General features: G+C 33.2%; 7 protein-coding genes across 16 annotated transcripts; 5 read left to right on the forward strand and 2 right to left on the reverse strand.

Moving 5' to 3' along the window:
* Positions 1–6,851: 6,851 nt before the first annotated feature.
* On the forward strand, positions 6,852–32,969 carry LOC111051008 (trehalase). Of its 8 annotated transcripts, none has more exons than XR_005571977.1 (12): positions 6,852–7,802; positions 13,963–14,079; positions 16,374–16,646; positions 18,142–18,406; positions 22,067–22,194; positions 23,297–23,430; positions 24,240–24,406; positions 26,409–26,598; positions 27,756–27,955; positions 28,920–29,076; positions 30,972–31,047; positions 31,899–31,947. XR_005571977.1 is itself a non-coding variant. In XM_039433940.1 (12 exons), the coding sequence occupies exons 2-12, from the start codon at positions 9,700–9,702 to the stop codon at positions 31,904–31,906; spliced, it is 1,710 nt and encodes a 569-aa protein (XP_039289874.1). In that variant the 5' UTR covers positions 8,047–8,292; positions 9,612–9,699; the 3' UTR covers positions 31,907–31,947. The 8 variants fall into 8 exon arrangements, 3 of the variants coding, with proteins under 3 accessions (XP_022193105.2, XP_039289874.1, XP_039289875.1); XR_005571978.1 differs by lacking the exon at positions 30,972–31,047 and adding an exon at positions 30,701–30,772 and having other exon boundaries at positions 7,571–7,802; positions 31,899–32,969; XR_005571981.1 differs by lacking the exon at positions 6,852–7,802 and adding an exon at positions 8,018–8,292.
* An 800-nt stretch (positions 32,970–33,769) lies between these two features.
* Positions 33,770–44,532, reverse strand: LOC111061792 (dysbindin protein homolog). The gene is made up of 6 exons (XM_022349484.2): positions 44,188–44,532; positions 41,480–41,636; positions 40,889–41,021; positions 40,583–40,738; positions 37,487–37,651; positions 33,770–34,091 (listed from the first exon to the last, which is right to left on the reverse strand). The coding sequence occupies exons 1-6, from the start codon at positions 44,241–44,243 to the stop codon at positions 33,985–33,987; spliced, it is 774 nt and encodes a 257-aa protein (XP_022205176.1). The 5' UTR covers positions 44,244–44,532; the 3' UTR covers positions 33,770–33,984.
* An 18,233-nt stretch (positions 44,533–62,765) lies between these two features.
* LOC111051009 (chromatin modification-related protein EAF7) lies at positions 62,766–72,583 on the reverse strand. Its single transcript, XM_022337416.2, has 5 exons — positions 72,293–72,583; positions 70,970–71,091; positions 69,603–69,696; positions 67,722–69,020; positions 62,766–65,587 (listed from the first exon to the last, which is right to left on the reverse strand). Exons 1-5 carry the CDS (start codon positions 72,393–72,395, stop codon positions 65,382–65,384), a joined length of 1,824 nt encoding a protein of 607 aa, XP_022193108.2. The 5' UTR covers positions 72,396–72,583; the 3' UTR covers positions 62,766–65,381.
* A 12-nt stretch (positions 72,584–72,595) lies between these two features.
* Positions 72,596–82,762, forward strand: LOC111051010 (probable tRNA (guanine(26)-N(2))-dimethyltransferase). Its single transcript, XM_022337417.2, has 9 exons — positions 72,596–73,075; positions 75,370–76,459; positions 77,373–77,560; positions 77,835–78,048; positions 78,916–79,064; positions 79,698–79,842; positions 80,274–80,590; positions 81,471–81,674; positions 82,401–82,762. The coding sequence occupies exons 1-9, from the start codon at positions 72,948–72,950 to the stop codon at positions 82,546–82,548; spliced, it is 2,583 nt and encodes an 860-aa protein (XP_022193109.2). The 5' UTR covers positions 72,596–72,947; the 3' UTR covers positions 82,549–82,762.
* A 1,271-nt stretch (positions 82,763–84,033) lies between these two features.
* On the forward strand, positions 84,034–185,167 carry LOC111051011 (H(+)/Cl(-) exchange transporter 7). 3 transcript variants are annotated; one of them, XM_039433943.1, is made up of 21 exons: positions 84,034–84,265; positions 87,660–87,798; positions 128,243–128,338; positions 139,526–139,724; positions 142,373–142,482; positions 144,199–144,342; positions 161,112–161,289; positions 162,895–163,026; positions 167,645–167,810; positions 167,936–168,074; positions 168,649–168,742; positions 170,234–170,403; positions 175,875–176,054; positions 177,228–177,440; positions 178,467–178,490; positions 179,516–179,683; positions 180,167–180,187; positions 180,394–180,477; positions 181,023–181,103; positions 182,747–182,846; positions 184,584–185,167. In XM_039433943.1, the coding sequence occupies exons 2-20, from the start codon at positions 87,766–87,768 to the stop codon at positions 182,840–182,842; spliced, it is 2,328 nt and encodes a 775-aa protein (XP_039289877.1). In that variant the 5' UTR covers positions 84,034–84,265; positions 87,660–87,765; the 3' UTR covers positions 182,843–182,846; positions 184,584–185,167. The 3 variants fall into 3 exon arrangements, with proteins under 3 accessions (XP_039289877.1, XP_039289878.1, XP_039289879.1); XM_039433944.1 differs by lacking the exon at positions 180,167–180,187; XM_039433945.1 differs by lacking the exons at positions 84,034–84,265; positions 87,660–87,798 and adding an exon at positions 95,671–95,770.
* LOC120352805 (mucin-2-like) lies at positions 183,698–185,655 on the forward strand. The gene is made up of 4 exons (XM_039435068.1): positions 183,698–183,821; positions 184,584–184,681; positions 184,745–185,191; positions 185,251–185,655. Exons 1-4 carry the CDS (start codon positions 183,698–183,700, stop codon positions 185,653–185,655), a joined length of 1,074 nt encoding a protein of 357 aa, XP_039291002.1.
* A 33-nt stretch (positions 185,656–185,688) lies between these two features.
* Positions 185,689–186,395, forward strand: LOC120352806 (formin-like protein 7). The gene is made up of 2 exons (XM_039435069.1): positions 185,689–185,763; positions 185,802–186,395. The coding sequence occupies exons 1-2, from the start codon at positions 185,689–185,691 to the stop codon at positions 186,393–186,395; spliced, it is 669 nt and encodes a 222-aa protein (XP_039291003.1).
* The last annotated feature ends 19,916 nt before the right edge of the window (positions 186,396–206,311 follow it).

Here is a 206,311-nt window from a genome sequence, read left to right on the forward strand (position 1 = left end):
CAGGGGCATAAATGTCATTTAAATCTATGCTATCCTTTTGTTGAAACCCCCTAGCAACTAATCTAGCCTTGTACTGAATGTTACCCTTCTCATCATTTTTAATTTTAAATACCCATTTGCTATCAATAATTTCTTTGTTTTCTGGTACAGTATCTACCTCTGTCCAAGTATTATTTTCTTTCAAAGCATTTAGTTCAGTTTTTACTGCCTCCAACCACTTTACAGAATTGTTTGATTTCATAGCTTCAGAAAATGTAAGAGGCTCATCTACTTGTAGACTAAGATAACTGGTTTCATAGTCTTTCAACCACACTGGTTTTTTAATCACTCTTTTCTCTCTCCCTCTTATTTCATTACTTTCATCCATCATTTCTTCTCCACTTTCTTCATTTACTTCTACTTCATTGATTCCATCTTCAATATCATTTGTTTCAATCTCAATACCCTCAGCTTCACTTGTATCAGTTTCTTCTACTTCATTATTTTCAATTTCTTCAACTTCATTTATTTCAGTTTCTTGTACTCCATCATTTTCAATTTCTTCAAATACATTGTTTGGATCATTACCTTTTGCGATTCCCTCAATGTCAAAGCCTTGATTTATCTTGAATACTTTGGGATCAGAATACTTTTCACCTTGGTTAGATTGCTCAACATTTGAAAAAATTACATCCCTAGAAACAATTATTTTCCTCTTATCAGCATCCCACAACCGATAACCATTTTGCAAATATCCTACAAACGTTAGCTTCTTGGTTCTACTGTCAAGTTTCTTAAGATTACCTGCAACATGACTGTATGCTATACTTCCAAAAATCTGTAGTCTTGATAGATCTGGTTTTTTACCGTACCACTTTTCAGCTGGGCCCATAACCTGTTGAAGGTTATATCGGTGAAGAAATAAAGTATTACGATTATTTGAACATTATTACTGATTTTATTTTTACTTTAAAGTCAAACCAATACATTGAACTCAAACGTTTTACTTAAGGCATGTTACACACACTTCACAGAGACAGAGTACAGTACAGAGTCACCAGTGCCTTGCCAATCACACATATTATTATTTAGTCTATTTCATTGTCAAACAACAGAATTGACAATATCTTTTCATTTCACCTTAATATGGAGAAATTCCACAACATCTCTGTGCCAAGTGTTAATCTTATTTTTATATTCTTCTCATCTTAATCTCCACCAAACGTCCTTTCGAATGGAATATACGTAAATGAATTTATTGAAAATAAGACTAGCATTAAAGAGTATTAGCCTACCGTATGCTTGAGTTAAACATGATTCAAGAATAATATACTCAACGGCTACAACTATGTCGGTATTTCACTGATTTAAACAGGTAACTTACGGTATGATGCAAAATTCTACACCATGGAAAATATTGATAGAGAGTCCTCAATATATCTTCTGTATTCAAATTCATTTTATAAACAAAAATTCGATACCGCTATTACAAGTGAAAAATTCTGAAACAAATTTTGAAACCATTGACCCAAGATGAATGTATAAGAACAGTACCTATTACTTTATTGGTACCTTCTTACGATACTACTCACACGGTATCAAGATGATACTAGCGAGATTAGTGAAAAAAAACATATATTCATCCGAATTGCTCTCAACAAATTCCAATTCATGCAATAATTTTGAATTGGAGTCAGAAATATAGAAAGGAGAGCGAATTTGATTTCGTAAGGAATAGTTCTGTTCAAAGCATGACCTCGATAATTATCGGAGCTCATTACTTTGGGATTAACAGATGCAATTAAAGATAGGTACTACTCTCAGTACTGTCATGACTCCAATAATGATAAAAAATGTCTTTGAGCATGGCCTTGGAACAATTCTATACAGAGGCTTCACTATAGTGAGATTCACTTGAAACTGTGAGCATTACTTACATATTTAACATCAGTGCTTCCCATTTAGCTATATACGGAAGCACTATCTGCACCCAATACAGAAACCTGTGGAGGAACCGTACATTCACTTTTGCTTGTATTGGATTCATCCATGATAGGTACTTATTGGATAATAATCACTACAACCCGGATAAACGTGATCATACAAACACTGCATTAGCAAACTTCTGAGATTCATTTCAAATTGTCAGCATTGGTTGAATATGGGATGCATTGATGTTATTAATAAGGAGTTCTGACTTTTAGTGAATTGAATATTGCCATATGAGATTCACTTCAAACTGTCAGCAAATGTTGAATGGGATGAATTGATATTAGTAATAAGAAATTCTGCAATATCAAACTGAATATTGCTATAGTGAGATCCATTTCAAACAGCTAGTCAGCATTCTTTATAAATAACCGCTACGCTTTGCATTCAACCAATTCTGTCAGTTAGAAGTGAATTTCACTCTGTTGTGGATTCAACTCCAATATAAACACATTAATTTGTGATGTAGGAAGAAGTGAGAAGTAAGTAAAATATCAGATAAGCTTAATTGAGTTGCCGTAGCTATATTGACGGCAGAAATGGTTATCAGAGAAGGTTTAATCAACTTATTTGTAGGTATTAATCTAATTAATTGAACGAGTGAAGCGAAGTTGTTTTCAATAGTTATTGATTTATCCTCGAATGTTTAACAATAACTGACGAAGGCTTCTAATTTTTAACAATAGGTATTTTTGGAACCATTCTACGATATCCTCTTACGATTGACTAGGATATAAGAAAGTTGTCAATAACCTGAGATTACAAGAAAAGTAAGCAACCGGGGGTGCTTACTAGTTTATACGGAAGACTTATTGATCTCATAATAAACTTCAGATATGTACAATATAGTAAGTTATTATTTTAATAATATTCTGTGATTTCAAACATTTTTGTCGCAAATTATTTTTTTATGCTTTTATCTGCTTCTGAGAGTAAATTGAAAACTAAAAGACCGATATTGATTTGAGAATGCACTGAAAGAATAAAAACTGAAAAGTAAGTTGGAATATTGACAGACAGTCATTGATTTTCATTTGTCCATAGTGGAGTTCATAATTTCGAGTCGTTATATGTATCAAAGCAATTCATTGAGAACTATCAAGTAAGTAAGTAAGTAACTGTATTATAGGGTAAATCAAACTTTTTAATGTTAAAACGTTAAAATGAGTGATGGAATAATAAAAACACAAGTAGAGGCTACCTACATACAGCATTGAGAAGGTACATATTTGAGTTTATACGAATAAACAGTTAGTAGGAAATTATGGGTTTACCTCTAGCCTATAGCTACTATTCAACTGTAAAATTATTCACTAATATCCTCATTAATTCAAACAAAAAATGTTGGATAAATTTCTTCCACTAGTCTACATTAAAAAAATATTATTGCATCAAGATTCTATAATTAATTTCACTAATAAGTCTATACAAGAAGTAATTATCCTAATCCTATCTTCTTGGTATATCTTTTAGCACCGTGACTGAATAGTTAATTATTATTGCTTGCTCAAAATTTTAGCTTTAATTCACTTTGAATCAACTATTAAGCACGTCATCACATTCTCTAGAAGTATAATAAGCTCTACTATTAACCTTCATGAAAAAAGTATCTATCGCTTTTCTAATTATGTGGTTCTTTTACGAAGTAGATACCTAGCTTAATAGGTCTGTCTAATTAATATTGCATACTGCACAAGAGAGTTATTTATTTTATTTTCTCGAAAAAATACAGGAGAATAAATTATGCATTAAAAAACTCATAATATGAGGTACATAATTATTAGAGTATTAGTAGGAAAATATGTTTTACCTCTATAGTAAACGATTATTATATTATAATATTATTATGATTTTAGACATCTAGACAATCAATGAATATGATTGACGTATTCAAATAGGCCTGATTACGACGGTATCTTAATTCTTTTGCCAATCAGCACCATTACAATCTCAGCAAGTTTTTGGATAATGATTTTTAAGCTTGATAGCAGCTATCAAATTGATAAATTTGTTTTTCGTTGGATTATACATATTCGTTGCATGAGAAATTTGCAGACACGATTCTTTCCCTTTTATACCTTAATGCAGTCAATTATTTAGATGTAGGACTGTAGTGCTTTCAGGTTTCATGAAATTATTGTCAAGAGAACAGTGATGAAGAAAAATTATTTTGAAGTACATAAAAGTATAAATCGTATTGCTAGATAATTTAAAAATTAACATTATAAGGAAATAATGTATATACTGTATAATATTAGACTATATTACAGTAATTCTTATTACAATCCAAAGTTCAATAAACACTAAGAAATTGATGATACTGTAGTATGTCCTTCACAAAACTTCTGTGAAAATTGAAGGTAAAAATTGTGTAGAGTGTAATCTATTGACTCTTGTCATTTCATTGTTCTCCATTCCATCTTGTGGATTTGTTAATTTTTGAACAGGTGACTTTTATCATAATGATAGGATATGAGTTATTCCTCAAATAATAATTGTTACCATACAGGCTAATTATTACGCTTGAACGTACTTACACTTGAACAAACAAAAAAGTCTTGATGTGCGCATGCGTAAACAAAAACGATCATGGGTCATGCAGGTCATATTTTACATTTTACGATTCGCTCAGCACAGGAGCACCTGTTGAATTTGCAGGTCAATGTTCAGTGTTGGTACTCGTACTTTGATGAAAGTTTGGAACGTAACCTACACTTGATATTAATCAAATTTCAAGTTCAAGTTTATTTTGAATTCTCATTAGATGCCAATAATTTCAAGCATTCAAAAATATTTAATTTGAATTAAAAATATGAGTATGGCATTTAGTATGATAAGAGGAACTATAGTAGGTACATTATACATAGAACTATAATGTATATCAAGAAATGAAAATCCAAGTACCCTTTTTTAAATTGTTTATTTGCGACATGCTTCAAAATTTATGTCATTATCAAGTAAATATTTACTGTTATAAATAAGTGATAGTATAATTACTTATACAAGTATATATTTACTATTACTATCACTTATAATAGTAAATATTCACTTGGTAATGACATAAAAATGTCGAAACATGTACTAAGTGAACATTTTTGTAAGAAAAGAGCATTTTTATTTTATTTATTTTTTATATTATTCAAGAGTAGCCATAAAAAAGTAACTATAGGTATAAACGGTAGCTAACATTCCACAAGTAGCCTACAGTACAATAATTTATTATGTTTCTACCTATTTTCTTATAGGTAACTATTAGTTAGATCTACTCCAAACTATCAGAATCCCTCATTAACCCTTCCTATTCAACCAATACTGATAGTGTGAAGTGAATTCCGCCATTATTTATTTATTTATTTGATACAAATAAATAGGAAGGCTCACAGGCAAAGCTGTAAAAACTATAGCTACCATTTTTCAACTACAGGCTTCGCTACTAGCAATAAAACTTGTTACAATACATCATCTCAGCATGTTGAATTAAGTAGTATTGAGTAGAAGTATTGAGAATTCTCAATATTAAAAATATTTGAGAAGTATTGAGTAGTAGTACTGTAAAAAGTATTGAGTAGAATAAAGGTTTTTAAGAACGAAGAAAAATGACAGGTACCACAACTCATAATAACTTTGTTTGTAACAGTAATATTTTCAAAGTCACGGACAAAAGTTATCAATCAAAGTTGTCTCTAATTGGGTAGCGTGACCGAAAATAGATTGGAAAACGTGATTATTTTGACAGGCTGTAGAGATATAGTGATATCCACTTTGAACTGTCAGTATTGTTTATGGAAAAAACAATAACGCTCCCCATTCAACCAAAGCTGACAGTATGCAATTTATTGGTTTACTGAATAACGTACCTACTTGATATTTTCTCTATAAATTAAATTCTTCATCATACACTGAAGCTACATCATACGGCTTCAATTGTGTATAGAATAGGCTAGTCATGTCCGTAAGATGCATAGTTTTCGAGTTATATGCGAGAAATAAAAAAATAAACCAAATTTGAACCATCCCACCCCCTTAGCACAAGGGGTAGGGGTGGGGACTTTTGATATGTTTACCTCCTAAATAGAACTGCGAAGTCAAAAATTGTCATCCAAACTTTTCCTTCTATACCATTTTTGAGCATTCATTGCCTGGACTTATCGCTTTTGAACGTTTTTTCCTACCATGATGAAATTGAGAATGATAGTATCACATTCAATGCTACTTTAATACGAGTGCGTCCTACAAAATGGTAATACATTATTTTACAATGATTTTAATTCAAAATGTTTGAATTCAGGGCTACTTTCTTGTATTTATAAAATAGAATTATAGTACCCTTTAAAATTAATAAAATAATAAAACAATAATACAAATTGTAACGTAACTACTAGTTTCGGTGATTTTGATTTAATTTCGGTGTTTTTTATTTTAATCATAGAAAATCATAAAATTCCACAGTCGAATGAGATTCAATAATATTCGTATCCTCTATCAACGAAGATTATGACGAGTCTATGATAAGAAATACCTTAATTTTTTTATTTCTCTTTGTTTGGAGAACATACAAATAAATATAATGATAGTTGATGTGATACTGGCAATGTTATACTTTTCATTCTTTAAAAATAATCTTTGACAGTTTTTTAAATTTTATAATTTAATACCGGTATTCTGAATGGGCTAATTAAATTTAATCAAATTGTGTTGTATAACAATGAATGAAATTTGATTATAAACTTGGCAGTGCTAAGAAAATTTACTTGGAACTATAAGGAAATGCTATTGTAATTGGGTGAGAGAGAACTAAAAGAGAATAAGAGGAAGATTTGGTAGAAGGAGGAAAACGTAAGAAATTTCCCTACAATCACTGATAAGAACATTTGACGGGTCATGTAGTTTCTTGGCATTCTTGTTTGAAAAAGTGTCTAACGAAAATATCAATACTATTTCTTGGGAGTAGATATTGTATTTTTTACTCTAGTTCTAAATTTTTAGTGCTAAAAATGTTGGTGAATCTTTCTAAAGGTGAAAAAATAATAATTATTCTCAAGTTTCAATTTAGCTACTTTAGTCACTTTGGTTTTAAATTACCTACGTACGTAGTTTGAATTTTTATAAATATTAACCCATTCAACCAGAAAAGTGTCAAATTTGAAATCTATCATATCCTGTGTTATAAGCTTTCTTCCCTTGAAAAAGTTACTGTATGCTACAGTGTAGGTAGCTTAGTTGAAGATTTATGAATGAAGCCAAAGAAAGATATTCAATTGTGTGATAATTATTACAGCATTGATCATTGATTGTCAAATGGTTATTCCCATAGGGATCCTCAGAATATTGGCATTTTAGGATGCAGTTCCATGCGCCACCAGTTTAAATAAAGAAGCTATTGTTATCAAAAAGTGGTGCTTGTGAATGTATAATTAGAGGGACGTTTTCCCATAAACTGATACCGAAATTTGCATATTGAATTATTGATATTTACGGGTCAGATTAGAGTGACGTGTTTTTTCTGGCATGTCTGCGAGATAAGAGCAAGCTATTTCCGATATGAAACCAGTAAGAGACGAGTAGAGTATTTAATTTTCGCGTTATCTTGGTCGTAGGAAGAGTCAGTTAGCAGCTAGAGCTCATCACAGTCGAAGCAGCGAGAGGACTGCTAGCTCCGCCATGGACACTATACTACTTTCAACTTTAGTGTTAGTTTCTGTTCTCTCGTTTTGGTCGACAAACCCGGTGGCAGCTACTTATTTGACTCCAAAACACCACCATATTTACTCAAGATCAGGACAGGATTCTACGTCTTTTCGAAAAAGACCGCCACCACCACCACCTTGTGATAGGTAAGTTTACAAAATAAAATTAACTTTACAATCGATAAAAGAGTTTCACACAAATATATTCAAATCGGGAATGTATCAATGAAATTATTCATATATTTCCTCACTTTCTCTATCAATTAACGAGAGAAGAAGTGATTATTCACGACGTTTTGACTTTTGAAGCTTGATAGTTGGTAGCCCGGTATCAATAATAAAAACTACCAGCTGTTTGCCCTGCTTTGTATTTTTTAAGCCGATGCTGTCTGCTTAATTTTTCGTTCTATTTAATTATCCATTATTATTATTACCTCTAGATACTTGATAGATTTGTAAAAGAAAAACTTTATTTTTCATGGTTAAACTTTGAATTTCACCATCACATAATATCATATAAAGACACTTATTTTTGTGCTTGTAAATGAAGCTGTTTTAACCTATCACTTGTAAAGTGTAGATTGTTTGCATATAGTGTTTTATACTATTGAAACGGAGAGAATATTTTATTGTTGAGGTAAGTCAAACGTATAAATTCATTTATTTTAAACTATGAAAATTATTTAAATACATATTTTTGACCTTACATAATAATTACTATAAAGTCTAAAATAGGCCACTAAATAGCTTTGAGGAAAACCGGTATTGCCTACATTATTGTATTTTGTGATTATTTGATTTCCATTAATCAAAAATAAATTATTTGTGATTAATGGAAATAAAAATGCATGATAGTAATATTCCTCAATGAGTTGTACTTTTCACTATGCCTAATAATAATAAATAATTTTATTATGCTATAAGTGTTGTAAACATTCTAGTATTTGCAACTTTATGTTGAACATTCTAATATTTGCAACTTAATGTTAACATGAATTATTAGAGGCTAGATTCTTGATGATTATAATTAAATTTTTTTAGTACTGCAACTTTGGTTCCTTGTCTTTACTAACGTGTCCTATCCTTTGCCCAATTACAGTGGTTTTTGTTTGGTAACATACCTACCTGTGATGGTTTTAACTTATATAAATTTATTTCCTTTTGACTATTTCAATTACTTCATTAATAATTACCGTATATCATTTTATTTGAGGGAATCCTGTCTGATTAGGTTATTGTTATAAATAAACGTACATTATTAGTGTGTGTTGTGTTGTGAAAGTAGGAATATTATAGCGCATCAAAAAATGCAGTAAAAAGAACAATAGTTGTTTTCTAAAACATTAAGGACCTGTTGCACAATAGCCAGTTAAATTTTAACCGTGATTAATTTCACGAGAATTAATCAAAGAAGGCCTTCTATGAGACGGCTTCTCTGATTGGTTCTCGTGGAATTAATCACAATTAAAATTTGTGCAACCGGCACTAACACTATTAAAAAATATTGATGATCACATCTGAATTATATTATATCTCAATTCAAAACAGTTTTTTTTAATAGCCGAGCTTCTCAATTGAATACCATACGTTTTTAAAGTGATTTCATCTTTTTATGTACACTGTGATAGATAAATGCTAACTAATTATTTTATTTGACTAAGTTTTATTATCTCAGTTTTGTCTAATCAATAATTTGTCTAACAATTATTCTTTGTTAAGGAATGCAATTTTTCTACTTTGGTGCTTCAGAGCGTAGTTCTTACAGTAGGCTAAATCACTTTCAGCTTATTTGTAGACTTAATCAAATTAATAAATATTGCTCAGAGCTAGAGTGCACAAATTTATTTTGTCTTTAATACAAGTCATAAAAAATATTTTTGTATTTTTTCAAGTCATTTTAGCTGCCAATCTATATCTTATTTTGGATAAAACAGTCATTTACTATTTAAATTTCAGAATTTGAAGATTGATGTGTTGAGTAACTTACGGTACTCTCATAGCAATTCTATGGTGAAACTTCTCCGAAAACCGTCTCAGTAAAATAATGTACCAGAAGATCTTGAATGTGAAAACGCATATCAGTAATGTAATCAGGTCTTCCCCTGTGAAACCAGAGTAGGTTCCACAATAATTAAATCATTTGCAGCTTCCACATGCTTGTAACTATTTATATTTCTATCCAATAATTATTGTAAATTAAATTATTATATAGAGTGTCCCAAACAGGTGGTTGTTTTCTCAGTGACTATTACTTCATAACTAATCATTTTCGTCATTACTTTAATCTTTTCCATCTCTATGTTAGTTCGATTGCCAATTTTAAGAAAATGTCATAATTAACAGAATTGGTACTGTGAAGAGCTGTAACCAAATCATTCCTCCTAATGGAACGTTGGGGACTTTGGAGCACTGATGCTGGTTCAATCCTTGCGTTTTTTGGATTGACTAAACACAGGGACTGAACCAGCATCAGTGCTCCAAAGTCCCCAACGTCAATAAAGCGATGGACCGCCCAGGTTTTATGTTTTAAGGTCTGCATTGTCAGAAAAATGTATTAAATCCACTAGGCATCTTCATAATTTGGTGGTCAGCCAAATACTGTAGGCTTACAAACATCAGTGCTTAGTGCTTGAAAAGCCCGAACGTTCCATTAGTTCTCCTACCAACTTTTGAGTTTTAAATCTATAGACGCAGATCGTCACAGCATTAATTCTGTACCATCAGTCCTGGCACAATTCAATGGATTAAATCATTGAGATTTACTATCCCTACTAACAAAATACAAATGATTTCACAATATACAATAATACAAATGATTCTACAAAATACAATTTTCTAATGGTGTAATGAATCTATGCATATCAAATAAAGCATGGTCGGCCTGAACCACAAGTTGCCATATAATATTGAACATGTTCCGGCCTTCTATCTATAGTAGGCTGTGATTGAATCCATTTATCAAGTTTCGTTTGTTATAACACGTGGTTCATTTTGAGCTACCAGCTGATTCAATTCAGTTTCAGCTTTCACTGTGCAAACGTCCTTAGGAGTGTGGAAAATAAAGTTGAAAATAATTGATGTGCTAGTCATTTTATAACGGACATAATTTATTTTTGGGGCACTCTCTGTTATGATAAACATCTATTAAATTTTGCATTGCATACTTAACTTATTCATTGTCGAGTTTTTGGCTTATAAGATGAAAAAGCTACTTTCTTGTAAATTTGTTTAAAAGTATTTGCTTGTAATATTTTATTGAATTCCCCATATCAATTTTATACCATTAAAAAAAAATAGCAGTTATAATCACAAGATCCCCGTTATTTAAATTTTATAAATTGAATTTTTGTTTTTCGCCATTTATCATCCGCATTATAAGTTTTGCAAATTGCAATTGAAGAGTAGATTTTTTTATTTATTAAAAATCTGTATTTTCCACCAGTTTATGTAAAGTATAAATCTCTTCCTCCCAGATAGCATAACGTTTGTGGTTTTTGGTTTCTATTATTAGAAGCCGATAGGTGTTTGTTATCAGTGCTAATTTTTATCCTCTATCAGTCGTGCAGTTCTAATTTTAACACATCTTTTTCAGCAGTTTGCTATGACTACTTGTCATTGTACTTCAGTGTCCCATTGTTATGACTACTTGTCATTGTACTTCAGTGTCCCATTGTTGTCACTCGTGCTATTGTTTCAGAGTTCATTTTCTTAGACTCCAATGAGAACATTTTTCAGATTTGTTTCGGCTAGGAAGTATTTCACATCACGTATCAACAGTTTGGCGTAAATATTTTGATAGCTTTGGTTTGTGTGAATATGCATCTAATCGTGATTGATGGATTCCAAAAATTGCTCCTTTGCTGTTTCAAAATTGTCATTTTTTGCATAAGTGTGAATATACAATTTTGATTATTAGACTGGTATATTTTTCCAGTCTTTTCATTTTGCAGTTCCACTGTGGTGTTGCTGATAGAGCCTATACTCAAAAACTGTATATATATATATATATATATTTGTATTCCATGTGTGTATTTGTATTGCTTATTGTTCGCATATTGAACCCTCGCAGGCCAGTAACATTGCACTCCCCTATTCCTTTCCATTCTGTTACCATTGTCCAAGCTCCTTTCTTTCAAGTCCGTCGCACCAACACATACCTGCATAGTATTTCCACCCCTCACAACTCACATCCATTCCTTCTTTGTCTCACTCTCAACACTCCCACTCTCTTTCCTATTTTTGTAACTTTCACCTCCCTTTCCCGCTAATAGATATTAGACCTTCCACGAGGAGAGAGTCTAGTTCCAAAATTCCTACCGAAAACACGTGCTTACCGAAAGTTTCCTGTAGCTGGCCTGCCAATAATGTGATTGTACCGTATTATTTGTAGTTTTATTTATTGGAGTCAGATTATTAAATTCTCATTCAAATATAAACGTAGTAATTCAATAGTATACACCCATACATCTACATTTTGCATTTTGCATTTTGCATTTTGGTGTTCTTACTTGGCTTTTTTTTAGTCATTATCGATTCAGTAAACACTAGCACGTAGCTCCTGTCACTGTAAAAATGTTACAGAAATTGTACTCGTCATTTAACAGTAGTAAAATTTCGTAGTGGAGGTGGAGAGTGGTAGTTAGGCTATCACAACCACAAATTCAAAGGAATACGAGGAACAAGTTTCTGTTGTTACGTTATCATTTTCTGGTTTCATTGCCATTCTACCAGAGATTGAAAATTTTGCAACAACCGTAAACAGTGTCTTGTAATTTTAATAAGTTTGTAGTCGTGATAGCTTCCATGTCTTTCAATTAAAAACAAATAAACTGTGATTTAATCATTATCATACTTAGGTTGAACTGTTTTTCTTATAGGTCGCTGAAACTTTAATATTCGGCAAAATTTTCCTTGAAATCAAATAGTAAATCAATTAGATTTCATTGCGTTAGAGCTTCAATGTTATTTAGAATTTTCAGTTCTTTCGGTTCTTATTAGACTATAATAGGGATACCAGTGGTATACCGTAAATCATCACAGGTAATTGCACTGAATTGCTGCTATAATACACAGACACTTTGTCATTCCACAGACACTACTGGTGTTTCACTTGTGTCCCAGCCTGGTGTTCAAGTGTAATTCATGCCTTACAGGTATTAGATGTTTATATTCAAGCTTCGAACCGGATGTTTGTATTTGATGTCAGGGTCAGGGACTGAGAAAAATTGACAGAACTTTATTAAGAAAAACTAATTTCAACAGAATAGCCTTGGAAAATATAATCCAGATTACGTGCCGGTTGCACAAAAGCCGGTTAAATTTTAATCGTGATTAATTTCACGAGAACCAATCAGAGAATCCTTCTTTTTTTAATAAATCCTTCTTTGATTGGTTCTCCTGAAATTAATCACGATTCAAATTTAACCGGCGTTTTTGCAACTGGACCTTTACTTCTATTATATGACTGACTAGTTATAAATTTAAAAATGTTGTTTGTTATAAATAATGATACATTTTGAAATTGAAATTTTTGGTAAAAATTACTATTATTTATGGTAAAATAAGCATTTACATTTTTTAACATTATATCATTAGTAAATATATTATTTCTATTAATTGTGCTTGTTAATTTGTTGTTATACAAGTGAAAATGTGATCACCAATTAATATAGAACGTTGATTGACGCGTGCTAATTTTAAATTTAACATTTTATTATGAATATTGCATGAATTGATCGATTTGTATAATAAGCTCATTCTATAGATTAGATCATCCGATCAAAATTGAATGGCTGATCTAAGGATGTGTAATTCTTTTGAACGTAATTAATGCTGAATTCGAATAAAGCGATGCAACATAGTTTATTTATCAAAGGGGAAATTCATGTATTTATTTTATTGTTCAGTTGAGCAGTAAAATTCACTATATAATTATAATATTCAAAAGGAAACATTCCCAATGAATCAACAGTAAACTATTATTGCAAATTATTTGTTTAATTATTGCAAATTATTCATTTAATTATTGCAAAATATTAATTCCCAATGATTCAACAGTAAACTTTGATTGCAAATTATTTAAACATATTCTTGGTATCCACGATATATATTATATAGATCTTTAATTGTTCAACAATGCATACTCTAAATTATATTGATTGATCAGTTTTATAATGTTGAAGAATGTATTTTTCCTTGCTATATATATTAGGTACTTGCTATGTTCATCAATGTTTCTGCTAATATAATTTGTACACTTTGAGATTTCGCCAATGAATAATCGGTTTTAATGTTTTGTTTGAAATAGTAACATATACTGCGAAGGAGACTTACTGAATGACGTGCAACTCGGCCAGTTGTACGAGGATTCAAAGACTTTTGTTGATCTGAAACTAAGATATCCTGAGGACAAAGTCATCGAAAAGTAAGTCAATTGATTTGAAATGATCAATTATTATTATTTTTCTACTTCAACATCCTAGCTCAAGCCAACATGTAGATGCCAAAATATTTTATTAATGACTCATGCAATATTGTTGAAAGTTTACTTGAAGAGAGATAATTCAAAATGATAGATTCAACAGATTGTATAACAAATTTACTAGTACAGTACAAAATTAATATTTCTCCTATCAATATAATCTCATTATTATATTATAATAGTCTTAATCAAGTAGAAATGAGTAAAGTTAAATGAATTATTCAAATTATACAAAACTATTATTACTGGTATCTCTGTACTGCACTTTAGTTTTAGGTAATTCATGCAATCACTTTGTGGGCTTCTAATTACTATTAGTATTATGTGTAGGCTGATTCTGTTAGATAAATAATGACATTTCAACTAGGCTGTCTGAATTTATTGACATTATAAAAGCATTTAATAAAATTCATTAATAAATTACATTTATTTTAATATTGCATAAATAATTAACAATATTGCATTTAAATGATTATTATTTTTGATAATCAAGTTTTAAAAGGGTTTTGTCTTCACTATTAGAACGATAGTTTATTGTGCGTTTTTAAAAGTGTTTTGTCTTCAATATAAGAACGATAATTTATTTTGCGTTTCAATACAAAGTCTGTCATAAAAGTGTTTTGTCTTCAATATTAGAACGATAATTTATTTTGCGTTTCAATTCAAAGTCTTTCATAAAAGTGTTTTGTCTTCAATATTAGAACGATAATTTATTGTGCGTTTCAATACCAAGTTTGTCATAAAGTTGAAATCAACCGAGCACAATTTCCATTCAGAACAATATTTTATGATATGTTAGATCATCAAATGTTCAATTAATTATTCCATGTATCCCGATAATAATTTATTCGAATTGCATTTCCCATCGTTATATCATTCAATAATTTACCAGTAAAATTCATTTTATAGGTTTTCATTATTGTTGTTATTAATTAATTATTTTTTTTTATTCAAACACAAATACGAATCAAATCAATCTTTTTATTGTCGTTGACAAATTCATGTATTGTCAAAGTCATAAAACCGGAACATAGTCCCTAGTCTAAAGCAGTGATTACTGAGATAAAAAACAGCAAAGATCAAAAAACAATAGAATTTATAATTGAACAACAGATTGAATGAAAAAATATATTATATAACAGATCAGCACTTATAAATACTAAATAATTATGTCTGGATGCTCAAAGAAGTCCTTAATGTCATAGAAAGGATTTTCACTCAGCTGTGAGCTAAATATAAAATTTCTTCAAATCATATACAATGAGTTGTTTATAATGTATTATGAGTTGGTGAATAAAACAGCATATAAGGTACTTTAATGTACAACATTAGTATCATGATAAAATATAATAAAAAAATCGTATTTCTAACAATAATATCAATTAACCTCTACCCGTCTAAAAAAGCTTTTCAAAGCTGCTCATCTCAATGTTCAGTCTCTTATGGCCATATTCACAATCTACGTTCAACGCTAATCGACGATTACGAGTAGGTCTCATTAACTATGATGTGTTAAATTGTGTTTTTAAACCAAGATGGTGCTTATGGGTGGCTTAGGTGGGCCACGATTATATTCAAGTATTGTACCATTCATCATGATGTGTTTCATTCCATTCGGGGTTTGAACCAACAGCTTATCTATATCAGTTCAAATCGAGATGATGCACACGGCCCTTAGTTGTCCGTATATTCCAATTTAAATAACAATGTAATAGGTTATGTGCCACATTTTGAACTGGACTAATCATACTTCAAAACAAGAAAATACACAAATTTTGAATTGAAAAATTTGAAGTTTTAATACTGGCTGTGACTGAGTAGATATGCGGCTTTCAAGAAACTGCTCTCCGCTAGCTAAAATTTATATAATTTATTACATTTTATATTACAGGCTAAAAGGTTATGTATCACATTTTGAACTAAAATATTGACACTTTCAAAAAATAAAACAAACATAGACTTAGTTGTAACACTTGATGTGATTGTATAGATGATATTCGGCATTCAACAATAACAAAATGATAACAAAATAAAATAACAATAACAAAATATACATAGTATAGTGACTTTATTGAAGACAGCTACAATTCATATAATTTCAATTTATATTACAGTCTAAAAAGTTATGTGTCTCATTTTGAACTAAACTGTTGACTCTTTCAAACAAGAAAAAACACATTTTGGATTTGTAACAAAACAAAAAATATCAAATTGTTATTGTTGATGTGATTGTGCAGATATGCGGCGTTCAAGAAGCAGCACTCGGGCAATGTGCCGGTGGACGCACTGCGTCAGTTTGTGGCGGACAACTTCGAGGCAGTGGACGAGTTGGAGCCGTGGATGCCACCCGATCTCAGCGATAGGCCGGCCATTGTGGACAGGGTGCGCGACCCCGTCTACAAGCAGTGGATGATCGACCTCAACGACGTGTGGCGGGTGCTCGCGAGGCGGGTCAAGGATGATGTCTTCGACAACCCTCGGCTCTATTCGTTCATACCGGTGCCTAATGGGTCAGTCATTACAATATGCATAATTCATTCATCAATTTAAAAAGAGTTTTAACTGATCAATCTAAACCATTTAGATTTAGAACAACTTGGAACAATGTAAATTGAATCTTAAGACACTTGACCGGCTGAGGTGGTTCGGAACCCACCTAAAACAGTTGGTCCATTCATTTCTCATCATCATCCGCCTCATTACTCACGCACAAGCCTAGAGCTCATGTGGGCATCACCCTCAGCAAAAAAAGTTTGATGTTTATTGAATCTTAAGACACTCAATCGTCTGGGGGTTCATGTTAATTGAATATTAAGACACTTAGGCCCGCCGTAAAGTAGACCCACGCTAATCCACGAAAAGCAACCCACGCCATGGGATGTTTTGTAAACCATTGCTAGGCTTCTCCAGACATCTGTGTAATGATAATGATACATGCAATGAATAATACACTTGTCAGCTGATTGATTATGAATAATTCTATAGCAATGGTTTACAGAACATCCCACGGCGTGGGTTGATTTTCGTGGATTAGAGTGGGTCTACTTTGCGGCGGGCCTTGAAACCGGCTGAGGGTTGGTGCTGGTGTATCCAGATGCTATACAAATTTGGAATGATGGGCATCATGCCTGCTGAAAAGAATGTCTTGTGTGAGTGTGAAGATATAATTTACTAGAGATTGATAGTGGTGTAACAACCGAAACAAGTATATAAAATTGTTCTAATAAATCGGTGGTTTTGACAATATCAAGTAATTTTCATCCAACATATTCAAAGCTTTGTGATACATGAAGTATGTAGGTCCTTTTTGACAATGCTCAATCAACATTTCTGAAAATGTTTAATCAGTAGGTATTAAATGAAGATGATGTAATGATGAAATCTGTCTGTACGGAGCCGGAAAATACGTGAGTACTCTACTAAATAAGCTATTTTTAATTCAGAAATGAAGTACATATATATAATTCTCAACCAATTTTTGGCTACACGATTTCTCTCTCACTTTCAGAGTAGAGTGAAACGTCAGTGATCTGAAATTGTTTCATTCAAAACTCTTGGAAGCTTTTGAAAAATCTTCTAAAGTTATATAAAAAAATCTCTTCAATAAATTTAGAAATTTTTACAGCCACTGTTAGTTTCTAAAATTTCTTGATAGGCATACCGAGGAAAATTATCTTCCATTCAAGTTTAGTAGCTTCAGTTAAACATGAAACTCCAGTTTTAGTGAAACAGATTGATAAGATTAATCCAGAGCAGTGCCCACAGAGGGTATCATTAAAACGTTTTTCAGTGAAAATCAAAAATAGGATTTTATTGTAACTCGGTTTCACGTTCCTCCGTTCAACTGTATTCTCAATGTAATACATTCAATTAATTAAGTTGAAACCCCGATATTAATTAAAAGTTCACTCACAGTGCACTGTGAGTGTCAAATTATATTTTTCACTGAGTACAACATAATTCAACAAAACAAAACCATTCAACTGTGATGATGCACTCTTTCAGATTCGTGGTGCCAGGCGGTCGCTTCCGCGAGTTGTACTACTGGGACACGTACTGGATAGTGAACGGCCTGCTGCTGTGCGACATGCACAGCACGGCGCGTGGTGTCCTCGAGAACATGGTCTCACTGGTGAAGCGGTTCGGCTTCGTGCCCAACGGAAGTCGCAAGTACTACCTGAATCGATCGCAGCCCCCGCTTCTCATCCAAATGGTTGACAGCTATCTCAAAATGACTGGTGACTGGACGTTTGTAAGGGAAAACATTAAGGTAAGTAACATTTTTACAATAAATCTTCATTTCGGCAGTTACCGTATTCGTGCTCTTGTCTGAATATTTAAAGAAACATATTTTTGAAATCCACTTTCTCATATGAATCCAAATTGAAATGAAATTTAAAAAATTATATTCATCCAAAGAATAGTACAATAACAGAAAAATCAGTATCTTATCGAAACATGGAACTTTTCACAGTAATATAATGATTTAGTATACTGATAAAATCTTTTATAAATTATGAATGAATGAAACAAAAAACGCCTTGAGGCCTAGCCTAACAATTTGAAGTTTTTCATTTGGAACACAAATGGTCAACTTTGGTCACAAAATCCAAAGTTTATTCAATCCATCATCATCATTATATACATTAAAAACATTACAATTTTCATATATCATTGATAAGAATCTAATATATTCAGGTATATAGAAAGCAATTACTGGTTGTAGAAAGAAATCGCTCTTATTCATTATTGTCAGATACTGTATTGTTCTTTTTTTATAATTGATATGTTAGTTTTGTGGAAATCCTCAACTGGAGTTGACCAAGGGCGAAATGTTTGCTTACTTACCATTTGTATTATCGATTTTATAAGTGCAGTGATCTTTATAAAAAATTGAAAAAGTAGATGAGAAGATGATTAATAAGAAGCAAATCATAGCATACGTATCAAATTTGACATGCATATTTCACGAAGAAAGTGAGTTTTCATATTTTAATAATGGGAATTCTATTCTATCCAATGTGATTGCTATTATTATTGTCCAGAATACACAACATACGTTACAATAAAAAATGAAGATTAGTCAATGAACGCTAGTATAATATTTTAAAAGAATATTTTTCATCTGATATTAGTTATTAGAACTATACTCTTTCCACCTAATTGGTCTGTATAACATGCATAATCGACCAAAACCAACGAGTCTTTATTATCTTGACTGAGATATCAAAGTGAATCATGTTGAAATATCAATGTGAAATAATGAGAATCAAATATATTTAGCTCGTCATACTGCAATGAATTGTTTATCTTTTAATCTACAGTATATCTCAAGCTCGATTTCTGATAAGGTTGGGGATTTCTCTCTAGAAACTCACTCATTACTCATAACTGAGCGATGCATGTTTAACAGTTGAATATCTCTGAATAATTTATCCGTCGCAATATAAAAATAAATTGAAATAATAACTAAGGGAAACCAAAATAGATACAACAGTTATCATGAAAGGAATTCAAATTGGGAATTCCTGAATGCCTCTTTATTAACGGTGATCATAGATATCATAGATAGACTATTGACTATTGAGTATAGAAGATTTTGGTATCGGAAAGCAATTGATCCCTGCTTGACCCCTCAATTAATTAATCGGTGTGATAAAATTGATGGTAAAATTTTCAATTATTGATTTCTGCTGTTTTCAAGGGCAGTTTAAAGTGATGCAATTTTCAAATGTTCAGAGAGAGAAATGTTTGCTGGATTCAGGTCAATCCATAAAAGACGGCATGCGATTTTGATAAGCAAAATCTCAGATCCTGTTTTCATTCATTTGAAAGAGTTGTTTATCATTTGAACTTTTAACGAATTCTATTTAGAATATTATAGCACGTGACATCATCACTATTATTTAGATGATTATTGTTGTCACAAATGAAATCACGCGACTTGAGTGAGAAACATGTGATTGCCACCGTGTAAACAAAATTATTGTCTCAAAATTGAGTATTACGATGGAATACTCGATAGTTTCTTATCATTGCAGTTGCTAATTATTATAATAGTAACGGTCCGGTCACGCGTTTCTCCCAAGTGACTGCCTTGTGTGTATAAAGTGTGATTCACGTTATACTGTTAGCATTCCTCATAAATAGCATCAATGCTTCTCATTGTACCAACCCTGATGGCTTGAATTGAATTTTTCTATCAAGACCATCAACCTTTGATGAAATTAAACTCAATATTATGCTTATTAAATAGTCCGTGTGCTATTGTTGGAATGTGTTGATTAACTACTATGTGATCACACATGTAAGTCACACATGTCTTTGATAAACCGTTGATGAACCAAAACTGATTACATAAGTTGGATTGTCATGTGATGTTCAACTAGTGCAACTACTACTTGTAATGTTGACCGCATTACATCACACGTAAAGACTTATGTAACGTGGAAATGCAACGTTTTTAGATCACTATAGACTCGAGTGTGCGAAGTTTTGGTTGTGTTGCTCGCTTTTTAACGTGCAAACTATGGTGAGATTCACTTTTAACCGTCAGCATTTCTCACAAAAAGCATTAATGCTTCCCATTCAACATAAGCTGCCAGTACAAAGAAGAAATCACTAAATAAAATGATTAACTTTATTGTGAAAATCACAACTTTTTTGGGTTGGGTGGCCGAAGCTGCCAATGAGAATGTAACATAAAAACGAAAAAGCTTCACTTCACAAAATATATGATAAAATGTTGATAACATTTTGATGATAACAATGTTGTTATTTAGATATGTATGAATTGATTTGAAATAGTTTAGAAATCTTTGTTCTCATTGGTCTTTTTAACTTTCATCTATTGTCTTTTACCGAAATTTACGGTCACCACAACTAGAATATCCTCCGATTGGTTGAGAATCAGCTATTGGTGAGAATTAGCCAATCGGAAGATATTCTGGCTGTCGTGGCGATAAATGTCGTCCGACAATCTATAACTGTGGAAACGGCAAATGCATGAGAGGGAAAATATCAGAGCATCTTGGATGTTTGCTACCCTGAAAGAAACTAATTAATGTTGTGAGAAAGTAAATAGTATTGTTAGAAAGTGAATAGTGACAAAGTAAATAATATTACGAGAAAATAAACAAAGCTGTAAGGAAGTAAATAATGCCAGAGTGAATAATGTTGTGAGAATGTAAATAATTCTTAAAGTAACAAATGTTGTTCAGAACACAATCCTTAGCTAACCAACCAGCTATATTTATTTCTAACTAAATCGAAGAGTGATTGAAATAGTACATACAAGAAATAAGCATGAAATTTAATGAAATGTATACAATATAGAACTAGTTTTGATTGTTGTATACATGTAATGTAAAGAAGGAATTGAATATATATTTTGCAGCTCTACAAAGTAGGCAAAAAATCATAGTTAGGCCTATTGTTTGGGAATGTTAAGCTCGTTACACACACATCAATTTCTAGAAGTACGAGTTTCTGCCGTCCTTATGAGATTGAACATAAGTTGGCAAATACATTATTTGTATAGTACACTCATTATGTGTTTGCCAAGTTCCGTTCAATCCAGTACAATTATTTATAAGGACGACAAAAAATCGAACGTCCAAAAAACGAGAGTGTATGACTTTACGTTTCAAGTAATGATAACTATCTCTTCGTTTAGATTTATGTTCTTGACCATAAATAACATTTCTTGACTGTCCATAACTTCAAATTCGGGATTGAAGAAGTTTTGAGCATGCGCCTGTTGCAACATCCCATATTGTGATGCATGTTGTCAGTACGTTAATAAAAACTTATGTTTATTATAAATAGGGAGCTAGCTTGCTAGTAGCACTTTCAAATAAATGAATCAATTTATTGACTTTTTAAAATGAAACAATTTTTTGAGTAAATATCATCGTCACTGTTGTTGCAGTATTTGGAGAGTGAGTTCATGTACTGGATGAGGTTCAAGATGGTTTCGGTGCGTAGTAAAAATGGAAATACATATCAACTGGCTAGATACTTCTGTTATTCCAGAAGTCCGAGACCCGAATCATACAGGTAAATAGCAAATTCAAATCTGTCTTAAACTGTTGTAGTAAAGATGATGTCGTAGTAGATATCTGCACTCAATACTAAACTACTTATTCATCAACATTTCGAGAAACTAATCTAAGTTGTATTATAGCCATTGACGGCTTAAATGATATATTCAGGCGAGGTGGAACTTCCGTCAGGGAATCCCCACCAATAAAAGCCATAAGAATATTATTATTATTACCAAAACTATTTCGTTAAAAATATTTTAATAAATGAGTTTATTAGAATATGAGACCATTTCAAATCATGTTATTAAAACTATGTTAATTTGAGGACCTTTTTTACAAATTTGGGAATATTAACTGTCTATTCTTTGTATGTCTTATTTAGTGTTAGTTTTGTACATAGTAATCTGAATATATTTTAATAAAATAGTGACTTTCATGGATATGAAACCAGAAATAGGAATAATATAAGAGTTCAACAGCTCAGGTTCACTACTTTACAAAAAAAATCTTCTGTACTCATCTGCCAAACTTTACAATTCTTTACCACTAGGAATTAAGTCATTGCCTCTTTCATTATTTAGAAGAAAATTGAAAACTGTACTGAAAGCTGAAAGTTTATTTGGCATACAAGAATTTTATGTGATTGACTGGACCAAATACTTGTAGGCTAATATTATTAAGTATTATGTAGTACCTATTACTGACGCTTATCAATGCATTGTTAACAATGTCTATGATAATAAAGATTCTTATTCTTAGTCTTTGGCAATGATGTTAATACCGTAGTTCATTGACAATGACAATAATATTGGAATTGGGTCGTGCGTGAGTAATGAGAATAATTATGAAGATGAGGGATGAGTTGAACTATCCACTTGAGGTGGATTTCGAACCCTTTTGAAGAGTTGAGGCGTTTGAATGGTCGGTCACTTGTTTCTCATTAAATAACTCGCTTTCAACTTCAACTATAGTAGATTAACTTCAAACTGTCAGCATTTATTGTAAATAACATCAATGCTTCTCATTCAATCAATGCTGACAGTTCAAAGTGAATCACACTATATCAACGAGTGTAAGAAACAATACTTTATTATAAAGATTTGTGTTGATTTCAGGGAGGATTATATCAGTGCGAGCGTATTCGAGGACGAAGAACAGAGAACCGACTTCTACATAAAAATCAAATCGGCTGCTGAGTCTGGCATGGACTTTAGTTCGAGATGGTTTGTCAAGGATGGGCAAAACAAAGGTATCATTCTTATTTTGGGGTTTTTGATTACAATGTAGAAATTATAGTTATTTGTACATTTTGGGAGAAAATTGTGACTTTTAACATGATGTACAATGTACACATTTTTCTTCCACCTACATTTATGAAAAATATTGCAATAATCCAACTTCCCATTATTGTGACTTGCTTTACTCCAGCTACCTTCATAAATCTGACCGCTTCCATGAGTTACTTTTAGCACGTAGTAAGGTACAATAGTAAGGAACGTTTTCCTCATTTCGTATTTTCAGTCTCTAGGGTGTGGATTGACCACTTTACTCTTTAGGACCAAAAAGTGATACTTTAGTACTCTGTTCCAGAGAATAAAGTATGACTAGATATAAAGTGGAGAAAAATGTAATTTTTCACATACCGTAATAATATAAAGAAATGAACTAGCTACATCTTCAAGCAATTCTGTTAGTACAATAATTGTAGTTCAACTGTAGAATATAATTTTGTATCAGCTATTCCGTATTCATTGTATCTTCATCATCAACATACTATGCTGTTTTATTAAAATCTTCTCTTTATATAAAAACCTATTTGTGTCTTATAATTGTAATTTTAAACGATATACAGTATATCTACTTTTTTATTTTTCAAAGTATTGAATAACCCAAACAAGTCAGTTTTTTGAAATATTGAAGTATTGGAATTTGGAAACCTATTCAACAATGATTCATTACATTTCATATATTGTATTATTGATTGATTGATTGATTGATTCTTCACTTTCAAAATATTACCATTATTAATTGATTGATTTTGTCTTTCCATGTTGTTAGGAAATCTGTCAGACATCGCAGCACCTCAAATAATTCCAGTTGATCTGAATGCATTCCTACAAGCCAATGCAAAAATTTTGAGCAATTGGTTCTTGGAAATGGGAAACTATGCCAAGGCAAAAACGTACGCTGACCACGCAGTAGCACTACATGATGCAATCAAGGAGGTAAGCAATTCAATGGTTATCAGACTGAATATTGTTGCTCGTTGTGAAAACCATGTCGATAATTTTCAGTCTCTTTGTTCATGTCTAATCTTATAAATACAAGGTGCGCTAGCGAAACTTACTTATTTAAAAAAAACCCGTGCGTTGAATTGGTCGTGTAGAGTGGAAGAAAGGGGCGCATCTGGAGGGGGAAGTTCCCAAATTTATCCTCCCTCAAGTAAAGTTAGCCATCATGCTCCGTTCTAGAGAGCAGCGGGCCTTCGCAGTTGAGAACTTATTTTCTAATGGTTGATCACCTTCCGCGCTCGATTTGAAATTCCTCCCCACAAACTCGTTCCTGGCAATAATTCGATTCTGTCGTGGTTTAACTCGTTTCAGGAGTGTGGAAGTATGACTAAACCCAGAAACTTGGACTACAACGAACCATCAGAACTCCAGAAAATATCGAAAGAGTGAGGCAGTCAGTTGTGCGTTCTCCCCGGCGTTCAGCTCGCAAACACGCAGCTGCTATGGCAATTTCTGACTCCACTGTTCGACGAATTTTCTATGAAGACCTTCAACTTCATCCCTGTTGTTCAAGAATTGGCTGAACGCGATTTTGTTGCCCATAAAAATGCATGTGATATGCCTGAAGACGCGGTCATTTGACAAGGCTCATTTTCACATGCGTTTCCTCAATGCGATTTTTTATGGGGCTATTTGAAATCCCTGGTTTATGTTGATCGACCACGGACCATAGCACACCTCAAGAACAACATTCGCGACGTAGTTGCCAACATACTGATTGATATACTGCAACGAAATTTCAAAAATTGACTTTATCAGTGTATGCGCAATGGAGGTCGCCATTGGTCTGATGTCATTTTTAAGACTGCATGGAAAATAAATTGGGATATTGTATTCTCATATAAAAATAATTGAAACAATATCTAAAGTACTTTTGTTTTAATTGACCTTCCAAATAAGTAAGTTTCTCTGGCGCACCTTGTGGTATTTTGATATTTATTCTGTTCATTGATATCAGAATGTTCAATGTGTTAATTACAAATTCGAATTTAAATTGAATAATTATATTGTAGGAGCTCAGTTTATGAACACTTCGATGGATTAAATAAATTTCCATGTATACGAATTTCATTTTTTGCAAATGGACTGAAGCAAAGTGTTAAGATCTAATTTGCAATGCATTTCTGCACTGCTGGGCAGGAAGGAGATTCTATCGCTTGTCACGCGAGTGTTCTCATATTTGCAGTCTGCAATATGTGATCACTCCCATCCAATTGATTTTCTTTTTGCCTAGCAGTGCAAAGATCCGTTGGCAAGGAAAGCAGGGCTTTAGTCACCACACTTGACTATAATTAAAACAACTCTTCAAGGCGGAGCCTTGATTAACTGGTACGTTTTTTGCCGATGATGTAACAGTTCTCAATTACTTTTGAAAATACCATGTAGTGCTGCAGGTTTTGCGGCTCTAAATTGTTAGTTTATCCAAACTTATTGAATTGTTTGTTTTGATTTTGTTACTTTTAAATATTCATAATAACCATTTTTTGTGTTTTGAAGTAGTATAGATCGTTGATTCAAAGAGTGACACATCAATTTATTCATTTATCATTTTTACAAGAGAGGACTGACCGGGAGAGAAAAACTAAGTACTATTAGAAAAAAACTACTACGAGAGAAAAACTACTTGTACTATTTCTCTCCCTAATTTGTACAACATTTTAAAAGTCCGCAATAGGGTTATGATTTCACTTTAAATCACTTTCAATTAAATAACCTATATTTGGACTGTAGTATAAATTGAAAATTCAAGTTATTTATAATTTAATATTAATCATTAAGAATGATTTTGTTAAATAAATGTTTATTATAATTTTATGTTATTAGTTAGCCTGTCTGCGTTTCCTCAAGTATAGAAGTAGTAGCATACCGTACACTATAGAATTGAATCATCAGTAGATAAATGCATGCGTATAACATTGTAGTGTTTGTTGCGCAGGTGTTATGGCATGAGGATGTGGGCACTTGGCTGGACTACGACATTGTTTCGAAAAAGCGGCGAAACTACTTCTACATTTCGAATTTGACTCCGATTTGGACGGGCAGCTATGACTCGAGTTGGACCCAGCAACAGTTGTCGGACCGTGTGCTCGGTTACATCAAGAGTACGGGCATCACACAGTTCGTTGGTCAGTTAACTTTAACTATTCACTCATACTTTTCACTTCTTCATACATAATATGTAGTCAGAAATGTAGTAGAAAGCTCTTCGTTCGAGATCTCGACCAGATAGTGACTAGGCTACATTATTATTTGGACTGGTTTACAGTTTCATACATAGTCTTAGAAATACTTTTTTCTGAGGATGTTGCCCACATGAGCTCTAGGCCTGTGCGTGGATAATGAGACGGATGATTATGAGAGATGAATGGACCTACAGCTTTAGATGGTTTCCGAACCACCAGAAAGCGACTCTCACTTATAAATGGTATTTAGAGGAATTGGGCTCTTGAAGTGGTCATCCTTACAACTGGAGTAACAGGCGCATAGAGCTTGAATTATCTTATCGATAGCTTATAAGCGCGACTACGAAACCAAATCGCTTCATCATTTATTCCATAAGACATCTGTACATCACGACAGAGAGACTCAAACTGAACGCCAAGTTCAACAATACATATTGCTATCTGAGCACTACTATTATGAGAGGGAACATAACTTATGTATTTATTCATTCAATCATTTAGCATTACACAACTACAACACAAGTACAGATTTACGCCCAAAAAGGTTCCAATTCTAATTTATACGACAGTCCAAATTCAGCTAGGTTATAATGTGTCACTTCCTCATTTTTGAATCACACTCTCCAATTTACAATGTTAAGGTGCGTACAGATATACGCGCCGCGAACATGAGCAATTCACTTTTAATCAGCTGATGCCAAGCTTTTTATATCTGTATCTTACCGTTTCTGTAAAAATACAGATATAGTCAGCTGATTAAAAAGTGAATTGCTCATGTTCGCGGCGCGTATATCTGTACGCACCTTTATACAAACAAAAAACCCAAATTTTCAAATTTAAAAATACTTGAATAAAATAATAATAACTGGATAACTTTTATTATAATATGTGAAACTTTGTTATCTGATATATTATTCACTGGATAGAGCAAACAATACAATAGTCAGAAAAGATAAAACAATCCCAAAACTTTGTATCTCTTAATTTTTTTCAAATCATCCAAATATCATGTAGGTTATAAATATTAAGAGAGGGAACATAACCTTATATCACTTATTACGAAATAATATGAAACGTTGTTTGATGTATGTGTCGTGCAGGTGGTGTGCCAATATCACTAGAACAATCGGGTGAACAGTGGGACTTCCCCAACGCATGGGCGCCCTACCAGGCGATGTTCGTTCAAGGCCTGGACCGCATCGGCACAGTCGAGGCCCGCAACAAGGCCTTCGAGTTGGCCGACCTCTGGATCAAGTCCAACTACAAGGGCTTCCAGGAGACGCAGGCCATGTTTGAAAAGGTACTATTACCAAGTTCGATGTTATAAAGCCTCCTGTTTTGAAAAAAACTTGTTTTAAGGCTGTGCAAAGGCTAAAAAAACTTTCTACTGGTGATATTATTCAAAGTTTTTAGATTTTTATACTATCAAGCTATCAAAATGAACTAGTCTCAGGGTTTTCAAACCTGAAAAATTATAAGGATAAATTCTTCATGGTATTGATGATTGAATAAAACAAAAATTTCCTGAAAATATTAATTTTTGAGAAAGTTATTGGAACTTCTTTACCTTATCTTTCACTTCAATTTATTCACCAAAAATATCTCAACTAAAATTTATTCTTGGTCATTTTTAGTAAATCGAAAATTCTCAAAGATTGTTATTTTCAGTAAATTTTTGTTTCATTCAATCAACAATATCATGAAGAATTATCCTTAAAATTTCATGGATTTATCTCTTACTGAATTTGAAATGATCTGTCCCAAAAATTTAAACTTAATGCGCTCATATATCAAAAAGTAATGATCGGAAAAAAATCCTGAGAGAACTTTTTCATGTTGATAGCTTGATAATATACAAATCGAAAAACTTTAAAAAATATCACCAGTAGAAAGTTTTTTTCAGCCTTTGCACAGCCTTAATATTCATGCATCGAGAAAGGGAACATACCAATATATTTCTGAAGAAGTCGATGTTCTCCGAAACAAGAAAAACACAAAATATATAATTATACTCCCTGTTTTTGAGAGCTTGTTTTAATAGATTATAAGCTCCATTCAATCGCTTGAATCTATAGATCAGTTTATCGGAGTTTGCTCTTGTAAACCTGTTTACTAAATATTGATAATCGTATACCGTACCGAAACTAGATTTAAAAATTTCAATACTAGAAAGTATTTCAATACTCAAGATTGTTGTAATAAATCAGTGTTGTGACAATTCCACATTTTTTTGGGGTTGTTGATTTGATGTTTGTGTGTTTCAGTACGATGTTCTAAGGCCGGGCACAAACGGAGGTGGAGGTGAATACGTGTCTCAAACGGGATTCGGATGGACGAACGGAGTCGTGTTTGAGTTCTTCGATCGATGGGGCACCCAACTCAAATCCAGTCAAACCAAGGACGATGACATATTCTTGAATGGTCAGCACAATACTCTTCTAGATTCCTATTATAATATTGGCTCGCATTGCATGAGTGAACGAGCTTTGCGAATCAACTGAACACTGACTCCAATTGCTAAGAATCTGATGAATTCAGACTGCTTGTTCTGATTAGTTTGTACTTATTTAGTATTTATTTTTATTTATTTATTCAATCATTCAGAATTATACAACTTACAGAAAAGTACCACAGGCTAACCTACGCCCAAAACGGTTCCAATTCTAATTTTTACAGCAGTCCAAATGTAGCTAGAGGTTATATGTCACTTCAAAATTCTTCAATTACACACTCAATTTACAATCCATAAACACAAAAATCATTTTTAAATTGAAAAAAAAACTTCTCAATTGAATTGAATTAATCACAAATAATTGGAAAATTCCAAACTTTGAAAAAGCTATAAAATGTTGGGACCGAAAAGACAAACACACTATTTAGAACTTATCACATGTTTTGTGTATTAGTATCATATTAAGATTGATTAGGGTTCTATCATTTTATAATAGCACAAGTGTGCATTGCATGAATGAACAAGTCTTACTAAGGTGCTTGCCAAGGTTTTGAAGACTTTACTTTGACTCCAGTTGAGCTTTTACTAAAAATTTGTACTCGTATGCTTAATATCAGTTTAAACTAGATTGGATCAGCTGGTGGTTTGGATACGGAATGTGACGCAACTCTTAATTAATGAGACCATGTCTTGATTTAATCCTGGATTAAGTAAAACTTGAGTTGAACTACTATTGACCTCACATGCCTTATACTGCTTGTTCAGTTTATTTAATACTGATTACAGAATTTTTCTAGAATTATATGGAAGAGTTAGATTCACATTTTTTACGTTCACACAATCAAAAGCTTGAATGGTGATTGATTAAATCAGCAAAGTGTTCATAAACAGTGGCATAATATAAATATTTATTCTTATTCAAACATTAAACTTGGTGCTTGTTTAAATGTTTTTCAAGTAATAATATCGTCTTAGCTTGCTGGCTAAGTTTTAAAGGTGGATCCCACTATAGCATCATCCCTTGAATTACTCGAAAGATTCTATTATTTTCACATTGATTTCAGTGTATGAAGCCTTGTTTTAATCTTGAGAAAATCCTTGAAAGTTTCAATTTTAATTCTAACAGATGGAACTTACTTAGATATTGAATTTATTCAAATGCTAATGAATTATTAATTATTATTTAACGAAAATCCAAAGCAAATTAAATGCTGCGAATCACCCCAAAGAATTCTGCAACTGCAAATATTGACGACAGTGTAAACAGCTAGATAGAAATTCGATGAGCGCTACTATTCAAAAATTATTTGTTAGCCCGGGAATCGAACCCGGTACCTCCTAATTGCCGGTCATGAACGCTTACCCTTACACCAAACTGACAATAGAGATTCATCGAATTTCCATCTAGCTGTTTACCCTGTTGTCAATATTTTCAGTTGCAGAATTCTTCAGGGTGATTTGCAGCATGTTATTTGGATTTTTGTTAATAATATTCTAACATATATTTCAGTTTGCTTCATTCGCTACTGATGAACTGAATGAAAATTTAACACTGCAAACATGAATACTGATAAACATGAATATTATTTACAGATTTTAATATCTGATGACTATTCACTTCAAGAGCTGTGTGTTCAAACAGAATAATAATTACAGAACTAACAAGTATGTGGTTGGTTAATAAAAATGATATTTTGCTTCTTTATCAAAATGTTCAATAACATTTTAGGGGTTCTTGGCTAGCTTTTGCAATGTAATGTGGAATTTGCTTTTTTGACAATAAAAAATATTTTATTTGAAATTTGGCTGATTTTAAAACGCTTGCTTTTGTGTTGCTTACTTCTTTGAAATTGTCTGTTTGCAGTGCTTGAGTTGTGTGTGCCTTGAATTTTTATTGTTTTGACTTCTGAATTTGATGAAACACTTTGTCTGTATATGAGGTGAGTCTTTGCATGATTATGCTAGCCTGTATCATAGAAAAATTATTTTTATTTTGTTGTTTTATAGTTTACCATTTTTGCAGTGCTTTCTATTCATTTGACTATTTAGTTTTTTATTGCTCTAATGTTCTATCAAGAGAGCTTAAAACTGCTTCCAACAATTATTTTTGTCATACGTTTTAATGATTATAAGTCAACGTAATATTCATACTTACTATTATGTTATTCATACACACTAGATTAGTGTCCTACAGTAGAATTGTCTCTTCTAGTTGGATACTTAATTCACTTTCCTAGTGAGATACTATATAAATATAATTAGCCGGCCAGATAGCCGAGTTGACTAAGGCGTTGCACCCTTCAGTCTGCTAGTGCTACCTGGTCGCGGGTTCGAATCCCGCCGAACCCCATCGAATAGGGATGGATGTTTGATCATCTCATAATTCACCCTCACACTCTTCCCACATTACCCACGCATAAGCAAAAAGCTCATGTGGGCATCATCCGCAATAAGATAAAAAATGTCAGTAGTGGTTCAATGGAAAATTTCGGTGTTATTTATAAGGAAAGCTGTCAGTTCAAAGTGAATGTCATTATAGATTCAGATTCTTGAATTATTCAAGAATCCAATTATTTTCACATTTTCTGTATAACAATTAACTTTAGCTAAAAATTACGGAATGATCTTGAACCATTCCCACTACCAACTCACTAGAATAATAATTGAAAGATAGTTCTAAAACGAACGTTTTCATATTGATCTTATAAAACATATGGGTTTTTATAAAGTTTCCTTGAAGATTTTCAAACGTTAATATTATTTTATTAATGATGGATTTGTATTGTTTCAGGTACGTGATGAGTGCGAGACATGTATAAAGGTGCACATACGCACTGTTGAAAAAACTCTGCGATCTAAAAAATAGATTTCGACCGTCAGTATTGTACCTGAGATTTTTGTAAGAATTGGTCACATCAATCACAAAATATCAGGAACGTTGTCATTCAGTAATTATTATTGTATCATCTAAGAAAATAAGTTGACAATTTTGGCCATTTTCCTACTCTATTCCATGCTGAAATGTTTTTCGATTGAACTTTATAGATTTTAGGTGTTCGACGTAAGCACATTCGTTGTTTTTTTGACTATGAAGTAATTGCTACAAGTCGATCGATTGCAACAGTTAATTATTATAGTTTAATTGGCATCTCTCATCACTGAAGGCTGCAATGTAATGGTAATTGAATGTAATGGTAATTGTGGTCCCAAGCAGCTCATTGTTAATGCAATTTTAATATGAATAACGATCAAAACATTGCAACTATTGTGACATTGCATTTTTTGTATTCAAATCAGTCGTCAAGAATGATCTATTTCTGACTTTATACTTACATTTATCACATTTAATTTACAATTTTGTTTCTGCTGAGAGTTGAATTTAAGGACTTATTTTCAAAATAGATAGGACACAAATAGTTTTCTTGTGAAGATCATTGCTAGTAGAATGAGATGAAAATAGTTATAAATTGTGGCTATAGCTTTAAACAATTACTTCAATCGTATTTAAATTCAAATGTGATTTTATTCAACAGAAAACATGGAATTCTCAAATGGTCATGAAAATTGTTTGAAAGAATCTGTGGATCATGAATTACGAATACAGATGCAGCCTACTATCATAGATTATAAATCTAATGATTCTTAAACAAAATTTATATATTTTTATAAATTATTGTCTTATGTTGTATTTAATGTGGCCTACATTGATAATTTGTTTTGTAATTATTGTACTATGTCTAATAGTTATAATTTATAATGTTTATACTCGTTATAATTTTTCATATCATAAAATAATACTGTATTTATTTTCATAAACAAAATACAACACAATTAAAAATCTGTCAATCAAGTTATTATTACTAATGTGTGTTTTTTTGATTAATTTTCCATTACAACCTAGCTGAATTAGGATTTAATATATAGAATAAACTAAACTTTCTTTTCAACAATTATTTTACATGACTCATACTATTATTCACTTGTAAATTGCAAGATCAAAGAGATATGCTCAATCATAATGGAATGTTGAAAGTTTCATGTCATTATAGAAATATTGGGTTCTTGAAAATATGTTCCAAGTTCAGCCATCTTAAGGTTAATTTCCCAAGCACTCTGACATATCTTATTCTGATGTTTGTATGCAATTATGAATCAATCGATAAAAATCGCTTACATAGCTTTCCTTTTGTATGCTAGCGCAGAAACTTGCTGGCCTGGTCAGATTGAAAACGTGTTATTTCCATTTTAAGAATTTACTAGCTCGAATGAAGTACGTATTTATTTAGCTCGAAAAATATTTAAAATTAGACTCAAAACAACTTTCATTACAATAAAAATTTCTAGTTTAATAATTTATTAGGATTTGTCAAATATCAAATGATCACTGTATTAGTATATCCAATTAGTTATCAAGGACTCAACATTTTGAGATAATTCTGTTTTGTTGAATCATGACATTCCTTTTCGAATAGGCCTATCATTGAATTAAAAATTTTATTAATCAGGCTCAGTTACAGAAATTTTGAATTTAGTAGACTATTAACAAAAATTGTTCCCAAATAAGCCTATAAAATGTGAAGGACAGGAATACAATTAATTCATTTACGGCATAGTAGATAATAGAATAAAATTAGTAAATATGATGTTGATAGAAAAACCAGATATGATAAGCAAAATTTATTTACAATAACAACAATTACGTTTTGTAAAATGAGTTTGTATGCAGATAAACCATCTAACAATATTAACACTTTATTTTTATATCTTGAAGCATTATAATAACAATATAACTTATTAGAAATCACATAAAATTCCATGAAGATAACAATTTGGACGGTACGGCAAGATGTTTTTTAACTTTGGCCTTTGGCATCCACTTACTCCAACTCTGAATCCTTCAAAAGTTCATCGAGAGCTTCTCTGTCTTGATTATCATCGAGAACAACTTCTTCCAATGACAAACATGGCGGCGTTTCTGTTAAATCTGAAAAACATCATCGTTCACTTATTGTGTTTGTGAGATTATAGGTCAACTACAGTACTGACATAAATTTGAATTGGATTATAAATTAAAGTTGAATAGCTTATCATTGCTACTTTACATCGTTTACAAGCTTAAATCTCATGAAGTTTATTGAAAAACACTGCCTACTACATACAGTCCAGCTCCAGGCAATGAATGCTCAAAAAAGGGTCTGGAAGAAAAAGTTTGGACAATTTATGACCTCGCAGCTTTGTTTAGGGTAGTGGGGAGGTAAACATATCAAAAGTCCCTACCCGGTGGTCAAAGGCACATTTTTTTTGGTTTTTGCATATAGTATCTCAAAAACTATGCGTCTTATGGACATGACTATTTATAGTACAAAATTGAAGCTTATTAAATTCCCTACAACATCCATATCTCTTAATGTTTTTTGGGATATCCAAGCCTTGAGGTGTGACAGAAAAACGTTCTTCAATTTTTGTTTTATTATAGACCTCATTCATTTTAAACGGTACATCCAGCAATGTAAGACGTATCCTGGTGCAGATATCTTTAGTGATCACAACATAGTTATAATGGATTACAATTTGCAAGGTAAAAGTAATACATTCAGAAGGAAACCAACCAACAGCAAATGGGATATTGGGAAACTGAAAATAGAGGAAAATGTGAATGAATACAATTACAGAATCGACAGGTCTTAAGAAATGAGAGAGAATCCAGGACTGGGCATACAGCATCTCTGGGGAAATTTAAAAAATGCTATTCTGACCTCTGCAGGAGAAATAGTAGGCAAGCAGAAGGAGCAGCCACTTAAGGCTTGGATAAGTGATGGAACCAAGCGCTAATTGAAAAGAGAAGGCAACACAAAAATGACAAAAATTGAGTATAATAAATTGCGAAATCTTGTGAACAGAAGTGCCAGAAATGATAAACAGGTATGGTTAGGGAAACGATGCGATGAAATTGAGAATCAGTTTGTTAGAGGAAATGTAGAAAAATCGTATAGCCTAATAAGAAAGATGTTTGGTAAGCACTCTGTGAAAAGTAACATTATCAAGTCAAGAGATATGAAAATGCTGATGGACAATAATGAGGTTGTAGATAGATGGAAGCAATATGTAGAAAATCTTTACAGTAATTCAAATGCCTTGGAAGAACTAGAGAAAGAAGTAGATGTACCTTATGATGAGCTGGGACCACCAATCACTTATCCAGAAATTGAGAAAGCCTTATATGAGCTGAAGTCAAGGCAAGCATATGGCTCAGATAATATACCGGCAGAACTATTACAAGCACTGGATGAAGATATTAAGTACTTGTTATTTGTCCTGATAAACTCAATCTATACCACTGGAGAAATCCCAGATGATTTTAAAGAGAGTCTGATGGTGCTGTTGCCAAAGAAGAACAAGGCAATAAGATGCGAAGAATATAGAACATATTCGTAGTATCCTAGCATATGCCTCAAAGTTACTTACGAATATTATATTGAGGGGAAAATTGATGCAAATCTCGCGGATGATCAATTCGGCTTCAGAAAGAACAAGGGCACAAGAGAAGCAATATTGTGTATCAGAAATATTGTGGAGAAAAGCTTTCAGGTGGACAAGCAGGTATACATTGCATTTGTAGACCTGCTTAAGGCATTCGATAGGGTGAATTGGAATGTACTGATGAAAGCATTAAAGGACATCAAAATAGATTATAGATATAGAAGGATCATTCGAGAGTTGTACAAGGATCAAACAACATTATTAAGGATAGGTGAGCCGCACAGAGAGGCTGCTATAAGGAGAGGAGTGCGACAGGGCTGTAGTTTGTCACCATTGTTATTCAACATTTATATAGAGCAAGCTATTAATGAATGCAAGGAGTGCTGTAGTGGCATCAAGGTAAATGGAGTTCGGATTCAGATGCTTCGTTTTGCAGACGATATAGCTATAATAGCAGATAATAAAAAAAAGTTTAGAAAGAGCTCTAACCACCTTGCATGAGATTCTACGAAATAAATATGATATGGAGATAAATAAGATGAAGACAGAAGTAATGGTCTGCTTAAAAGTCCCAGAGAATGTGTCTATTAAATTAGATAATCACGCCCTGAAGCAAGTAAAAATGTTCAAATATTTTGGAAGCATTATATCAGAAGATGGAAAAGATAGACTGGATATAAAGCGCCGAATCAGAGAAGCTAAGGGTATGTTTATTAGTAAAAGCCAGCTTCTTTCCTCAAATAGACTATCCTTGGAAATAAGAAAGACTAATAAAGAGTTGCATTTGGAGTATAGCTCTTTATGGGTCTGAAACGTGGACTATTGGTAAGGCTGAGGAAACGACTCTAAATGCTTTTGAAGTGTGGTGTTGAAGGCGTATGCTCAAAATAAAATGGACTGACAGAGTTACGAATGAGGAGGTATTCCAGAGGGCGGCAGAAAAAAGATCTCTTCTGAATTTTCTCAAGGCCAGACGACATTCTTGGATTGGACACATAATAAGACACGACGCATTCACGTCAAGTATTCTGGAAGGTACAGTTGATGGACAAGGGGTCGTGGGAGACCCCGGCTACAGTATTTAAGACAAATGACGAAGGATCTGGGTGCTATGAACAATGGAAGAGAGTAGCAATGGACAGATTTAGATGGAAGGCTGCCAACCAATCAAACGATTGAGCTGTAAGAAGAAGAAATTTTAAACCATTCATGAAAAATACATGCTGATTACAAGCTTAAAGAGCATATAATTCTCTTTGATTTGATGTATGATTCCACTATTTTACACATTTCCCTAAGAATTTTGCAGCCGTTTTATTAAAAATAAATACGCAAAGTTTTAGAGAGATATGCAAAAAAATTATGCCTTTGTACAATTTCCACCCCATTAGCACAGGGGGACCTTGATAAGCACCCCTTTGTTCCTTCATATATGAAAGGACAAGGAACATGACTATAAGAAATGCAAAGTAAATAAATATGTTATTTTAAGTCTGGCTATCACAAAAAACTAATCATTTTTACATAACATATATTTGGAGTATCGCTATCAATCGAAGGTTTTGGATTTTTTACTTTTATTTTTGCTATAGTGATGATGCGTGGTAACTAAAAAATAATGTTTGAAACACGGAAAGATGAAGAGAATCCTCATAAGATTTCAAGAGATCTAGATACTTTTACAATCCATTAAATTTGAAAGAAGGGTCTTCAACTTCTCAATGAATACCTTCAACAATCTCAATTTGAAAACTCTTTAACGATGAAAAATCAATTTCCTTGCTAGCTGATAGCTTGAATAGTTTTTCATGTGGCAAATAACGATAATAATCAAATATCACATTTAGTAATTGAATTTGAAAGTTTTTCAACATTAAATTGACAAATGAAATTTCTTACTAGCTGATTGAATAGTTTTCTGATGCGGTATTGATCCGAACTTCTTGTAGTGTTCAATGTCATTTTTGAATGCTTCTCCGTAAGTGGCTTGCTTCTCTTTTTGTTCAGCAGACAATCTCTTCTCATGCCTAGATAGTTTAACTGCGTGTTCTACGGAGAGATTTGCTGTAACATAAAACAATATCTCATTTTACTCTCAGTGCCATAAACATCCTTTTGAAACAATGTATTTCAAGAATGGATAGTTATGTGACCTGAGTGAATTGTATATTATGAGATGACTTCAGAAATAAGAAAGTCAAATCTGCATTGCTAACATTTATGTATATACCGGTATTTATAAAGCAGGATTCCCTCACATCAAAGTCCATGTACGGTTCAGTAAAAATGTTCTTCAAAAGAGTGGAGAATAAAATATTTCCCAGCCGAGCGAGTACAAATTGGAAGTCATGGGAAAAATATTTTCACTGAACCGGATACGCACACTTATACTGATACAATTCAGCTTTAATTTGAGTTACATTCATGTTTCATTTTACTTAAATAAATAGTATGAATATACAAATACAGGTTGTAAAATACCCCTAAAGAGACACACTGGGGTGTTTTACACCCCAGGGATTTTTTTCTGTTCTGTAGTTGACAATATCAAACAGATGGGAATTTATGCCCAGTCTAAATTAGGTTTGTAGTATTGTCAACTACTCTCCACCACTTCCAGTCAGTAATAGCATTCTACAAGGTCACCAGCTCATCTTGTTTTTTGTTTGGGGTGTCTTAACACCCCAGAGTGTCTTTTACGTAGGACTTGTATCAAACACTTTTATTACAAAGATTATTTGTGTTGTCACTACGAATGTGGTATGGGATGATAGATCAGATTGGAATGAATGCTATGATTCTCTACAACTTGAGATTCAAAGCAATAAAATGAAAAGACGTGAGGTTTTGATGAAGTTGTCATTGACAATGATCAAGCCATTCGTTCAAACCGGATTAGGAGCTCCAACACTTAGGCGGAACATACGTACTTCTAAAATTAGTATAAATATTGATAAGCAGTGCTTACTTTTGATTTCTGTATGCACTTGGAACAAAAATGATTAAGAAATGATGAAGTATGGTCTAAGTACTTGTTTTTTCATATTTTTCAAAGAAAAATGCGAAATTGAATTGGGGTGTTAAACACCCCAGTGTGTCTACTGTGTTAGCATAAAGTAAGTGTGTCTCTGTAGGGATACAATGAAATATATTTTTCCTAGTTACCTTGAAAAGTGACCATTGCTGCACTGATTACAGAACGCAAAGAATCACTTTTCCGCTCTAGTGCGGGAACAATTTTTCCTGCACTCCAGATTTGCAACATGGCAACGCAAAATAGTTAGTAGGTTATATGATGGAGCACCAGTGCAGCAAAATCAGAATTAAGTTGGTAACTGTGGTATAGTGTGGTGGTGCACGTTATAAGAATCTTGAAGTGGTGGATGACAGCAGTTGACAGCACACAGCCCCCCCCCCCCCCCCCCCCCCCGCCATTCAAACACCACTACTACATTCTATTTTATTTATTAATAATAAAATTACACAGATATACATTTGATGCATTTCAGGGGATTTTACCCATAATTGCCCACTTTTCATATTCAATGGTAACTGTAGCAGAAACTTAATGTGAAATACGTACGCAAAGTTCCTCTGCTGCACTCAAGAAACCATTCCATTCCATTGTAAACGTTTCTTTCGGTGCAGCAAACTGTCACTTTGCGCACTAGTTGCACAAATAAATATTTATCAGTCAAGTACAATAATTACTTTTAATTTATAGTTATATGTACAAGCGCGCCAGAAAAACTTACTTATTTGAAAGGCCAATAAAAACAAAAGTACTTTAGTTATTGTTTTAATCTTTTTTATATGAGAATGCAATATCCCTATTTTTTCATGCAGTCTTGAAAATAACATCAGATCAATGGCGACCCCATTGCGCATACACTGGGGGTATGAAGTCGATTTTTGACATTTGTATCCACTTGTTGCAGTATATCAATCGGTATGTTATCAATGGCGTCGCGAATGTTGTTCTTGAGGTGTGCTATGGTCCGTGGTGGATCGACATAAACCACGGATTTCAAATAACCCCATAAAAAATCGCATTGGGGAAACGCATGTGGAAATGAGCCTCGTCACGTCGTCACTGAAAAAAATGACTGCGTCTTCAGGCAGGTTGTCAATCAGCATATCACATGCTTTGTGACGGGAAACAAAATCGCGTTCAATCGATTCTTGAACAACAGCCAATTTATAGGGATGAAATTGAAGGTCTTCATGGAAAATTCGTCGAACAGTGGAGTCAGAAATTGCCATAGCAGCTGCGTGTTTGCGAGCCGAACGCCGGAGAAAACGCACAACTGACTGCCTTACTCTTTCGATATTTTCTGGAGTTCTGATGGTTCTTTGAAGTCCATTTCTGGGTTTAGCGACACTTCCACACTCCCTGAATGAGCTAATCCACGACAGAATCGAATTACGGCCAGGAACGAGTCTGAGAGGAGGAATTTCAAATCGAGCGCGGAAGGCACTTCCTACAAAAAGTAGCAACAAGTGATCGACCGTTAGAAAAGAAGCTCTCAACTGCGAAGACCCGCTGCTCTCTAGACCAGAGCATGATGGCTACTTACTTGAGGGAGAATAAACTTGGCTTGGGAACTTCCTCCTCTAGAAGCACCCCCTCCTGTCCCTCAACACGATCAATTCACCGCGCAGGATTTTTTCAAATAAGTAAGTTTCTCTGGCGCACCTTGAATAATATAGTGAATACCTATTCTCAAAATACAAACACAAGTTTGTTTATGATGGTGTTAATCAATTATTATTTCTAAGCTCAAGACTTGGAACTAATTTACTTATAAAACCGTAATTTTTCAAGTGTTATAAGTTAGCTGGAATAAATACAATAATAATTAGACAATTCAGAAGAAAACATGTAGTCATTTAGTTATGTACTCAAAATAGAACAGTTAACTATATTATATAATTGAATCAAAATATATTTATTGTAAAACTTGGAAATACATGGAAGTTGGGAGAGATACTTACATCTGACATTGTCCAAATCGGCCAGCTTCTTCTCACGGTACATTGCTAGCTCGAATCGTTTCTCTAGCTGTTCTTCTTGCATGTGTTGCGTTTCCACAATATCTTCCAACTGGATAAGAAGTTTTTCTACTTTGTCTATGGAGTTTTGTAGAGTGCCTGTTGAAATGAGAATTGAATTAAGATTATTCAATTGAAAGTAAGATTATCTACAAATAACTTTTGAGGTTTTGAACTCAAAACATTTTGAAGAGTTTGAAAAGATGCCTCAAAGAAATATGATTGAATAAATAAAATGAATTAACTTACCTATATTTCTGATGAGAGAATGGACACCATCTATAACCTGTGGTATTCTCACTAGTTGTGAATTCAAATTCTCTATGCTTGTCAATTTCTTTGTTACATTCATCTCCAAAGAACTTATACAATCATCAACGTCCTGAAATGAATAAAAATCTATTGAAATGGGTTCGAAGCGAGAAGAACGCGACAAGAAGAATAGAATCTTCTCAATTATGGAGTCATAATATCTCTTTATTAAGTCGGCTCAGACCACAAAATCAGTTATGATAACGGTCAAAAATTTATAAAACGCTTAAAAAAAGATAATATTACAATTATTGAGTTACATTGGCCTACCGTATCGCATAGCCACCCTCGTTGGAAATTAAAATAGAACTGTCAGGAATTGATGTTTTGTATGAAATGGAGAGAAATTAATTTCTGGCGGGATTAAAAGTCATAACTCAGAAATTTTTAGAAAATGTACGTTTTCAATAAAAATACATACACAGTGCACAGTAAGATACAAATTCTTCTCTTTCAGGAATAAGAGCCCAGTATAAGAGTATGCTCTCTATATAGAGATTTTTGCGATGAAAAGCTTATAAATGTTACCTGGGCTTTTATAGCATTTTCTTCCGCTATGGCATGCAGCTCATTCCATTTTCTCTGATAATGTTGGAGAATTTCACCTCCTGCGTTGATATTCACGGCGTGCTTTTCAGGGATTTGAACAGTCTGTGGTATTTCTCCGACAGCTAATCCACGAAAACTAAAATTGAATAAAATTATTCTAATTAGTATCATTGGAAACAATATTTTATTATAAACATCTTCCACTGTGGTTCATCCCAAATCTCATAGAAATGAATCATCGACAATTAGTGATTGTACATTCAACAACATTTTTTATTGTGTTTTTCAAGTAAAATTGTTTCAATTACTTTATATTTTCTATCCTAGTTATGAGTGGCTATAAATTAGTGGAAAATAAAGCCTGGTACCACTAAATAGTTCTGGTGGGCACTATTCTTCTGTTTGGCCTTATAAATTATACGCATTTCTCGATAAGTGAACGCAGAAATTTAGTGTACGAAGTAGGCTATGCATTATCATTATCATGTCTTTAGACATTTGTAGACTTGGGAAGTAGATAGTATTGTATAAAACATCAGAGGGATCTTCGAGATTTGGCCAACCCTCCTCCAAGACTTCTCAAATCCAGGAAGTATAATAATGTGAGAATGGAAGAGTGCAGTGGAGCTAACAAGGAGTTATGGAATCTGATTGAATCGGACAGAAGTGAGATACAAAAAATGAGGAAAACCGCAATATTGTTATTTATTGCACACAGCTAAACCGCAGAGAATGGTGTGCCTGAACAGATACAGAAAAATACGAGTACATTTTATGGATAAATAGATTTGTCCTTCTATGTGGTTGTGCCAAGTTGACAACAGCACGGAGGTACCTCTTGACTCTCAATGTGTATGCGATGAAACCCAGACCTATTGTACAATAATGCCCATTGTTTCTATTCCATGAAGGTTAGATAAATGACTTTTATTTACACTTTACAATAAAAGTGATGAGGGCGAAATTGAGGCAATAAGAGCCCCCTCTTCCATTTAAACCACGATTATAAGTTACATAAAAATAATAATATACTCTACAATTCAAAATTGAATGATAATTGACAATTCCAATAAAACAACTAAATCTGAGGTCTGGGTGCTTTTCATATTGCTGAAGATGGAGTCTGCCAGTAAGATTTATATGGGTTTATACGGTTTAGAATGAGGATAACATTCAGTAATTTCAATAGTTTTGGCAATGTATGAATTACCTTCCTCTTCACCAATACCAGTAAGGACGGATTTACTTTCACTTTTGAACTATCGAGATGGCCTAACAAGGCCTACAAATTTTTCCAGAAAATACTCCTGAATGAAATAAAATGGCTTTCTCCTAAGCCAACACTCAAGATTTGAAATAAATGCTGGTGTGTATAACCTCTCCATATACTCTGCCAGATTATTGAAGATCCGCAAGGCCAATGCAGGAAATGCATCATGGGTCGTTGACAAACAGCAGTAAGCTATGTATTCTGACCATGTAAGTCACTCCTTGTACCTTCCAAGATTTGCTCGTATAAACGTATGCTCGTATTACATAGGTATATGTAATGACTGTAGTTGGTCATTACACCTGTGGACTGGAAGAGGTCTACAAAGATCCAGAATGCCACTAAAAGTAATAATATGGATCGCACTCTTTTGGTATTTTGAACATATATCTCCACATGCAGGAGTATGACTTTTTAGCAGCAGTTCATAGCTCAGGATCTTATGAAAAATAACATGGTACACCATCAGGGTTGCTCACCAACTGTGGGTAACTATGTCAAATTTCCAAGAAAATAGGTGACTCATGACAGTCTCTTCCAGGCCATTCACTATCCGATTTTTTGTCAAACTTGATGTCTAATATTCAATATTGGATTCGATGTAGGACCGTGAATGGAGTTGTTGTGGACGGGGCGTATTTTGCCTGACGAGTTGGACAAGTCCGGTAAACAGTTAGGCCTAACCCGACTTATCCAACCTCCCAAGGTCAGCCGCCTTGTTAGTCAATTTGGAACCTGTGTGGGGATGTTGGACTAAATCGTGGACAACAAATTGGAGAGTGAGAGGTGAATGATGCGACTCTATCGGTCCAACTCAGTTGGAAAAAAAATCGGATAGTAATTGGCCCGCTTTACAAATTGCCTTTATTGTGGCACTCCCAGGTAAGCTTTAGATCGATGGTGAATCCAAGGAAACTCACCGACTGCTGAAGGCCTGACTGCGAATCAGTGAAAGTTACACACCAATCTTTGAGTCTTGTCCACATTTAATAGCAACTTATTTGCTTCCAACCAACCTCCAGCAGCATAAAAAAACTCATCAGCCTCCTGATGTTGCACTGAGTAAGATTTGGGCCAAATAAAATAGATGTGGGATAATCCGCAAACTTGAGTGCCCTACCCTCAGGATCAAGGTTATTAATTGCAATAGAAAATAATACAGGCCCTAAAACACCAAGCCCTGTAGGATATCATAATTTATAGGCATAGAACTTGAATTTGCTCCTCCAATTTATTACAGATATGACTAGCCTTTAATCCTTTGAATATATCAATGAATATATGAATTTAGCAAATAAGTACCTAGTAGCAACTAGTTTTATTAGTAATTTAGTTACTTTATTATACATAGAATATTAGACCACTGGAATTATTAAATACCGTAATGAATTGTAATTTAAACAATAAAATAACTTACCTGGCACTAATTCCTTCTTGAACGGATTGCAACTTATCTCGCAGACTGTCAAACATGATAATAATGTTTTAGAATTTGTATCGAACTTCCAACCTAATAAATTAAAATCATAACCTCAATCTGTAAACTGTCAATGACCTTACAATAAATATTATAAAGCAGACATTGTTTTCAGAATTGAGTCTGATTATAAACTATTGAACAATGAAACATCTCACAATGTGAAACATTCACACAAAGAAATTATTCCTCTTCTATGTATTAGGCTACTTTCATTAAAATAATTCAATGTTTACTTCTCTATTTCTAATATTCTAACCTATTTCTTAATATTCTAATTCGGCAACATCAATATCGAGTTGGCGAGTATCGATGATTTTCATATAAACATCGATTTTTACTTCTTGAATTTTTTCAAATCAAAATTATTTATATTTCAAATCAATATGATATGAAAAATATAAAGTTAGGTACGGTAGTTACAATATCCTATAAATATCAGACAAAATTCAGCGTTTATTGTAACTTATCAATAACAAAATAGATTTTTACTTCTTGAATTTTTTCAAATCAAAATTATTTATATTTCAAATCAATATGATATGAAAAATATAAAGTTAGGTACGGTAGTTACAATATCCTATAAATATCAGACAAAATTCAGCGTTTATTGTAACTTATCAATAACAAATAGCCTACCTATGTTTTTCATCTATAATGATAATTGAACCGAACTATAATTCTCGATCAAATAAATCGATTTTTACGTTTATTGAAAACTAGATGACAGGCTCGCTTCGCCCGACGCCCGCCTTACCCGTCTAGGGCGCTACACCGGCCCCTGGACACACGGCTGGATCATCCAGAAATAGGATCAGCAGGCTCACTTTACTCGCCTGCATTTTACGTTATTTGCTCCTTTCGTCAAAAAGGACTCTTAGGCTCGATTCAATCACCAGATATCTTTTGAATTATTTAGGCCTACCTAGGTAGTAGCGCAGGGTTGAAAAAATCTTCATTTTTATCATTTTGAAAAACCGACAACAAGTGGTCAATGTAAGTCACATGGGAAATGATAATGTTATTCGACATTATTAGATCACAAGTACCGGTACAACAAGATGCTAACATAGGATTATCTCAAGGCTCCAATAATATGGGCCCAGTCTTGTTTCTGTTTTTTTGTAAACGATCTTCCCACTTCAGTGCAAGAGGGGGAGATTTGGATGTTTGCAGATGATGTACCTATGTCACCTCTAGATCACTGCAGACCACATCTCAACATTGGCTGCCTGTACTCTCACACATAGAACCGCCAAATCTCCGTCCCACAAAATCTACAATTAGATCATATGATCAGATAGAGAGAAATCAGTCTCTCTCCATTCATTACTTGATGCTCAACCAGACTGAAATCCTGTAAACCTACATGGCTGAGCTGCAGAATGAATAATCAGCAAGCCTTGACTGCATGGCAAGAGCAATACCAACCGTTGGGAGGTGAGAATAGAGATAGGTTAACGTATCTGCCCTCCCGACGGGTTCCTCTCTGCCTAGAAAAACATGGGTGCGCCTCAATAGAGTAAGGACGGGTTGCAGTAGAGTAAAAGTGGCAATGCATAAATGGAGTCTTGCGGAGTCAGCAGATTGTGAGTGCGGTGGAATGCAAACGCTCCACCATATTACCGATGAGTGCCCATCTTAGGTTCACAACTGGGACTGCAGGTCTCCTGCTCCTCCCTCTTAGTGCAGATGCTATCCAGTAGCCGAGTGACCTGGAAGTTCGGTACCGATCTAAAAGTTGATATATGTGTTTTTCATGCTACTTTATTCTTTTAAAATTTTGACAAAGCTATTCAACTGGCAAGCATATAATTTATATTTTTCTCGATTATTACTCTTTTCTAGTGAGGATAGTACTATGTTTTTCCCCTGACCATGAGAATATTAATAATTTATACAGTATAATAATATATATTGATTTGAGAGCTTAATTTTAAAGGAGTAGTAATGATAATTGATATTATCACAATTATCATTTTCAATTGCTTAAATGCACAATAATTATTATTTGACATGCACTTATTTTTTCAAATATAAAATTACAAAGTGCCATACCTCTACAGATAGTACAGATCACCATCTGTACTAGTTGACTAGTAACCAAATTATATATTGTAACAAAGTCTCCATTTTAGATTAGCTCTTGTTCACGTTTATCGTTCTACTATGGTACTGCATGCATTCAATGTATTCAATAAAAGCCTTCCATCATATCTTAATCTACTTTATTCAGTCATAAAACAAAGTATGTCAATTGTCTAGAATTTGAAAAGTTTTGTAATGTTCTGTCTCTAAAATTCACTACTTTTTGGGCTACTACAGCTAATAAAGCTGAATAACTGGAAAATAGCTGGAAAAATATCATGGTAATTTTAAGTAGTACGGCACATGAATGTTTTTTCTTGATTTCTCGCATACAAAAAATGTTAATATATGAATTTGATAATATGAATATCATTCTTAGAAAAGATTGTTAACATAGATTAACGGCATTCCACAAAAGATCTTATGTTATAGTGTCAATGAATTCCGATGCATGGTTTGATATAATAGTAATAAAGTGGTACTTTATTTCATTTGTACAATTTGTATCTTGCAGATGTTATCTATAGTATGAGAACACTATTATTGAGATCCAAATTATATTAGATTCAATTAATCTTGGAATGAAAAGAATTAAGAATCAAACATGATGCACATCATAATTGGTTGGGATTCTTTGTTTTGAGGCAATGACGTTTTCACACTCAGGTATTTCTCTACACCAAAAAAGTCTTCCAATTGTCTGAGTGTAAAGATTCTAGGTAACGTATCAGTGAGTGTGAAAACGTCCAATATGATAATTTTTTGTAATATGGCCGGTTCTAACTTATGTAGTAATGGAGAATGCCTGTTTTTCATGTTTTCTTTTTACATGCCTTCTCCAAGAGCCTGGATAAGCACTTTTAAAGTCACATAATTTACAACTGAAAGGTTTATCGCTTGTATGTTTCTTCTATGTTCTTTCAAATCACCTAATCGAGGGGATTTATAATCACATAATTCACAACTGAACGTTTTTTCGCCGGTATGGGTTATGAGATGTTTTTTTCAAATTACTTGATGCTCAACCAGACTGAAATCCTGTAAACCTACATGGCTGAGCTGCAGAATGAATAATCAGCAAGCCTTGACTGCATGGCAAGAGCAATACCAACCGTTGGGAGGTGAGAATAGAGATAGGTTAACGTATCTGCCCTCCCGACGGGTTCCTCTCTGCCTAGAAAAACATGGGTGCGCCTCAATAGTGTAAGGACTGGTTGCAGTAGAGTAAAAGTGGCAATGCATAAATGGAGTCTTGCGGAGTCAGCAGATTGTGAGTGCGGTGGAATGCAAACGCTCCACCATATTACCGATGAGTGCCCATCATAGGTTCACATTCACAACTGGGACTGCAGGTCTCCTCACTCTTAGTGCAGATGCTACCCAGTAGGCCTAGCCGAGTGACCTGCAAGGCAAGTACCGATCTAAAAGTTGATATAATTATGTATCAACTCATTTCATTCAACCGATTTCATTCTTTTAAATTTTTGACAAAGCTAAGGTATTCAACTGGCAAGTATATAATTTATATTTTCCTCGATTACTCTTTTTTTTAGTGAGGATAGTACTATGTTTTTCCCCTGACCATGAGAATATTTATATAATAATATATATTGATTTAAGAGCTGAATTTTAAAGGAGTAGTAATGGTAATTGATATTATCACAATTATCATTTTCAATTGCTTAAATGCACAATAATTATTACTTGACATGCACTCATTTTTTCAAATATAAAATTAAAAAGTGCCATACCTCTACAGATAGTAGGCTACAGATCAACATCTGTACTAGTTGACTAGTAACCAAATTATATATTGTAACAAAGTCTCCATTTTAGATTAGCTCCTGTTCACGTTTATTGTTCTACTATGGTACTGCATGCATTCAAAATGTATTCAATAAAAGCCTTCCATCATATCTTAATCTACTTTATTCAGTCATAAAACAAAGTATGTCAATTGTCTAGAATTTGAAAAGTTTTGTAATATTCTGTCTCTAAAATTCACTACTTTTTGCGCTACTACAGCTAATAAAGCTGAATAACTGGAAAATAGCTGGAAAAATATCATGGTAATTTTAAGTAGTACGGCACATGAATGTTTTTTCTTGATTTCTCGCATACAAGAAATGTTAATATATGAATTTGATAATATGAATATCATTCTTACAAAAGATTGTTAACATAGATTAACGGCATTCCACAAAAGATCTTATGTTATAGTGTCAATGAATTCCGATGCATGGTTTGATATAATAGTAATAAAGTGGTACTTTATTTCATTTGTACAATTTGTATCTTGCAGATGTTATCTATAGTATGAGAACACTATTGAGATCCAAATTATATTAGATTCAATTAATCTTTGGAATGAAAAGAATTAAGAATCAAACATGATGCACATAATAATTGGTTGGGATTCTTTGTTTTGAGGCAATGACGTTTTCACACTCAGGTATTTCTCTACACCAAAAAAGTCTTCCAATTGTCTGAGTTTAAAGATTCTAGGTAACGTATCAGTGAGTGTGAAAACGTCCAATATGATAATTTTTTGTAATATGGCCGGTTCTAACTTATGTAGTAATGGAGAATGCCTGTTTTTCATGTTTTCTTTTTACATGCCTTCTCCAAGAGCCTGGATAAGCACTTTTAAAGTCACATAATTTACAACTAAAAGGTTTATCGCTTGTATGTTTTCTTCTATGTTCTTTCAAATCACCTAATCGAGGGGATTTATAATCACATAATTCACAACTGCAAGTTTTTTCGCCGGTATGGGTTATGAGATGTTTTTTTTCAAATTACTTGATCCAAAGCACATATAGTCACAAAGTTCACAAACAAGAGGTGTTTGTCTTCCACCTGAATGTGTTTTCATATGAGCTTTCAAATGACTCGATTGAGCAAATTTTTTATCACCTAATTTGCAGCTAAAAGGTTTTTCACCCGTATGTGTTTGGAGATGTGATTTCAAACGACATGATCGAGCACATTTGTAACCACATCTCCAACTTATTGTAGGGTTCCCACACATACGACTCACTCTGTATATGAAGTATTGATTGATGAATTTCAAGCATTGGGATAAGCAATAAGAAATTAATAGTTGGGCCAGTTTTCGTCGTTTTGAAATGAGTAAAATAGCAGCCCAATTCAGGCTGCATTAGTGCTATAGCCGGAGTCCCACAACTCATTATCAGATTCTGTGTCCAGTTCAGTGGAAATATTCTTTTCCTACAGTTACGTTGAAAAGTGGCCATTGCTGCACTGATTACAGAACGCAAAGAATCACTTTTCCGCTCTAGTGCGGGAAAAATTTTTCTGCACTCCAGATTTGCAACATGACAACGCAAAATACTTAGTAGGTTATATGGAGCAACAGTGCAGCAAAATCAAAATGAAGTTGGTAACAGTGACTGCTGTGGCTGCTATAGTGAGCAGAGGTGCAACCAAGCACAACGCGCTAATTATTATTCATTATATATTATAACCAAGGACAACGAGGACTTTAGGATTTTAGGATTAAGGTTTTTATCAATAATAAAATTACACAGAAAAACATTTGATGCATTTCAGGCAATTTTACCCATAATTACCCACTTTTCATATTCAATGGTAACTGTAGGAAAAACTTAATGTGAAATACGTGCACAAAGTTCCTCTGCTGCACTCAAGAAACCAATCCGCCCTCGCCTACGGCTCGGGCGTAAACATTTCTTTCGGTGCAGCAAACTGTCACTTTGCGCACTAGTTGCACAAATAACTATTTCATGAGTTCTAATGGGACTATAAATACTCAATGGGCCATGTCAAGTGGGAATCTCTTTAGAACCCGTTGTAAGAATATTTTCACTGAACCCGACATGTACTCTATACTGATATGAGGAGATCTCAATGTGAAATTGTGTTGAGCGGAAGGAAGAGGAAATACTGCTCACGTCATCCTATAGTTTAATCCTCTTTGCATTAGGCACCAAATCTTAACCAAACAATAAGCTACGTGTTCTGTTTATCAATAAAATATCGGGGCACCGAGCTTCGCTCGTTATTTTTATTTATTGATAAACAGAACCACAGCCTACTATAGATAGAGTAATCTGAAGTGTAAGCCATGACAGAACATAATTCTCTAAAATGATCATGTTTATATTTCACAGCTGGCTATACGTCATCTTATGAATTTCGGGGATGCGATATTTTGATTTTTCACATACTTTTTTACTATCCACAGCTGTTACAGCCAAGGATGAATTATCCTTTTAATGTCGTTCAGCGAGTTTTCTCAAGGATAAGACCTAGTGCAATCGAATCTTTATATCATAAACCTACTATGTTCCAAATTTCGTGAAAATCTTTAAAGCCGTTTTCGAGATCCGTTAAACCTAAATAACCAGATATAAAAATAAACAGATATATAAATACAGAAACTGCTCGCTTAATATAATAGGATAAAAATAACGAGCGAAGCTCGGTTCCCCGATATATTGTAGGTAATATCAACAACATTTTTGGTTCTGCTGTTACTTAAGTTTATTGAGGAGTTATAAAACTTGGCATTTCATGAATATTCACCCAGGGTATGTCCTAAAAATGGATCTTTAAAATACGGTAGGCTATTATAATAGAAATTGTGGCTTTATACTTTTTTGTTGAATATTTAGGAGTACACATTGCTAAAGAATAACAATATATACGATGGGAAGAGCACATAAATAATGTTGTCAAGAGACTCAATGTAGAGTGTTGCCTTGCACGCCGCCTGCAGAAAAAATAGTGGTCGCAGAAGTATTATTGAGAGTCTTTCATGGATATAATTATGCTTTCACAGTGTATTAAATTATGATGTCGCATTCTGAGGAAATTGCTCAGAATCGGAAAGAGTATTCTTATTACAAAAGAATATTATAAAGAATTATAAGTGGTACAATTCTTATTACAAAAAATAATATTAAGAATTATGAGTGATACAAACTACATCGAACTTATTGTAGACCTATAATCGGAAGATTGCATGTGTTGAAATCAATGATATTTAGGCCTAAGTATTGGAGTCGGCGAATACAGTATTGAAATATCCGGAATAATTCTAAAGGAACTCCAGCATTTATTAACACAATACAAGACAGAGAGAGAACATCCACATCGACAGGCAAAGAACAACACTACTAGTCTTAAAAACATTGTAAGCAGCAGGGGAGGTATAGAGATCCTGTGAGCTTCAGAAGAACCTTGAAGACCCATTATTTACTCTAGAATTACTTACTATTCCATGGAGGAGTTCTAGGATGAGATCTGACATCCAGATAAAACAGACTGATATGACGACCACGGCTGTACATAAAAGGCTTCCAGTTGGATCACAAGTATCAGAATTAATAAATATTCAGTTATTTCTTAATTAGAGACATGATTACGATATAATGTGAATTACTGTATTTAAGTCTGAATAGTTCTTTGAAATTCGAATCAGATGATGTGGAGAACTCGACAAACATTCATATTTAACCACTACCTCCGTAAACAGAGGTGGTGATTTAACCCTCTTCAAGTATGAATTTACTTGGGAGATGTATAAAAATGCATTGAAAACTCAATGAAAAACTTGTGAAAGGGAACCCCCTAATTTAGCACCGCCATTACTCTAGCTAAACCTGTGTACACTTGCAAGTGTACAAGGAAACACTTACTTAAAACAAAAAATATATTAGACGGACCTGATGTAAAAAATTTGAACAATTATTTGTCTATAAGATAATGAAAAAGCTGAAATTGGAAAACCGATTTTGAGCGTGAAATATTAGTCCTCTTAAAATAAGATATTTAGACCCTAGCTGAACCTCCCTGCCTTATTTGAACGTTTTCTCTCAATTATTTCTTGAAAAATCTGAAAAGCGCTTGTATAAGGCGTATCTTTGGCGTAATTTTGAAGTTCTCTAAAGACAAAATTTCTAGACTCTAGCTGAACTGCTGTACCTAATTTGAACAATTTATTTCAATTAGTTTTGGAAAACATCTCAATTGATTATATGGATTGTGAAGTTGTGCTCCTGGGGGGGTTATCTCTTATGATAGAGTCCCACGTTATGAAGCTATTGTGAGAAGTTGTAGATTGCAATTCCTTCACAGATAATACGATGTTTCTGGTATTTATAAGAGCAGTCTCTAAATTCCCTCTTTTGCGAATAAATTCACAAAAAATTAAGGCCTTCCGGCTCGCAAAATTACTGGGTTCAAACCTCAGCTCTAGCTCAGTGGTAGAAACATGAATTTTATAAGTACAAATAATCACCATAAGGTTCAAGGACCAGGTATTGATAATTCTTACCGCTGCTTCTATGAAGTTCTTGAAGAATACCAGTAAGGAAATTAAAAGAATATTTGATGACTGATTATCAGTAACCATGTACCACTAGAGAATAATCAGGACCAACTATAGTTGTTTCTAGTTGATTCTTAAAACGCTCGTCGTGAGTACAAGTATTCACCAATATACCCTTTCAAAATTCCTTAGAACTTACAACGCCAGTTCTTGAAGCTCTCTGGATCCTTATATGATATAACTGAAACCTTATTAATAGAATTTCTTAATATATTTGTTCTGGCTGATGAAATGAATATCATCAAAGGATGATAAATATTGAGTGCTCTGAATAAGGTTAATATTATTTGATTCTATGATTTTAAGTGCTGTTAAATATTTGTTGGTACCAAAACAGCTCAAACTATATAACACGAGATGAATTGGGATATAATAAAAATTCTATAAGTTTGTATGCTGACATAAAACACAAAATATATTCCCACAAAAAAGATGTGCATAAAATATTCGATATAACTATAATTCACTTAAATAATCTACTTTTAAAATCTGAATAATTATCACAGGCTTTGCTAATATTCAAAATAATGAATTTCAAATTCATAAATATATTATATTTAATACTGGTACTTAGACTTCCAATCAATACAAAATTCTACCAATAAAAACCTGTTCGGTCTATAAGTTTGATATGATATGTTTTGTTCAATAAACAAAATTAATATTTAATAAATTAATATTCGAACATGAGATCTCAGGGCTTTTAGTATGAATTCGGGCGGTGCATGGAAGTAAGCTTCCTACATATAATAAATAAATTTATAAAATGTTCTTGTGAACTATGTGATATTGTTCAACACGTGGTGACTTTTTATTTTAACTCTAATTAATTGGAATAGCGCTTTTTTATTAATTATTACCCCACTGAACGTAGACAAATGAGCTCATTTGGTTTGACTTATCACTCACTGACTGAAGTTCTGGATGTTCTCGTGGATTGAATTAATTATTTCCAATAATTAATTAGGTAGGCTCCTTTTCGTCACTGCTGGGCTAACGTGTGATCCAGATTTTTATAAGTTTCTTTCGAATTAAAGCTATTTTTATGGGAATCTTTACAATTACGAACTCCTTGACAGCACTGAGTTCACAAACAATTTACATTCAACAAACATACATTACATTTAAAAAAGGGTTTGGCTTAATAATTCGTAAAAAAAAAATTTTTTAAAAGGAATAAGAAAAGACCCTAAACTCCATGTGCATCCTCTCGGGTTGGGATCTTAAGCCAGAAGAAAGAGGTTTTCAGAAAAATTTGCTTCTTCCTAGAATAATTCTATAAGCTACTCTCTGATTGGCCCTCAATTTAATAGACTCAATACAATTGGTTGCCTTGGGAATCAGGGCTTCCTCGGCTTTATAATAGAAAAAATTTAATAAAAGAAGTTTTTTATACAGATATATGGGGTATTTATCTTAAATTGAATTCATAAATAAATCGTAACATACGATTTTAATAGATAATACATTTAGTTTTTATATGAGTTTTTTATACTCTTGATTTATCATGCTTTTTTAGATTATAATAAATATTTATACAGAAATAATAGCTATTTGTATTTCTACACATCGACTTCCTTTAGTATACATAATATATCCTTTATGAGTGAATTTTATATGATTCAACCGGTCATATGGGTTGATCGAATAATCAGCTGATTCATTCAGTATTGGTTCGGATAATTATCAATTTATCCAAGATCGACTAATTCTTTTCAAAACGTAAACAAGTAACTCTAACCTCAATGTTCATGCATTTTATTTTATTTTTTATTTTTGTAATCCGCCAATAATAATTATGCCGCTTTATAATTTTTTGATCTTACCAATGAGTTATCATAATTATTAAATTACAATAATACATATTTTCTTATCGTTGTTGATAATGCTATTACTCCTAATCACTAATAATACTTGATTTGAGTTGATTTACACTTTAGATAGGTCTAACCTTCTTTCCAATTTTATAGTTCTATTACATTTTATTGGCTTATTTAGAAATATTTGGTGGTTTCAAATTACCACGTGACACAAAACGCCCTCTGATTTCTGATTTAAAACGACAATTCGAGAATATAATATAAATTTTATGATCCAGTTGGTTTTGGATCAGAAATCATATATGTTACAAAGTCTGCTAATAACTCTACTGAGAATCTTACCTCCTAACAATTCAACAACATATACAACAATAAATAAATTCAATTCAAATACATACGCCTTACATCGGCCAATCTCCTTCTACACACAATACACAATATAAACTATCTCCTCCTCCATACATAATATAAATCTTTTTTCTAATCCACGCTCCGCCCTCAGGCCAGAAGCATATTTGAATGTTGGTGCAAAATCATTGCCAACCTAACAAACTGATAATTCTCCGACTTGCAGAGTATAACATATTTTCTCCCTCAACATAGAACAGTGACTCGTACATTTTCATTTCATTCTCTTGCAGAAATTGGGCTTTGTTTTCATGTAATGGATATTTTTAAAGATAATCTTTGGTAGGTTTTATCAACACGAACTTCTTATTCCTCTAATACATTGAGACTTGTGATTAATGCTTTTGGTGGTAACTATGCGGTTTGATCATTTGGCGGATAATTTTAATGATTTTCTTAATAGTTTATACATAAATAATAATAATATAATATTTCTATAATATCTCTACATGCAATTCACATTTATATGACACTTGATCTTCTTATTCGGGGTATCAACTTTGATGATTTAATAGGCATTGACTATTCTGGTTTTCGTAGTGTACAGCTGGTTTACGTTGGCTTCGGCTTGTCACTTGTCGCCATCTTGATGTTTCTTCCTGCTACATGAAGGTAAGTTGGCTTTTTAACATTAGAAGTTATTTATTCTCTTGTTTCATCAATAAGAAAGGTGTTAAAAAATGGTTTCTAAATTTTTTATTTCTTTATTTTCAGGTGTTGTTGTTCGAAATGGATACTCGTCTGCGAAATAAGTGTGTTGCCTGGTGTTTGTTTGGTACGTATTTGTTGACAGGTAAATCCATGAATCCAAATATTATTGTTTATATTCTTATCGCTTATTGTCTCGATAATACGGTTTGAGATTAGAAATATTTTCCCACCAAGTTAAATTTGGTTTGCTTTCTTCATACAACTGAACGGTATTACGTTCAGTTACGGCTGCTGTCCGGTTGTTATTTATAGATGAGGCTGTCCTTATGATGATTTATTCTTCATAAATATAAAACCTCGGTATCTTGTATACCTTTTCAAACGATCCTTTGTTTCATTATTGGTAGTTTCTTTTAATCTGTTCTTTTCCGATTCATCCTGTAGTCTTAATTCATCTTTCCTCTTATTTTCATCTAATATTCTTGGTTTCAGTTCGTTATAAATTAGTAGGCTCACAACAATAAACATTTTTATAATATTACCTTTCCCATCATCAATAATAGATTCTTTTAATAACAACAACATAATATCTTCTATCATACCTACAATGCTGTCCTTTATCCATATCACAGCCATAACAAATAGTATACAATACATCAGAACATTTATCATTTCTTTAACAATACAATCTCTCAACATATAATATTCAGGTACTTTCACTCTCTTATTATAATTTCTTATTTCTTTTACTCTTCTTAAACACTGTTTATCCTTCATCAAGCTCAATACGTAGTCCACTTTATTATTATCATCCATGCATGTTTCGGTTTTATCCCATTTCTTTGGCCTATTCTTCTGGTCACATCGCTGATTTTCTGCTTTAAAGCGAATGTGCCGCGGATGCATGCCGTCGATCTCCGGTCCTCCATCCTGGTTTCGGTCCGGTGTCCTCCTCGGGCGTTTAAAACGTGCATGCGGCTGGTATCGTCGCGCGCGGTACTTCTTTTTCTTCCGCCTGACTTTCCGCCTCCGGGCCTTGCGGTGCATGCCTCTTTTCTCCTGTAGTCGGTCATGCAGTCGGTCGTCCGGTGTCTGCCTCGGGCGTTTCCGTCTCCGGGCCTTGCGGTGGGCGTTCCTCCGATCCTGCATGTTGTCCTCCCGGTACTCACTGGTGTCTTCCTTCCCGTCCTCGGTGTGCCTCGGTGGGGTCGATTGATGCGCGGGTGTAGGCTCGGTGCGCGGATGCTTGGTGGTGGTCCCTTGATGCGCGGGTGTGGCGTTCAAAACGGGTTGATCGCATGTTTGCTCCATATTACATAATCCCTCTACTGTAACCTGGTGTTCCTCGGTGGCGGGTTGCTCTTCCTGCGGTGATGGTTCTTCAGTGGGAAATATAAGGCTCAAGAGGGATTGATGTTTACAGGGCGTTTTAGGTGCATGGTGTGCGGCGGTTTTTGGTGTTGGTTTCTGTGTGTCTGGTGGTGGGTTATTTGCATGTTGATTTTGGGTTGTCTTTGTTGTATGTGCTACTGGGAAAGATGTGTCTACTCTATTATTATTTTGTTTATTTTCGTCCTGTTTTGTGAAATTTACATCCTGATTTGTGAAAGTTATTTTCTGTTTATTATTTCTATTCAAGCGATCTCTGTTATCATAATATGTTTTTCTATAGTACTGTTTGCTGTTTTGATATTGAAATCTGTTTCTGCAATTATTTTCAGTGTACTTTGCACTTTGCACATTTGCTCCAGCGTTTGCAATATAGTTTTCACTATTATAATTTTTTCTGAAATGACTATTTTGTTGATTAAAACTTTTTGCTCGATTATTTAAGTGGTTTGGCTCAGACGTAGCTGATTGGATAGAATGTAAATGTTCTATCAGTTCTTCACAACTGGAAATCGAAGATACTGCCAGTGTCATACGAACGTTGAAAGGAAGCTTTTTTGATAATATGTGGACCAGTGATGAATCAGTTAGAGATTCGTCTAACTGATCGTTTCTGCTCATCAGATCTGTTATAAAATCAGTGTAGGATTGTCCATTTCTGCTATCGTAAGTGCATAAAATAATTTCTGACAATGCGTCCATCTGTTTACATTTATTCCAATACTGTTGCAGGAACTGGGAGATGAAGTCCTCCAGGCTGTTGATATCTCGCATCCGGCCCTGGAAAAACATCAGCGGCTCGCCAAGTAGTAGACTGGACAGTTGGAAACGCCACATTAACCAAGAGGTGGGTGTCAGTTCTTGAACGGCTCTTATTTGGTCCACAAATGATTTGGGTTGCATGTGACGGTAGGAATTATCAAATTTTCCAAGATTTTGGAAAGGTTGAGTGCTATTTACTGGTTCAATCGGTATATAATGTATTCTGCTGGCTGGAATATTTTCCATGGATGTCGCTAGTCTGGAGACTCTTTCCTCACTTGCGGTCCATTTATCATCTATAGTTTTTATGTTCTCATTCACTTCGCCATATAATGTGGTTATCTTTAGTTGTTGTCCGACTACAGCATTTTCTAATACATCGCATCTCTCACCTGATTTCGCCCCCTCCCCCGTTAAGTTCGCTATACCTATCAGCACGTCACTTTGTTCTTTAGTTATTATTTCCATTCTATTGACATTTTCACCCATCTTCGATTCTATCCCGCATTTATTTTCTAATACCTTTTCCGTTGTAGCTTCTATGATAGTGGTACCTCTCTCCTCACCTAATACGTCTACCTGCTCCTCAATTTCTTTAGGCGCTTCATTCAGCTGATCGTTTAGCTGACACGCAACATCATCAATATGGTTTTCTAGGTCGTTTATGGCCGTAGATTGCTTGTCTATTTTAATGTCTCCTATGTTTTTTATCCTTTCTTGTAGGACCTTGGTATTTTCCTCCAATTGATCCAGGATGGCTTTAGTAGCTTTAGCTTGTCCTGCTAAAATTTGACTGCATAGGAGTTTGCATTCGTTTATGAAATCTTTCGTCATGAAATTGGTAGTATAACCGACTGAAGAATCTAATGTGGTGTTGCCTTTTCCTAGATTGGTGGTTGCGGATGGCGGTTGACTGGCGATATCGGATGGCGATTGGGTGGCGGCATTCTCCGTTCCTTCGGCGACGCTTGGAGCGATCTGCGGAGACGCCGGTACCGGGTTGGACGCCCTCACTCCCTCATCCGGACTCTCATCGGACTTACTTGCATCGACGACGTTATCAATCTTCGTAGAAGACAATTGGGCCAGGTTTTGCGGGTCGAAATTGATGGAGCATATGCTGCCTCCCTCTCTCTCTCGTGGGGTCTCCGCTGCATTGTCCTGGGGTTGTTGATTTGCCGGTGTCGTGGCTACATAGTTTTGGGGGTGTTCGCTGAAGTAGGAAATTTGCGAGTTAGCTGGTGACTGGTTCATGGTGACGTTATTATGGATTACTTCGAATAAAGTGCCAAGTGTGTTGCCAAATTTCAGAAATATCAAAATGAATTCAGTGATAGTGCCTATTCTGGATAAAATTGTGTGGTGTTAAAAGTTTCAAGTGTCATGTACATATATTACTAAACGGACATCAATAGACAGGTATGGCTTACAAATTACACTAATATAGTTCTTAAAATTTTAATTAGGGTCTTATCCTCCTGAATAACGATAGTATTATAATGCCTCAAATAACCTATAACCCTGGTCAGCATACAATGTCTAGATTCAAAGATCAAAATCAAAATTTTTACTATAACTTTTATGGAAATTTCCATCCAATTTTCTCTATTATGAGAATTATGTTCTCAAACTCGTGTGATACAGTTTGTCTGTATTTATGCAGCTTGAAAAATTTTAATTTGAAGAGCAACTCAATTATTTTAGCCAGAAACTTACAATAGATCATCAGATATATCTTGTCGAAACAACTTCAGATTATGTTTCTTGCAGCTTTCAGTTTTATCAATAATTTCATTAATCATTGATAGTAAGATTGAGTAGGTAAGCTTTTCATCATGCCCCACGTTGGGCGCCATTGTGTGAAGTTGTGCTCCTGGGGGGGTTATCTCTTATGATAGAGTCCCACGTTATGAAGCTATTGTGAGAAGTTGTAGATTGCAATTCCTTCACAGATAATACGATGTTTCTGGTACTTACAAGAGCAGTCTCTAAATTCCCTCTTTTGCGAATAAATTCACAAAAAATTAAGGCCTTCCGGCTCGCAAAATTACTGGGTTCAAACCTCAGCTCTAGCTCAGTGGTAGAAACATGAATTTTATAAGTACAAATAATCACCATAAGGTTCAAGGACCAGGTATTGATAATTCTTACCGCTGCTTCTATGAAGTTCTTGAAGAATACCAGTAAGGAAATTAAAAGAATATTTGATGACTGATTATCAGTAACCATGTACCACTAGAGAATAATCAGGACCAACTATAGTTGTTTCTAGTTGATTCTTAAAACGCTCGTCGTGAGTACAAGTATTCACCAATATACCCTTTCAAAATTCCTTAGAACTTACAACGCCAGTTCTTGAAGCTCTCTGGATCCTTATATGATATAACTGAAACCTTATTAATAGAATTTCTTAATATATTTGTTCTGGCTGATGAAATGAATATCATCAAAGGATGATAAATATTGAGTGCTCTGAATAAGGTTAATATTATTTGATTCTATGATTTTAAGTGCTGTTAAATATTTGTTGGTACCAAAACAGCTCAAACTATATAACACGAGATGAATTGGGATATAATAAAAAATTCTATAAGTTTGTATGCTGACATAAAACACAAAATATATTCCCACAAAAAAGATGTGCATAAAATATTCGATATAACTATAATTCACTTAAATAATCTACTTTTAAAATCTGAATAATTATCACAGGCTTTGCTAATATTCAAAATAATGAATTTCAAATTCATAAATATATTATATTTAATACTGGTACTTAGACTTCCAATCAATACAAAATTCTACCAATAAAAACCTGTTCGGTCTATAAGTTTGATATGATATGTTTTGTTCAATAAACAAAATTAATATTTAATAAATTAATATTCGAACATGAGATCTCAGGGCTTTTAGTATGAATTCGGGCGGTGCATGGAAGTAAGCTTCCTACATATAATAAATAAATTTATAAAATGTTCTTGTGAACTATGTGATATTGTTCAACACGTGGTGACTTTTTATTTTAACTCTAATTAATTGGAATAGCGCTTTTTTATTAATTATTACCCCACTGAACGTAGACAAATGAGCTCATTTGGTTTGACTTATCACTCACTGACTGAAGTTCTGGATGTTCTCGTGGATTGAATTAATTATTTCCAATAATTAATTAGGTAGGCTCCTTTTCGTCACTGCTGGGCTAACGTGTGATCCAGATTTTTATAAGTTTCTTTCGAATTAAAGCTATTTTTATGGGAATCTTTACAATTACGAACTCCTTGACAGCACTGAGTTCACAAACAATTTACATTCAACAAACATACATTACATTTAAAAAAGGGTTTGGCTTAATAATTCGTAAAAAAAAAATTTTTTAAAAGGAATAAGAAAAGACCCTAAACTCCATGTGCATCCTCTCGGTTGGGATCTTAAGCCAGAAGAAAGAGGTTTTCAGAAAAATTTGCTTCTTCCTAGAATAATTCTATAAGCTACTCTCTGATTGGCCCTCAATTTAATAGACTCAATACAATTGGTTGCCTTGGGAATCAGGGCTTCCTCGGCTTTATAATAGAAAAAATTTAATAAAAGAAGTTTTTATACAGATATATGGGGTATTTATCTTAAATTGAATTCATAAATAAATCGTAACATACGATTTTAATAGATAATACATTTAGTTTTTATATGAGTTTTTTATACTCTTGATTTATCATGCTTTTTTAGATTATAATAAATATTTATACAGAAATAATAGCTATTTGTATTTCTACACATCGACTTCCTTTAGTATACATAATATATCCTTTATGAGTGAATTTTATATGATTCAACCGGTCATATGGGTTGATCGAATAATCAGCTGATTCATTCAGTATTGGTTCGGATAATTATCGATTTATCCAAGATCGACTAATTCTTTTCAAAACGTAAACAAGTAACTCTAACCTCAATGTTCATGCATTTTATTTTATTTTTTATTTTTGTAATCCGCCAATAATAATTATGCCGCTTTATAATTTTTTGATCTTACCAATGAGTTCTCATAATTATTAAATCACAATAATACATATTTTCTTATCGTTGTTGATAATGCTATTACTCCTAATCACTAATAATACTTGATTTGAGTTGATTTACACTTTAGATAGGTCTAACCTTCTTTCCAATTTTATAGTTCTATTACATTTTATTGGCTTATTTAGAAATATTTGGTGGTTTCAAATTACCACGTGACAGGATTTAACAGTCGGGAAATTTGCTTCAGTTGTCTGTGTAAGCCATTTGATTTCAAGCCTCTTCAATGTGTGATCACATTGAATGCGCAGGTATATGTGCAAGTGCATTTATCAGATCATGCATGAGCCGAAAAACAAAATTTGAAAAACGTTGTAACTTGCATGTAGCAGAGCAGCTCACACTGAACGCAACCAGCAAGTGCAACCGTTCAATGTGAGTACTGTATTCCTATTGCTCTTTCCAGATTTCGTTTGTTAGCTGCACGCTTGTTCATGCATAACTACTAACCAAGCCTGCACTCTCACATATACGCATTCAATGCGATCACACCCTCAACTTTTAGGATCTAGGTTCATGCACATCAATCAACAAGATTTGGCAGGAATAACATTTGATTTTTTTCAACCAAAAAATAAATTTTATTGAATATTCCCAGAACATAATCAAAACAGTACCGTACAAAAGTAGAATATCGTAAATTATATAACATCATGAAATTAATGTTAATTCACATCAATACACATAATATACTAAATATTATAGGTAGTAAAAGTTACATATTTTAGATACCATACAGTTATACTAGATCCCTCAATGTTGAATAAGGTTTTTCAATATACACTATATACAGTGCTGGCGCATACGTGTTGTGTATAAAATGAATGTGTTTATTGAACATCAATGAGTCATTTAGAGGTAGAGAGCTTCCACGATGGCATCAATATCACATTCATGAATATTGGAGATGTGGATTACAAATTAATGTTCAATATTGTTTTTTTTTTTAATATTTTTTACCTCAATCAATGTTATCGTTTTGCACTAAGTAATATGAATCGTTGAAAGTCTAACATTTTTCGAGACAATGAACATATTTGTGAGACAAAATTATAACATATTTCTTATCCAAATTGCAAGTTTGAAAAATTTACGTAAATTTGAATAAAAACTATTTTGGAAAGAAAATATTCAACGTTTTGTAAACAATGATAAAATCCTTGAGTTGAGAATTAACATTCTTACAATGATGAAATTAAAAAAAATGGTATTACTGTACTGAAATATAAAAATTTACATTTCTGTACAGCAAAACACTATCTGTACAATAATAACAGAACTGAGAAAGTTAGAATCAGCACAGATTAATTTTGGAAAGAAGGACAACCATGCCACAACTCACGATTAAGGCCCGGTTGCACAAAAGCAAAAAAAAAATCTTGGTTAAATTTTAATCGTGGTTAATTTTACGAGATCCAATCAGAGAAGGCTTCTCTGAAAAGACTGCTTCTCTGATTGGTTCTTGTGGAATTAATAACGATTAAAACTTAACCGACTGTTGTGCAACCGGCACTAAGAAATTTACGATGTACAAATTAAACAAAGATCAACATTACTTATTAAGAGGCATTCTCCAATTTACAGTATTTTGAACTCGGCAACTTACAAGCATACAAAGGGATTCTAATCAGCAACAGAATACTACGAAATGTTTCATGTATTGTACAGGTACAATTGCTTACACTAGGGAGAGAGTTCATGCAGGAGCAACCTTATTAATAAACTCCCAAGAGTGCGATGAATTAAACTACATTGACAATGAAATTCTGAATTTCATTGCTAGTCTCTGATATAAAAACAGCTTATTAGATTCTATTTGTTGTCAAGCGTATACACAAGCTCATTCCCCATTCTAATTTGTAAAATACTCGTTCATATACGAGTAAGATACAGTAATTACACTCATACGAATTTGGTTCTCAGGAGAACAGGTGATCAACAAGTATGTGACTCAGAATACCAGAAGACACCGTTAGAAAACATTAAGGCAACTCTTTTTCTCAAATCAAAGCACTCTTAACGGGAGAATTATGAGTATTTACATAGGTCTACACATTATACTTTCACCCAATCAATCATTGATCAACAATCATTCACACTATTATATAAAGCATAATTACAACTGCCTATCCCTGCTTACCAATATAATATACTAGAAACCGGCGTATTTAAAGTAAATAAATCGAAAACTAAGTACTTTGCTAATTGATATCAAACACTTCTATGATTACACTCCATCATAAAACTGATAGACCAATGATGCAAATCTAATACTGGACACACACTCATTTCTGAGAAAGTTGTTTCACTCGAAATTTGTACTTTCACAGTTTTTATGATTTTTATCAACTTCTGTGGATATTTATTTCGGATTACACATAGACTGAACTCACAAGGATTATGTATAAAGAAAACAGTCTGGAATAATTCCGATTGAATCCTTCAACTGCCTAAATTCTAATTGAATTACTAAAATAATCGAATCGAAATGTCACTAAAATTAACAATTATTGAATATTTCTAGAAGTATACTTCTCCAACAATAATTGACAATAATCAATAAAACAGAAACCCAAAGTATAGCTATCAATCAATAACTTCCACACAGCAAATATTGGTGAACGGAGAATATCAGGAGGAAATTTGAAAAACTCTATGCACAAAAATATTCACCTGGGCCAGAACTCGAAACATCTTCCACTTCCCAAACCAGCGCTGCTACCCCTAGCTCAATGGTTCTCAAGCTTTTATTGTTCACGGCACAATGTCATACTTTCCGCGGACAGCCATGATAAAGCAAAATTGTAGAATATACAAAAAGTATATAAGTATAGTATCATAAAGGAAGTAAATAAAGTAAGATTAATTATTTTATCTGTAATAGTATATAGTATAGAAATAAGTATATTATGATATATGATAATCGATTACTTGTACAGCTATTGGTGAAAAATCGTTTCTCTAATAGGAGTAAACGTTGTACAATATACTATGTTAAGCCTTTCAACGACCAACCTATTCTATAAGCTGAGTTTCTTAGTGTTGATGAGAATCAAATGAAAAGAAAATACCTCTCTCCGTTGATCAATGAATGTGTGTGAGCCTTTTAACAATCTAATCCAGCATTAAAATTTTGTTTAAGCAACGCCAATCACAAAATTATTAATTTATTTAAAATCTGTCTAATAATTGAAAAATAAATGCTATCATAAAATGTATTGAAATTTTGCTTTGAATTTGATACAATACGTCTAATTTAATAGATGGAAGATTGTTGTCTTAATTTCACACAACAAATCACTGAATGTATTTGTATTATAGCAAACCAAAGCAATCTCGCGGCACACTTTTTGAAAACTATTCACCTACAGTGAGAATCACTTTCAACTGGCAGCATTCCTAACAAATAACATAAATGCTTCCTAGTAAGCCAGTTCTGACTGTCTGAAGTTCTCACTGAAGAATTTCAGACAAGTATGAGGTTAGTCGGTTTTGAAGTGAATCAATGCTTTGCCTCTGTTGAGTGTGCTGTTGTACCTGAATCAGTAATCAGCTTTTCAATTGATTTAAATGGCCCGCCTCCGCTTAGGTGGAGGCTCCTGGGTGCGAGTGGCTCGAACAGGCACATTCGTGGATCGTGCTAAAGGTTTAGTTGACGTCGCAGCGGGGGCGGGGGTGTTCGTTGATTTCCGTTTCGCTGATGATGATGATGCCTCTTCTTTCGCCACTGAATCCCTCTGTCGATCTTTCTTTGCAGTGGGTGTAGTTGTCGCTGAAAAACAAATAATACTAGTTTTTACAACAATTTTATTATGAGGGTCTTTAAAGCACGAGTTAGATGTAGGTTATTACACAAGATACAACCAAGCGAGCGAGTCACCCCAACATCTCATGAGTGTTTTACAAACCATATTTTAATTATTTATGAATATTACAAGAAAGCATTGACCGGCAGAGAAACACTAAGGACACTCATTGTACTACTTCGCTTCCAAATTTAGACAACATTTTAGAAGTCCGAAATGGGGTTCCACTTTTCTTATGTAGAAGGATTGTCTACTTTATCTTCGACCATTCAAGCAAAATATCACATCGCTGACGTGTTCTATATCAAGTCTATAACAAGTTGTTCATCACCAAATCTACATAATGTGAAACTTTTGAGAGCAATTTATTTCATCATGTAAGTCAAGTTATTGATCAATATGAATAGTATGAATTACTCTCAAGTTTATGGCGACTAGCTGAATATGTTTTAGAGCTTCTTTATAATTTATTACTTCAAATTCAAATTATTCACCAAAAAAGACATGAAATGTATCCACAGAGATGTTGACCCAGCATGAGTGTGGTCTGTAAACGAACATGAAATAGACAAAAAGTAAACATCTGTCTAAAAGTAAAGTTGAAAACTTATAATCAAGTATTTATTTTATTAAAGTTATCATTTATATTATTAGATCCTAAATAAAATTTAGGGTGAAAATATTTCTTGTCAAACAAAAATGACAAAATTTGAACAAGAGAAATTTACAAGTTTCTGCAAATGGGCTCCCGCCAAAAAATCTATGGGTTTGGCTGGACCTTTAATTGTTTGAATTGTGAATAAAAACGTTGATTCAATTTTTCTACAGAGTTGATATGTGATAAGTGTAACATTTTAAGAATATTGAGGATTGATAAAATATTGAATTTTGTCAGATTTATTTTCTACTATACTAGTAGTTCTGCGAACAGTAGACCTCGCTCATGAATAGCCTACAACTTCAAACTAATGAGAAGGGCCATTAAGAAAGTACAGTATATTGTGAAGATTTATCCATGTCATCTATTATTTTCTCCATTGAAAGTGCTAAAGACATTGTTTCCAAGGACACCGGACTTATAATAATGTCTCTCAAGGAGGTACCTTCATATCGTCCACATATTTACAATATTACAAATTTTCTAACAATTAATTATAAGAAATCGGTCAACTGACAGAAGAATGGAATATGCAGTAAGCAATTTAGACTATGAATCGTCTCACAGACGATAGTGAGACGGAAATGATTCTAAATAACATGGGTTTGTTGGTGACAATGACAGGAGGTTGCTAATAATGTTTTTCATGAAAAGTGGATTCAATGTTATGGCGGCTTGTTATGCATATGCAGAATGTTTATGCTCACAAGTCGGTTTCCGATCTCATACTAAAACGAAAACAAGAGCTAACTAAGCTGTGATGTCTCCGGCCGGTTCGGTAGGTCTAGAAACTATTCATCTATGAAACAGGGAAATATTGTGTTGAAAGGAAGAAGAAATGGGTGCAATCAAGTGAGAAGTTTTTTTCAATTAATAAATACAGTATGATTTGGAGCGGCTCAGACGTTTCAAGGTTCACCGCTGACAAATCTTGTCCTCTATCGATAGCATTCCAACGATACCATTCATTCAATACAGTACATTTTAGAGCGGCACAATTTATATTCAATTTATATTAAAACCGGAGGTCTTATCAAAAATCGTTACACATAGGTTTCTGCGCCTTGTTTCAAAGAACTTGAATACCAAATTTCACCCAAATCGGACAATAACTGCGACTGTAACTGCGGTACAAACAAACAAACAGACAAAAACCGATCGAGTCGAAACTAAGACCTCAGCTTCGCTTTGGTCAAATATACTACTTATTAAGGCACTAGTATCATTTTAGCATTGTATTTTTCATACTGCATGTTTTAAATCATGCATTTAAATTGTATTTATATTTTATGTATATCATTGAGGATAAAAAGTTTATTCAATGACTTAGAGTACTTCCCAATTGACCATTCGTATAATCAAGACCAAGTGATTAGTCACACTCAACTGGGAAATTGTTCTAGATTACATTAATCAAGATCTTGTTTATAATGGCAGCTTACCTTGTGAAGCATCCGGTTCGACTTGTGAAATACTGGTGTCTGCTTTCTTGGCTCGACTATACGTTCTATCAGCTTTCCTAGAGTCCGACTTGGAGACTGATTCCCTCTTACTCACATTTCTCTCGGTGTCAGACATTTTCGAAGCCTCCATGTCGTCCGACGAGTACGTTTTACTGGAGTCATCTCCCCTCGACAAGCGCCTCGGTTCGACACTCTCACTCCTTAGGTTGGCAACTTGCGGAGCTTTCAGTGATCCACGCCTCAACTTTTTGTCGCTCTTCAATTCCTCACTCACAATTTTGTCCCGTTTGCCCTTCTTCTTGTCATCCTTTGCTAACCGCTTACCATCGCTGTCTTCGTCTTGTTCCTCGCCTTTCGGCGACAAAATCGATATTCTATTAGAATACAACTCATCATCGGTATCTACCTTCTCTTCCTTTGATTCATCTTTCTTGCCCCTCTTCTGAACAGTCGTCGCTGACTTTGAATCCTTGGAGCCACGTTTCGTTGAACCACTCTCAATTTCTTTCGTATTTTTCTTCTCTAGTTCTTCGTCTTGCTTCCTTGTTCGTTTTTTACTCTCAGATTTCTCTGGAGTGTTCAAATTACTTCCAGCATCTAACTTTCTAGTGGTTCTCACATCTTCCTCAGGTGCCTCAATATCAGTACCTTCTTCTGATCTCTCTGTGCTAGTTTTTCGTCTCAGTTTGGTATCTTTATATTTTGCTGGGGTAACCTTCTTCTTTTTATCTTCAACTTCTTTCTCAATATCACTAGTTTCAGGAATAGCTGAACTAGATACAGAATCCTGCTTCGTTTCTGGGTCTTTTACATCTTCTTCATTAGCTTCATCATCTTCCACATTGGATTTCTTTTTCTTCTTATTTTTAGTTTGTCTAACTTTAGGAGTTTGAGTGGAGATAACCGATTCCTTCTCATTAACCTCGTTTATCTTCTTGTTAGCATCATCATCTTCACTGATGGAGTTTCGATTTTCTTCTTTTACCTCCGAATTCTCACTTTCTCTCTTTGGCCGCTTCTTCTTGGCCGATTCACTTACTCCTTCATCACTTGTTGCATTTTCACCCTTATACTTTTCTTCTTCGTCTCTTTTTCTTTTCTTGAGACTCAAACTGAATTTCTTCTTCTTGGCTGAGGGAGGATCTGCTGGCTCATCAGTTTCTTCTACTTTTTCTGCAGCTACATTATCTTCATTATCTTTGGGCTCTCTATCAATCAATGTTCCTAAAATAACATCTGAACTTGATTCATCTGTGGTTTCCAAGTTAATATTGAGACCTGAAACAATGAAAAATTGAATATAAGTTGAATAATGTAGAAAATCGGAAAATTTCAAACTGACACAAAACATACGTTACGTGCACTATTTTCATTTATATTTTCTTTCATATAGAAATAATTTTTATTGGTGAGATACAAATACATGTATTAGAATACTCATCATCTTCCGAAATGGAAAAAAGGAGTAGATTTGGCTTGTAATATTATTGTTTCCTTTCCATAATAATATTGGGATGAGTTTTGTGTGAATAAGCATGATATCTGCAGTGATTTCTTAATTGAATTTTGAAATCGAATTTCAGTTAAAATTCTTTATTAATGATAGAAGTCGTTCTACAATGGAGAGGAAAAATGAATATCACTAAAATTTTTGTTTTGATTATACTAATAAGTTAGACAAGTTTGAACAATAGCTTCAAATTATTGAAACTAATGGATATTTTACCTTCAATGAATAACAAAAATTAGAATCATCTAACTAATTAAATTGATGTCTCAAAGATGAATTTATATATTCTTATTATAGAAAGAGAAATTGGTGGTGTTGAAAATAATTTTTATCAAATCCCATCAAGTTACCTTTACGTTTAGCTTCCATCAATTCCTCAAATTCATCTCCTGGTAAACTGAATTCTTTGAAATCATTGGGAAATTGTATTCCTTCTGCTTCATCCTGGAAAATTTTTAATACAATGGGTTTACCGAATGGCAACTTAATTTTAAAAATTATGTAAATGAAAATATGAGCATGAAGAGAAGTTTTTTTTATAGAATTTGATGGAGAAGTGAGTGTTCACCATGAAATGTGTTAGTACCTAAATTTGAGTTCCAAACAATTCCAATTCCGGGTTTCCATATTATCTAGAGGATGCTTCTAATGTCCATGTTTACTACATAATTATTATGATTGACATTTAATGCAACAAATATTATAAAGAGTTGAAACCCGTTAAACAGCATTTATATCATTTATTTCAAACAATAACAAAATCATAAATTATGTGCTTGAATTTATCTACGTAGTGGAGCCACATAATTTTAGTTTTACAATCAATTCAATCTAGATTTGAGGCTTTGTATATATTTATACACTTCGTTCTATAACAGGTTTAAAGGTTTGTATTTGTGGGATGGGTGGGGGATGGTTGTCATGTGATCGTTCTAGGGCCGGACAGTTTCAGTCATTTGTTCCAAAAGATGTTTTTTTGAGAGCTCGCTCGGCTCTCGATGGACCTGATAGAAACAGGAAGTGCATTCCATGCACGACAGGCACTGACTAAGAAGGATTTTGTGAAAATAGTAGTTCGATGATTGGGTATCCTTAAAGTACTATCTCCGGTTCTAGTATGTGAAGCATCTATCCTCCTACCTTCGGAGACAAATTTGAAATCATCTTTAAAATAGTTCGGATTACCGTATTTCAAGATATCTCTAACAAGCTTGACTATTCGAAAAAGCCTCTGATCGGGAAGCTTTAATGTTGAACTAGCAATGTGGGCTGGGGTGATATGATCATGGCGTTGGAGAGAGTAGACGAAACGTAGACAATAATTTTGGCAACGCTGTAGTTTATCATTCAGAGTGTCAGATGAAAAAAGGACAAACAGTCTGGGACCGTGGGACATGGAACCAATTGGAGGGAGACAGAGAGGACCTCAGATAAACTTTCGAAAAATGGTTAGGATGGTTATGATCATTTTTATAATTTAGAAAATGGATAAAACAATTTATTTCCTGAGAAGATGAGTAAAAATGTTTTCTGTTCAAGAAAACCGTCTTGTTCATATAAACATCTACAATTTTCAATCAAATTAGAACCAGTTTGTATGCTAAATTCATTCTAATTTAAGTTACATTGATTCTTATCAGAACAAATCAGTTTTTCTTTTAAACATTGTTTGAGGAAATATGCAAAAACTTTATATTCGATTTACATTAACACTTACCAATGTTGCCAAATCATACATAGTTTCCAAATGCTTCCATATTGCTCTGGGTGGGATATTTTTGTTTATTGATGAAGTGAATTTTTCCCAAATACGAAGCATATGGAATGATCGGTGGATTCCTAAAACAGAATAAAAAATAAAGTTATTAATATCAACTCAAAAATGCATTATACAATACAATGTTATATATAAATGTGAACAACATAGAGATTCTAGATACATGCTCTCAACTTATTGCACAATTAAAAAACAATCAACTTGAATAGTCTCATTAAAGTTCCTACTTTCGCATTTCTGTATAGCTCATGCCTAATTTTTCACAGAAGAAATATTTTTTTCGATAAAAACAGTAAAATTTTCAACTGCTTCTTTGATTGACGTACATAAAAAAGAACCAACAATATACCGGTAAGCAGAGCTGACATTCCTAAAGTAAGCATCCAGACATGGCAGGTATGCTACAGGAGTTGAGCTTGTTAATTCTCACTCCCTAAAAGGAATCAACAAGAAACATTAAGATTTTTCAACAAGATGAATCCGTTGGAAGCAGTTAGAATTTGGTGCATTTGAGAGAGGTGATCAGATGCTTACAGGCTAGGGCCTAATATTGTGTTCTAGAGTTCAAAGATAACTTAGCATAAATTATAGCCAATTAAAATTTTGGAAATTAGCTTAGATATCATACACTACTATCTTAATCAAACAGCGTTGTTTTGTGTTTATTTAATGACGACATTGATCTCACATATGTGGACAATGAATGGTGAAGAAGATGGAAGGCTATTCAACATTTCTAATAATGCTTTCAAGTTAATGCTAAATACTGGTAGCTTAAATATAGGAAGTGTTTGGCTCCGTAGTCGCGCTAACAAGATATCGCTTAAATAAATCTTTGCTAAACCCATTGCGAGGTAAAATACTATGTACATAAAGATCAAACTAATTTTATTTGTGTTTAAAAATTGCTAAAAATTAAAACACACCTGATTAATATGTAGGTTCACTTATTTGTTTTATTATCCGCACACAACCAGGTAGCCTAATGAGCCACACACATCGATATTTTTAGAAAAGAAAATTCCAAATCTAAATATTCTAGTTATGACATCGGGCTCTTTCTTTTAAATAGATTAAATGGTACTTTTAAATGGATTATTTCAATTCAACTCTTCTAAGTATTCCGTGACGTATATAATTATATATAAGAAGTCATATGTCTTATCATCAGAACTATCTGATCTCTTGAAATAAAGATCGTAAAAATCTTAATTTACAATTTATTAGTAAAATAGTAAAAATAAAAGACCGGTGTTTACTCACCAACAGGTTTAATTCCAACCATAGCAAATAGTAAATGAACTTCTAAATCTGCAGTCCATTCTATCTCTTGGTAACAAGGGTCTTCTGGCTCTATTCCTCGCATATTTGTAACTTTAAGCAAATTTAAAATGTCATGTATAAAGAACTGAAAAGAATGTTAGTTTTCAATACTCGTGCGTTTGTTTTCAAATCATAAAGTTTTAAGAACTTGAACTTCAATAGCCAAACAAAGCTGAAATATAAATAGCTCAACAATTTATCAGCTGCGAAGAGATGGTAAAATGAATCAGTGACACCAACATTAGTAATATGTGCTTGCTTTTCCTCAACCTCAGAAATGTTGATAAATATGAAGGAATACATCAATATAAATTTATTGTATCTTGAGAATTATCAAATTAATTGATAATATACAAGTCAAAATACTTTACATGTGAAATATTGTAGTAACTTATTCACAAGATTCAAAAGACATTGAATTCTCATGTTGAAGTTGGTAATAAATAATTGAGGTTAGAATTCCAGATCCGCATGTTTGTTATTACATTTAGGTTAGGAATTGAATTTGCCAAAAATTGTAATAATGTTCTTTAAGTTAACATTGAATTTTTGAATTAGAGTTTGTAAGCCTTGAATTCTAAGTTTTGTTAGAAATATGGCGAAATGTGATGATGCATCTAATGAGAATGAATTAGTTACAATAAAAGAAGGAAAAGCACAAATAATCAGCTTTTCCAAGGGTGTATTCTATAATCCAGTTCAAGAATTCAACCGAGATCTAAGGTAATTCCCAGCTTATCTCTAAATAGATTAAATTTTAATTTATATGTAATATAAATTGTATGTATTATAGTATTTGGTTGATATAAAAAATGTACTTACGACACTTTCCTTGAAACTTAAATCAACATTACTCAACTTTCTACTTGATCGTCTTTATCTGCAACCAGCTGGGCTAGATTAATTGTGTCACAGGTAGTTTTTAACGATATCGCTCATATTTTTCTTGAAATACTCGTTCAGTGAGTGGAAAGCTTTATTGATAATCCAGGAATCAACAAATATTTTGTTTGCCACAGAATGGGACATAGCTTGTCTTTCATGATTGTTTCAAAAACACCTTAATCAGTACTGCTTTCATAGAAATTGCTCTAGATCCATATGTTAACTAAGGATCACCCTTCTTATAAGTAGGTAAAATTCGAGCAGCCTTGAGAGCCTTTGGAAACTCCCCTTTTTTAGAGCGGACATTAATTACTAATTACTACTGAAAGGGGGTGAGCTATCATATCTGATAAATATTAAGCACAATTATTAAACTATTTCCGTACACATCTGAAAAATTTGATTCTTTAAAGCTTAGATCACTCTCAATACCTATATGAGATGGGCTGTGATGACTCCATTTGGTGAACCGATTGTATGTCTTGATAGCCTCTCCAGTCATTCATGAGAGTGCATCATCAGTCAACATCTGAAGTAGAATTTAAAATCTGATCCACCTCCTCCAGGATAGATCAGTTGATGTCATAATGAACTTTATGTGAATTTCATAATGGAATTGGTTTTACCAGAGACAAACTTAGGCTTATCCTTTTTCTATGGTTTTACTTAATAAGTCCCAAGCTGCCCAACATGAGTTTAGAGCTTGCTGAATTTTCCAAATATTGGCCTGTCTTTTTGCTTTGTCAACTTGCTGTATTAAACTAGTATAAACGAACTGTAGGCCTATGTCATACTGTAGCATTGTGTTTCATTGTTGTCTATTATATTAGCTGGTATGACACAGATAACATTCACCGGTTCCACAATGCTCTTATTACACTAGGGCACTAATTAGACATCTGCCGGATACCAAGATTTGGTGTCCTTATTTTTGTTTTATCTTCTTTATTAATACTAAAATTGAGAAATGATTAATCGAAATTGTAATGAACAAGCTCAAGAGATAAATAAATGCTATCTGACGTATCAATACAGGATTCTTATATTTCCCAAACTTTAATTGTCATTGTCATTGTAGCTTAATTCCCTTATTCTAAGTACAAATCTCCTTCACGGGCACTTCTGATGTCCATTCCACCGTCGTGCTTACAGCAAATATTGCATTTGATTAACAGTTACTCTAATAATTTCTTGGAGCGTCACTATCAAGCGTCTTTTCCGTCTGACCATTCAGTCTGGTGGAATGGACGCGACGGAATTTCTCGTCTGTAGACCAAAAGTGAGTGTCTCATATTTCGCGCATAAATACGATTGGAATAGATCACTACCTCCTTTACTCTCTATTCTGTTCGTAATTTGTTCCCCATAAAAGGTCATAAATCCTGTAACAAGCGCAAAAAAATTCCATCGAGTCTGCTGATTCCATAAAATTATATAATTACTTATATGCTTTGAACTGAAATGTATCAACAAATGTGTTGTTCACTTGACCCGATGTTTGATTTTCTAGTCTTAGTGTGTAGTCCTACAATAGTTAATCAAGCAATTTTTAAAATCTATTAAAACCGATGATATGTCAGTCAAGAAGAAATATTATATTGAAGACGATCCTCATCACAGCTCACACACAGGCTAGTTTGTTGATAAAAAGTATTATTCTACAATATTGTACATATTTCTACTTTTCAAATAGTGGCTGAAAATAACTAATTTCATTATTCCACATGTTAAGTATTCAATAACAGGCTCAATTCAGAATATGATTATTCATGAGCAATTTTCCTATAGGAACTATAATTCAAAATGTTTTAGATGAAAATTATCCAAAGTAGAAACTTTCTTGTTGATGGTAAAACCAGATAGAAATTTCGTTTTGATCTTTTTCAAGTTGTTGAATAGCTTGCAAAGCGTAAAACTGTGCAGAGCAGTCAAGTAATTTGTGATTGTTGTTCACCATCTTAGAATGTCTTTTTACAACTCATAAACCCAAGTAAGTTGAGCCGTGCCGAATATTTTTGATTTTGCTCAATTGTTAGTTTAATTAGTATAATTAGTCATTATAATTATAATGACTTGATGCAAAATTTCTGCATCATCTTCCTATTGAATATCAATTTTTTTTCACTTTTCAGCGTTGCAGTGATATCATTATTCTCTGCCGAGCATTGTAAACTGAAGCAAGAAAAATCAGACAATCTCAAACATGACTTGCCCAGAAGAGGAGTTGAGAGAAATAAATTTGATGAAAGTTCTCATTCTCTGTCGAGACATGGAATAACAATGGCTAAACTTGAAGAACTGCTTCGTGGAACACATTTTTTCCATCGTACAGAGACATCTAACTATAACTATAGCTGGAACATAGAAATGCTTTCAAACTTCGAAATCGAACCACATGATCCATCAACAAAAGAAAAAATGACAAAGGCTTTTAAATTTTTTGAAATTGTTGTGAAGCCAGTTCGAAGGAAGCATATTAAAGATGCTGCACCAGTGTCAAATACTGTCAAAAACTCAGACAGAAAGAAGCAACGGCATTTGAAAGTATATCTCATGTTAGTAGATGTAGATATTTTGAAGAATAGTTTTGGATACATTGATAATGTAATCAATGATACTAATGCTTCCTCAAATAAAAATAAGCTTGAGAAAGATTTAGAAAAATCATCTCACAGTATTATTGAAGCAAAACTGGAGAACGCAAAGATTGTGCAATCCTCAACAGAATATCCTGAAAATAGCTCATTAGAAATGGGTGAAACGTCAGATTTGAATTGGTGTATTTCGATAACAAGCAATGATAAAAAAGTTATCGCAAGAAAACGGTTTTGCATCGTCCCACAAGGATTCGATGAAGAGAAAAATATTGAAAACAGTCAGTCAACATCAGATAAAGTTGGAGAAGCCTTAAAAAATGAACAATCGCTGGCTGTGGAACCTTACTTTCAAAAAATAGAGTTTGTGCTAGAAAAGCCTCAATCACTTGTATTCGAAATCGACAAACATTTGAATAATAAAGATTGTGAAGACACCGACATCATTATTCAAGTTACTAACAGCAGATCGTTGGTGGAAAATACTGTAAATTCATTCAAGGAAGATGAACAAGAAAGTGACATAAAACCACAAACTAATTCAGCCAAATCGAAAGAAATTAGTGACCACAACTTGGAAGAAAATTTTGTATTTGCAGATAGGAAGCCACCTGGTGAGAAATATGAGGTGAGTTATGAGAAATGTTCTCTTGTAATTAATTTAAGCAATATCATCGAAATATTCCTTACTGACTTCAATCTCATGAACAGTAATTTCTTGCTTGTTTCAAGAAATCATGCTTGAAGCTGACACTATAGTGATAGTTATGAGAGTCTTTAATTCAAATTCTCCTCCATAAGTCTTCTTTTTCATCGATTATGTGTTTCATAATCTACTTGAAATACCTAACTAAATTTTTATTTCTTTGATTAGTCGTGTTTTATATGTTACAAATAATAAGCGTGTCTATAGTTTATCTGTTGGTATTGAACAATATTTTTGACAAATTCGTTGATATTTTTAATTAATTTTTGACTTTCATTCCTTAAAAATATCGATGTATTGAAATTTGAAATAATTCTCTTCTCATACCTAAACCAAATAAAAGTCACTTCATGAAATTCTTTTCTTATTTAGCTCCAAAGTTCTACAACCTGCTGCCTTTGGAGATAAGGCAATGCAAGATACGATCAAGATTTTTGAGAGATATCAAGAGATTTGTAATGGAATGTGAGAATATAGATACCTTTTTTTAGAATTCTCATGTAGCCTAATAAACTTGCATATCATAATATTGTACAATATACTTCGAAGCTGAAATTGATAAACTTCATATGCGACTGTCGGCCTCAGTAACTACTTTTTAGCGCTAGTTTTGTAATCAATTTTCTTTATCACCATCTCGAACAGGTCTAGTGCCTCGAGATGCAAATATTCAATTGGCATTTCATTTTATTTTGTAATAGTATTTTCCCATGTTATAAAATTTGTATTGCTTTTATTATGCATTTCTAAGAAGTTGTATTTTTTATTTCTGCCAATTAAAACAAAAATATCGATGTATTGAAATTTGAAGTAATTTTCTTTTCATCTGGTGCAGGATGGAATCAAAATTCTTGAAGCACTGTCCGCTTCAGGATTACGTTCTATACGTTATGCGAAGGAAGTTCCAGGTGTTGAACAAATATTTGCCAATGATATATCACATGCTGCGGTCGAAAGCATCAAGAAAAATGTCGCGTGCAATAATGTTGAACATTTGGTCACTACAAGCAACGTCAATGCAATGTAAGTAGGAATTAGTGAACTATTATCATTCTAAAATGGGGTTTGGCATGCTCATCATTTGATTGCCCCTTGATATCACATGTTTAATCTTTATCACATTTTTATTTTTCAGGCAACTTCAATGCAATGTGAGTTGTAATTTATGAATTATCATCATTCCAAAATGAGGGTTTGGTATGATTATCAATAGATTGTCCAATGATTTCACACTGTTTAATCTTATATCAAGTTATAATTATTTCATTGTTCCAATAATGTTTGGTTCTGATTTCAGATCTCATGTTTATGAAGAGAAGTTCGATGTTGTTGATTTAGATCCGTATGGATCAGCTTCTCAATTTCTGAATGCAGCTATTGAGAATCTAGTAGATGGTGGACTGATGCTTGTGACTTGCACTGATATGGCTGTATTGGCGGGAAATGTTCCTGAAGCCTGCTATGCCAAATACGGAGCAATGCCCTTGAGGAACTCCGCTTGTCACGAAATGGTGAGATATCGGCCTTGAGAGCTATTTTAAAATGAAATATGTGATAGGCTAATTAAAACTCTAGTAATGAAAAACTCGTTGCTTCAATTTGTGTTCTCGGACGGGCACGATAATGGCCTTCTCGTCTGAAATATAACAGTCTGATATCACTCTCGTAAGGGAATTCTCACCAATGGAGCCTACACAATTATCATATTATTGAATAATATCATTATCATTGAAGCGGCTTATCATTAAAAATTACTTAGAGGATAGGAAAATGCAATTCAAAATATGGTAGGATTAATTTCGTTTTTCTTTGTTATAATTATTCGAATTTATGGAAGTCTCCTAGGTATTAATGTAATAGCACCCGGAGGGTCCCAGAAAATATGATTCCAATTTATATGTATAACAAGGGTTAAGTTACAGCAAACCAGTTATTAGAACATTATTCCAGACTTGATGATTGTAATAGATTTCTCACTCCATCCAACGTTTCCCGTAGATCTGTCAGTGTAGCATAGAATCGGTGGATCCCGTACAAGGAGGATCTATTATGAATTCATTTTTCAAACGTCAAGACCAGTTGAGTTACTTTGAGACGAGATGAAACTTCTCATCTTCTCTATTTCAGAGATTTGTTATTATGATGTCATGCGACAGTAATTTCATTAATATTGACCTTGTTATATTGAATATATAGTATAGATAAATTTAATTTCAAAATTTCAGTTTTAGATTTTAAATCTAATTTCAAAAGTTACATTTTCAAGAGGGTTCCATCCTAAAGGTGTCAAATATACTATTGTCTAAACTGTAATAGACTGAAGGAAACGTAATGAAAAAATATATTTTCCGGCAATAAATGACTGTTATTTTTTCCAGGCCATTCGAATAGTGCTGAATTGTATACAAGAGCATGCTGCTGACTACAATAAGTACATTGTGCCTCTCCTATCAATATCTGCTGACTTCTACATTAGAGTTTTTGTAAAGATCTATTCCTTTGATAAGATTGATAAAATCGCCAAGAAGTAAGTGAAGTATAAGCCTAACATATTGAGTTGTAAAGTAAACACTAGAAAACTTGATCTGAACGAAATTATGTTGACATAATTGGCCAATAATGGGTCAATTCTAATTTTAAACTGTGCTATATTTAAGTAGGTATGAATAGTTGATTCCGTAGGCCTAAGGTTCAACTCAGCATAGCCGCCAACTTTAATTCTGTTTCAATTTGAATCATTTAAAGTTCTATAAATTGGACAAACATCTGTAAAACATTCCAAACCAAGGACACAATGGGTGTCCATGTTTTTCTTACTATGTTTTATTTTTTAATGTTTTCATTGTCCTGTGGAATTGTTAGAAGTTATATGTAAACTACTGTACAACTATAATGCTCATCAATTTATTACTGCTACTTCAATTCAATTAAAAATTCAACTTACATTCAATGAATCAAATTTTGGGGAAGGATCAGTTTTCGGCTGTGCCTTTTGAACCTCCCCAATTATTTTTCCTATTAATAATTGCGTATTTTGAATCAATAAATGAATTATAAACCTAAGTTGTGTAAGATGCGTGTTTATTTGCAACTCACTTCAATGCTTTTAATTTATTTATAACTTTTTCATCTGCAACATATTTCTGGTTTTTTGTTTCAGTGGAACTTCACTTGTTCATCAGTGCACCGGTTGCCATACTCTCCGGCTGAGCGAACAAACCATCTTGAACCATTCAGACCATGGAAGGACACCTGTCACTGAGATTTTGAACAGATTCTGTGATCATTGCGGAAAACGTACTGTTGTAAGTATTTCCCGAGTATAATAATAACAAGCGTTTCAATTATTTTACTAAATGTTTTCTTTAATAGTCTGTGTGATACACTATATTATTCAAACCTTTGAAATTACATTACTGATATTGTAGTGATTGTTCAAACCTCATTTAATAATAGTAATATAGAGTGACCTGGCTGGCTCAGGTCTGGTGTCAGAATCCATTTGAAATTATATGTCCAACATTAATAAATTTCATTTACCAAAAAATATTTATTACGAACCTCTTTAAGGTGAATAAGAATATTATGAAATGGCCTATACAATAAATATCTGCTTCACATTTTTGAAAATTTGTTGATCCTTACTTAGTCTGAGAAATACAAGCTTGAGAGAATATGTCATATTTGAAGTCCAACCAGAGTTTGTATTATACATTGGTTGAATGGTTTGTTGCAGTTAGGAGGTCCAATCTGGTTTGAACCCATCCATGACTTGGAGTTTGTTGGGAAAGTGCTGTCTGTCATTAAAAGTCAACCATTCAACACAATGAAACGTATGGAAGGCATGCTCAAGTTGATATTTGAAGAGTTGAATGATGTGCCTCTATACTACACTGTTGAGTCGTTGTGCAGCAAAGTACATTGCGAAGTTCTGCCGCAAATTGTATTTCATTCAGCAGTACTGAATGCCGGATATGACGTCACACTATCACATTGTGCTCCGAATTCCTTGAAAACGAATGCTCCTGCATCTGTGATTTGGGATATTCTGAGGTAAGTTTCTGCTTTATTATTGGGTATATTCTATACTTATAATTGAACTATTGTCTCGTGTGTGATGAATAATAATTGTTAATAAAAATACGTTCAATTAACACTGTCAATTTCGCTTTTTATTATTGTGCACCGGACTGCAATTTATTCACTCATTTATTACAAACCAAGGAAGACTACAAAATGCATTAAGCGGTTAAGCCCAAAACAGTCTTCACTACTATTAACAATCATATTAGCAACTTACTAAGAAAAAAATAAGAAATGCAGTAGGTCTACATGCAATTTACAAAATGCAGAAGAATAAGTGTAAGAAAAGCATAATTAATTAAAAGTAAACTAAGTATAAGTAATAAATACAGTATGATGATAAGAATTTATAAAAATAATACAATTGAGGATAGAAAAACAGGTTGAAAAGTTATTGGTTTTAATAGTGTAATTTTTAACAGTACTGTATTCTCCAATATGAATCGCAATTTCAACAGAGATTCTTCAAATAAATCAATCGTTAGTTAAATATTGTGTAGTATCTTTTTATTTTTATCAATCAATTTGACTATTGTTCTTTAATCTAATAAGTTGAGTTGGTGCAACCCAGTGAGATCAATTTCGTATTCCGGATAAGATGGAATGATAAACTGCACCAAGATATTGGCCCGGTTGCACAAAAGTCTGTTGAATTTTAACGATGGTTAAATGCTACGAGTATTAATCAGAGAAGCATTTTTCCCTTGGTATTCGTGGCATTTAATCCCTGTGTTTTGTATATTTGACAAGTTATATGACGATTTCAATGTACGTGTTTCAAAGAATACAGTGTTTTGTTTAGAGCATAATATTCAATAGGTAGTCAAATTTATCTTTTGATACTTTGCAGATGTTGGGTGGAAACACATCCGGTTAGTAAGAAGAGACTTGTTGAAGGATCAGTAGCGTTGGCGTTACTGCAGAAGAAACCGTCGTTGAAAGCTGACTTCACTGTCAATTCGAAAGCGATCAGTGAATTGAAAATGAATAAGGTTTTACGTTACCAACAGAATCCTCAACCATTTTGGGGACCTGGATGCAGAGATAGAACCAAGTAAGTAGAATAATTTTATATTCTATACTATTTTGAAACATTTCATCCCATGTACTTTGTACCTCCTTAGTACTTGTAACGGTTTTATATATTGATCATGTATTATATTGTGGTGTAGTATTCTGGTGTGTATTTCTAGATACTTATAGTATTTCTAAATAAAATTGTGGAAGAGAATGTTTCTCAATGGAAGAATGTAGAATTGGTCTATTTTTTCTTGTGAACAATAAGTTTTACTTTCAAATGAAAAATACTTAGCCTACTACTTTTTTTGTTTACATATTTCAATTTCAATTTTCTAAAACAAATTCTGTCCACATCTCTCCCTCAAAATTTGTACAAACTTGAAATATTTATAAGAGTAAAACCCAAATTTGCTTCATAGACGAGATGTTTTTCATATTGGTGGAATTTTTCTCATGTTCATTCTATAACTACAATAATAATTCTATATTGATTTCATCCTGTATCAAGAATACGGCAATTCTATATTGAAAAACTATTCATCAAGCCATATTCATCTTATAACAATGATATTTTTTTAGAATTTAGTTTGTAGTTTTTAGAACATGTTGTAGTAGGCTTTTATAAAACTTGGGCATTTAAAAAAAATTCTCACATAAAAATATTTTGCTTGAAATTTCCTTGATTCTTCTCTCTCAAATATCTTCTCTCTCAAAATCTGGGAAGTGTATTCAAATAGTAACACTCTGTTCTGCTTTTCAGCTATCCGTCTGAAGAAATGAAAAACAAACGACAAATGAACCAAAATAAAAGAAACAAGAACAAAAAGAAAAGGAAAGTTGATGATACATCTTCATCTTTAATAATAAAATCCACTCCTTCCGACAATGAGGACTCGTGTAGTGAATAATACAGTGAGTGAGAACTACAGGCTATTCTGTTAAAAATCACCTTGAGATATTCTTAAACGTTTTATACCAAGATTTCTAACAAGCTACTGTTACAGATATTTCCAATGTATATATTCATTCATATTTTTAATATTGACAGTAATGTCAAGCGATTGTAAATCATTCATAGCGATTCACATTTACCTTATAATAAAGTTTATCTGTTGGATCGAATGCTCTTATTCTGTGTCCCGCCTGCCCACCAATCCTAACCTCAAACTTAGGAAATGTGTTTTATAGTGTAAGTGTAGGCTTTTTTGAAATATCATAGATAAATTAATGTTTTAAATGAATCATTGTAGCCTACTCGTATAGTCCCCAGTTTTTAGTAATTGAAATTGTATCGTTGGCCCCATACATTTTAAAGATTCCAAAAAAATTCGTTGTTGAAATCCCATTTCCATAAATTATTACTTTCAAATATTAATAATAATCTTTTTATCAAATAAAGATAGACCACCAAAATGTGCCGGGTGTTTTACAAGGCAGTTTAGTGAGGTCAATTGAATGAAACACAATCCCCCCAAGGTCTTGCAATATTACACTATTATGCTTTTCTGTTTTGGGACTATTTAAAAATAACGTTTTTGCCAAACGACTCCTATATGTTATGCAGTTAACAGCAGCCATTGCAACAGAATTTGAAGTCTTGAACAACAATAAAAATATATGCTGACATATTGATTCAAGTGTAAAAACGCTATGAAAAATACATTGACGTTAGTTGGAAAGTTTTTGAAAAATGCTATATGTATCAAATTAAGTTTGGATTAATTATTTGTTTTTGATAAATGTTACTTGATCGGTAAACTGACATATGTATGTACTGTCATAGACATGAATTATTAATTCCGATAGACATGTACACAGTACTGAAATTGTATTTATTATCCATTTGTACAGAATCACTCATCATTAAAACCCTTCAATATTCCTCTTCCAAATTGACAATATTCAACTGTTTTCATTCATTATGGAGCTTCACAATATCAACATATATTCTACAAATAAATGTAATTTTCACTATTAATCTCAGTAGAATTTTCTTTCAAATCGCCTTTTGTATGTGTCAATTCAATTTAATTATTGACGTTCTACTAGAAAGTAATCAATTAAATTTCCTTATAGTTTGACATTGATTAACACTATTATCGCATGGAATAAAAACGTGAAAAATGTATCTTTCCGTGAATTCATCTTAGTTCCTGGACTCTTCATGCTGTTTATTAAATCAAAGAATCTGTATAAGTATATTGATTTTTTGAGCTCTGTAATATTGAAGCCCAGTTTCAATATTATTTCGATATAAAAGTATCAGTAGTATTTCAGCATCAATAGAATTTTGTATAATTTTCCCATATAGTTTCTTGTGTATCAAATTTTGACGGATGAGATGAGTAGCCTACACTAAGTTTCTGAATTACTGGAATAGGACGTCTGCCAGAACTGTTCAGTATATATATTTTGACACAGTTGATCGATAAAATCAAAGCCAAGATCTAAAAGGCAACTTGGCAGAACCTCCATCACCTAAAGAACTTGAAATCATGTGCCAAATTGAAATGTCATTCATTTCAAGGGAACTGAACTAGAAGTGTATTTTTTATTTAATGTCAAGTTTGTGATAATAGTTGAGAAAAACTAACATTCATCTGGATGGATGGGATTTGCTTCATTGTGAGTTTATTTATTCCATAAAATAATTGTAGATAATTTTTCTCTCTAAGAAGCTGAGTTATTTCTGTGTAAGAGTGAATTATCGATTTATTTTGGGAAGCTATTTACTCGTTCTTTAAATATCATCGAAGGATGAATGACATTGACTCAATATTCACTTGCGTAGTTTCGCTGATAAATTACATATCTTTACATAATTACCGGTTTTGATTCTGTTTAAAATATTGTGAGAATAATTTATGTTCAATTTTTCAATTATTCCGAAATAAACTACTCTACACACCATGAACTTATAGGTTATTCTCTATGAAATTATATTCATATTGATTGGCAAAACTCTAATATAGTCGCTCTAACAAAATTTATATTTATCATAGCTCCAAAATTGTTTCCACGCAATTTCAATTTTTCGTTTTCGATAAAATTCCACATAGGCTGATTAATTGTTATATCTTATATTCATCATAAATTATATTCCCAATTAGAAATTCTGTCAGTTATTTGCTGAAATAAACTACTCTACACACCATGAACTTATAGGTTATTCTCTATGAAATTATATTCATATTGATTGGCAAAACTCTAATATAGTCGCTCTAACAAAATTTATATTTATCATAGCTCCAAAATTGTTTCCACGCAATTTCAATTTTTCGTTTTCGATAAAATTCCACATAGGCTGATTAATTGTTATATCTTATATTCATCATAAATTATATTCCCAATTAGAAATTCTGTCAGTTATTTGCGATAGTTGTTACTACTTTGAAATATACATTGCAACATTATATAATATAATATATAATAATATAATATATAATAAGATATAATATATAATATCTTATTTTGAAAACAAAAATTACAAAAAACCGAAGAGTAAAATCAGTCACATTCAACCAGGCTACTGAATGATTTCATTCCAGTTACTGATTAGGAAATGCTTCACTCTCACTCTCTTAGAATTACATTCATATATGTTCATTCAGTTTCGTTCTAATCTGGCTGTTATGATATGAAAAACGTAAGATTTCCATAATGAATTCAATCCCAACTCTTGTCCACTGTAGCCTACTCTTAGCTCTATGCAGTGAATCTACAATGCAGTGAATTGCTGTCTTAGTTGCATCAAGATTATTTATCATAGCTCCAAGATTGTTTCCACGCAAATTCACTTTTTCATTTTCGATAAAATTCCACATAGACTAATTAATTGTTGTATCTTATATTCATCATAAATAATATTCCCAATTAGAAATTCTGTCAGTAATTTGCGATAGTTGTTACTACTCTGAAATATACATTGCAACATTATATAATATCTTATTTTGAAGACAAAAATTACAAAAAACCGAAGAGTAAAATCATTTACATTCAACCAGGCTACTGAATAATTTCATTCCAGTTACTGATTAGGAAATGCTTCACTCTTACTTTCTTAGAATTACATTCATAAATGTTCAGTCAGTTTCGTTCTAATCTGGCTATCATGATATGAAAAACGTAAGATTTCCATAAGGAATTCAATCCCAACTCTTGTCCACTGTACTATTAGCTCTTCACTGTCTTAGTTGCATCAAGATCAATGCAGATTAGAAAAATCTAGTGAATTAATAACTATATAAGTACCTATTATGTCTACAGATATGTCAAACTGAATTTCATAGAAATAGAGTTCCAATGTGTCTAAAATCATAAAACAATCGCACCATGATCAAACACAAGTTCTGTGCTGATTAAAAATATCACATTAGGAAAAGCTCAAAATATTGTGAACATGTTTCAAGGTGGGACAATATTTATTTATCACATTCCACAATCACAATATACAATAAATGATTGGGGGAGAATCAACAGGATAAACCCAAAAATGTTTCTCTCCCTAATTTTGATAAAAATAGTCCAAATGAGGTTATGAAAACTTTTTTATAAAGATCACAAATATTGTTTGGAATAGTGTTGAAATTTTCCAAAAAGTTTTACAAGCCCTAAGCTATAGATCACAGGATTGCAGCATGCTTGTTCAAAATTGGTGTGTTTTTTTTCTAGTAGCCTATAAACCTGCTAGTTATAATGAAAAAAAAAACAAACTGATGAACATTCATTCACACGCCGTGCACATTTTATCAATCAGTCGGTTTCCACTGTAATCGGATCCCTAATCCCTTATCGAACAAGTGTTGAAAAATTGATTCAAGTTCTACTGAGAAACTACATTCCAAATTCCTGAAGTTTTTATACCCAGGTAAACAGTCCTTGCATGTGATGAAGAAAATGGCCTGGAAATTTTTCTTTGCTAATTTTCAACTGATGCACGATAATGGAGAGTGAAAATTGACGAATCTATAAAATAGACTGTCTATCAAGCCTGAAATCATTTGACATTCAACACTCCATCAAGTGTCAAAGAAATTTTTGGATATTGAATGAAACACTAATAACAGCCTCTATACAGTATAAAGGTTAGTATTGATTTTGTAGAATCAGTAGTTTTTTTTTGTACTATTAGGCTAATTTTATATTGGCTTTGAAAGATTCTTAAGGGGCGTACAGATATACGCGCCGCGAACATGAGCAATTCACTTTTAATCAGCTGATTATATCTGTATTTTTACAGAAACGGTAAGATACAGGTATAAAAAGCTAAAAGCTTGGCATTAGCTGATTAAAAGTGAATTGCTCATGTTCGCGGCGCGTAAATCTGTATGCACCATAATATGCGAGTAACTCTTTTTGTATGTTTTCATAAGCATCTCTTCTGATTACATTTAGAATTTATTGATTTCTATTACTCTACTCATCAATCTATTTTCATAATGGAAAAAGTTTTCGAGAAAAAATGTAGTAACTTATTTCTTGAACTTATTATTGGACAAGTTCTCAAAGCTCTGTTCATGTCATGTTTCTAAAACCTTTCAGTCATCCATAACAAGTATGTTTTGTAGGAATCAAAAAATCTAGTATTAACTGAAAAATGTGGTGAAAATTTTTTTGTTTCAGTTAGAAGATATATTTTTAGAATTCATGCTAGGTGTATCTTTAGTTGGGAATAGTTGATCATTTGGTTCACATTTATAACAGAATTATTAATAATACTGTACTGTGTAAAAAATTATGGTCTTAGGAATTACTAAGATTCCTCCAATAACGTATACCACTTATATTTTTTGGAAATGGAAGTAAATGTTGCAGGGAATATAAATTATTTATTATGCCATTGTCATACATGTTCAAGCCGTGATGGTGTGATAATAATCAGAAAGCTTGTTATGATGGCTAGAAGTATTTTATCATTGTTCGCTTGTAACAACTTTATTCGATCAAGGATCTTTCTCAATCTTGAAATCAAACTGGAAATTATTTGTCTTAAACATAAAAATACCTCTATCTTTTTCAGAATGCAAGCTTTGTGCTGAAGAAGGGTGGGTGATGATAGGTCGAGGCGCTCAGCAGTTTGATGATGTCAGGCCTAGTTCGATTCTGAGAGTAACCTTCCTTCCAGCATGAGGGATGGGTCTTTGGAGGCCCCCGAAATTGTAAGTAGATTTATACAATACAATTAATAACCCGTTTATTTGATGAAACATAAAGAAGATTTTATAATCTAAGATTTTATCAAAACAATTTCAATAATATTGCATGTGTGCATAATCTTTCAATTTCATTACGGTATACATTAGCGTAGGCCTAAATGTAGTATAGACTATACTGAACTAGCCGTCAGGCTCGCTTCGCTCGCCATATCCTTCTAGCCAGAGGGCTCCGCCCCCTGGACCCCCGACTGGATCGTCCAAAAATGAGATCAGCGGGCTCGCTTCGCTCGCCTGCATGTAGACCTCAGCGGAACCTCTGTACCGAATTTGAACGTATTATGTCAATTTGATCTCGAAATACACCTGTTACTATATCAGCGTATCTTTGGCGAACAAAATTTTTCCACCTCAGCTAAACCTGTGTACTGAATTTTTTTAAATATATTTCCATCAATTATTGAAAAAGGTGAGGAAACGCAGAAAAGCTGAGAAAACGCTAATTTTGGCTAATTGGATAAATTGGTATTTAGGAGGTCCTGGATAAATGCATTTCAATCTTCAACTTGGTGCCAACCTAACAAAGTCAAATCAACTTAATGCCAACCTGACAATATTTTTAATTTAGTTACCAGAACAATACAAACGTATAATATAAAATAATAGTTCAATAATATTGACTCATTATCAATTATTTTCTAACATTTCGAAGAGGTACTCTCTCTAGATTATAGTTCTATATTAACATATGGTATGGACATTTCAATTATAGTTTTAAGATATTGGAATAAGAAGAATATACATGCTAAAAGAACTTTAAACCCTTAAAAACCACCCTTAGAGTTAAAATATCGCCAAAAGATTTCTTAGTGCGCCTCTAAAGGGCCAACTGAACATACTTACCAAATTTGAACGTTTTTGGTCCGGTAGATTTCTAGTTCTGCGAGTGAGTGAGTGCCATTTCGCTTTTATATAATATAGATTCGAAAATGTTCAATATCTTACATCTAGTCTGAAATATGGCCATATAAATTGAAATACATAAAATAGAATTATAGTAACCTTTGAAATTAATAGAATAATAGAGTAAAAATACAATAATAATATTATTATATTATTATTCTATTAATTTCAAAGGGTATTATAATTCTATTTTATATATACAGGGTATTTCAGAGAAACGGGAAATTTTGAAAGTTAAATAATTTCAAGTAAAACAAATCTTTAAATGTAGTTTTTCATACCATTCAATAGTAAAAATAATGCCATTTTAGAATTAATAATACCGTAACATTTATTTTTTGAAGATGACATCTTGCAGGTATGTTCCTTTTCTACGCAAACATTCCTGTAGACTCTTCATCACATTGCATGTCCATGCATGGTTTGACGTAACATTACAATTGGAATTTGAAATCGCTTCTCGAATCTTGGCTTATTATCTTAATTCTGCAACAACGGAAGAATTGAAAGCCAATATTCGATTTCAAATTCCAGTTGTAATGTTACGTTAAACCAGGGCTCTCCAACCTACGGCCCGCGGATAGATTTTGTCCGGCCCGCCGAGAGTTATTGCAACCGATTTTTTTAAATATATATTTACACAAAGAAGGTAACCTACTTCCATTTTACAGTTCTCTCTTCAAAAAATAAAAGTTACGGTATCATTTATCCTAAAATGGCATTATTTTTACCATTGAATGATATGAAAAACTTTATTTGAAGATTTGTTTTTCTTGAAATTATTCAAATTTCAAAATTTTCCGTTTCTCTGAAACACTCTGTGCAAGAAAGAAGCCCTGAATTCATATATTTTAAAATTAAAATACTCTACTCAAGTCGGTCATGAGTGAAGTAAATAGATCAAGTTCTATGTAATTAATTGTAAAATAATATGATAGGTATGAGTACGTTGTACGTTAATGGTACTTTGATTTTCAATTTTTATGTATGAGTATGTGTATATAGTATATGTTTAGTATCATAGAAAAATTGAATACCACATGAATATTAAATGTAGCTCTACTGTATTTGCTATTAGCCTATACTTTGTTTATAAGTATCTATCTATATTTTCTCGACACTTACTAGACTGAATCATTGCCATCTTTAGATACTCACACTGTATAACTCAAATATACCTTTCACATCCTGTTGAAACTCCATTCGTTTGGATTATCATGTTGCTTTATCAACCATTATTTTAATTAAATATATAATTAATTAAATTATCATAATTCGATTAGGTAGAGCCAACCCTAAACATAGTGCCAACCAACGTGAACATTCAATGGCACCCATTACATATATTGAAATTGAGAAACATATCTTCTAAAGCTTGAAAACTTCTATCACAAACATACAAAGGCCAGGTTGCACAAAAGCCGGTTAAATTTCAATCCTGATTTATTTCACGAGAACCAATCAGAGAAGGCTTTTTTAAAAAGATGGCTTCTCTGATTGGTTCTCGTGGAATTAATCACGATTAAAACTTAACCGGCTTTTGTGCAACCGGCACAAAATGATTAAGTTCCCGCTTTTCCCTTGTTTTAAAATTTAGTACTTACAAAGTTGTATATAAATTCAGCTGTAAACACTGAATGTAATAGCTATAGCGAGATCAATCTGGCAGTATTACTTCTATACAAACAAAACCCTTCTCTTGTTAACATTGCTGACAGTTGGTAGTGAATCTCACTATAGGACATAATTGTCCCTTTGCATGGTACTTGACCCACACAAAAACAAAGAAGGTCAGGCACTATACTGGAAAATTGTGGAGTGGAGAACTAGAGTAGAGCGCTTTCCAAGTAGGAACCTGTACTTCATGAAGATCGAAATTTGAGTTTAATGAGTATTCTAATAATTAGAAATAGTTGAATAAATCAGTACGAAACAAAATTATTATTAAAAACATGTTTGAAATGGAAAAAAACTATCAGTAGCAGGGTAAGTGAGATTTCAAAGACAATTCTTCATTAAAGTAGTAGGAGAGTGAAATAAGTGAAGAGTAGTTTTACATTGGAAAAAATTCTGGACATACCGCATATCAATAGAGGATTAAGTGAGATTTAAATGGTCCAGCAGAAGTAGAATAAGTAGAAGTGAAAAATAGTAGTGAAAAGTTACTTGAAAATAGAAGTACTCGTATATAGAATAAAGAACTGTAACTCTATCAACCATTGTACAGAATGATTTGTTTTTCAATGATTAAAAATAAATGAATAATAATGGGAAAATATTAAATAAATATCAGTAGCAGGGTGATTAAAAGTTGTAAAATCTAGTTATGCTCCTTTCACGTCCAACACAATTGATATTAATTTATAAATCAATATTGAAAAAAATGTAAGAAAATTATTTGTTTCATTGAACCGAAACTCTTATGGAAATAAAAATAAATATTCCATCTCTCTCCAGCAAAATAAACGTTTATTTTTTTCTCTCCTATTAGAACTGTTTGTCTCCAGTGAAAATCATTTTTAGGAATATATTTTCCTCTACTATGAATACGGTTTGTCTCTAGTGTAAAATTATTTCTAGGAATATTAACCCAATTTTTCACGCCTTCATAGTCCAATAGAACGTGATTTTCAGATGTTTCTTGTCATAATAAACTTTCATGTTCATGAAATGTGAGAGGTAACAGGGGGAATATTAGGCACCATAGTTTTCGAATGTAATTACATTGCAGAATCCTAGAGAATTTTATTACAGTGCTGAGGCAGTAGTAGTAGTAGCAGCGTAGTAGCAACGAGAAACGAATACTATATTCTACTATAACTACAGATATTCGTTCATCTCTGGTAGTTGGGAGAGCACTACATTCAGTGAATAAAGCATGAATGGGTAAAAACCTGAAACGCGAACGTGCGCGTTTCAATTTGCTGTTTACGTTTTTTATATCTCCCGTCGCACTCCTTTGTTGCCTAGAAATTTGAATTATGATCCTTCATTTCCTTCTGCATTTCTACCATTTTTGCGATCAAAGCTCACACGCACGCGTGCTCACATGCGTCTCTTTTCGCTCGGGCATTCATGCCTTATTCACACTCACACACACTCACATCGCATTATCTATTCCCTTGTGTCTCATCCTCTTCCATCTCCTTCGTCTCTTTTTTCTGAAGACTCACCACAACAAATCATTTTCTATCCAATCACCTTCTTCGACATTTTTGAATTCTCAGCTCATTCAATGAAATAAGTGGTATTTATTTCAACGAGTCAGAGCGTTGACGTAGTCGAGGACTCAAATAGATTCTGGAGTTTAGAGATCACGTTAGACCCTGGAGTTTATAATCTTCCATCTGAAAAAAAAATTGTTAGCACTACCGTACGCATAAACGTTTTATACAGAATGTTTATGAACTTTCTACCAATAATCTAGGGCATTGTTCCTGGGTAAGAAACATATCTAAGGGCCGATTTCTCCAAGTTCTAGAACTAGACTTTAACTGGCTTAAAACTCTGGAGTCAGAAAATTGGCTTTCCGAGTCAGAGCGTTGACGTAGTCGAGGACTCAAATAGACTCTGGAGTTTAGAGATCACGTTAGACCCTGGAGTTTATAATTTCGCTTTCTGAGTGAAGGGCTCATAAGTCTTGGACTTGAATTAGATTCTCGCCTCTTTCCGAGACAATCATTTTCTGTATTAATTTTATTTTGTGTTTCAGAATGTATTGAAGTTCTGTATTAATGTAAATAAAAAGCATACTGTTAACAAATTTTTACCTACCGTAATTTTTCTCTACTCAAGTTAAATAAATTACAGTTATTCTAAAATTATGCCAAGACCAAGAGGGTTATGTTACATTAATTATTGTTTGAAATAATCTAAAATAGCTTACAAATGACATGCAAAGCAGACGGAGACTTTTGCATTGTTGTGGCAGACCTCAACCGCATGCCTTGGCATGCACTGCATCCACCCCCAGTGGTGTCGTATCATTAAAGCTGTTATATCTCAGCTAATATTGGTCCCTTCTTGAAAAATCAGGTACCAATCGATAGGTAATTAAATTTACTAGAAAAAGTTATTCTTGTAGATTTTTGTAAAATCAACGGTTTCTGAATTATTTAAGAAACAACATTTTAAAAAGGCGGCATTTTGTTTTATGAATTTCAAAAACTATCTTAATTTTCTTATAGCTTTGTCTAGTTATTATAAATGATTGTGCAGAGTTTCAATTTCGTATGTTTAATCATTATTAAAAAAAGTGAAAAAATCAAAATGGTCGCTGTGTTTGTAACTGAAGACTTCCGGATAATTTAAATATGATATTTAGATATGCTTCTTACCCAGGAACAATGCCCTAGAGTATTGGTAGGTAGTTCGTAAGCACCCTGTATACCCACATTACTTTTAAACATAATCCGCAGTGGCGGCTGTAACTGGAAAAATTTATTCTATTTATTTATTTATAATTTTTACAAAGTAGCACTGATTGGGAGAAAAAAACTAAGTATACTCCTTGTACTATTTCTCTCCCAAATTTAGATAACATTTTAAAAGTCCGTAATAGGGTTTTGGTTTCACTTTTCTAAAATTTAGTCCATTTCCACTAAAAAACAACGAAAACTAAGAATTTTGAATTTTGACGGTTAAAAACAGAATAAAAAAACACGCAAATCACCATTAATTGGAACTTTTTTTTAAAATTAAGTGAGACACTGCCTATTTTTATTTTGATTGAAACCACAGAATCGTCACATACGTTAAAACTTCGTTGTGGTCTCTAGAAGTTCAATCAGGTTCTAGTATTCAGAATACGGTACCTACTTGAATCATGTTGTCACATACCAGAAAATTCTAATAACATGTTTAAATGAAATCGTAGAGAGATAAGTTAGCATAAATGCTGTCTTTTCTCTATGATAGAATAAAGCAGATCCACCCACTATCATTCATAAATCAGTGCAACCTTCTAAAGCAATACCGTAACTTAATAGGAATTTACTCAACCATATAATGTGTTATTATGAAAAATACATACGAATTTCCACCTCTAAAAACAACATTTAAAATAATTCTTTGTAAGTCTCGGGCACGGAACCGTATACTACGGATTTGCACTGAAACTTTTAGTTTAGAATCTTAAAAGTCCGCGAAAAGGTCGGCGGCCCAACGAGATTTAGCTTGTGGAATACGATTGCAAAATTGGCAACACTGTTACATAGATTCAATGCTATAGGATAGGAAGCACGGAATTGTGTCCACGCACTGCAGCCTGTGCAAACTCGTTGTACAATGTTACCACGTTGAACCATATTGATACTTGGCTTGATGATCGTAACAATCCTCGATGGTACCTTGTTATTACTTCACCCGCGGCAGCGGTAAATTTGAACGTTTGATACCATCTGTCTTAAATTTTTACTATTTAAAATAGTAATAAAATTGAAAAAAATAATATTACAGTATACATGAATTTCTATTAATAATTCTAGATTATCTAAAATTGGTCAAATTGTCAAATCCATTGAATTATAGCATTCGCATTACTTGTTGTTCAAGTATGGTATTTGCAAGGTTTTGGATTAGTTTGTTTATATTTGGATTATATTTCTATTAATTAACATGAGCCTCAATAGCTTGTTTAGTTTTATTAGGTACCTTTCTCAAGATCAGTTATTGAGATCAATTATTAAAGTTGGTTTGTTTTATGGCTAATGAGCTAATTTCCATCAATAAAATTATGACCCTCATCAAAATGTTATACCTTTTCAATTAATATTGTTTTTAACTATGACCCTTTCACGTTTTGAAAACTTCTATTTCCTGTAATTTTCATTGTGTACACTAAACTTTCCAGTTAGTTAAGTACCATATTTTTTGCTTGAATTATATCTTGTACTTTTTACTCTTCAAACTTCACTTTCTCTATTTGTCGAAATATTCTTTTTCAATCTCGTGCTCCTCTATTATTATTATTCACTCCGTCTCTTCTCTTACATATATATATAGAGCGGAAAAAGTAAAAGTTTCTGAAGTTGATCAATATAATTAAAATAAGGATTTATAATATGCTATAATTAAGCCAAGACTATTCTATTATGAACTGAATCCTCATAATTGAAATTAATATTTTGTTTGTTATGAATAAAAACATCAATAATACTCTGGATCAATTGATCTACTTCTGCTGAATTGCATCAGCTTTCACTTCTGAAAACGGCAATAAATGCTTTTTAATCCTTGTTTTCTAATGCTCCCTCCCATGAAACAACTCTTCTGTTTCCGAGGTATTGCAAGCATGGATATTCAGTTAACGTTTCAAACTTTTCATGAATTTTCCGATGAGAAACTTTCCGTCTAGGTTCATATTATGAAGCCGAGATGACCCGTGTTAAGGGATGTTTCAATGATATCGCTCGAGGGCTAAATGAATTTCAAAGTATCAAAATTTGAATTCCGGATTGTGATTGTGAATTGAATCGTAGCTAATTTGAAAATCGATTGTCACTAGAAAGTGAATGTCACATCTCGTAAAATTTCAAATGATAATAGTGGCATCCCTGTTATCAGCGGGTGAACATTTGCTAGTTATAATCAGGGTCTAGCGAAAGTTGAGATTTGGCAATGGTTATGCGGCTGTATGGAGCTTGAGATGAATCAAAATGTTGCAAAAATTGAGAGTATGATTTAGCAAACCTTTCTTACCAGATTTGGGTTTAAATAAGGTTCGAATGTCAATAAAAACATAGAATCAGAGCGATCGTAAATAAGCTGAACTGGCGGACGGGCCGACGACATTGCAAAATCAATACAAGTTGTTTTGCAAAACCGTTACCCTGCTGCCATCTACAGGCAAACCCCGGAAGCTGTAACTACCAATCCCATTTTTCGTTCAAGATCAGTTGCAGGACAGAACAAAATGGGTCTGGTGGTTACCAGGTGGAATTCTCAAAAAGCAGGAACCAAAATCAAGTGCAGGAAAAAATTGGGGCAGTTTTGCCCTAGCTGTTAGATGACTTTGGTAACTATCTGTTCAATTCATACATAAATTTAGTGAGACATAGTGATAAATCTTCTACCGGATAGATAATTTGAGATGACTAGTGAGAGTTTTTTTATTCTATACATAAGAAGGATATATAACCTGTTTGTGCATATCAGCTAGCTGGCACCCGATTCACACTCATGATTCCTCAGCCGAAAATCATAGTCAGTGCAATTATTTTACTAATCTAATACATCGAATCTATAAATCGCATGCAAGTTTGCATGTGACATGAATATTATTTATTTTCAACTATCATGTGAATAATATACTGCTGCACTAAGAGATTATAGAAGTGTCATAAATCTCGTCTCCTTGTATAGCGGAGAGGGTTTTGAGTTTGTTATCATTTTCTCAGCCTCTTCCACTCAACTTTGCTACTTTACATTTTCTTCCAAAGCATTCCAATTGCAGATATTTCACGAAAATGCATATCTAGATGAGAATTTGTCAATACACCTCGTGTTCTCACGCGATAAAGGGGTTCTAACTTTCAATTTGTGTGTATGACAGTCATTCTCTTAGAATTTGAATGCTATTCTTTATCAAAGTGATTCGTATTATAATTTTATAAAAAGTAGATAATCTCATCTTAATGGAAATCTCTGTCCTCAAATGCTTGATGGAATCCCTCGTGTTTTCACATCTCACATGATCAATATTCCTTTGCTGCATGTCATAAAACTAAACTAAAACATGCCCTTCAAAACTATTCCCAAACTAGAATAAACTAAACTTTTCTACTTTTTCCATATCCGTCCTCAAACATTATTCCAATTTAATAATCATAGTATACGACAATAGTTTTCTCATTGGAATATAATTAATTTTGTGTGGATGTGAGTTGTCGCTCAGAAACATTTAATCAAAATCTTAGGTGCTAACATTGAAAACTCCTACTTGAACTATTATCTACTATATGTGAAGCAACCAGTAGAACCATTTTGTATTCTTATATCATTATACATTCTTATTCATATTCTTATACTCTTATATTCGTCTAACTATTTCAAGTAGAATATTGGATAGCTGAAAAGTACTGTAGCTCGTTATTATTCAAATAGAGTTTTCAATAGAAAAAGGAAACGACTGGAATAAGCGATATTCATACATGTGACTAACTATTAATTATCTATAAACTTTGAATAACTTTTGCAAAGTTTGTAGGAGTAGAAGAGTAATACTAACTTACAGAGAAATAAACCATTACGAATCATTACTTCAGAAGTAATATAAGACTATACCACTCTATATAAGGCCTATATCTACCTGCAACTCAATTGTAAAGGAAATTGAAAAAAGATTATTTTCAAAAATCGTCAAGTTTTGAGTTCATCTCCTTTCTAGAATCACACATTAATACTTTTTGGTATTACTTTTTGGTAATTTTTTTTTCATTATTTAGGATGGTGCTCACATGATAAGAGAGCTCAATAACAAGCGTCCGTTCTCTATCACGGATGACAGTCGACTTCTTTTAAATAATAATTATTATTAGGATGGTGCTCTCATGAGCCCTAGGCTTATGCGTGGATGATGACTTTGATAAGAAGATACGAAATTATTTTATCCATTTCAGAATTCAATAGAAATCTTCTATTAAGACATGAATTTGTTGATTTCTAATATAATTATTCTTAAAGAGAAAAATTGAATGCACCGAGATCACCGATAGATTGTTTCATGATTAAACTAGGTATTTGAAATAGTATAGAATGCAACTCTCTTTCACTTAATTCATGAATATACAAAAGTTACTACAGTATTTAGAATTAGATTTAAACTGTTTTCAAGTTTCAAGTGGAATTCAGTTGTATTATCAGCATCCTGGATACTTGAGATACAAGATAAACCGATGTAGAATCCGATTAGCTTATATTATTAATTATTCAGGCCCAATCATCACTGTTAAACAATCAAGCAATTAGCACTGTAATACTATAATTGGATTGAAGCTGTAGTGATTTTCAGCCCTAGTTTCAGATGCGTATAGAATTGAGATTCAAAACTATTCGAATAAGATTTCCCGTAATGAAATTTCTTCTGATTCATTAAAAAATGTTCGTCTCTTGATCCACCCTTCTTTGAATTCACTATTAAATGGATATAATATAATTCTTTGATTATTCTTCCACCTATCATTCCTTCGTAGTTTCTAGAATCTAGGTTTAGGTAGAGTTGAAAAATCCTATCGCATGCCTCGAATTGAGAAAAAAATAAACACCCTCTGAATGAAGAATGGTTTTTCTATCTGAATTTCTCTATACTTCAGAATGATTCCCTATCCTACAGTTAGTGAATCTCTTTTAAACATTGTAGAAATGAGTTAACAATGCGTATTATTACTCTTTAATTGTTTGGAAAACTCTTTCAAACTTTATTAATCAGTATCTCCTTCTAGAATACTATAATTCTGATTAATTTTTTCAAGAGATTTTTTGAAATTTATCATCTTTAAATTATTGAAAACTCTTCTGCTTGTGAACTGTCCTTGCATGATCTTCTTTCTATGATTCATATTGAAAATAAAGTTATCATAGCCTTAAGATTTTTAGAAATTAATTTTACGTTCGCTTCTTAATCTTCTACTTCCAATGGATCCAATTATAAACTCTTCCAGTATACCCCATACCCTCCGAATGTCATCAAGTTCACCAGTCAAATGCTGTTTAAAATATGACTTCTCATCTTATATTTCTCATTTTTGCTCCTCTTTCAAACACTTATAAAACTGGTATCTATAGCATAGAAACTGTTCTTCATTTTCTGTGACTTTTAATTTTTGTTGGCTTTGATGATGCATTTTGTAGAGTTTCTTATGTCAATGAACGAATTTATTCTCTATTACTATTTGGCGCAATAGTTTTGAAAAATTCCTCCAATATCATAAGGATTGAGTGAAATTCATGATCTCTAGTGTCTGGATTTGTCCAGTATGTTTTCCATTAGTTTTTACGTAGATCAACTTGACCTTGATTGTTGAACTTGAAACTTCAGTTGTGTTTTCTGATTCTCTCATCACATTTTACAAGTTAAATTCAATAAGAGTGAATCTTAATCCAATCAGAAATCATTGTTCAGTTTCTACGATGAATGGTAATTTACGAACGGTAAACGGTGAATGATAAGAACACTGAAAACTGTGGAAGGCTCCCTTGTTGGAATCGGTGCAATTTTTTGACCTGTTGTTGAAATAAAGCATCTCGAGGCTTTAAACAAGCAACGCAAAGCATGACGATGTGGATATTATCGGCCTAGCGCTTTGAGAACTTTGCACGTGGTTGCATTCCAGTCGAGTTTAATTGGAGGGCCGTTTTTGCTTGTGAGTAGTCTTCTCCGCTCGCGTTATACGTGACTATAGCTGCGGAAACGAGCTTTCCTTTCCTCTCCTCACCACTCTCCGCACCTCTTCACTATTCATCTCCTCTTACTCTCTCTCTTTCTCTCGTCCTGCAATTGAAGCGATCACTAACCTTTGGCTAAGCTGCTGCTTCAACCCTTGATCCTCGCAGAACACCACTTTCCAACAGCAATAAATGTACAACACCAGATCAACAATTTGTTTTGAACGATATCTTATCGATTCAAACAAATCCATCCGTTAATTTACAAGAAATATTCATGTAGTCTCTTCTACACCATGTTGTAGCCAACTAGTTACTCTAACAGTAAATGTGCAGATACTGTGGATACTGATACAGATACAGATTACTGTAGATATTGTGAACGTGCAGGTGCTGCAGATACTGTGTGATATGCAGATAATGTTTGAGGTGAACTAATATTATAGATAAAACAGATTATTGAAACTAAAATGGTTGAATGTACTTTCTGCAGTTGATCGCAAGTAAAGACTTGTGTAATACACAAATTATTGAATAATAATCTATCAGAATATTCCACAAAATCAAAATATAAATATTGAAAAATGCATTGTCTGTGTATCCTGAATGTTCTAGAAGGCGCACGGTATGTCGTACAGTATGTCATTTCTGACTGAGTGTATTTTACAACGTTTTCATTATCATCATTAAAACATCTACGATACAATCCCAAGCTAAGTGATGATTTGACTCTCTCTTTATGATAGTACAGAACATAAATATTATTCTTTGGCGTGCATCTACTTCTCAAACTACAATACATCGTAATCTCAGCCAAACTATTTGAGCCATTTTTGGAACGACTAATAAGAAAATTAATTATTTTTCATTAGAGACTGGGCTGCTGGTCTCCCTGCAAATTTTCTTCGAAGCATATTCTTTTCATGTCTCAAAAAAATAATTATTTATTGCATTCGGCTACTTGAATCCTATGTGTAAGTTGAACCAATGACAGCGCTCTGGCTATAAAACTTGTTCTGAAAGAATTTCGTCTCTGAAATCCTTCTCCCTCTTTTTCTGGGTTAAATTATTCATAACATTGCGGATACAGAATGATCTATAAAAGCATGTAATCAAATTACTCCAGCGTTGAACGGGTTCAAGTGATTCTTTTGTTTCTCCCTTTTTTCCAATTATTGTGTCCCTACCCTTTTACAATCATTTCGGTACACAAGTTCTTGTTGGAGTTTGAACAATTGGGTCTTGATAGTTGATTAATTGGACTTCTCTAACTTTTTCATTATTATTTATTTGATCGTCTCATTGTACTTCGTATCCAAATTTACTAGTATGATATATTGGTTTACAAAGACAATGTAAATTTTCACTTGATGATCATGATGATTCATTTACTGTTGATTGATTCAGAATGATATTCCATTATTTGAATAATCTAGTTGATGCGAATACATCTATATCATTTCTACTGGTATAAAGTCTAAATTTAGTACACATATAGTACTAACTTCAATTCAGACTTATTAGTAACTTCATTTTTATTTTATTATGCCAATTTAAATTTAGAATGCTTGATGTACAATTTATTCATGGAGAAATTAGCATACACTCCAAATACTTTGAAATTCAACTCATACCTTCAGGTTTTGAGCATGCTTTCTTTTCGATGTTTTAACCCAACAAAACTGCTCTCCTCTCAATTATTGCATTGAGAGAAGAGTATTTCAGTCTTTCAAATAATATATGATTCTCCATTGTCATGTAGACCTTCTCCTCAATACTCGTTCTACTATCCTTGGATTAGTAAAACATAAAATATCGGTTCGCTCTAAGAAATTCGTTCTCTTTTGTATGGAGTCACTCCGTTGCTAGGGAAAGTTACATGTAGCAGTACCTTGCAAGCATGTTTCTGACAGACATGTTCTCTCTAATACCATCTCATTTCTGGCTGGAATCACTTGATCTAAAGAGAGGTTAAAGAGAAGTTTTCTTGTTTGCATTCGGGTGAACGTCTCATAAATCTCAACTCTTCCCATGTTTACATTATTTCAAGTCAGTATTAATACTGATGATGTTCGATTCAAATGTTACAGTGGTCAATATGTTCTCTGTTTTTCTCTAAAGGAAGACATCTGTCTCCTGTTTGGAGGAGTTAACAATGGAACCAAAATATGCATTTCAACTAGGAGAAGAGTAGCCTTTTCTTCTCTTACCGTCATTATTAAATCCTGCTAATTTTTGATGCCGTCGTTACATTAATCGAATATGTTCTTTGTTCTTCGTTTGTTATTGAATGAAATCAGTCTCATGTTTGGAGGAGTTTACATTGGAGTCGTGCGTCTTAACTAATCAAAAATGCTCTTCTCATTTCGCTTTCATTCTTTGATTTTGCTGAATTTTATTCCAATATTACACAAGTTAGATAATGTTCTCTGCATTTTTCTAATGTGTGGGATTAGCCTAATAATTGGATGAGTCCTGCAAACTTCCACATTATTCAAATGTACTGAACTCTGCATTTTACATTAGTGAAATTCAATTCAGCTTTTTCTCTCTCTAATGGATGAAATTAGTCACAAGTTTGTTGGAGTTTATAATGTACACGTGGTGCAAACTCCCACACGTTTCATAAAGAATCTCCCTTTACACTTTACCCCTTTACTGTAAAGTAATCAATTCTGCTGATATTCGATTCTTGTGTAATATTAGTGGAACATGTTACCCCTGAAATTTGTACACCATTAGATGGAATCTCACCTACACATACTTGGAGAGATTAAGTGTACCAACACAACACTCTCACACAGCGGTAGCCATAAAACGTGTGAGAGTTAGTAGGTGAATAGCCTTGATGCTGAAACCACACATTTGCGGCAGATGCAGATAGCAGCAGCAGCAGCCTACTAGTTACTTGTTACTGGTTACTTGGCAGCAGGGAGTAGGTCACGAAATGTTCCAATAAAGATAACGGTAACTGTGTTTCCCACGTCATGTTAAACTGTTGACGGTTGGTGGATGGGTGGGTGGTTGGAGGGGTAGGTCATCACACTTCCTCGCCAATAACAACTCAGAGTAATGGCATGTAGTGGTGAGGGGTGGGGAGGGATGAACAACGATGGTCCACTGTGTGTTAATGAAAACTAAGCTGGATGGATGCTTTTCTCCTCTTCATGCTACTGCAAACAAAAAAGTTCGCCTCATTTCAGCCCTATAGTCAGGGGGGAGGGGGTGTTGGGATAGCGCGCACACGAAAATTGGAAACTGGATGATTTCTTGGCTATTGACTTATTTCTGAGCCAGCCCGATTGGGTTGATGAGCTCGTCGAATAAAGTGGAGGGTGTACGCCAAAAACGAAGATTTCGCAACTTTATTTGTTGACAGAACGTTTTAAATTAATTATCGACTTGATGCCGGAAAAGGGGTCAATTTTGAAAACTGTCATGCTACTCAAATGATCTGTGCTTTGTGAAGGATGGATCATGACAGGTAGCATTCATGGAATGGAATTAATTGATCATAATGATGTATCGCTATTGAATATTGTCAGGGTTCATCTATTTTGAAATTCGTGAATAGTAGTTGGATTGGAACTTCAAGGTTTCAAATAACCAATATTACTTTAAATTTGATTGATTTGAACAAATTATGAAAAATATTAATTCAGCTTAAGCTATTATATAATAATACTATTGGATATTGACAGCACTGAGTTCAAATGAATAACTGTATTTGACAGAGATTGACAGAGTTCAATTTCATATAAATACCAAATATTCATAAAACAGCTGAGATTGATTCATGCTTTGTGAAGTAAATTGGTGTTTGGTTGCATAAATTAAAATATCGGGGCACCGAGCTTCGCTCGATATTTTAATTTATTGATAAACAGAACACAATTCTCTGAAATGATCGTGTTTATATTTTACAGCTGGCTATACGTCAGCTTATGAATTTCGGGGATGCGATATTTTGATTTTCCACAGAATTACTTGCTCACTTTTTATTATCTACAGACGACGAAAGTCTCAGCTGTTTAAGCGGAGGATTAATTATCCTTTTAATGTCGTTCAGCGAGTTTTCCCAAGGATGAGACCTAGTGCAATCGAATTTTTATATCATAAACCTACTATGTTCCAAATTTCATGAAAATCGTTAGAGCCGTTTCGAAATCCGTTGAACACAAATAACCAGATATAAGAATATAAACAGATCTACAGAAATTGCTCGCTTAATATAATAGGATTGGTATTATTCATGGCCGGACTATAGGGTTCATACTATAGCTTGACCATGTTATTTTACAGTATTTTTCAAATATCGAATATGTCTTCGATTCTTATCGATTCTCATTCTTATCGAATGGCGTTGTCTTCAATCGTAGACTTGAAATTGAGAAAATATTCCTTCATTTGTATAGGCTCTCTGTATTATCTTCAAGAACAACTTGAAATGTTATGATTGTTGAAGTGCAACATTTATTGAAAATGAAGATTCATTTAAAAGGTAGGTATTCTGTAATGAAGTTATCAATGAAGGAACGAGGTGGATATTAGATACCATGAATTTGATCAAAGCAATTGAATGAAGCCAATTCCCACGAGCACTATTGTGAAAAAGCAATGCCTGATTCTCAGAGATCGTGATATGAAATGTATTTTGACAGAATCCGTTTGTGTGGTGGTTTGATAGATAGATATAGAGGAAGAATGTTGGGAGAAAGTTTGTTAAAGTTTGAAGCGGAATGAAATTGATAAATGGGATGGAAGTTGATGGCGGAGAACAAGAAAGAGCATTGTGTGATTGGTTTTGAAGTCGTATCTATCAGTGTTTCTTAGTTTCACCACTCGCAACTTATTATGAAGCTTACCAGCTTAGGATGAAGTGACAAATATGTTTTATACTGTTACTCATTCTAGTGTTGAATGTAGAGTATTTCAGAGATGAACCGACAGTCATCTTGAGAGAAAAGAGTTTGTAAAATTGATACTAGTAGCTTATTCAGAGTTCAAATTAAAGTAGTCTTTTCTACTTTGTTTATCATCTTGCAAATTCCTGATAGTCTAGTTTAGTTTATCATCTTGCAAATTCTTGATAGTTTTCTTTGTCAACCCACATCAAACCATATGCTTTGGTTATTGATCAGATTCACGTAGGAAATTCTCCTTTCATTTCTTCTGTGAACACCCAATGGGAGTTGAGTAAATGAGAATTCAATCTATCTTAAGCTTTCCAATAACAAAGTAGCATTTAGTAAGAGAGAATTCAACCAATCACACGCTGATCAAAGAGAAACGTACTCATAATTTTTTCTTATCATGACAACGTAGCCAATGTAAGCTAAGTAAGAGAGAATTCAACCCAATTACAAACTTCCAATGAGAGAGTAGCAATTTATTTCTTATGGTGACAGCGAATAGGAGTTGAGTAAAATAAAGTTTTATTATTCACAACCAATCAAATGGGAGATTGGCAAATTTGTTGCCATATTGCTGCTACACCAAAGTGCTGATTGCTTGTTTTATTCCGATTCATAGATTTATATTTAATATTTAATGAATTTATATTGAAGAAGGCGTTTGTTCAACAAAACTCATATTATTTATATGAATTTGATTGTGATCCATTTCCCTAGTGTTTCTACCAAATCTAAGACACTTTTGATTATATGCGAGCATTTGGTAATCTAAAACCTGGTTTTCTGAATACTTATCAAATCTAATGGATCATTGAATTTATAAGTTTAGTGCTCCATTAGATTCAATAAGTATTCTAGAAACCAGCCCTAAAACATTTCAATTTGCAACTGACCCTTCGGGGCGTCGAGTTTCCGTCATGAAACTCATCTGTCTGAGCACAATAAACTCCCTTATAGTTATACAACCAATTCTGAGATACTTTCGGTTTTTGGAGAAGATTTAGGCATTATTTTGAAACTTTCTATTTGCAGTTCCTTAAATTATTCTGTATAGTCTGGTTGGCTCCATTTCCCTAATTTCAACCAAATCAAAGATAATACTTTTTGTTTTTTTAAAAGTTCAAGGATTAGTTTTGAAAATTTCAAACAGTACCCTTGTGACCCTAGACTTTCACTTCATCCACTCTCATTGCAGTTATTCTAGATGGAATTCATAAGACATATTAAATTTCCAAAATTTCCCAGAAGAATTATCGACCCTGAAAACGGGCTTGTGCCGTCACCGAATCAATATCATCGTCAAACAATCCATTTACTAATATAATTAGTTCAACATCTACCTAATCAGATGACACTGTTCAATCAATTGGGTGATGAGCAATTAATGTGATTATCGGCGGTGGTGGTTCATGTACAGCGATAAAAATCGATGCTCGAGTGTTGAATGGGTACTCGATGTCATCAAACAAAGTTTATGAGACATTCTTCTAGTTTGCTACTTGAGTGCACGAAATTTATGCAGTCTTTGAAGGGCTTCACAGGCCTCTTGTATGCGCTGTCAAAACTGTCTGCCATTCATAACAAGGTCTATGAAGAGGTTAGGTTAGGTTAGCTGCCTCCCCTTTCACTGATCATTTCTTGTCACTACATTGGCTCAACATAGACGATAGACCGGGTCTCCCCCCCCCATCACCAAGCCCTGATTCAAGTGATAAACTGAAGCTCACACTCTGCTTCTTCTAACCCCTTTTAGCTGCTGCACTTATACTGTCATCTCCTCCTTGAACCCCCTCCACCCACAACACCCCCATCATCAACACCAACCATCCGATATCTCTGGCACAATCTAATACACACACACACACACTCACAAACTTTCCCTTTCAACCACCTACTTCTCCTCCTTCCCCTCTCCTCCCTGTTCCACCTCCCATCCTCCTCCTTGCTATCCCTTTTAATGTCGCCACAAAATGTCTGATAGATTAGAGAAGCGGTCCTTTTGTTCTCCCAGGATTTTATTTGTTTCATGGGAATTAGTGGAACTCATTTTTAAGCTGCTCGGGAAAATATATTGCTACTTGGGCTGTTCCATATGCTGGAGGGAGGTGAATAATGGAAAACCACTGGAGATGTTATTTTGAGCACTCTTCATTTAATTTGGTAGCCGGCGTCTTAGTTTTCTCATATCAAAGCAGGAGTTGGAGTTACGTTCTGCTACTCTCATTAATTGAAACATACAGAATATCAATGACATTTGGTTAATATAATTACAGAAAGTCAACCTAAATCAGGGCTCTCCTGAAATTGACCTAGTCTTACGAATCACTCGTGTAATTATTTTTTTTGAATTTAATGTGAGCCTCGAGAATAATAAATGTGAATCCTGACTTGATAATCCAACAGTAGCCTAATTATTATTACCGTGAACTCTATAGTTTAATTGTTGGTTTTCAAAAATTTCAAACCTAATATCAAATTGAAAGCTTAGTTTCCTTTTTGAGATTGAATAGTAAACACGACTGACTAAATTACTGTCTCTTATTGACAAATACTGATTCTTCATAATATTTTGTTTTCTCAGGAGTTTGTCTTGTTAGGTTGGAAAGTTTGTCTTAGTTTATCTCTAGATTGTATCTTAAACGAATCGTTAACATTGTGGATCATTTTTACTCATTCATTTTCATAATTCAAGTGCCGTACTCACAGACCAAAACTGTTTTAAAAAGTAATCTACTCTTCCGGTTGCAAATCTACTGAACTTCAACGCCATAAATGATGTCATCCAACAGAAGCAATGCCATCAGTACCAATGAAGGACGCCACTTAACTGTGGTCAATTTTGATAGACTAACCCCCATGCAACTTTACAATGGGGTAATCTAGAGTGGCTTATCTAGAAGCATTGTGTACCAGTATTATTGGCCTGACTATGATTCAATATGATATCAGACCTCGTTCTCAATAGTTATTTGTGCAACTAGTGCGCAAAATGACAGTTCGCTGCACCGAAAGAAACGTTTACACAGGAGCCGTAGGCGAGGGCGGAATGGTTTCTTGAGTGCAGTAGAGAAACTTTGCGCAGGTATTTCACATTAAATTTTTCCTACAGTTATCATTGAATATGAAAAGTGGTTGATAATGGGTAAAATGATGGCTGAAATCCATCAAATGTTTGTCTGTATAATTTTGTTATTAATAACTTTAATTTATTTTTAACTTGAAAATTAATAATCGATAATTTATTCAAATTAATCCAATTAATTTGAAAATTTGAATAATTTTGAGTACCTAAATCTTAATTTCTAAATAATTTTTCAACTAATCAATTTATGAATGAAAAAAAAATTATTTGAAGTAATGAATAATTAATAATATTTAAAATGTATAAATTAATGAGTTCTCATTTTTATTTATTTGAAAATCAGAAAAAATACGGATAGAACAAATTCGCATTCAAAATACACGCCAACAATGTCAACAGCTGATTGGGATGGCTGCAACACAGAATAGGTATACTGTAGCTGCAAGACGGCTGAACAAACGCGCGACCTAGAGGTAAAAATCGTACCTGAGTTCGTTTCATCCAGCTAAAAAAGTACTAAAAACAGGATTCAGAAATTCAGACTTATGACTCAAATTACCGAAAAATGTTCAAAGTAGACTGGATTTTTTTTTAAAATAACATAGACAACAGAGAATATTTATTGTGTTGCCATGTTGCAAATCTGGAGTATACAAAGAAATACTTTGCGCACTAGTGCGGAAAAGTGATTCTTTGCGTTCTGTAATCAGTGCAGGAATGGTCACTTTTCAAGGTAACTGTAGGAAAAGTAATTTGTTTGAGTCACAGCCAGATGAATTCCTCTGCATCTCAGAATACTTTTGGTTTCTACTAAAATTGGTTTTGATTTAATGGTTTCTACGTCGTACCATTATCGATCTCAAAATATATACTGCTAGGGATGATAGTACCCGATTTTCCCCATAACGTTTCTCCAAGCTTCACTACAAACTAATCAGCATTTCTCACTTAGAATATCTTCAGTGCTTTCAATTCAACCAATGCTGTTTGAAGTGAATCTTACTAGGATTAATTACTCTCTTACCACAACAAAAACTGAAATATACAGATAATATTTCGTCATGAAACTGCGCATGTCATAATCATCATTCATTCTGAGTATGAGAGCTCTCAACAATTGCGAATGACTGTGCCAAAAATTGAAGTAGTTCTCGGCGTTCGCAGAGCGAGCTGTACTGACCATCGACCATCATACGAGAGCCAGATATGTCTCTTCAGTGCAAAATTATTGCATTTTTCCACAGATAAATGGGGTAGATGGAGAAAAATAGTTTTTAAAAATAGTGGGAATCGATTTCCTTAATTCAAATGATGTCTAGAGATTGCAAAACAGGTCCAGTGTACTAGCTTATTATAGAGGGATAGATTATATCTATTAGAAAGATTGTAGAAAAAAAATTTTGGGTGGATAGTGCACAGGTGTGAGGTTTCGATCTATTTAGTATAGACAATGATTTGATCATTTGAAGATAGGTTTATTTTGAATCGATCTAAGTATGGTTGAGTCGATGTAATCAAGCATTGTAAACTCTATTTATTCTGCTCTTTTAAAAAATAACAAGTGGCCCCCTGGGTTGGAGAACTCGCTCAAGAACACTGTTGTATTGTATCTATTATTCCTAGTATTGTATCTTTGAAACTAGCAACTTTTAATTATACAGAATTCATAAAATCATGGAAACAGCTAAATATTTATCTAACAAGAATAATTTGACAGTGGGTTTCATTGGGGATCCTATTTGAGATGAAAAATTACTCTTCAAAATTTACTGTGTCGCTTTAACATCTTTGACCCTCATATGAATCCAAATTAATTTTTTGAAATGAGAAGGTGATCATGTGATACATGATTTCGATACAGTGTTCCAAGAGAAAATAAATGGTCAAAACCGCACATTAATACCTCAACCCATAAGAAAGAAATTTGTTGTGAACACTTTCAATGTTATTTTTATATCCTGAAAAAGGACGGAGTGAGTCAATTTTGTTGACCAACGAACTTGACCTGTAAAAAGGTTTGAAGAATACGTGTTCAAAATTTGAAGCTCATTGATCAATTCTTTCCAAAGTTATTGTAGAACATACAAACAAACAATTCAATCAATTTATTCAATCAATTTATTCAATTCAATTTATTAATGTCAACAAAAAATTTATATACAATTCATACTTACAAACATAAAATACAAATTCTTTATAAAATAATGAATATTTACATAAAATATCATATTCTAAATAATATTGTTGCATCCCTCTTTAAGCAAAGCTTGTGATGAGGGATGGTGTATCTCTAGAATGTTGGATAGCATAAGATACTAATATACATCGTAATATTAATAACATTATTAGATTTTATAATTTTACATTACAATATCAAGAAAAAAGAAAAAAGAAAATTCCATTCTCTTATGCTATTTTCATACAAATGTTGCTCTTGTAATCAGTATAGGCCTAATTGAGATTCAACTATATGTTCTACATCAAAGATAAAGATCACCAATATTTAAAAATAAAACAACAAATTTTGTTCTGCTCTGTTATACTAAGTAAGATATGTATTTCAAGAATAGAATTGAGATTTACAAACAGATTTGAGAAATAAATCAAAATTAGTCTTCATTTTGTCTCCCTAATAAGTAGTGTCGAAGATACTGTCTAAAAGTTTTGAAAGTGAAAGAATAATAACAAATTGGTATACATTGGGATGCTCCAGAAACTTCAAGCAACAGACGGTTTAAAAGTCTAGGACCATAATACGCTGCATGAGCACTGGCAGCCGCTGTTCTACAAGGTGGTTCTAGCAAAAATCTCTCAGATTGTCTACGAGTAACATAGCCGCCATGAGGGGCTATAGGGAATCTATTGGGCCACGAATAGACAAAACTAGCTAGGTCAAGATCATACAAGTGCTCAATACTGAGAACATTAAATTCTTTATACAGCAAATTTGTTGGATATCTAACCGGTTTTTTCAAGTATATTTTAATAATCTTCTTATACAATACTATAAGAGGCTTAAGAACGGTAACACCACAACCACCCCAGCCAATTATACCATATCGCACAACTGACTGCACAAGCGCAAAGAAAACCATTTTAATTTGCTCAACTGTAAAAATATTTCTCAGTTGAAAAAACTTATACAGCGTCTTCCTCAACCTAGAACATAAATATGAAATATGGTCTCTCCATTTCAAATGCTTATCAATGATTATTCCCAAGTATTTGGTGCTGTTCTTAAATATTATTATAGGACATAGACAACTATTATCATCGCATCCAGTTTCATGAAAAGCCAAACTCCCCTGGTTATCCGGCTGACCTGCTGAGGTCAAAGAAAACGACACTGCAGTAGTTTTTGCTATATTTAAACTAACTAAGTTGTAATCTAACCATTTTTTTATAACTTTCAAACCCTCATTAGCTCTACAAATCATCTTCCCATTTTGATGCACAGAAAATAGCAACAGTGTCGTCAGCAAAAGAAAACAAAGAACAGCTCTCAAGCTCTATCTTGAGTAAGTCATTAATGTAAATCAAAAAATAATATTGGACCCAGAACTGTTCCCTGTGGCACACCCATCGTAATTTCTAATTCTGAGCTCATTATACCATCAACACCAACCACCTGTGATCTACAACTGAGATAGCTTTTGAAGAAACCCAAAGCAACACCTCTAATTCCAATACCTTCTAACTTTCTAAATAAAATATTGTGGTCCACTGTATCAAAAGCCTTCTGGAGATCTAAAAACACAGCTATACATTTGTCTTCCCTGTCCAGTGTTTCAATAATTCTCTTAGTAACATTATATACAGCATCAGAAGTACTTACACCCTTACGAAAACCAAATTGACAATTAGATAAAATTTCATATTTTTCCAAGAATTCGACCAAACGAGTCTTAACACATTTCTCAATCACCTTTGACAAACATGAAAGCAGAGAAATTGGGCGATAGTTCCCTGGATCACTTTTGTTACCATTCTTATGCAAAGGAATAACAGTGGCCTTTTTCAACTCGTCGGGGAAAACACCATTCAAAAAGCATAAATTTATTACATGAGCCAGAGGAACTGAAATTATGCGAGAATTTGAACTCAGACATTTAGAAAAAAATCCATCAAATCCTGGTGCTACCCCTTTCTTCAAGTTTTTAATACACATATCAATTTCCTCTGCTATGACAGGAAAAAAGAAAAACGAATTACAAAACAATCTATTAGTTTTTTCCCTAAAAATCTTGTCCTTTACCTTAGTAATTTTTTCAGAAATTCTTCTACCAACACTCACAAAATGTTCATTAAGCTCCTCTGCTATTTCATTTACTTGATAAGATCTCAAAATGCGATTATCCTTGGTAACCAACTCTTTAATAGAACAATTAGTTTTACAAGGGGTATCTGTTGCTTCATTCACAACCTTCCATACAGCCCTTAGATTATTTCCACATTCAACTAATTTATTCTTGAAATAATGTTCCTTTAGAGTTCACAATGCCGACTTCAGTGTTCGATTATATGATTTAAAACAATCCATCAGCTGTACATTAAATGGTTGTTTACGAACCTTAAGAGACATTTTGTCTCTTTGCCTCATACATCGAAGAATACCTGAAGAACATCGTTCCACGTTTCTGTTTTAATTTTTGATTGAAAAAAATCTTCATTAAATAATAAAGCCTGAACATCCTGGGAATCAGATTCAACATCTCTGCCATATGACAACCGGCTCTTACGTTCTACACAACACATCACTGCATTGTGATCTGTGATTGCACAATTATATATAGCTGATTTGAATAGACAATGCTTACTTTTCAAAAAGATCTGATCGATACACGATTCACTTAAAACAGTACATCTAGTACTGCCATAGAGAAAATTTATAAAGCCATATTCAAGAAGATTATCCAAAAATCTATTACCCACAAGAGACAAATTTTTATCAAGAATATCAATATTAGAGTCACCAACAATTAACCTATTTTCGAAATGTGCTGTCTCATTCAGAAAAATCTCTAGAGCATCCACAAAACACGCTACATCAGTTTGGGGATGTTTCACAGAGACAAGTTCTCACAGAGACAAGTAGTGTTTTTGAACAATATTAGTGTCACAGAGACAAGTTTCACAGGAGCAAGTATTTCTATAAATGGCAGTCTCACAGGAACAAGTTCCCACAGAGACAAGCAGTTTCATAGAGACAAGGTCTCCGTCCAAAGTAGTAGCGCTATAAATGGCAGTCTCACAGAAGCAAGTTCTCACTGATACAAGGTGTTTCACAGAAGCAAGGTCAGTGTCGTAGAGACAAGTTTCTGGTGACCTATATAAAGCTGTGCAATAAAACTCCAATTCATCATACACTAATTTGAAATTCAAAACATTGGCATAATCTATATCTACTTCCAAAATATTATAATTAAGTTCATTCTTTATGTATACTACAATGCCATCACATTTATTAAATTTTGTTGGCTTTATGATTTTGTTATAGCCAGAGATATCAAATCCAGTTATATCGTGTGTGAGCCAAGACTCAGTTAATACTATAATATCAAACGCGACATCAAGACCAGACAACAAAATACACAATTCATCAAAATTTTTCCTTATACTCCTAATATTTAAATGAAAAAGTTTTAAATTCGAATCATTGCAAAAAAAAATACGGACAACGACTTGAGTAAGACAAAAGTGAGAACTCGCTAACACTCGTTCAATAGAGTAAACTAAATTCTCTTATCAAATTAAGTCTAGATATTACAAAACAAGTACAGTGTAGTTGTATAAAAAGTGTTGTACACTGTATTTGTAAGCAGTGTTGCTGTTTAGATCTATACAACATTTTTTACAAAATACATTTTTTCAAGTGGATATTGAATAGAGCTTCGTTTAACCAAAGTTATTAACAACATTTTTATTTTTCCTGCTTTATAGATTCTATTAGATTGAACGGAACTTGACAACTACATATTATGATCGTACATATACATATACCCCACCACATATTATGTTTATCATGTGTATGATAGAATCTATAAGGACGGAGAAATAAACACTTTGTTGATAACTTCGATGTAAACGCAGCTTAAGGTTTCTACCACACATTCAAGACACATAATCATTTTGTCTGATTATTCTATAGTTCTATCTACTAATAAAAATGTAATATGTTAATATTTTGATGGGAAAACATTAGAGGAAAAATTGATTTTTTGAGTCAGTATCACAATCCAAACACGAAAATTACGTTCAATGGCTTTTCATCATCCCCCATCATCTATTTACTCCACCAACAATGCATCTCCTACTCATTCTTACGGCGAATCAACTATTGTTCTCAGGCTTTCACTCGCATTCAGCAGCAAGCAAATACGTCATTCGACTCCTAAACCCAAAGCCAAAACCTTTGAATAGTTGATAATGCACTACTACCCACGTCTCATCTATTCACTAAGCAAGTTTGTTTATTCAATGTTGGAAATTCAGATGAGAATACATAGTGAATAAAAATTGACTGCACTCTACCTAATTGATTCCGTACAGATTGATCGATAGAAGGTGAAAAACTCGGAAATAATTGATAAGGTAGGAGAGAATTGGACAAGAGAACTGTGGAATAGAACCGAAAATGCGCATTATCACACATTGCTGAGCTCATTATTTTCCCATTCTTCCCATTTTTGTTGTAGCAAATTCATTGTATGATTTCTCAGTTGGGTTGATGTATCATTGATGTTTGAAATTAACAATAAAGTTGATTTATTCCTTAAATACTAATACCACTAATTTTTAGCTTCCAAATGAGCTTTTCACCCTCATACTATTATCTATAATAGAATACCGAGTACAATATCAGTTAGGCCTACTTGGAAAGTACTGTACAGAATAAACTTAAGGTTTGCAATGCGTCAAACCGTCAAATCTGCATCTACAGTATATTGAAAACAGCTTGATAACCATAAGAAACTATTCAAATAAAAACTTAATTCTTCTACACATTTTCATTTTTTCTAATACCTGAAAGCTGTTTCCATTTGGAATTGGAATAATTGTCATAAATCAAACAATTATTGAAACCTAACTACTTCAATCATATCAATAATGTTCTTCTAATATTCATTCTTCAACAAACTCTTCCCTCTTTTTTTCGTTTCTAGAACAATATAGAATAAGTGATTTGTGCATTTTGAAACATTTTGATGACTAGTGACTTGGACAAGAGACGGTCTGTCTCTGTGCTGGAATTGAGTGTGACCATGTCAGCTTCAGGTTGATGGATGGAGTTGAATCTAATCACATGTGCATACACTCTTGTCTAATATGAGCAATGTAGGAGAGAATGAATAGTGTAGTTGGTATGCATTTATAATTTGACCTGAATATTATTCTCACACCTCACATCCTGGTTAATTCCAAACTGTGATTGTTCTGATACTGAAACATCGATTTGTGGGTCGATCCTGTCCTGAACAATGCATGAATAAATGATGCGTTAATTATAAATAATGATCGTGATTAATAAATAATATGAGTTAGTAAACCTCTTTCAATCTATTAGTGGGGTAAATTTTAAAATCCAATTTGTTAGAAAAATTGTTGAAAAAGTTACATCGCGATGTTCTAAATATTGAATTCTTTTACGTTCACCTTTTTTGGCAATTCAGTCAATCAATCATTTTATTCAATTCAACACAAAATAAATCAAAATACGATGAAAATACAAATTTCCAATGAAATACAAAAACATCCACCAATCATAGCGCTTCACAAAACTATTTATATTCAGCTGCTCTTATTTTCAATTTCAGTTCACCAGTGATTGATAATGACAAGTAACAACCGAAAACCGTTATCTCGATTTTTTAAACTTCGCTGTTGTGACTACTTCTAATCTTTCTATTCCATGTCAATAACCACTACAATGCCACTATAGTACTGACAGAACACTATAATATTATTTTTTTTCTCTTTTAATAGAGAGAAAATATTCTCCAGAGATAACTCGAATGTTAACAAAAATAGGAGTGGTTTGAAATCAAAGTGTTCGAGTAATTGAATTCATGGGGTGAATTTGAAGTGTTGAAATATAATTCAATCAAAATTTTAAATATGAGTCACATTATCATGGTCGTTTGTTGAGGGTGTTACAACTCATCTATATTGTAATAGGGAGACACATTGTTATGATTGACCTAAATTTCAATTATGAGTCACAGGGTGTGTCATTTCTGTTTAACTATTCTTCTTGGTAATAGAAAAAATAGAACATTGTTCACGAATGATCCTCATATGACGACTGAAATGTAACCGCGTTTTGTGGGTTATCCGGACCGGGTGCAAGAAGCACAAGTTAGTGATATGCTGGGTGTGGAAGATAAGCTGGAAATGGTGGTAGATACGGCAGACCTGACCCGGGCCATCTTGGCTGTCTGCCAGGCTCAACTACTAGCCACTAGCACTAGACCATTAAGGTGGCTGTGGCTGCTGTTACTGCTATCGAATTCAGTTAATTGAATAATTCAGTTGTTGAAAGTCAACTATGATGATTTGAAATTCAAATACGATGCGATTCAGATGTTATTCAATAGCTGATTTCAACAAGCTCGATTGTTATTCTTAAACGGCGGATCTTGGTTATCTCTGATACACAGTATGAATATTCATCAGGTTTTTTGTCATTAATGAGAAGAGAGGTTCACAATGGATTAGCAGCAATGATTTTCAGCTGCATCTAGATGCTAGTAATGACATTGGGCCCGATTTAACAAGACTGCTTGATAAGTTAAAGGATTCATAGTTTTTTGATAGAAATTTCATCTTAACATTGATCAGAGTTGTACAGTATATGAAATAGGAAGAGGAAATCCAATTTATTGAGAGATGAACTATTCTAAAAGAGAGAGTAAGCCTCGTAAATAGAGAATATCTGTTAGATTGTTTTCTAAAGGGGTTGTATTTTCTCATCAATGTCTCAACACTTATTTTCCCTCTATCAATTTCCACCAATAACAATCGTAAATCCAATCAATAGTATATTTTTCTCTATGTACGATCTTTGATGTTTACATTTCCCCTATAAATCTTTCCTATAACCTATACATTTTTGGAGGATAACAGTTTTCAGAGACTTGAGAGTAAAACCGTAACTAATAAGAAGCATTAATAGCCTTTATATGAGTAGGCTTTTTCTTAGTCCTCATTTTCTTATTTACTTCACAATTTGCTCAAAATACTCCCAAATGGTAACTAAAAATCCCGCTTCCGAGTTTCATCTATTTTGACTCGGCCTATCATCTAACGATGAATAATTAATTATTTCCTATCGATCATTACTTTACACATCTATATTTCAATGTGAACTGATAAAATCATAATCCAAAATTGTTTTGAAGAGGATATTGTAGATAAAATTTGTCATTGAAAATCTACAGTTTCTAATACTAATTTAGTAGAAGTATTGGGGGAATTGATTAGCCTTTTGCAGGTTAGCGTGATATTTACTCTCTCAGTCAACAAAGCGATAAACATGTTCAATATTGCATCCTCTGGATTTGTCATTTTGTATCTCATGTCTATTTATTCAGCTCTCGGTACTTCTGTCGGACTGCTTGAGGCCATCTCTGCTAATTATTAATCATGAGCTCAAAATCACTCAACGGTGGTTTGAAGCAGTCCATTCATTTCTCAACATCATCCCACGCACAAGCCTAAGTCGACAAGCACAACGCACAAGCCTTTCTTGGCTCATGTAGTCAAGAAAATACAATAATTTGAGATACTTGATGTTAGAACTTGAACGATTATGTTTATGCTCGTATCTTTTAACAAACACTTTCGATTAACCAGTTTTGGAGCCAAGTCAACAACACCTACGCTTATTAAATCATTTTTCGGGTCTGGAGATAGAAATCTCTCCACTACAGAACATATTATTATATTCATATGCGGCCACTGTTTCAATATTTGATGAGCAAGCTTCAATTTCAATATTGGCACTGGGTGGAGCGTTGTTTTATAGGTGCGGAGGCGCCGGCAAATGCTAGTGAATGCACCTATGTAAAGGTCATATGCGAGTTGTATGAAATGTGTGCTGTTTGAGTAAACAGAGGTACACAAAGTACTGCATGAAGCATTTATGGCAACGGCTTCCACTTGTGTGCCAGCTAAAGATTCCCCCGTGACTCATTCATAACAGGCAGACCGCAGTTCATTTCAGAGAGGGATTATCTCATTCAGCTCTAGCAAATCGTAGGGCATGATCTCTCGACTCTCGACCCTACTCAGCCATCCTACGACTATTTTGCATGTAAGAGCTCAGTTACATACTGTACGAGTAGGAATCATTTAGCCATTTTTAATATTTTAGGAAAGATCGTTTGCAAATGGAAAACACTAACTTGATTAATTTTCTTTCTTGTTTCAAGTTTTTCACTTTCAATCTTCTAATCGAAACTTGTTCTCAAACAAATTATTACAGTATAAATTATGAAAATTCTGTGTCGTAAATGTCTTTAAACGTAATTTCACTTAGGTATTTGAGCAATTAGATATGTTCTACCTATCTAATTTTTCAAATTATTGATAAAATAATAAAAAAATCAAACGTCAACTTAGCATAACAAGTAATGATTTATTCATTTCAAAAGGCTGAAATTAGTGACGACATAATTCTTATTTACAAAATTATTCGCAATCTCCAGCTTCTCTCATGTATTTATTCGTGGAGAATCTATACCTACTTCCGACAAGCTTGTAATGCTCGATGATATTGTGATAATTCACCAATATTTCGCAATACCTTTCAGCCACTAACGAATTTCCCAGAGCGGCATGGACATGCGCAAATACCATCGCGTCGATCTCTGTAGGCTGATTCGCAATCAGATAGTTTTTCCTTCCCAGTAGTGCAGACAGCGATCTAAAACAGTTTTCCACATTTTCAAAAACTTGGTCGATAGTTTTACTCTTCCACTGGAATTGTTCAAGTCGTTTGATCATCTTTTTCTTTTTTGAATAAGTGAGCACATAATTGAGAGGCCAAGGATAAGGCAATGAATATTTCTTCCATGTGGATTTCTTGTAGAAATCATGATGGTACCATGTCAAATACAGTTCCGCGTTTTCCAAAGTAGTCCTTACAAGTGACATGTATGCTTGCAGATCTTGCTTGTCCTTTGATTCCAAATTATGAGTGAGAGACTCCCCAATACTCTCTAAATAACTAATCAATGCATCGTTCTCAGATATTATTCTGTTGCCACATACCAAAAACGGTATTCTCCCAGTAGGAGACATATGCTCTACGTTGTGTCTGTGAACTATTTCAAATTTTAAACCGCACATAGTTAAGTATGTTTGTATGAATAGGCAATTTGCATGATCCGGAAGCAAGAGCTGTTCTTTTTGTGGTTGAAAGAGTTTTGCTTCTGAAGGCCAGAAAGAGTTTTCCAACTCATTTTCGTTTTGCATCGTTGAGTTTTTGCTCTAATACTAAGAAAGACTTGGAAAATTGCTACGGTATCAAATATTTATTACCTGAAAATCTGTTATGTTGATTTCCATGAGGTGTTTGGTTTGTTGATGATTTTTGAGGTTAATGAATTTTGGAAAATTGCCTATGATGAGAATAAATATTTTGAATGCTCTGAGTTAAAAATATCTTTAAAATCATATGTTTCTCTATCATTTGTTTAATCATATGATTTCTATCAATTTTTTTGAATTGAGAATAGAGAACGGCAAAAAAAGTTTCACTTTTCTTGCCCTATTACCATAGGTAAGGAAAGTATTGCTTTCCGAAAAAAATGAAGGTAGGCCTACCTCAATTTCTAAATTTCTATATGTTTCAAGGTCCCCTGAGTTCAAAAAAGTGGTTTTTGGATATTGGTCTGTCTGTGTGTGTGTATGAGTTTATGTATGTCTGTGTACACGATATATCATCTCCCAATTAACGGAATGACTTGAAATTTGGAACTTAAGGTCCTTCCCGTATAAGGATCCGACACGAACAATTTCGATCAAATGCAATTTAAGATGGCGTCTAAAATGACGAAAATGATGGCAAAAACATGGTATTTTGCGATTTTCTCAAAAAACGGCTCCAACGATTTTGATCAAATTTATACCTAAAATATTCATAGATATGCTTTATCAACTGCCACAAGTCCCATATCTGTAAAAATTTCAGGAGCTCCGCCCCATCTATGCAAAGTTTGATTTTAGATTCCCAATTAAAATACTTCAGATACAATTTTAACAACAAATTTTAAGTGGAAAGGATTCAGCATGAAAAGCTCTACAATTAATGTTCAGTAACATTTTCACCTAACATTGAAAATAAGCTCGAAATTCGAGAAAATGTGATTATTCAATTGCAAACTGTTGATTCTATTAAATCATTCACTATGAAGAGACAGCACACATCGTGTGTCTCCAGCGTTATTGCCCTGTCACCAGCTGGCTCAGATCGTTGAATAGTAGACTTGGGATGCGCATGAACACTAGCGTCAGGTGATCAATTTTCATAACGGCAAGGAAAGTTGTGTGAGTGCGCCACACCAGATTTTTGAAATAATAATCATTATCATCCTGAGGCCACTAAAGGTGGGACATGCATGATAAACATGCATATACATGCATATACATGCATGTTTATCATACACACACATGTTCATCATGCATGTTTCGTCATCAGCGAGAGGCTTTCAACGTAAAATGAACAATAAATAAACCACTGGAAAATTACGTATTATAATGATAGAAAAATAATTTGAACTCAAATAGTGTAGCAAAGAAAAAATAATACATCTGAGATACAAAAACCTAACCTCAAAAAATTTTGCTGGTAGCCTTTCGCTGAGATTACACAACTATGTATGACGTCATGTGTATCATGCATGTCATACCGTTAATGACAAGCCTCATCGTCATTTTATTAATGAAAGCTAAATTACTGGTATTCAATTTTCTATTCCAATTACTAATTCTATTATAGGTCGATATTCGAATAATAGTGAGACCATATTCTAGCTTTTATTTTCAAAATGTGTATTTCTAAATCAGTGATGAATTTCATTTGCTAAGTAAAACATTATTTCACAAGTTATCTACTTCAAACTTTGAACAACCAATTCAAACTTTGAACAGTCTTTAAAGTTAAAGTAAAATTTGAATGAATAATCCTAGAATTTTCATGAGTAGTTCATTCTCCCTACCCCCTTCTCAATAAACTAATACACATTAATTTTATTAAATTAATAAAGTAATTCTATGTTTCGATTTATACTAAGAGGTGCAGTCGAGATGTTTTGATGAATAGAGTTTGATCTGGCAAATTCAAATCAAATAGAGAGTAGCAAATTCAATCTACGGTACTTTATGACATATCCAATTCACTTGGTTTAGGCTAGAGTACGTCATTTTTATTTAAATTGTTTTATCTACTACAGTTAATCTGCTATTGAGCTTTGTATCTTCTTGAATGTGTTGCAACGGTCGATAATTATCTCTCAAATATTGTTAGAAATTGGCAAAACCTCAGCAGTTATAATCTCATGTGTTATTCTCACCTATGTGTCCGTTGCTATCAGATAGGAGAGCGAGTAAAGATAAATCACTGAATTCTACCTGCGCATCCTGAGATTAATGTATCAATATTTTAATACGTTGCCAGTGATACATGACCGTAGTGTGCCCAAATGCACATACCGCAGGATTATCCATCGTCATTTAACATATGTACTGTACTAAGTTATGTAGAGGCAAGCACTTTGAATGTAGGCCTACCATACAGTTATTACTTTACTCGAGGACACCTTGAATCACCCATGGTAAACCAATCATATTATATTAGACACTCAACTCTTCAATCTTATTCACTTGAAAATCAGTTTCTACGTTGCTATTTGTAAGCAATATATGCCTTCACCAAATATGTAAGGGTGGGAAAATGAAAAAAAAAAACACAAGAAAAGATCGTACAGGTTTTTGATATTTAAAACAAAACAATAAATTATTTATTACAAAATTAGAATTATAATTAGAAATTACGAAATAATAATAATCAGATGAATATTTCAGGGGCTACTCGCTTTGCTGCTAATGAGGATTCAATGTTTGTGGTTATGAAAAAGTTAAGAACAATGACTCAGTAGTCACCTACCTTTCTGAAATAGCTTCCCACTTTGGCATCCACTGGATTTCGCGGCGTTAATTATTAATTAAAAATCAAAATAACTGATCTAATGAAATGGATTCAGATCCCGTCCTATTCAATAATACAATTCTCTTTAAACTGCCCGAACTGCGACAGGAAAACTGTATTATAAAACAAGAGCAAAATCTATCCCCTTCACCAGAACAGCCGGACTTAGTCACAGTCCTAACGAACGAGCTCTCACACCGACACACTCCGACCAAAAGTAAAATTTTGGGTATTAAAATATAACTCAGTCAATGCCAAACATGAAAGCCATTTCAGTACATATTTTAATCTGTCGCACAAGCGGCACGTTTGCTATTAAAAACAAAAGAGAAGCTACATTAATTTTCACAACAAATGAAATAAACAATCTTTCTGTCGATGACAAAAATTGTTCAAAGACAAAAACACTGTTCATTAAACTTTTCTAATTTAAAACTCTAAAATCCTGATCAATATGAGATAAATATATGATTCATATATATGTCCCATATGACCAGGTGACATATTATAGAATGTATTGTATTGACAGCAGTAAATAATTATCTGTGCCTCCATAATTTGCACCTGCAATAGAAACTTGGTACGCAATTGAACATATTCTTTGATATACAATATGGATTGGTCAAAATCAGTTTCAGTTTCAGTTTTTTAGGTCTTCACCGCAGTAAATAGATCGGGGAATATCATTACAGATATTGATTTAAAATACATATATTATTGAAAATACATACTAGTGAACCCCTGAATTGGAGAACTCGCTCATGAACTATTGTATTGATCTTAGAAATCCACAACCTGTAATTAAACAGAGTTGGTAAAAATTATGGAAACAGCTTAATATTTCTCTCACAAGGATAATTTTTTTTCAAATGATTAGAATTTCTTTGAACATCATTTTCATGAATTTTATCAATGAATAACTTTTGAAAGTACTCTGATTTAAACCAGCTTAAAAGTAATAAGAATGCTTCTCTAATTCACAAAAACTGTCATATATAACAGCACAAGTTGGATAGATTTAGAATATGATATCTATCATTGGCTGACAAAATATGGGAGGAGCCAAAATCAATTTTCACTGGAACTACGATAGATATCAGCACAAGCTTCTTCTTGGAGAGCTTATTGCCTAGATAGGCCGATCCAGATGAGATTGCTGTCCTGCTATTGGTTGGGAGATGTTGACTTGATTGCTATTCCAAAAAAATGGTAGAGCATGCATGAAAGACATTCAATCATCTATATATATAAAAGCGAAATGGCACTCACTCACTGACTGACTGACTGACTCACTCACTCACTCACTCACTCACTCACTCACTCACTCACTCACTCACTCACTCACTCACTCGCATAACTAAAAATCTACCGGACCAAAAACGTTCAAATTTGGTAGGTATGTTCAGTTGGCCCTTTAGAGGCGCACTAAGAAACCTTTTGGCAATATTTTAACTCTAAGGGTTGTTTTTAAGGGTTTAAAGTTCGTCTTTTAGCATGTATATTCTTCTTCTCCCAATCTCTTAATATTATAATTGAAATTTCCATATCATATGTTACTATAGAACTATAATCTAGATAGAGTACCTCTTCGAAACAGTTGTTAACTGGCAACTAAATTAATAATTTTGTCAGGTTGGCATTAAGTTGAGTTGACCTTGTTAGGTTGGCACCAAGTTGAAGATTTAAATGCATTTATCGCGGAAAAATTGATTGGGCACTGCTACTTCAATCCTGGGAATATTATATTACTAGCCGTCAGGCTCGCTTCGCTCGCCATATCCGTTTAGCCAGACGTTTAGTCTGGACCCCCGACTGGATTGTTCTAACATATGATAAAAATGCTCAAATGAAAAATGCAGGCGAGCGAAGCGAGCCTGCTGATCTCATTCTTGGACGATCCAGTCGAGGGGTCCAGGGGGCGGAGCCCCCTGGCTAGACGGATATGGCGAGCGAAGCGAGCCTGACGGCTAGTCAACTAATATAGCTAAATGTATAAAAAGAGTTATGTAAGTTTATATTGCAATTATTTGGATTGAGCTTGCGCTAATCAGTCATCAGCTAATCTAAGAGAAATGACGAATATTGCTCACAGATTCAGATTTTCTCTTCTCTCTTGATCTTATAATCAAGATCTTAAATATTAATATAAAATCTTGTAGTCTTAAATAGTTCTACTATTCTAATGTATTTACACCGTTATAATTAGTAGCCCAAGTGGTTATTAGTGTAAATATCGATTCAATGCTCTATTGTTGAGGGTAATTCTCCTGGAGGTTCTCTTCAAATTATCAGTAAAAATCAATAAGAGTGTCATCACTGGGCCTAGCACATATTATCCCACTTTCAAAGCCATGCCGAAGATTCTTGAAGATGCAACGCGCAGAAGAATGGAAGGAATTTCATACGGCCTTTCACAATTCTATTCACTGTCTGACAAAGAACCCTATTTACTCTTCCATCACATGCTTAAATTCTCATGTTTTCCACATCTCCAGTCCAAATGCTGTTTATCCATGTAAGAGTCTTGATTCATATTGTTCTTAACATTTCACCAGATACAATAAAGTCTGGAATTGAAAATTCACGAGAGAAGAATAGTTACAAAATTCATGCTTAATCTATAAATTTATTGAAGTCGAAAATTTAAAGAAATCGATGAAATTTCTTCTTACAATATAAAAGAAGCTTTTATTGTTCTTTCTAGAGTCTCATACTGTTAATCTTCCTTTGATGAAATTCCTCATAGCATGAAATACAGAAGAATCAAGATTTTCTGAATTGTGCATATACACAATAGTCAATACATGAACTCTTTACTAGAGTACGTGAACAATAATTCAATTTTATCAGATTATAAATTTGTGAAACGATCAGTTCTGTTTTTCTTAATGAGAACTCTCCATTATTTCTTCATAATATTTCTCATTTTTTCAATTTATGATAGATAAATATAATTTTCACCTTATCCTTTTATCTATTATTGAATTTATCCATGTAGGAAGTGTCAGCATTCATTTATGCTGTTCTAGTGGAAATTTCATTGTATTATATTGGAAGAGTAAAAGAGAGAGAGAGAGAGAGTGAGCTGGCTGCGCCCCAACTTTGCCCTCCAAGGTTAAAATGAAGGCAGCCAATCAATAAATCAATCAATACTATATAATGAGGCTTCCATAACATCCCTATACTGTTCTAGAACTAGCTATAATACTTTTATTCACTTTATGCAGAGGACAATGCCTACAAAAGTTCTGGCTTATAGCCTAAGTGAGTACCTGGAATATTATAATAGATTGAAGGGTGTATAAATTATACGAGCTGTTCGTAACTACCGAGAAGTCATTTTGAAGCTATTGAATTAATTTTGAATCTGACTAAAAAACAAAAAGAAAACAACATATTATATTGCTTAGTATCCTTCAACAATCATCAAGTGTGTGAAACTCAAAAATATCGCTTCAAAATTATAATTAGTATTAATCTAACTCTTTCCAATATTACCTACGATATAGTTCAAATTTTAACAGCTCATTGGCCTAATTTTTCATTGATGGAAGGCTTCCAATCATAATAAATCAACACATTCCTTCATTATTATCATGTACCGGTATTATTCCTGTTCAATTTTCTTATTTGAAATGAATATTACGTAGCAATAATTATGCTGGTACGTGATATAGGCTACTATATTTGATTTCTATATAAATCAATAACGGTCCCAAAGAAGAAAAACAAAGTTTAGCTGGATGGAGCGAAAACTGTGGATGAGTTAACTTTTGGAAACAATGAGCAGCGCTGCAGATTCATTTCACTGGAAATAATTGGAAACAGTTCCTTGGAATATTTATCTGCTCCTTATTAGAGGAGTCTTCTTGAATGAGGAGACTTTTCGGAAACCAAGAAGAAATTCGCTGACGCGTTCACTTTTGACAGTCAATTCCCCGGACGTAATTGGGCGAGCCTGCTTCAACTTCATTCATTCCTGGCCACAAAATGCGCCAACTTAGATTATTCCATTCAATCAATGCAATGAAAATTATTACTGAATTGCTCGACATTTGGATTTGCCTTGAAGTGTTGTTGTCGAATATTAGGAATAAGAACTCTGTTTCATTTAACTTTTGATATGTGCTTTAATTTGCATTCCTCATGATCATAATATTGTATACCAGAGGAGGTTTTCCCACTAGGCCAGTGCCTAGGGGTGACTTATCCTAGAAGCGAAGAAGAATTTTGGGGCATTAATTGAAAAGATTTAATCAAGTCTGACAACTTGACAGAAGCTGGACATGTCCTGGAGAAATCGAAGTTCTATGATTGTTGAGTAATTTTAGTTGAACAAAAGTGTAGAAGACTAGATGCAGAATATGAAAGACAAATTACAAGAAATAACAATGTCAAAAAAGGAAACTCTAGGCATGAGAAATACACTTAAAGGCCCTACACACCTACGGATTTGGCTCGCGGATTTGGCCTGTCTTGGCTCAGCTCGGGAGAAATCCGTGAGTGTGTAGGCGATGTTATTGCGAGCCGAGCCGAGCCAAATCCGTCCAGGGCCTCTGGCGCGGCTCGGCTCGGCTCAGCTCGGGCGAAATCCGTCCAGGGCTACTGGCGCGGCTCGGCTCGGCTCAGCTCGGGTGAAACCCGTCCAGGGCTACTGGCGCGGCTCGGCTCGGCTCAGCTCGGGCGAAATCCGTGAGTGTGTAGGCTATCCCAGCCGGGCGCGTGTAGTTACCAAAAATCTAAATCGCCTGAAAATCGAGATAGCAAAATTTTGATTTCAGATTCAGATTCAGTGCCCTCGAATTAGTAAAATAGTTCGCGGGGACTCTAAAATAGTCGAAAATAAAAACTCTGTGAGCTCTTTAATGTCATTAATGAAGAATTTGGTTGAACCTATAGCAAGAAAGTACTAGTAATGTAAAATAATAAAACCAGTGTTTCCCAAAAAATGTTATTAGCTGTAGAATAAACATATTTCAATTTTTTATTTAATAAAAATCAACTTATTTTTATATTATTTTTGTCTACTTGTGTGAAATTTTATTGAGGAAGCTGAAATTGAATCACAGTTTTTCTTGTCTCTATTTTTACAGGATAATATCGAGTATGACAACCTTTCTCAATCAATGAATAGTCATAGTATTTTAAATAATATATTACACAAGATGTAAAAAGTTCTTATTGGGAGCTGGTTGAGACTTTACAGTATTAAGTATAGAGGTTCAATTCTCTATCTACTGCTACGCTGTGTGTGTGTGTCTGTGTCTGTGTGAGAAAGAGAGAGAAATTGATTGATTGATTGATTTTATTGAGCTAGGTCTCGAGCTCGACAGACCCATTGCACAAAAACAGCATTACTAAATATATATCTAGCTAATTGAACAAAATAAACGATAGTATCATGAACAAAATAAACGATAGTATCATGAACAAAATAGTATTAATGCAATTAAGAAAAAGAAAAATTAGTAGATAATTGGAAAATTACAGATTAATTGTTATAATTATAAGATAGCAGAAAGCTCTATCCAGGAGTTAGAGAGAATAGAGAAAAATAAGGGGACAGGGAGAAGAGATGAAGAAGAAAAGTGAAATATATATATTAAAAAGAAACTATAAATAAAGCACGATTACTTTTAAGTAGCGTTGAAAGATCTGATAATGAAACTGCACTTCAGCGGACCTCAAAAAGCCCACTGAATTCACATCCGTCAGAGAGAGAGAGAGAGAGAGAGAGAGAGAGAGAGAGAGAGAGAGAGAGAGAGAGAGAGAGAGAGAGAGAGAGAGAGAGTGTGTGTAGAGAGAGACAGATAACATAACAATGAGTAGGAAATAGAAGTGAAAATGGTCAGAGTTGAATTCATATTCAACTCTTATCATATTCATAGTTGATTTTCTGATTTCATATTTGGATTCATCTTTTCAAAGTTTAAAATAAAAAAAGTTTTTAAAATGTTCATGTTTAGACCTAAAATTTTAAGTATTCAAACCTTTCCATTTGTGAGCAAAAAATTATTACCTTATTAACCTAGTACGTTTTCACTATGATAATAGAAAGCTATATTAAGAACAGCCATAACTCCTTTTTTTCGGGTATTTTCGAAAATGGGACTTACACTTGAAAGAATTTGGGGTCGCTGAATTCAATTCTGAAATCAAAATTCCTCTATCTCCATTATTGGACGATTTGGATTCTGGTGGAGAGGATAGCCTTGAAAAGTACGGCAGGCCGGGCTCGCGTAGTGATTTTGCTCCGAGTCGTTCAAGGACACAGGCCAAGACAGGCCAAATCCGCGAGCCAAATCCGTAGGTGTGTAGGGCCCTTTAACGGCCCTTCACACAGCCATGTCTTCATATAGCCCTTCAAGCTATTTTTGCAGCTTGTTACTGTTTTGGTAGTCCAAGTTGAGTGAGAGTTTATTCAACCAATCACAATCTAACAAATACGATACGAGAATAGTAATTCAGTCGTTATGACAAAGGCGAAAAACATAACATATTTTTCGGACATGTTATTAGTTATCAAAATTTGGGAACAGAATAATTTTGTTGTTCTTACCCGATCATATTCATATGAATATTGTATCAACAAATAAATGAAATGAAGAATTCAGCCAATCACAAGCCAACCAATTAGAGAGGAGCGATTATGTTGTCTTGACAACAACCGATGAGAATTCAGTGATAGAGAACTCAACCAATCGTAAGCCAACCAATAGAAGAGTAGGAATATCATTTTCATGAGGATATTCATGGTATAGGTGAGTGAGAGGACGGCACTCTTGATCGCGGCAAAAATTGATTAAATCCGGTTCTGTTATTTTAGAGTGATTTTTTAAGTTTAATAAATTCAACTTTCTTATTTTTTGTTATAATATTAATTGTGTTGTTTATTTGCAGAATCCCTCATCGTCTGCGAGCACGTCATCTTCTTCTCGCTTGCGCACTGTCAGGGCAAAATCTAGCTCGCTAAGTTTCATCTCGTCAAAGTATGAGGTAAGACACAATCAAAAGCCGTTAATCGAAGCATAGAGAAACAACGTGCATGTCGCTGGCCCGGCCACATTCTAATTTCACCAAACAAACTATGCCAAGATTTACTACCTATTTTCTACTATTTTCTACCTCCAATAACCGATTTTCTACCTCAAAAATAGCAGAGATATTGAATACACTAAAGTGCCGGGCCAGGGACATGTTAGCCCGGCCATCTCTGAATTTCACCAAACAAACTATGCCAAGATTTACTACTTATTTTCTACTATTTTCTACCTCCAATAACAGATTTTCTACCTCAAGGATAACAGAGATATGAGCAAAAATATAGAAAGGTCAATGACCTCTCAGCCCGGCCATCTTTGAATTTGACCAAACCAAATATGCCAAGATTTACTACCTATTTTCTACTATTTTCTACCTCAAACCAAACTGAAATCTAACCATTCATAACGGAGATATTGGCGAAAATATGTGTAGGTCACGTGCATGTCGCTGGCCCGGCCACATTCGAATTTAACCAAACAAACTATGCCAAGATTTACTACCTATTTTCTACTATTTTCTACCTCAAACCAAACTAAAATCGAATCACGCATAATGGAGATATTGGCTAAAATATGTATAGGTCACGTGCATGTCGCTGGCCCGGCCACATTTGAATTTCACCAAACAACCTATGCCAATATTTACTAAATATTTTCTACTATTTTCTACCTCCAATAACCGATTTTCTACCTCAACCCAAACGGAGTTATAGGGGATTGTAAGTTTTCACCCACCCCCCTCGCCAATCACCACACACGAAAAAACGTTTCTAGCCTTGTCATGATTGAATTTCTGAAAAACTAAATGAGCCAATATGTAGTACACAAGCTCTGCTATCATATTCCACGAAGAACGGAATCGATAGCTCATCACTAGACAAAGTTATTGAGTGTTTAAAGATTACCCCCACCCCTCATAACAGCATGTCTCTGGCCCGGCCACATTCGAATTTAAACAAACCAACTATCCCAAGATTTTCTACATATTTTCTACTATTTTCTACCTCCAATAAAAGATTATCTACCTCAGTCCAAAGGGAATTATAGGGGATTGTAAGTTTTCACCCACCCCCCTCGCCTATCACCACACACGAAAACACGTTTCTAGTAATATTTTCAAACTGTCCAAAAATCCACTGTTTCTTACTCAGCCGCCAATCTGTTACTCACACTACTATCTCAACCAAGGAATCTCAGACAGTTTCAAAATTATTTGTAGATTAATTTCGTACCCTGGAACAGTGCCTTGAATATTGGTAGGGAAACTTGGGATATTTGGTAGTGGTTGATTTTAAAAATAAGCATGTATTGAACTATGTTTTGAATTGTTTGTGATGAAATACCATATAACAAATAATAATGTTGGGAAATAAACATAAAACAACTTATTACATAGAAAATGCATTGCAAGACGTACCTTTATTTCATCAATAACTATAATTGAACATTTGATACACTAATCAATATTTGAAATACCTTTATAAAATCACAACTAATTGTTCACATTCTGCAAACAGAAAGGAGAATAGAAAAAACATCTTTATTTGCAATGGATGAAAATCGCAAACTATGTGAACATATAAGATACACAAATTAATATCTGATTACCTTTATACAATCGAAACTAATCGTTCACATTTTGCAAACAGAAAGATAAGAAAAATCATCCTAATTTGCAATGGATGAAAATTGCAAACAATTCGTTCATGAGATGCACAAATTAATATTTAAAATACCTTCATACAATCGAAACTAATCGTTCACATTTTGCAAACATGAAGAATAGAAAAATCATCCTAATTTGCAATGGATGAAAATTGCAAACTATTCGTGCATAAGATGCACAAATTAATATTTAAAATACCTTCATACAATCGAAAATAATCGTTCACATTTTGCAAACTGAAAAAATAGAAAAAACATCCTTTTTTGCAATGGATGAAAATCGCAAACTATATGAACATATGATACACTAATTAATATTTGAACTACCTTTATGCAATCAAAACTAATCGTTCACATTTTGCAAACTGAAAGAATACTAGAGAAATCATCCTAATTTGCAATTGATGGAAATTGCAAACTATATGAACATATGATACACTAATTAATATTTGAACTACCTTTATGCAATCAAAACTAATCGTTCACATTTTGCAAACTGAAAGAATAGAGAAATCATCCTAATTTGCAATTGATGGTAATCGCAAACTATATGAACATATGATACACAAATTAATATTTGAACTACCTTTATGCAATCAAAACTAATCGTTCACATTTTGCAAACTGAAAGAATAGAGAAATCATCCTAATTTGCAATTGATGGAAATCGCAAACTATATGAACATATGATACACAAATTAATATCTGAACTACCTAGTATAATTATAAATTTGATTCAAGTCAATGAATCAATGTATGTGAGGGTAACGTATTGAAGATTTAATAAAATAATAGAATAAATTTATTTGTTTCAAGCACATATGCTAATACAAACGAGTTGAGTTGAATACAGTCATTACATTCTATGATATCACATTACTGGTATGTCTTAAATCAAGCTTTAAATATATATCACAAGTAAGAGTACTTTAGTAAGTATATATGTTCCTAATATACAGGAGAATAGATCTATCACATTCGACAAATTTGAAATTTTAAAATAAAATATCTATCTGTACATTTCCATGTAATAACAATCCCATATCTATCAATCATAGCACTCCCGTATAATATATATACCTATACATATTTTATAAACGTGCAATAACAGTTCAACTACAAAAATAATGAATTTTTTGTAAAATTATCCAATATACATTTCTCACATACTAAAAAAATACCATTTATAGTAATCAACAATAATAACATTCCAGTTTTAAATATCTACCTATTCCTATTTTATAAACGAAACGAGTAATAACAGTATTAACTTCATTAATAATCAATTCTAGACAAATATATCCAATAATACATTTTTATATAATAATCCGTCACACATACAATAATCTCTTCCAACTATCTTATTTTTAGAGCTCAATCTATCCCCATCAAACTTACTTTATTCAGCTCACTGCATTCCCCATTTAACCGTCTAAAATGAGCATCGAATACTTTTAATATTTTCAATGATAATCTCTGTTCCCTGACTATAATTATCGGACATTATTCAAGTGTTTATTATCATAGATCTGATTTCGATTGCTTTCATTGTATACCCATACAAACGGTTGATTTTCTGCTCCGTAAAGTTCGAAAGTAAAACCATGAGTTTGTCATCGTCAGTAACCACATTTGTAGTGAATTTTTCTAAATAGTGTCTTCTTATTCCACCATACATCGGGCACAGAAAATGCTCAACATATTCCTTCTCTTTCAGTTTTGTACTAGTTTTCCTTCCTTCAACTTGTAAGACTTAAGAAAACTTTTCTCTGTCCTGCCAATCTCCAACCAGATTGCAACCCGCCAGATGCAACTGATTCTTCAACAAACACACCCAGTTACCTTGGTTATCTTGATCCTGTTGCGCCAACTCGTATAATCTATCAATGCATTCTCTGGGGTATCTCCCGTTAGCCATTGACATAACTCTACAGATGTATTTAATTGACTTGACGAATATAAAACTACTCAACCGTAGTCTTCCAGTCTCCAATCTCAATGACCAGCTGGGAGTGCTTGTATTCAACAGGAGTAAACGCTTTAGAAAATAAAGCTGTGCTTCTCGCCAGTGTGAACTTGGAAGAGCATTTCCTAGAAGTACATCCAAAATTGACAGTTCTGGATGCAGAATCGATAGTTCTACAGTTCCTGGAGATTAATAACGATAGTTCCATTGAAAAAGTCGAAATAAATGGATTTGAAAAAATGCTCTTCCAAGTTCCACTAGAAAAATGTATTTTTGTCAGCAGAACACAGAGAAATGCTTTAAGATCCTCGAATATGAGAGTTCTAGGCAGAGGAGGTCAACCTGAATATAGAACAGATGAGTTCCAATTGATAAATTCAATTGATAAATTTTTATGGCTATTTGAAATTCAAAAAATCTGGTGTGGTACACTCACACAACTTTCCTTGCTCATATTCGAAAATACGATCAGACTTTTGTATATGTGTATATATAATTGTTTTCAGAGTACTTTTTCCTTTGTGTAAATTGTGAAATTCAATGATTTTTTTAGTCGTCATTTTTTTAAAGTCGTCAAAACAGCTGTTCTACAGATGAAATATCTCGACTATGTGTTCTTTTTATGAACTGCTCTACCTACCTACCTCATGCACGAGAAGGAGGTTACAAAGTCCATTTCTCAAGGATGGGGTGGACCCCCCATTAGTTTCCCAGAAAGGAGACTCATGCCAGTTAATAGAGCTGATAAATAACTATACAGAGTATGAATTTGAAAAAAATCGGTCAATTTATTTTGAAAAAATCGTGAAAACATGGTTTTTTAGTAATTATCCGCCATTTTTCTCAAGAATATTACGGAGCTCCTGAAATTTTCCCAGAAATGAGACTTATGCTAGTTGATAGGGCTTATAAATAGCTATCCATGATATAATTTTGAAGAAAATCGTTAGAGCCATTTTCGAGAAAAACGTGAAAAACATGGTTTTTTAGTAATTATCCGCCATTTTTTCCGCCATCTTGAATTGAATTTTATTGAATTTCTTATTGTCCGGTCCTCATGGTATAGGGACCTTAAGTTAAAAATTTCAAGTCGATCGGTTAATTAGGAATGGAGTTATCGTGTTCACAGACATACACACACACACACACACACACACACATACACACACACACACACACACACACACACACACACACACACACACACACACACACACACACACACACACACACACATACACACATACACACACACAGACCAATACCCAAAAATCATGTTTTTGGACTCAGGGGACCTTGAAACGTATAGAAAACTTGAAATTGGGGTACCTTAATTTTTTTTGGAAAGCAATACTTTCCTTACCTATGGTAGTAGGGCAAGGAAAGTAAAAACGAGATAATTCACGTTTTCACCAGAAGAACACAGAATTCAAATATTTGAGAGATGGAAATCATAGTTCTAGGAAGAGGAGGTCATCCTGAATCGAGAACAGCTGAGTTCCAATTGATAAATTCAATAGATACATTTTTATTGCTATTTGAGATTCAAAAAACGAGATAATTCACGTTTTCACCAGAAGAACACAGAATTCAAATATTTGAGAGGTGGAAATCATAGTTCTAGGAAGAGGAGGTCATACATTAATACACACACACATACAGACCAATACCCAAAACCCACTTTTTTGGACTCAGGGACTTTGAAACGTATAGAAATTTAGAAATTGGGGTACCTTAATTTTCTCGGAAAGCAATACTTCCCTTACCTATGGCAATAGGGCAAGGAAAGTAAAAGAAAATATAAACTATTCTGCCATTCTTCAGTAATTAATGATGCAATATGAACAACTCTCTCTCTCTCTCTCTCTCTCTCTCTCTCTCTCTCTCTCTCTCTCTCTCTCTCCATATTTACAAGAATTTCCAGGAAATGTCCCATTCGCATAAGACAAGATATTCTTAAAATATTGATATATCACTACTATTCAATTAAATTTCAAAACAAGAATGAATTTTGTACAAGCACAGTTTTCAATGTTCAGTATTAGTGATAGTAGAGATAGATAGGAAATATCTTGGAGAATCACCCACAAAAGTTTAGTGCATCACATTTCTATAGTTGTTTTAGAGTGAATGCAATGTTCAATAAGAAAAATGATCCCAATAATCCTGAGAACTACAGAGCGATTTCATTTACAAATGCAATTTACAGTAATAAATATTTGTAAGTATCTTGTTGACAAGATTGGAGAAGTGGATTTATGGTCGAGAAGTCATTAGTGAGAATCAAGCAGGTTTTCGAAAAGAATACTCCGCAATAATTGATAACATTTATATTTTTTTCAACGTAATTAAACATTCTCTATCCATGTGTAAAAGATTATACTGTTTCTTCGTCGATTATAAGGCTGCGTTCGATTCAGTATAGAGAGAAGCACTCTTTTATAGACTGGCCGAGATAGGAGTTTCAAGTGAATTTGTTAATTTAATAAGAGCGCTATACGCTCCAAATGCAAAATCATCGATATGGTGCAAGGAGGAGCGTCAAACTGAAGACATAAGTATTGAAATCGGATTAAGGCAGCAGGGCTGTCTCATGTCTCCACTTTTGTTCACCTCATTTATTTATGATATTTGCGATATTTTGGGAGGGGGAATCAGGATAGGAGATATGATATTGAACGCTCTTTCTATGCAGAACTTGTTATCATTTCCGACAATGTTACTGAAATGCAGAGAATGATCCATGGACTACATTTCTATTGTAATCGTTGGAGTCTAGTTATTAATATCGATGAATCAAAGATGATGGTTTTTAGAAATGGAGGAAAGCTGTGTAAAAGGGAAAAGTGGAAGTATGGAGGTGAACCTGTAGAAATTGTGAAGGAATATAAGTATTTAGGTTTAGTTTCACATCAACTCTGTCTTTATCAGAACATTTCAAGCAAAAATTAAGAACAGCAAAATTTGGAATTCAGAGTTTGTGGAATAAATTGATAGCAAATGACGATGTGACTGTTTCAACAAAATGGCAAGATTTCAATGCAGTTAGTATATCTACGGTTACTTATGCAGCTCAGGTGTGGGGTTATCAGGAGAGAAACGATCTAGAAATATTCCATAGATTTTTTATTAAGCGTCTTTACTGGTTACCTAGAAATACTCCTAATTATATATTGTATTTGGAGACTGATGTAAAAGAAATGTATCTCCAAACTTTAAGAATGAACAGAGATTATGTTTTGAGAACAATAACATTATCAGATAACAGGTTTGTATCATATGTATCATGTATCATATGTTCATATAGTTTACGATTTCCATCAATTGCAAATTAGGATGATTTCTCTATTCTTTCAGTTTGCAAAATGTGAACGATTAGTTTTGATTGCATAAAGGTAGTTCAAATATTAATTTGTGTATCATATGTTCATATAGTTTGCGATTACCATCAATTGCAAATTAGGATGATTTCTCTATTCTTTCAGTTTGCAAAATGTGAACGATTAGTTTTGATTGCATAAAGGTAGTTCAAATATTAATTAGTGTATCATATGTTCATATAGTTTACGATTTCCATCAATTGCAAATTAGGATGATTTCTCTAGTATTCTTTCTGTTTGCAAAATGTGAACGATTAGTTTCGATTGTATGAAGGTATTTTAAATATTAATTTGTGCATCTTATGAACGAATTGTTTGCAATTTTCATCCATTGCAAATTAGGATGATTTTTCTTATCTTTCTGTTTGCAAAATGTGGACGATTAGTTTCGATTGTATAAAGGTAATCAGATATTAATTTGTGTATCTTATATGTTCACATAGTTTGCGATTTTCATCCATTGCAAATAAAGATGTTTTTTCTATTCTCCTTTCTGTTTGCAGAATGTGAACAATTAGTTGTGATTTTATAAAGGTATTCCAAATATTAATTAGTGTATCAAATGTTCAATTATAGTTATTGATGAAATAAAGGTACGTCTTGCAATGCATTTTTTATGTAATAAGTTGTTTTATGTTTATTTCCCAACATTATTATTTGTTATATGGTATTTCATCAGAAACAATTCAAAACATAGTTCAATACATGCTTATTTTTAAAATCAACCACTACCAAATATCCCAAGTTTCCCTACCAATTTTGAAACTGTCTGAGATTCCTTGGTTGAGATAGTAGTGTGAGTAACAAATTGGCGGCTGAGTAAGAAACAGTGGATTTTTGGACAGTTTGAAAATATTACTAGAAACGTGTTTTCGTGTGTGGTGATAGGCGAGGGGGGTGGGTGAAAACTTACAATCCCCTATAATTCCTTTGGGCTGAGGTAGATAATCTTTTATTGGAGGTAGAAAATAGTAGAAAATAGGTAGAAAATCTTGGCATAGTTGATTTGTTTAAATTCGAATGTGGCCGGGCCAGAGACAAGCTGTTATGAGGGGTGGGGGTAATCTTTAAACACTCAATAACTTTGTCTAGTGATGAGCTATCGATTCCGTTCTTCGTGGAATATGATAGCAGAGCTTGTGTACTACATATTGGTTCATTTAGTTTTTCAGAAATTCAATCATGACAAGGCTAGAAACGTTTTTTCGTGTGTGGTGATAGGCGAGGGGGGTGGGTGAAAACTTACAATCCTCTATAATTCCCTTTGGGTTGAGGTAGAAAATCTTTTATTGGAGGTAGAAAATAGTAGAAAATAGGTAGAAAATCTTGGCATAGTTGGTTTGTTTAAATTCGAATGTGGCCGGGCCAGAGACATGCTGTTACGAGGGGGGGGGGGTAATCTTTAAACACTCAATAACTTTGTCTAGTGATGAGCTATCGATTCCGTTTTTTGTGGAATATGATAGCAGAGCTTGTGTACTACATATTGGCTCATTTAGTTTTTCAGAAATTCAATCATGACAAGGCTAGAAACGTTTTTTCGTGTGTGGTGATTGGCGAGGGGGGTGGGTGAAAACTTACAATCCCCTATAATTCCCTTTGGGTTGAGGTAGAAAATCTTTTATTGGAGGTAGAAAATAGCAGAAAATAGGTAAAAAATCTTGGCATAGTTGGTTTGTTTAAATTCGAATGTGGCCGGGCCAGAGACATGCTGTTACGAGGGGGGGGGGGTAATCTTTAAACACTCAATAACTTTGTCTAGTGATGAGCTATCGATTCCGTTCTTCGTGGAATATGATAGCAGAGCTTGTGTACTACATATTGGCTCATTTAGTTTTTCAGAAATTCAATCATGACAAGGCTAGAAACGTTTTTACGTGTGTGGTGATAGGCGAGGGGGGTGGGTGAAAACTTACAATCCCCTATAACTCCGTTTGGGTTGAGGTAGAAAATCGGTTATTGGAGGTAGAAAATAGTAGAAAATATTTAGTAAATATTGGCATAGTTTGTTTGGTGAAATTTAAATGTGGCCGGGCCAGCGACATGCACGTGACCTATACATATTTTAGCCAATATCTCCATTATGCGTGATTCGATTTTAGTTTGGTTTGAGGTAGAAAATAGTAGAAAATAGGTAGTAAATCTTGGCATAGTTTGTTTGGTTAAATTCGAATGTGGCCGGGCCAGCGACATGCACTTGACCTACACATATTTTCGCCAATATCTCCGTTATGAATGGTTAGATTTCAGTTGGTTTGAGGTAGAAAATAGTAGAAAATAGGTAGTAAATCTTGGCATATTTGGTTTGGTCAAATTCAAAGATGGCCGGGCTGAGAGGTCATTGACCTTTCTATATTTTTGCTCATATCTCTGTTATCCTTGAGGTAGAAAATCTGTTATTGGAGGTAGAAAATAGTAGAAAATAAGTAGTAAATCTTGGCATAGTTTGTTTGGTGAAATTCAGAGATGGCCGGGCTAACATGTCCCTGGCCCGGCACTTTAGTTTATTCAATATCTCTGCTATCTTTGAGGTAGAAAATCGGCTATTGGAGGTAGAAAATAGTAGAAAATAGGTAGTAAATCTTGGCATAGTTTGTTTGGTGAAATTCGAATGTGGCCGGGCCAGCGACATGCACGTAGAGAAACAATAGCGTAAGTAGATATCCCATGATATAGGGTGTTTATGTCGCAACTTCTACTGTTAACTCAAACCGATTATTGTCGATTTTTACTGTTTTGGCCGGGTGAGAGTGTATGAACGGTACAATATGAGAGACTACCAGCGTCACACAGCTTCACGGGAAAGAACTACGTGGACTATCAGCTTGAGATAACAGTAAAAGTTGCGACATAAACGCCCTATACCATGGTATTATCTACTTATGCTATTGTTTCTCTATGATAGAAGTTAGATGGAGCATTAATATTAAATGATCTTTATCGATAGATGCAACAGGTATAAACTCATTTCACCTCCTCCACGCAATACAATAATAATTAGCCTACAAATACCGTACTATTTACTCCTATACTATCTTTTTTAGCCAATACTGCAGTCAATACTAGAACTTATAGCCAATATATTAGTATAATATCTATATATTTTTTAAAAAGTTTTTGGAATAACTAGAATTTAAAGTTCAAACACTAGAGCAGAGGTTCCCAAACTTTTTTGACCCACGGCTCCCTTTGAGTACAGATATGGCTTGGCGGCGCACCTAGTAGGCCCTATAATTCATTTATATCGCATTGCATTATTCATTGTGATAATTTTTTTAGTTTATATTCTTACTAGTAGTTCTGTGAACAGTAGACCTCACGCAGTATTCTCATCCACAAGTACCTGATTGAAACTATAGACCTTATGGAAATACAGCAATAGACTGGCTTCTCCACACATCTGTGTAATCACTTGTCAGCTGATTTATGATGAATAATTCTATAGTCTGATTTTTACTCTAATATTAGCGTATGAAGGAGGCTCCTTTTTCCTTTTATATTATCCTTGAAATGCAAAATTTACAAAAACCTTGTTTATATGTCGATGCGCAAAAGGAACATACCTGTCAAATTTTATGAAAATCTATTACCGCTTTTCGACGTAAATGCGCAACATATAAACATTTGAACATTTAAACAAGAAATGCCAAACCGTCGACTTGAATCTTAGACCTCACTTCGCTCGGTCAAATAGTTATTCATTATCAACTTATTTTACGTAAGATTGTTAATATTTTTTCATGGCACACACACAGATTGATCCACACTGTTTGCAGCGAACCCGGACGCCGCGGCGCACAGTTTGGGAACCTCTGCACTTGAGAGCCACGTTAAGTGTTCTGCCGATATGACTTTTGTAGGTCTATCTCCATTTATGGTTTGTCAAGAGAGGTCACTACTTCTTAGGCATTATATTCTACTCCATTATACAAGTGGCTCACTGCACAAAAATCTTGTTCACTGACCAAAGTCTGGATAAACCACAGACTTTTAATGCCTTGAATACATTTTTATAGTTCGAAACACCCTTGCGTCCTCGAAGGGATTAATACATTATTATTGACGATAAATTGTGCACGCATCGTAGTAATAATATCGTTACCAAGATGATTGTATATATGTTTTACAGAGTTTAGACTACGACACGTGCGAGAATCAGCTACTTGTTGACGAGGAAAACACAAGAGGTTATCCCTACATTATCCAAACTGATGTAGCACGATGGTTCGTGTTCTTTCTGATTGGATTCCTATCTGCAGGCATTGGAGTGTTTCTCGATATAGCCATCTCACAAATCGCAGACTTCAAATACGGTGTGCTCAAGCATTGTATCCTTTCTACTGCAAATCAACTGAATAAATTGAGTGAAATTACTTCTTTATTTGGTGATGTAGTGGAATTTTTACATTTGGCCTAAAACTAAGTAGGCTATCTAAATCTTTTATTGAAGTTGAAATAATATTAATTTTGACAAGATAGGAGCAAGTAGGTTCTTATAGTATAGATTTAACAGGTTATTCATTCTAAAGTTCCATCTCATTTATTCATCATCTCTCTATTTAATTGATCCGTTCATGAAATCATCACAAATAGAAACGTTTGTAGGTACTGTATTATTATTCATACCCTCAACATCACCTGGGCCTATAAAATACTAACTTGTGGAAAGTTGCCTTTGCAAATGAATAAATATGCATAAAATGTCTACTCAATCATATCGTAATAATATCAATATTATTACGATAATAAATAATCAGGCAAAATCCAATATAACCATATCATGAGAGCTATTCGGTCAACATTATGCTAAAAACCAACAATTGATTGAAAATAGCTTTTTATGTCTCACGATGTAGGTGAAGGAATAATTTATTAGTATCAAAATTGGATTAATATTCTATATTTTTTATCGTTGATCGAGAAGCAATCATTTATTTTTCAAGTTAGATATTTCACAAAAGTTCATGTTCATAATATATTTAGTAACAGCGTATTGTTAGTTGATTACCGAGAGTGCGTTATTTCAAGGAGAGCAATACCGTAGGCTTGAATTTGATGACATAGAAATTTAATGCATGCACCGACTTCCATCACGAGCTGTTTCTGTTGTTTTGAAGAATTCTCACTATTACTCCATGCTCACATGCTCCAAAACCTGAATCATGACGTTTGATTATTTATTGATCAATCCCCTTGAAAATTCATTTCATTGATCAACTTTCTTCAACTTATTTGGAATATGATAAACATTCTTCACAATTGAAAAACTTATAGTAAAAGTTAGAAAAAAGTTGTCACAACCACAAATTTATCAATATAACGAAGAACTATACCTGTGACGTAACGTACTAAGACTATTTCGTACTAAGAATATTTCGGTACACCGGCTTCGGTTGTTACACAATTGTCAAACTCAGGTAATCTAAAACTATAGTACAGATCTACTAGTACAGATCTAGTAGTATCCTACTAGTACAGATCTACATAATTTGAAAGAGCAATTGTTGTGGGTTAATCTCTTTGTTCCTCTCCCAATAATTAATTAGTTCTTGTATTCGTGTAAATAAATAACATTAATTAATATATAGGTCTAACAATCAGCAAGCGTCATGATTGGCAGAAGAACGAGCTGACAAGGAGAACGTGAGCCATTGGTCGAGACTCTAGACAACAAGACAAGCCACTCCCACATTCAGCGGTTTATTGAAAAGTCTTTGCCAATGACGGACGATCACCTTGATAGGTCGTTCATCCACCAATCCTGGCGCTTGACCCGCTGGCATGCTGATTCTGCTGCTCTGAACTTTAGGTTTGCTTTATCAGACCATGGTAGGTTGACCATGAATATAGCTAGTTTATAAAGCATCTCGGTATTTCAATAAATTTATGGCTTCAACAGTAGCAATAATAAATACATTTGTGGTTGGGATTTTAAAGTCTTTCTTTTCAAAATGGTTAGTTACCACAATATAATTTTCACTACAACACCAACAGTTTTATGCAATTCAAAGAATGAATACAAATTTAAATACAGAATTCTGAATGGATTGTTCATGTTGTTGATTGTCCAATGGTGACTTGAAAGCAAAATAGTTGGTCAATTTTATTTTTAATCAATTTTAGAATCCATTATGAACGGCATTCCATAAATCCAGTATTACATAAAATAATCAATGATAAGCACTCCATTTATTCACTTTATTAATCAAACTATTAATTTATTCCTAGATTCCAAGAGAGAACTTGAGAGTTGAATTATATGACGAAATTAATTTGAATAATAAATTATTGAGGTATACGATATGGTACTAACTTTAACGTTTTCTTTAATATTTCAACACCGTCCTTACCAGTCTTGAATTCCGGTGCATATGCGTGCTGGTGCAGTGTTCTGAAATATTTTTGTGTGAGTTTTCCGTAATCCCCAGTTTCGCAAAGTAAATAAGATCGTATGGCTGAGAGAAACGAACGAAAATCGGAAAAGTGTGCATCTCTCATTCTTTCCTTATCCATCCATCTCTTTCTCAGCTCTCACCCGTGGCTCGTAAACCGAATTCGATGTTGTTTTGAATCTGCATTATAAAATCTCAAATCCGACTCAAATATTCATTTGCCTTCGCCTTCTCGTGTGTCATCATCATCAACATCATCATCATCATCTTCCTCATTTTATCTCTCTTTTTTCTCTCTCTCTCTCTCTCAGTCCAAATCTTCATTCCACACACTCCCACATCCCATCTCATTCAAATACATTCTGTCTCATCCTCTCCTTCTCAAACTATTTTCTTGTTCGACCTATTTAGCCGCGCAAAACAGCAGGAAAAGCAACCAACCCTTTGCTACCCTCACAAATCTCACCTCTGTAGCAATATAAGAAGCATATGCCGTAAAAGTAGCGCTCTGCACCAAACATGTAATATTAAAAAATAGAAGTAAAGCCGTGATGTTGGTCGGCTTCCTTAACTTGGTGTAACAGATATGGACGAGTGTGTACAAGAGAAGTGCTTCTATCTCACTTATATGCTATGGTTGTCCTTTGTAATATTTCCAGTTCTCGTAGCATCGATATTAGTAGTTTACGTAGAGGTGAGTACAATTCTATAAAGAATAATCCTTCACTTTCAAAACATAAGAAAAATCCACATATAATTCATATCAACATTATTTTAGAATTGTTTAAATAATTCAATTCAGTTTTTATATAAAATTATTTTTGAATGAATAATTTTAAAGTAAGGAAATATAATTACAAAAAGATCGAGATACAAGGTGAATTCTAAGTAGATGGATTTGGATAAAATTACAATTAGGTAGCTAGCTATTCAAGCTTGACAAGATGATTTTTGTAAAAAAAGTCAATGTACGTTTGACAGAATGAATGAAAGAAACCAATTATGAAACTCTCATTAGTAATAGAAAAAGGAAGTTGAAAACGTTTACTGAATTTCTTAAACAACGCAGTGTATCTGTGTTTTCCAAAGAGTGGTATAATGCTATTCGATATTAAAACTAAAGACTGGAAAAATCAAGTCATATATGTATAGAAAAGCTGTCATCAATTTGAAATACTATATCTGTAAATTTTAATAACTTATTCTCAGTTTTCAATTATAGTACGGTAGGTTTCGTACTTGTTGATATTTATCAGTTCAGCAGGATAATAATGTCATCAAGCAGCCCAGTAGTTTAAAATTATCAAATTAACTTAACATCCTACGACAGGATAGGCCTACACTAGACTATAGTGGATCAGTTATTAGCTTTGGGAGCTCTCTCGATTACATCAACATACAATCTGAATGCATTTGTCATCAATTCGGAAACTAGTTCATATCAACTGCAAATAGGGTGAAATACGCCCCAAACAATATTTCAGCTGTCAATTGGTGGTTGATTCGAAATTAAATATGCATATTAACTCAAAACTCGAAACCCAGAGTTTTCCAAAAAGTAGAAGGAGAAAAAAGAGTTAGAAGAATATTTTCGAAATTTTACGGGTTTGTGGGGAATAAAAATATTAACAATATAACGTATATATTAAATATGTACTGTATCTGAATCAAGTAGGCTTATAGAAAATAAAGTAGTCTACTCTAATGTCATCTATAGCTGCTCACACACAGAAAAATCAGACACAAAAAGTGACAGGCTGCATGTAGGCCTATGCAGCTAGCAAGTTTAAATAGCCAGTATTTAATCACTGCCAGTACGCAGCTAGTAACTTCCAGTACATTTTCATTACGTCAATTTCCATCAATAATCAATTTCCATCTCCATAGGAAGAAGTTTGCTAAATGGAAAGCGGTGGGAAGTAAAGTTCGTAATAGAAAACACTGGTCCCCATTAACTTTCCTCATCTACATTCCCTGTGTTTATAAGTCATCTACTTAAGAATTAGAGCGATGTATACGATAATATAATTCATGAATTATTGAAACACACATGATATTCTAACAATAAGGTAAAAAAATTAGTCATGCCGAAAAAATTATTAGTAAATCTCAATATTGTTGGAACGAAAAGAATGAGTAGGCCTAACAGTTTATATCTAAAGTGAGTTAATACATAATATTATAAAGTGAGTTAATAATACATAACTAGGTTCGATATTATTCAACAAACAATGTAAAACTAAAGGTTTAATAGGACATTAATAATAGCAGAGAAACATGAAAGTAATAAATAGCGATGAAACATAAAAAATACCTATAAATTATTGAAACTCTTATCATTATTTGTAAAAAAAAACATAATTTTTCTTGACGTTAATTGTTTTCTGACCAGTTTTGTTTGGTGTTACAGCCAGCTGCCTCGGGGAGTGGCGTGCCAGCAGTGATAGCTTACCTCAATGGAGTCAAAATGCCTCATGTCGTAGAATTTAAAGTTTTAGTTGTGCGCGTATTTAGTACTATTGCAACTGTAGTGGCAGCTCTAGCCGGAGGAAAGGTGAGAAAACATTAAATCAATAATATCATATAGGTTGCCGTACTGAGAATGTTCATGTTGAAGCATTTCAAATTCAAATTCAAATTCAAATTTATTCACTCGAAATTCATACAAAATATTAACAAAAGTATAACACGACAAGTTACAAGTGAACAAGATACTACTCACAAAAAGTACAGTATGTTACTGGACTTTGTCCGCGAATAGGAGTCATATACAAAGTGTTATAAGTAAGATTATTTATTTTATAAATTGATATAGTTTAAGATTTAGTAGGTCTAGGAAAAGGAGTTGGAAAGAAGAGAGATTCAGAATTTAAGTAGGATGTAATGAAGATGAAATGAAGATGATTGAGTGCAAGCTCGCACATACATACAAAACAAACATTTTTAGTATCATTTACCATTATAAATTACACCCATTTGTAGAGAAAGAGCGATAATACCTATCAATCTACAGAGAAATAATATAATTAAAATAACAATCAATTCCATAGTGTAGTATAATTCAACAGAAAGACAGTTATTAGTGACATCATCGAGACAAAAACGTATCACACAGAATAAATTGATGGACTATGTAGTAGTCAATACAAGGTTGACTTGATTTGTGGATATATATTGAAACTTATTAACTCAAAACCTTAAAGAAGCCTTCCACCTCGACTGGCGAATGAAGCCATAGCCAAAGCTTAGTTTTATTCATGAAGTGTTTATGGGTATTTATTCTTCTCAAATCAGGTGGTAGTAAATCAAATCAAATCAAATCAAATTGGCTTTTATTTTGCATATAACAAAATACAAGAAAAAACTTATAACTCAATAACATAACATAATTTACAAACAGTGTATACTTTAGGCAGAACAAATTCTAAAAAATATTATGCATCACAACCACTTAGGCCAGAGCCTGTGTGTGGTACATGGAGTCTGTTAAAATAGCCAATACTATTTAAATATAGGCCTAATAGCCTATATTGTTACTTAAAATAAGCATTTTATACTTATAGAGAGAATATACTTTATACTAGAGAATATACTAGAGAATATACTTTATGAGAGAATATACTATAAGAGAGAATACTATACTTCAAGAGAGAAGAATATTACAAAAGTATTAGAAACTAGAACAATATAAAACAACACATATCAGTGGAACAAAGAAACCATATATTGTTGCACTACAATAAACAACACAGCATATACTAGGGTAAGCGTAAAATCTATTTATATAATTATAAAAACTGATCACGACTGACTGATTGACTCTCGCATTCATCAGCAAAAACCATAAAATTACCATAATACTGTATTACTATAAACATCGTTTGCAATACAGCTTCCTTACAGATCGCAGATGCTCGCTATTCATTTTTATTTATTTTTCATTGTTATTAACAAATTTAATATTTTGTTTTATTTTTTATTATTATTATTTTTATTATTATCATTACTATATGAGAAATTTTTCTTTTTTATGAAACGGAGCTGTGGGGCATCAGTTAATTAGTTATTGATAAATAGAATGAATTAGTTCTTCAATACCCTCCCTGCCAATCTCCTTCAACCAACCAGTAATAAGTTTTTATAAATAAAAAGGGAATAATCCTCTACCCTTCTTAAGAAAGCCGGAATGTTTCGGAAAATGATGTGCGAAATGTAATGAGTGTTTGTAGTGGAGTGAGCCCCCACAAGTCTAGGTACTTCTATGCCCAAAGACTCCGCCGACCGAGTACTATAGTTGTGAGCAACTCTCGTGAACATATCTGCTCTATATTTATGAATATACAACAGTAGGCTCTTGACATACAACTGGCGAATATCGAGAACGTTGAACTCGTCATATATGAGTGCAGTTGGGGTACGGACGGGTTTTTTTAAAGCAATTTTTATAATTAGTTTTTGAGTTATCAATAACGGAGATAGTTTTATAAGTTTTTAAGTGTTTGTTTTATAAGCACCCCCATAAGCTAAAATCCCAGCAACTATTAACGATTGGACATATGCAAAGTATACATTCCTAAGTTCATCTTTAGAAAAAAACTGACGTAAGTTGAGAAAAATGTAAATGGATTTACGTATTTTATTTTTCAGATAGGCAATGTGAACTGACCAGTTAAGTTTTTCATCAATCATAATTCCCAAATACTTGTAAGAACTCACTCTCTCAATACAATCGCACTGACACTGATTGTTATCTGGATTCCCACAAGAATGTAACATTAACGTGTCAACAGAAGGCTCATGATTTTTCCGTAAAGAAATTTCCATGAATTTTGATTTTTTTATATTAAGCGTCAAAATATTATCATCAAACCACGCCTTCAAAAGGTGGAGATCACGAGAAGCCTTTTGATACATTTCTTCCTTATTCACCCCGGTTACATGCAGAGCTGTATCATCAGCAAATAGGAACAGGTTACCGTCAAGTGGCAGTTTAGCTAAGTTGTTTATATAAATCAGGAATAAGAGAGGCCCCAAGGTGCTGCCCTGAACCACACCGTATTCAATGTTGTTAATTTTACTCTCAACACCCAACAGTTGGACGACCTGTTTTCTATCCGATAGATAACTCCTGAACCAATTGTAAGAGTTGTGACGAATACCTAACATTTCAAGTTTTTTTAATAGCTTCGATCTATCGACTGTATCGAAGGCTTTGGCCAGGTCCAGAAATATTATTAAATTATTAAGGTTTTTATTTATTGATTGGTCTACTTCTTGAGTTAATTTATACAGTGCATCAGATATGTTTTTGTCCTTCCTGAATCCAAATTGTCCATCTGCAAGAATGTTGTTAGCCTCAATGTAATTACTCAACTGAAATTTTATAATTCTTTCTAAAACTTTAGAGAAAATGCTTAAAATAGAAATAGGTCTGTAGTTACTTTCATGGGATCTATCACCATTTTTAAAAAGTGGAAAAACTCTGGCTATTTTAAAACTATCTGGATAAATACCCTGAGTAATGCTCAAATTATAAATGTGTTTAAGGGGTTTAATAAAGATTTTAATATGTTGTTTGAAAAATTGAGCAGATATATTGTCGAAGCCGGGAGCGGACATGCCTCTTATTTCGGAAGCAAATCTACAAATATCATCATCATTTACCGGATGCAAGATGAAGTTCGTGTCGAGTCTATAGAGATCATCATCAATAGCTGGAACACTATTGGAATGAACGGCCTTTGCCAAATTCTCCCCTACGTGCGAAAAATAGTCGTTGAATTCATCTGCAACTACTCTCGCTTTATGAAGTGGAGAATCAAAAATATAATTTTTTTTGAAATGATCTAATGGAAATCCTTCTTTTTTATTATTTCTTCCTGAAATTTCATTTATTACGCGCCAGAACTTTTTTGGGTCATTACCACTATCGTTTACTTGATCTCTATAATACTGGGCTTTGGTTTTTTTAAGTAAGTCATTTAATCTATTTCTATAGTTTTTAAAGTAATTAATTAATTCTAAATTAAAGGGTTGTCTCTTAGTAAGCCTATGTAAATTATCTCTCTCTCTAATTGACCTAACTAATCCATCCGTTATCCAGGGCTTTATTTTTCTAAAACATGAGTTCACTTGTGTGACCGGCTTTTTTGACCTTTCAATGTTAAATTTTATAATAGAAAAAAATTATCTGCTGAAGTATTAACATCTTGCTCGGCAATCACAGAGTCCCATGTTTCCTCTCTGAGAAAAGATTCTAAAGTTTCACTATGAATGTAAAATTTAGGTGATTCAGTTGTGGTTGTATCCATAGAATTTGAATTTATTTGCAAGGCTACTATGTAATGGTCTGTTATAGAAACTTTTGCAATTGCTGACTGAACTGAAGACACATCAATATTTTTTATAAATACATGATCAATCAGTGTACTGCTATTATTCTGTTCTCTTGTTGGTTTATCAATACAATTGATAAACCCATTTTCGTACAAAGCATCTAAATAACTGTCTGTTTGTAAGTCGTTATTTAATATATTAATATTAATGTCTCCTGCGATTATATTGGTTTTGCCCTTATTGGTTTCAATACAATAATTTCTAAGATGATCAGTGAATTCCTGTACATTAGAATCATGGGTTCGATAAATTGCTAATAAACAGTATTTCTTTTTATCATAGTGAAAGTCAATTTCTACAGCATTGACCCCACCGATATTCAAACTTCTCCCAACTGACGATAACGATTTCTTGATAAAAACAAGCACTCCGTCGTTTCTGTTACGCTTATCTGCTGTCTGATAAGTTTCATAACCGTCAAGTTGCTTGATATCATCTATATTGAGCCAAGTCTCAGTCAACACAATAATGTCTATTTCAAAATCTAATGAGTTGAGTCCCACCAATAAATTGTCAATGTTTTCATTGTAGCTTCTTATATTTAAATGAATTATTTTCAAGCTTCTCTCTTTATTAAAAAATAAATTGAATGAATTAAATGTATCATACTCTCTACAAAATATTGTATTATAATTGTCTAATTCTATTTCATGTCTGTCCATAGACAGTAAAAAAAATTCTAAAACAAAAAATAATAAAAAATCTCCGGGACCATCCGCCCGCTCAACCGCCACAAAAAAATACAAATTTCATGTAACATAATGTACGGAAAAAATTTGAACATGATAATATACATTGGAGGCAGAATAGATGGTTTTTTTTGGTATTTGTGTAAATAAGAACCATAAATTATTAGACCAACACTAGGGTGTATCATAACTGATAATAAAGCAATATAGTCTAATTATGTTACCATAGATAATATTTCAAAGTAGACTATTTGAATATCATATTACTTTTGATAATTCTCGAAAAATTATTCGAATAATTCAATATTATTAGCAATTACAAGCAGCATTATAAGGATTAAATCAACATCCGTTAATATCAATATTAATTGACATCAATCAATATTAATTGTAAAGGGTACCGTACTACAAATAATCATAATACTTTAGCCAATCATTCGAATTGAATATCGCATCATTATTTTCCAACAATGTAATTATTCAATTTAATTATTAATTCGAATTGAATACATTACTTTCTGATAACAAAATTATTCGAATTGAATCCTATTACTTTTTAATAATGCAATTATTCGAAACAAATATTTAACCTCACTATAACTACCCAAGTTACAGGAAATTAGTTAAGTTTTTCTTTTTTAGCTGCGTAGAAATAAAACAAGATAAAAACTAAAACAAAAACAAGATAAATTAACAAAACAGCACAATGCTAGAAAAGAAAGTAGACTCGACTGTTATCACTATACAGAGAAGATACCAGTTGAAGTAAAATAAATATTTAATCAAGTCAGCTAATCAAGCCCGGAGCTACATGTAACAATTACAGTAAATATACTAATAAGATTCTACAGTAAATTAAATTCTAATGAAATCACTTTGTGATCCAAAAGCCTATACTAAATTCAAATATTTCCAGATTATTTTTCAAATATTTCCAGATTATTTTTCAAATATTTCCAGATTATTTTTCAAATAATTTAGAGAATAATACATAATTCACTCCAAAAAAGACACACTATATTATCCTACTCCTCACTCAAAGCAAGATAAAAAATAATAATGAAAAAATAAAAATTGAACCTACCTAACCATTGTTTTCAACGCGGATAACGCAGATAAATCAAATTAAAGTAATGACTGGTTAAGAATGTTGAGTATTATTATTATTATTATTATTATTATTATTATGCTGGAATAATGGAAATAAAACAAGCAAATAGATTGATTAATTATTACTCTAACGATAATCCTATAAAATGTATAGAATTAATATTGAATTCATTCAATAAATACCGCAAAAAAATAATCAACAGAAATTAAAACCATCTAAATGACCCAAGGAAATGAATTAGAAAAATTGTACCTGGCTTATCCATGACTTATTTTACAAAAATTTTTTCCACATTACCGGCCACTTTTTCAACAGTTTTCACGTGAACTGTTAGCTACTGCCTCATGAATGTCATCTGGAACCCATACTCTGATAGGACTGTCGTTGGTATGCACCTTCACCCACACTCTTCCGTTCCTTAGCCACGCACTATCGATTTTTTTATCTTTCACCAATCTTTTTCCGTACGATAGAATGTACTTGTTCTGAGGTGTTAAGTGTTCGTTGATGAAAACATTTCCATCCGGTAGGGCAGCGTCCACCTTCTTCGCCGTTAATCGATGCTTTCTTCCAGCAGACAACCACGAATCCCGTGTAGATCTCGATAAAAAACAAGCTATTATGGAGGGGTGTTTAGCGTTCTTTGTCACAGGAATTCGATGTGCTATAGATATATCTGTCCCGGAGTATGTCACTTGTAATGCTTTAGCAACACACTCCATAATCCTGTATACATCTTCGTTGTTTGTTACGGGGATGCCAGCAACTTCAATGTTGTTAATCCGGGAGTATTGTTGTAAGTCTCTGAGGTCTTGTTTTGTATAGTATAGTTCTCTTGAAAGCTTATCATTCAACTGCTTCAAACCCTCGCACTCACCCCTTAGATTCTCAGTTTCCAATTTGACTAGATTCACTGAACTCTGCAATTCGTTTAAAATAGTAGTGTTCTTAATGACGGCATTTTCCAGGCTTGTTATCTTATTGAAATTAGCGTCGAGTTTAGAGTTCATTTGAGTAGAAAGCGAGTTAATGGCCTGGAGAACTGAATCCTGGTCAGCGGAAGATACAGTCACAGTTGTATTATTGCAATCGTCACAATGCCACGTATCTTTTTTTGCGCCAAGTCCTGCTAACTTTCCTTTTGTTCGGATACGCGTACATTCAACATGAAAAATGCTATCACACTTGGTACACTTGATGACATCAGCAGCGTTAGGAGTGGCAGCCGAGTTACATTTGAGGCACGACATTATATTATAACTTTGAATATAATTCCGTAAAATAGCAAATTCAATAAACAGTTCAAGTCAACTTGTACTACGAGAAACAGAATATAACAGGCAGCCGAGCGGGCCCACCGTTCACTATCGGAGCGTACTGATAATCACAACCTTTCGCATCGGCATCTAAAACCAGACTGAAAGTTATAAAATTTCGGAGCAAGAAAAAGAAAACACCTCTGGAACGTGGTACAGTTCGATTTTGGAAGCCTAACAATCATTTGAGTAGTTTGCCGTGTTACAACAGAAATTTCATCATCGTTGTTATATACTGAAACAGATCTGTTACCACTTAATTGATAAAATAAAGACAGAACCTTCAGCACATAAGTGTGTCTCAGTGGTAGAATATTCAATGCTTTGAAAATTGGAAATGTATGTGACCTCCTATTAACTCCCTGTATAATCCTTATTACAGACTTCTGTAGCACTACAAGCCTTCTATAATGAGAAACAAAAGTGGATGCCCAACAGGAAATTCCGTAAACAAGCTTAGAATGAAAAAATGCATAGTACATAATCCGTAGAAAATGTTTAGGGAAAAACTGCTTCAAGTGATAAAATCGTCTTATCAAGAACATGAAATACATCTTTATTTTCTTTATGTGGGAGTCCCAAGTTAATTTATAATCAAGAATCAAACCTAAGTATTTTATTGTATCAGATTGATTTATCTCATCACAGCTACATGACACACTATTACAACCAACTTTATGATATTTTAGAGAAACTGGAAAACTGAAAGGAGCTGATAAGGAGAAATTTATATATTTAGTTTTAGATGCATTTAGTGCTAATTTATTATATTGGAACCAACAACACAAGTCATTAAGATCCATCTGCATCATTTCTTGCAATTTTATCTCACTGTCAGAAGAATATGCTAACGCAGTATCATCTGCAAAAGAAGTTAAAGAGCCTTGAAAGTTATGGGGAAAAGAGATCATATAAGTAAATAAAAAAAAAAGGATCGGACCCAATACCGATCCCTGAGGTACACCACAGGTGATCAAAGCCAATTCACTACTAAATTCACCAATGGACACATATTGTCTACGATTATACAGGTATGACTCGATCCATCTAAAGGCCATCCCCCGGATACCAGATTCATGCAATTTGCGTAAAAGAATGCAATGATCTACCGTATCAAAGGCTTCTTTTATGTCCAGGAATAGACCTGAAGTTCTACTCTTATACGGTTTGTTGATCCCATTATAGATTCCAGACATGAAATTTTGCAAAGCATGCTCGGTGTTCAGACCCTCCTGAAACCCATATTGTTGCTTATTGAAAAATTTGAATTGCTTGTAAAAACCGATTAATCGCTTCTTGAATAGTTTTTCAAGTAATTTAGAAAAAATAGAGAGCAAAGAAATTGGTCTGTAATTAGAAATGTCGGCATGTGATCCAGATTTGAAAATAGGAATCACCTTGGCAATTTTTAGATCGGCAGGAAATACACCCTCCAAGAAAGAAGTGTTGAAGATATCACATAGAATCGGAACTATTGAAGTAGATATAGCCTTGAGAAGTTCAGAACAAATTGAGTCAGGACCTGGAGACTTGCCCTTTTTTAATGAATTTATTTCATACAACAGTTCGTCAGGAGTGACCGGCCTTAAAAACAAAGAATTACAGGAACGATAAGTTTTGAATTTGCGTTCATACGATTTTTTTGTAGCATCATCTAAATCAGCTATAGATGACACAATTTGTCCAGAAATTCTTATGAAATAATCGTTGAATTTATTTGCCAGAACCTGTTCATCCAAAATCACAGAGTCATCAATATTCAAAGATATTGGCTTTTTCTTAGAGGATGACTGACCACAATAACTATTAATAATCTCCCACTGTCGCTTGGGAGGGTAGGCTTTCAAATTAGAAAAATATTTCACCTTCTGCTCCTTAATTAATTTGACTATTTTATTTTTAGAAGTTATAAAATCATTTTTAAGTTGGACATTATGAGGGTTTTTAGAAAGTTTTTTATAGAGTTTGTCTCGATTCTTTATTTCCGAGCACAAACTTTTCATCATCCATGGCTTTAGAAATTTATAATGATTTTTCGATTGCAATTGTGAAAATTGAGAAGTAGCATCGTCTATGTAAGAATTAAGCACATTCATGAAAGCAGAAAATTTTACATCAACATTACCATAGGCGAGAATACGCCTCCAGTCATGCTTTAATAGTAAACTATTTAGTTTCTTATAATCTACTTTTTTCCTAATTTGTGGAACCATATCATTATCATTTGTGTTTTTAATAAGGGACAATGAAGCTGATACAGCTCTGTGATCAGTGATATGTGATTCAATTACCGCACTATGTATTTTATTAGCGTTGAATTTTGATTTGAAGAAAATGTGATCTATACAGGTAGAACTTACATTAGTCACTCGAGTGTCAATGTTGACAAGAGATTCGAATCCATTAGAGCTCAGCATTTCCAAATATTCGAATGCCTTATCATTGTTTATGTCATTAATATTTATATTAATATCACCTAAAATTATAGAGTTATTGCTGCCTTTGTCATTCTCCAAGAAGCCACCAGCAAGGTCATTTAAGAAGGTATCAATACAAAAAGCTTGCCATCTATATAAACTTAAAACATTAAAACAATAGTTAGATATTTCGAATTTCAACAAAATGGAATCAGCACCCTATTATATTTTATAATATAAAATATGGGGTTTTGATAGTAATGGGGCAATGTAAGGATCGATAATGTATCTATTTTCTTCCTCTTTTTCTTCTCTCACCTGTGCGTTTTTTTTAAGATCACGTCCTAAGTACTCTAGTTAGTATGAAGTATACTGTATAAGAAAAGTCAGGTCAATAATTCTTACATAATCAACACTAAGCTACTGGGAGAACGGGATAAGGGCAAATGGTATCCGGAACACATTTTTGTTTTGTTTGTTATGTTTATATCAATTCATATGAACTCTGCATTTAGGTCTATTCAAGTAGTAAGTATGCGCCTTTGTATGTTATACTCAAAACAGATGTGTAACATACAGTCTCTCTTCAAGAAGAGCTCATAGGTATCATAGGTATTGAGTTCATTCAGGTAGGCTACTGAAGAACTTGATAATCATTGAGATTTTTCACTTAATTATATTTCACTTATAAGAGTGGATCAGGGTGGATTATAAATGTGTCTAATACAGAATTCAGCCAATAGGTGACATCACTAATTGATTGACAAATTTTCTCTCGACTCCGCCTAGTCTTTTCGGATTGGTCAAAAGTTCTAAATGTATCCAACTCTATATTCTGCCAATAGATTGATTGTAACACTTGCTGCTTACTCTCTACTAGTAGTTCTGTGAACAGTAGACCTCGCGCTCAGTAAGTTACATTGACCTGTTGTTATGTATTCTCAAAAATTGATACTTTGTCATCATAAAAAAACAAGATGGCATCAAAAGTTTGTCGATTTTCAAGAAATTGTCTGTAATTCTAAAAATTTCGATCAATTCTAAAAAATCAATTCAGCCATCTGATAGCTCCAAAATAATCATACTACAATATCCGAAAGATTTATTCAATTCCATCAACTTCTTCATGATTATTTTGGAGCTTTCAGATGGCTGAATTGTTTTTTTAGAATTGATCGAAATTTTTAGAATTACAGACATTTTCTTGAAAATCGACAAATTTTTGATGCCATCTTGTTTTTTTCATGATGACAAAAATTTTTGAGATTGCCATCATGGATAATTTCTTTCTTGATTATAAAGAGATTCATATCATTCCCAAGTCTGTACCTTCAAGGCGTCATGAGTTACACGGTTTCCTAATTGTTGGGATTGGCATTTGATGGAAAAAGCGTGTTTTCCGCTGCAATCAGCCTTCAACTAGATGTCATTTTGAAGCTTTGGAAATATTCTACAACACTATGCCAATAATAATATTGTTTGTCCACTGTGAATACATATACAGGGTGGAAAGTAAAAAATTGTCCCTGAAAAATGTATGTTTCAAGTTTTTGAAGTTGAATAAATAATAGAAAGAGTGGTCTGAATGAGATGATTCTCTCGAACATTATTTTTTGGTTAATACTGAACACTTTGGTGGTGAAACCAATCCGATATCTGTCACAATAACTACTGAATAAAAAGCAATATAAAAATTTCTGTCAATAATGACCGCCATCTTCTACTTTTCAATGATGTCGAATATTTTCGTTGTTTCCATCATCAATATTCTTATTCGTCTTGTTGTAACGAAGAGATTGAGACCATTTGCAAGTATCTATCTTGAAGTAGTCATGAAAAAATCGATTTTATAGTTCTAGCTTGTTACCTCATATACCTATGAAAAAACGCACCAGAAATCATACAGGGTTTTCTTTGGAGGGCCCTGGAGAACTCATTTTTTGCCGTACAGCGCATGAAAATGTATCGTTTTAAAGTTGAAAAAACGCTCTAAATTTCATATATTTAAAATTTCTCTGTATCTCTTGCACAAAAAAGGTTATAATGGAATGAAATTTGAACAAATTTAGAAAAAACGTTTTTTGGGCTTTTGAAGGTTATAACTAAGAAAATATGCGTTTTAGAGGAAAATTTTATGGAACAAAAATTGTAGAGGAAGACTTGTAAAATATTTTCGTCTGGAAAAACGGTTGAATAACTTGAACGGTTATTGTAATACAAGCGATATAGCAAAATCCTGAAAATTTTGGCGGCCATCTTGTTTCCGAGGTGTTTTCCTGTGAATTCGACTTATCATCATCACGATCCTTATTATGCTAGACCTAACGAAGAGATTGAGACAACTTGCATGAATGTTACTCAAAAATGACCACGGAATGACATTTGCGCCCGGACTATAATGGAAAAAATATAAATATAAAGAAAATAAAAATCTCAGTACCCTTTTTTTGAAATATTTTATCACTACATGTTTCGGACATTTATGCCATTTTCAAGTGTTTAAAGAAAAGAGATGGAAAAAATATGTCTCAAAGATATAGGAAAGTTGTCAATTTGGAATAAATTGTAAATTTTCAATATTTTTTTTTATTTTCCAATTATGGTAGGCTTTATACTCGATGATATTTACAGGACCTCCTGAAGGTATTTAGGAGGTCCTGATATTTTTTTTTTTTTTTTTTTTTTTTTTTTTTTTTTTTTTTTTAAGATTACGTCCTAAAGACTCCAGTCATGGAGTATAAGACAATTCATGTTATTACATAATAATTCTAACACTAAGTAGTTCAACCTAGTTTAGGTTTGAAAGGAATTCTTGAACACTATAAAAAGCTCTATCAACTAAATATTTTTTAATTTGTTTTTTGAAAATCTTCAAATCATCATTACTTTTCAAGATTTGAGGTAGCTTGTTATAAAATTTCCTACCAATATAATCTGGTTTTTGTTCAAATAACCTACTATTGTGACCCATTATATGATAATCTGCTCTGTTTCGCGTATTATACTCATGAACATCTGAATTCTGGATCACACCACTCGTTTTCACATGCATTACAACTTCATATACATACAAAGATGGCACAGTTAATAGACCAAGCTTTTTAAATAAAGGCCTACAAGAGTCTAACCTATTCACTTTCTCTATACATCTGAGTGCCTTCTTTTGAATCTTAAACACCCTGTCCATATTTTGTTGAGATGAATTACCCCATACTAAAATAGCATACCTAATATGAGATAGTATAAGTCCATGGTAAGCAGTTAACAGTAGTTTTTTATCATTCAGCCTAGCAAGCTGCCGCAGGACAAATACCCCAGATGATATCTTATTACATATCCTCTCAATGTAAGGATGCCATGTTAATTTCCTGTCCAATAAAATTCCCAAGAATGCTACTTTCTCTTCTTGGTCTAATTCATTTTCCTCTACAAACACATTTATTTCTCTATCCTCTACTGAATTATATTTACTTTTGAATTGTAGGAATTGACATTTCTTACTATTTATTGTTAATTGCCTTTGCTTCAAGAATTGGACAATTGACTGTACTCCAGTAAAAGCATTTATTTCTAGACTATCTAATAAATAATTGTTAAAGATAAGCGATGTGTCATCAGCAAACAACAGAGCTCTGTGATCTTTTAACTCTTTTGGTAATTGGTTCACATACAACAGAAACAGTAAGGGACCCAGAATTGAGCCTTGAGGTACTCCAGCCTGGACCTCCAGTTTTTGAGATTTAATTTTTACTATTTCATTCCCATCCACCTTGGTAAGCTCAACACACTGGTTTCTACCTATGAGATATGATTCAAACCATTTTAGTTCTATACCATTCACACCTACAGTTTTTAGTATTTCCAATAATATTCTATGGTTCACACAATCAAAAGCTTTGGATAAATCAAGAAATATTGCGGCTGCCTTCTCACCTGAATCTATTATATCTATTAGTCTTTCAACAAGGGATACTATTGCAGTCTTAGTAGATTTCCCTTTCTGGAACCCATGCTGTTCATCACATATGAAATTAATTTCTTCCAGGTGCATCAATAGCCTATTTAAAACTACTCTTTCAAAAATTTTACTTATTACATTTAGAATACTAATGGGTCTATAATTTTCAACTCTTTCACAATCACCGCTCTTGAAAATTGGCAAAATTTTTCCTTGTTTCAGATCATCAGGGAAAATACCCTGCTCTAGTGAAGTATTAAGGAGATGCAATAAAGGGTCCAGTAATTCATTTTCACATTCTTTTAAAATTTTGCTTGAGACCCCATCCAATCCTACTGTTTTTTTGTTATTCAAATTTTTTATTATTCTTGACAACTCATCTCTTGATAATGGATGAAATTTAAATACCTTTTCAATTGGCTCAGCATTTAATGTAGTTGTATTACAAGTATTAGTGTTCAGTGACTTTTGGAGATTATATGCAACCTGTTGATAATACTTATTGAAAAAGTTACAAATGTCTATACTATCATCCATATAATTTCCATGTTCATCGATTATCCTAGGGACATTAGTAACTGTATCTTTTTGAGCTGGTCTCCTATTTCTATTAATTACCTCCCAAACAGCAGAGTTAAAATTGGTACTAGTTGTTAATACTTCAGCTGTTTTCTTACACTTAGCTTTCCTCACTTCTTTTGCATAGTTTTTCTTTAGACATTTGTATTTGACTTCACTCGGAACATCCCTCACTAATTTAAATTCCTCATAGGCTTCCCTAACAATATTTCTTTGAGTAAGAATATCTTCAGTTATCCATTCATCTACTTTGTCCAATTTACTTTTTACTTTGACTTTTTTTATTGGACAGCATACACTAATGTGAAATCTTAGAGTATCAATGAATTGCTTATATTTGTAATTTAGGTTACAACTGTTATAAACACTACTCCAATTTTCTTGAAGCAGTTCCTGCTTCAAACAATTATATTTCCTAGCTCATATTGCTGAATTTCTTTCACAAAAGTTTTTTTTCTGCTTGGATTCTGGCCCTGCAACTTAACATCTAAAATTTGATAGTTATGATCTGATAGATCTGAGCTACCTAATCTGACATTACAACCTTCTATATTTGTGAGGATATTATCAATAATTGTCTGTGAAGTTCGAGTTACTCTTGTATATTCGTGGACCTTAATTTCTAAATTATTCATATTAATAATATCTCTAATGTCCTCTGTCATTTTATCCTGCCTGGCAAAATCGGTATTGAAATCTCCTACTACTATAACATTTGTGAAACGAGCGGTTGTAATTTCCAAAAGTGTGTGGAGCAGCTCACAAAATTTTTGCCAGTCTCCATTTGGTGACCTATAGATACCTAACACTGCTACCTCAAATCGATCATCAATTTTTAACCTTAGTCCCGTCACCTCTAAATCCATCTCAACAGAAAATCTCTTAACAAAATCCAGTTCATAAGTTTGGGTATTTCCTTGATTTTTTCTGTTACTTGAGGAAGATGATTCAAGTTAGGTTCATTTATATTATTTGAGCCACCCAGTACAATTAGATAGTCATTTTCATCAAAGTCTTTAGTTTGTTCCCTAGCTGACTCTACAACTGCATTAATTGATGCACTTGGCTTGAAAAAACATTGGACATCAAATTTATTTTTCAATCTTTTATCAAGGAGATCACTGCAATCACGTCCATGACTGGACGTCAGTAGCAGAACTCTCCCTTTCCTATCTTTATTTCCCTCAGCTATATTTTTGGTTGCTGTCTTCAAAACCTCACTGTACGTTTTATTTCGACCATTTTCAGAGCATTTCCCATCATTTAGGTTAGATTCTATTTTTTTGCATTTGGACGGAGGTTCTATCATACATTTAGTATTATCAAATTTAGATTTTAGTTTCTTTATTTCCTCCGACATTAGACTACATTGATTTTTTAGATTTAGTATTTCTTTTTATGGTCTTCATCTTGTAATTTTATAATCAGTTCCAAAGATTTAATTTCTTCTACCATCCCTAACCTTTCTTCCTCAGACGTTTTTAGAGTTACTTCTAATTGGTTTTTTAAATTAGTGTGGCTACTTTGTAGTTGAGCAACTTTTTCGGCTAAAGTAGTTTGAGGAACTGGGGTTTTTGGTTTTGGCGTTTTTGAATTTTGGTTTTGGGAACGCGTAAGTACTCCCGCAATGTTTACATTTCTATTAATAACCTTCGGTGTTCTATTTGAGCTCATCTTCCTATCTAAGAAATTATATTACTTGCAATAATAATAATTGATTTATAAATGATAGGATTTTAATTAGGTTATAATTTTAGTCAAGTAAACTATCTATGTTTATTTTTAAATCTCGAAAACCTAACCTCAAAATAACCTCTAAACGATGTTTGGCTTATAAAATAGAATTAAGAATTAAAATCTAAAACAAAATGATAAAACGTGATCAAGAAACAATTAATAATGAAATTAATACAAAATTTGTACTTATCCGTGACTATTTATAACACAAAATCTTCCAAAACCCAGGAGCAAAATTATGTATGACTTTCATTCACAAAACCTCAAGGTCATCTCTATTTATCATTCCAGTAAGATTGCAATTTCTATATGCATATCCCAGTTAAATAATATCGAACTAACTGAACACTCATTAAAAACTCTGACACCAAACCTGAGCCAGCCAGGTTACTTGATATTATTATATTAGTTATGTATTGTAGAAAAATCAATTGATTATAATAATTATTTTAAATAAAAATATAAATTCAGTACCCTTTTAAATTATTTTGTCACAACATATTTCGGACATTAATGCCGTCAAGTCAAAAATGAAAATGGCATTAATGTCCGAAATATGTTGTGACAAAATGATTTAAAAGGATACTGAATTTATATTTTTATTGATATTGAAAGTAGCCCTAAAGAAAAAAGACAATAATTATAGTGTATTATGCAATTCGTCTTGTTCCCCATGACACTTTCCAGTTTTCAATATGTCTTTAATTATTGATATAATTTTCAATATAAATGCCGTTATGTTAATTTGATACATTATTCTATTGCTTCTACAAAAGTGTGTTTCCCAAGAACATTTCTAATTTCCATATCTGTTGTTGATGAAAGTATATTCGAAAATAAATTTCTGATCTTAGAATTAAAATGAAATGAAAAGATGAAATTTATTGATTCCTTTCAACAAAAACATAGCAAGATATAATTCGAAAATAGGAACTAAGTGTTGGCCACACCAATCAGTATTCGTGGTCAACTTACAGGAAAATAACATAATCCTCAGTACTAAACAAATTACAAAAATGGTTATAAATTGATTATACAAAATAACATAAATTGATTTCTGAGTCCAGCATTATTAAAAAAGTCTCTTGCACTCCGTTCAATTGTTTGGCTTGAATTGCAGGAGGGCCCGATGATACATTCAGGTGCTATAGTGGGAGGGCTACTGGCGACGTTCCACCTGCCGGGATGCGATTGCACGGATTCAGTCTTCCACTATTTCCGCGAGGACCACGAGAAGCGCGACTTTGTCGCTGGGGGCTCTGCTGCAGGGGTCGCCGCTGCCTTTGGGGCGCCTGTTGGTCAGTGGATAATAATTGTAGTTGAGAGTGTTTAATCAATAGATTAAGATGTACTAGACAGTTATTCAATAATGCTCTTCAATTAGACTTTTAAAAATCTAAAGGCGCATCATGCACCATTTACATTAACGCTAATCCAGGTTTACATGAAGATTTGGTCGCATTTATTATGATGTTACTTGCTGCGTTTAAACGAACAGCTGATCTATCTCTATTTTAACTGTGTTGGTGCATACAGCCCTCAATAGCTAGTAATTCGGTAATGCCATTCAACCACAATCTGCTATATACTGCTGTAGTTTGAACCAATTTACCTAGAATTGTAGGAATTGTATTCCTAGTATTGTAGGAATGTATTCTAGGTACCTTGGTTTGGCCCGTTTGCACAGTCAAAGCCAAGGTATCTAGAATACAATATGTATTCTAGGTACATTGATCAAAGCTGAAGTTAATCAGCTGGTGGCTTGAACTCAAAATTAACCACACTATAAAGAACACGACTTGATTTGGATTTTATTCAGTTTATAGTAATTGAATTTTGTTTAAACTCAAACTATCCAAACAGCACTAAATGAAAGTGACTTGTAATTGTCAAAACAAAACAAGACAAAATAGTGAACTATATTATATTAATAATTTTATAACAAACGGAACAAGAATCTTGAAATTAGTTTGATTATTTTGAGTCGTTTCCATTCAATATGTATATCTAGACCCACCACAATACAGAAACTGATATAGTTCCACTTATTATAAATAATGAACCACTTCAAAAACGTTCATAACGCGTCAATCATTTAAAAGTAACGATTATTGATTTTGAATTGAATGGAGATATCCATTCCCAAAATATATTTGTATTTGATCAATGATTCTGAATTGAATGGAGATATTCATTCCCAAAATACATTTGCGTTTTCCCACTTCTACAACAGTATTGTATTGGCATTTTTATTTATTAATATTGGGACGACGGAACGCGGTTCAAGGCACTGAAAGCCGTGAACGTTTAAGTGTTCAGAGAGTTTTTGAGAGGGAATTTCCAAGTTTTTTTTTTTAAATTGCGGTATGGTGGATTGTTGGAAAACTGGGGTCAGTTGACTTCCTCCTCCTTCCCATCTTTTCGTCCTTCTTCTTCCAGTCCTCCTCCCGCTCTTCCTCCTCCTCCTCTTTCTCACCAATACTTTGGATATTATCATTCCGACCTATCATTTCCTTAATGAAAGTGAAAAATATTTTATTGTCTTAAATCTAACGGCAGTTTATCGAAATAAAGTGGAATCATAGATTATAATTCTCTTATTACTATATTATCATGGCTGTTTAGATGGCCATCATTTATCTTCAAAGGCAGTACATTAGAAACTTTCGCTGTAATATTTACCCCGCGCGAGTGATGCAGGGTTGAATCACTCTATATTCATATATAACATATATATCATATATTCATATAGTTATATTCACTCTATAGGTTTAATGGTCTATTAGATTTAATAAGTGCTTTAGAAACCAGGCCTCAAAATTTTTATCTTCTAAGCTTCAGTTAATCATTCAAATAAAATCAGCATAGGTAGCAATACAATAACGTCATTGTTTGTTTTTCAGGTGGAGTGCTATTGAGCTTAGAAGAGGGAACAAGTTTTTGGAGCCTCTCGTTAATATGGAAAATATTTCTATCATCCATGGTAGCAACTTTCACTCTTAATTTATCGCTAAGTGCTTATGAAGGACATCCAGGTCAGTTTACTTCAATAATAACAACTATTTTATTTCTCTTTTCTCTATTGAAATGGGTTATTCTTTTGGAAAATGCACTATTGATTGTTATCCACAAATAATACAGTAATACACAAGCTTGAATCTGTGATCTCACTTCACATTTCAATACGAGAGAATGAATATAAATACAAATATAAATCTGAGTACCATTTTAAAATTAAAGAGTACCTCTTTTTTAAGGGTACCTACTCAGATTTATATTCGTACTTCAAATTCTAAAAACAAGAGAAGAAACACTCTGAAATGTCTCTGATAAAACTAGTAACTGATCTGAAATGAAATGAAAAAGATTTATTCATCCAAAAACTAGTACAATAACAGGAAAATCTGTTTCTTATCATCTAAACATAGAAATGTACAGTAATAATGATGTAACAAAATGATAAGATTATTTTATAAGAATGAATAAAACAAAAAACGCCCCGAGGCCTAGCCTGTGTGGGGTGGCATTCATAAATCTTAAAACTAGAGCTAAGAACTCTAGAGCTAAGAACTACGTAGATGGGTAATTTCATGCGACCGACTGGTCTCTAAATATTAAAAATATACTGCTAGAATGACATAAATTAGAAGAAACAAAGTGGACTTTACATAAATAAGCTATTATAATAGGATATACAATTCTTAAAATACACTGACTACCAAATTTATCATATGAAATTAACCTCTAACTCTATAAGGGGTAAGATGATGAATGATGAAATCATTTCACATAAAGCAATTCCACGGGAAAAACATAAAGATACAAATACAAAGTATATGCACAATAATTCAGTGTAAGAGACCATTATGCAGATATAATGACATTGAATTGCAAAGTACATCGGGTTGAATTTATTATATCAGGGATATGAAAAAAGTATTAGTATCCTCTAATTGCATAAAGTACTCCTTCACTTCTTTAAGAAAAGTGTGTTTATTATTCAATTATTTTAGTGTAATAGGGAGTAAATTATGAAACTTTGGAGCCAAGAAGGAATAAAATTTTTTGAATAAAGTTAAATTTGGTCTCGGGATATTCACATCCAATCGATTTCTCAAGATATAATTTAATCCAGGTCTTTCACACCTTCGTTCAGTGCTGGCTCTATCGAAGAAAATCTTTAGTACTTTATTTATTTATCTACAATGCAAATTACACTAATGTAATAAAATTGAAAGATGAAATAATAAGGTAGTCCTTGTGCTATTTTTCTTCCAAATTTATAAGTAACAAAGTCCAAGATAAGATTAGAATTTCACGTGTACAATTTTTATAAAATTTTAGTCCAAAATAAACATTAAAACTTTATAAATATATGAATTTTAGAATGGCAATATTCTCATTGCTCTAAACAAAGGCCTTGTATGTTCAACATACCCTGCATTACAAGCCATGCGGATGAATGACTTTTGCAATGTAATCAATGGTTTGAGTGTTGTATGGTATGCTCCTGCGCAAATGGATAACCCATACTGTAATTTTGAGTCAGCAAAAGCTGAAAACATTTTTCTTGGATTGAAGATAATATATTTGGACTTGGGACTCATTACCATCCAATTCATAGTAAACCATCCCTTCAATGGGTTAATATCTGATTGCATTTTATTCTTTAATTCATCCAGGGATATGGCCTTGTAGAATAGAGCCGTGTCATCAGCAAATGATGATAGCTCGCCTTCAAACTTTCCATTGCATAGATCAATTTATAGATATATATATAAAGAGGCCCAGAAAGTACTGATCCTTTTGGAATGCCATGTGAAACCAATTTAAATTCATTCAATTTCGTACTTACTCTTGTTCGTTGCGACCTGTTAGCCAGGTAGGAAGCAAACCATTTGAGAGCTACACCTCTAATGCCTGCGCTATTCAATCTATACAACATTATTTTGTGATCGACAGTATCAAAAGCCTTCATGACATCAATGAAGAGTCCTGCGCAAATGAATCCTTCATTTGAACCATTATAGATTTTATCCAGAAAAAAACAAGAAGGCATCTTCAGTATTCAGTTTACTTCTAAATCAATATTATTGTTTAATACTGAAGTATGAATTCTTATTGAGAAAATTAACTAGACGCTTCTTTATAATTTTTTCATAGATTTTAGAAAATATCGATAGTAAGGCAATTGGTCTATAATTGGAGGGGTCGAGTTTATCTAATTTTTTGTGCAATGGTATTATCATTGCTAGTTTCAAGTCCTGTGGGAATTCTCTGATGCCATACTAAAATTTATTAAATAACTAGTATATCCAATATTTTTTCAGATATGTTTTTAATGAAAATTGGTGTTATTTTATCAAACCCTGGGGACTTTCTATTGCTGAGAGAATTTATTACGGATGATACTTTAATTACATTTGTAGGAAATAAAAAATAGAGTTCAGATTACAGTTATCTGTGGAACTATTTTTAATGGCATCGTCATACTGCAGGATATTGTCTCTATCTCTACATATTTTATTCCTTAGATCTTTGGCATTTTCAGGAGAAAACTCATTGAATATGTTAGCTACTTTATCATCAGATGATTCTTCCAAATTGTTTCTATCTTTAAGACTAATCTTATTGTTACTATTTTTAGTTTTTTCCCGATTATATCGTTCACTACATCCCACTGTTTCCTTGGCTTACCATCACTACCTATGAATTTATTTCTGTAATAAGCTTCTTTACACATTTTTATTTCGTAGCTTAAGGAGGTCTTAGCTTGATTATATTTTAGTTTCAAACCTTCATTGTGTGGGTATTTTTTGCATTCTCTGTATAGGGAATTTTTTCTATAACTTTTTTAAACAAATCATTGTGCATCCATGGTTTTAATTTTTTTGTTCTAGAAATATTGCTCTTATTGTGAATATTATCTTTTGAATGCTTCCCTATCATCAACTTGAGTATATCAAAAAAAACTCCTGAAAGCTTATGATGCCGAAGATGCTGTATATACTGGGGACCAATCGCACTTATCTAGTTCTGAATTCAAGGAACGGTAATCTATTTTGTATGAGTGACTGACTGTTTTTTTAAAGACTGGCTGCCCAAAATTAACGTGAAAGATTATCATGCAATGGCCAGTTATTTGGGAATCACAAACCTTGTTTTCACAAGTCATACCTTTTAAATTAATGCTACATCCAAGCAAAGCGTGATCTACGATAGAAGCTGTTTCTTGGGCGATTCTAGTGGGTTCATAAATTCTACATTCTAATTCATAGCTTGCTAACAAAATTCTATAATTATCAACGAAACTATCATTCTTTAGCAGATTTATGTTCATGTCTCCACTAATCAAAACGTTTTTATTGTCGATGCTCTTCGTGAATTTTTGAAACTCATCAAGAAATTCATTTTAACTGTATTCATGCAAACGATACATCCCAATGATATCAAAATATCTATTGTGTGGAATAATAATCTTAATGTGAACGTAGTCGAATGCAGTAGGCTACAATCGTTATTGGATATATGCTGACACTGGATGTCATTAATGATAAACATACAAACTTCTCCAGCTCTATGCTGGCGATTGCATTTCGCATATCTGGAGTAACCTTCAATGTAATATAAATCTAATTCATCGTCATCAATCCATATTTCTGTTAGGATGATGACGTGAGGCTTCTTTGTAAGCAATGCAACTTCGTCAGAAATAGATCAAAATTTTTTCTCATACTTCTTATATTTTGTTGAATCACTATTACACCGTCATGAAGTTCATTTAATATATCGGGTTGAATATCAATCATCTATGTGGTGGAAATCAACTTCATTTTTTTTAAATCCTGATTCATTAAAAACATTTGGGATCATAATACATTGGTTATTGGATAAAGACAATAAATGCTATAAATAATACTTTCCTTGATAGATCTACAATGCTAATATAATATATAACTAATTAATGAGATAATTGAAACGTATGATATGAATAAGAGCGATATTAACGGAGCATTAATTGATCCGGAAATAAAAAATATAACTTACAGATTAAAAGAGTCATTCTTTCAGGACAGTCACTTGATCAAGACTGGTGGGACGATGACTTTATCTCCCTCTGTTTTCTCAGGAATACTTTGCCGTTCTTCACCCACACGAATGCAATAAAGTTCTTTTCTTTCTTGATGGCACGAGCGGCATTCACGCGATTTTTCGACGATTCTGCGTGAGACTTTAATTGATGTAAATTGTGATGATCTCATCTCATATTAAATGAGATGAATAAACGAGAAAAATGAAATATTTAATATGAGATGAGATCAGTTACTAGTTTTATCAGAGTGTTTATCAGAGTGTTTCTTCTCTTGTTAAAGAATTTGAAGTAATCGATCACACTATTCTTTGTATTAGAAGTTTGAATGTTAGCTTTACGTGCGAGGGCGACAGTATTCTCCTCTAATAAAAATAAGTTTGTTCTTTCTACTCATTTTTCTGAATTCAAATTCAGTCAGAAATAGAAAAGTGCATTGATTATCCTCATGTACAAGTCACGAGTTATTTGGAACATTTTACAATAACAAACCTACATTTATGCAAATCTAAATTATAAGCATGGATCAACTCTTACAGTCTTGACTTTGTTTCCAATTTCAGGTCAGCTAACTCATCCTGGTCTGTTATTTTTTGGAAAGCTGAACGATTCGATAACAAATTACGAGCTTTTTGAGCTTCCTATATTTATCGGGATGGGAGCCATAGGCGGACTCCTGGGGTCTGTTTTCGTCGCAATCAACATGAGGCTGGCTGTTTTTCGCATGAAGTAAGATTCTCACAATCTATTACCTTACATTCTCAATCCTTTCAATTTCTTCCATAATAATCCATCATTGCAGAATGCTTTTATCAGGATGAATGACAAACGAATTTATATTTTCTATTTTACAGGTTTATCAAAAACAAGTGGTGTAAACTTCTGGAAGCGCTTCTAGTAGCATTTCTCACTGCCACTTCAGGAATAGTTTCAATTTATGCACTCGACTACTGCCACCCAGTAACTGAAACAAGCCCAAAATACGCTGTCAAGGTACATTTCAATTTCAACTGTCTTATAGTATAAAATAATAATATTAGATGCGGATCCTTATATTACAGAAATATAAGATACAACTTTTTATATAATAAGAAGTACAAGAGGAATAAGAAGAAGAAGAATCGTCAGCTTCTTCATATGAATTATTTCAATTTTGCTTTTATCAAAGTAAAAATAGGATAATTCATAAAATGTTAATAGAATCTATGATAGGCCTCAGGGCTATCTATTAATATAATCTCACTAGAAACCTCCTTTTTTCAATGTGTCTAATCACATCAGTTTTATAACGTTATCGATCTTATAATTACTTATGAAGATGTGAATTATTTGAATGAATATTCTAGATTCTGAGAAAATCTACCTTGATAGACTTGAAGTTGCTCTAAGGCCTGAGTTCCACAATCTAAGTAGATGATGAAATGAATATAATTACGGTTATACAAAAAAAGTGAATGAAAGATCAAGGGAACAAATAAAGTGGAAGGAAATGAACATACGATTATATAACAATAAATAGACCTATCTAGTTATTTATGGGAATTTGAAATTTTGAAATATTTTTCAGATGTTTTGTAAAGACAAAGAGTTCAACGAACTCAGCTCATTTTGGTTCCAAAGAGCAGAAGACACATTGAGATCTCTCTTCCACGATCCGAAAGGTAAACATCACCAACCTTATCAGTTTTCTCTTATAAAAATTGCATCTGATGATCTGATTGAGAATCTGATAATCCTCTTATATATTATTGGAATTGATACTTGTTGCATTACGATTGGTTAAATGGAGTATTGTGAATTATTAGTCACAGTTATTATAGAGCAATAGGGAGACCATTCAAACTGAGTGCTAATCAATTCACAATTATTATTAAACAAAAATCCAAATTAAATGCTGTAATCCACCCCGAAGACTTCTTCTACTGGAAATATTGACAATAGGGTAAACAGCAATATGGAAATTCGATGAGCGCTACTATTCAAAAATTATTTGTCAACCCGGGAATCGAACCCAGTACCTCACAATAAAATTGCCGGTCAGGAATGCTTACCCTTACACCAAACTGACAATCTCTGGATAGCAGCGCACATTTTATACAAAGCCATAGCGGCCAGCCATGCTCCTCCGTTTAACTGTATGCTCAATGTAATACATTCATATTCATTATAGATAGTTAAACCCCCGATATTAATTGAAAGTGTACTCATAGTGCACTATGAGTGTCAAATTATATAATAATTATTATTAATTCATTAGCATTAGAATAATTGCAATATCTCAGTAGACAGACTGGCCGCTATGGCTTCGTAAAAAAGTGAGCGCTGCTATCCAGAGATTGTCAGTATGGTGTAAGGGTAAGCATTCCTGACCGGCAATTAGGAGGTACTGGGTTCGATTCCCGGGCTGACAAATAATTTTTGAATCGTAGCGCTCATCGAATTTCTATCCAGCTGTTTACCCTGTTGTTAATATTTGCAGTAGCAGGAGTCTTCGGGTTGAATTACAGCATTTAATTTGGATTTCCGTTTAATAATAATTGTTAATTCATTAGAATTTGAATAATTGCAATATCTGAGTAATTTCCATCTTATTAATTCATTCAGCTTTTGTTGGGTATATTATGATTATATTGTGAATTTGTGATTAGTGGAGTAAAAAGTAAAAATTAATAATGAAAAAATTGATTCAATAGTAGGAAATATTTGAGTATAATGAAATCAATTAAGACAGAAGGATTGCTAGATTTTACAGTAGTCAATACATCAGTAGATTAGGCAATAGACAGTATCAAATAACATTGTACTGTATAATAAAATTTCAATGAGAACAAAATGATTATCGGTTGCTCGGTTCCTGAGTTGGTAATTACTTGAGAAATTCATAAAGTTCCATCAAGCTACTGAAGAAGAGACTCCAGGTATCATATTTTCAATTAGGCAACTTATCTGGAAAAATATCAATTTTCAAGATTGAAAGCTGTTCCATATTCTTATTCACGGGAATGCTTTTCCAATTTAAGCTTAACGTCCCTTTGGGCTTTACATCTTATGCATTTTTTGTTGTTTTTTCTAATGATGAAATTTCAATTTCAATTAATTGTTTCTATCTTTATATAATTTTTAAATCTAATTAATCCGAATTTCCATTTCAGGTTCTTACACGAGTGTGCCGCTGTTTGTATTCTTCTTGCTGTACTACACAATGTCAATAGCGACGACCGGACTCAGCGTCTCAGCCGGGGTGTTCGTTCCCTCCCTGCTGGCTGGTGCATCATGGGGTCGATTGATTGGCATCGGCATAGAAAACTTTTTTCCAAATTCGGTGAGTCCAACCAATCAGAGACCAAAACATTTCTCCCACTTTGTCAAATTGATAATTTTTGAACAGTAGTTTGTAACTGCTCAATCTTCCATCTTATGATGTCAATATATCATATCATTCTCGTAACTATACTGATATCTAGTAGAATAAAACAACATTACTTTTGTACAAATTAAATTATAACAATGACTCATTTTGTATTCATTGTAGACTTATCCTTTTAATTTACAGTAGAGTACTTTTCTGTGTATTCTAATTTGGATTGATTGAAACTACTTTGCGATACAGAAACTAATTAAGAGTATTAAATCAGTGTGATTCAGTGAATGGATTATGTTCCTTTATCAATTGAAAGCAAGTTATAAACTGGAAGGAAACTAATTCGTTTATACTAAACAATTGGAAATTTAATCGTTCACCGATTCTCAATTATAGGGTAATTTACCTATCGATTTCTGCATTATGTTATGATATTATTTATGATGGATTACTATCATTATAAATAATTTACAATTTTTATATCAGGCATAAGGTTAATCAATTTTGAATGAATAGAGGTAGGCCTATATCAGAAGTGAGGTATTTGGGCAATCAGTTTTTTAAACTCAAGATAACACGAGTTCCTTCAGAAGAAAAAGAACATCAGTGTCACAAACTTCATACACTCATGAAAAGTCAGTACTTCATCTTAAATTTTCTGAGATGTGAGTTCCATCAAGAGCAATACTTACAGAAGTACTTCCATCAGTAATTTCCATTAGATTCATCATTTTTTCAGATACATTTGTACAAGTACGTTTTGACATAATTTATATTTTCTTAGTTTGATTCTGAGTTAATCAAACGAGAAAATTGCAAGTATTTTTTATCATTGATATTGTTTTCTAATTTTCCATATACATTTTAGAATATATAATAATTATTAGAAGTTTTTCCAATATTTTCAAAACCAACATACTGTTATTTCATGTTTTGTCTGTGATTCTCTCTGCTGCAGAATGCTGTGAGCAATATCAATCAATCGACATTATTCCCAATTTTTCACACAAAGATAATATTATTTAGGCTATATGTTCAACCACTACTGTTTTGTGACTTTTCCTATATGATTTTGATTCTACACTCATGAACGTTTTTTGAAACATCCTGACCAATTTTGATTTTCTAACACTCATGAACTGTTCATATTTTTCAAGGTAATTGAGCTGTTCACAGGTGGAATGTACCAGGCGAATAAAACGCCGTTAAATCTTGGAAGGGAAGGTGTGAAATAATTTTTTGAATTTTTCTGACAAAATCAAACTCTTTACACACTAGGCGTTTCTGCTTAGCACGTTTGAGTCTAGGATGGATGAATAATAGTGTAATCGCCAGGCACTGGAGGGATAAAATCCCTTGAACCGTAGCACAGTCTCTTGTATAGCACTGATGTTGAATATCCTATCTGCTCTTTCTGCTGTTTGACAGTTATTGTATCCTCATAACCTTCTACACCCACCTTTAGTGTTTCCACCAAAACTTTGTTTGTTGAATTGTACAATCAATAATGATTAGTGTGGCTTTCGCAAGTAGGCAAAAGAATAGCAATCTATTCTACTTTTGTCTTCTCAATTGCAGCAAAGCACATTTAAAGCTGGTACTACATTCACATCTAGCATTTCCATCAGAATTTTAAGTTTCCATCCTGAGAGTTTAATGATATAAAGGTTTCAGTTGTAATAATGGAATTGTATTTATTGTGATTGGTTCATACGGGAATTTGTGGTTCCGATCATTGATTTTTTTTAATATCTTGATATTTTGAAAGTCACTCACTCATCAAATGATAACGCCAATTCCAAAAAGATCGACAGGATGAACAAACAATAAATTTATGATATTCTAGTTCTGATGTAGCCTAGTATGGATGTGAATGGAGATCAACTCACGCTTATTGCTGTAATATTATAAAAAGTTGAAGTAATTTGATTTTTGAAAGCTTTCACATATGCAGCGGGTATATACTTGGTCATTACACGCATTACCGAATAAAAATCACAATTATTGTTGTCTCTATTAAAGCTTCAGTCTTTCAAAATTGTTATATCTTCTATCTTATCCATTCTTTCCTGTGAAAACTAAATTCATTCTTTCGGACAACTAGGCCTATCTTCTTCATCACAAACTCATCTTTTAGTGAATCCATGTTCTTAATACTTCGTATAATTGAATGACAAATTTAAAGAATCAGATTGTATGACATTAGCACAATAATCCATAGTGCTAGATTACTCTTAGGTGAAACCTGCTTAAAATGTGGTTTTATCAAATCATTTTTAGTACCGGTTGCACAATATGGTTAAATTCCACGAGAACCAATCAGAGAAGCCGTCTTTTCAAAAACGCCTTCTGTGATTGGGCCTTGGAGTGAAACATCTTAGTTGAAGAGCAGGTTTGGTTTGAAGTGTAGAAAATGCTAATCTATATAAAAAGCAATCTACCTCAGAGTTGAATATATCTTTGCATTTACATATGCATTTGTAGTAGCGATATCATTATTAAATTTATTGGTTTATCATTAACAAAAACTAATATACTGATTATTTATACCAATTTAGGTCTGTTTTTAATTACTGTATATTTTATTATGTAGAGTAAATGACTAAAGCCATTTGATGCGCTTAAATTGGCCTATATAAAATTTTCTATCATGAATATTACTGCAGTTCAATAACTACCGTTGGTTCTCAATTTCTTATTCGATTTCGAATTGCTTTGCTCTTTTTATTGTCTCTTCAAAATCAATATCTAATGAACTGAAGTATATTTTTACGCTCAATGCTAGCCTCGATCAAGACTCTTGACTAAACTTTGAAGTATTCAATTCCTAGTATTTATTTACTTATTCAGCCTTCTGACTCTCTCCTACTTTAATAAAAATCCATCTTTCATATTTCTAAAGGCTCATTTGGAAGCTTCTTTCTCGAAACTTCAAATACATAGTTACTATTGTGCTGACTTTTTCTAACTTCTCTCTAAATTTCATCTAGATAACTTGAGCTTTATTGAAATATTGAAATTCACCTATCTAGAAAAATTCTCTCTTATTCCTGATGGTAATTACTGCATCTTGGCAGAGTAAATTCTTTAAACTATCTATTTTTATAGAGCATGGATCAAGAATCAGAAATATTTTATTAATAACGGAAGAGCATGGTTATCTCTGTCTTCTCAAATTTCGTATTAGATTTTTTTCAGGGAATATATATTTGGACAGACAAGTCTATTATAAAAATATTCTTATACCTTTTGTAACTGAGGAATATAATCATGCTCGAAGGTCTTGGCTTCGTAACAAGAAAATATCACCGAACCGATATGTGTTTTCTTGAGATTGGCGGCCAACTATTGTTGAAGCTTTTCGTATGAAAACCTTGAAAAATGTAATCTGTATTCTTGATTAATTGCGGTATTTGTATAAAATACAAAATTCCACTTCATCAATTTTACCGGACTTGCTGTAAACCAAGTCATTTATCATTGACATCTCATGATTCAAATGTGTGTTGTCTCACTTTACAATAAATTCAACAAACAAAGTAGAAAAGGTGTATAGAATATATGTGTATCCACTTGCTTTTATTGTAAACTAAATATGTGAAACAATAAAAATGTATTAATCTGAAGAAACAATAAAAAAGCGTATAACATCACCAGCAATCCATCAAATTTGTAGACTCGAAATCCAATCTCATATATATCATTAATGAAAAATTATTTGTAATTATTTGTATTCTTTGTCAATTAATAGTTTGCAGCCCAATCAATATTGACTGAATATCTCTTTAACGTTTCTTATCATCCCAATATCTCTCATAAATTTTAAAATTGTGTACATTAAGAAATGAAATAGTTCAGCAATTAGATATAAGTACGTTTTCATAAGGTAATCTTTATCACCTCTTTCTCAACCCATACTTGTGAATCATAATTTCATGGATTGTTGGTAGTGTCATTAATCCATGTGGTTTACTATAAATGAAAATCTCATAACTAATATATAGTGATTAATTAGTTTACAAAAATATATATAAATTAATCAAATCAACCATCATCATCCCCAAACTATTATTTGCCATAAAAATTTACAATCAGTATTTATATTAATAATATAATCTTATACCTGTATGAAAATATAATCTTATTAAAATGTATTTTTTATAAGTCATCAGCATTCAGGAATAATAAAATTTTAAATAATAAAATACAAATAAATAAATAAAATGAATCTGATGAGCAACAATCTCGTGAAATATTGTATACTGAATATTTGAAAACTTGTTAATTCCCTTCAAGACTAAATGGAATTTGAACTCATTTAAAACAAAATAAATAGAAATAGAAGTATCTAGTGCTATGATATAGCTCCATGTATCTTGACACAGTATTAGAAATTCCTTCTAAGCTCGTTTGTTCCCCTCTAGGAATGTACCTACATAGTGGCAACATATCCAATTTAGAAAACTCCATTGAGTGTTGATTGACTATCCGAACTGTACAAAAACACTGAATATTATTTAAGATGCTACGAAAATTGTGTAAATACATTGTATTACCGTACCAGCTTTTTCCTTTGATATGAATGTTATTCAGTGGTGTGTTTTTTATTTTCAATAATATAATCTAAATATTACTGTATTAGAAGTTCACTATAGACTAATCATTGCTATCATTCCGGACCACATTACTTCTCCTTTATGATGTTTAACTAATATCGATTCGATTCACCTATAGTAGTAGATCTATCAATATATAATAAGAAAGATTCCGGGGTAGAAGGTATGTGGTCCGAAGTAAATTTAGTAATCATCCTAAAAATGAGAAGAGCTTTCTCCCTTCCTTAAAGCTCTATATGAGTTCAACAACTATATTGAATAGAGATTCTTCATTAGAAATTTGAAAAACTTTTGATCTCGATTAAAGTTATATCACTAATTATCTTGGATACTTTTAGTCTTCCTATATGTAGGCTATAGGTACTGTTGAAACATAGAAACTTTGAAATGTTTCTCTTGGTGTCTTTTTATATAAATATTAAACTATCTTCGTCAAATTGTTTTCAGATCTACGTACATATTCCAACTCAAACAATGTGAGCACTATAGCTGCTTATAACTATTTCAATAATTGAAATAATTTTAGCAAATTACTGCATGTGGACCAAAGAATATTTAAACTCTCATAATTTATGCATTTTTGTCTTGCTATCTACTACTTTTTCTATTGATGCAAAAATGTTTAAAAAAGATTATTCCCATTATTAATGAAACTTTCAAGTCTACAGGACTTTAATTGATTAATTATTGAATACATTCCTGTACTCTTTAAACTTACATTGTTATTAGAATATGTTTCAAATAGGATGGTCTATATTTGATTTGAATTGGAGTAATCGCTTTGTACAAGTGATAATAAGTGATTGGTGGTTTCAGGAATGGGCTGAGCCAGCAAAATACGCGGTGATAGGTGCGGCGGCACATCTTGGCGGAATCTGTCGGATATCAATCAGTTTGACTGTGATGATGATCGAAGCCACCGGCAATATTACGTTCGGGCTGCCCCTCATGCTCACGTTGATCACAACCAAATGGATCGGAGACCTGTTTACTGAGGTACACATCACATTCATTAGAATAACAACAACAATAATAACAATTATTAAATTCAATGCACCATTTAATCTATTGGTCCAATGATCCATTAGATTTTATATGTGTACTTATTCCATAATCAGTAGTTTTTGGTGAAATTTGGAGTATTTATGAATCAATTTGTGGTTCTAATTTAGTTGTACTATTGCAATTACGTTTAACTAATCTTTTTAATTAACAAGTTTACATTTGAAACATAACATTGATGTAGGCTATCTGAGCATATTCGACTAAAAGGGTTAAAGTCTTTATTGTATGATTTTTCTGTGAAAAACAAGTACCGCTTTCTCCCAGCTTCTCCCAACTCTGCTGAACTGGGGGAATTTGACTGGTTTGTACATTGAATGATGTACCGGTTAATTAATAAATTGCTTATGTAAATAATAAATTTGAAATATTATCATTCATTAAAAATTATAAAAACATAACTATTACAAAATTATAATCAATCATTTACTGATTTTGAATATTCTGTAATTCAATTGGTAGCTCAAATAAACAATTTTATTATTTTTTTTCTGTAGCTCTACAGCCCATTGTGGGCTTTAGCCTCCTCAACAACATCTCTATCCATTATAGATCCTCTCCATCCTCTATAACCCATCCTTATCAAATCATCCCTTATCTCATCTTCCCATCGTATTCTTGGTCTTCCTTGTTTTCTTCTCGAGTGAAGCTTCTCTTTAAGCACTATTTTTGGCATTCTGGTTTCATCCATCCTATAAATCCTACAATTTTATTTATTAGTGTCGGAATACAAAATTATCGCATGGGAATTCAAGATTTTAGATTTTTTGAAACTGAAGAATCTTGAATATATCTATAATATAATAAACGGAAAAATTGGCTCATATATGTACGGGATAGGAAATACACGAATGACGACGCATCATCACGTTTGTACTACTGAACTGATTAACTTGAAATTTTGCATATAGATACTTAATTTACCGAGGATATTTATAAGCTTATTTTTAGTTCTTCAAGTTCTCAATTTGTCTATATATACTTTAAACAGAGCCTTGCGGAGCGTGGGTTACCTACTAATTCAGTATAAAATAATTTCTTCAGTAACAAAGATTGCAAACCAATCAACATTTTCCATAATTAGTGACAATTGGTGTTTGTTTGCAGGGTATCTACGAGATGCAAATCTACCTGCTGGGAGTTCCCCTGCTGCCATCAGCTCCGCCTCCTCTGTCCGCCAACATCAAAGCAACTGACCTGATGAGTTCGCCGGCCGTTGTCTTCCCCTCCAAGGTGCGCGTCGGTCGCATCATCGACACACTCGAGAATGTGCCTCACAACGGATTCCCCATTGTCGACACCTCCTTCACCTCCACTCAGGTTAGAATGCAACTGTTTCATTTTATTGAAAAACAATGTTTTAGTTGTTAAACCCACTTTTATTAACACAGGACTGGAACTTCCTTGAAATTTCCAGTAATTGAATCGTTAAAAGTGGAAAGTTGATAATGTGGAGTTCCACATCAGGAATATGTTGTATAATAATCCAACAAATTCAATCATGAATTAATTTTATTTCAAATAAATGAAGGAAGCAAACAAATAATACCAAATCAAGAAATGAATGAGCATAAGTTGAAGGTCAAAGAGAAAGCTGAGTTTATGTATTTCCATAATAAAGGCAGACAATATATTGTGAATTCTTCAATAGATTCTATTCATGAGAATCAATATATTCAAGTGTTGTTAGTATTGGTTGATAGGAAAAATAAAGGAAGCAAACAAATCATACCAAATGAGGAAACTAATGAGCACTCAAAATCATAAGTTCAAGGTCAACAATAAAGACAGACAATACTGAAATATTTTTAGTGAGATTCACTTCAAAGTGATGTTAGTATTAATAATTATCAGTTTACGAAAATCGGAAGTGCTGTAAACGTTTGATGATTATTTATCGATTAGCATTTGAATAAATGTAATTTCTCATTAATTTCCATCTAATTTTAGTATTGGTTTATAGGGAATCATTTATATCATATCATTTTATCATGCTGACAGTTTGATGTGAATATCTAGGCCTATCAAGGGATTATTAAAATTATAGTATTAATGATCACGTTGAGTTGAATCGATACCAAGAATATAGTAGGCTATATTATTCTATTTTCCATTCGCAAACAATTCTATGTTTTGGTTCTTTGGTAATCACTCATATTTTATGTTCGCGATATTCTTCCATGGCATAAATTTCGAAAGATTTTTCTGTTTAATGAAATCCAATTACATGAATGATGAAGTAGGTTTATACATTACTTTCGAAATTTATAAAATCAATATAATTTCCTTTTTGTTTGTTCTTTTTTTCATATCTAGTTTGGTTTCATCAAGTTTGTGAAATTTCAGGTTTATTGTGTCAGATCAACAAGGGTAAATATTATTTTTTTGCATCAATGAATTGTTTCTGAAAGTGGATTGCGAAAAATGAATGAATTTTCTCCTGTGCATGTTGATGATGAGAAAGTTCCAAAGTATACGGTATATTTCCGAAATTCCTCCATAAAATATTTTTAATTTTATGATTCAATATGCATAAATTGTTACTATAATTTTTCCATCTGTAACTACGAGTTTTAAAACTTGAGCATTGTGAATGTTATATTGCTAAATTCAGGATGATAAAACATCTACTAATATTATCAGTAAATAATTAATATTGTAGTAGCAAGAATTTTGAACATGGACTAATCAAAAATTACATCTATACACAACACAAGCATTTAAAAAAAGTGATTTTTAAAATTACATTCATACACAACACATAAACAGTTTTTTTTGGAAGTAAATCTTCCATGAAGAAATTTCAAAGCTAAGATTACGAATGTATTCCAACTTTAAAATGAAAGTGGTATTGTGCATTACATTATAAGTGTATTTTGAAGTTTCAATTTGGAGCTCAGTTTTTGCCGGCCGTACACAGCAATGTCTCCCGGCTACATAGGCCAAACAAGTTATTGGCTCTTTGAATGTTTTTAATTTTTGTGTTGGCCTATGATTGCATATGCATATATACAAGCATTTTTCTTGCTGGAAAAATTTGTAAATAAAATAAGTTTTTTACGTACCTATCGAAGGCTTACTTATGAAAAACTAATAATAATTATGTGTATGAGTTGAAAAAGTATTCTACATATGAGTAATAATCACTTGAACATTATTCAGTCTTATTCTTGGGTATATGGACCCCTCCCTTCCAGCTCATAGAAGCATTCTCCCCCCCCCCCCGAAAATAGGAAAACTCACGAAGCTGACACTGAGTTTTAATAAAACAATCAATATTCACGAGTTTGCAAAAAACTACCGTAGGCTACCATTTTTATAGTTTCATATAATATTATGTTTTATATTCGTGATAAATTCTGTACTTTCTACTAATTTCATTTTTCACTTTTCAGGGTGTTTTAAAATCGGTGGGCCGCTTAAGAGGCCTTATTCTGAGATCGCAACTCATTGTTCTGTTGAAAAACAAATCCTTCAATGAACCACCTCCTGCTAATAGTGAAGATTTGAGGAAAAAGCTACGCATGTTCCGTGATGCCTATGCTAAGAATCAGACCTTGGAGGTAGGATGGTTTGACACTTATGACGTTTATTCTATTTTGTATAATCTTTACTCAATTGTTCTACTTTACTTCAACTGTTCTACCTTTTTTTATTGTATGGGGAATATTCTAATGAAGCTTTTTATAATCCCCATCTCTATGGTATCGGAATAACTTCTCATTAAACTCTTTGATTCCGTTGATGTAATATGTGTGTTTTTAAAAATTTGTAGCTGAAGTTGACAAGTGCTTAACGATGAAAATTCTTTTTTTAGAATAGAAAATTATTTAAATCTGAAGAATTTGACTATATCCTGTTTTATTTGTGAAGTTTATTTTTCTCAATTATGTATAATATTTCACACCATGCAGAATAAAATTGCAAGCTAATTTCCAAATCTACGGTATTTTGAAGGAAGGACTTAGAATTTATACAATTTGAGAGAATAAGTGATTGCTTGTTTCAACGAAATAATAATTTAATTTTTGTTCTTTCTTTTCAAGCTACGGAATGGATGGATTGATGTAAGTTTGATGCATTAGACCTCTTTATTCTTCTCATAATGATTTTTTATAATCCTAATTCTACTAATGTAATTCTTATTCAATCTAACCAAGGGAAATAATAGGTTTAATCATTATGGAGAATAAGTTTTCTATTACGATCGATACTAGTATTACTTGTTTAAACATATTCTTTAACGTATCTAATTGAGTTCCATTTTTTCCAGAATGTCAAGATTACAGAAGCTGAATACGAGAAAGTGCTTGACCTTAAACCATACATGAACCCATCACCTTATACTGTAAAATATGTAAGTAAATTATAGAATTCTTGATTGTTTTTGCCTTGAACTTTATCTTGTAAATGTTTCACAGAGTAGATCCCAAGCAAAGTAGTTATCACAATCAAAGTAGAGAGAATAATTGTAGACTTCAGTTACCGTATCTTCTGCGGAAAAAACAATAATTTATGAATTAAATATTGAATGAATAAAATCTATCAAATTAATCGAATAAATCAAATGAATAAAATTAAATAAATTTCCATCTGCTTTTTTGTTGTGTTGTAGTGAGGGTGACATTGTGATAGTCACCAATATTACATGCTGATCTCAATATTTCAATAAATTTATGGTTATGGCATTTCTTCCATTCCCAATATTCCATTAACTCGCACTACTTCTGCTGTATTTTTTGATAGCCTTCAATTGCATATTATATTATTTTAATTCTACACAAGATAAATTAAATTAAGTTACTTGTGATAAATGTATTAAATCTGCATTCTCTGCACGAATCAATAAAATTGAATGTCTATACTTAAAATGTTCTAATCTAGGATTTTAATCTGTTTAAGGATGCCTCCTTACCTCGGATATTCCGCTTATTCCGTGGCCTTGGACTTCGACACGTCGTCGTCCTTAATGATATAAATGAGGTGAGTTATAATGGATAATTTCTCAATATGGTGATTGACCATTTCAGCTATTCAGCCAATAATAACTGCATATATTGAATAATATGGTGATATAATGATTTTTTGGCTCGGCCAACCCGGTTTGGTTCTCATTGCATCTACGAAATTCATAAAACTCTAGTAAAAATCCATTATTCTTTAGAAAAAAAATTATTTCTTCAAAAAAAAAACTTGAGAAAAGTAGTAGCTTAACTGCCCCAACCACTGTGGGTTGGGGGAGCTTTGAGTCGATCATCGTACTCAAGATTGTGTTGAAAACCAGAATTCACCCACAGTATCCATGCTTGTCGTAGGAGGCGACTAAAATGGACCTCACGGCAGCTCCAGAAGTTGCCTTGCCTTCAAACCCACGGGATCTGCCCCATCAGGGCAGTTTCGGAGGTGCAAAAAGAAAAACCCAAGAGACCAGAGATGGGTGAAGAAACTCCAGGCATAAATGTGGGTCAAGAGGCTGAGTCGAGGGTGGCCGGGTGCCGGGCGCCCTAGAGGCAGTTTTGCGCCCCCTCTCTCAGCGGAAGGACCTACAAAAGGCCAGAAGTGGAACTCACGTAGGTCACGAGGACTAATCAGTCTGAAGAGACTGCCAAGCATATCACTGGATTGCAACATGCAACCGGGTGATGAATGGGATGTTAGTAAAGGGAAAAACTCCTGGTTCTTGTAAAGAACACAGGAATTGGTTTGCCTAACTAACATACTACTTGGGAACACAATAAGGTTCGGTTGACTTGTGGAGTTCTTTGAACCTTTGGATCCTTGAATCCGTCCCTTCAAAACAATAAACAATAAGCTACACTGAATGGATTGGGATATCCAAGAAAGAAAATATCCGGTCCTGATAAAATGAGTTATGTATTTTTTTTGCATATTGGGTGAAATTCTTTGTTCAGAATGAAAGTTTCTAATGTCCCTGGATATTTAACAGTCTGAGTGCTGGTTGCACAAAAGCCGGTTGAATTTTAACCGTGATTATTTCCACGAGAACCAATCAGAGAAGCTGTCTTTTCGAAAACGCCTTCTGTGATTGGTTCTCGTAAAGTAAATAGGTTGAAATTCAACCGGCTTTTGTGCCACTGAGCCTAATAGGTTTAAAGATCAATTGGTAAACGATTCAGAAGGCATTGAATGAGCTTTAATTGATTGAGCTATCATTAGCGATTATAATTCTCAACTCACTCTCTGAGTTCATTACTGTAGCTGATTGTAAAACCCCTGATTGATACAATGATGTGAATCGAATGCATTCAGGAGGGCCTTTTTCCGTTTTGTACTGCAATCCAACATTTCTTTTCAACTCAATTTAGATTAGATTGGTTTTCTAATGTAATCTATGTGATTTGTAGATCACATCAAAGTCAAAATCAAAATATTTTATTGCAGCAGCTAATTGAGAACATCAATTGCATTACAAAAGTCAATGATAGATTGATTCATAATTAAAAGCAAGAAGTCATTACAATAAATTATATACATAGAAATATACTTATTTTCATAACAATATAAGTAGAACACACTCATAAGACATAATTTCTATGACTAGTTCACTCATAAGAATAGTTGATAATCAAGCATCTGAACCATTAAATTGATTTGTGTGATTGTAGGTTGTTGGTTTGGTAACGAGAAAAGATCTTGCCAGATATCGCACTTGGAGACACGCTGGTACAATGGGCCTCAAAGAGTTGAGAGTAAGAGTATGACAAGGTAAGCATCCTTATAAATAGAGGCCTCCACTATCATATGATCAACACTTTCTATCACTAAATTATCACTCAGATGAGTTGAGAAATTCAATTGTTCTATAGAATTACACACATTAATTTTACTAAAATAACAATTTTTGGCTCAAATCTGTTTAAACCCCTTCAATGATTTGTTCGCATTGAGCCTGCTTTGTTATTTCAAATGCATAACTATTTTACTATTATCGGAGAATAATCATATAGACTGGTTGTCCTATTTCATTATTAATGCATAACATGTTTTAACTAATGAAAGCCATTTTGAAATGAGAATTATTGTTATTGTATGGGATTTCGGGATATATTGTGTGTATATAGATAACTATTATACAGTTCAAGAATGTCCACAATATGTATATGTGTAGCCTGTATTCAATAAATAAATTACATAAATGTTTTATTGGTCATAAATATTTCCTGAATACATGGATTATGTCAGACAAACATGGAAACAATAAAATTATTACAAAAATTAGTAAAAAATATACTAAATACTAGCAATTACAGTATCAGATTTGTAACAAATTATTCCAGTCAACCTTAAAATATTCTTCAACAGTGTTCAAGAACTTAAATTTTTATTAATCTTTCGAAGCCCGCTTAAATTGGCTGAGTGGCACCTGCTTGAAATGGTCTGGAGTTAGGAGTTTGATTATACAATTTAGCTGACATAAAAGGTGCGCCAGAAAAAATTACTCATCTGAAAGGTCAATAATAACAAAAGTACTTTAGTTATTGTTTTAATATTTTCTTTTCAAATAAGAATACAATATATCAATTTTTCCATGCATTCTTGAAAATGACATCAGATCAATGGCGACCCCCATTGCGCATACACTGATGAAGTTGACTTTTGTAATTTGTATCCACTCGTTGCAGTATATCAGTCGGTATGTTGACAATGGCGTCGCGAATATTGTTCCTGAGGTGTGCTATGGTCCGTGGTTGATCGACAAAAACCAGGGATTTCAAATAACACCATACAAAAAAGCATGAGCTTTGTATCTGAAAAAAATGACCGCGTCTTCAGGCAGGTTGTCAATCAGCTTATCACATGCATTTGGAGGCATGCATTTGACGGGCAAAAAATCGCGTTCAGTCAATCCTTGAACAACAGTCAATTTATAGGGATGAAATTGAAGGTCTTCATGGGAAATTCGTCGAACAGTGGAGTCAGAAATTGCCATAGCAGCTGCGTGTTCGCGAGCCTAACGCCGAGGAGAACGCACATCTGATTGCCTCCCTCTTTCGATATTTTCTGGAGTTCTAATGGTTCGTTGAAGTCCATTTCTGGGATTAGCGACACTTCCATACTTCCGGAATGAGCTAATCCTCGACAGAATCGAATTGCGGCCAGGAACGAGCCTGTGAGGAGGAATTTCAAATCGAGCGCGGAAGACACGTTGCTTTGCAACAACAAGTGATCGACCTTTACAAAAGAAGCTCTCTACTGTGAAGGCCTGCTGCTCTCTAGACCAGAGCATGATGGCTACTTACTTGAGGGAGGATAAATTTGAGAAATTCCTCCTCCAGGTGCGACCAATTCACCGCGTGGGAATTTTTTCAAATAAGTAAGTTTCTCTGGCGCACCTTGTATGAAATACAATTTTCAGGGATTTTGTATGTGTGTACTGCTAAACTCTTAGTGAACTCTCTGCGGCTGTTTCTTGTATTGAAGTGATTTTAATTGGGTTTGTAGCACTTCACCTTGGAGGTCCGTCGGATCGGAGCTTGCAGCCGACTGCGCTGCAGCATCGATGCGGGGACATAGCGGACACCGTTGAAGAGGTGTCTGACGTCATGTGACAACGCGCCCCGCGGACTGAGCCGCCCCTGGCTCTGATCCGACTCAACTCCCAGGTAGAAAACACTCCGACATCGCCACCAGCTACAGATGTCGCTGCACCGCGGACTCAGTCATCCCTGGCTTTAAACAGGCTCACCTCCCAGGTAGCCAACACTCCGCCTCCATCAACAACAGCCACTGATCTCGCTGCCCCCGGGACTCAGCCACCCCTGGCACAGAGCAGGCTCACTTCCCAGGTATCCACCACTCTGCCACCGCCAACAACAGCAAGTAATGTCACTGCCCCCCGGGATAAGCCGCCCGTGGCTCAGAACAAGCTCACCTCCCAGGTAGCCACCACTCCGCCACCAACAACAACAGCAAGTAATGTCGCTGCCCCCCGGGCTCAGCCGCCCCTGGCTCAGAACAAGCTCACCTCCCAGGTAGCCACCACTCCGCCACCGTCAACAATAGCAAGTAATGTCGCTGCCCCGCGGGCTCAGAACAAGCTCACCTCCCAGGTAGCCAACACTCCGCTATCGTCAACAACAGCAAGTAATGTCGCTGCCCCCCGGCTCAGCCGCCCCTGGCTCAGAACAAGCTCACCTCCCAGGTAGCCACCACTCCGCCACCGTCAACAACAGCAAGTAATGTCGCTGCCGCCCGGGCTCAGCCGCCCCTGGCTCAGAACAAGCTCACCTCCCAGGTAGCCACCACTCCGCCACCGTCAACAACAGCAAGTAATGTCGCTGCCGCCCGGGCTCAGCCGCCCCTGGCTCAGAACAAGCTCACCTCCCAGGTAGCCACCACTCCGCCACCGTCAACAACAGCAAGTAATGTCGCTGCCGCCGGGCTCAGCCGCCCCTGGCTCAGAACAAGCTCACCTCCCAGTAGCCACCACTCCGCCACCGTCACAACAGCAAGTAATGTCGCTGCCGCCCGGGCTCAGCCGCCCCTGCTCAGAACAAGCTCACCTCCCAGGTAGCCACCACTCCGCCACCGTCAACAACAGCAAGTAATGTCGCTGCCCCCCGGCTCAGCCGCCCCTGGCTCAGAACAAGCTCACCTACCAGGTAGCCAACACTCCGCCACCGTCAACAACAGCAAGTATGTCGCTGCCCCCCGGCTCAGCCGCCCCTGGCTCAGAACAAGCTCACCTCCCAGGTAGCCACCACTCCGCCACCGTCAACAACAGCAAGTAATGTCGCTGCCCCCCGGGCTCAGCCGCCCCTGGCTCAGAACAAGCTCACCTCCCAGGTAGCCACCACTCCGCCACCGTCAACAACAGCAAGTAATGTCGCTGCCCCCCGGGCTCAGCCGCCCCTGGCTCAGAACAAGCTCACCTCCCAGGTAGCCACCACTCCGACACCGCCAACAACAGCAAGTAATGTCGCTGCCCCCCCGGCTCAGCCGCCCCTGGCTCAGATCAAGCTCACCTCCCAGGTAGCCACCACTCCGCTACCGTCAACAACAGGAAGTAATGTCGCTGCCCCCCGGACTCAGCCACACCTGACTCAGAACAGGCTCACGTCCCAGGTAGCCAATTCTCCGCCTCCAACACCAACAGCCACTGATCTCGCTGCCCCCCGGACTCAGCTGCCCCTGGCTCTGAACCGGCTCACCTCCCAGGTAGCCAACACTCCGCCACCGCCTCCAGCCACTGATCCCGACGCCCCGCGGACTAACAAACCAGGAGCGACTGATCTCGCTGTTAAAAAAGTATAGATTGCACACACGCACGCCTTCACACACACCCACACATAGCGACACCATCTTCCATCATCGTGAATCGCTGAATTCATCACGCGGATCGCGTTAATCACAGTTCATCGCAAGTGTACCGAATCGCTGAATTCATCATGCGTAAAATCTCATCGCAATATTAGTAAGTTGTCAGTTAAGTCTTGGGTCATATTAGTTCAATGAGTTGAGTTCACGTTGTCATTAGTTAAGAGTTGTCAGGTCTTTGGCCGTATAGAATCATCAATTGTTAAGTGTAAAATATGAGTTAGTAGCCTAATGCCCGGTTTCACCAACTTCGGTCAAGTTTTGAACATGGTCAAATCGTGTAAGCTTTACAAGTGTTAACTGGAATATCATATGTCACCGTAATATAGCCTATCATATGTTCCAGTACACTTGAAAAGCGTAGTCTATTTGACCGTGTTGGAATGTCTTGCGACCGAGCTTGGTGAAACCGAAGATAAACCGAGGTCTTGTTACGGAAAACCCTGTTATAAGGTAATCTCGGATACCAAGTATTTGAAGTCTAGGCCAAATTCCTGATGAATTCATCAAATTGTAAAATTCATCACAATATTCAAGTGGGAGTTATCAGGCAACAAATATTGGTGCAGTATTTATGAAGGAGGCTGAGTCGAAAGTACGACTTGTTGTTTTGCAACTAAATGAGCTACCAAAGTCATACTAAGCAACGTTTGACACAAAGCAACTTTAGTCATTTTCTTAACGAAGCAAGGTTTGTGGATATTGGTACTCCATTGCGATGTGTGGTTCAGTTGTGTAATATAAGATTAAAACTTTTGTATTTGTCAACTTGGGTATCATTTGGAAATTCATTTCTATCAGATTCTGAGTGTGTAAGGTCCGAGCTTGAAAGGAGGGTGGATATGCTAATTTTGATTAGTATATTAGTTTCAGAAACGAGAATGATTTAGAGCGGTGCAGGGGAGAGAAACAGTAGTGTGATTTGGAGTGGAGTGACCAAAGGAGGACAAACATCAATGTAGAGTGCCAAAGTCTGTCGAAGTGAAAATGTTAGAAGAGTGAGACGATGTAAAAGTGAGTAAACGAGATTAAATTTAAGGCAGCATAGTAGGTAGAAAGGCAGTGTGTTGAATAAATCATGACAGCATATAGAATCAAAGAAAACATGGTTGAAGAGGAAGACAGAAGAATACTGAAAGAATGAACATAGCCAATGAGAGATTTGTCTTTCTTAACAATCCAGGTAGGTGAATTGAACAGGAGAAAGTGGAATCCCAATTTTTGGAATGCCCTTATTTATTTATACATCCATTTTTATTTATCCGGGTTTTGGGATTGCCCTTATCTAAATGATACCCATGTTGACATAGAGTTCAATGCATAACACTTGCCCGATTTAGTAGTAAGTAATTACTCTCACTGCCAGAGTTGATATTTTATTTTTCTCCAAATGCAATGTAGTTGTGTAGACGAAATATGTGTGGTGGAAGTCAAGGACAATGATATCGTGCAATTTGAGAATAAAAATGTGAAAAATAGTGTGGATTGCTTCTGTGAAGCTGAGAAAAAAGTAAGACTTGCATTGTGTTGACAATATGGTTCCAACTATACTTTCTTTGACTAACAATGGATTTGTCAAGGGAAACGTCACTTCATTTTTATTCATTTACGATAACATATATTATGAAACGTGATAATTCGCAGTATACCATCTATCTCGATGTTCTTGATGATGACTCCATTATAAATTGAAATCTATGAATTATTCGCTATTCTATTTCTTTATTGAAATTGTTTATTTCACTTTCTAATCATATTACTACAGAATTCGCCGAAGATCGGCTATCAGTGTGATATATTTTCTTCCTCAACTTTCTTGAAACAATCATGTCAGCCTGTGCTAACATCATGCTCATTATAATAAATATTTATTATTACTTTCCCCTGCAAAATTAAATACCTATATTGGAACTCAGTGAAAATAGCTGATATTTGTCAACACAATGCTAGATACATGTAACAAACATAAGTATGTTCTTTGAAGCATCAAAGGTTGACCATGATGGTTCTTTGGCCATTGTAACAATGTGAAATAATTGACTATGCAACTGCAACTAACATATTTATGAGAAATGACATAGTTTGATATGAATAAGAGTTTGGTTCTCCTAATAAGAAATGCTGGTGATGAATTCAATCATAAAACTTGGTGAAATGGTGACCTAGGAGTTATCATCAGTGCTGATTTTTATATTAGTGATAAAAACATGAAGTTCACAATCGCAATAAGGGAATAACAATCTCTTTCTTTTGTCAATTTTTATGTTGGATTTTCTAACATTATTACCTTCACTATCATAAATTTTCATAAAAGAAAACAAATAATTTGAGATTTGGTTTGACAGACATGTTCAATTTGACTGAAGTTCTCTCAGGTACAGTTTACGGTATTTTGTAACAATAATGTAACTGGAAATAGATCTTTCAGAATAACGTATTGATATTGTTAACGATACAGCAAAAATATTTAATTGTACTCCAAATTTGGACTTCAGTCAGGAAGGATTTCTGCGGAGAATGGTGATTTGAATTTGATTTCATAATTTCAATTATTATATAGACTAATAATCTACTTGATGTTATGATGTTTTTCTGTTCCTGTTAATTTGAAACGTTTCAATCCAGGATTGTTTGTTTGAATAGCTGATAGTAGTTTTATATCATGTTGTTATTCTTGTAAGAATCTGATAGAAGGTAGCTAGAAAGTCTCACAAATTGAATAATAAACTATAGGCCTACTAATTCTTATTGCTGTATCATGAATAATATTTAAATCTTAGTGAATGAATTGGATATTGAATGCATAAACATATTTTAATAGTAGTTGAAAACTATTTCACCTCTATTTTCTTCAAAGAATATGTCACCCTAGGTGAAAATCGTTGTTCATTAAAATTATCTATCTCTATGAAAATTCAGTGGTATGAGGTCTAGAGGTCTTCTACCATCGATTAGCGACATAACTATGAAAAAGAAAATTGTTAGGGGCTTTTTAAGAATATTCTTGCGGATATGATTCGATACGAGAAAGCGTTCCAAGTGAATTAATATACCTACCTATTAAACTGCATGGTGGAAGTTTTTTCACCAAATTATTTTTATTATAAAAATAATGAGTTTCAAGGAATGTAAAAATTTAAAAAGCATTTTCCTCGACTTCCAATTTAAATTTAATTCAAATATTTGGAATCAAATATTTTTCTCTTTTTCCAAGTATTTCATAGCTTCCTCAACTCTTTTACTAGGTACTGAACAAGATACCATCATTATAAATCTTTATTCACCTACCAACTACTAAAATATGTTATTCTCATAAAGTTGTCGGGCATAATATCATGTTTATTGATTGAAATGGTAGCGCGTCTCATCATTTCACAATATTAGTCAAAATCATCAACGCTGGTCAATAATTTATAGGATAGACCTAATTCATAGGTTATCCTTGAATAGCTCATTTCTCGTCTTTTCGTCTAAATTTTCACTCTTGCTCTAGTTTTCTTTTCATGCTCAAATTCTACAAGAATTTAGTGAATTAGTATTTATTCTTCATTCAATGAATAGAAAAGTAGAATTGGAAAAATTGTAGTGTTCTTCTTATATTGTAGAAGTAAAACACGATAAAATTGAGGAGAAGTTTCCTTCATAAAAAATATTAATAGTCGAACCTATAATTCAATATCATTTTCCAATATTTTCTACAAGCCTCTTGCTTAGAGTGAAACATTTTTCTTCATAGATGGAACTAATATTAATGTGAAAATCTTTTCAATAAAAATTCATTGGTCGCTTTACTCTAGAAAGTAGATGAATAATCTGTCTGCTTCATAACAGACTACCACAACTCTTATCTATTTTCATTCCATAGGTCTTCAGAGATTTCAAAAAACCTCAAGTAAATTAGTGATACTTTCGAATGCTACCTTGGTACAGTATCTTGAATATAGCTGTTAGGTACCTACTGTTGTTGTTGGATAGAATCTATTCATATTTTAATTCTATTTTTGAAAAAATAAGACTTGTCTTCTATTTTTTCTCTAAGAGATGAGCCTGTTATAAATTGAAGGCTGGATCTGATTGTGTAATTTTTGTTAATTCGGGTTGATTCTTTTATCGGTTTCAATGTTTGAATTCAAGAGGATTACTGTTCAGTTCAATTCTTTAAACAATAATTGCCAGATTAATAAGTGATGCTAAATTAAAAAACCTAGGTGCTTTAACTTAACTTCTTATCACTCTGTTCGATAGTTGCTACTTCATTTTCACTCACACCGTAGCTAATAGATTCAAACAATCCTATCAAAATCCATGATCACTTATCATTTACTGTATTCACGTTGGATACAGTTATTGGAAAATATAAAAGTTACAACCAAAACTATATTAATTGTTCATTATCCAACTTATCTTCACATTCCACGTAAAGTAGCTCATATTTCTAACATTCCATTACTACTGTCATGTAATGCATTTTAATAGCTCTCGTTGATTACATTCTCCAGCATTCATAAATTCCAATAAATGGTGTCAAATTATTCCAGTCTCTTATTTTAGAATGGAGTTTGTTGTGGAGAATAATGAACCTAAAGTGTTAGAGCTTTCTTTCGAATCATAGGAAAGGTAATGACGAGCTAATTCGAAGGCCTTCAAAAGCACTGGTGAATCTGTTTTATAATTCCAATTTCCATTTCTCAGTTGATACTTTCCAATCATTTATGGGTTTCAAATGCCTTCTTGTGTAATTTATAAACAATTCTTCGTCTTGAGCTGTATTATTTTTATTAGTTCTCTCCAAACCCACGATATCCTTGCTGATATTCTTATTTGATATATCTATATTGCGTTCATATTTTACATCTGGAGAATTTTCAATTCAAATCAAAACCAGCCTTCAAACACAGTTTGCTATGTATGGATATTTTTCTCAATTGTAAAACAATATTTTGAGTGTTGTGCTTTAATTTCAACTTATTTTTCTAAAAATGTATAGTGAAACGTTATTCTCAACTGTAATTAGATAACTTAGATATCCTAAAGTAGCCTCATTGTTATTTTCTCATTCGATTTAGTCTGTGATAGTACTATCTATGTTGTGAAAGATATTATAGCTGTTTAAGAACATTGAATGTTTAGGAGTATCGTGAATAATTATTTATTCGGTTAGTTTTGATGTTGATAGCTTTTTGATGATAATATAGTGGATATTATTATAATTCAAAATACATTGAAAGAGTACATCTCTTAAACTGTTTTATTGCAACGTTTAGCAGATATCGTGTTAAGAATAATAATAATTATAAGGAAACAATGTATGGAAGAAACTCTTCATTTCTTATATAACATGAATGTTCTATCTAGCAATGTTTTCATCTCAGAAATGTCTTTCATTCTAATGAAATCTATTTTCTAATTTCTTAAAAATTCTATCATTATCATTATCATTTATTAATTGCTATCACCTGAGTGATTTCAGACTATGCACTATTTTTAATCACGGATTCATTATAGATGCATTCGGAAAAAATCAAAACAATGCTGAGTGTGAAATATTCCACTTTGGTACTACTTGCCAGATAATTATTTTGTTTCTCAACTAGCAATAAATTCAGTAAATTGCATCCAATATGTTTTTCACTATCCGTTCTAAAACATAACTGAATCTAAGGAAATAATTTAATTCATTCTAAGTAAACTAGCTTTTGTTATTAATCTATCACTAGAGTGTATTACTGCTTGTTTATCAGTCTTTTAATGTGAGGTAGGTACCGTATTTAAAATTTGAAATCTACGGTACCATTCCCTACAGGAAGAGTAGTACTGTACCTTACGCTTCAAATTCAAGTAATTATTATAAATAATCTGAGAATAATAATAGATTTAATTCTATTCTAGTTGTTATTAATGTAATTGTCAAACTGTTATCTCTGTTTTGAATGCTGGTATATTTTTAGAAAAAAGTTTTAATGACTTTTGTTACTATTCGACTTAACTGAATTCACTATATTATAGAATATTTACTGAAATTATATGAGCAATAGAGTTTAATACTTGAAATAAGAATTATTATTGTTGAGTATAAATGGGAAATGTGTGTACGTGTATGTGTAATTGTGTACGATATGCGTATCTAATTGTGTAACATTGAAATAAGTGATATTTTGTGTTGATAATGAATTAATTTGAACATTTACTAATAACATTCAAGAATCGCGGCAATACTTCAAACAATTGAAATTGGTTAAATTAAATTTTCCATTTAGAAATTGCAAGCCCTGGTGATTTTTCATACTGAAAATGAATTTATCGATTTGTGCAATACATATACTGGTAGGCCTAGGGTAATTTGAATAGCATTAAAACGCCATTATTCATCTACGATATGCATTTTTATTTGATCAATGGAATGTACAATTACCAACTCTTATTCAAAGAATAAGATGAACATTTTCAGTACCGAATTCTCAATTTATACATTTTTCTTAGTGGTAACGTATGTACTCCTCATTACAAAATTAATATTATAGTGCATGGTTGCTTTTTTAGGGGAATGAATGAGATAGATTCTTCAATTTGTGATGTTTGGAATGTTATTTCGTATGATAGAGGAACATTTCTCATGTACGTGTATTGGACATTTGAAAATGTTCTCTACCCAAAGCAGAGCATTGAAGCATGAATCATGTGTTCGCATTCTTTGTGATAACTTAGGAATATGTAATGCTTTGGGAGGAGCAATATAATAAAATTATCGTGTGAAATTGATCCGAAAAAATGTTAAAAACTTGTAATCTAGGTATATTGTGTGTGATATGTCATAGTATATCGTAGGATAAATATTCGCTCTTTCCAGAGATGAATTGAGAATAATTTTTTGCTGCTCTCATAATATATTGATTCTAGTAAAAATGATTATAATGGTGGACCATAAATCCCAGTTTCAAATTATGTTCTTAATATATGTTTTTCATTTTCAAAAATGAGTCGTAGGAGTAATATTCTTAATATTTTAAAAATATGAGCTTATACTTGTAGACTTTAATAAGAGATATAATAATAGAATCTATTGATGTTATTATTTGAATATTACTAGAAACTTGTTATTATTGTTATATTGGGAGTACTTGAAATTTTCAAGCTGCTCTACATCTATAGTTGGAACACCACTAGAAAGTTTCTGAATAGATTTGGATAGCCTGCAATCTAGGGGCTTTCTCGTGCTGTGATGACTATAGCAGGAAAGAAAACTTAATAGCAGTTGGACTAATTGAAAAATGTGATATTTTTGGTTTGTATTCTGTTCTAAAACTTCTATTTTATAAAATCTCAATCTATTTTCTTTCAAACTATTCAAATTCCTCATCAATATAATCTATTTTCCTGCTCTAAACAGGAAAAAACGTATTCTCTATGAAGAATAGTCAGCTCCGTTAAATATCAAATTTCCTAAAATTCGAATGTCATAGGTTCAAGTGATCAAACTCACTTGTATTGAAAATCATATGAAAAACGTAGTATATAAAGTGAGGACCTATGGCAAGCTCAGTCTTCTCCATCAATAAATAAATGAAAAAGTTATCTTAGAATTGTTAAGTCTTTATATAAAAATAAAATCAATAGCGAGGATATTTATTGGGTATTAACACAGAATCAATCACATTTGATCACTTTTTGTTATTTCCATTAATAAATTTTCCATTGAAATTATTTATTCCCTTGAATTTTCCACTTTATAGTCACAAGTTCCCAAAAAAGGCTCTGCCCATTCATTACACTTCTTATTTTTATGTTTCTTAAAGGTACTAGATAATTTTAGAAATATCTCATTGAAACTTGCGTCACTTGTTTCCAAAACTTATCTATAGTTTTAAAATGCAAATTGTTCTATCAAATAATCTAGTCTTCTTAATTTTCATTGTTCAACACACACCTTATACTTTCAGTGCTATCTACAATAATTCACTCTCTTTTCTGATAATATATTCATGTTCAATTATTCACGTTATTGGAGTTGAAAATTCTTTATCTAATAATTTGAAAAGAAGTGTACATAATATGATATTGTGATTTAGTGGTCGACCATATTTCGACTTTGAAGGCCTACTCGATTGTTGCACTGAATGTGATATTTTCACAGTTGCCAAAAGCATCTGTTTTTGCACTACTATGCACAAAATGGTATTATGCTTCTAACAAAGAAAACATAATCTCATTTTCTGATTTTATAACAAGAATTGATTAATAACTACTCTATTGCTGCACAAACCCTCGTTTGTGATGTGCTTTTATAATATTTATCATCATTATTATCATCATCATATTTTAGTCGAAAATAGTGTTCATTGTCGGTTGAATCGATTAATAGTTATTTTGAATCAACTTGTAAATAGTAGTCTTTCAATAATAACGTAAGACAAATGGGAGTTCATGTTCATTTCGTTTTGATATAAGTGTCTCATCCACAGTAAAATTTAAATCAAGTTGTCTTCTTCGAAAAATGAGTAAACTATAATAGTTTGCCAATATTGCTTACGCTTAGTTTGGATATATTACACTCGTATAAATGAATATGGAGAGAAACACGTATTTGTTGAATCTCTGATAGATTAGTTGAACAGACGCTTAAATCGTAAAACTTATGTGTTCATGATAAGCAAGATTTGTTATAATTTTTATGAAATCTATTTTAACATCGCCTTACATGGAGTTTTGCCATACAATGGTTTGCATTCATCTTGAATTTCATGAGCTAGAATTCATCTACGATCACTCAATAGAATCCAGATAAATTTTATGCCATTAAACGATGAACTCAACATTTTCAGATGTTTAATATTTCTTGAATATTGGAAAATCAAGGATTTAATATTTTGAAATGGGATAGTTCATGTTTTCAAAAAACAATAATTGAAAATTCTTGAAAAATAGAAATACAAATAAAATTATTTTATTTGTAGCGGTATATTATTACGATTGCGTGATAAAATATATTGTCATATACAACACCACCAACGTGGTAATTTTAGTTATTACATTTCCAATAATTTTAATCTTTATTGAGAATATAGATACGATAATGCGGTTATAATAAAACGATAATTCAGATACATGAAAATGCGGTTATTCTGAAATAATAAAGAACTGTGCCATTAACTCACTTATTGGATAGATCAATACTAGCCTCTTTCAAGCTCATCGTACTGGAGATAAGCCATCAAATCAATGTCTCTATTTCATTGAGTGATCCTTATGAGTCAATTACGTTCCTTTGTCAATTATTTTGCTAGTCATATTCGTTGAGATAGGGTAGTTAATTGTTTCGAATTAAACTGTTGTTATGTATTTTTAAATATTTTAATATTGAAGTTGGGGTTCTAGTAAACTCTTTTAAACCGTTGACTGGTGTGATGTTTTAAAATGAAACATATAAAATAATAATATTTAAAAACAAAAAACAATTATAGGAAATACCAGCTAGGTTTAGAGATAAATTCTAGAGGCATCTCATGCATAGTTTTATGTTTTCATTTTACCTTGAATTGCAAACAATCTTTGTTAAACTTGGTACGGATTGGTGAGAACAAAACAATGTAATCACTTTGAACACTTAATTACGACATAGCAGTCAGGTTTTTATATAAATAAAAGCTATAAGCTTCTACTTACATTAGTGTAGCGCTTTCGGACACTAGGCCCTTCATCAACACAGTGTGTTGAAGCTAATAGCTTTTATTTATATAAAAACCCTATGTCGTAATTAAGTGTTCAAAGTGATTATTTAACAAGCAGTTCGTAATGGAATCAAACATTGAAAAAAAACAATGTAAAGTACCTATATTTGATAAAATTGATTTGAACTAGTCTACTGAACTGTTGGGTAATATTTAATAATTTTTTACTAGTACACGTAAAAAAGTAAAATCTATTACTTCAATTTCACTATTCGATATTTTCAATGAATGATTTAAATTTTATGCTTGATAATTTTTCATACAGATTGACAGTGGTTTAATTTATATTCTCCAGTTTGACAAAATATAATTTTCTTCTGAAACTCCACTGGTTGGTATTTCCTATAAGACGAATTTTGCGCATAGTGTGCAATAAAATGAAACATTTTAACCCAAAAAATTAAACAAGGTATATTGTAATACCTTCACAAATATTTGTGCCAAGTATTATAAATTCAATTTATGTAGGAATCTATTTAATATAGTTGAGATAAGCTTCTAGTATTAAAATGATAAGTAATTCAGTAGAAATAATTTATCTTAGCTTTTATTAGGTGAAGAAGAAATAATGTCTTTAGTGTTGAAATTTATAATCATAGTTATCTTGGAGTTTGTGATGATTGATGATTGGATGTTGAGGAGCATGATGGCAGCATTGGTTACTCCTATATGATGATTATTACTAAGATGATTATTTCATACATTCTTTTTGGTTGAACAATTAATTGAATGTTATTGTAATAAAGATACAGTGAACTTGAAGTCAAAATTCACAATATAACTTTTGAATTGATAATAATTTTTTGGTCAGTTTTCTTGCAAGAATAGTTGAGAGAATAAAATCAGAGACTATATATTCCAATCCATGATTCTTCATGAATCAATATTTTAATTTGTTATCACTTGTCCTACTTCTTCAAATAATATTGAGAAAAATTATTCCTAGATTTCATCATACCTACATACGGTATGCTTATAGCTTACGGTAATTAAGATGTAACAACTGGAATCCTATAATCACCTTCATTGTTGTTAATTTTGATATTAATCTCAATATAAATGGAACCCGGATATTACCTAATCTAAATTGGACCCGTTGCATTTTTTATATATTTTTTCATTACAGTAAGAACAATGTGACAACTCAAAGAAAATAAAATCTCAAAAATACGAGAAACTTTTAATTTTAATTGGAAAAAGTTTTCACGAGTTTTACTGCTGCCAAACTGTAGTATCTGCTGAGGATTGAAATGGGTCTCAGATGCTTTCTTTCAATCTATTGAAAATTTAACTTGAATGATGAACCATTGACAAAAGCCATTAAAACTTCAACAGATTCAAAAAAGAGAGAAGCGATGAGAACATGAAAACCCATTCATAAGATTAATTCAAATCATCAGACAATCTTGAAGACAATAATAGTTGAACTTTTGAATTGCATATTTAGAGTCTCAGGCCCGGTTGCACAAAAGCCGGTTGAATTTTAACCGTGATTAATTTCACGAGAACCAATCGGAGAGGGCCTTTTTGATAAGACGACTTCTCTGATTGGTTCTCATGGAATTAATCACGATTAAAATTCAACCGGCTTTTGTGCAACTGACACTCATTCTTTTTTGTAATAGTTTTAATTCCGAATCCCCGAATTTTATTGATGAGAAATGCTTTGTACTCGTATTTATAATTTTCAAAAAAACCTAGTTCTACTACACATTCAAGTAGGAGTCTTATAATTATGGTAAATAGTAATAAAGAACGACATCACCGTACCTTGAGATCCTCATGTTTATTTTACATTCACTTCTATTCTCGAATATGAGGTATCCCAGTTTAATTTTTATCGTTCATTCTTCTCTACAGATATTGCAATCAAATTTTACAAAAAATTTAATTTTTATAATTTTTTTCAATACTGAGGGTGATGCCCACATAAGCTCTTAGGCTTGTGTGTGGGTAATGAGTGAGAGGAATAGGGATGATGATGAGAGATGACGATTACGATAGGTAGATATTGTAAAGCTACTATATAATACTTTTAACGAGTATTAGGTATCAAGTTATCCGAAATTACTTTCTGTTTGTTATTGAGTAATCTCTGATATCTTTATCATTGATTCATTAATTTGAATTGAAATCCTTATAAATGCTGCCATCACCTCCTAACAATTAAAATTTTTCAAACATTCATTTCGTCAAGAGTATTTGTTATAAAAAATCAACTGAGTAATAGTTATAATTTAATGCTCAGATAACGAATGAAAAATATAATTGTTTCATTATTATTATTATTGTCAATTGCGATATGATATTTTAAGACAAATAATTGAATAGTACTGTATACAATTGGGATAGTTAGCTCTAGTAATTATTGTGAAATAGTCTGTTTAATGTAATGATTGTCACTTGAAAATAATATTAGTTTATAATTTTTTCACTATGAAACGTGAGGTATTTGTATGTATCAATTGTTATTTATTACTCATAACTGGAAGGTGATGATGATTTTTGTAGATTTACATGATCTTCAAGTCAGGTTAAACAGGTTGCAGACTTAAACTCTTATGATCAAAGCCTTTCAATTGAATGTGATAAGTTTTAAAAGAAATTGTAATGATTTGAATTAAATGAACAAATTGAGTTACAGATCATGTACATAGTTTGATTTCAATACTTATTGGTTGTTATTTGTGCTTTGTACTGTAGTCATTCTGATTTTTAGTCACTTTTCTATATAGTCATTAGTATTTCCTTTCAAAAACTAAAATTAGAATTCACTTCGTAATTTCTAGCATGACCCTTACAAACCTCCAAAACATATAGATTGACAGCGTTTCATCTTGAACCAAGAAGTAGAAGTGCATGCTCGCTCAAAAAATCTGACATAATTTTGTCCCAAAACTTTAAATAGAGTACCTGTGACCTGAATCTTCCAGTATGATAAGATCTTATAAAGAATCATTAGCAGCTAGTTTTAGTTTTGAGTAGTTGCTAATGCACTAAAGAGCATAGAATAAAAGACACAATAACCTTCAATTAATTGATGAATAGACATTATGCTCTTTTATTGATCTCTCGTCTTTGATTAGATATTTTATTGAATTATGGTTCTGCTATTAATATTTACCTTACAAAAAAGTTGTATTGTTGTAAATAAAATGATATTTTAGTAAAAACTGTTAAATTCTGTTGAATCCAAATGATTATCAGTTGCCGAATCTACCGTAGTCAGTGTTGCCTCTTCTCAACAAATTATCATAATTGTTGAGTAGAACTTTCCCAGCCCATGCATTTTCGCCTTGAAATCTATAAATTTCAATCGTGGAGTCAACAGCTCCATTCTTCATTTCCTCTTTTATGTTTTTATAACAATCAGGGCAACTTATTTGAGTAAGCCATTTCCACTTTAAATTTCATATTTTTGGTAGCATAGTTGTTATAATCTAAAAGAAAACGTTCAGAGACTAAGTCACACTATAGTAGACCGCACGAAAGTAGTTCGAAATTGGAAGAGCTGATTTTTTACTCTTATTTGGCAACGTAGCATCTACTCTCATCGGACTATTTTCGTGCGGTCTACTTCAGTAGTATTCTTATCCGTTTTATCACCTATTTTGAATTAAACAAATCTTAATACTTCATCCAGCTTAGGCAATTATTCAATTCAATCCAATTCAACTTTTAAATCCCTAGACGAAAGCCTGTTAAATTTTAATCACGATTAAAGACCGGTTTCCGAGCTCGGGATTTAGCTAAGTTCTAGACTTTAAACAGCTGGAGTCAGAAAATTAGCTTTCCAAAACGGGGCGTAGTCGCAGTTTTTATAACAGTAGCCGCAGTTTTTATTTTCTCATTTCTATAATATTGGAAACGTTTTTCCTTGACGAATCAAACATTTCTAAATAATTCAAAATAGCTGAAACTTTACACTATTTTCTCTTTTTTTTATTTTGTGTTTAATTTTCTTGTTTTTTGAAATTCAATTCAAACGTGACTTTGACAATGACTAAGACTACGCCCCGTTTCGGAAAGCCAATTTTCTTACTCCAGCTGGTTAAAGTCTAGAACTTAGCCGAATCCCGAGCTCGGAAACCGGCTCTAAATGCCACGAGAATCAATCAAAGAAAACATTTCAAGATTGATAGCTTCTTCGATTGGGTTTCGATGCAATATTAAAAGGCTTTTGTGCAACCAAACATTAGCCCAATATGTTTCATGCAATGCATGTATAATCAACACTTCAAGGATTGAGAAACAGAGATCTCCACTTCTAGCCAAGAAAAGCATGAATGAAAATATCATGAAAATTCTAAATTGGAAGCCAGAGTAGATACTAAGGCCCGCCCATATTATGATTGTACCATCTCGGTTTAAACGGAAAAATATCAGCTGATCGTTTAAACCCAGAATGGACCATTTTAACGAGTAATCGTGGTTTAGCGTTTAACGTAGATGGTGTATAATTATCTCTTACATAAAGAAGAAGGATAAACATATCTTTAATATTTTAGCAGTCACCTATCAATACAGGCTAATAAGATTGAGAAAAATAGAACTAGTTTTGATTTTTATGATATGGTTTTATCGTAGCCTGTATTTTTTCAGTAGCCTGTATATTTTTTACTGTTTCAATCAACAAATTATAGTTTTATTTGTATATTCTCAAAGATTATAGTTTCTTGATCCATTCCTAATCATTTGCGATATAATTACACACTATTATGACATGATGATTAATATAAACTATTCCATCAAATAATTGACTGCATGTCGGTGTCGAAATGACAATATAGTGTGCTAATATAATGCTTATTGCGTTTATGTAGGATAATGATGCCATCTAATTACTTTCCTTGCCCTACTACCATAGGTAAGGAAAGTATCGCTTTCCGAAAAAATTAAGGTACGCCAATTTCTAAATTTCTATACGTTTCATGGTCCCCTGAGTCCAAAAAAGTGGTTTTTGGGTAATTGGTCTGTATGTGTGTGTATGAGTGTCTGTGTACACGATATCTCATCTCCCAATTAACGGAATGACTTGAAATTTGGTACTTAAGGTCTTTACACTATAAAGATCCGACACGAACAATTTCGATCAAATGCAATTCAAGATGGCGGCTAAAATGGCGAAAATGTTGCCAAAAACAGGGGTTTTCGCGATTTTCTCGAAAACGGCTGCAACGATTTTGATCAAATTCATACCTAAAATAGTCATTGATAAGCTCTATCAACTTTCACCAGTCCCATATCTGTAAAAATTTCTGGAGCTCCGTCCCATCTATGAAAAGTACGATTATAGATTCTCAATTATCAGGCTTCAGATACTATCTAAACAAAAAAAAATAAGTGAAAAAGATTGAGCATGAAAATCTCTACAATAAATTTTGTCACGTTATTCTTTATATTTAAATAACGATTAGCCTCCTGCTTGGCATCAGTCGGTAAAGCATGAGATTTAATATAATTAGGTCGTGGTTTTCTAATAGTATTCAGTCTTAAAAAATCTTGATAGGCCTAGATATGGGCTTCTCCAATAACTCTTGTAATTCAATAAATAATAAATATATATATAAAAATGATACTTATACTATAGAGATGAGGAATAAAAAATAAATTGCACACCATGAAAATTTCACACATATATTACACAAATAATGCAAAGATCAATCGAGGCAAAAAATATATATAGAGCGATAAAAAATATAATATAAAAAATAGAACAATATTTGAAATCAATAAAAATATCACAGGCTAAACTTTATATTCTAGATTTGTGGCACGAATCATTACCATGTGCCTTTATCTTGAAATCATATGCATTCTTTGGCATGTAGCTGTGACATGTACTTGCTAATACTTGTCGACTTGGATAATTCAATCAAAAATATGTGCTCTAAGATCAGCTTGATAAATTAGCCACTAATAATCCAAATATATATATATATTAAAATCTCTAGTATTTAGTAGATTTATTTGTATCGAATATATATTTTTATCTCAGGGTGCAAGATTCGGCACCTGACGGAATAGGTAGAGCCATTCATCTAGTGAATTAGAACTATGATAAATTATCGCAAATTGTATTGCAAAAAATTAAATATTGTATGCATACGTTTGATAGCCTAGATTTCGTACTTCTTTGATTAAATAGAAATTTCTAAAATATTGATCTATATTTTTCTTTCAATTAAATACCTTTAATACTAATTTTTTACTTGCGCAAGTATTACTCTTATTAATTTCTCAATTTATAATAACCCTTTCGGCGAGCTAGCTTTGATCATCAGATTATTCGAAGCACTAGGGCGCCCATCACTAAATTCAAATTTAATCACTCACGTGTCGAAAATCTTCTTGTAAGCCGCCGATGTCGATCCAACTCCATGCGGTCCGGGAATATGGTAGCCGGAATCGTCTCCTCCAAGGGGTTATAAATTTAATTAAAATGAAAAATGACTTCTGCTTCACAATAGCATCACGAAGTCTTTTAAGAAATTTAATAATTTACTTTAAATTTAAACTTTTACAAAATCATTAGTAAGGTACTTCGCTCTAAAATATTTGGGGTCCTCTTATGGTGGCATCTGGCTGGCGAGTGCTGGTTCTTCCTTCTCAAGTTTTACAGATCCTCTTTCCGACTTTCAAATTAGCATAAAATTTAAATATCTCAATCCTCCGCCATTAAATTCAAATAGATCTTACAAAAAATGCCAAAATATTGCTTAGATTATATGATTAATAATTTCTTTGCATTCGAGCCATATTGATAACATAGATTACACAAATTTTTACACAAAATCTACTACAATTATATAAATATATATAAATATTTTTGAATTGGCCTACAGTTGCCGCCTATTAACTGCCGTTTTACTATTGGTGCATGCAAATTTTATTAGGTATTCATGCGCCTGGTAACTCTTATTTCCTGAATACATTAAATTATTTTTATTTGGTTTTTTATTTATGCTCTTTGCATGCTAGTTAATATTCTATATATTAATATTAATTCCATGCTACCTAATAATTAGCCACGTGGACGGGTGTTTTTTCACATTGCACACCATCCGAATGCAATAAAGCTCTGCCAAGGGGTTTTGGTCAGATTCTACGTTCTTCGGTTTGATCGATCTCTAGGTCACCGATCCGTGAATACATCTATATAACCTCAATCTTCAAATATTTTATAAATAATCTATTTATGAGTAGTAAACTTCCTTCAAATCCTTTTTAAGTTCTTGTACCATTTAGCCAGAACAAGCTGATGCTATCTAATCTTGTTTATTATCTGCTTGGCGATATTAGCCAATTACTTTATTTTTAGACCTATTACTATTTCTGTTAGGGCTTTTCATCTACCCAGATTTAAATATGTTACACGCGCCCCTGGGTTTGAATTCAAAATATTTGAGAATCACAATGTTTTTAATGAAAACCCACCCTTCAATACATTGATATACACTATACTTTATTTATAAATTATACTCTCCTACTTCTATCACATTTCGCAGACATATTTGCTGCATCTCCTTTATACCTTTATCAAAAACAATAACAAATTCTCCTCCTCAACACACATAAAAATATCATAAATATAAACTTCTAAACGCACTCCTCCTGACAACATTTACAACACAGTAATTTTTAAATTCGCCGCTTGCAGGGCCGCCAACTTAACTACACACATTTCATAATTCTCATAAATGATTCCTTTTAGACAATAATTTCGATTCATAAACTTCTGGGCTTATATCTTATAGTATTTCTTAGGTCTTAATATAAATAATTTTCTATACATCAGGTACAATACTTTCTTTTGCTAATGGCTCTTTGGTTTTTTTTTTTTTTTGGTAGCTTGTATTCACTTTAACTCTTTTCAGGTAACAAACGTGGCATAATTAAAAGTAATAAATATAAAACATATAAATAAATATACCGACATTAATAAATATAATAAATAACAATAATAAATAACTTTTTGGGTACAGTATTTCTTTTTATAAACATATGTTCAACAGACATTACATTCATTTGATTTGGGTGGCTTTGGCCAGCTGGTCACTGGTTCTACAGAATTTGCTGTCGAGTTTCATAACTATTAACCTAACTGCTCAATTTTTTCTCTTAAAAAGGTAATTAACAAATTTTAATTTTATTATCCCCGCTTGTGTCCTTTTTTATCTGATGTATATAATTTAATTACATATTTAAAAATTGTTCTTTTTCTTATTGCAGGCTTCTAACGGTTGGAAGGAATTAAAACACTGGATTGTTGCCATGCGGTCCTATGCCAAGATTAAATTTATTAAGGAAGGTTAGTAATCGGTTTGATAATAATGTTTTCCTTGATTTCTTATCATATTATTTTAAATTCGATGATATTGCATGTGGAAATGTTGTGATTTACTTGCATCTTCTTGCATTCTGTTTGTTGACATGATTTAGGCCGGTTAGGTTATCTGCTATCCGTTGATTTGTGAGGCTGTCCTATTGATAACTTATCCTTCATAAATTTAAAGCCCTGGTATCTGGTGTATCTTTTAAAACAATTCCTTGATCTGATTCTGTTTTCTTCTTTATTATTTCTATTTATTCCGTTGAGTCTCGATATTTTCACTTTAGTGGCATTGTTTATAATTCTAGTTACACCAATAAACGACTTTATAATATAAAGCTTCCAATCATCTTCATCCGATACTTTCCACTTAAATTCATTATTAGGCTTCATCATCATAATAAACAATTCAATAATATAACAATTCCAATCAACACTAATAAATTCTTTCAACAATAACATGGTCTTAATTATAGCATCACTTTTCAATATTATCACAGCCATCATAACAAATATTAAACACCATATCCAAACATTTATCATCTTTTCAATAGTATAATCTTTAATCATATAATATCCAGGTACTTTCACTTTCTTTATATTACTTTTCATTTCTTCCATTCTTCTCAAACACCGTTTATCCTTAATTAATCTCCCCAAGTAGTCCACTGTATTGTTGCCAATGCATGAATCCGTAATAGTTCTATCAGTTTCATTTTTAATCCAACATGAATCCATAGTAGTTTCGTAAGCAGCTCCGGTTTTGTTCCAATTATTTGATCCATTTTGCCGGTCACATCATAGTTTTTAAAACGTATGTGCCGCGGATGCATGACGTCGGCAATCTCTTCCTGTCTCCGGTAGTCCGTCCTCCCTGGTGTCAGCCTCTTGGTCAAAAATTTTGGGTTCATTGGGGTGCCTTGGTGGGGTCGATTGGTGCGGGTGCATGGATTCTGTGCGCGGGTGCATGGTGGCGGTCACTTGATGCGCGAGTGTGACTTTCAAAGCGGGTAGTATGGTGGCGGTCTCTTGATGTGTGGGCTGCTCTACCTGCGGTGATGGATCGTCGGCGGGGAACAATATACTTAAAATGGGTTGATGTTTGTGGCTGGCTTTAATTGCATGTTTGGCGGCGGTTTTTTGTAGTAAACTGTCTTGTATTGGCTTCGGTTCTTCTAATACTATTTCCGGTTCTTCTAATAATGTTTTCGGTAAATCACTTCTGAATGTGGTGTATGACGTTGAAATATCCTGCTTTTCTTGGTTTGTTTCATTTGAGCTTGTGCTTGTTATATCGGGGGTATCATATAGTCCTGGTTTATTAGCTGTAGTTTTCTGTATATCTGGTGGCGGGTTGTTGGGTGTTGGGTTCTGTGTTTTTTGGTGATTTGATCTGGACGCATGCTCTAATGTGTAGTTTGTACTTATTTGATGAGGTGGCGGTTTGTAATTTTTGTCGTAATTATTCTGAGTGTTATCATTATTTGTGTTAAATCGATCACGGCCATAATAATACTTTCTTTCATAGGTTTGCTGTGGATAATGGTTTGTTTGACGATTCTGAAAACTTCTATTATTCCAGCTGTTATTTTGATTATGATTATAGCGGCGTTTAAATTGAGGGGTAGATCGTGAGCACTCATATGGTACTGATTCATAATTTTGGCTGTTATACTGATTAAATTTTGAGTTATGTTGATTTTGTGCGTATCTCTGGTCTGAACGGTGGTTTGATATTGCCATCACAGACTGTATGCCATATAAATGATTTATCAGCTGCTTGCAATCAGTAATGG

This window comes from Nilaparvata lugens, chromosome 8, assembly GCF_014356525.2.
Source record: "Nilaparvata lugens isolate BPH chromosome 8, ASM1435652v1, whole genome shotgun sequence".
Taxonomy (NCBI): domain Eukaryota; kingdom Metazoa; phylum Arthropoda; class Insecta; order Hemiptera; family Delphacidae; genus Nilaparvata; species Nilaparvata lugens.

What these genes read in the sequence shown, in the direction of transcription:
- LOC111051008 (XM_022337413.2), top strand. Translation starts at nt 7,630, where the DNA reads ATGGACACTATACTACTTTCAACTTTAGTGTTAGTTTCTGTTCTCTCG. An exon ending in TTCATACCGGTGCCTAATGG is followed by an intron (nt 16,647 to 18,141) that starts GTCAGTCATTAC and finishes GCACTCTTTCAG; the next exon opens with ATTCGTGGTGCCAGGCGGTC. An exon ending in GGGCATCACACAGTTCGTTG is followed by an intron (nt 26,599 to 27,755) that starts GTCAGTTAACTT and finishes TGTGTCGTGCAG; the next exon opens with GTGGTGTGCCAATATCACTA.
- LOC111061792 (XM_022349484.2), bottom strand. Translation starts at nt 44,243, where the DNA reads ATGTTTGACAGTCTGCGAGATAAGTTGCAATCCGTTCAAGAAGGAATT. An exon ending in AAAATGCTATAAAAGCCCAG is followed by an intron (nt 41,022 to 41,479) that starts GTAACATTTATA and finishes TATTCATTTCAG; the next exon opens with GACGTTGATGATTGTATAAG. An exon ending in CGATTTGGACAATGTCAGAT is followed by an intron (nt 37,652 to 40,582) that starts GTAAGTATCTCT and finishes TTTATGTTACAG; the next exon opens with CAAATCTCTCCGTAGAACAC.
- LOC111051009 (XM_022337416.2), bottom strand. Translation starts at nt 72,395, where the DNA reads ATGCGAGGAATAGAGCCAGAAGACCCTTGTTACCAAGAGATAGAATGG. An exon ending in GATGGAAGCTAAACGTAAAG is followed by an intron (nt 69,021 to 69,602) that starts GTAACTTGATGG and finishes TCATTGTTTCAG; the next exon opens with GTCTCAATATTAACTTGGAA. An exon ending in CGAACCGGATGCTTCACAAG is followed by an intron (nt 65,588 to 67,721) that starts GTAAGCTGCCAT and finishes TTTGTTTTTCAG; the next exon opens with CGACAACTACACCCACTGCA.
- LOC111051010 (XM_022337417.2), top strand. Translation starts at nt 72,948, where the DNA reads ATGGCGAAATGTGATGATGCATCTAATGAGAATGAATTAGTTACAATA. An exon ending in GAATTCAACCGAGATCTAAG is followed by an intron (nt 73,076 to 75,369) that starts GTAATTCCCAGC and finishes TTCACTTTTCAG; the next exon opens with CGTTGCAGTGATATCATTAT. An exon ending in ATTGCGGAAAACGTACTGTT is followed by an intron (nt 79,843 to 80,273) that starts GTAAGTATTTCC and finishes GGTTTGTTGCAG; the next exon opens with TTAGGAGGTCCAATCTGGTT.
- LOC111051011 (XM_039433943.1), top strand. Translation starts at nt 87,766, where the DNA reads ATGAGGGATGGGTCTTTGGAGGCCCCCGAAATT. An exon ending in TCTCTTCCACGATCCGAAAG is followed by an intron (nt 168,743 to 170,233) that starts GTAAACATCACC and finishes TTTCCATTTCAG; the next exon opens with GTTCTTACACGAGTGTGCCG. An exon ending in AAAACTTTTTTCCAAATTCG is followed by an intron (nt 170,404 to 175,874) that starts GTGAGTCCAACC and finishes TGGTGGTTTCAG; the next exon opens with GAATGGGCTGAGCCAGCAAA.
- LOC120352805 (XM_039435068.1), top strand. Translation starts at nt 183,698, where the DNA reads ATGGCGACCCCCATTGCGCATACACTGATGAAGTTGACTTTTGTAATT. An exon ending in TGTTCCTGAGGTGTGCTATG is followed by an intron (nt 183,822 to 184,583) that starts GTCCGTGGTTGA and finishes TTGGGTTTGTAG; the next exon opens with CACTTCACCTTGGAGGTCCG. An exon ending in CCGTTGAAGAGGTGTCTGAC is followed by an intron (nt 184,682 to 184,744) that starts GTCATGTGACAA and finishes CTCAACTCCCAG; the next exon opens with GTAGAAAACACTCCGACATC.
- LOC120352806 (XM_039435069.1), top strand. Translation starts at nt 185,689, where the DNA reads ATGTCGCTGCCCCCCGGCTCAGCCGCCCCTGGCTCAGAACAAGCTCAC. An exon ending in GTAGCCAACACTCCGCCACC is followed by an intron (nt 185,764 to 185,801) that starts GTCAACAACAGC and finishes CCCCCGGCTCAG; the next exon opens with CCGCCCCTGGCTCAGAACAA.